Source organism: Lonchura striata, chromosome 21 (genome assembly GCF_050655825.1).
Source record: "Lonchura striata isolate lonStrDom1 chromosome 21, ASM5065582v1, whole genome shotgun sequence".
In the NCBI taxonomy this organism is placed as follows: domain Eukaryota; kingdom Metazoa; phylum Chordata; class Aves; order Passeriformes; family Estrildidae; genus Lonchura; species Lonchura striata.
In genome coordinates, this window is record NC_140723.1 from 2,263,315 (window position 1) to 2,500,510 (window position 237,196).

At 45.8% G+C, this 237,196-nt stretch overlaps 10 protein-coding genes and 2 long non-coding RNA genes across 53 annotated transcripts; 5 read left to right on the plus strand and 7 right to left on the minus strand.

The window, feature by feature from the left end:
* Positions 1 to 1,271: 1,271 nt before the first annotated feature.
* Positions 1,272 to 21,919, minus strand: TMEM240 (transmembrane protein 240). Of its 5 annotated transcripts, none has more exons than XM_021529852.4 (4): positions 21,763 to 21,919; positions 20,438 to 20,544; positions 9,903 to 10,111; positions 1,272 to 5,635 (listed from the first exon to the last, which is right to left on the minus strand). In XM_021529852.4, the coding sequence occupies exons 2-4, from the start codon at positions 20,527 to 20,529 to the stop codon at positions 5,487 to 5,489; spliced, it is 450 nt and encodes a 149-aa protein (XP_021385527.1). In that variant the 5' UTR covers positions 20,530 to 20,544; positions 21,763 to 21,919; the 3' UTR covers positions 1,272 to 5,486. The 5 variants fall into 5 exon arrangements, with proteins under 5 accessions (XP_021385527.1, XP_085414847.1, XP_021385525.1 ...); XM_085558721.1 differs by having other exon boundaries at positions 21,767 to 21,901; XM_021529850.4 differs by lacking the exon at positions 21,763 to 21,919 and adding an exon at positions 20,812 to 21,178.
* Positions 21,920 to 27,067: 5,148 nt separating this feature from the next.
* On the minus strand, positions 27,068 to 47,644 carry SSU72 (SSU72 homolog, RNA polymerase II CTD phosphatase). The gene is made up of 5 exons (XM_021529849.3): positions 47,494 to 47,644; positions 41,782 to 41,925; positions 32,025 to 32,164; positions 29,857 to 29,975; positions 27,068 to 27,689 (listed from the first exon to the last, which is right to left on the minus strand). Exons 1-5 carry the CDS (start codon positions 47,571 to 47,573, stop codon positions 27,588 to 27,590), a joined length of 585 nt encoding a protein of 194 aa, XP_021385524.1. The 5' UTR covers positions 47,574 to 47,644; the 3' UTR covers positions 27,068 to 27,587.
* A 129-nt stretch (positions 47,645 to 47,773) lies between these two features.
* Positions 47,774 to 49,502, plus strand: LOC144247431 (uncharacterized). The gene is made up of 2 exons (XR_013341146.2): positions 47,774 to 48,632; positions 49,096 to 49,502. It is a non-coding gene; the product is annotated as an uncharacterized LOC144247431 (long non-coding RNA).
* A 2,804-nt stretch (positions 49,503 to 52,306) lies between these two features.
* Positions 52,307 to 55,077, minus strand: FNDC10 (fibronectin type III domain containing 10). Its single transcript, XM_021529884.3, has one exon. The coding sequence runs from the start codon at positions 54,907 to 54,909 to the stop codon at positions 54,253 to 54,255; it is 657 nt and encodes a 218-aa protein (XP_021385559.1). The 5' UTR covers positions 54,910 to 55,077; the 3' UTR covers positions 52,307 to 54,252.
* Positions 55,078 to 56,756: 1,679 nt separating this feature from the next.
* Positions 56,757 to 87,071, minus strand: LOC110470343 (uncharacterized). Of its 6 annotated transcripts, none has more exons than XM_077788114.2 (13): positions 86,499 to 87,071; positions 81,446 to 81,520; positions 79,105 to 79,154; positions 77,486 to 77,539; positions 72,243 to 72,393; positions 70,209 to 70,291; positions 69,861 to 70,016; positions 68,548 to 68,705; positions 67,075 to 67,265; positions 64,973 to 65,028; positions 64,442 to 64,606; positions 63,264 to 63,335; positions 56,757 to 61,236 (listed from the first exon to the last, which is right to left on the minus strand). In XM_077788114.2, exons 1-13 carry the CDS (start codon positions 86,683 to 86,685, stop codon positions 61,132 to 61,134), a joined length of 1,503 nt encoding a protein of 500 aa, XP_077644240.2. In that variant the 5' UTR covers positions 86,686 to 87,071; the 3' UTR covers positions 56,757 to 61,131. The 6 variants fall into 6 exon arrangements, with proteins under 6 accessions (XP_077644240.2, XP_085414849.1, XP_077644239.2 ...); XM_085558723.1 differs by having other exon boundaries at positions 63,251 to 63,335; XM_077788113.2 differs by having other exon boundaries at positions 60,721 to 61,236; positions 64,973 to 65,031.
* A 226-nt stretch (positions 87,072 to 87,297) lies between these two features.
* LOC144247432 (uncharacterized) lies at positions 87,298 to 92,948 on the plus strand. Its single transcript, XR_014949765.1, has 2 exons — positions 87,298 to 88,166; positions 91,371 to 92,948. It is a non-coding gene; the product is annotated as an uncharacterized LOC144247432 (long non-coding RNA).
* A 4,663-nt stretch (positions 92,949 to 97,611) lies between these two features.
* Positions 97,612 to 148,798, plus strand: MIB2 (MIB E3 ubiquitin protein ligase 2). Of its 8 annotated transcripts, XR_014949766.1 has the most exons (20): positions 97,613 to 97,786; positions 109,730 to 110,059; positions 112,170 to 112,341; positions 123,526 to 123,632; positions 126,208 to 126,402; positions 128,083 to 128,225; positions 130,062 to 130,169; positions 131,200 to 131,304; positions 131,993 to 132,155; positions 133,471 to 133,604; positions 135,312 to 135,460; positions 136,998 to 137,154; positions 138,123 to 138,277; positions 138,795 to 138,921; positions 139,893 to 140,123; positions 142,544 to 142,722; positions 143,878 to 144,062; positions 144,736 to 144,801; positions 147,051 to 147,541; positions 147,735 to 148,798. XR_014949766.1 is itself a non-coding variant. In XM_085558726.1 (19 exons), the coding sequence occupies exons 2-19, from the start codon at positions 109,813 to 109,815 to the stop codon at positions 147,105 to 147,107; spliced, it is 2,748 nt and encodes a 915-aa protein (XP_085414852.1). In that variant the 5' UTR covers positions 97,613 to 97,786; positions 109,730 to 109,812; the 3' UTR covers positions 147,108 to 148,798. The 8 variants fall into 8 exon arrangements, 6 of the variants coding, with proteins under 6 accessions (XP_021385530.3, XP_085414852.1, XP_021385529.3 ...); XM_085558726.1 differs by having other exon boundaries at positions 146,983 to 148,798; XM_021529854.3 differs by having other exon boundaries at positions 147,051 to 148,798.
* A 151-nt stretch (positions 148,799 to 148,949) lies between these two features.
* Positions 148,950 to 164,042, plus strand: MMP23B (matrix metallopeptidase 23B). 4 transcript variants are annotated; one of them, XM_085558742.1, is made up of 9 exons: positions 148,950 to 152,724; positions 153,993 to 154,212; positions 157,645 to 157,778; positions 159,110 to 159,249; positions 160,541 to 160,708; positions 161,796 to 161,960; positions 162,165 to 162,275; positions 163,065 to 163,191; positions 163,868 to 164,042. In XM_085558742.1, exons 2-9 carry the CDS (start codon positions 154,048 to 154,050, stop codon positions 164,040 to 164,042), a joined length of 1,185 nt encoding a protein of 394 aa, XP_085414868.1. In that variant the 5' UTR covers positions 148,950 to 152,724; positions 153,993 to 154,047. The 4 variants fall into 4 exon arrangements, with proteins under 4 accessions (XP_085414868.1, XP_085414866.1, XP_085414865.1 ...); XM_085558740.1 differs by lacking the exons at positions 148,950 to 152,724; positions 157,645 to 157,778 and adding exons at positions 152,731 to 153,832; positions 156,762 to 156,865; XM_085558739.1 differs by lacking the exon at positions 148,950 to 152,724 and adding an exon at positions 152,731 to 153,832.
* Positions 162,891 to 181,113, minus strand: LOC110470319 (cyclin-dependent kinase 11B). Of its 9 annotated transcripts, XM_085558730.1 has the most exons (21): positions 180,981 to 181,113; positions 179,752 to 179,884; positions 178,636 to 178,751; positions 177,970 to 178,094; positions 177,341 to 177,479; positions 176,658 to 176,788; positions 175,408 to 175,530; positions 174,254 to 174,352; positions 174,018 to 174,149; positions 173,219 to 173,284; positions 172,563 to 172,738; positions 172,004 to 172,094; positions 171,669 to 171,790; positions 171,259 to 171,364; positions 170,637 to 170,758; positions 170,373 to 170,480; positions 169,525 to 169,641; positions 169,135 to 169,283; positions 167,878 to 168,067; positions 166,097 to 166,238; positions 162,891 to 165,427 (listed from the first exon to the last, which is right to left on the minus strand). In XM_085558730.1, the coding sequence occupies exons 2-20, from the start codon at positions 179,860 to 179,862 to the stop codon at positions 166,146 to 166,148; spliced, it is 2,316 nt and encodes a 771-aa protein (XP_085414856.1). In that variant the 5' UTR covers positions 179,863 to 179,884; positions 180,981 to 181,113; the 3' UTR covers positions 162,891 to 165,427; positions 166,097 to 166,145. The 9 variants fall into 9 exon arrangements, with proteins under 9 accessions (XP_085414856.1, XP_085414859.1, XP_085414857.1 ...); XM_085558733.1 differs by lacking the exon at positions 162,891 to 165,427 and having other exon boundaries at positions 165,777 to 166,238; positions 172,563 to 172,732; positions 174,254 to 174,349; XM_085558731.1 differs by lacking the exon at positions 162,891 to 165,427 and having other exon boundaries at positions 165,777 to 166,238; positions 174,254 to 174,349.
* Positions 181,114 to 182,150: 1,037 nt separating this feature from the next.
* SLC35E2B (solute carrier family 35 member E2B) lies at positions 182,151 to 195,433 on the minus strand. Of its 5 annotated transcripts, none has more exons than XR_014949769.1 (10): positions 195,279 to 195,433; positions 191,712 to 192,218; positions 190,760 to 190,895; positions 189,124 to 189,251; positions 188,679 to 188,799; positions 187,545 to 187,598; positions 186,865 to 186,937; positions 185,740 to 185,885; positions 183,906 to 184,385; positions 182,151 to 183,831 (listed from the first exon to the last, which is right to left on the minus strand). XR_014949769.1 is itself a non-coding variant. In XM_085558749.1 (10 exons), the coding sequence occupies exons 3-10, from the start codon at positions 192,022 to 192,024 to the stop codon at positions 184,145 to 184,147; spliced, it is 1,212 nt and encodes a 403-aa protein (XP_085414875.1). In that variant the 5' UTR covers positions 192,025 to 192,218; positions 193,641 to 193,889; positions 195,279 to 195,433; the 3' UTR covers positions 182,151 to 184,144. The 5 variants fall into 5 exon arrangements, 3 of the variants coding, with proteins under 3 accessions (XP_085414875.1, XP_077644249.2, XP_077644251.2); XR_014949770.1 differs by lacking the exon at positions 195,279 to 195,433 and adding an exon at positions 195,161 to 195,203; XM_085558749.1 differs by adding an exon at positions 193,641 to 193,889 and having other exon boundaries at positions 182,151 to 184,385.
* A 71-nt stretch (positions 195,434 to 195,504) lies between these two features.
* Positions 195,505 to 205,492, plus strand: LOC110470355 (uncharacterized). 5 transcript variants are annotated; one of them, XM_085558750.1, is made up of 9 exons: positions 195,505 to 195,565; positions 195,719 to 195,800; positions 197,072 to 197,225; positions 199,164 to 199,309; positions 201,043 to 201,336; positions 201,962 to 202,075; positions 203,274 to 203,360; positions 204,246 to 204,393; positions 204,784 to 205,492. In XM_085558750.1, exons 1-9 carry the CDS (start codon positions 195,555 to 195,557, stop codon positions 204,813 to 204,815), a joined length of 1,068 nt encoding a protein of 355 aa, XP_085414876.1. In that variant the 5' UTR covers positions 195,505 to 195,554; the 3' UTR covers positions 204,816 to 205,492. The 5 variants fall into 5 exon arrangements, with proteins under 5 accessions (XP_085414876.1, XP_085414878.1, XP_077644257.2 ...); XM_085558752.1 differs by having other exon boundaries at positions 201,136 to 201,336; XM_077788131.2 differs by having other exon boundaries at positions 201,160 to 201,336.
* A 1,186-nt stretch (positions 205,493 to 206,678) lies between these two features.
* On the minus strand, positions 206,679 to 227,560 carry NADK (NAD kinase). Of its 7 annotated transcripts, none has more exons than XM_085558747.1 (12): positions 227,429 to 227,560; positions 221,811 to 222,026; positions 218,909 to 218,992; positions 215,979 to 216,108; positions 215,428 to 215,536; positions 215,101 to 215,186; positions 214,748 to 214,850; positions 213,776 to 213,927; positions 213,082 to 213,181; positions 212,070 to 212,227; positions 210,895 to 210,977; positions 206,679 to 209,832 (listed from the first exon to the last, which is right to left on the minus strand). In XM_085558747.1, the coding sequence occupies exons 2-12, from the start codon at positions 221,981 to 221,983 to the stop codon at positions 209,685 to 209,687; spliced, it is 1,326 nt and encodes a 441-aa protein (XP_085414873.1). In that variant the 5' UTR covers positions 221,984 to 222,026; positions 227,429 to 227,560; the 3' UTR covers positions 206,679 to 209,684. The 7 variants fall into 7 exon arrangements, with proteins under 7 accessions (XP_085414873.1, XP_085414870.1, XP_077644252.1 ...); XM_085558744.1 differs by lacking the exon at positions 227,429 to 227,560 and adding an exon at positions 227,270 to 227,366; XM_077788126.2 differs by lacking the exon at positions 227,429 to 227,560 and adding an exon at positions 226,020 to 226,139.
* Positions 227,561 to 237,196: the final 9,636 nt, after the last annotated feature.

Sequence of the window (237,196 nt, forward strand, 5' to 3'; positions counted from 1 at the left end):
AATAAATCGCTTTTGTGAAGTGTTTTAGCAGGAGCAAGAACCTCTTGCCCTGGCTCGTTTTTTCTCTGTAAAGAGCTTTTTTATTTTGCATTTTATTAAATTTTTTTGTATCCAACCCTGCCACAGGAGCATCCTGCTACTTTTATGGCACCTGAGGTAGCTGAGCTGTCAGGGGTGTGATGTTTGTCTGTGGCAGCTGATGAGACCTGGCTGGAACAGACAAAACTTGGTTGTGGGACACCAGGAGATCTCTGCTGGGGCTGCCAGCATCCCCCATGACAATTCCCTGCTCTTTTCCCTGGCACGATGTGGTTTGGCACAACCAAACCACTCAAAATCACTCAAATTACTCAAACCCCACTTTTTTTTTTCCCCCCTTTCCCTTTCAGTCTACATCCACTGCTCAGGATTAGTTATTCCAGCCTTTCCTTTTCCTGCTCAGCTCCCATCTCCTGGGGCTGGACAGAAATAATTCCAGTTAAGATTGTACTGAAATAATTTCTGTCAAACCCCAGGAGATGGGAGCTGAGCAGAGCCACTGCTAAACCCCCCCTTGCAAGGAATGATTTTAGGGAGATCTGCTCGTGTGATTCCAATCCCTGATTGTGTCATAAACCTGCAATTCCAGGCAAAAGTAAAGTAGGTTTACAATTTTAAGAGGGTATAAGGAGAAATTTGTTAATAGAAATTAAAAGAAAGAGCAATAAGAATTAGAATAAAAATTTTAGCCTTCTTTTTAATAAGAAAAAATTAGGTTTTTGATGGTTTTTAATTTTTTTATGAACAGTAGTTATTTGGGGAAATCTATACTTGTGTGAAGTTTTTTTTATAGTAAGTTGTGTTTAATGGGTTATGTTAATTTATGGGGTATTGTTTTAATGATGGTGCAGATTTCAGTCCTGCTGGAATGGGAAATTTTCCCACTTTTCCTTCTCTGTGCCAAAGTCCTGAGATTCCTGTGCTTTTCCTGCTTTTCCTGCCCTTCCAGGCAATGGGCACAAGAGGCTCAGGCTCATCTCTGCAGAGCTGAACAGTGAAATATTTTGCTTTAAAATCACTTTTGGATCTTGGAGCTTCCCTGTTTTCCCAGGAGCCAAATGGGTGAAAATCTGTCCCAGAACCTGGGAGGATCCCACAGCCCTTCCTCAGAGGTCAGGACAGCCTTGCTTGCACCTCCTCCTGTCACCCAAAAACCGGGGAGCTGCTGCTCTGGGCTGCCCCAGTTTTTGAAAGGGTTCAAAGGGTTGGAAAAAACACTCGGATGCAAAACATGCAAAAAACTATTTTACTGACAAACAGCAAAGGATGGGCTTAGTTCCAGGAGCTGAACTGGTTCTCTATTATACAAACATCTTCTTGAAAGGGAAGGAATGGCTGAAATACACTCACTTATTGACCCAAATAAAATCACAGTGTGCTTTTTCTATTGCCTCCCCTGCCCCAAGCTCTCTGCACCTTCAGCACAGCTGCCACCCCTCCAGCCCTGGGTGAAATCTGCCTCTGCAAGTATATTTAATTAAAAAAAAATGAGCCATTATTGCTTTTCAACCACAGTAGAGATGATTCTGTGATTAGACTCGGAGCAGAGTTTAACCTCTCTCTCTCTCTCTCTCTCTCTCTGGGCTGTGCCTCTCCCTGCCCGATGCATGCAGAAGTGCTTTGGGTGCAGGATGGAAGAAAAGAAGGATGAACAATCAGGGAAATCAGCACTCCAGGCTCTGTCCTGGTGGTTCACCAGTGAAAAACCTCCCTCAAGTGAGTGCAGGGCTCCCTCTGCCTCGGGGGGAGCTGGGACTGAGCCCCCCGGGTCACCCTGGGGGGAACCCAGCAGGAACTGGGAACCCCCTTGGAACAGAGATGGGATAGGGGGAACCCCTCTGGAACAGAAATGGAATAGGGGGAACCCCTTTGGAGCAGAGATGGAATAGGGGGAACCCCTTTGGAGCAGAGATGGGATAGGGGGAACACCTTTGGAACAGAGATGGAATAGGGGGAACCCCTTTGGAACAGAGATGGGATAGGGGGAACCCCTTTGGAGCAGAGATGGAATAACTGGAACCCCTTTGGAGCAGAGATGGAATAACTGGAACCCCTTTGGAGCAGAGATGGGATAGGGGGAACCCCTTTGGAGCAGATGGAATAGAGGGAACCCCTTTGGAACAGAGATGGAATAGGGGGAACCCCTTTGGAACAGAGATGGGATAGGGGGAACCCCTTTGGAACAGAGATGGAATAACTGGAACCCCTTTGGAGCAGAGATGGAATAACTGGAACCCCTTTGGAGCAGAGATGAGAGCAAATGGTGGAGGGACAGGCTCCATGCAGGGTCCCCACAGCCCAGCTGGGTGAGCAGCTCCTCCTGACTCTGCCCCATCTTCCTTCCTCTGCTTCCCATTCCTCCTCTTCCTCCTCTTCCTCTCCTGTGCACCCCAAAACCAGCTGCAGTACCCCCAAACTTCAGCTGTAACACCCCAAACCAGCTGTAACACCCCAAACCTGCTGTAACACCCCAAAACCTGCTGTAACACCCCAAACCCCAATTGTAACACCCCAAAACCTGCTGTAACACCCCAAACCTGCTGCCTCCTTCACCTTCTGCTTCTCTGGGGGCCTTGGCACCTCGTTCCCCAAAGAGGAGACAGCTCAGACCTGTGGCTTTTGGGAAAAAAACTCCTATTTTTGGGGTTTTTTGGGGTATTTTTGATGCCCTTGCTCAGGAGTTTGATGCCATCCCAGATCTGCTGGGTCAGGATTTCCTCCCTGCACAGGAAGGAGTTTTCGCCTTCAAATTTTGGCCCACAAAACTTGTCTGGTTTCCCTGGATTAAAGGGAATTGTTCCCAGTAAATTTAATTGCACTGAGAATATTTCTTAATTTCGTTTGGTTTGGGGATTTTTTTGCCAAAATTTGAACAAGAGAGCAGTTCAAAAGGCTCCAGACCCAGCAGATTTTTTAAAATCTGTTTTTTTTTACGACAGGAACATTTTTATTATGTAGATTTTCTTTTTTTCCCCTCTTCCAGAGCCTCAAATTTTTATGGAATTTTGCCATGGATCAGCCAGATCAAACTTAACAGGTGTGAGCCATCACTTCACCCTTTCCAGCTGTTTCATTTTTAATATTTCAGCCAAGCTCAGCTGCTAGAGCAGAGCCAGGCTTTACATTCAGTCTGAGTTTAGATCAGTAGGAAAATTCCTTTTAAAGTGCTTTTTCTCCCCCTTTTTTTTTTACATAACCAGTTCCAGGGACTCAATATTTGGCTTTTTTATCCCAATGGAATTTTCTCCCCTACAAAATGCTGTCCCCACTTGTTGCTAACACAGTCCCTGCTCTTCCCTGCAAGGAGGCTGCTCAAGGAAAAGTCATTCCTTAGATCCTGAGGAATTTTGGACATCCCAGCCAGGAATGACAGACAAACAGACACAAATATGGACCAGGCAATGATTCAGGTCCAGAAAGAACCTGGGGCTCCAACACAAGAGGCACTAGGGAATAACAAAAGTGGGAATGGCAGAAAAATGGGAATATTTGGGCAGTTTTGGGGGCTTGTAATTAACTGAAGTGGGCATAGAAAATGAACAAAACAACCCCAAGACACAGAAACTGGAGCAGGGAGGGGAGAGCAGGAGTTGTGGTGTCCTTTCCACTGAGAGTGCCAAGGAATTAATGGAAAAAAAAAAAATAAAAAAAAAGAGATTTTTCTGGCAATGCTCAGCATCCTTCAGTTCTGGGTGTTTTCCCCATTTTTGCAGCAACCCACTGGACACAAAATGTGGCAGGAGGGGAAGTGCTGAGGGCTCAGGGCTCTCAGACTCCTGGGGGTGAGATTTCCCTCCTTTATCCCTGCCAGCAAATCCTCTGTCCCCTGCCAGCCAGGAGCAGGACACCAGACACCCCCTGGCCCTACAGCTCCTCCAGGCCCCTCTGCTGGCCCTAAAGGAGGTTTTGGGGTTTTTTGGGGACTCTGCTTTCAGAGCCTTGATCCCATCCAGCCCTCAAAACCCAAAGCAGCGCATGCAAAACTATTGGGAGCATCCTCACGGTGTGACTCGGCCTTGGGGACATTTGGGACGTCTGGAGGGGAATTTGGGGTTGGTGTCTCCGTGTGCCACAAGCCCAGCCCCACAAAAAAGGGGTGCTGGATGTGCAGCAGGAGTGAGGCTGCTCAGGGCCCCCCCTCGGTGCTGCACTTTGGGGTTTTGGGGGGTTTTCACCAGGCTCACCCTGCTCTGGGCCCCCTCTGTGCTGCTCTCTGTGTTTTTGGGGTTTTGGGGTGCTTTAACCAGGCTCAACCTTCTCATAGCTCCCTCTGTGCTGTTCTCTGGGTTTCTGGGGTTTTGGGGTGTTTTAACCAGGCTCACCCTGCTGAGGATCTCCTCTGTGCTGCTCTGGGGTTTTGGGGGGTTTTCACCAGGCTCACTCTGCTCTGGGCCCCCTCTGTGCTCCACTCTGGGGTTTTTGGGGTTTTGGGGGGTTTTCACCAGGCTCACCCTGCTGGGGATCTCCTCTGTGCTGCTCTCTGGGGTTTTTGGGGTTTTGGGATGTTTTGACCAGGCTCAGCCTTCTCAGGGCTCCCCTCTGTGCTGCACTTTGGGGTTTTTGGGGTTTTGGGGGTGTTTTAACCAGGCTCACCCTGCTGAGGATCTCCTCTGTGCTGCTCTCTGGGGTTTTGGGGGTTTTTGGGATGTTTTAACCAGGCTCACACTGCTGAGGATCTCCTCTGTGCTGCTCTCTGGGATTTTTTGGGTTTTGGGGGTGTTTTAACCAGGCTCAACCTTCTCAGGGTTCCTTTTGTGCTCCACTCTGGGGTTTTGGGGTGTTTTAATCCGATCTGACACATCCCACCCTCCTCTAGTGAAGGCCAGCAGCCCTGCCACCACCAGCGGTGCCACCAGCGGTGCCACCAAAGCAGCAGCACCAGCCCCACCGCCCTGGCTCGGAGCTGGGGTTGCTTAAGGCAGTTTCAGTGGGCAGCAAACACCAAACCCCGGAGCAATTCCAGCCCTTCCTCCCCCCCGGCAGCTCCCAGAGCAAAATCCCGAGCAGGGGACGCCGTGCCTGCCCCCATCCAAACCTGAGACCCGCCAGACCACGAGCAGAGAAACTCTGGGGGGCTGGAGCTCCTGGAGGAGACACTCTGCATCTTCTCGCCGCTGTCCCACCTCCATCCAACATTCCCAGCAGCCAGGAAAATGGAGGAGTGGGGGGGTTGAAAGTATAATGCAAATCTCTTTTCTCTCTCTCTCTTTTTTTTTGGTTTTTTTTTACATATTTACACGAGTCTGACAATAAAATGTGGAACACAGTGCAAAGCCTTGGCTGCAGAGCATCCAGGAGTGGCTCGAGTTGTGCATCGTGGCGTGTCCACCTGGGATGGATCCCGAAAATCCGCGCGCTCAAGCTGGCCCGGGAGCGACGCGGAGGCTGTTCCCCAGGAGGACGAGGAGTCCCTTGGGTGCGCAGAGGCCGGCCGCGGTCCCGCTCCCTCAGAGGTGCCGCGGGCTGGGGTGCCCGTTGTGGTAGAGCTTCTGTTTGATGTGCACCATGTTCCCGGTGGCCTCCTCGTACTGCCGGTGGTGGCGCTTCCGCAGCTCCTTCAGGTTGCAGAATTTGGGAATCCAGGACCAGGAGTTGTCTGCAAGGCAGGAGGAGAGGTGGGTGAAGGCTGGGGGGACCCCCAAAGGCACAGCACCCCCGAGGGCCGCGGGGATGGGGGCAGAGCTCCTGTTCCTCCATCCTCCATCCTCCATCCTCCATCCTCCATCCTCCATCCTCCATCCTCCTCCATCCTCCTCCATCCTCCATCGTCCTCCTCCTCCTCAATCCTCCATCGTCCTCCTCCATCCTCCTCCTCCTCCATCCTCCATCCTCCATCCTCCATTTTCCATCCTCCTCCTCCTCCTCCTCCTCCATCCTCCATCCTCCATCGTCCTCCTCCATCCTCCTCCTCCTCCATCCTCCTCCTCCTCAATCCTCCATCCTCCTCCTCCATCCTCCTCCTCCTCCATCCTCCATCCTCCATCCTCCTCCATTCTCCATCCTCCATCCTCCTCCTCCTCCTCCATTCTCCATCCTCCATCCTCCTCCTCCATCCTCCATTTTCCATCCTCCTCCTCCTCCTCCTCCTCCATCCTCCATCCTCCATCCTCCATCCTCCTCCTTCATCCTCCTCCTCCTCCTCCTCCTCCTCCTCCATCCTCCATCCTCCTCCATCCTCCATCCTCCTCCTCCTCCTCCTCCTCCATCCTCCATCCTCCTCCATCCTCCATCCTCCTCCTCCTCCTCCTCCTCCATCCTCCATCCTCCTCCTCCTCCTCCTCCTCCCGGCCGCCACCACCCCCAGCGGGATGTGGAGAGAATTCCCAAATTGAGAATTCATTTTACACCTGAACTGGAAGAGCTTTACCAAATTAATTTATAGACATGAATTATGAATACATTAATACACTCATATATATCACTATATCACTTTATCAATATATCACTATATATTGATGCAGTAATATATATATTGATACCAATATATAATGTATATTGATATATTGATATAGTAATATATTGATCTCATATATTGATATATATTATATATATTGATATATATTAATATTATATATTATCATACTATTAAGATCTTATAGATAATATAATATAATATGTATTAATAATATATTAATATTAATATATATTGATCAATATGTCAATACATCAATGTATCACTATATTAGTATATCACTATATCAATACATCAATATATCAATATATAAATATATTGCTATAATAACATAATTAACAATAAAAAATAATGAAGATTTCGGTTCATTGGCCAAGCCTTTTATAAAGCCTTAAAATGGGTGTACACAGGGAAAAAATGAAACCAAAGAGATCAGCAAGTTGAAATACTAAATTAATTACTAAAAATAAAAAAATACTAAATGACAAAAAATAAAATACGAAATAACTAAAAATACAAAAATACTAAATAATTGCTAAAAATAAAACTGAATTCATTACTAAAAATAAAAAGATACTAAATAATGACTAAAAATAAAATGCCAAATGAATGGCTAAAAATCAAAAATTACTAAATAATGATTAAAAAAATCCCAAATTAATGGCTAAAAATAAAAATTACTAATTAATGCCTAATCTGAGCTGGCAGCTGGCTGAGCAGGGCTGGGCCGCCCGGCGCCAGGGGAGCTCCAGGCGCTCCCGCCGGGAAGTTCGGGAGCCGCGGCCCCAAATCGCTGCCGGGAAAATCCCCCAGGAGCAGCAGCCCCGGGAGGCTCCGGCTCACGCAGCCAGCCGGGAAGATGGAGGGGAATTCCAGATCCATTTTATCGGAGCTTTTGGAATTCCAGATCCATTTTATTGGAGGTTTTGGAAATAAAGATCCATTTTATCGGAGCTTTTGGAATTCAAGATCCACTTTATCGGAGGTTTTGGAAATAAGGATCCATTTTATCGGAGCTTTTGGAAATAAAGATCCATTTTATCAGAGGTTTTGGAATTCCAGATCCATTTTATCGGAGCTTTTGGAATTCCAGATCCATTTTATCGGAACTTTTGGAATTCCAGATCCATTTTATCGGAGCTTTTGGAAATAAGGATCCATTTTATCGGAGCTTTTGGAATTCAAGATCCATTTCATTGGAGCTTTTGGAAATAAAGATCCATTTTATCGGAGCTTTTGGAATTCAAGATCCATTTTATCGGAGCTTTTGGAAATAAAGATCCATTTTATCGGAGGTTTTGGAATTCGAGATCCATTTTATCGGAGCTTTTGGAAATAAGGATCCATTTTATCGGAGCTTTTGGAATTCAAGATCCATTTTATCGGAGCTTTTGGAAATAAGGATCCATTTTATCGGAGGTTTTAGAAATAAAGATCCATTTTATCGGAGCTTTTGGAAATAAGGATCCATTTTATCGGAGCTTTTGGAATTCCAGATCCATTTTATCGGAGGTTTTGGAAATAAGGATCCATTTTATCGGAGGTTTTGGAAATAAAGATCCATTTTATCGGAGCTTTTGGAAATAAAGATCCATTTTATCGGAGCTTTTGGAAATAAAGATCCATTTTATCAGAGGTTTTGGAATTCCAGATCCATTTTATCGGAGGTTTTGGAATTCCAGATCCATTTTATCGGAGCTTTTGGAAATAAGGATCCATTTTATCGGAGCTTTTGGAATTCCAGATCCATTTTATCGGAGGTTTTGGAAATAAGGATCCATTTTATCGGAGGTTTTGGAAATAAGGATCCATTTTATCGGAGGTTTTGGAAATAAATAAAGAGGCCGGGATTGGAATTTGGGCCCGCAGGTAAATCTCGGTGCCGCTCGCTTCCCTCCCCTGAGCTGCATCCCTCACAGGCAGAATGGAGATTTGGAGGCACTTTTTGGGGGATTTCCAGTCATTCTCTACTTTAATGCATTTTCCTGACTTTGTTTTTTGGAAATCTGCGGGTGAGGGAGCCTCCGAAGGAGCTGCTGGTGCTTCTCGGGGTGAAAATTCAGGATTTTGGATGCTCCAAAGTGTTGTGGCCAAGCCTTTCCCCCCATGGGGCTGATGGCACAGTGGGACAACAAACTCCACATCTGGTCAGGGATGAGGGGTGGGAAGGGATGGAAATGGGAATGTGGAAATGGAAATGGGAATATGGAAGTGGAAATGGAAATGGAAAAATGGAAGTGGAAATGGAAATATGGAAGTGGAAATGGAAATGGAAATTGAAATGGAAATGGAAATATGGAAGTGGAAATGGAAAAATGGAAATTGAAATATGGAAATGGAAAATTGGAAAATGAAATATGGAAATGGAAATGGAAATGGAAATGGAAATGGAAATAGGGAAATGGAAATGGAAATGGAAAATTGGAAAAGGAAATATGGAAATGGAAATATGGAAATGGCAAATAGGAAAGCAAAATATGGAAATGGAAATAGAAATGGAAGTATGGAAATGGAAATGGAAATATGGAAATGGAAATATGGAAATGGAAATAGAAATGGAAGTATGGAAATGGAAATGGAAATATGGAAATATGGAAATGGAAATATGGAAATGGAAATATGGAAATGGAAATGGAAATGGAAATGGAAATGGAAATGGAAATGGAAATAGTGGGTGTCAGCTGGCACCCACAGGTGTCTGTCACTGCCGCTGCAGTGTCACAGCTCTCCACAAGCAGCACCAGGCTGCTCCCAGCAGCGAGGGAAAAAATAAAAATCCAGATTTTTCCTGGGGGATTTTGGTGCAGCCTGGAGATGTTCTGCCCACAGAATTCCCACACCAACGTTCCTGCTCGGGTCACAGAATCCTGGGACAGTCGGGGCTGGGAACTTCCAGAGGGCTGGAAAATCCCAGGTTTGGGCCAGACCCCAGAGGACAGAGAGGAGGAGGAAGAGGAGATGAGGAGAAAGAGGACAAAGAGAAGGAGAAAGAGGAAGAGGAGAAGATGGGAATAAAGAGGAGAAGATGAGGAGGAAGAAGTGGAGGAAGATGAGAAGATGTGAAGAAAGGAGGAGGAAGAGGATGAGAAAGAGGAAGAAGAGGACAAAAATAAGGAGGAAGATGAGAAGATGAGAAGAAAGAAGAGAAGATGAGGAGGAAAGATGAGGAAGATGAGAAGATGAGAAGCAAAAGGAGGAGGAAGAGGAAGAAGAGGACAAAGAGAAGGAGGAAGTGGAAGAGGAGAAGATGAGAAGAAAGAAGAGAAGACGAGGAAGAGGATGAGGAAGATGAGAAAATGGGAAGGAAGAGGAGGAGGAAGAAGAAGAAGAGGACAAAGAGAAGGAGGAAGAGGAGAAGATGAGAAGAAAGATGAGGAGGAAGAGGACGAGGAAGACGAGAGGAAAGAGGAGGAGGAAGAGGAGGACGATGGGGAGGAAGGGCAGCGCTCACCATAGCGCCGGCTGGTCCGCCAGGCGCGCACGGCGTAGTGCAGCACCCCGTCCATCCACACCAGGAACCAGCTGATGCAGAAGCCCAGCAGCAGCCCCAGCATCAGGTCGATCTCCTGCTTGGTGACGTTGTCAGTCACAAAGTAATTCTCCGAGGAGTCCACCACCGACTGGTCCCCGTCGTAGGGGATGACATAATGCACGTGGTGCCTGGAAACGGGGCAGAAACGGGGCAGAAATGGGGCAGAAACGGGGTGGAAACGGGGCAGAAACAGGGCAGAAATGGGGCAGAAACGGGGTGGAAACGGGGTGGAAACGGGGCGGAAACGGGGTGGAAACGGGGCAGAAATGGGGCGGAAACGGGGTGGAAACAGGGCAGAAATGGGGCGGAAACGGGGTGGAAACGGGGCAGAAATGGAGCGGAAATAGGGCAGAAACGGGGCAGAAACGGGGCAGAAACGGGGCAGAAACGGGGTGGAAACGGGGCAGAAACGGGGTGGAAACGGGGCAGAAACGGGGCAGAAACGGGGTGGAAACGGGGCAGAAATGGGGTGGAAACGGGGCAGAAATGGGGCGGAAATGGGGCGGAAATGGGACAGAAACGGGACAGAAATGAGGCAGAAATGGGACAGAAACGGGGCAGAAATGGGGCAGAAACGGGGTGGAAACGGGGCGGAAACGGGGCAGAAACGGGGCAAAGTCAGCACAGGTTCTTCTGTCAGGGTCAGCTCATGGGGACCCAACAGTGTAAATTCCTTTTCCCAGCCCGTGCAGCCAAAGGAGCCTGGAATTGTCCAATTTCTTTTCCAAGGTTGATTTTTTTCCCTTCTCTGTAACATTCTTTCTCTGACCTGCCGAGCTCCCTCCTGAAACGAAGCCGTGGCAATCTACCCCCACATTAAATATTCAAAACGACGGTTTGATATTTACAATTTTGTGCCCGTTCCCATCGCCTGTTAGACTGTGAACCTCTTCCTCAAACCAAGAGAAAAGTGCCACCATCACACCAAGACATGGACGACAAGAAGAAGGAGAAAAAGGCAAAGACTCGCCCAAATTCCTCCATCTTGACCCCCTGAGTTCTATTCTAAAACACCCCAAAATTCTACTTTTCCGTCCTACGTTAATTCAAAAAATCAAACCCTTGTGGCTTGTAATTCTTCACACAAAGTTGGCAGTTTTTTCCACAGGCTAAAATCGGGGGTTTTTGACTTTTTGCCAGGGGCTGGAGCCAGCCGGGGCAGCCAGAGGGATGTCCTGGGTTCCAAAATTCTTCTTTTGCTTTTCTTGCCCATCCCTCCCTGTCAGAAATCAGGGGAGTCCCAACGGGAAGAAATGCTGAGTTCTGCTCCAGCTCAGGAGTCTGAAGGATCTGCTTTATTAAAACCATATTATATGAAATTAATATGCTATTTCAAGAGAGGCATCTCTGCTTTCGTGTCTCACAAAGGGGATGGGACCCTGACTGGTGGTAGACTCAGGATTTATTATTTATTATTTATTATTTATTATTTTAATTATTTTAAAATTTTATTTATTATTTATTATTTATTATTTATTATTTATTTTTTATTATTTTAATTAATTTTAATTTTATTTATTATTTATTATTTATTATTTATTATTTATTATTTATTATTTATTATCTGTATCATACCAGCAAAAAGCAAGAGACACAAGGAAATAACAACATCCATGCAAATCCAAATCAAAGACATCATGCAAAGCTTTTTTCTACAAATTCTTTGACCCAATAACATAAAAGTTATAAAATCATTATACTCTAACCCATAATAAAAGGACCCACGTGGGTTTAACATTAACAAAAGGACTCCTATGAACCTCAAACAATACACAATAATTCGCTATTTAAGATTAATCCTTGCAAAGCGTCTATCTAGGACTTTTCACATCTTGAATTATTGATAAGTTCTTGTTCTTCATGAGAAATAGAAATGTATTCACTGGGTTCTTACTTTCCTAGATTCCCATGAGAAGGTTTTGAAATTTCCAAGTGTTTCTTAGCTTTAGGTCTACTTTTTTTTATCCTCACTCAAATAAAAACAACAACAACAACAAAAAAAAAACAAACAAAAAAAAAACCAAAACAAAAAAAAACCAAAAAAAATCCAAAATCAGCAAGAAAAAAAGGCACAAAAATACCCAAATAACAACAACAAAAAAAACCAACCAAACAAAAAAGACCCAAACCCAAACCAAAACAAAAACCCAAGAAAAATCCCCCCAAAAAATCCCCAAACTGTCCTGGCTTGGCCACACGATGTATCTTATTTTGATATATGATGTGTTGTATTGTGACCATTTTTCTCCCAAAATTCCTTCATTACCTGAAGCGGTAATTGGGAGATTCACCCGCCCAATATGCAAATGGACCAAACGTATAAAAACATAAAAACCTGTGGCCCATTGTCCGTTTTTGGGCAGTTTCCTCTGCTTTCAATGGGCCCGAAGGCCCTTTGATAAATATAAAAATACGCTTTAATTCTCTTAGCTTTGTCTGGATTTCGGCAGCGCAAAAAGGCGTCGGGGTCCCCCCAAACTCCGAGTTTGGGGTTCGCAGGGGAGGAATTCCTGCTGCAGCCCCTGGAAAAGGCCCAGCAACCCCCGGTGGGCACTGGAGCTCCCGAAAATCCGGATTTTAAAGCAAAACGAGGAGCTCCGGCTGCTGAGTTCCTTTTCTGGGAACTGAGTGGGTATAGTGGCTATGGTGGAATGGTTTGCTGTGTGTTAGATAGATATAGTTATAGATCATATATATAACATTTATAAAATATATAATATATATAAAATATATGTATAATATATAATATATAATATATAATATATAATATATAATATATAATATATATAGAATTATAGAATTATAATTTTATATATTATCTATTATATAATATAAAAATTATATATTGTATATTATATATATTATTATATAATATATATTATATATATTATATATAATACATATAATTGTATATAATTATATATCATTTTAATAGTTAATATTATATTATATTATATTATATTATATTATATTATATTATATTATATTATATTATATTATATTATACTATATTATATTATACTATATTATATTATATTATATTATATTATATTATATTATATTATATTATATTATATTATATTATATTATATTATATTATATTATATTATATTATATTATATTATATTATATTATATTATACTATATTATATTATATTATATTATATTATATTAATTATTACATTACATTACATTACATTACATTACATTACATTACATTTAGTATAGTATAGTATAGTATATTATATTATAGTATATTATATTATATTGTATTATAGTATAGTATAGTATAGTATGACGTATAATATAATTATAACATAATATTATAATTATATACATCATATAATTAATTATAATTTGTGAGACACATTTAGAATTAAGTAACAACAAAAAAAAACCCTAAAAAAACAACAACAAAAAACCTCAATAAAACCAATCAAGCGAGCAAGAAATAAATAAGAAAAGCCTCGAGCCGTATTTCATCCTGAACCCAGCGTCGAAATCCTCTAAAGTACAGGGGGATGATCCGATTCCCTCAGGAATTCTGGGCTGGGCAGCAGAACGGGCTCCAAAAGCACCCCAGCTGGGCACAGCTGGCACTGTCCTTGTCCCAGCTGGGCACAGCTGGCACTGTCCCTGTCCAGCTGGGCACAGCTGGCACTGTCCTTGTCCCAGCTGGGCACAGCTGGCACTGTCCCTGCCCAGCTGGGCACAGCTGGCACTGTCCTTGTCCCAGCTGGGCACTGCTGGCACTGTCCTTGTCCAGGTGGGCACTGCTGGCACTGTCCTTGTCCCAGGTGGGCACTGGTGTCTCTGTCCCTGTCCCTGTCCCAGGTGGGCATTGGTGGCACTGTCCCTGTCCAGGTGGGCACTGCAAGCAGCCCTAATGGGGTCACCTGCACCAACTGGGCCGGGCACGGGCCTGGCACGGGCCTGGCACGGGCTCCGGGCCTGGCACGGGCCTGGCACGGGCCTGGCACGGGGCTGGCACGGGCTCCGGGGTGGCAAGCAGCCCCTGCAGCCCCCATTGGCACCCCGGGCAGGGGAGGGACACGAGGTGCCAGCTGTGGTGGCAGCAGCGCTGGGGCAGCTCCTGGCGAGGAACGGGCATTTCCCTCGGCTGGCGCTGGGAAATCCGGGGGGCAGAGGGGCAGGAGGGCCGGGGGTCCCCGAAAGGAAGGGCAGGGTCCCCAGGAACAGCCAGGCGCTTGTCGTGTTCCAGTGCCACCAAATGCCAGCACACATGTCCCATGTCCCCAAATGCCAGCACACATGTCCCACGTCCCACTGTCCCCAAATCCCTGCACACGTCCCATTGTCCCCAAACCCCTGCACACATCTCCCATGTCCCATTGTCCCCAAATCCCTGCACACATCTCCCATTGTCCCCAAATCCCTGCACACATCTCCCATGTCCCATGTCCCCAAATCCCTGCACACATGTCCCATGTCCCCAAATCCCTGCACACATCTCCCGTGTCCCATTGTCCCCAAATCCCTGCACACATCTCCCATGTCCCCAAATCCCTGCACACATCTCCCATGACCTCAAATCCCTGCACACATCTCCCATGTCCCCAAATCCCTGCACACATCTCCCGTGTCCCATTGTCCCCAAATCCCGGTGGGAGCGGTGCCACACGTGGCCCTCACTGGCCAAGCGCACGTTCTGCCCGTGATTATTCACAAGCAAAGGAGGAACCGAATAATTCCCGCGAGCCAAACCCTGGGCAGCTCCAGCTGCTGCCGGGTTAACGCTGTGCCCGAGCTGTGCCCACCTTTAGGGGATCCCAAAATATCCCCCCGAGATGTGCCCACCCTCGGGGGAGCCAGGACATCCCAGGCTGTGCCCAGCTTTAGGATATCCCAGTATATCCCGAGCCATGCCCACATTTAGGGGATCCCAAAACACCCGGAGCTGTGCCCACCTTTGGGATATCCCAAAATATCCCCGGAGCTGTGCCCAACTTTGGGATGTCCCAAAACACCCCGAGCTGTGCCCACCTTTGGGGGATCCCAAAACACCCCGAGCTGTGCCCAACTTTGGGATATCCCAAAATATCCCCCGAGCTGTGCCCACTTTTGGGGGATCCCAAAACACCCCGAGCTGTGCTGGAGCTTCCACAGAAATCCCAGGACAGAAACCCCAGCACAGCCGGGCCAGGTGACAGCGGGACAGCCAGACGGACGGACAGACGGGCGGACAGGGGCCCGTGTGTCCGGCACGTGTCCCCGGGCCGGGCTGTGACACCGGGCCGGCTCCGGCGCTGTCCCAGCGCTATTGTCCCCTGCGGTGACCTTGGGTGAGCGCCGCTGCTGCAGCCACGGCGGGCACGGAGAGCCACGGGAGCCCGAGACACACGGGGACAGGGATGGGGACAGGGACAGCAATGGGGACAGGGATGGGGACAGGGACAGTGGGGACAGGGACAGGGACAGCCAGGGGGACGGGACAGCAATGGGGACAGGGATGGGGACAGGGACAGTGGGGACAGGGACAGGGACAGCAACGGGGACAGGGATGGGGACAGGGATGGGGACAGGGACAGGGACAGCCAGGGGGACGGGACAGCAATGGGGACAGCGATGGGGACAGGGACAGCGACGGGGACAGCGATGGGGACAGCGATGGGGACAGCGACAGCGACGGGGACAGCGATGGGTGCGGGGACAGCTAGGAGGACAGCGACAGGGTAAAGGATGGGGACAGCGACGGGGACGGGTACAAGGAGAGAGACAGGGATGGGACACAGGGATGGGGGACAGCGACAGGGATGGGGACGGGGACAGGGACAAGGATGGGGCACAGGGATGGGGGATAGCGACAGGAACAGGGATGGGGACGGCGACAGGGATGGGGACAGGGAGGCGCCGATGCTCCGGCTCAGCCCGGCTCCCTCCCGGGCAGGTGACAGCGACAGCCGCGTCACATCTCCCGCTGCAGCTGCCACATCCCGGCCGGGCCGAGCCCTTCCCCGCGGGCAGCCGAGGGGCGATTTGGGGCAGCCCCGGGAGGGGATTTGGGGCAGCCCCGGGAGGGGATTTGGGGCCGCCCCGGGAGGGGATTTGGGGCAGCCCCGGGAGGGGATTTGGGGCAGCCCCGGGAGGGGATTTGGGGCAGCCCCGGGAGGGGATTTGGGGCAGCCCCGGGAGGGGATTTGGGCAGCCCCGGGAGGGGATTTGGAGCAGCCCCGGGAGGGGATTTGGGGAGCCCCGGGAGGGGATTTGGGGCAGCCGGGCTCCGGCAGCCCCGGGCGGGGCTGGGGCGAGGCGGAGCCGCCCCGGCCCCGGTCCCGGCCCCGATCCCCCCTGCCCGGCCCTGCGGCCGTGCCCGGCTTCCCGAGCAGCCCCAGGCTCGCAGGGCCGGGCGGTGGCACCCCCAGAGCATCTCCCTGCTCCTGGTCCCGCTGCGGGCACGGCACCGGCACGGCTGCCAGGAGCCCAGGGAAGGGCTGGTCCAGGGTCTGGGCACAGAGGAGAAATGTCCCTCGTGTCCCTCCTGCCAGCAGTGCCACCCTCCCCGGTGATGCCAGCGTCAGGGCAGGGAGATGCCTCGCTCTGCTGCGCCCAGCCCGGGGCTCGGCAGCATCCCCCGGCTCTGCCCTCGGGAGCCTGGCACCGCGGCGCCGGAGCATCCCCGGGGCAGCAGAGCTGTCCCCAGGCCGGCCGGGCTCTGCTGCACCCAGGGGACACTCGGGACACCGCTCCGGCCCTTGCCAGCCCTGCTCCTGGAGGGAAGGACTCAGCCAAGGTCACCCAGAAGGGCAGCGGCGAGCAGGGACCGCTCCAGAGCCCGGCAGAGCCCCGCTCTCTCCAGAGCAGCCGCCGGGAGCCCCGGGGCTCTTCTGGGGGCTCCTTGCTCTGCCCAGGTGTCACCTGCTCACCCTGCCACCCCCACGGACGCCCTCGGGTGTTTTCGCTGTGCGTGGCATCACCAGCTCTGCTCCCTTGGTGCCCGGGAGGGAGGAGGGGGCAGCCCTGCCCTCCCCGGGGACAGCCCAGCCCAGGGAGGGAGGGACGAGGGGCTGAGAGCCGGGCCGGGGCTTCGGGCAGCCTGGGTGGCTGCAGGGGATGGAGAGAGCCAGCAGGCACATCCCTGGGGGAGGCCGGGAGCGTGGCTGGCACCCTGACTGGCACCCCTGGCTGGCACCCTGACTGGCACCCTGACTGTCACCCCAGGCTGGCACCCCAGGCTGGCACCCCTGACTGGCACCCTGGCTGTCACCCTGACTGTCACCCCAGGCTGGCACCCCAGGCTGGCACCCCTGGTTGTCACCCTGGCTGTCTGGCACCCCTGGCTGGCACCCTGTGTGTCACCCCTGTGTGTCACCCCTGCCTGTCATCCCTGGCTGTCACCCCTGGCTGTCTGGCACCCCTGACTGTCACCCCTGTCACCTGCTGCCCCAGAGCAGGGAAAACCCGGCCCAGCCCGATGGTGACACCTCCCCTGCACAGGGGAGGACATTTGTCACCTCAGGGCCCAGGGCAGCGTGCCACCAGAGCAGGAACACTCCCCAGCAAAGCTCACTCAGCCCGGGCTCTCTCTGACTGCAAACAGAGGCTCAGGGCCACCTAAAAAATTGCAAATATGGGCCAGGGCACCTGGGCAGCCCCAGCTCCCCACAGCCCGGGGCTCCAGGCCCTGCGGCCACTCCAGCCCTGCACAGCACGGGTGTCACAGCTCCCTCCCGGCTCTCACAGCTCCCATGGACATCAAAAGCACCTCCCGGGCCCTCTCAGCTCACCAAAATCCCTCCTGGCATGAAATGACCCCAAAGAGCCTCAGCCCCAGGGTCCCTGAGCCGCGGGAAGGGGGAAGGTGGGGTCAGCCCCAGCCCTGCAAACACGCTGAATGCCCAAAACCACGGCACGAAGAACATCCAGAGCTCCTGGAACCCGTCCTGGGCCCTGCCCGCCGGGCCAGGGTCCCTCCGAGGGGAGAAGGGGACAAGGCACAGCAGGACAGAGCCCGGGCACGGCCCCCGCAGCGCCAGGAGCTCTCGGAGGGGCAGCCAGCCCTGCTGGCCGTGCCCCTGCCCCCAGAGCCCCCAGGACGTGGGCACAGCTGGGCACAGCTGGGCACAGCTGGGCACAGCTGGGGCTGCTGCCTGCCAGCCTCGCCAGGACCAGCAGCACGTGGGGACAGGGAGTCCCAAACTGGGAGCACTGGGAACGCTCCCGTGCCAGGGCAGTGGGATCCAGGCTGAGGAGGTGCCAGGGCAGCCCAGCAGGGCTCAGCTTCCCTGCCCAAGCAGAGGCAGCAGAGCTTGCCCAGCTCTGGGTGCCCTCCCACGGCCTGGGGGTGCTGCCACATCCCCTGGCACCGCTGGCACACGGAGCCAGCCCTCCCTGCCCACTGCCAGCACCTCTGGGACAGCTCCAGGGGCCAGAGCAGAGTCCAGCTCCTCCTGGAGCTCCCTCCAGGGCCGGGCACCCACACCCAGCCTGGGCGCTTGGACAATTCCACCCAAATCGGGTCCTCTCTGCTGCCCTGAGGAGAAGACAACCAGGAGAGGCGAGGAGAGGAGGGAAAACATTTCTGAATGAATTATTGGGTCTGACACTGCGACCCAGGCTGGGGCAGGAGGGAGATCATGAACTGCAGCAGCACATCGATCTTCCTTCATCCCAATCCCTCCTTCCCTTCCATTCCTGCACATCTCCTGCTTTTCCCCACTCCTCGCTGCACCACGCTGAGCTGCAGCCAGCTCCCTCCTCCCAGGACTCCCTCTGGCTCTTGGCAAATTAAGTTCTTCATCAGCGCTGACAAGAGGCTCCAGGACACAGCCCAGCCCCGGGCTGAGCTCAGGGCTCCTGGGCAGCTCACAGGGGACAGGGCAGGTCCAGCCACGGGGGCACAGCCCAGGGCACAGCTCAGCACCAGGGAGGGTTTGGGAATGTCCTGCTCAGGGAGGAGCAGCCCGGAGCCAGCAGCTCCTGAGCTGCTCCCACATACCTGAGGCAAGGGCTAAACTTTGCTTTTTTGCCTCCTCTCACGTCCAAACTCGGCAGTTGGGAAGGTTTTTTTGTGCACTTTCGAGGAAACGGGCCAGTGGTGTTTGTGGAGAGTGCCACGGCCAATTTATCTGCCTCAAGAGCATCTCTGCAGGCACAGAGGCAGAGCAGAGAGGAGCGGCCCTGCCACCTCCCCAGCCTTGGGGGACACTCAGCCAAGCCACCAGCGAGACCTGAGCCTCCTCAGCCACTCCAAACATCCCAGCCTGTGACCAGCAGCCCGTTTCCACCAGCACCGAACCAAACTGGTGGAAGGAGCAGAGGAAAACTCTCAAACCAGCAAAAAACATCAAGGAAAAAGCAGCTCCGAAAAAGCAAATCCTCGCCAAAGCCAAGTGGAAGATGCTGTGGAAGTTTTTTGCCCACAGCCTCTCAAAGAGGGAGATGCCCCAGGGGCTGAGGGCGCTGCCACCTCCCCCAGGCCTGGCAGCTCCTGGCCCTGGAGCTCTGCTGGAGCCTCCTCTGCCCTCCTGCCCCAGGAGGCTGAGGAGGAGCCATGGGGAGGAAGGCAAAGCATTTCCTCTTCAGCAAGCCCAGCACATCCCACTCCAGGGACAGGGGGGAGGTGACACCTGGAGACAGGACACAGCTGGCTCCAGGGGCAGCTCCGAGGGGAGCAGAGCCCAAACCTCAAGGCTGCATGTGGCAAGGGAGGGCTCTGCCAGCAGTCCCGGAGAGAAGGGAGAAATCCAGCTCCCCAGAGCTCAGCCTGGGCCTGAAGGGATTCCAGAGCAGGCAGAGCCCGGGTTCAAGCTGAGCACTTCAGGGATAACGCACGAGAGTGGTTTGGGAGGATGAAGCATTGCCAAGAGCCAGGTATTTGTCCAGGCATAAACTTGTGCACGGCAGAGGCAGCACTCCTGGCTCACCCAAAAGCTCAGCCCGGCCTCCTCGCTGTGCTGCGTCCAGGAGGAAAAGCCACAGGGAATTAAAATCTGATCGAAGATTGATCGCAAAGCCTCCAAGCAACTCTGTCCCAGGCGGCCACGTTCCAGCCTGGACAGGGATCCTCTCATTTCTCCAAACCCCATTCCATTGATGAGCCACACGACCACCACCAGCTGCAACACCCAGACCACAAACAGGCTGGGGAAACACCGCGGCCCGCCTGACAACAAAAGGCAAATTGACGAACGCTTAAATCCAAAGTTACTCGCTCTCCCAGGGCTCCCCGTGCCTGCACACAAAGGAAAATGCACTTCCAAGCCCACAGAAAACTCTTCTCCCAGAAAAAAAAACCAACCCCCACCACCCCCCCCCAATCCTCACCCTGCTCATGCAGGAGCTGCTGAGGAAGGTGAGACACAGCCAGAATGCAAAAATGGTAAAAAATGGTAGCCCAGCTGGCAGGCAGCAGCTGCCGGTCCCTGGTCACCTCCTCCCCGGGGAGCAGGGTGGGGAGGGCTGGGGCCAGGGGAGATGCTCTGCAGGTAACTCACCTTCCACAGTTGCAGTGACAAACTCGGTCCTCCCCTCTGAGATGCGGTAGGATGTAATTGTGAAATCTGTCCAACAACGCATTCATGTCCATCAAGCAAGCTATTGCCTGTAAGAGCCCACAACCAAGGCATCGGGTCAACTCTGGATGGTGGAATAAAACATTGACTCCAGTTTGATTGCCGGAGACTGAAGCAGTCATCAAGAAAAGAATGTTTGCTGCTGGCCGGGGCACACGCAGGCACACACACGGAGGTGCACAGGCTGAGGGACAGTGCGGGGGGAAGGTGGAAGGGAGGCGGGGGTGCGGGAGAAGGAGGAGGTGGTGGGGGGGGGGAACCGTGGAGGGGAGGGAGATAAGCAAAAAATCTCTTACCATAACGATAGAGGCGCCCAGGATCATGAAAATCATGGTGTTTGCATTCATGGACATCAAGAGGGAATGGCCAGCGGTCGGGTCCGTGCGCCCCCAGCCCGCGGAGGGCGAGCGGCGGCCGCGCTATTCCGCAGAGCCGAGCGCGGGGCGCATCGCGCTCGCCGCCCGCACGCTGCGGTGCGGCGGGGGGCGGCGGGGCGGCGGGGCGCCCCCCGCGCACACACACGCACTCCCCCGTGCCGGGGATGCCGCGGGCTCCCGCGCCCTGCCCGCTTTATATTTTTATTATTCTAGGACGGATGTGACAGGTAAAAAAAAAAAAAAAAAAAAAAAAAAAAAAAAAAAAAAAAAAAAAAAAAAAAAATTAAATATTTTTAAAAAAAAAATTATGAAAAAATATAAAAAATTAATAATAATAATAATAATTCCAGCCTCGCCGCTGGCCCCGCGCTCCCCCCGGCCGCGGTGGCGGCGGGTGCGCGGCTCCGGGAGCGGGCACACGCCGGTGCAAGCACAGCCTTCATGCAGCAACTGGGAAGCGAGGCAGCCAAACCCGGGGTGGGGGGGAGAGGCTGGGGGAGGAGGAGGCAGGCTGCAAAGAAATCACCCACGCCGGGGGAGCCTCATCGCATCCTCTCCGCCGACCCTCCCCAAAATCATCCCCGCTGCCGAGCGCTGCCAAATAAAAATCGGAAATAATAAAAAAAATATATCTATAAAAGACCCCAGCCCCCAAATCACCGCGCCCACCTTCACACTCCCCCACCCCAAAAAAAAAAATCGGCCCCACAAACCCTCCCGGCTCGGGGCTGCGCTGTCCCCGCCGGCAGCCCCCGGCCCGGCCCCGCTCGGGGGAGGGATGCGGGATGCAGGGGAGGGATGCGGGATGCAGCGAGGGGGAAGATGCGCCCCGGCAGCGCCGGCCGCCCCCTCCCCAGCCCGGGCATTTACCTACGTGGGGAGGCGCTGCTCCGGGAGCGGCTCATGGCGAGCGGCGGCTCCAGCTCTGCGGGCCGGCCCTGCGGGGCTCCCCCCGCGCCGCAGCCGCACGCCGAGCCCCGGCCGCGTTTCCAGTGCCACACGCCATCCTCACCCCGCCCTTCCTCCGCCCGGGGTCGGCCCCGGCCCCCGGGACCCTCCGCCCTCCCTCCCCGGGCCGGGGCTGCGAGCCCCGCGCTCCGCTCCGCATCGCTCCGCACCGCTCCGCATCGCTCCGCATCGCTCCGCATCGCTCCGCATCTCCTGCGCCGCCGCTGCCCGCACGGACCCTGCGGGGTCCCGGGGGCTCCCGAGGGACCAGCGGATCCCACCCGGCTGCAGATCCCCCGGGACAGGCCGCGGTGGCGGCGGGACCCCGAACTTTGTCCCGTGTCTGTCCCCGGGGGAAGCGGCGCGCTGCGGTCCCCGCGGTCTGTTCCGCCGGGCCCGCGGCAGTCCCGCTCGGGCCGCGTTTAGGAGCTGCTGGGAGAACGCAAAGGGAAGAAAAGAAGAGAAAAGCGGCGGCCAGGCGGGAACTTTTCGCTTGTTTGGTTGTTTTGTTGTTGCTTTCACAGCAAACGGGGCGAGCCGGAGGAGCGGCCGCCACGTGGGAAATGCGTGGCAGCCGAGCTCGATGTCCCGCGGTGCCTTCCCCTCCCATCCTCAGCCTTCCTCACCGGCAGCTTCTCCTTGCTACAACCCAGGTGTTCCGCGGCTTTTTGGGCTTCCCGCGGTGACCAAAGCGGAGTTGGCTGGTGCTGGGTTTTGCATTTTTGCAAATTTGTTTCCCTCCTGCTCCTCAGGCCACGATCAGCCTTCTTATGTAATGACTGGTGTTATATAAACTCCATTCTTCAAGGAACAGTCATTAACCTACTACTGGGTATTGAAAATACCAAAATACTGTCACACAATTAAAAGCACTAAATGGTGTCCTCAAATTAGAGCACAGATTGCATTGCAGATTTTTTTTTAAATTTTTTGTTTTGTTTTGTTTTAATGAAACCACACACATGAAACATTTGAGGAGCCTGGCTCTTCATGCAGAGGAGCAGCAGGGCTGGGAAGGCACCTCTTGCTTTATCCTGCTCTGCCCTGAGCCACTTCCCCTTTTTCCTGAGCTCAGAAGTGGATTCTGCCATGGAAATGCAGAGCTCAGGGAGGGTACAGCTGCTTACTCTGCCAGTTGTGGAAAACAAAAGCGTCTCTAAAGTCTCAGCTGAATAAAACCACATGAGGGATCAGTTTGAAGACAAGTCTGAGGGAATTTTGTGGAACTGAAGTTTTGCCAGCCCTCCCACAAACCAGGCTGGGTCAGTCTCACCTGCGCTCGAGGCACTGGGGAGAGATTTTGTCATTGGCTCAGGTAAAGCCATTTCCTTCCCTGTGCTTCTGGAGTAAAAGTCCCCCAAAAATCCCTGTCCTGATCAATCCTGGCTTCTGAGGATGCCAAACATCCCGTCCTGATCAATCCTGGTTGCTGAGAGATCCCAAACATCCCTGTCCTGATCAATCCTGGCTTCTGAGGATCCCAAATATCCCTGTCCTGATCAATCCTGGCTGCTGAGAGATCCCAAATATCCCTGTCCTGATCAATCCTGGCTGCTGAGGATCCCAGACATCCCTGTCCTGATCAATCCTGGCTTCTGAGGATCCCAAACATCCCGTCCTGATCAATCCTGGTTGCTGAGAGATCCCCAATATCCCTGTGCTGATCAATCCTGCTGCTGAGGATCCCAGACATCCCTGTCCTGATCAATCCTGGTTGCTGAGAGATCCCAAACATCCCGTCCTGATCAATCCTGGCTGCTGAGAGATCCCCAATATCCCTGTGCTGATCAATCCTGGTTGCTGAGAGATCCCAAACTTCCCTGTCCTGATCAATCCTGCTGCTGAGAGATCCCAAACATCCTGTCCTGATCAATCCTGGCTGCTGAGGATCCCAAATATCCCTGTGCTGATCAATCCTGGCTGCTGAGAGATCCCCAATATCCATGTGCTGATCAATCCTGGCTGCTGAGGATCCCAAACATCCCTGTGCTGATCAATCCTGCTGCTGAGAGATCCCAAACTTCCCTGTCCTGATCAATCCTGGCTTCTGAGGATCCCAAACATCCCTGTGCTGATCAATCCTGCTGCTGAGAGATCCCAAACTTCCCTGTCCTGATCAATCCTGCTGCTGAGAGATCCCAAACATCCTGTCCTGATCAATCCTGGCTGCTGAGGATCCCAAATATCCCTGTGCTGATCAATCCTGGCTGCTGAGAGATCCCCAATATCCATGTGCTGATCAATCCTGGCTGCTGAGGATCCCAAACATCCCTGTGCTGATCAATCCTGCTGCTGAGAGATCCCAAACTTCCCTGTCCTGATCAATCCTGGCTTCTGAGGATCCCAAACATCCCTGTGCTGATCAATCCTGCTGCTGAGAGATCCCAAACATCCCTGTCCTGATCAATCCTGGCTTCTAAAAAATCCCAACCATCCCTGACAGGTGACAAGCTCCAGCCTGGTCCTGGGCAAAGTGGCTCTGTCACAGCTGGTGTGATCAGGGGACATTGACACCTGAGCAAAGACTCTCTAATGGGAGTTTGTTAAACTCCCTCCTGACCACGGTGGGTTTGTTAAACCCCTTCCTAATTAAGAATTGGCTGCTCCCTTTGGAAAAGCAGCACCCCGACCCTGCCCGTGGCTCCTGCTCAGCCCCAGGCTGTCACCCCATCCTCACCCAGAGGGGTGCACCCATCAGCTGTCACCCCATCCTCACCCAGAGGGGTGCACCCATCAGCTGTCACCCCATCCTCACCCAGAGGGGTGCACAGCACCTCGGTGGCATTTGGCCAGTCCCTAATTAAGATTATTTCCCCCTGTAAATATTCAGCCCCAGGTGGGAATTTATCCCCAAGCTCACCCACAGACTCCTCTGCTTTCCTCTTAGCCACAGCCTCACTTCTGTGGAGTTCAACAAGTCGGTTTTTAACCCCCGGCATTTCTTTTCCTTTTGGATTGTTTCCATGCCCCACTCATTGGTTTTTCTTCCCATTTTTCCAGTTCCGTGCCAGTACGAGTGTTTGTGGATTGTTTCCATGCCCCACTCATTGGTTTTTATTCCTATTTTTCCAGTTCCGTGCCAGTACAAGTGTTTGTGGATTGTTTCCATGCCCCACTCATTGGTTTTTATTCCTATTTTTCCAGTTCCGTGCCAGTACAAGTGTTTGTGGATTGTTTCCATGCCCCACTCATTGGTTTTTATTCCCATTTTTCCAGTTCCGTGCCAGTACGAGTGTTTGTGGATTGTTTCCATGCCCCACTCATTGGTTTTTCTTCCCATTTTTCCAGTTCCGTGCCAGTACGAGTGTTTGTGGGTTTTTATCAACACCTTCTCCTAAGACACAACACAGCTGAGAAATGGGAGTTGGAGCTAAGAGTCACCTGGGAAATTTGGGATCCAAAACCTTGGGAAAAGCTCTGGCAGCACCGCGCTGTCTGCTCGGCAGGCAGAGCGCTTCAGGAGGGAGGCAGCAGCCGTGCAGAGGGAGAAAATCCCAATTTTAGTGCCACAATCCAGTTTGGAAGACGTGCTGGTGCTGCTGACAGATGTTCTGAAGGTCCCCGAGAACCTCTTGCCCTGGCTCGGTTTTTCTCTGTAAAAAGCTTTTTTATTTTGCCTTTTATTAAAACTTCATTTCCAGCACTGCCACAGGAGCCATCCTGTACTTTTATCCCACCTGAGCTATCTCCAGTGTAAAACTTACCTCTGAGATAAGTATTTTTTTTAATACGATTTTTTATTATCTGAGAGCTTATGAGCGTGAAAAATGCATATTTCATGACTGGCTTTTCACAAATATTAAAATGAATATTAAAAGTGTAATTTCAGAAAATGATGCTGTATTAATTATTAATTCTCTTGAGTGCTGTGTTAAATATAGTTTTAGGTTACAGAATAATGTTAAAATAGAAACTCTGCAATGTAAAGTATTTTTTACTAGCTCAAGAAAAAGGATAAATAATCAAGAAACTCTTAGCACAGAGATAACAGCAACAAAATCTAAAGAGCTACAACCTCCTTATCAGAAAAAACAAATTCTTCCACCTTCTCTCCATTTTTACAGAACCACCAGGATTGAGGGCAAGAAGTTGACAAAAACCAGAAAAATTCTTAATTTGGAAAGAATTTTTGCTTTTTAAATTGGAAAGAATTGATCATGTATGAGATATATACAACATATTGTTTTAAGGATCACCCCTTTGTTCAAGGCATGGTTTTGGCAGCTCAGTGCCCAAAAACATCCCAATGTCTGAAATTCTTTGATTTTTATTGTCTTGTAATTGTCCTAACCCTCACTGTCCAAATTTTTATTACTCCAATTTTATTACTATTTTTTATAACTATTTTAGTACTAATAAACTTTAAAGATTTTTTTAAAAAAACCCAAGTGATTGGTGTTTTTCACACTCAGCAGCTGCCAAGGAGAATTTCCCAGTGTGGACTTGAATTTTTGAATTATTCCCTTGGACTGAGGGAAATACTGCAGGGAAATTAAGATTAAAAAGAAGCTGCATCCTCCAAAAGTTTGAGAGGCCCCAAAAGAATAATGATCACGACTAATTATTGTGATTAATTGTGGTGAAAATCACAATTACTATTAACCTTGTTATTAAATATTATAATTATTATCTATTATACTTTATTTATATATATTTATATATTATATATGTGTATATATATATAATTTAGACCTATATATTAATATAATTTTATTATTTAATGTAATTCTACTAATTTATATAATTTTATTATTTTACATAATTTTATTTTACATTATTAACATTATTTTTATTAAATTATTAAATTTAAATTTTATTATTTTAAATGATAGTATTTTATGATATATAATTTATATAGAAATTATATATCATATATCCAATTTATATATAATTTATAGATCATATATATCGATATATAATTTATATATAGTATACAATTGATATATAATTTCTCTACCATATATACAATAGATAATTTTGCTATTATCATAATAATAATAATTATTCTCACTATTATTGTGATTAATTGTGATAATAATCACAATTATTACTGTGATCCCACATAATCACAACTTTAAATTGCTTCTGTTGGCTGGAGTTTGCCCCCAAATTCCCTAAATCCAGTTAAAGGCTCACAGTGTCATTCACCTCACACAAATATTCCGTATTTTACCTCAAAAAGAACAGCCACACTTCCTCAGCTTCTATTTGGAAAATAGACAAACTTACAGGTTTTTTTTTTCAATTTTATTGGATCTTCCAACTTTATAGCTAATAATATACAGATATTCAGTTTTTTCATTGTTCCATTCACATCCTCACAGAGTTCAGCCATTCTGTCACATTAAAATAAAATAAAAAAAAAAAAAGCACAACTGAAATAAAATAAATCCATAAGCTGGAAAAATACAATATAAACTTATGTTCAAGAAACATTCTCTTTATAATTAAAACCCTACTTGTTAATAATTAAAGTAGGATTTAAAGAAAAAAAAAACTTGATTTTAATTTTTAAATAGGTGGCCTTTGTGTATACTTTTAATCATTTTATATGTACAAGCCCAACCAGTATCTCTGCCTACCTGTGACAGAATACCTGAAAAAAAAAAAAAAGACACAGAAAAGGAGTTTTTAAACAAACAAACAAACAAAAAAATCAATATTAATTTTCCAGGAAAATACAGTATAATCAGAACTTTAAACACATGCTTCCCTCATCTGGATTAAGGCCTAAGAGACAGAGTGCTTTAATAAAAGCAGACAGTATGAAGAAAAGTCCTTCCACTTTTCTCTTCAAATTCCTGTAACAGCTCATCTATTTCATTTTCCATGTCTTCTGTGTGCTGTATCTGCAAGAGAAAAAAATCCCTGAGCAACCAAACTCCAAGGATTTGATGGTTACAAAACTCTAATAATGCCAATTTTTGGTTTACTGGGAAATGGAACTGGGCAGGCTGTACCCAGCAGGGCTTCATTGCATTTATTGAGATTCCCAACATCCCAAAGGCACAGATATTCAGTTTTATTGAGAATTCACAGATATTCTGTTTTTCTGGAGAATTCCCAAAGGCACAGATATTCTGTTTTATTGAGAATTCACAGATATTCTGTTTTATTGAGAATTCCCAAAGGCACAGATATTCTGTTTTTATGGAGAATTCCCAAAGGCACAGATATTCAGTTTTATTGAGAATTCACAGATATTCTGTTTCTATTGAGAATTCCCAAAGGCACAGATATTCTGTTTTTATGGAGAATTCCCAAAGGCACAGATATTCTGTTTTATGGAGAATTCCCAGATATTCTGTTTTATTGAACATCCCCAAATTCACAAATACTCTCCTGCTGATCTGCAGATCCCAGCCCACCCTGGTGGCATTTCAGGAGGACTTTGTTGAGTGGGCACCATCCCCTCCTCCCCAGATAACAAACAGGGGCTCCAGAACAGTTCCAGAGGCTGAAATTTCAACTCCTTGAACCCTTTTTGGGTGTCTTGGATCTGGAAAGGACTTGAGAGCAGAATAAATCAGCCAGGCTGGAGCCAGAAGCAGCCTGGGATGTGAATTCCCCAGCCTTGGAGTGTGACAGAGCCCAGGACTTTGCTGTCACCACACTGACACAGCTCATTTTAATTCTGCTTTTTAGTTTGGTGTGGCACAATAAAATACAGATAATTTGGAAGGATGTTTGGATTCACGGGGCAACTCTCCCATTTCAATCCCCACCTGGTTTGAAGGGAGTTCAACTCTGCAAACCGTGAGCTCAGCCCAATTCCCCCCTTTGCCCAACAGCTCAGAAAAGCAGCAGGAGGATGTGGGAATTGGCATTTTGACTGGATTTCACTGCAGAGCTGCAGGAGGCAGGAGGTTTGAGCAGCAGCTGGGTGGATGGTTGGGTTTACTCAGTGTCCTGGCTTGGAAGATAAGCATGGATTTATTGCCATCTGTTGGAGGTGGGGCAGGTTTCTTATCTCTCCCCTAGGGGAGATATCTTCTGTTAATGAGCCATTAATGACTCCCTGCATGGCTGGGAAAGTTCCATCAGCCCATGGGGAGATGCTCCGCCCAGAGGGAGGAGCCAAGCATTCCTACCTGCATAAAATCTGCATTTTTGGGACACCAGAACAGCCCTTGGCTGGATTCCCAGAGGAGCAGCTTCTTCCCTGTGGATCCCCAGAGGAAGACCAGGCCCAGCTCCTCCATCACCAGAACTCCAGAGAAAACTCCAGATCCCCGCTCCAGCAGCATTCCATCTGCCCCTCCAGAGGAGCAGCCACCATTTCACTGGACTGTTCCCAACACCCTGACTCCCCACGGTGTCACGTTTCTGAGTCTATCACTAGTTTTGTTTGTACTAATTTTTAATTTAGGTTTTTTTTCCTAGTAAAGAACTGTTATTATTTCCCATTCCCATATCTTGTTTGTACTAATAATTTTTTTTAATTTAGTTTTTTTTTCCTAGTAAAGAACTGTTATTATTTCCCATTCCCATATCTTGTTTGTACTAATAATTTTTTTTTAATTTAGGTTTTTTTTCCTAGTAAAGAACTGTTATTATTTCCCATTCCCATTTCTTGTTTGTACTAATATTGTTTTAAATTTAGGTTTTTTTTCCTAGTAAAGAACTGTTATTATTTCCCATTCCCATTTCTTGTTTGTACTAATATTTTTTTTAATTTAGTTTTTTTTCTAGTAAAGAACTGTTATTATTTCCCATTCCCATTTCTTGTTTGTACTAATATTGTTTTAAATTTAGGGTTTTTTCCTAGTAAAGAACTGTTATTATTTCCCATTCCCATTTCTTGTTTGTACTAATATTGTTTTTAATTTAGTTTTTTTTCCTAGTAAAGAACTGTTATTATTTCCCATTCCCATATCTTTACCTGAGAGCCTTTCAATTGTGGAATGGTGGTAAGTGGGAGGGAGGGGTTTACCTTTCCCGTGCCACGGAGGCTCCTGCCCTCCTTCAGAGCCCCGAGACTTGCCAAGCAGGGCTCTGGGGGTGGCTCCTACTTACACACTGGCAGAGCTCGCAGATGAGGAAGGCGCCCAGCGTGGCCTCCTCGTGGTTGTCCTGGATGTCCACGTTGATGACGTGCACGGGCTGACACGTCTCCTGCTCCCGCGAGTTCAGATCTGCGTCCAACACAGCACGGGGGGGGGGTCACGTTTTACACAAAGTTTTGGTCGGATTTATAAAAGTGCACAGGTGTTTGTCACGTTTCAATTTTCCAAAGTATTGTTTAGAATTTGTTTCATGTTGTCTTAATAATAAATTCTGTATTATGTATTTTTATATTATTTTTATGTTGTATTCTAGATTAAATATTATATATTGCATTCTAGATTAAATATTATATATTGCATATTTCATAAATAGAATTGTACTGCATAAATATTTTTATAAAACTATTTTATCATATATTACTATTTATAATAATTAATTATATATTATTATTATTATTATATATTGAGAGATACATTATAATATATATTGATATATAAGATATATTGATATATATAAGAATATATATTATTATATATATTATATTATATATATATTATATATATTATATTATATTTATATATTATTATCATAATATATCATAGGTATATGATGATTTATATATTATTCCTAATAATGTATTTTATCATACATTAGTCATAAAAATGTATAATAACGTTGATAAAATATTTTATAATACATTACTATTTATTTAATATTCTTATTTTATAAAAATTAAAATATTTTGAATTAATAAATATATAATATCTATTTTTGTATATTGTACAATATAGTATTATTTATATTGAAATATATTTATATTATTTACATTAAATATATATAATATTTGTATTAATATTGTATTTATATCTATAGTGTTATTATTTTATAAAAAAAAATAATTTTAATTTATAAATATACAATACATATTTTATATATACATTTAAAAGATATATTTTATATTTTAAGATATATTTTAAAGCCTATTTTATATATTATATATAAAAATATTTTGAAATAGATTGTGTTTTATATTATGTTTTATATATTATATATTTAATTATATTAATATATTATTTATTTACATATTATATCTTGTATTTTATATAATATATTTTATTTATTACTGTTTTAATAATACCTTGTATTTCAAAAAACCAGAGGTGGGTTTTGGGAAGATTTGTGAAAGGGCCATGGCAGTTTATTTTCCCTGCTCAAAAGAAGTTATTGCTCCTCTTACTCTGACAACCTTTAAAGATCCAGAATCTCAAAAGTCAAGGAGAATTTTGAGCTTCCTCACCTCATTTTTATAAAAAACCCTGCACATCCGACACTCTGAATGCAAGCTAAGCACTGACAATCACATCAGAAAATTCTATTTCTATCACCTTCCATTGACTAACAAGGCTGGAAAACCAAAATATTTTTCTTCCAAGTGCACAATGTTACCCTTGTGCCTCCCCAACATATCCTGAATTATTTTTAATCCTGGATTTTCACCAAAATTTGCTCTCTGCTACCTCCACCTGCACCTTCATTTTGGGCAAGCCGTTTCAAAGCCCATCCCTCACCCCCAAAACGCAGAGGCACAGATATAATACAAACTGGGCACAGCTAATAACTATGTATTAGGTGTCCTGGAAAACATCTGAATATGTAAAACCTTTCTGGATAAATAGAGCTGCAGTTTGTGACTTTTTTCCACATGCCTTTGGATAATACTCAGCATGTGCCCAGTGCTGTAATATTCAACTTTAATTAGCCAAATTAAAGGCTGTCCATGCTTCACTCCCCTTGCCCAGAGGTGTTTAATGGGGATAAAGTGCTTGGGAGCTCACAGGAAGCCTGCAGGGAAGGCAGCTCAGACTCCTTTTTCCATCAGCTCATCCCTGGTTTGTTCAACTTCTGAGCTCCATGAACGTTTCCAAACCAAACACGGAATTTCTCTAAATTTCCCTTGCTGTGCACACACACTCTGAGGAGCTGCCAGCACCTTCTGGGGACAAGAGCTCAGCCACCACTTCTCTGCTGCATAAATCTACGTTAATAACTGCAAGCTCTTGTCCTCACCACTTTTCCAGTAGCTGGAGGAGGGAAAGGTTTCCAGATTTGTGGAAGACTTCAAAGAGGAGGGAAAAAAAACCCAAAGTTAACTTGATTTATCAGTCCAAGCTCCTTACCTTCTACTACTTGATCATAGACTCTTTCTTCACACGTTAGGATCAAATCAAAAACGTCTTTGCAGTTCTGGAATCTTTCTGGTCGTGGCTTGATTCTCTTATTTCTGTCCAACATGTGTAAAATTCCATTCTGTGTGTATCTGAAGTAGCTTGAGTTAAGTATCTTTACTTGAAGGAAAATTATGGTTCGGAGCAAATGACCAGCACAAGGTAAATTATGAACGTTATCTTTAAAATAAAATATTCTGGTTGCAAATCTAAAAATCAGTGAGCACTAAAGAGATTCCTAAGGTGAGTGTGACCCCCATCATGCAGCTGCTTTTCACAGACCTGTCAGTGGCACCACAGCTTTAAAAGAAGATGAACTTTGCTTGGGCAACTATTTTTGTATCCATAAATACCCCGACCCCCCAGGCTGTGCTGTTCTGTGAGCAGGATGTCCTACATTCCTTTCAGCCACTGCTCCTCACTCTTCAAAGGCCATCCCGAGGTGTTTCAGGTGCCACCTGCACCTGGAAATGTGGATTTATGCAACTGAAACTCCAAAGGAAGCCAAAGAAACCACAGAAGCACATCCCATAAAAATATCCTGAGATGCATAAATGGGGAGGAATGAAGAAAAGCACTGACTTTATGCCTGTCAGAGCTTCATCACTGTGTGAAAGGAATCTGTGATGCTGCTTGGGAGCTATATTTATGCTGCTGCTGTAACCTTGAGGCTTTGATTTTACATCCTGGAGCCCCTTTTCCAGGCAGGATTCTCTAATCCCACTGTTTTCCACCCTTGTGGGATGTGCACTTCCATTGGGAGCGCTCCAGGCTTGACTGTCACATAGATCTGCTGGCTGGAGTCAAACCAAAAACCTCTGAGGGGAAAGTTTTGGGGGTAAATTGGGACTACCAGGAAAGGTTTGGATTGAGAAGCCTGGAAGGGGATGCATCTCTGCCTGACTTTACCACCGCTGTATTTTTAGCCATTTAAGTAGATATTTTTACAGTGTAACAATAAAGATAACAGCCTGTAATTTCTCGAGATAACAATTCTGAGAATAAAACAATTTCCAGCATTTGTAGCAATATGTAAGAGGTCATCTGGGCTTGCTGAAAAAGTGACAGACAGGTATTTCTTTTCAGAAAACACTCCTACTATTTTTGCAACAAAGGACAAATAATTTCCTGCCTACCTTTTAGCAGGAGCTGCAATTCTGCTGCCCAGATGTGCACCTGTGTGCTCACAGTGCTCCTGCTCAAGCAAACAGCCTCCAAAGCTTTTAAATCCTTCAAATGTTTAACTTATATTAAAAATTAAACCTGGTTTCTACCTACAAGAGTCTACTTCATGTTGGAAATAGATTCAGTTGTTCTCTGTGTCTGCATCACTGCACTTCAACTACTTGTAATTTCAATTTTGCACCACGAACTGAGTGATAGGATGTTTACCACAATTAAATCTTGTCAATTAGCCTGACTTCTGCTGCATTTCTTTTCTCCACATCACTCCCAAGCCTTTTTTACTCTTCTTTCCCAAAAGGTTTCTCCTTACATTCTTAAGGAATTGTCCTTTACAGCCCAAAGATCTCATCAGCAGCTCTTGCACACCAGCACCCCTGTGAACCCTCCTGGGGTTTGTCACATTTGGGGAAAAAAAAAAAAATTGGATGAAGCCATCTCAGACCTCAGGTTATTTGCAGAGCAGGAAAATGACTGCATTTTCAAAATACCATTTCCAAAATATCTGCCATTTCCAAGAGATGCCAACATCTGCCCGCGTCGCTTTGCTCAGTTGGAAGGGGAGCCCTCCCCGGGCTCTGCACTCCTCATTTCTACATCATGCACTTCAAGAGGGGGAAAAAAAAAAAATCCACAACATCCCACACACTTTTTTGGGTTCTCTTTTTTCCCTTTCTAGGATAAAATGTTGCTGGCATCTGTCCCCTCGCTTTCCTGAGTGAGCCTGGAGACAGAATTACGCAGATTCCCAAACCCACACAAGATTTCTGTTCACAGCCCAGCTCTGCTGCCAACTTACAGCTATTTTTTTTTTTTTTTCCAAGGGTCCATCTGCCTATAAAAGGAGACTGGGAGAAGCAGTGAAGCTTTATGGTGCTTTCCTATTTGGTTGCTTGGAATCTTTTTCACCTGGAAAAAGCCAGGAAGGGGGTGTGCTCTGCACATTATTATTCCAAGGAATAATAACACAGTTTTTTGGGAGCTCAGGTGAATGCAGATACAACTTATGAATGGTTTCCACCACACTGGCAGGTGTTGGGTCATTTAAGTCCCAAGAGATTTTAACTCCACACTCCCTGTCCTGTGCATCCCTGCTCTTTTCAGGACAGAATTCCCCCTGGTTTTCTGTGCTGTCACATTTTGTAGCCCTGCCAAGCCCAGGAGGACACCAGACCTTGTCCACATTTCCTTTCACCTAACTCTTGGCAGAGTAAATCCACCACATTTCTCCAGAGTCCAATTCAGATTTCACCTTTAATAGAATAACTGTGCCAAACAGGATCACAGTGTGATGGAATTTAGGCAGGACATCTCAGCAGTGGAAAGGCTTGACATAAAAAGGAGATGTTGCACCACAAAAGTTGGGTTTTTCCAACAGGCACAGCATTGTTGCTCATTCTCATGGAGAATTTCTATTACTGATGGTGCATTCTCTCCTTTTAGCTAAGGTTATCTCATACTAGTGATGAAGATTCATTAAATAAAAAATGTTTAGGTAAACCCTTAAAGTTTTCACTGGTTTTGTTGCCTAAATTTAAAATTCCTGCCATGGACACCAGAAATGCCTTTTTACCATCCAATTGATGGGTCCCTGCTCCAGACATCTGGGTAACCATTCCTTACCTTTCAAACATCCCTGCCCCCTCCAAATTTTATCATTATTTGTCCTTGACAGGACCCAAAACCCACTTCTAGCCACAAGCACCAACCTAGGGATGGCCAAGAGAGTCAAGTCTCTATCCTATACGATAAAATTATCTTACTCAGCTAAGTATTCAGTAAATTTCCTTTTAACTCCCATGTGAAGCTGAAGCTCACAAGTGATTTGAGCTGGAAGTGTTTGGATATAGAAATTAATTATACAGATCTAAAATTCCTATCCCTTGAAGTGTCCAGGGCCAGTCTGGGTGAAGCTCTGAACATCCTGGTCTATGCCAGGTGCTCCTGCCATGGACAGGGGTGGAATGAGATGACATTTAAGGTCCCTTCCAACCCAGGCAATTCCTGAAAATATAAAAGCCAATTTCTTAAACCTAATTGGGCAAATGATACTTGCTAAAATGTACACACTCGTTTTAGGGGAAAAAAAATTAATCTTTAAAATAATGGCTGGCACCCAAAGCTTCTACATCTTCAAATAAATCTGCTGATTATTCCCTTTGGTGCAGCTGACACCAGCCTCAAACACTGCATTTCTTCTTTGGGAAAACAGGAGCAGAGCAAAGTGAGTCTCACCCCAGCACGAATGGCATTTGCAGGTCTCTTTTCCAAATCATCCTTATTTATTTTTTAGCATCTGCACTATAAACAGAACACCCTGTGTTATAGTTTGTCAAAGAACTGGACATTTCCTTAAATGAAATGTGTGAGGGGGGTGAGGCTGCCCAAGCATCTTCCACCTTCAGAACCAGCTCCTTTTGGAGGGAGTGAAAGACTGGAAATGGGCACAGGCACCACAGATTTCACTTTCCAGGCACAGTGGTTATGGTGCCTTCACTCCACACCCAGAGAACACAACGCCTGTCCTTTGCAATGGGAGCTGGGCAGGTTAGAACAAACCACAGATTGTTCACAAGTCTTCTGGTGGTCCCTAACCTGGTAAAGTCTTAAGCTGAACCATTCCATTGGATTCAAATGGAAACAGAGCAAGGTGAGACGGGATATTAGGAAGAAATGCCTAATACAATGCCTGTACTTTGGAATTGAAACTGCAGTTTAGAATAAACCAGAGACTGTGCACAAGTCTTCTGTTGATCCCTAACCTGGTAAAGTCTTAAGCTGAACCATTCCATTGGATTCAAATGGAAACAGAGCAAGGTGAGATGGGATATTAGGAAAGAATTCCTAATACAATGCCTGTACTTTGGAATCGAAACTGCAGTTTAGAACAAACCAGAGACTGTGCACAAGTCTTCTGTTGATCCCTAACTTGATAAAGTCTTAATACTAAACCATTCTATTGCATTCAAATGGAAACAGAGCAGGGTTAAGATGGGATATTAGGAAAAAAATTCCTGTGAGGGTGGGGAGGCCCTGCACAGGTTGCCCAGAGAAGCTGTGGCTGCCCTGAAGTGTTCCAGGCCAGGCTGGATGGGGCTTGGAGCAGCCTGGGACAGTGGAACGTGTCCCTGCCCATGGCACAGGAGAAGCTTTAAAGTCCATTCCATCCCAAACCAGTCTGGGATTCTAAAATATGCCATCCAAAATAATCAGGAAGATGCTAAGCTGGGCTCCATGACATTTCTACAGCATTTGTGCTGGCATGAATGACCTGCAAAAGACCTGAACTCGTTTTCTCGAGTGAAATAAAGACAGCATTTGTAAGCCATGAGCTGCAAAGATAAATCCAACTGCTCCTAGGAGCTGGTCCAAATATAAATAACCACTGAAGCCTGGCTGAGCCCAAAGCTGAGGGTGAAGTGTCTTCACATCACTGAAGGCAGCAAACACCTTGAGTTTAGCCCTGAGCTCAAGTGCCAGACAAGAATTTGTCAGTACTGAGCAGCTCAAGCTGTATTTGGGGTGAGAATTGACAGATCCAGCTGCCAGAGGGGAAAAGAGAGGGATGAATGGCCAATCCAGTGGCAAACAGGGGGAGAAGGGATGTCACAGATGTACAGCAGGGACTAGGAATGACAACGGTACCAAGATGACTCGAGGATGTGGCACTGAGTCTGACTATGCCATCAAACAGCTGAGTGTGAACTCCATCCAAGTGTGAAGTTCACTTGGAGTTTGGTTTGGATTGCTGGGATCCAGGGTTTGATCACCTGGCAGCGAGTGACACGGAGATGTCACTTCTGCAGTCACTGCAAGGAGCAGCAGACGAGCGAGGGCTGGGTAAAGCTCTGGTCTGTGCCAGGTGCTCCTGCCATGGACAGGGGTGGAACGAGATGACATTTCATGTCCCTTCCAACGGGACTTGGGGCTGCTCCCTCAGGTCTGGGAAGCAGTGCCAGGTTCCAGAGATGAGCAGCAAATTCAGGACTGGGAGGGGGGAAGTGCTCTGAGAGAGGTCTGTGGGAAAGGATGAATCATCCCCTTCCCAGGGAAGCAGGGACTACAACAGCCATTTCCAAACTGGCTTCTGCTGCTGTCACCTTTCCTCTGCTGCTGGGAAGCTCAGAATTTCCAGTTGCAGCTGAAGGTACCTCAGACAGAGCAAAAGCAAAAGCATTGCAAACCCTAAATCGATTAAAGCATTTCATTTAGCACATTTGGGAAACCTGAGAATACAATCGAGAGACAGTAGGACCACTTGGCACCAGGAGGATGCAGAGAAAGCACCACGCTGGATGAGGTATGCAGGAAACATTCCTGGCCTGCAATCAATGCCAGCTTAAAGAATTACAGTTGAAATGAAAAGGGAATTGATTTGGAATAAAGAAAAAAGAAGTATAAGCATCCCTAATGCTGGCACACAAGTTCTGTGGTAATGGGAGGGAACTTCAAGGCAAGAAGCATCGACTGTCACTTCGCTCCCTTCCTTCAAACTGGGCTGGAAGTGCCAAAGAGTGAAATCACTGCAGCTCTGAAAGGATTGTACAAGAGGCATCAGCCTCACACTGGATCCTTCAGTCACAATTCCTCAGATCTGTCTGGGGCTCACCTTGGATAAGGAAACAAACCTTTCAGACTACCCAGAAGAGACAGGATGGAAAAGGGTGTTTTATGTTGTTGAAAAGCATTTGCTATTAGATCAGAGTCTGTAGTTTGTACCATGTCCCACAGCTCAAACATAAGGAAAATAATATTTAAATAATACATATCCAGCTCATATATTTTTAATAATTCGATGTATTTCGTTTTTAATGCGAATGAAGCCAAGATTAAAGGCAGTGTGATCAGAAGGCAGATGAAGAAGTACTGAAAATTTGCTGCCTTTGAAAGGCCCAAGATCCTGTGAAGCATTTTGGTCTTAACAATCCTTCACTGAGAAAAAGGGATTGGAAAGCAGCCTGTGGCTGGAAGCATGTTGATTTGCAGAAATGTGCCTCTCAGAAGCCTGTTTAAATCCAGTTTAAACACTTTCTTTCCATCCTCATCCCTGCTCTCTATTTCTAGCAGCACTGAAGTGCTTTGTAAGACATGGTAAGAAAGAAAATGAGACTTGTACTGCTCTGCTTTTGGAAGAAGTTTTGCCACTGACACACTGGCCATGATTTCAACTGGTTTTAGCTCTTGCAAGGTTAGGCTTAAAAAAAAAAAAAAGAAGAAGACAATACTCAAACTCAACAACAACAAAAAAAAAAAAAAAAAAAAAAATCCTTCAACAGATCTAAATTAAACATTCCAAAGTGGCTTCCAGAGACACAGCTCTCCTGCTGAACACTGGAATGACAGCTCAGCAGAGAAGATGACAAGTGCTTAGCAGTTCAAAATCCATGAAGAAAAACCAGATGAAAATGTAAGATAAATACATGCATGAAGAGCTTACCTGAAGTAGAATTTAGGTCAATTACTCCTCAAGACTGAGCTACATATAAAAAATCACACGGGCATCCAACTTCAATATGGAGTTCACAGAGTTAAAGCTAGATCCCACCACCAAGATTGGCACTACCTTTTGGGTTTTGTTTTTTTTTACAGAAAACAATCAATGTCTTCAAGGGAGGTGCACCGAGCTCTTCTTCATTTCTGCAAATTTCCTCCTAACTGAAGCAGCTTTAGGAACTTCTTCAGGACACATTTTCCACCCTCCCTTCAATTTTATAACCTCGTGGAGCTAAGGAGCTAAAACTGGAATCCTATCTGAAGTTAGGGAGGTCAAATTAAGAGGAGGTAAAAAATGCCAGGAACAGAGCGGGAGGCCAAGCTTGCAGGGTAGGTGCCTAGAAACCCTAATTAAAAATACCCCATCTGTGAAAATCATCTTTAATGTGAGGGTCACAGACACACCAGTGTTGAGGAAAGAATCAGCCATGGAGTTACTCACATTGATAAAGAACCCAGGAGCAATTCCTGCAGAATTCTGGCCAAATTTCCATTTGAACAGCTCCTATCCCTGGGCAGAACATCAACTGCTGCTGAAGATTTAAACTGAGTTTAAATTTAAACTGTTTAGCAAGTTTCACCCTTGACTAGTTTCTGCCTTCACTTGAAGGCAAAGCTCATCAGCAGCTTTGCTCTATTTTTATTTCAGCTTTAAGGTCACTACCACAGAATTAGAATTATGTCCTCAAACCCCTTCACAGAGTTGTAAGGGGCAAGTAATGATAAGGACAAATAATTCTAATGTGGGAAAGGTGGGTTACATATGCAAATACAAGGTGGTGTGTGGGAACTACAGACCATGGCTGTGTCTTCCTCTAATCAGGAGCAGAATTCTCTACTGTTCTAGAAATAACAGGAATGTTTTAGAAAGAACACTGTTAAATGGTTTTGGGGCAGTCCTCGACTGGGGCTCAGGGAATTGAAATACTACATTCTAAAAATTCAATGGGAGATGCTGATACTTATTTTAACTCTAAGTTTTAACTGCCACATCTTAAAAGGCTTTGAAGTACTTCCATTTTAGATCTACTGTAACCACCTACTCAACCAAATCTGTATTCCTGGCTCCATTAATCCCCTATTCCTGTGCTGCTGAAATTCAACATATGCCTTCAAGGTATGAGAGCCTGTGCTCTATATTTCACTAATTAACTGCAACGAAGGTGCTTTTAATCTCTGCAGAGTGGGTTTTTAACAGTTGTTCCCCCTCTTCTCAAGTGAGCAGTAGAGGTTCAGCCATCTCTTCTCTCTAACACAACCTTAACCTTGCTCTGAGTGAGGTCCAGCAGTGCAGCAGCTCGTTTTGGTTTGAGGCCACTGCTTTCTGAACCCGGGGGATGTTTGTTTGGGCAGAGGATTTTCCCTCACAGCCACAGTGTCACTGAGCATCTGGTGTCCACAGTGCCTGCAAGGAGAGCACTCAAACCTCAGGTGTCTCCTCGGTGGGATGTGGGAACAAGCAGGGTGTTGGCAGCAAGACTGGAAATTTCAGGCTACAGATGATGAAAGCAAGGCTGGGAAACAGAATAAGCAGCTCAATCATATGGAACCACCCCTCCTTTTGTACCCCCAGCCCAACCACACTCCAAGCCCATGAGGAGAGCAGCCCCCCCACCCCACAGGTAATCCCCATCCCCTCTCTGAAGTTATGCTCACCCAACAGAACTGAGAGCCCCTGGGACACAAAAAGATCTATTCCACAACTCGCTGATGAGAGCAGGTCTGGTTCTGGTTAAAATCTTTACCCTCAAAACCCACTTCTGGAAATGGAGTTGCTTTCTGTGCTGCCAGTCTTCAGTCTGAAAACCTTAAATTATCTGAGAATCAAAAAAGCAAAGTCACAGAGGCGTTTTGCCATTGCCCTATTTCCCTTGCAGTGGCTTTTGTTTAAACCTCCTTTATCTTGAGAAGAGGTTTAACTGTTACACTGCAAATATATTTGGGGAACACAGCAAAGAATGGAGCAGAACCACAATGGTGACTCCAAATCATGCTGAGAGGGGGGAAACAGGTTGGCTTCCTGTTCGTTTTTTTGAGTTTTTTTTCTTAAGTACTGCCATATTCAGCACACAGCAGTGAAGAATTCAAAAAAGGAATCTCAAGTCGTTGGTGCTTGTTAAAATTAATTCTCAGTTCAAGGAATTTTCTTTTAAGCAGTTCTTTTAATCAGGATATGGATATGGCATACCTTATTAAGATGGGTTTGCAAGATTTTCCTTTTCTCTATAGGCAGAGGGATAAAAAAAAAAAATCAAATAAACCAGCACATCACATGTGATATATTAGGACTAAATCCTACATTTTGAACTTTAAAAAAAAAAAAAAAGATCCTTGTTGAAAAAACATCTGGAACGAGTTCCCCAAGTTTTGTTTGTGGGTTTTCTTATTTAAAAAATCAACTTTAAGTACAGGTATTTTAAAATAATGCAGCTGGGACATTTTTAGTAGTGTGCCTAACCCTGAACACCTCTGCTCTCCAGGATTAAATGTTACTGGGCCCTCCTCTGTTCATTCTTTATAACAAACTACGGAGTTATTTTTTCTCGGTGCACAGAGCAAATCACATATCACAAAATCCTCAGTGAGAAGGGTGAGCTCTTTAATGAAAGGCATCCTCTCTCCCAGAGAAAGTATTCTGTAAGCCTTACCTGGCGGTTTGTCTGAGCTAAATAAACATTAAAGTCGAGGTGGTCGCTCTTCCCAATCCATACTCAGGACAGTCTTTGCACTGAGAAGGATCCACAGTGCAGGGGAGGCAATGGACATTCTGAGGGTATTGATGTGTTCATTCAAGAGCTAAACATGGTAACACACTACAAAAGAGCATTTGGAATGTGTGCATTGGAACTGGGTAACAATTTACATGGGAGCATTAGAGGCCCACTGTTTTAAAAAAAAAAACCTCCTATAAACTTAAATCATTTAAAGTTCGCCAGCCAAGCAACTCTAGAGATTCTTAATGCCAAATAATGAATTACACCTTTCAAGGATGAACCACACTGGATTTTTTAAAGAGGCCATGCCACAGGGATACAGTTCTTTGTCTTTCCTAAGCAGATCATTGTACATCTGATCATATGTTGTTTTGAAGTCATAAACATTTGGCTTGTCCGGGGCTGGTCCTGGCAGTTTCACGTGAGTCCCTGTGCCAAAGGATCGGACGCTGAATCCTCGTTTGCTGAAAGACACAAGGGAAGGGGGGAGAAGACAGTTACACTGGATGGACTTTAATTTTTAAAGTGATGAAGAATATTAGAGTGAATTTTAAAAACACCTCTTAGCCAGCAGCTAAAATTCCAAAGGTAAGCCAGTTGAGCAACCAGATTGCCCAGAGTACCCACTGTGCATTTTCCTTGCAGTTACAATCTAAATTCACACACCATTTCAAGAAAAGCACCTCTACTTGACAGGAATTTTCTTACAATTATGGGACAGAGCTATTTGGAAATGTCACTCTTGCTTTTAGACATCCTGGATTTGCAACAAATACGTTTTGTACTGGTGACAACACAGACAAAGATGGTTTTCTCTTGATACAAATAACTAACTGTACTGACGCATCAATACTTAAGTGTCCTGCTGAGACTGTTGGCCTAACTGCATTATTCTTCTCACTTTGTTGCCCAAACTGCAATTTAATTAGCCCAGGACAAACGTTTGTGTGCCTGCCACTGAAAACCATACAGTGCAACTACCTTTACACAAGTGAGGCAGATGTTCTGCTGCTGCGCTCTAAAACTCTTGGCCAAACCAGGGATTTCTTCATTCCATTCTTATGAACAACTACTTGGTTAATAGTTATAATTTAAAAAAAAAAAAAAAAAAAAAAAAAAAAAAGCAGGAACTTGCTTGTCTTTAGGAGTAATGCCAAAATGTTCTTGCTGTTTAACTGAAATACTCAAACCTCAACACCTCCTTCAGTAATATTAAACATACAGCAATCTATTGAATAATGGGACAAAAAGAGATTTTCTGGTGGTCTAATGGACAAAGTTACATGGTAAAATACTGTTGCCATCACCCAGAAGATTGAAACATTTGGGTCTGTGATGAAAACCTAACTTGCAACAGCAAGACCAGGAGTTAATCTATTTTTTTAAGGACTCACACTTTCAGCATGAGTGATTTTAGCAGAGCCTGAATGCAGTGAACGATTTAAAACAAAAAGCAAGTGAACTACCCAGTGCCTGTGCCCCCACACCCCAAAAACAACCCCAGATTTGCAGTGCTTTCCTCTGAGGGCAGTGAGCAGAACTGGGACTCAGTGCAAGAGTTGACCCCATGGAATTCCCTGCACATCCAAGGGAATTCAGCAGAAGACCCCAACTCCAATTGTCTGTTTGCCTTCAGAGGCTGTCCCCAAAGTGATCCCAAATGCTGCTGGGCAGACTCTGATCACTCAGCCTCAAACACAGCTCTCAAACTACCAACACTTATTTCCTTCAGCTCCTCTGACTGGAACACAGCCCTTCCTTTCCCTTTTCTTGCTTCCCCACACTTTTTCCTCCAGCAACTATTTATAGGTGCCTATTTCTGTAAACAGACAAGATACATGAGGAGTTTTTGCTTCCTTCTGCAGGACTGGTGTCTGTAAATGGATACAAGTGGAATAAAGTGCAATTCTTTGTGCCTCCCAACCCTCCATCACATGTAACTGGTGCAGTTATGAGTCACTGTTCATTTATTTTCCCTGCAATACTTGCAGATCCAAGTTTTGATTCTGCTGCTTCTACTGGATGTGAAGACAGATATCATATGTACAGAAGAAATTGCAGTGCTAAAAAATTCATGTTTCAATTTGATCTTTTCATCCATGGTTCCCTTTATTTTCTTTAACATTATTCTTTAAAACAGATCTGCTTGGATCACACACATTAAAACCTCCACCTCCAATTCCTGCAGATGTCCTGAAGTTTGCATGATTTCATACAAAGCCAATTTGAAATCTTTGGCATTTAACACATCAAAAATTTGTGCCTCTGAGGGCCATGACCCATTCAAAATTATTTCCTTGACTAGCTGGAATATGAGTTCTTCACATGGAATTTCATGCTTTATACCTTGGTCAGTGGTAGTGTCAATATTTACACCCCAGCTACAATAAAATATTCCAAAAAACATTCCAACACGTTTCTTGCAACAACTGGGGCACAGGAGATGGAAAAATGCCTGCAGAGAGCCATCAGTCAGGAGCTTTTATTAAATATTATTCAGCTTTTATTAAAGAGCTGGATACATCCAGTGTAGTGAATCCTCAGGTGTCTGTGGACATGTGGCACATCTGGAAAAAGGAACAATTCCTACAAAACAATGGGTTTGGTTTTGACCTGGTAAAATTACCCAGAAGATGGAAAAAAAATGAGCTTTGGCACAAAAAGTAAAGAGCAAAACAGACTAAGAGACTATATTCTGAAAATGTGAGCTTCAACTTTACCAGACTAATAATGAGTATATTTCAGGAAGTTGTTTCTATGAATATTATTAAGCTGATAAACTACCATGTGTTAAGGACAAAGTGAGTCACTGCCCAGATCTCATTTCAGTCCAAAGCTCATCACAAAGGATCACTCAGTGCCCCTGAGCACTTCCCTCCAAAGGCTCTCAGAGCTCACTGAAAATAATTCTGAAATCAGAGACTTCACTGGGATCACTCAGTTCCAGGCACTGACAGGAAAAATAATCATCACCTGTGCAGCTTGAGACATGAACTTTTGTCTACACTTCTATTTCACTCTTATCTGGGGATCTCACACATTCTTATTGAATAGCTTTTCAGTTTATTTTATGTTCCTAACAGCACAGCCTCTCTTTCCAATGGCTGTAGGAAATATTGCTAAATATTAAAGCAAATGCAATAAATCCTGCAGTGCCACTGCACTCAAGAGTGGGGAAGGTTTTCAGGGACAAATCACTGATTTTACCACATCCCTTTCCAGAAGAGGTGGCAGGAAAATAACCAGCAACCCTTGTAGGCTACTTTAAAAATACCTTATGCCACCCAATCAATATAAAAATATACCCCCCAAAATAAGCCCACACTGCTGAACAGCAGGACAGAACAGGACAAAAGCATTGTTAACTCACTTTACTAGCAACTTGTAATTTACATCATCACTACTAAGCTGTCAAATGTGCTTTGATAATGTGAAAATATCCCCTTCTTGGGGGGTTATTAATTTAGGATTTCTTAAATTAGGCAATACAGATGTCAATCCCTCCCTGTACTTTGGTGTTGACAGGTGATGCCAGGAGAGAAGCTGTGAGTAACAACTTCTGGAAACAAGTTTTCTTAACATTAATATGAGAACTTTTTGATAAAGGGGTTGCAATATTTTAATTTCCCTGCTGCCGCTAAGATCTCATGTTAATACTAACTTCCTAAAAGTCAGCTTTCTACAACAAGGAATATGTGGCAGAAGTGTGTATCACCATTTTAGAAATTTTTATTGCCAGTAAGTGACCCAGAGAACTTGAACACAGTAACTTCCTTCCAAAGCCATCAGGGTACTACCAAGCAAACAGAAATGTGGAAGTTGCTGCATAAAAAAGTCTGGCTGAAAGAGATTTACCCTCCTGCCTTCCTCCTCTGAGGGAGAACCATGGCCTGAGTCTACATGTTTTAGGACAAAGCATAAAATAAAAGACAGTATCACTTGTAGAACGTGCTGGTTTCGGCTGGGGTGGAGTTGATCTGTGGATTTGTGTTTGCAACAGGAGGATGTTTTTGTTATTGCTGTGCAGGGCTTACACAGCACCCAGACCTGCTCTGCTTCTCTTCTCACCTCACCCCACCCCAGCAGAGGCTGCAAAAGCATTTAAATAATGCAGGGTGAGTAAGGGCTGACCGAGGGCGGGTTACACACAGCCAGCCTGGCAGCTTTTGGCTTTCTGCACTGCTCCTCCTGCTCCCCGGTGATGGCTCTTACTCTATCAACAAACTCCAGACAGACCTTCAGCCTGACTTCTGCTGGAAAATTAGAACAAAGTGTTTAAAACTTGGTTAATTACAAAACACACTGAATGCTGGACCCCAGGCTTTGTTTTTCAACAGCACAAAGAATTTGAGTTTTTAAAGTCGTCATCCACTAACAAAATACCTTGAAGTTTTGTAATTCCTCAGCTTCTTCCTCTTTTAATCATGTGTTCTTTCCAACTGCATTGCAACACACTGCCCTGAACTGGTGAGGCAGGCTGGCTTGGAGCCAACAGAAGACATTTTCCTGAAGTTTACTGGCAAAAAGGCTGTTATTTCTTTACAGCAGCATCAGCAATTTATCTCTGCTTTGCCATTTATGTTACTGCTGCTGTAGCTACAAAAGATGTTAATAAAATGTTTTCTAAATGCTGTTTTACTACTTTTAAATTCAAATCTTAAGGGACAACACTTTTAAAAACCACCCCTGCCACGTTTGGCAAACATCAGTCACACCGGAAGTGATTTATTTCTGCAAAAACACAGGGGCAGGAAAAGGCCAGACATCAGAAGTAAATTTAACTTTGTCCTTAACACTCAGCTGTCAATTAAAACTCAGTTCCAGCATTATTAGAGGAAAAACAATGTGATGTTTTCACAGAACTGCCACAGGTAACATCCTGTGCCAAGAGTGAGCGTGAAGTGCATGATATGCTGTCACAGTAAGATGGCTGCCAGGCCAAATGCTTCTATTCTTTATTCCTTTCAAAGCTTTTATTTTTATTTACATGTAGCACGCAACTTATGCACAGTTGTTTTGCTTATTATGCCATCAACGTGTATTTCTAATGTGAGTGCTTCTTTGCATAACTTTAATAAAATAAACCCGACCATCGTTATCATGTTCCTGCAGCGCAAGGGGAGGATTTAGGGACACGATTTCAGGCAGATCAGGTCTCTCCTGTCCGTCCGTCCGTCCCAAGTCTCCCATCTCACCTCTGCAGCCAAGCTGAGAGCACTGGGAGTGCTAAACAGATTAACACTCAATCTCAAAGACATTTAGCATTCTGAACCGAATGTTCTGGTTTTCCTGTGAGAGGAAAGGGCTCCTTTTTAGGGCACAGAGTGGTTCAGTCTTCACAGAATGTTAAGGGATGGGAAGGGACCTAAAAACCCAACACCTTCCACCACCCCAGGCTGATCCAAGTTCTGTCCTAACCTTGCCTTGGACACTTGGAGGGATGGGACAGCCACGATCTCCCTGTGCCAGCGTCTTACCACCCCTTTTTACCACACTGAAAAAAATTTCTTCTTAACATCTAACCTAAATTTCCTCTTTCACTCTCTTGTCTTATCAGTCCGGCTGCTGACGAAGAGACCCCCTCCGGCTTCCCTGTGGGCCTCTTTCAGATAGGCTCAAGAAAAAGAAAAAAAAAAAAAAAAAAAAAAGGGGGAAAAAAAACAAAAACAGGGAAAAGGGGCTATTTAAGTTTCCACACGCCGAGCCACAGGCCCTGCTCCACCCAAGTGCCCAGCCCGTGTTTCCAGCGCTGCCTCAGCCCCGTCAGGCAGGGCCGGACCCCGACCGCGGCCTGGAGCGGGGCGCGGAGGAGGCGAGCCGAAAACGGGGCAAAAAGCGTGTAAAAGCGGGGGTGAAAAGGCCGTACAAACAAAGTGTCGGCGAGGTGAAAAGCGGGTGCGAGCGGGACGAAGGCAGGGTGAAGGCAAGGCGCTGTACCGCAACCACGGGCCTGCCGGGCCGCAAAGCGCGGCCCCATCCGCGCCTCCCTGACAGCGCACGGCGGGCATGATGAACCGGGCAGCAGCGGTTACCTGAGGATGTTGTGCGCCTCCATGCTGCGGTTCTGGTTGCTGGAGCACACCACGGCCACGCGGAGCGGCGCGGACGGCATGGCGGGCACGGCGCTGCGGCGGCCCGCGCCTCCCTCCCTGCCTGCCGCCCGCCGCTCCACAAAATGGCGGCGGCTGCGCGGCGGGCGGGGACGGGACGTGCCAGCGGCGGCCCGCCGCGGCCAACCGCGGCGCGGCGCGGGCGGAGCGGCCGCCGCGAGGGGCGGGCCGGCGGCAGGAAGGGGCTGGGGGGAGATGGGCTGGGGTAGAGTTAAGCTGTGGAGTATGGGTCGCCTGATGTGTTCGGAGGGTGCTGGGCGAGGGCGGGAGGAGCTGCGGCGCGGCGCGGCGGAGGGGCTGCCGTGAGGGGATGGCCGGGATGGACAGGGGCGAGTGGAGCCGCGGCGAGGAGGCGCCGTGAGGGGATGGCCGGGAGAAGGAAGGGGCTGGAGGGAGATGGACAGGGGCGAGTGGAATGTGGGTCACCCGACGTGTTCGGAGGGAGATGGGCGAGGGCGAGTGGAGCGTTGGTGGCCGGACGGGTCAGCAGGACCGCAGCGCGGTGGAGGCGGTGGCGGAGCGACCGCTGTGAGGGGAGGGCCGGGAGAAGGAAGGGGATGGAGGGAGATGGACGAGGGTGAGTGGAGTGTGGGTCGCCCAACGTGTCAGCAGGACCGCAGCGCGGTGGAGGCGGTGGCGGAGCGACCGCTGTGAGGGGAAGGCTGGGAGAAGGAAGGGGATGGAGGGAGATGGACGAGGGCGAGTGGAGCCGCGGCACAGCGCGGCGGAGGAGCCGCCGTGAGAGGATGGCCGGGAGAAGGAAGGGGCTGGAGGGAGATGGACGAGGGCGAGTGGAGCCGCGGCACGGCGGTGGCGGAGCGGCCGCCGTGAGGGGATGGCCGGGAGAAGGAAGGGGATGGAGGGAGATGGAGGAGGGTGAGTGGAGTGTGGGTCGCCCGACGTGTCAGCCGGGCTCCGCCGCGGATAACCGCGGCACGACCAGGGCGGAGCGGCCGCCGTGAGGGGAGGACGGGAGAAGGGACCGGAGGGAGCCGGGCGAGCGGAGCCGCGGCCGCCGTGAGGGGAGGACCGGAGAAGGAAGCGGCCCCGGAGGTTACTGGGTGAGGGCGAGCGGAGTGTGTGAAAAATGCCCGTTTTATGATTGGCTTTTGGCAAATATTGCAATGAACATTATATGTGTAATGTTAGGAAGTGACGCTGTATTAATTCTCTTAAGTAGCGTGTTGAATATAGTTTTAGGTTCCAACCTCATGTTAAAAGATGTATGTGTATCTCATTCCTAAAAAAAAACTCCCCACATGCATAGTCTGTGGCGAGTTTTTTTTTTTTGGGAATGAGATACGCGCTTCCAGGAACACCTAAATCTTCCAAAGAAAATTAATTTATGGTTTTCTTATCAGAAGGAGCTAATTTCGCAAATATTGCAATGAATATTATATGTATAATGTTAGAAAGTGATGCTGTATTAATTCTCTTAAGTAGCGTGTTAAATATAGCTTTAGGTTCCAACATAATGTTAAAATAGAGACTGTGGATGTGGGGGGAGTTGTTTTTTTTTTTTAGGAATGGGATACTCGCTTCCAGGAACACCTGAATCTTCCAAAGAAAAGGAATTTATGGGTTTCTTATCAGAAGAAGCTAATTTCTTCAGGCCTTGCTCAGACTCGGAGACGCTGTGGGGATTAAAGGAAACAGCTGACATACAACAGACAGAGTTCTTGTTTTAATTAGAATGTATGCATAACCATGAAGGATGTATGAATATGCAACAGGCTGTTGTTTTTAAGATTATTCCTTTGTTCACAAAACATGCTTTTCATGACTTAGTGTCCGAGAGCATCCGGACGTCCATAATTCTTTGTTTTTTATTGTCTTGCAATTGTCCTAACTCTAAACTTTATTACTCTAATTGTATTACTATTTTTATAATCATTTTATTATTATTAAACTTTAAAAATTTTAAAAACCAAGTGATTGGCGTTTTTTGACCCTGGCAAGAAGTCAAAAAACATCCGTGGCTTCGATTTTAGCCCATGGAACACTGCCAACTTTGTATGAGGAATTACAAGTCACAAGGGTTTTAGCAGTGTGACATCTGAATTCACACAGGGTGGAAAAGTAGAAATTGGAGGTTTTTTAGAATACAACTCCCACCACCGAAGCAGCAATCCCCGAATCCTGCTGCCTCTCCGGGCTGCGCAGTTACAAAGCCAGAAAAAAGCAGGTTTTTAGCCCAAATTTCGCTCAGTTTGGCACTAGATGGCAGCGGAACGCCGAGGGGGAAGCGTTTGGATGCAGGATTGAGTCATCCCGAGGAGCAGAATTGGGCTCGACACCCTGGATGATCCCAGGGGGACCCGCAGCGAGCAGAAAGGATTGAACATGGAATTCTGCATTCCGGGAGGAAACGCGCTTTTACTGCAAACCGCACAAATCAGAACGCCAAAAGTAGGAGTTATTGCTGTTATTTATGTTATTTACCCACCGACTGGGGAAACAGGCTGGTTTCAGGATTGTTTTCTCGCATCCAGGGCAACATTATCACGGTGCTCCTTGCTCAGCCCAGCTCAATCCCGTTTTTCTGAGGTTTTTTCCCATCTCATAATGTTTTTCCCCTTTGGTCTCTTTGCACTATTTCAATGGCAGGAGGAGGTAAGGGAGCAGGAGAAACACAGGAGATAAACCAGGACATCAAAGGAGCAAATCTATTCCGCAGCCCAGTGAGGCAGGACTCTCTCCTCAGTGCTTCCTAAAAATATCTCCTCCCCTCCCAATGTGTTTTTTGAGGAATTTTTCCCCATTATCACCACAGCACTTCCAGCAGAGCCTTTTCCTCCTCCCACAACCACCCTTCTCCTCTCCTCTATGTAAAGCCTTTCCCTCTCTCATATTTTCCATTAAAATTAAAGCTTTTCTCACTATCCCCTCAAATTTAACAAAGAAATCTTTCCCCTTTCCTCATGCAGCCCTTTTGTCACCCAGCATTTCCCACCTAAACGTGTCCCCTGAGCACTTGCAAAAACTTTTTTTCCTTGGGTCTCCTCTCAGCCATTCCTATCCCTGCCCATCATCTTCTCAATTCTTATTTTGCAAATAACAAGATCTGATCCCCTGGTAATTGTGCTCAGGGAATGATCAGAGATGCAGTGACCAGACCTGGGTTGAAACAAGTCTCAGGGTGGTTTTAAAAACTGCCAAAAAAACCCCATCCAAGCATCCCTGCTGTAATTCCAAAGCTTTTACCAGGAATGTGACACTCTTACCTGCCTCTTTTCCTCCTTCCAGCTCACCTTTCTTTTGGAACAGGCTGCTGAAACATGATTTGCAACCCCATAAAACTGAAACTCCGGATCTCCATGAAAGCAAAACCCCAGCTTGTGCCTGCACCTCCAAATAAAGCCAGTCAGCTTTCAATTTACATCCCACCAAAAAAGAAAAAAAAAAAAATCAAAATGCAATGAAGAGAGATTCTTTGCCTGAAGCACACACTGTTTCCTCCAGAACACTCAAAGCTGGGGTCAAGCTGGGCTTTGAGCTGCTCACATTTGAAGCAGTTGTTTTCCTCCCATTTAGCACAGGGCGAGGAAAAAGCAGCTTGTTCTTGAGCATATAATTCTCCATTTTACCTCCTGGATGTGGCCTGATGTTTGTACTGGAAATGCCTGGATCAATGCAGGATAATAAAACACCCAAGAAAGCACCACATGGATTTTTAATAGCAGGTACTTGCCTAGAAACATGGAGAATGTGTAGTTGCCCTAGGAGCTATTTGCACTTTTTCCCAAAGCAGCTTTTTGGCAGTTATAAATCAGCATTCTGCCACTTCTTTATTGCTGCCTGGACAGGCCAGGATGGATTATCACTCCCCAAGTCACTCTGCACATTTTGGGAATTGCTGCAAAGCCTGGAGAAAGCTTTAACTGTGCAGTCACACTAAGGCTTGTGGCAGCTGAATTAGTACCAAGCTTGTGTACACGTAATTTCCCCTTTTATTATCACAAGAAATGTCTACATTCATGGTGGAGGAGATTCCTATAGTGACAGAAGGAAAAAATCCAGTTATCGACGGGTCAACAGGTATTTTGCTTAATGTCACACAAAATCAAACAGGGAACACTCTGATTTTCTTCTCCACACACCCAGATGTGTTCAATTAAAGATTAATCCACTGAAAATGAATGAGAAACTGAGATATTGTTTCCCACATCCCATTCGTAATGAATGGAAAAGGAAAAAAAAAGAGAAAATAATCCTTTAGAAAACTGCAGATTGTCTTCTATCAGGATTTATGTTATTTTTCTACCCTCTGCCCTGTTGCAATGCAATCCCCAGAGACTGATGAATAAAAATGTGAAATGACTACAAAAACACCTCTTTAGTATCTTCTAGGTGCTGTTTTAGGGTTATCTCATTATCCATTAGGGTTATACCATTATTATTATTATTATTTATTTGTTTGTTTGTGTGTTTATTTATTTATTTATTATGATCATTTACATTATTACCTGCAGAGGTAATCTTACTGTCTTCTAACTGAAGAGGCACGTTCAAAACTGTAAATTAAATTTCCATTTCCTCAGACTTACATCAGTGTTACCACCTGAATTACCCAGTTATCTATAGTCCAAACCTCTAGTAAATAAAATGGGAGTATTCAGAGAATAAATCCCTAATTTTCCCATTCATGTCATAATTTTACAGTAGGCAATGGAATATTATTACAACTGGTTTGGGCAGATTCGCTTTGAGTCAAGCAAGATCTTGAACCTTTAAATACTTATGAAGTTTTCTTTTCATCATCCTCTAAATTTATTAAGTTCAATGCCAAGGTGGTACAAGGCTCGTGGTTTGTACAGCTGGTTTTCACATCTGGCAATTCGTGACGAGATGAGGAACAGAACAATGACATTGTTTGACAGAAGGTGACAGAAATGTACAAAATCAGTGGCACCCCAATGCTCCTGTGCTGAGCTGGATACAGCAAAAAAACCCAAAAAAACAAACAAACAAAAAACCCAAAAAACCCTGCAACCTTTAAAAGACCAAAATTTGTCTTAATGTTCTTCAAAATTGCCTTTTCTTCCAGCAGTTGATCTCCTTTGGGGTAAAAACCCCAAAATGATGGCACCAGTGAGTCGCTTAAATCCAGCACAGAACACCCAGATGGAGCCAGCACAGAAACACAGCAGGAACAAGAAAGGAAAAGGTGCTGATGAAATGCAGACCTGCAGCTCCTCAGCCACCCCCAAGTTCCTGAAGAAGGGATTATGTTCAGTACAAATACTGTGTATTATTAAGGATTCCACACGCTTCCTATATTTACCCTCTACCACCAAGCTTAAACTTCACAAAGGACTTTCAAACAGGTCGTTCACCAGTGCTAAACATTTACACAAACAGATCACACAATCCCTTTACAGAAAAGCTTTTCTCCTACTTTTTTTTTTTTTTTTTGCTTTAAGAGCACACTTCCTAAGTGATAATAAATTATTTTCTGTGTTACAGCAGTCAACTACATACAAACAACACGTACTAAAAACTACCTCACTAAATACCTCTCTGAAGGTAACTACTTTGTGTATATATTAAATTTCAAGTAATGATCAGCCCAAGTTGGTTTGATTTTTTTGTTTGTTTTTTAAAAAAAACAACCAGACAAACCAACAACCAACAACACAAGAACACGAGGGAGATACACTTAACTACAAGGACTAGAGGAACAGGTACACCAATAGAAATGGGACAAATTCTCAGCACTAAGGCACAATAGAATCAGTACTAGAGTATGGCTAAAACCTTACTTTACTACAGCATCAAGTGAGGAGTTACCAGGGAGTGTTCCTACGCCCAAAACACTCGGCTACAACATCAGTGACTTCTGTGGTCAAGAAGCTTCTACCTCAGTGCAGCTGCTTTGCTAAAAGAGAGGATTTCAGGGGCCAAGGGGGTGCTCACTTATATCTTACTTATAATTAAGGGTTGGTTCCTACTTACTCAACAAAATGGAGTTTTCTTACTCAATTTATCCCTTTACCTGCACTCTTTGTAAAACTGTGACAAAGTTCTGATGTGAGAAAAGCAGGTGTTGGATGTTGGTGGTTGCTGGAGCTGACCAGGAAACCCCCGACCAGAAAACCCCTGTCGTTTTTGGATATTGGCCCCAAAATTTGTGACCACCGTAAGGCATGATACAAAACCCACCTAAGCCACGAGATTAAGTGGGCTTTGGATCAAACACACACTTAGCTATGGGGTTTGTGGTCCCACCAGTCAGCTCTCCTGAACTTTAAACAACTTTACCCCACAGGAAAAAAAAAATAAAATAAATCAAGCGCTGGTCTAAGACCAAGAGGTTTTATGCTCAAACTAAAGGTGTTCTGGAGAGTCTTTTCAAACAGGCTCTCGGTAGGATCTGCCGTTTGCCCTTAAAAACAGACGATTTCTGGCACTTGGGGACCTCTGCCATTGTTTTTTGATCCGCTGAGACGCCACGAGTTCATCACCGCGAAGGCTCCGGCCGAGACGCCACCGCAGGAGGAAGAAGAGCTCGGAACTCCGCTGGAAACGCGCATCCTGGAAATTTGGGCACGGCAAAGCCAGCGCTGCCAGAACAGTCTGGAAAACCTCTTCCCAGCGCGGAAAGGACGGCTGCGGGAGCCGCCGGGCGCAGCACCACCATCACCACCACCATCATCATCATCACCATCATCCCCTCCCGCACTACGCGCGGCGCGCAGCGGCGGCCGCGTGTCCCCCGCGGCGCACCGCGGGGCTCATGAGGTTCTCGGTGATGTACGCCACGAGCAGGCAGATGAAGACGAGCATCACGCAGATGGATCCCCCCACGGCCGTCATGGCCACGACGATGTCGCGCATGGCCGCGGGCTCCACGCGGAACTCCACGCACTGCGCGGGCGGCGCGGGGCGCGGCGGGGCGTAGCGCGGCTGCAGGCACAGGCGGTAGCGCACGCTGCCGTGCGCCTCGGCCAGCAGGTAGTCGCGACACGCGGCCCCCAGCTCCACGCTGTCGCAGGGGAAGCGCGTGTAGGTGCCGTCCCACGAGCAGTTGAGCGCGAAGCCGCGCAGGGCGGCGGAGGGGCGCGGAGGCGGCGGCCCCCAGTGCCGCAGCCCCCACTGCAGCAGCACGCTGCCGTTCCGCAGCACGTTGGCCACCAGCGCGCCGCCGGCGGAGCGGTGCGCGCGGCAGCCGCGGGCCGAGCACTGGAAGCCGCGGGCCGGCGGGCGGAAGCACAGCCGCGCCCCATCGCCGCCCACCTTGTAGGGGCACCACGGCTCGGCGGGGTCGGCCTGGGGGTCGGCCACCCCGAGGCACAGCAGGGCGAGCAGAGGAGGCAGCAGGCTGGGCGTGCCGGGCATGCCGGCGGCCGCCGCCGCATGGAGGCTCGGAGCGAGCGCGGAGCGAGCGCGGGGCGAGCGCGGCTCGGCGGCGGAGAGAGGCGGCGCCGCCGTTAACTCTCGCCGGGCTGCGGAGCACCCGCCCGCTGCGGCCGCTGGTGGCCGCCCGGCCGCGGCGCTCGGGGCTCCGCACCGGGCGCTCCGACCCCGCGGGGGCGGGCTCTGGAGGCGCGGAGAGCCCGCAGGGACCGCGCAGAGGGATGCGGTGCTGCGACCCCGCAAGGACCGGCACGGGGGGCCGGGACCCCGCAAGGACCGGCACGGGGGGCCGGGACCCCGCAAGGACCGGCACGGGGGGCTGAGACCCCGCAAGGATCGGCACGGGGGGCCGGGACCCCGCAAGGACCGGCACGGGGGACTGAGACCCCGCAAGGACCGGCACGGGGGGCTGGGACCCCACAGGGTTGGGCACGGGGTGATCCCGCATGGGGGGGATGCTCAGACCCTACAGGGGTTGGTACAGGGATGCTCAGACCCTACAGGAGTTGGTACAGAGATGCTCAGACCCCACAGGAGTTGGTAAGGGATGCTCAGACCCCACAGGGGTTGGTAAGGGATGCTCAGACCCCACAGGGGTTGGTAAGGGATGCTCAGACCCCACAGGGGTTGGTACAAGGATGCTCAGACCCCACAGGGGTTGGTACAGGGATGCTCAGACCCTACAGGAGTTGGTACAAGGATGCTCAGACCCCACAGGAGTTGGTACAAGGATGCTCAGACCCCACAGGAGTTGGTAAGGCATGCTCAGACCCCACAGGGGTTGGTACAGGGATGCTCAGACCTCACAGGGGTTGGTACAGGGATGCTCAGACCCTACAGGAGTTGGTAAGGGATGCTCAGACCTCACAGGGGTTGGTACAGGGATGCTCAGACCCCACAGGGGTTGGTACAGGGATGCTCAGACCCTACAGGAGTTGGTAAGGGATGCTCAGACCCCACAGGGGTTGGTACAGGGATGCTCAGACCCCACAGGAGTTGGTAAGGGATGCTCAGACCCCACAGGGGTTGGTACAGGGATGCTCAGACCCCACAGGGGTTGGTACAGGGATGCTCAGACCCCACAGGGGTTGGTACAGGGATGCTCAGATCCCACAGGAGTTGGTAAGGGATGCTCAGACCCTACAGGAGTTGGTACAAGGATGCTCAGACCCCACAGGGGTTGGTACAGGGATGCTCAGATCCCACAGGAGTTGGTAAGGGATGCTCAGACCCTACAGGAGTTGGTAAGGGATGCTCAGACCCCACAGGGGTTGGTACAGGGATGCTCAGACCCCACAGGGGTTGGTACAGGGATGCTCAGACCCCACAGGGGTTGGTACAGGGATGCTCAGACCCCACAGGAGTTGGTACAGGGATGCTCAGACCCCACAGGGGTTGGTACAGGGATGCTCAGACCCTACAGGAGTTGGTAAGGGATGCTCAGACCCTACAGGAGTTGGTAAGGGATGCTCAGACCCCACAGGGGTTGGTACAGGGATGCTCAGACCCCACAGGGGTTGGTAAGGGATGCTCAGACCCTACAGGGATTGGTGCAGGGATGCTCAGACCCTACAGGAGTTGGTAAGGGATGCTCAGACCCCACAGGGGTTGGTACAGAGATGCTCAGACCCTACAGGGGTTGGTACAGGGATGTGCAGACCCCACAGGGGTTGGTAAGGGATGCTCAGACCCCACAGGGGTTGGCACAGGGGATGTGCAGCCCCCACCGTCCCTCCCCCGAGCTCTGCTGTACCCACCGGTCCCGTCTTGGTCGAGTTACAGATTTCATCCCACAACAAACAATATTATTATTTTTTTTTTAAATCTCCTTGGTTTTGATATGGTTTTTTATTAAAACAGCGTCCTGTTTTAATTTTTATAGCAGAACATAAGCATTTGTCTATATTTAACCTGTGAAATACAGCAATCCTCACGTTAGGTGGTTCAAACCCCCCAAAAACGTGCCTGGGATGGCCGGGAGGTGCCTCTGTCCCCGGGGCTGACACCAGCAGGGCTGCGGTCCGTGGCAGGGCTGGGGAAGGTGCCGGAGCTCCCCCGCAGCTGATGCAAACCTTGCCCCAAGAATCGCAGCTCCCACGGCTTTTATTTTCTCTCGAACACCGTGCTAACCGCCCAGCCAGGCCGCTTTAACCTCTCGGCTTTGGGAATTTCAATAAACTCGGCGAGGATGTGCTAAAGACCCTCGCAGGAGGTGAGCTGGGAGCAGGGCTAACTCCGGGTCTAGCGCACGCTAGAGACAGGAGGAACAAGGATTTTCCTTTCCCTGATTTACCCCAAATGCCATTTCCTCAGCCCTGCCTCTGGAGCTGATTCTGCAGCACAGGAGGAGCCAGCAGCGCTCCATCCCAGCTCCACACCGTAATTAAAATCTCAACGACCTTGAGAGAGGCACGCTTGTCCAAAAGGGGAAAGAAAAGAGCTCTAATGAAAGAATAACAAAAATACAGGATTAAACGGTGTTTGGAGAGCCTTCGAGCTGTTGAGATGGTAAAAGTGGCTTTAAGTCCTTTCCTGAGTAGCAGGGAATAAAAAAAAAAAAAAGCAACGTTTCTTTTTTGGTTTTGATCAGGTTTTACATAAAGTTGTGGTCCAGATTTTAGAGCAAAACATAAGCATTTGTCTATATTTAGCTTTTAAAACAGCATAATTAACATATTATTTTGTTAAACCCCTCAGAAATGTGCCTAAACACATTGCTGTAGCTCCTCACTTGTTACCTGCTTAGAAACACATTGCAGCTAACTGTATATGTTTTCTTTCAAAACACAATTTGAATTATGTAAGTCGAAAATACAACAAAAATAGGATCCCGAGGCCTATTTTTATTTCATAGCCTGAATAAACCCAAACCCAAATCATACCTGGAAGGTGATGCTTGCATATACACAAAGTGTAACTTGTAATAGTGTGGAATTTGTTTAAATAATTTTGCTTTCTGATGCATTGAACATGAATGGTCTGACAGCAGGACACCTTTTCCTGTTGGAAAAACTGCATTTTCCAAGTGCATGCTTCCTAAGGAAGTCTTTAATTTACCAATATCAAGCATTGGAGGTTATTTCCACATTTAGTTTTTCACCAGATTTAACGGGGGTGGCTGCTAACCTATGGAAAATTGCCAGGAATTTTTTTTTTTGATACCAAGAGGGATCAATTAAAAAAATTAGGATCAGCATAGAAAAGGATGCTGAAGGTGCAGTTATGGCTTGGAAAACACTTGGATATTGGAGCAGGGAGAGGTGCTGTGCTGCTGAAGGCACTTCTTGGCAAATTTATGTGTGGAATTCCAGCCGGGATGCAAAAAAAAACAAACCTGGAGATCTGGCAGCCCTCCCTGAGAAATGTCAGCGCGTTCAGCAAGTGGCTGGAGCCAAACCAAGCAAGTTTTTTCCTCCTTCAGACTTTGTGTCCTTCTCCTCCCGGCGGTGATTGTTCCCAGAGCTGTCCTCCTTGCCACGGCCAGGGAGGAGATCTGGCAGCAGCAGCCTCTGGCTTTTCTTGTGATTAACAGCTCAGCCCAAGCTCTGCTGCGACATCCAAGGGTCTGGAGTGTGGTGCAGGGAAGGAAAAGGGTTGGCACAGCAGTGAACCCATCCAAAAAATGACAACGCTGCAAGTTAACTACACCTCCTGCGCTTTTTTTTTTGGCCTGGCGCTGTGTCTGAGCCAAAAAAACCCAAATATTTTTTGCCAGAGCCAAGCAGACCCACACGCTTTGGCTTGCTCAGCCTGGCCGTGCTGGCTCCCTGTGAATCCTTGGTCTCCTTGTTTGGTCTCTTAGCAATCCATCTGTTTCCTGAGCACTAAAACCCAGCCTGGGCTTTTTCATGGCACTGCTTCAGCATTCTGCTGCTCAGGCCAACCCACCCCTGTGATCTGCCCCGAGCTGTGAACCCCAGATTTTTGCTCCAGCCAGAGCCAGCACCACGGGGCTTTGGCTTTTCTGCTTCTCCTCCACTGCATTTATTGTCTCTTCTCAAGGAGACGGTGAAGGAGCATCAAAACTCGCTGTGGGCCAGGCAGCGAAGCACTGCCAACCTTACAGCTCACAATTTATGCAACGCTCTGCTAATTTTAGTCTCAGATATGGCCAGGGCAGACAGTCCCCAGGGCAGAGATGTTTGCTCTCAGCCGAGGGCAGCACATGCCATATGGTTCCTCAAGCATCCTCCGAGCTGGGAGCTCTGCATCCACTTGAGCTGCTGCAGTTCCCTCCAAGTCATAACTCGGAGGATTACTCACCCCAGCCATGCAAACGCAGAGGATCTGCCTCCTAATTTCGATTCTCCTGCAGCCTGGATCCGTGAGCAGCCTCACCCCCACCGGGCTTCTATTTCCAGGGCTTGGTTCACTTCCAGTCGGGGCTGAAGCAGTGCCAGGCTGGGGGAGAGCAGGGAGGGAGGGCAGCAGGGGGAGATGAGCTGGGCCAGCTTGGGCACGGAGCTCTGGGGGTTCAGGGGTGCTGCCCTGACCCAGGAAAGGGAGGCAGATCTGCTCGGGATGCTCTGAAAAAGCAACTGCAGCCTCAGCTGCTCCGCCGTGAGCGTGCTATTCATAGAGGAGCTGCATCACAGCAGGGCTGGCAAAGCACCAGAGCAGCTTGAACCATCTCAGGGCATTTTGGGGAATCTTAAACCCCACTAGGGTTTGGTAGTGAGCTCCTTACTGGGCTCCACGAGCAGCTCTGGTACTTGGCTAAAAGATTATTTCCTAAAATTGTCCCTTTCCTTATTCTGCTCCGCTCTATGCCAGGGTTGGACTTGCACAGCTGATTGTACTGGTAAGAAACACAAGCAGAATCAAAACAAAGAACCAAAAAGTCCTATGAAATGTAAATTTCAAGCTCCATTACAACCAGTGGAAGAAAAAAACAAAACAAAACAAAACAAAAAAATCAATGCTGTCAGAATAAAAAAGGCTGAGCTTGTTGGGAAATAAATATTGTTTTCCCCAGTGTCTAAAAGTGCTTGCAAAATATGCCACAAACAAGGGATTAAAAAGAGCTTAACTAATTGAAATAGAGAACAAAGATGCTCTGATTTGTTTACCAGGTGGTGACATTCAGGCACAAGCTGTGTTGGATGACTGAGGTCCCAGAGTCTGGTGGTGAGGAAGCACAGACAGCTCAGGCACAGGACAGGGAGTGGGACAGCTCTGCCCTGTTCTTGTCACTTAAAACAGGTTCTGAGCTTCGAGACACCATCATTAAACCCCTTCTCCTTTAATTCTAAATTCCAGGGGGTCCAGCTGACTGTTCCTTCTTTGTCCCTGAGGTCGGGTAAGATGCCTTTTGGAGGCCAAGTCCCACAGGATTCAATCTTCTGCACCAACAATTCCCAGCTTGCTGATCAAAACCTGTCTAGAAGAAGCAAAATTGACTTTAAGTCCCTGTCAAGTGTTGGGAGACTGGAAATAATCCAGACAGGTTGGAACCGCATTCGTTGGGCTGCAAATATTCCTTTTTTCCCCGTTTCTTGGTGTGGCTGTCCCCATCCCCACGGGGAAGAGGCTCTCTCAGCTCAGGGAAGATGCACAGCATTGCACGGGGACACTCTGAGCCCAGCAGGACTGGCAAGGAGAGCTCTGCCAGGATCTGCTCCAAGTCTCTGGAGGGTCTCTGCAGCAGGAAGGGGGTGCAGGGGTTCACATCCCCCCCCACACACACTCTGCTGGCCGTGCTTGGTGCTCCAGGCAAAGAACAGGAAATTTCCTCTGCTTCCCTCCCCACCCTGCTCCAAGGACGTGTTAAAGAAACACTACTGAGCAAAATCATTTATGAAGACACATTCCTTTGTATTAGAGATCAGTCGAGTGAGTCCAGGGACCAGCTCAGGCACCCCTCTGCTGCACAGGGGGGGTAAAAAACACCCCCCAAAACCAACCAAAAAAGCCCTCTCCAGCTTCAAAAGGGGATGTGAAAAACAGGAGGGCGAAGAACGCAGTAAATCAAAAAGTGCTTCTAAGAAAAGCAGCAGGATAAGATCTTTCCCAGGCTGAGAGATCTCTGAGAGGCAGCAGGGGCCCCACACCCAGGTGGGATTTTCATCTGCCAAGCCCCTGCGAGGGGCTGCAGAGAGTTCCCTCCTCCTGCCTTCGCTCTGGGCAGTGCTTGGTGCAGGAGGCAGCTCCCAGGAGGAATTCCCATCCCCTCCTTCCTGGAGTAGCCCGTTTTTCCAGCAGCTCTCAGAAGTAGTCATCCTTCTTGCCACCCTGCCTTCCCACACGGTCCTTGTGCTCTTGGACGAGCTCCAGGTCATCGTTGTCATCGGCCTCTGCTCCGTGATCCTCCTGGGGGCACAGGAAGGAAAAATCAGCAGAAAGGAAAAGCTGGAGCAGGAGACCCTAAAGCACACACCGTGCTGTCCCCAAGCTCCACCAGAGCAGCCCAGCTTTGGAAACCTGGGACAACAGGGAAGAACCCACCTCTGCCAGGTGTCAGAACTCAAAATGTCTCTCAGACATTTTTGGAGGTTCCAGGCCTTGGTCAGAAGCATTTTAGACCCCAGCAGGCAGCTGCAAACAGCTGTGATTTTGAGTTTGAGCCATGGAATGAGTTACCAACTTTGGAGGTGGAACAAACAGTCACAAAGGGTTAGATAGGATAGTAAAAGTAGTTACAAAACAGAGGGGAAATTTTTTTAGTATTGTACAGGGGGGTTTTAACATTTGTACAGGGGGGGGTTTACTTTGTACATGGGGGTCAGAAGTTCTAAGATGGAGGAAAGTGGGCTGTCCCTGTTCTTCCTCTTTCTTCTTCTTTACCTCCATGTTCTTGGTGATGTTGGCACTCACAGATTGGTTTAGAGTTAGAAAAGCACTTTGTAATATAGGTAGTAGGTATTGGGGAAAAACTATAAATATGTAACATGTAATGTACCATATAAAAGAGAGCAGCAGCCCTGGGAGGGGGGAGAGAAGAAGAAGACACAGTCAGAGAGGATGTCAGGGTGTGTGTGTGCCTCTGCCTGAGCTGCTGAGCAATCCACAGCAGCCCCAGAAGAAAATCTTTTAGATAATTCACAATAAACTGCCTTGAGACCGAACAACAAGAGGCTGTGGAATTTTTCTTTGGAATCACGGGTTGGAGGAGAAATTTCACCACCACACGGGACCCCAGAGCAAGGCTGGGGTTCCCCCAGCCAGGCACCCTCAGGTGTCCCTGGCAGGACACGGAGGTGTTTGAAGCACATTTCATATCCTGGCAGTGCAATGCAACTCGGACATCTCTGCCTCTTCCTCTGCTGCAGGAGGAGCAGAACGAGGGGCAGATGTAAAGAGCAGGAATGAGGAGGGGAAGTTTTACAGCCACCACATTTAAAACTGTGTCACCAACCCCACCCAGGCCACGCAGCAGCCAGCACAGCCTCCATGGATGATTTTAGCTCCAGCCATCCATTGTAGACACCTGCAAGAGGCCTGGAATCACTCAGTTCCCTGACACCAACCCTGCCCAGCCCGTATTTCCCCACTCCAAACCCTCAGCTCCTCAGCACTCCTGGGAAAACGGCAGAAAAACCCTCAGGAGCCACTCAGAAAGAGCAGGGGGAGAATGGATGAGGCTGGAAGAGGATTCATTTCTATCTCTGAGAGCCACAAGGTACCAGGGTGAGCCTCTCGAGCTCTTGCTTGAAAAGCTTTGATCTGGCCTTGGTGCACTGGCACAGCCTCGATTCCTGCTGTGATTGATTCCTCTGTGATTGATTCCTCTGTGATTGATTCCTGCTGTCATTGATTCCTGCTGTCATTGATTCCTCTGTGATTGATCCCTGCTGCAATTGATTCCCGCTGTGATTGATTCCTGCTGTGATTCCTGCTGTGATTGATCCCTGCTGTGATTCCCCCTGTGATTGATTACTGCTGTGATTGATTCCCCCTGTGATTTATCCCCCCTGTGATTCCTGCTGTGATTCCCCCTGTGATTGATTCCCCCTGTGATTGATCCCCCCTGTGATTCCCCCTGTGATTCCCCCTGTGATTGATTCCTGCTGTGATTGATTCCTGCTGTGATTGATTCCTGCTGTGATTCCCCCTGTGATTGATCCCAGCTGCTGTTTGGGAATCATCCCACAGCTCAGCTGCTGCAGGTGGATGCAGACACGAGGGAGGAGGGGACAAAGAGCACAGAGGGTGCTCTGAACACCTGGAAAAGGCAGCAGTGGGCTCCAGCTTTGCTCTGGACACCTCACTGAGGCACACCTGGAGGCCCTGCTCACACCTGGCTCCCTAAAACCTGAGTCCCCCCAAGCTCCAGGCTGCCAACACCCCCAGGCGAGCCCACACCAGAGAGGGAAAGAGGAAGAACCTTGGTGTCGTACAATTTCTTGCTCCTGATCTTCTTGGTAGTCCTCCAGAGGGTCTTCCCTGGGCTTGGCAGGTCTGCCAGCATCCTGAAAAACACAGCCAGGCAGGGTTGGGAGTGCCCCAGCCTGCTCCCACCCCTGCCAGGGACACAGCTCCCTGCATCTACAATCAGGCAACAAAAACTCCATTTGCTTTTTCCATCCAGCCTCTTTTCCCACCTGCTGGCAGCTCCTCTCAGGAGGGCCCCAGGGCTGTTGCCTCAAGCCCCAGAATTCTGGAAAACTTTGGGTGATTTAGGGTAGAATTTTAGGGAGCACAGCACAGCCAGATCTGAAATCCAGGTATTTATGTCACGAATTCTTTCCACATTTGCACTAATCTCAAGGAGATGTTGCTCTTCTGGTGCCAGCACCTCTCTTTTATTTGATTTCATTGGCCTGGATTTCTTTTTTTCTTTCTTCATCCCACCATTAATCATGATTTTAGAGCCTGACAGATAAAACAGTCCTTTTTTAAAACAAGCAACGTTCAGCTGCTTGTCAAAACAAATGAACATTTCCCTGATGCAGAGTCTGGCTTCAGGCAGCAAGAAACACTTGGTGAAACAAATGGATTCCATCTGCAAGGAAGCAAACAAGGAGGCAGAGCTCTGACACGCTGCCAGGAGCCTTGGACAGGGCTGCACTGCCCAGAACTGAGCACAGACTCAGATCATTGCCTCTGGTTCTGCTCCCAATGCATGAAAGGCCCCAATTCCACATCTCCCCATCTCTAAAGGTGTTGCAAGTGCCAGGGTGGGCTCCAACAAGCAGAGAGGATGAGGCCAGAGCAAGCTCTGGTGCATGGCTAAAAGATAATTTCCTAACCTCTGGCACCTCTGCTTATTCTGCTCCACTCTGCACCAGAGCTGAACTTGCACAGCTGGTTGTGCTGGTAAAAAAACAAAGCAGGATGAAAACAAAGAACCAAAAAGTCCTATGAAACATAAATTTCAGGCTCCATTACAACCAGGGGAAGAAAAAATAGGTTGGTTTTGACCAACGTGCCAAAGAGCTTTCTCCCACCTGCCACATTATGGATCCCTCCAGGAATCTGATGTTTCCCTCCCAGTCCTTAAACTCTCCCAAGCCCACCCATGCATCCTCAGCTGGAGATCCCTCCCTGGCCCTGCTGGTTGTCCCCAGCCAGTCACCTTTGGTGGCTTCTCCTTCGACTCTTCTTTAAAGCTGGGCTCCTTCAACTTCTCCAAGCCTCCCACCTTCTCCTCAAAGTCGGGTCTCTCCAGCTCAGCCTCCTCAAACTCATCCTCGCCTTGGTTATTGGGGTCCTGGGCAGGATCTGCAGCATCATCTGGCATCTGGACAAGAAAAGCCTCCTGTGGAAGGGTATTCCCTCAGGAGGCACAAACCTGCCTTCCCCAGCAAGTTTCTTAAAAACCCCAAAACAACCTTTGCTGTCCCTCCACCCGCGAGGAGTTTGGAGGTGCACTTCACAGAAACTTCTGTGATTATTGACTTTTTGTGCTCCTGTTCCGAGGCAGATGTTGCATCCAGGTGAAGCGGGGCAGGATGAAAAGATGAACATTTTCCCAGGCAGGCTGGGCAGGGCTTGGAGCACCCTGGCACGGGGGAAGGTGGCCCTGCCCGTGGCTGGGACGGGCTGAGATGAGACTGAAGGTCCCTTCCAAGCCTTGGGGCGGGTTTGTGATGCTGGGGTCACTCACCATGGGCTCCTGGAGCGCGGGCTGAGAGTGCTCCTCCCTGCCGATGACTCCTGCATCTGCTGGGACAGGGACGGGGATGGAGACAGGGATGGAGACAGGGATGGGGACAGGGATGGGGACAGGGACAGGATGGGGACAGGGATGGGGACAGGGACAGGGATGGGGACAGGGGCAGGGACAGGGATGGGGACAGGGGCAGGGACAGGGATGGGGACAGGGATGGGGACAGGGATGGGGACAGGGACAGGGACAGGGATGGGGACAGGGATGGGGATGGGGACAGGGATGGGGACAGGGATGGGGACAGGGATGGGGATGGGGACAGGGATGGGGACAGGGATGGGGACAGGGACGGGGATGGGGACAGGGGCAGGGACGGACAGGGATGGGGACAGGGATGGAGATGGGGGCAAGGACAGGGACAGGGACAGGGAAAGGATGGGGACAGGGATGGGAACAGGGATGGGGACAGGGACAGGATGGGGACAGGGACGGGGACAGGGACAGGGACAGGGATGGGGACAGGGATGGGGACAGGGATGGGGACAGGGACGGGGATGAGGACAGGGATGAAGATGGGGACAGGGAAAGGGGCAGGGACGGGGACAGGGATGGGGACAGGAGCAGGGATGGGGACAGGGACAGGATGGGGACAGGGACAGGGACAGGGACAGGGACAGGGACAGGGACAGGGATGGGGACAGGGACAGGGACAGGGACAGGGACAGGGACAGGCAGTCAGCGGGGTCTCCCTGAAGCCACAGGCAGCCCTTGGCGGGCTCCTCCGGAGCTCCCGGGGCACGCAGAGCCCTGTGGGCTCCGCGGGGACACACAGACACGGCCCGGACACAGGGCCGGCCCTGCAGGGCCCGGCGGGAAGATCAATACACAGAGCAGGAACCCTGCGAACTGATGTGCTGTAGGTGTAAGTCACAATGTGCCGTGAGTGAGAAACTATTGGTAAGATGGTGAAAGGGTTTATAGAGTAGTAATGTAATTGTATAGAATCAGCTAAGGATATATAATATATAATTATATATTATGTATAATATATAATTATATATATTACATAATAAGGATATATAATATTAAATATATATAATATATATAATATATATAATATATTAAAATTATATTACTAATATAAATATATAAGATAACATTGTTATATAATAATTATTATATTATATATACTTATATATAATATATATTATGAATATAAATGTAATATTATCTATTATATATGTTATATGTTATATATATAACATTATATATACTTATAGTATATAAGTATATAGTATAATAGTATATAAGTATATAGAATATATACTATATATAGTATATAGCATATATAATATATAGTATATTTTATATATATATACTATTTTCTATACTCTGTATTAGATACTCTATATTACATATTACATATTACATATTACATATTACATATTACATATTACATATTACATATTATATATTATATATTATATATTATATATTATATATTATATATTACGTATTACGTATTACATATTATTATATAGTATATATTATATAGAGTATATATATTACATCATATAGTTACATATATAATATATATTATAATAATATTATATTATATTATATATATAAATTATATCATTACAATATGTATTATAATAGAAGGATAAGTGTGTACATGTAATAGTAGCCCATTGGATAAATTATACCCAGTGTAGTAGAATTAAGTAAAAGTGATGGGTTTGAAAAACAAAATCAACATTGTGGCAGCTTTCCATTGGATTAGAGTGTTAGATATTGCCTTGTAACAAATAAACCTTTGACTGCTTTTGAAACGTTGAAACAGAATTTTAAAATTTTAACATTTTAAATTTGAATTTAATAATAATAAAAAAATAGCTCTCATGGCCTTTGAGGCTGATGTTTCTCTGAAAAATAAATTGATTTTAGCCCGACAGCAGTGCCACGCCTTCAAGTAAAGATAATAATTGGTATAATAATTTATAATAATTGGATAAGAATTGGTTAATAATTTATAATAATTGGTATAATAATTGGATAATAATTTATAATAAACATTATAAAGAAAATTATTGCCATACCCATTTCCAGCTCCTCCTCGGCCGCCCTCTCTGCTGCCCGCTCTGCCCCTGTGCCGGGGGGCCGGGGGCTGCCCCTCTGCCCCCTCTGCCCCCTCTGCCCGGCCCGGGGGGCACCCGGGGGCACCCCGGGGTGGTCTCCTGCCTCTTCCTCGGCCCCCTGGGCCTTCCTCCCGCCAGCCAGGTCCTGCCAGCTGCAAAAGCAGAAAACACGCCAGAAAACTCGCTTAACCTCCCAGAAAACTCAGGAAATACTCTGTAAAACTCAGCTCGTATTCCAGAAAACTCAGTGTTCCAGAAAACTCAATGTTCCAGAAAACTCAGTTCATAGTCCAGAAAACTCAATGTTCCAGAAAACTCAGTTCATAGTCCAGAAAACTCAATGTTCCAGAAAACTCAGTTCATAGTCCAGAAAACTCAATGTTCCAGAAAACTCAGTTCATATTCCAGAAAACTCGGTGTTCCAGAAAACACAATGTTCCAGAAAACTCAGTAAATATTCTATAAAACTCAGCTCGTATTCCAGAAAACTCAGTTCATAGTCCAGAAAACTCAATGTTCCAGAAAACTCAGTAAATATTCTATAAAACTCAGTTCGTATTCCAGAAAACTCAGTTCATATTGCAGAAAACTCAATGTTCCAGAAAACTCAGTGAATATTCCAGAAAACTCAGTGAATATTCCAGAAAACTCAGTGTTCCAGAAAACTCAGTAAATGCTCCCGAAAACTCAGTTAATGTTCCAGAAAACTCGATGTTCCAGAAAACTCAGCTTTTCTAATTAGCTTTTCTAATTAGCATGTCTTATCTCAAAATTTACATACAAATACATACTATATATGCATTTACAAATTAGCATGTCTTATTTGTAAATACATGACTATTAAACACAAAATTTTGTATGTAAATCAAAATTTACGTACAAACACATACTATATACCTTAAAAATTTTAACTTTGAGCTTTTCTATTAGCTTTTCTATTTAGCTTTTCTAATTAGAATGTCTCATCTCCAAATTTACATACAAATACATAGTATACATGTATTTGCAAATTAGCATGTCTTATCTCCAAATTTACATAGAAATACATATTATATATGTATTATATTGCAAATGCATATAATATATGTATATATACCTTTGGTCTAACCCTAAAAATTTTAGCATTTGAGCTTTTCTATTAGCTTTTCTATTTAGCTTTTCTAATTAGCATGTCTTATCTCCGAATTTACATACAAATACACATTACCAACTTTAAAAATTCCCTACAAATCTATTTCCCACCTGTGTACACATCCACTGGCTGCCCAGCCAGACTCCCAGCAATTCCACCAACACCAGTAACACACAAAAAAACCCAAAAAACTGTTCCTCCACGCGTTTTTCAAGCCAACCCAACAAAGAGAAGAAGAGGGATGCACCTTTTGGGCATCTTCACCCCGAAAGCCGCCAGCAGAAGGGTTTGGGGTCACCAACCTTTGCCGTGGCACCTCTCTGCTGCCCGCTGGGCGCTGCCTGCCTGGCACGGCGGGATTCTGTGCCAGGGGCGTTTGTCCCGGGACAGGCAGGGCCAGCCCGGGAGCTTGGCTGGCCTGGTGGCTCCTCACCTGGATGTGCATCAGCATCTTCACGTCCTGCAGGGGAGACACACCCGGCATAGCAATACCCACCAAGAAACCTTTAACCAAAACCAAACGTCCTCCAGAACAAAATTGCAGTTCTGGAATATCAAATACCCACCAAGAAACCTTTAACCAAAACCCAATGTCCTCCAGAACAAAATTGCAGTTCTGGAATATGAAATATCCACCAAGAAACCTTTAACCAAAACCCAATGTCCTCCCGAAGAAATTGCAGTTCTGGAATATCAAATACCCACCAAGAAACCTTTAACCAAAACCAAACGTCCTCCAGAACAAAATTGCAGTTCTGGAATATCAAATACCCACCAAGAAACCTTTAACCAAAACCCAACGTCTTCCCAAAGAAATCTGCAGTTCTGGAATATCAAATACCCACCAAGAAACCTTTAACCAAAACCCAACGTCTTCCCAAAGAAATCTGCAGTTCTGGAATATCAAATACCCACCAAGAAACCTTTAAACAAAACCAAATGTCCTCCCGAAGAAATCTGCAGTTCTGGAATATCAAATACCCACCAAGAAATCCTTAACCAAAACCAAATATCCTCCCGAAGAAATCTGCAGTCCTGGAACATCAAATACTCCCCAAAGTCCAGGCCAAAATCCTTAACCAAAACCAAACATCCTGAAGTTCTCCAGAAGAAATCTGCAGTCCTGCCCAGCCTGCAGTAGAAGACTCCTCCTTTTATGCAGCCAAAAAGGAATAATTCAGATTCCAAAAAGGAATAATTCAAATTCCAAAAAACAATAATTCAGATTCCAAAAAGGAGTCATTCAGATTCCAAAAAGAAAGAAAGAAAGAAAGAAAGAAAGAAAGAAAGAAAGAAAGAAAGAAAGAAAGAAAGAAAGAAAGAAAGAAAGAAAGAAAGAAAGAAAGAAAGAAAGAAAGAGGAAAAGGAAGGGAAGGGAAGGGAAGGGAAGGGAAGGGAAGGGAAGGGAAGGGAAGGGAAGGGAAGGGAAGGGAAGGGAAGGGAAGGGAAGGGAAGGGAAGGGAAGGGAAGGGAAGGGAAGGGAAGGGAAGGGAAGGGAAGGGAAGGGAAGGGAAGGGAAGGGGGAAGGACAAGAGCAAACTCTGAGCTTTGTTGCTTTGAAGCTCCTGGAGCCTTGCAGAATGCTTATCCCAGAGTTTTCCTGGGAATACCACACCTTCGGCCTCCCTGGCTGCAGCTGGCTGCTGGCTGGCACCGGGGGCTGCTGCCCCTTCCTTCCTCCTCCTCCTCCTCCTCCTCCTCCTCCTCCTCCTCTCAAGCCTGGCATCTTCTGCAGAGCTTCCTTGAGCTGCCTGAACTCTTCCATCTGGGCCTGAGGGGAGCAGAAGGACACAGAGAAACCTCACCAGGGTTAAACATCTCCCTGCTGGGAACAGCCACGCCGTACTGGTTTGGCAGAGGGACATTCTAATGAAAAGATGTATTTTATGCGTATGAAAATTGGTAACCGGATTTCTTTTTAGGGAATATTTATTATTTAGGGAATATTTGCTCAGGTGGTTACCTGAGCATTGAGGAGCTGGGAGTGAACCTCCTGGTGGGCTTTCCTGAGGAGCTTGCTCTCTTCTCTGAGTTTAAACACCGTGTCTGCAGGAGAAAAAAAAAAATGTTTAAAAATAATTTTTTTATTTTTTTCTTCTTTTTTTTTTTTTTTTTTTCAAGTGTTGCATCTCCCTTTCTCACCACAAATTCCTCCTGACCTCACAGATGTCTCCAAGCCCAGGAATCACAAACTTCATTCTTTCTAGAACTCTCTTCTCTCCAGCCTCTTTCCCAGCTCCTGCTCTCAGCTCAGGCTCTCGTGCATTTGCCACAGGACTCAGATACTCAAATAATTTGATTTTTTATTCCCCTGCCCCCTTGCAGCTGAAGAAAAGGGGGAGCAGGGAGTCACTGCCAATTCTTGGGGCAACTGGGAACTTAAGGAAAAAAAGCCAAGAAAGGTTTTTCAGCTCTGCTGAGCCCTGATTTTGGATCCTCAGAACACCCCCGGGACAGGAGGCGCTGGGGTTTCTCTGCACACAAAATTGGGATGGGAATTTTCCCCTGACTGGCTGGTCTCTGCAATGGGCTGAACAGCACAGAAGGCTCAAAAATCACAGATATTTCTGATTACAGCATCTCTTTTCTTTATGTTCAGCCCTGGGACAATGCATTTTGCCACTGAGGTTGGGTGAGGGTTGGCATCAAACTGAGAAGGGAATTCTCATTGAGATCCAACCTAAAAAAAGTCCTCCAGTCCCCTCTAGCAATGTGTATTTCAGGAACAGAGCAAATCAAATCTTTAGGTTTCATTTATTTGTCCTCAATTTCCCCCCTTTCTAACCCAAAAGCTCATCAGATATTAAACTGGGCTTTGTTGAGAAGAGGGAAAAAACCCCAAACATCCACCAGCATTTTGATGTTCCAGACCTCATCAAGTAGGAACAGATGCAAACCTTAAATGTAATTAAACAGCAACTGAATAAAACCCACTCTTTGGGAATTAAAGGGATCAGCATTGCCTACAACATTTGCACTATTAAATTGCATTTTACACACCTACACCGTTCATTAAAAAAAAAAAATTAATTGCATTTTGTTTCATTTTGCTCCCAAGCTGAACTGTCAGAATTTGGGGGATTTGTTCCTGCAGCAGCAGCACAGTGCTCCAAGATGCTGCAGATGGTCACAACAAATTGTTCCTGGCGTGGTTTTGGGGGGCTTGCAGAGGAATCTCTGCCCTCTCTTTGGGGAAAATGGATTTGTAGGGAATTCTCCAGGCCTGGCAGAAGACTCACACAGTGTGTGCAAACCTTGAGATAAGAAATGCTGATTGAGAAATGAATGGGATAGGACAGACATTGCTGAGAGAGAAATGGAGCCAGAAACAAGTTTCAAATAATATCCTTGCAAATAAGACTGGGAACTTTGGAGAAATGGAACTGTGAAAGATGCACTGGAGTAGGAGCCACGAGGGGTAATTTTAGATTATTAACTTTAAGGCATTTACAGCGTGGTGTGGCTAAAGCTGACATGCTTATAACGTATTATAATTAAGAAATAGTTAGTTTCTGATTGTGACAGTGTGAATTATAGCACCTGAATTGTCTCACCCTTCTCACGAGACTGAAAATGGAATAAAAGCTTGTAAAACATCTCTCAGCTGCCCCATGTCTGGGTCAGAAAAGGGTTTTAGCCAACAAATCCCAATCCCAGTCTGTTGCTATAGGACACCTGAAAGCACAACACGAGCTCTCTGCTATTTGCAAGGTAAAGAAAAAAGTTTATTTTCTAATTCTAACTGTCATATTTTTCTAAAAGTAACTTTAGATTAGAGACTAAATAAGCTACTATTCTAAAGGCATTAAACAAACTCCTAATGTATCAAGTTTCTCCACCCCCATAAAGGAATGCAAAACGATATGTTGTTTATAAAAATTGTGTGAGAAGGTTTTCTAACACAATGCAAACTTAAAAAGGTTTAGAAAAATCTTAAAAATCAAAACAACGCCAAGTCCTTCCTCAGCCTGGTGCTTTCAGGGGGTTTCAGCCTCACCCTGCAGGTTGGTGACCTCGCTGTCCTTCTCCTGCTGCAGCTGGGCCAGTTTCTGGCTCTGGCTCTCCAGGCTCTTCCTGTGCTCCAGTTTGAGGCTGTTGTGCTGCAGCTGCAGGTCCAGCAGCTGCTTCTTGACATCGTCGTGCTGGTTCTGGGGAGGCAAAGAAGGGTCAGAGTGATGCCTTGTGAAATCTGCCCTGGGACAGAGGCTGGACAGAGCTAAAGAATAAATCAGGATTTATGAAAGGATCTCCATGGATCCACCTCGGGCAGCACAAGAGCTAAAGAATAAATCAGGATTTATGAAAGGATCTCCATGGATCCACCTCGGGCAGCACAAGAGCTAAAGAATAAATCAGGATTTATGAAAGGATCTCCATGGATCCACCTCGGGCAGCACAAGAGCTAAAGAATAAATCAGGGATTTATTAAAGGATCTCATGGATCCACCTTGGGCAGCACAACAGCTAAAGAATAAATCAGGATTTATGAAAGGATCTCCATGGATCCACCTCGGGCAGCACAAGAGCTAAAGAATAAATCAGGGATTTATTAAAGGATCTCCTCATGGATCCACCTCGGGCAGCACAAGAGCCCAGCTAGGGCTGCACCCAAGATGAACCAAAATGGGCCCAAAAAATGGATGGTTGGTCACAAAATGATCAGTTCTGCTCCACTGGCACCTTGGAGTTCATTGTCCCATTCCAGCTCCAGCCCAGGCAGTCCCATCCTGCTGGTTTTTCTCTCTCCAGCCCACGCTGTTGGTTCTCCTGGGCTGAGATTTGGATCATTTGTCCTTGGTGCCCAGCTGGAGCAGGAATTGTTTTGTCTCTGCTCTGTGCAGAGAGCTCAGCATCCCCTCGTGTGGAGCTCAGAGCCACACACTGAAGCAGCTCAGAATGTGAAAAATAGAAAAGCCAAACCTGAGACATCAGCACAGAATGTGAAAAATAGAAAAACCAAACCTGAAGCATCAATAGTCAGTCCTGGAGGAGCAATTTGGCATTGCCAAGTGTGGCTGTTTAATGAGGTGGGAGAAATGTTTGCTCCTCCAGTGAGGCAGGCAGAAGTCCCAGGCACAATCATTCTCTGTGCCCAGTGGTCCAGGGGAAGAGGCAAAATGCCAATTAAACCCAACTCTGGGAAGAGGTTTTGGGGGTTTCCTTGGGGGCCTTGAATTAAAGCTTTGAATTAAAGCCAGAATTGGTGACAAGTCCCTTTTTGGGACAGAGTCAGGAGCTGCTCCTGCAGGAATCCATCACAGGGCAGGCCATGAAATCTGCTGGTTTTGTTTCTTTATGTTGTCACTGGAAACTCAAAGTGTTCTGAAGTGTTTGTTTTGATTCCTACTACCTTTTTTAATTTTTTTCCCTTTTAGTTGCCATTAATAAAATTTTCTTTATACCCTTTTAAACTTTTAAGCCTTCTTTACCTTTCTCCTAAGCCTATCTCCCAGCAGGAAATGAGTACACACCAAACCCACCACACTCATTGCTGCATTGGCCGAGACACCTCAAAATTGGCCAAATTTCAAATTAGCGAGCCAAAACCACGACACAAAATTAGCATTTCTGCCTGGTTTCGAACTAAAACCACCACACAAACCAAAGAAACACCTGTGGGACACAAATCCAAGGCTCTTCCCAACCATCTGAAGGACATTCCTTTTGCAGAAACATCCTTTTGCGACACGCTGAACCAGAATTCACCTCCTGGTTGGTGTTGTTTTTTTTTTGTTTTGTTTTGTTTTGTTTTTTTTTTTTTCTTTTTTTTTTTGGGTTGTTGTTCCCATGGTAACCCAGAGAGAGATTCCTTCCACATTCAGTTTGTCAACACTAATTATGCATGCAATTTGAGCAGCTCTCAGGTGAACCCTGGCCCTGCCACACAATCCCTCCTCAGGACTCAGCAGCCATTTCAATCAAGCTGCCTGGGAAGGGAAATAAAGTAAAAAAACATATATTTTTTTGGAAAATAAATATAATAAGCAACTAAATGCTATAGATGCTTGCATTTATCTCCAGGAAAACAAAGTGTCTGTGGCCCTGAAGCAATTATCCTCCATCAAAAGAGATGTAGCTGTGCTCCAAAAATCAGGCAGTGCAGAGGAAAAGAGAAAGGGCTCCCAGAGGCAGAACAAAGGAGACAAGAATGTCAGGTTAGCCAGATCACAAGATTTGGAGGGGAAATAAAGAGAATTGAAGATTCCTGCTTTGCCTTTCAAAGGTACTTAGAGCTCTCATCAGAGCCCTGGCAGAAAGAACTGCAGAGGAACCAGTTCCCTAAAATCATTTTGATACTAAACACCTCAGAAACCACAAGGTTAGCGAGGGACTTTTTGGTTTCTGTCCAGTTGGGTGTCCTTAAATTTGAGGTGAAGTCCCCAAGGTGCTGTGAGGTGTTTTTTAACCAAATTGAGGAGAGAAACTTGTGGGCTTTTATCCTTTCTAAGGAGACAAAGGGCAACTTGTTTACTCCATTAACAAGGACACATCCCTACACGCAGTCAGCTCATCTCCCAAAAATCAGGAGTTCTCTCACTCCGAGCAGCAAATTCTCCCATCCACCTCCCTCCTGCTGCCTCTCTCCCCACGGCAGAAATGAGCAGCTGAAGGTGAAGAAGGCAAAACCAGCCCCTCAAACCCAGATTTGTGGACAGCAGCTGGATCCATGACCCGGCTGTTTCACCCACAGCTCATTTTTCACCTCCCAGCAGCCTCAGGAATCCGTGGCACGATTCCTTGGCCTGCCCAGGGTCCTGCAGCCAAATTATTTCATCTCCACTCAAGAGGAAGAAAAGGTTTCCTAAGACAAAGCCTGGCCCCAGCAGGACCCCAGGCTATTTTGGGGTAATTTTTGGGGGGTTATTTTTGCCCCAGCTGCTATTTTTGGGCAAAGCCAAACCCCTGTGAGGGGCTGTGGCAGCTCCAGATGTGACTCGGCCGCCGAGGGGGGACAGCAACACCCGAGCCAGATGTGCTGGGGTGGCCTCACGGAGCCCTTTGGTGACATTTGGGACCTCCAGCCCAGCTGCTTCTGCTCAGCATGACACCTCCCACGTCCCAGGGGATGACATTCCTGGCAGCAATCTTCCTCCTGAGCAAGCCACTTCCACTGGGAAACATTTTCTGCCTGGGCTCCAGCGACAGAACTGTCACCCACAGCCTCACCATGGGCTAAAAATGGCTTTTTCTGAAAAAAAAAACAAAAAAAAAAACCCACTTCCAGTCTTTTGGAAATCTCCTACAGTCCCAAGGGCTGGTTTTGTCTTTCAGCAGCTGTAAATGTAGTTAAAAAAATAGGTGCTTGGTTTTTTTTTTAGGTTTTTTTGGTTGGTTTTTTCCCCTACTCCTCCAAAAAAAGGAAGCAAGACAAAGGGAGCCAGGAGAAAAAAAAGAAAATAAAGCTCTGAGTGCCCCCCTGAGAGAAGCAAAGCAGAGCAGTCTGCTCAGCCTGCAGTTGCTATGAAGAGGAATTTTGCTGTTGCAGAGCATTCCCAAAATCCACAGTGCTGGAGAATTCCCAAGAGACAGAACTGTACTTCCTTTTTTCAAGCTGGAATCCAAACGCCAGGCAGCTGGAGGTCCAGCTCAGCTCAGGAAATGCAGCCCAGTGCTGCTAAGGGCTGCTGGAACCCAGCCCTCTGTCTCCATCCCAGACTAAAATTAGCATTTCACTGCCAAGTTTAGACTAAAAACGTTTCTAAAAACCACCCCAGCAGCCCCCAGTTGCACTGCTCCAACAAAAGCAAAATTCAACATCAAGATGTGCTTCAGGTAGAGCAGGTGATAAGCTATAAAATGCTATAAAATCCTATAAAATGCTATAAACTGCCCTGATCTGAGCCTATTCTATGGACTGCAATATTTGGTAGGAGCCCAAAGGGGAGCTCCAATTAATAAACCCCAATTATTTTCACACTGAGAGACCCAGAAAACCAGCCAAACCCTGTGTGATGAAAGTGCTCAAAGGCTGAAGTTGCAGTAAGAAAAACTGTAAAAAAATTGTAAAGAAAAATAGAAAAAATATAAAGAAAAGCCTCATAAAATCAGGCCTTCTCTGCCTGCACTGTCATTTCTTCTAAGCCAAGCCACGTGAAAGCAACCCTGGTGTGAACAGATCATTAACAAAACAATCTGTTCCTGGGTCAAAAACAACTTAGCACCCGTATAAAGTGGTTTTACACTGTTAGATAGAAAAATGAAAACTATCTTTCACAAACAACTTTCTGTACACACCGAGAGTCTGAGTGACCAATCAATACAACAAAATAATAATACAAGAATAACAACTTGTTACTAACTAATAAACGCAGTTGGCAAGAAAGCTCCTAGCCAAATGGAGGACTGTAAAACTGTATAAAAAGGAGTTCTGTGGATAAAGAAGGGGATTTTTCTACCATTAGGAAAATGGAGTTGTTGTGATTTATTCCCATAGGCTGCCGTTGAAAGGAGGGGCAGGTGAGAGCTGTGACCTGGGCACTCGGGGAGGGACGTGGGTGAGCACTGATCTCGTCCCCAGTGATGCCTCAGGTTTTGGTTTTTCTGTTTTCCACATTCTGTGCTGATGTCCCAGGTTTTGGTTTTTCTGTTTTTCAGATTCTGTGCTGATGTCTCAGGTTTTGGTTTTTTTATTTTTCAGATTCTGTGCTGATGTCTCAGGTTTTGGCTTTTTTATTTTTCACATTCTGTGCTGATGTCTTAGGTTTAACTTTTCTATTTTTCACATTCTCTGCTGCTTTAGTGTGTGGCTCTGAGCTTCCCACGAGGGGATGCTGAGCTCTCTGCACAGAGCAGAGACAAAACAATTCCTGCTCCAGCTGGGCACCAAGGACAAATGATCCAAATCTCAGCCCAGGAGCACCAACAGCGTGGGCTGGAGAGAGAAAAACAAGCAGGATGGGACTGCCTGGGCTGGAGCTGGAATGGGACAATGAACTCCAAGGTGCCAGTGGAGCAGAACTGATCATTTTGTGACCAACCATCCATTTTTTGGGCCCATTTTGGTTCATCTTGGGTGCAGCCCTGGCTGGGCTCTTGTGCTGCCCGAGGTGGATCCATGAGGAGATCCTTTAATAAATCCCTGATTTATTCTTTAGCTCTTGTGCAGCCCGAGGTGGATCCATGAGGAGATCCTTTCATAAATCCTGATTTATTCTGTAACCCTGTTCTAGATCAGCCTTCCCAAGTGCAGGAATCCTGGAATTCTCCACCCCCTAAACACAGCAGCCAAACCTCCCTTACCTTCAGGATCTTGTGCTGGGAGCTGAGGGCCCCATATCTGTTCATGGAGTCTTGCTGGGGAGAGAAAAGACCCAACAGAACCATTAGAGTCCCAAAAAATCCAGGAGAGGCACAAAAACCCCACAGAAGAACCTGCCCAAATTCTCCCCACAGGGAGGGACTGGGACCAGCCCACCACGGGGAACAACAGAACATGCAAGGCAGGAAAACATTGAATTTTTATCTTCTTTTTGCCAGGGTTGGCATGAAATGTGTGAGATGGGGTTTCTTGTTGGGACTCAGATGTTCATTCGTTTTTATCTATATTACAGTTTTATAAACTGTGAGTTCTGCAGCACTTCAACCAACTAAAAATGGAGCCGTGTCTCTCTTTCTATAAGGCTTTTTAAGCATAAACTGTCCAATTAAGAAATGACACCTAAATGATTTTTATTTTTGACTCAATAACTAACTACTTGTGCTCTGCAATGTGGACTTTTAAATCCAGTGACACAAAACCACCCAAACCCATGGAGAGGTGAAGAAGAAGGAGCAGCTTCTGCTTTAAAACGTCTTTATATATTAATATATTTTAAAACCTTAAACTCTAAGTTTTCTACTAGGTGATTTTACACATTTTTACGCAAACTGCACACTCATAATCTCAGTTTTATCCTTCAATTTTGGAAGTTTTCTCTACAGCTTTGGGTCAAATGCAGTGTTCTCTTGGGGGTCAGTGCTTGGCAGCACAGAAAGTCTAAAATTCTTAGTAACCAGGGTTCCAGCCAGAAAAGAATTTTTCCAGAGCACCCTATCCAAGAATAATATTACCATATAATTACAATTCTTCACCTTCTTTCTCATAAGTTTAAGTAGTCTTTTGTAATTATACAAAAAAGATCACATTGCGGAACATAAGAAACCAGTTATTAAGTTAAAAGTAAAAATAATTTGGGTAGACATTAATTTTAATAGATATTAATTATAATATAATTTATTATTGATTTTATTAGATGTTAATTATAATAACACTTATTGTTAATTTTAATAAACATTTCTTTTAATGAACACCAGAAAATGGAGCGAGCCTCAGGCAAACTCTGTGAGCTGGCACAGCAGTCAAGCTGAGCTCAAAAATTCTGATATTTTCCCCACTGTTAAAAAAATTCCAATAGTTTCCCCACCATTAAAAAAAATCATATATTTTTCCCATCATTTTAAAAAATCAGATATTTTTTCCATCATTTAAAAAAATAATATATTTTCCCCACTGTTAAAAAAATTCTGATATTTTCCTCACCATTCAAAAAATTCCGATCTTTTTCCCCATCATTCAAAAAACATCCGATATTTTTTACCATCATTAAAAAATTCAGATATTTTCCCCATAATTAAAAAAAAAAAAATTCAGATATTTCCCCCACCATTTAAAAAAATTCAGATATTTTTCCCCACCATTAAAAAAAATACAGATATTTTTCTGTCCCAGACTGGCATTCACCCACAGAGGAGTGGCCTGGAAATGATTCCCTTTCTCCAGCACCTCCTCCACAGATGCTCCGGGAAAGGAATAAACCCTGGTGGCACAGAAAATAACATTTCCATTGTTCCCCAGAGAGCCTGGGGCAAAGCACACCCACCTTCTCCTTGTTGAGAGCTTCCTGAGCTTCCAACTTGTACACTAAAAAATCTAGAGAGGGAAGAAAAGGAGGCAGCTCAGTGAGGTGGGATTTCCCAATTTTTGGGTTTCGGAGGGGAAGGAAGAAGGAGCAGCTTTGCTTTCGAACGTCCAGCTTGCTTTTTAGAGATTATTATCGTTTAAAACCTTCAACTCTGAGTTTTCTGCTACGCGATGTGACGCGCGTCTCTTCGAACCACACGCCAAGTTCGGGTTTATCGTTCCCTTTTGGAAGTTTTTGCTGAGCAAAAGGCAGCAAGGGAACTGTGGGAACCCCAGCCTTGCTCTGGGGTCCCGTGTGGTGGTGAAATTTCTCCTCCAACCCGTGATTCCAAAGAAAAACTCCACAGCCTTTTGCTGTTCGGTCTCAAGGCAGTTTATTGTGAGTTATCTAAAAGATTTTCTTCTGGGGCTGCTGTGGTTTGCTCACAGCTCAGGCAGAGGCACACACACACCCTGACATCCTCTCTGACTGTGTCTTCTTCTTCTCCCTCCCCACCCAGGGCTGCAATACGTAATATATCATATTTTATATGATATATTACGTATTACATGTTTATAGTTTCCCGCAATACCTACTACCTGTATTACAAAGTGTTTTTCTACTCTAAACCAATCTGTGAGTGCCAACATCACCAAGAACATGGAGGCAAGGAAGAAGAAGGAGGAAGAACAGGGTCAGCCCACTTTCCTCCATCTTAGAACTTCTGACCCCCACGTACAAAATAAAAGCCCCCCTGTACAAATGTTAAAACCCCCCTGTACAATACTAAAAAAATTTCCCCTCTGTTTTGTAACTACTTTTACTATCCCATTTAACCCTTTGTGACTGCTTGTTCTACCTCCAAAGTTGGTAACTCATTCCATGGCTCAAACTCAAAATCACAGCTGTTTGCAGCTGCCTGCCGGGGTCTAAAATGCTCCTGATCGAGGCCTGGAACCTCTAAAAATGTCTGAGGGACATTTTGAGTTCCCACAGGGAGCAAGCTGGAGGGCAGATGCTGCTGGAAGAGAATCCCATGCCCTGGGGAAGGTGGGAGTGCTTTCCATGGGAGCTGGCCACCCAAAAATCCTTTCCAGCACTCCCCATCCCATCCCATCCCACGGCCAAGAGCAGCGCTGATCTCCCAGGTCACAAACAAAGAGCCGCAGCGCGATGCCGAGGGAGCCGAGGAACTTTTTGGGGTGCTCTGAGCTGAGATGTTGTGGGAACCCAGCACATCCCTCTGGCTGGCTCCAGGCCCCTGGCACCAAGTCAAAACCACCCGTGGCTTCTATTTTAGCCCGTGGAAAAAGCTGCCAACGTTGTGTGAGGAATTACAGACCACAAGGGTTTGAGCAGTGTGGTAGTTGGAGTGACACAGGGTGGAAAAGTAGAATTTTGGGGTTTTTAGAATGGGGTTCAAGGGGACAAAATGGAGGGATTTGGGCGTATCCTGACCCTCTTCTCCTTCTCCTTGCCCTCTGTGTCTTGGTGTGCTGGTAACACTTTTTTATTGGTTTAAGGTAGAGACACACTGTCCAACATAAATTATAGATATTGGCACATTGTACACATAGTTTTTAATATAAAATGCAAACACCCCCTGAGGGCAGACAGAAGCCATGGCCGAGCTGCTGGACAGAGCTCAGCAGGGCAGAGAGAGAATGTTCTAGATAAGGGGAAATAGTCTTGAGAAGCTGATCCTGCACATTCAGACTCCTCTGGCTGCAGGGCTGGGAAAAAATGGATTTTTACACCCAGACCCTGAGAAGGGGTGAGTTTGGAAAAGGTGCTGTGAGACCCAAACCCATGAGTACACAGAAGTCTGGTAAGTTCAAAAGAGAATAAAAAACTAATTTTATTTCTGATCTCGCAATATATAGAAATCTAAAAGTGCCAGTGGATTGGAGGATGACGTTCCCACCTCTCCAACCACACTGGTCAAACCAACAGCTCATCAATTCTCTCCTCCCACAAAGAATGTAAAACAATCATTGTTTACATGAACAGTGTGAGAACTGCAGTAGAAATAGATAAACACCAGAAGGCATAGAAAACCTTTAAAAGAACTTGAAAACTTTCAAAAGAACTATAAAAGAAAACTTAACACCTTTAAAAATCAGGGCAACAGGAGAGAGCAGAGCCCACCTGCCAGCACCCTCTGCCCACGGGCTCGTCACTCCACTGCTCCCAAATTCCACCCAGGGACAACCAGACAGCCACACTGGGTCAGGAGAGACTCTGGGGACAGCTGGGGCTTTGGGGACAGCTGGGGCTTTGGGGACAGCTGGGGCTTTGCCTGGCCACTGCTGGGACTCACCTTCCTTGGTCTTCTTGTGCTCCCCCCTCTCCTTCTGCAGGGATCTCTCCAGCCTGGACCGGTGCTCGTACACCACTGTGGGGGCAGAGAGAGGCAGAGCATGACAAACTCCAATTTATCCCCACATATCTTTTCCCCATAGATATTTTTCCCACCATTAAAAAAAAAAAAAAATAGACTTTTTTCCTACCGTTAGAAAAAAATCAGATATTTTTCCTTACTATTAAAAAAATTTCAGATATTTTCCCCACCGTTAAAAATAATTCAGTTATTTTTCCCACCATTAAAAAAACCGTATCTTTTCCCCGCCATTAAAAAAAATCAGATTTTTTTTCACCATTAAAAAAATTTTAGATATTTTTCCCACCATTAAAAAAATTCAGATATTTTCCCCATCATAAAAAAAAAAAATCCAAATCTCTTTCTCACCATTAAAAAAAATCAGATATTTTTCTGTCACAGCCTGCCATTCACCCACAGAGAAGCAGCCTGAAAGTGATTCCCCTTCTCCAGCATCTTATCCACAGAAAGGAATAAAGAGAGGGGAATTTGGGCTGCAGAGCAGTACAACACACCAGTCTCACCCACAATTTGCAATATTTGCACTCAGGTTTTGCTTTGATGTGATGCCCAAGGGATGTTTAATTTGTGTTTTTTGTGGGCTCAGAGTCACCTGCTCTGGCAAGGCCCCAGCACCATGCAGGAGAGATTTATTTTTCCTTTTCCACAACCCAGCCATTGACTGGCCCTCAGTGCAGGACAGATTTTTGTTTTTCCCTTCCACAGCCCACTGAGAAAACCTGAAGCAAGCGGCCCTCTGCACAAAAACTGAGAATGGAAATGACCAAAAAGTCAGTGGCAGGTGGAGGATGGTGATGGATCCACTCTGATGTGGTCTCGGGGTCTGGGTGTTGGGATGACTCCAAGGGTGTAAAAATCCTTTTTTTCCCAGCCCTGCAGCCAGAGAAGGAGTCTGAGTGTTCAGGATCAGCTTCTCAAGGCTGTTTATTTTCCCTTATCTAAAACATTCTTTCTCTGACCTGCTGAGCTCTGTCCAGCAGCTCGGCCATGGTTTCTGTCTGCCCTCAGGGCGGTGTTTATATTTTATACCAAAAACTACTTGTGCTATATTTACAATAACGTGCCAATATTTATCATTTATTTTGGACAGTGTGTCTCTACCTTAAACCAATAAAAAAGTGACACCAGCACACCAAGACACGGAGGACAATAATAAGAAGAAGAAGGTCAGGACACACCCAAATCCCTCCAATTTGTCCCCTTGAACCCCATTCTAAAACCCCCAAAATTCTACTTTTTAACCCTGTGTTACTCCAACTACCACACTGCTCAAACCCTTGTGGTTTGTAATTCCTCATACAGAGTTGGCAGCATTTTCCATGGGCTAAAACCAAAACCTCAGAGTTTTGGACTCCATTCCAGGGTCTCTGAGCCCCTGCCAGGGTCTGGAGGCAGCCAGGGCAGCCAGAGGGGTGTCCTGCACTCTGACAATGTGACAATGCCACCACACTCAGCTCCAACGGGCTCCTCATGCCCTCATCCTCCAGGATGGCACCGGGCAGCACTCAGAGGGGAGGGGTGAAATGAAACTCCCAGAACCAAGATTCCCGCCGAGAATTTTGGGGGCCAGTGGTGCCATAACTCGTGGTCTGCAGGAAAATGAAAATGAAGCCAGTGCTGATCCGTTCCCTGCTGAGATCTGCCACGCCAAGAGCCCCAGGGGGCTCCTGCTCTCACTCCAAGGGGATTTTTGCACCCTGCCAGCTCCACTCAGGTCATGCTGGAGCAGAAAATTCCTCTGTCCCTTCTCACCCCCCTCAAGGAGCAGCAGGAGGCCACAGGTGAGCCAGGCTGTCTCCTTCCTCGTCTTTGTCAACACGCAGACATCCCAGTGATGAAGATGCTCAAACCACTCCACCCAGACCTTCCTCTGAACCCAATTCTCCACACCATTCCAGCAGTGGTTCCAGTCTTGGAGGGATGTTTCCCCCTGCCAAGCAGCAAACCCAGCTCTGCAGCTGCCCAAGGGTCTCCTCGAGTGTGCCAGCTTTATTTTCAGGAGCACTTTCCCCAACAGACTGCTCCGATGGCACCCTGAGCACACAAAGGGCCTTGGGTGCTTCCAGAAAGCCTTGTCCAAGGGAATTGTCAGCTTGAGAACATCAGCCACTCCCCAGAGGATTTGGGAGCCCTGGGCACTCACTTTCTGACTCCCTCACATCCGAATTTCTTGCAGATGAGCTCCTGAGGGCCGGGCTTTGATGGGATGGGACATTCCCAGCAGCGATGGGCTGTGTTAACACCCACAGCCACAGATCCTCACGAGGCCATCCCAGAGCTGGGGAGGCTTCAGCGACAGCTCCCGAGCACAGGCTGCTCGTTCTGCATTTCACAGCACAAAATCTGGCTCTCCCCGACCCTGTTTTTACAAGTCAGATCAACTGAAGTAACCTCCAATGGCTAGAAAAGGAAGTTTTAATCTCTCCTGCCTTTCCTACAGGTTCCCAGAGCCCAAAGTGGGTTTATCTTCACACAGAGCAGGGATTCAGCAGTGTCTCAGCTCCTGGGGGTGTTCAGGGCCAGGAGATGGACTGGAATAATCCCAGTGGGTCCCTCCCAGCTCAGGACAATCCAAAATTCCATGATTCTTCCCTCATCTTTGTGCTGAGACACAGCAGCAGCTCGTCTGACCAAACCGGCACGGCACAGTTCGGAGGCCAGGGAGCCAGGAAGTCTTGAACAATTTGCTTTTAGAGCAGAGAATGGAGGGTGGTCAGCGTGTAAATCCAGCTGGAATCCAGCCAGGACACCCTCACCTGCTGCCAAAGGAAAAAAACAATGAAACCCCTTGGCTGATAGGGCAGGGCCAGGTGCAGAAGAGCACAAAAAGGAATTAAAGTCATGCAACAAGTGCAGGGACAGAGCCCAGAGTCCCAGGGCTGTCCCCAGAGCACTGCAGGGAGCAGCCACAGCCCCAGAGCCAGATGTGCCAGCCTCCCACCAGCATCTCTCCCATCCGCCCCTTGCCAGGCTTCCCCCAGCAGCCAAACCCAAAAAGAAGCCTTGCCTTTGTTAAAACTGTTGGACAAGCGAGTGTCTTCTCAAAATAAAAAAAAAGGGTAGCCATGGCAACAACTGTATTTAGGAACGGGAGGACTGAGAGGGGGTTAGGAATTCCAGCAACAGGCTGCAGCTCTGCAATTCACACGTTTGGGTGGAAAAAATATGAGCTTGGCTCAGTTGTTGGCCTGTTGTTCCCAAAATTGGGGTTCCCTGAGGCTGCTGCTGTCATCCTCGGGAGAAGCAGCCCCTCTCTGCAAGAGGAGCAAGAGATGCTGGCACACCAGGGAGGAAAGTGGGTTAACTTCTGCCCTGCTGATCCCTGCACATCCCAAACCTGGGCTGCAGGTGGGAATCGTGGCCGGGACTGAGCTGTAGGTGTAGGCAAAATGGAACCAAACCATGAGATAACAGCCCTGAACACACATTAATGAGATCCATTCCCAAGGATGATTGGATTTTGTTTCCTGGAGAGGAACACACACCCCCCACACTGTGCAAACACAACACACAGCCCTGGGCACCAGCAGCCCTGCTGGGATGCTCCGTTTGCAGCACAGAGACACCGGGAGAAGATTTAACCCTAAAAGACTCAAATGTTGAACCACAGATCTGTACAATGCCCCAGCAACACGGGCTGTAGGAAGAATATTCCTGGATGTGTCCACAAAGGTCATGACAGAACTCCCTGTATTTGATTTTAGCTGGGGAAGAGCTCCCTATAAACACTGTGATCTAAACTGACTTTTTAGGAAGGGGGGGGGGGGGAATGGGTTAAATAATCTCTTGACCTTGAGCAGAACGATTTTTGGCCACATGGATTCATTCTGTGGGTATTTCCAGGGACAGCCCGTCCTCCAGCATCACACACCCGAGTGCTGCCTGCCCCGAGGGCATTCCCACCAAACCTCTCCTCCACGGGGAGCTCAGCAAAGCCCTCCAGAGACTCCAAATCCTGTGTCAGCTGCTGGAAACGTGGCCTTGGCACACCCAGCGAGGCTGGAATGATAGGCTGGACAAAGGAGATAAAAGTTCAGCGGTGGAGTAACCGCGTGTCCTCCTCAGCCTTCCCTGCCGGCAGCTCCCCGAGGGCTAAAATCCCATTTTCCCACAGTGAGGCATTTATGTAAGGAGGACAAATGAGGGGAGAGAGGGGGAGGAGGAATCCACACGCTGTGTTTGCCTTCCGCTCTCCGGCAGCTCTTGCCAGGAGAGCCAAGCGCTGAGCAACGGGATCAGAAAAGCCAGTTCTTCCTCCTCCTGCTCCTCTTCCTCCTCCTCCTCCTCCTCCTCTTCTTCCTCCCCTTGTTTTTAGGGACCTAAACATCTGCAGCATCCATCAGCCCCAAAAAGCTGGCAGGACTTTTTAAATCCCGGATCAATCTCTCGAGAACGAGGTGGGTTTGTCAGCGGGATCAGAAAAGCCAATTCTTCCTCCTCCTCCTCCTCCTCCTCTTCTTGTCGTTGTTTTAGGGAGCCAAAAATCTGCAGCATCCATCAGCCCCAAAATGCTGGTACGGCTTTCTAAGTCCCGGACTATTTTAGTCCCGGGCTGTTTTAGTCCGGACCAACCTCTCGAGAGCGAGGTGGGTTTTATCTCCTTGCAGAGGCAGCGGGCAGCGGCGGACTGTGCCAAAACTTCAGGGACAGATCCCTTCCCTCTCTGCTCACTCCCACAGCAGCATCTCGGAGCCTGCCCTGCGTTTTTACTGCCTCGCATTTGGCGTGACCGGGGTTTGGATTGGCGGCCAAAGGGAGAAGAATTGGAATAGACGCGACGCAGCCGATCCAGCTCCGACCCCCCCTTTGCTAACTCAGACTCCAGGCTGCTCTAATTCCTGGCATCCAAACAGCACGAAAGGAAACGGGAAAGGAATCAGCATCTTCAAAGCCAAGAGATGAGCAGGGCCGGGAGGGAGAGAGGTCGGGGCAGGGTGTGCCCAGCCAGGGGCACCTCGGAGCGGGCACTCACCTTGGAGCTGGGCTGACAGCGCTTCCTGCTGCTGTTTGTATTTCTGCGCCAGCGCCTCGGCGCTCCGCACCTTCTGCTGCAAGTGGTTGTAGAGGAAAACTCCGGAGGCCAGGCAGGCCAGGGTGAGCAGGCAGAAGGCGGTCTGCAGCAGCCCCTTCTGCCTCCTGGAGCACATCCCGCTGCCCATGGCGGGGCTCGGCTCGGCGATGCAGCGCTGCTAGAGCATCGGGTTCTTTCCGCCCAGCAGCCGCTCTCCCCCGCCAAGGCGCGGATCCCCGCGGAAGGTGCGGGGCCAGGCTCGGCTCCGCTCCCTCCGGGGCTCCCGCCGGGCTCTACTGCTCGCCGGCCGCCGGGACATCGGGGGCCGAGCGGAGCCCGAGCATCCTCGGGGGGCGGCCAGCGGGAGCTCCGGGCCGAGGGCAGCGGGAGGAGGGCAGCGAGCAGCAGCAGCAGCAGCAGCAGCAGGAGGAGGAGGACGAGGAGGAGGAGGAGGAGGAGGAGGAGGAGGAAAACTTTTGCTTCCCATGTGCTGCGGCGGAGATGGGGGGGGCGGGAAGGGGGTACCGCCGCCTTTGGCTCTTCCCACCTCCCCCGCTGGAGCAAGCACCGGAAAAAATAACCCGGCGAGAGGAGGAGAAGCCCGTGGGCCCCCTCCCCGCGGCTTCCCCCGCCGGCAGATCCTGGAGGAAGCGGCGGCACCGGGGCCGGGAGAGCGGCCAGGAACGCGGCGGCATCCGGGCTGCGGCGGCGGAGAGTCCGCCCGCGGCGGCGGGAGGGGCTGCGGGGACCGGGGACAACCGAGGGGACAACCGAGGGGACAGCCGAGGGGACAACCGAGGGGACAACCGAGGGGACAGCCGAGGGGACAGCCGAGTCCCGAGCCCTGCCCCGCCGGTCAGGCATCCCCCGGAGCCCCTCGTCCGTGCGTTCCCTTCCCTGCTCCGGCACCTGTTGCTAACGGGAGATGGATGAGGGACACGGGAATGGATGGGCCGGGAGAGCATCCTCGCACGGGTTCTTTAAAAGCTCCTAAAAAGCTGTGCTTTCTCCTCGGGAAAATAGGAGCTGATAAAGGCACGAGGGGAAAGGTGGGAGTTTGGCTTTTTCCCAGTGGTTTGCGTTGGAAGGGAACTTAAAGCTCATCCCTTCCGCTACCCCCGGCTGCTCCAAGTCCGGTCCAACCCAGCCCTGGACACTTCCAGGGATTGGGGGTTCCAAGGTGCCCTGGACGTGCCCTCCATGTGGGCTCCTCTCTTCTGGTTTTACCCAGGTGTGTGATGCACACGGTGACCTTTAAAGGTCCCTTCCAACCCAAACCATTCCATAATTTTGCACCTCGTGGGACAGACAAAGCTCCCGGAGCCTTGCCTGTGTTCTGGGCTCAGATCTAAGACCTGCAATGAATCTTCTCGGACTGCCAGGTTGGCTCATCTTTTATGTGAGCTCACAAGGATATTTCTTCTGGAATTCTGCCGAGTTCCCTCTTTCAGGCACCTGGGGAATCAGCAACAATCACAACAGTTCTTCAGCAGCAATTCCCCTCTAAGAGTCACGCGTGGTGGTTTCATAAATCCAACGAGCCTCACAGCACTGCTGAGAATTGGTTGAGTGGCACTTGTGTCACCCCCATTTGTCATCAGGGAAACTGAGGCACGGTGTTCCTGTAAGGTTAGGATTTATCCAAACGAACTTCTTTATGGTTGGATTTTTTTTTTTTCCCCCTCCAAGCATTTAAAGTGGATTTGGTGGCTTTGTTCTGCCAGACCTTGGGTGAGGCTCAGCCTGCTGGAAATGGGGTGATTTGGCTCTGATACAGCTTCCACTAAACATTATAGGCTTTCCTTAATGAATGAACTGATTAGTGCAGCTCGTTCTGAAAAGCAGAGCGGCACTGATGGGATGTTCCATGGCAGCATTTGTCTGCCATGGATTGAGTGTGTGTAGGACCAGGGAAAAATAACCTCGTTCCTACTCCCAGATTTTCAGTCCTAGACACTCCACTGGTCCAGACAGATTTACTGCCCAACTGTGTCTTTACACAAATGCCCAGGCCTGGGGGTTGCTGAATGCTCCAGCATCTCTTCAGGCTGTTTCTCAGGAGCTGGAATGTCCTGTCTGCATCCTGAGGACTGAGCAGGCAGCCCGTGGGATGAGGGGTTTCAGTCTCAATTTTGCCTCTATTCAGCACTTTTTTTTTTTTTTATTATTTTTAAAATTTTTTTCCCCCCCTCTCCTGCATGCATTAATTACTTCCTCATGTGCTGATTCCTGCCTGAGAAATACTGGGAGTGTTTGAGGTTTGTGACAGAGAGGAGTCTGGAAAAGGTTAAAATCTGGATTAGGGAATGTTTATCTGAGAAAGATTTGATTGACAGGATGTCTGTGAGCAGGCGCTTTACTTTTGTAACAAATAGCTTTACTCCTGCAATAAACTCAGGTTTATATTTAACTCCAGGTTTCTGCACCAGATCTAAAGCCAGTGAGAGCCAAAGGCTTTGCTTCATATTTAAATGATTCAGAGGATTCTTCCTCATACAAATCCCCACAACGTCCCACATCTCTCAAGGTCTGCACGAGTATTTTTAGGAAGACACAGAGGAGGAGAATCCCCTGAGCTAAACAAATTGACCATAGGTGACAGCTCCCTCCAAACCCAACTCAAAATGCTTTGTGGCTCAGGGATTATCTGATCATCTCCTTTTGCTCCCTCTAATCCAGTGGGTGATCACATCTGATGACAGCTTTAAAATAATAATCTGAACAGAGCAAGCAATTCCCATGGGAAAGCTCGGGGCGTATGGAATTGTAAAGAAAATGCCACTTTCTCCCCTGTAGAACAAACTGTGAGTATTGACCCTCTGTGCAAGCAGTGCCGTGCTGGGAAGCTCCAGCCTTTTCATCAGAGCTTTGGATTCCATAGCAGGATTTAATCAGCTGTGGGAGTGTTTTCAGGCAGGTTATGTAAATTCTGTCGAGAAACCAAGTGGCTGAAAAAGATGGATGGAAGGATGGATGGATGGAAGGAATGTGCTGGGAGGAGGCTGCATTGTTTAGGGGTTGCAGTTTTATAAATCTACAGACAAATGTGCCACATTTCACGCTGGACACTCACCCAAAAGGATTTATGGGGTCTGGATCTGCCTTTTAGGGAATCCCACTCTGGGAATCCAGTGCACAAATGTGGGAGGGAATCGGGTGAGCAGGGGAGGAGCAGTTTGAGGCAGGAGTCCAGAGGATGAGAAATGACAGGCACAACTGTTTGAAAGTGTTCCAAGCGAGCACCTTGATGTGCATGGATTGAGAGCATGAGAGGAACCAGCACTCCTGGAGCTGGCTGCCTTTTCCCACACAGAAATTCCCAATTCATTTCCTCCAAGAGCAAAAAATGCCCTAAAATTCCTGGGGACAGATCTCACCTCGGTGTCTCCAAGGTTAAGGGGTGGGAGAGCTGAAGCATTCCTGTTTTCCCATAACAAGAAGTGACAGCTTCTAATTAGAATTCATTAGAGGCAGCCCCGGGGAACTGATGGGACCATTTTCCAGGATGTGCTGTTGAAATTATTCTTCATCTCACGATGACATGTTGGCTCAGTGCTCTGAGTTCTCTTCCCCAAGCCTACAGATGTCCTTTGAGTCATCTGTGCTGTGCCTAAAACGGAGGATTTGAGATCCCAGAACCCTCTGGGATACAAGAGAAGGGGAAAGGGGGAGCAAAATGAGGCAGAAACATTGGGGTTTTCTAAGTTAAAAGGTAAAATTCATTGTCTAGATGAGCATTTCATAGAAACTGGAGCACAAGGAGATCCACAATTACTGAATGTCTGGCTATTTTGGCAGTTATTTGGTACTTTAAAATATCAGCTCCCAGAGTCAAAGTATTCTGAGAAAAGCTCTTTATTCTTTCAAAAAAATAGTCTTTACTCCAAGAATTTACAGTGCAAGAAACCTCCACCATGTGACTCTTAGATCCTCTGGGAAAAAAACCCATCTTTGCCTTTTAGTTCCAGCTCATCTTTTACAGCTTGGACTGGGAATCTCCCTTGTTTCAGTCCTTGACCAGCCTGTGATTTGAGTTAGTTTTTAATCAAAAAGCAATAAAAGTTTTCATCAGAGGGATGAAACCAAACAAGAAGGACCAAGGAACATATTGTGCTTAGCAAATGCACCACAGTACACCCAGAGCCTGTGACTCCATTGCCTGCTTGCTTTTACTGCCTTCCCAAGGTTCAGACATTTTTATTAGAGGCAAGGAACATTCCAGAGTTTATTCCAGTTTATTCCAAAGGTAATAAAAATGCAGTGTGCCAGAAAACAACAGCAAACAATAGTGAAGGGATTTTTGGCTGATTTTGCTGTTTCTGCCTCTCGTGGGGTTCCAGCATCACCCCCCAGCAAACAATAGCAAAGGGATTTTTGGCTGATTTTGCTGTTTCTGCCTCTCTTGGGGTTCCAGCATCACCCCTCTTTTAGGACAGACACACAGTCTGCCTCAGCCCCACCATCCTGGGTCATCCAGGAGTTCCTCACACCATCACCAGGCAGGACTCTGGAGGTGCAAACCTCCAGAAATTCTCATTCATATAATAATTCTATTATTTTCCCTGCTGTGGGTGAAGTGCCATTAGTCAGCGTGCTGTTGTGGGGGGGGATTTTCCGGGGAAAATAAAGAACATTTTAATTGTTGTTAATCAGGCTGGAGCCTGAGCAGCTGATGGTGGGAGGAGGAGGCAGCAGCAGCGTGGGGCTGACACGGAACACTCGGCAGCAGATCTGTGCTGGTCCCTCCTCCAGGATGTTCTGCTGCTCCCTGTGGCTCCTGGGCATGGCAGAGAGATGAGAATTCCTCATGATCTCACTCCAGTTTTTTTCCAGGGGAAGCTTCATGCCTGCACAAGCATTCGGTGGGATCAGCCAGCCTCATCACTTGGGCACGGGGCTGCTTTGTCTGACTTCATGCTTCATATCCGTGCCACATCAAGCTGGAAATATCATTTCTGAGCACCTCAAGCTGACATTTCTACACATAAGGAGTCAGCCAGGGAGATTTCAGTCTGGTTTTTAACACCCCCATAAGCCAAGAGCTTCGTTCATCTCTGCTTTGTCACTGTGTGTTAACTGTAGCCATCGACACATTTAGGGTGAGATTTTAGACATTGCCTAATCATTGTTGGTTTTCAATAGAAGAAACTTTCCTGAACCATGCTTTTGGGTTCTGAAAATCCCATGGTTTTGCCAAAGAGATGCGGGGTCTGAGGTTTACATCTGAATGCAGAAGTGATGAGAGGATCTGGGAATCTTCCTGAGGTGGATTCAGCAGCTCCTTCCAGGGATCCATCTCCAGCTGGCAGGAGTGGTTGTCTTTAGTAGACTTTGACAAGGAGAATAACACAAAGCCATAAAAATGGAAATCAGCTCTTGTTCTGTTAAATTAACCTGTCAAAAACTCTGCTGTGGCCAACAATCACGCTGACAATCAGCTAATTACAGAAAGATCTCTAAACACAAAAAATATTAGATTGACTGGGTTGTTACCTGTCTGAGCAGCCCCCCAAGTCTTGAGGCCCATTGTTGATTTTCCTCCCTGTGTGATCCCAGGGAGATAAAATCTGCAGGAGTGCCTGGGACTCTCCCAAATCCCCTGGCTGGAGGCAGAGCAGCCAATTCCCCTGCACAGAAACACTCCTTCCAGGCAGCACTGCCTGCAAAGTCAGCCTCAAGGAGCTCCAGCTCTGTTCCCTACAAACCACTCAATAACAAACCTCGTGGGGAGCCCTCCCAGCCCCCCTTACACCACTCACACAAGGAAAAAGCCCCTTTGGGCCAAAGGAATCCAAGCCCCTCTTCTGCAGAGGATGCATTGATGGGGAAGTGCAGGATTAGCCCTGCACTAAAACACCCTGAGGAGCACAGGGAAGGCTGATCTGGAACAGAAAATAGACAGTTACAGAATAAATCTGGGATTTATGAAAGGATCTCCTCAATGGATCCACCTCGGGCAGCACAAGAGCTAAAGAATAAATCAGGGATTTATTAAAGGATCTCCATGGATCCACCTTAGGCAGCACAAGAGCTAAAGAATAAATCAGGGATTTATTAAAGGATCTCCATGGATCCACCTCGGGCAGCACAAGGGCCCAGCCAGGGCTGCACCCAAGATGAACCAAAATGGGCCCAAAAAAATTAACTCTGACTTAGGACAGGACCTGACAAGATTTACAGCAGGAATACTATTCATAAAATCCTTGTGTGGGGTTGCTGTGTGCAGTTTGACTTTTAAAAATTAACTCTGATTTAGGACAGGACCTGACAAGAATTACAGCACAAGCACTATTCATAAAATCTTTGTGTGGGGTTGCTGTGTGCAGTTTGACTTTTAAAAATTAACTCTGATTTAGGACAAGATCTGACAAGATTTACAGCAAGAATACTATTAATAAAATCCTGTGTGTATTTGCTGTGTGCAGTTTGACTTTTAAAAATTAACTCTGATTTAGGACAGGACCTGACAAGATTTACAGCAGGAGCACTATTCATAAAATCCTGTGTGTGCATCACAGACAGGGAGGCACAAGGACCCAAATTCCCAGCAAAAAAAGCCAAATATTCATCTACAGCCACACAGGCCTTGACTGGGGTACATGAGTGGGTTGCTTAAATAAAAAAAAAAATTAAAAAAAAACAGGAAAAAAAGAAAAAAAGAGGATTGTTTTCAGGTTCAGGGTTGGGCCCATGTTTTCAGGATCACTTTGGGATTTTGAAGGCTCTGTTAATGCAGCAGGACGCTCCCAGGCTTTCCCTTTAGCATTCTGGGGTGGTAAAAACCCATCCCAGCACAGAGTGCTGAGAATTTTAAAATAATAAAGAAGCCAAGATGCCTCTTTATTACAGCAGCGTGGACAGGCTTGCCCTGCAGGATCCCATCTGCTGTGCTCCTGCAGCACAACAAATAAATCACATGAGGGAGGGAAGGCTCAGGAGTCATCTCTGATTTTGGAACCCTCTAACCCCAAAGTCAGCAACACTGAAACAATTGAATGGGAATTTTGCCTTTTATTTTTTATTTTTATTTTTGCTTTTTTTTTTCCCTGAGGAAGGTGGGCAGAGTGCAGGGGGAAAACTTGATGTTTCGCAGTTTATGATGAGTTTCTGTTCTCTGCTATGCTCCTCCTCCACACAGCACTGGGTTTTAGGCACAGCCATCCCAGAATTCAGCCAATTTTCCACCTGACACTCAGCACAGGCTGGAAGACTGAGCCAGTTTTCCTAATTTTTCAGTGATGCTGAGCATCCTGCCCTAGATATTGTGTGGAGCAGTCACGGGAGGAAGAGGAGAAACCCCAAATCCCCCTCAAAGAGCAGAACTGTTGGCACAGGATCACGGTCTGTCCCTGCCTGCTCCTGCTACCCTTCATTCTTATTTTTGCTACATTTTCCAGCTGTTTTTCAGTGCTAAAAACAGCTGGGAAGGAATAAAGAGGAATCCCCCTTGGGCTTGGATTCTCTTAAGCTGTGGTTCTGTTTTCTTCAGAGGAGAAATAAAGCGTGGAACCGAATTTCCTCAAAGTTAATTCCCCAAGCTGGGATGTAGGTCACGTTGCTTTGTCTGAGGCTGAGCTGAGCTCTAAATAGAAATTGGTTTTTTCCCTGAAAAGTGGGAGCACGCTCATCCCTGCTGCTTTATCCAGGTCATTGCCTCCGAAGGTAACACCGGTGCCTCTTCCAGGCTCTGCTTTTAAGGAGAGGATTCTCCAAAACAAATTTTTTTCCCCTGTATTAAACATGCAAAACAGGACATGCACTTGGGGGAGTTATTTTATATTTTATGATTTTGTATATTTTAGAATGTATACATGCATATATTTAATATATTTATTGTTTTATACAATATGTATTATTAATATAATTATTTTTATTATATACAAGATCATATTCTATATTCTATATTGTTGTCTATTATATATATTTATCTATTTATATATGTATATATATTATGATCTATTATATGATTATTATACTATATATACACACTATTACTATATATATACTATATATACTATATTATATATATACTATATATATACACTATATATACACACTATATATATACACACTATATATACTATTATTATATATACTATATATAATATTATACTATTATATTCTATATTTATATATTATATTTTTGTATTTTATATTTTATTTTTATATATATTAAAATATATTTATATATATAGATATGTAGAATGATATTTTATATATAGATATAGATATAGAGATAGATAGATAGATAGATAGATAGATAGATAGATAGATAGATAGATAATTTTTAAAAAAATATTTTATAGAGATATTTTATACCTGAAAACACATTTTGGGCAGCCTGTTTTCCCCTCAATCACCAATACATTTTTATCCCACCCATACATTTTGATCTCATGAAATATTCACCTTCCAAGAACATCACAAAAGCATCTAGTGGCCCCAGTTTTCCACGTGCCAGGTCTGGAAGGTGCAAAATATTAAGGAGATTTTTTTTGGGGGGAAAAAAGGCAATTTTTTTCCCCCAAAAAAACCAAAAAAAGGGTAAATGCACATAGCCTGGTGACCCTGGAGTGGCTTCCATGGCTGCCCGGAGGTGCAGAAGGAAGCCCGTGAATATTGAATATTTCTATGGAACAGCGGCATCCAGCGGGCAGAGAACGATTCCTGCTGAAACCCTTGGAAAACCGGGATAGGAGCACGGAAAAACAGAGGTTTCTCCCCAATATTCAATGTTATTTTCCTTCAAATCCAAGCTGTGTTTTCGTTGCTGCATTTTGGGCTGGTGATATCTGATAAAGTAACGTTGCAAATAGTCAATTTTATTTTTAATTTCATTTTTAAAAGAGAGACTAGCTTGATTTTTTTCAAATTTTAAACAATTTATTTTAATTTTTGTTTTTAGAGAGATTAGCTTGAATTTTAATTATTTTCAACTTTAAACTATTTCATTTTTAATTTCTATTTTTTAAAGAGAGATCAGCTTGAATTTGAATTCTTTTCAATTTAAAAACATTTCGGTTTTAATTTTTATTTTTTAAAAGAGAGATTATCTTTAATTTTTTTTTTTTTTAAAGTTGTATAATATTTTGGTTTTATTTTTTAAAGAGAAATTAGCTTGGGAAAAAAAAAACCCAACCTGACATAACTCAGAGCCTGGATATGCAAGCTTAGAACAAGCACTGACAAAAGTAAGTGCTGAATTATCTCAGTATTTATTGAGTGAGCCCAAAACCCTATGGATGGATCTTCACAACTGGTGCTGACTGCACTCACCTGCATTCCTCTTTACATTTACACTAACGTAAATAATTTTTACATTTACATTAACATAAATTCATTTTTACACCTGCATTAACATAAATCTGCCTGGCAAGAACCGAGCTGAGGGAAGACCAGAGCACGCTCTGAGCCCATCCCAAACATTCCCTGGCACTCCCTTCTCACCCTCTGGCCAAAGGCCGATGGAAAACGCCGTGCCAGCACCAAGGCACATCAACCCCCTGGTTCCAAAATTCACATTTTTCCAGTTGGTGCGTTTAGCTGGCCCGGCCAACGCAGAGGACGAGGGACAGCGAGTCCTCCAGGCTGTACGGAGCGGCAGCAGCTGGGTTTGCACCGGTCCTTTGCAGCCTGCAGCCCCAGAGTTCAGGCTCTGACGCTGCCGCAGCCATCGGCTCTCTGCGGCGCCCACAGCCGCTCCGCCCGGCCAAGGCGGGCGCTGCCCCGGGCTTTCCCGCATCCCCGGGCCGAGCCGGGCCGAGCCGGGCCGAGCCGAGCCGAGCCGGGCCGGGCCGAGCCGAGCCGAGCCGGGCTGAGCCGGGCTGAGCCGAGCCGGGCCGAGCCGGGCCGAGCCGGGCCGGGCCGAGCCGAGCCGAGCCGGGCGGGGCCGAGCCGAGCCGGGCCGAGCCGGGCCGAGCCGGGCCGGGCTGAGCCGGGCCGAGCCGAGCCGGGCCGGGCCGGGCCGGGCCGAGCCGAGCCGAGCCGGGCTGGGCCGGGCTGAGCCGGGCCGGGCCGAGCCGAGCCGAGCCGGGCCGGGCCGGGCTGGGCCGGGCTGAGCCGAGCCGAGCCGAGCCGAGCCGGGCCGAGCCGAGCCGGGCCGAGCCGGGCCGAGCCGAGCCGAGCCGAGCCGAGCCGGACCGAGCCGAGCCGGGCCGAGCCCGGGGCTGCCGTGAGCTCCCGTGGGCTCCCCTTGGGCTCCCCGTGCGCTCCCGTGGGCTGCCCGGGGCTCCCGTGGGCTCCCCGTGGGCTCCCCTTGGGCTCCCGTGGGCTGCTCGGGGCTCCCCTTGGGCTGTCCGTGGGCTCCCCGTGGGCTGCCCGTGGGCTCCCGTGGGCTCCCCGTGGGCTCCCGTGGGCTGCTCGGGGCTCCCCTTGGCTCCCGTGGGCTCCCCTTGGCTCCCGTGGGCTGCCCGTGGGCTCCCGTGGGATGCCCGTGGGCTCCCGTGGGCTCCCCTTGGCTCCCGTGGGATGCCCGTGGGCTCCCCGTGGGCTCCCCGTGGGCTCCCCGTGGGCTCCCCTTGGGTTCCCCTTGGCTCCCGTGGGCTCCCCTTGGCTCCCGTGGGATGCCCGTGGGCTCCCCGTGGGCTCCCGTGGGTTCCCCGTGGGCTCCCGTGGGCTCCCCGTGGGCTCCCCGTGGGCTCCCGTGGGCTCCCCGTGGGCTCCCCTTGGGCTCCCCGTGGGCTCCCGTGGGCTCCCGTGGGCTGCCCGTGGGCTCCCGTGGGCTGCCCTTGGGCTCCCGTGGGCTGCCGGGAGTTGTAGTCGCAGCGCCCGGGGCGGAACTACAGCTCCCGGCTGCCCGCGGGAGCGCAGGCGGGGCGGCCCCGGGGCCGAGCTGCGGCGGGGACGCGGCCCTGCCCGGGGACACACGGGCCCGCGGCTCCGGGACGCACGGGCCCGCGGCTCCGGGACGCACGGGCCCGCGGCTCCGGGACACACGGGCCCGCGGCTCCGGACACACGGGCCCGCGGCTCCGGACACACGGACCCGCGGCTCGGGACACACGGGCCCGCGGCTCCGGACACACGGACCCGCGGCTCCGGGACACACGGGCCCGCGGCGGGGCTCCGGGACACACGGACCCGCGGCGGGGCTCGGGCAGGGCTGTTTTGCCGCAGCCACCCCGGCAGCAGGGCGGATCGCAGCCCCGTGCCCGGCTTCGCCCGCGCTCTCCGCCCGCCCGGGCGGGGATGGAGCAGGGACGGCGCCGGGCTGGTGGCTCCGGGGATCCTCGGCTCTGCCTCGGCGCTGAGGTACGTGCCCGGCTTTTCCCCCGCGGGGAGTGTTCCCTCGGGATGGGGCAGCGGCCGGGGTGCTTCTGGCCTCTTCACCGGGGTGCTTCTGGCCCCTTGAGCCGGGGTTCGGGTCGCTTTAGCCGGCGTGGTGCTGGTCCTTCAGCCACGGTGGCTCTGGCAGCTTTAGCCGGGATTGAGGCCCCTATACCGGGTGGTTCTGGCACCTTTAGCCCGGGTGGTTCTGGCACATTTAGCCCGGGTGTTCTGGCCCCTCTAAGCCGGGATTGAGACCTCTATACCGGGGTGGTTCTGGCACCTTTAGCCTGGGTAGTTCTGGCAGCTTTAGCCGGGATTGAGGCCCCTATACCGGGTGGTTCTGGCGCCTTTAGCCCGGGTGGTTCTGGCACATATAGCCCGGGTGTTCTGGCCCCTCTAGCCGGGATTGAGGCTGCTTTAGCCTGGGTAGTTCTGGCACATTTAGACCGGGTGTTCTGGCCCCTCTAAGCCGGGATTGAGACCCCTATACCGGGGTGGTTTTGGCACCTTTAGCCCGGGTAGTTCTGGCACGTTTAGCCCGCGTGTTCTGGCCCCTTTATCACGGATGGTTCTGGCCCCTTTAGCCCACGTGTTCTGGCCCCTGTAGCCGGGATTGAGGCCCGTATACCGGGGTGGTTTTGGCACCTTTAGCCTGGGTTCTGGCAGCTTTAGCCGAGCTGGTTCCATCACCTTTCGGCAGGATTGAGGCCGCTTTAGGGGGGTGGTTCCGGCCCCTTTATCCCGGGTGGTTCCAGCCCCTTTATCCCGGGTGGTTCTGGCAGCTTTAGCCAGGATTGAGGCCACTTTACCGGGCTGGTTCTTGCACCTTTAGCCAGGATTGAGGCCACTTTAGAGAGAGTGGTTGTGGCACCTTTATCCCAGGTGGTTCTGGCAGCTTTAGCCGGGATTGAGGCTGCTTCAGCCGGGGTGGTTCTGGCAGCTTTAGCCAGGCTGGTTCCATCACTTTTAGCCTGGATTGAGGCCCCTTTAGCCCGGGTGGTTTTGGCCCCTTTGGCCCGCGTGGTTCTGACCCCTCTAGCCTGGGTGGTTCTGATTGCTTTAGCCTGGGTGGTTCTGGCCCCTTTGGCCCGGGTGGTTCTGTCCCCTTGGCCGGGACTGAGGCCGCATCCAGCGCTGCTGTGCTCCAGCTTTCCCGGTGCTTTCCCGGGCGCCCTGGAGGTGGGAGCAGCCGTGCTGTTCCGTGCTGTTCCCATGCTGTTCTGTGCTGTTCCGTGCTGTTCCGTGCTGTTCCGTGCTGTTCCCATGCTGTTCTGTGCTGTTCCGTGCTGTTCCGTGCTGTTCCGTGCTGTCCCGTGCTGTTCCCATGCTGTTCCGTGCTGTTCCGTGCTGTTCCCGTGCTGTTCCCATGCTGTTCCCGTGCTGTTCCCGTGCTGTTCCCATGCTGTTCCGTGCTGTTCCCGTGCTGTTCCGTGCTGTCCCGTGCTGTTCCCGTGCTGTTCCCATGCTGTTCCCGTGCTGTTCCCGTGCTGTTCCCATGCTGTTCCGTGCTGTTCCCGTGCTGTTCCCGTGCTGTTCCCGTGCTGTTCCCGTGCTGTTCCCGTGCTGTTCCCATGCTGTTCCGTGCTGTTCCCGTGCTGTTCCGTGCTGTCCCGTGCTGTTCTGTGCTGTTCCCGTGCTGTTCCCGTGCTGTTCCCATGCTGTTCCGTGCTGTTCCCGTGCTGTTTCCGTGCTGTTCCCGTGCTGTTCCCGTGCTGTTCCCGTGCTGTTCCCGTGCTGTTCCATGCTGTTCCCGTGCTGTTCCGTGCAGTTCCCGTCCTGTTCCTGACAGGTACTGCAGGTAAGGCCGGGCTGCCTGAGCTGGGGGCAGCAATTCCTGCTGGGAATTTCATTTTCCCTGGAGCATGTGAGGAAGGAAGCTCGAAGCTGAGGCACATGGGGCTTTTTCTCTGCTGTGTTTCTGGATTTCCAGTCTGCCTGAGTGGAGGCAGAAAGGGCCAGACTAAATAAATAAACCCAGAGAAGTTGGTGCAGCTGTGCTGGAGGCACTGAAGGTGTTTGCTGTCATTTCACTGCCCATGCTCTGCTGCAGAATTACTTTCTGAATGTCACAAATTCTGATTTCTACCTCATTGAGAAGCAAGTGAGCCCTGGCTCACCTTCATGGAGGTCACTTGAGCTTGGCTTTACTGCTGAACCTTCTCTCTTTTTGGCTAAGAGCCTCATGACATCCTCTGCACTTCTCTGTTGCTATAGGAGGAGTGTATTTGGCTCAAATGAGATACCATTTTTATTTCTCCTCTGTTTAGAAACTCCCTGGTTTCCTGAAACTGCTTGCTGTGAAGAATGATGCAGTTGTTCATCCTTCTAGGACTTTCCTCCAATGCTTGATTACCTGTTGAATTTTTCATTCATGGTTTCAGGATCTGGAGGAGTGAATTGTTGAGGGATGCAGCTCCTGTAAATAAACCACATCTCACATTTTTATGGTGGGAATGATGCTGTGTGACAGGCAGATAATGGAGATAAGAAAGAGGAAGCTTCCACAGCCTTGGAGGAGCTGGAGAGGTTCTTGCCCTGTTTTGAGCTTTGCTTTCTGCTCTGAACTCTGGGTGTGTAGATTTGAGTCTGGAGCAGGTGACATCTTTTGGGCACCTGATGGTTCCTTTAGTAAGTTCTTTTTTAACTTACAGGGCAATATTTGGGTATCAGATAACTCTCTGTACTCTCAGCTCTACCACTAACAGGCGTTAGTACCTTACGCCTGTTTTTCAGATTATTTAATTCTGTGGTGGAAGATCAGGAGTTCCTTTAGGCTGCCTGCAGCATTATTAACAAACTGTCATTTACCAGCATCACCACAGGCTCTGTTTTATTGAAGAGTTATTTTCTTTTTAGGCTTCACAAAGGTGGATGTGTTTCCTATGCTCTCCTCTTTGCACAGCACAGCTCTGTGAGTCACTGCCATGAGAAGGAGCTTCATATTTGTGTGATACTTGGCTCAGCACAATTCTCTGCTTATTCTGATTTTGCTGTACAGCATCATATGTTTTGACATTTATTTTGAGTGCATGTTTGGAGCTCTGTGCCTGCGAAAATCCTGTGCCAAATCCGTGTGTGAAGAATCTGTTATTCTCCTGCTTTGGTCTGCAATGGGCACTGCTGGGATTGTTTGGAAGAACTGGGATGCCTTTTCCACTAAAACTTTGTCAAATGTCTGGGAAACTGCAAGAAACTGTGGGAGTACTGTAAGTGTGGTGGTTGCAGTTGTCTCCTTCCCTTTTTTCTTGGGAAGAGGGATGTCCATGGCTTTTTCAGCTGCCTTGATGTGGAAGTGGGTGGCTCCAGCAGCACAGAATGCTCAGAGCTGTGGCTGTGCCTCAGCAACGAGCTCATCTCCTGCCTGGTGCTGGTGCAGGTTTGATTTTGCTGCTCACAGAGGCTGGTCCTGGTGGTTTCTCTGGAGTTGAAGGCTTCCTCCAGCCTGGTTCAGCTCTCTGAGGTTGTGTTGTCCCTGCCTGTTCCCATCAAATCTGTTTGCTTTGCTCATCATCTCTGCTCCAGAGGGCAGGATTCGGGGCTCAGGCAGGATTTGGGGCTGTGCCACTCGCAGCAGCTCTGATCCTGCCCTTCCCCTTCAGCTGCTGTTTTCTAGGGATAGATTGGAGAGTCCTCTTGGAGTTCTGGTTGTTTTTCAGGAATTCTAATCCATGGCTTGTCTAGGGTGTTTTTGGAGTGGCCAGAATTGTAATACAGTGCTCTCTCACCTTTCCATGCACTCTCCCTGGAAGCTCTGATGGGAGAGAGATCATTAAATTCTCCTTAAACAGAGAGAAGGTGTAGTCTGTTGTTTCTTGGGAGACTTGCAGAATTTAAATAATTCTTCTCCCTCTGTAGTAGTGTTTGAAATTTCCAAGAACACAGAAAAATTCTGCGGATTGTGGAATCAGTGTGGTTCCATTGATGTGCTGGCAGATATTCTGTTGATTGATCTTAGACCTTGAGCCACATTCCCTGATGGAATCCCAAGGGAATTAGGGATGCATGCTGGATTAGGGGTTGAAACTTCCTTCTTTTCCTGTGACCAGGCTGTGGAGAGCAGAACTTGGAGTTGGGATGTGTGAGCTTTGTTCCTGGCTCTGCCACCAATCCCACGTGTACCTCAGGCTCCAATTCCCATCCCAGGGTGCTCTTGGATTCTCCAGAGCCCCCAAAGAAAACATCTGGACTTGTAAAATGCACAGCCCTGGGGGTGAACTGCTGGACGTGCTGCTCCTCAAACCTTGGCTGAGTGAGGAAGGCAAGAGCTCCTCCTCACTTTGTTCTGCTCCCACATGCCTGCCTGGCCAAAGGCGTGTCAGGAGAGATTCCACTTCAAACCTTCTGATCTGAGCTTTTTTCTGACTTCTGTGCTTTCAGAGCACAGAAAGGGCAAGCTGCAGGCTGAAAGCAGGCAGGAGTGCAGTGCTGACCGTTCTGGGAGCCTGAAGGGGAATCTCAGGTTGGTAGGATGAGCTCTCAAGGCTCATCAGGGATCCAGCAGGTTCTATGCTCCAGCTCCCTCATGCCAGGCTGAAGGAGCTGCTTTTCGTTTGGGAAAATTAGAGGAGGAGGAAAAATTGTGTTCCTAACTCAGAGGATTTGTAAATCCCTTTATACCACCAGTGCTGAGGGTCCCAGAGTCTAAACAGCCACAGCTCTGTTTCCTCAGCCCCATTATTGAACCACCTCTCAGGACATCAACCATCTCTTAATTCTCTTGATTTTTTCACTCCTGCAATAAATCAGCATTTTGATTTTTGAATGACTTTCGGGGACACTTACTGACATTATGGACAGGCAAGGCAATCATGTCATTAGACTGGGGTTTTATGAACTTTTAAGTGCTAGAACTCAGATTTTAGTGGTAAATAGGAGTTGATAGCTGATGTGAGAGAGATGCAGACCTGAGCTTTACCAGGGCTCCACACCATCAGCTCTGGGCCAGATGGTCTTGCCTCTGAGAAATACATTAGAGCAATGTCAAGGAAGAGCACAGCTGAAATCCACTGCCAAGACAGATTTCTCACTGCTGGAATATGTTTCTGTCTGATCCTCTATTTCTAGATGATTGAAAATGGTTCTGGAAGGGATTTTGCTGAGGCCACCTAGTCCATCCTTTCCCACAAGGCATGCTAAAGTACACTGAAACCCTTCCTGATGGATCTGTTAAGCTTCTTCTTAGAGCAGTGGAGATTTTCCAGCTGCCCTGGGTGGGTTGTATTTGACTTTATTAAAGGTTTTTGTTTTGTTTTGTTTTGTGTTTTTTTAATATTGTGGCTTTTGTCACTGTTCTGGACACAGAAAAAAGGGATGCAGGTGGTTGATTGCTGACTTCTTAGTGCCAAGGGCCAGAAAAGTGATGGTGATTCCTGGCAGGAAATGGAGAAGAGTCACTCAATGCAATAATATTGAGGTTTTGTTCATTTTCTACAGAGATCTTCCACGGAAAATTTTAAATACCATTCTCCCATTTTTTTACTATGCAAAGACCTTCATTCAAACTTAGCAAATAAGTTGCTTTTTTTTCCCCTTGAACATTACCTAGTGGTTGTGTGTGTGGGCAGGGAGTATTTGTTTTTATTGTAAAGCAATGGGAGTTTAACTCTGAGATCTGCTATTGAGGAAAAAGTGGATTCTCATCAGCTGCTGAGCTTTTCCAAGGCTCTAGGCTCAAATCTGCAAACTGTCAGCTCCAATTAAAGCAAATGGCTGGAGCTGTTTTTTCTCCCTCCTGGAAAGAACACAGTTCATCAAAAGCCAGAAGGAAATTTCATTGGGCTCATGAGCAATTATCTCATGGGATGGAATAAGAGAGATCCACGAGGTGCCCAGTGTGAACTTTCACTTGTAATCACTTTTAATTCTCCACTGGGCACATGAGCACTGATCTCAGCAATTTGAAGCCTGAAGTTTTCCTGTGGAGTAGGAGCTGGTAGAGGGGACTTGTGCTTTTGTAGGGTTTGATTGATGCTGATGTAGAAATGTTGATTTTTGAGCATCTCTGAGCTGGCTGGAGATATTCCACCTTTCTGTGTGGGGTGGGTTAACCCTGGCAGGCAGCTCCAGTGGGACAGGGAGCAGGGCTGGAAGGGTGAAATTAAGGAATTCCTCAGGTGCAAAGATTTTTTGGGGAGGCAAAGAGACTCCAAACATTCCCCTTTCCTATTTCTCCCCCCATTTTTTTTTTTTTTTTTTTTTATTTTGCTGAGCGCCTGTGGTCACTTGGGCTGCTTCATCCAAAATTCCTGTGCATCTTCAGCCTCAGTGGGAAAACCAGGAAAAGCTTGGATTGTTCAGCCCCAGCTCAAAGCCCACTGTGCTGTCAGCACTGCTTTGGTCACAAAATCAAAGCAGAGAAGGAAATGAAGGGAATCCCAGCCCAACCCAGTGCCCTGTGGTGTGCCACAGCTTCTGGTGTGCCAGCTGCTTATTTGTGGTTTATGGTGCTGTTTCCTAAAGGTGCTGTTTGCATTTCAGGGTTTTAAAGCAAATATTGACCATTGTGCAATCCAAGTCCTGCAGTCAGCACGGAGCTGATTCATGAAAAACACTTTGCTGTGCCTTTGCTCCTGGGTGATTGCTGCCACTTTTCTGTTTAATTAATTTTGTTACTCACTGCTGACAAAAAGCCCTTTTTGGTCCACAGCTCTCAGGGAGGCAAAGCCAGTTTGGATTTTGTGCAGATCAGTGTTACGTTTTTGGAGCAGGTTCACTTTTCTGTGCCTGTGTTCATCAGGGGGTGGGGGTGAAATTTGAGTTAAATTGAAGGTTCAAGGCCAGCTCAGTGCAGTTTTTGTGTCCACTGCAGCTTTTGGCTCCTGCCATGCTCACACACAATGAACCCAAAATTTAAAATGTGTGACTTCTCTCTAAATTCTTCCACCTGAAGGTGGAAGATCATTTATTTAGGTCATTTATTCTGAGGTTGATGTCCATTTTTTAGGAAATCAGAATGCTGGAATGAAGAGTTTGCACATAAATTTTCCTTTACACCTACATCCTTTAACAGGGTGAAGGAATAGATGGAAAAACAGAGTGAAAACCACTCAAATATTGCTGAAAGGGAAAGAAACAACTCAGTATCAGCACACAACCAGTGTAAAATGAAATGGAGAATTCAGTTTGGGCAAAACAGATCAATGGGCTGGCATTTGTAAAGGCCAAGTGTTGATTGCAGAGATAAAATGCTCGGTGGGGACTGAGCCTGGCTGGTTATTTTTAGCATTTCCTCCCTTGTGTTTCAGGATGTGCCTGTGCCTGCTCTCATGCTGGAATGACAAGATATTAATCCCTGAGCAAAGGCCTATTAATCACCTGCTTTATTCTGTTTATGTAATGCAGTTAAATATATTCTGGGAGCACGTGAGGTTTGGGCCCTGGAAATTATTTCACCTCCCCACAGGCTTTTTTATTTTTTTTTTTTTGTGATTGATTGATTTCACCAGTGGCAGCTGCCCCACATCTGATTTTTTTTTTTATTATTTATTTAATCTCAAGCTGATTTATCAGTAAAATGCCTTCATTTCTCTGCTGTTGGTATTTAAGCCACAAAAGCAGCATCTGCTCCTCTCCGCCTCCCTCCCCTGTGCTGGTGATGCCATTTTGCAAAATTTGAGATGAAACAAAATTCCTGTCTGCACCAGGAGAAAGGAAGAAAAGTGTCACTGGGGCTTTGCAGGGGAAATCTCATGGAATTCCAGACTGCTTTGGGTTGGAAGGAGCATTAAAACCCATCCTCTTTGCAGTTCCTCCAAGCCCTGTCCAGCCTGGCCTTGGACATTTCCAGGGATGGGGCAGCCACAGCTTCTCTGCTGCACGGCACTGTCCAAGTGATGGTGGGTCCAAAATATTCATTTTCTGTGTGTTCTGCTGGTTTTCTGCTCTGTTTTCATCTAACAGTAACTACATTTGTGTGAATTTCAGGATTTTGGCATGAATGCCAACCTTAGTAATAAACTTAGCAGCTGAAAGCCTTGAGCAGGGGTATTTGATCCTGGTTGTGTTATTAAAGAGCAGAAAAGTATTTATTTCTGGCTTGCAGGTAAGGAGCAATATTTGATGGCACATTGAGCTGTGAAATTTGTGTCAGGAAAGGGGAAAAACCCCGCTGAGCCTTATTTCTGTAGGGAAATGCTCACAGGAGTAGTGGAGAAAGTGCTAAAACCCAGCAGGTTTTAATTCTATGAGCTGGCTTAATTCAGCCAGTGCACCAAAATTATTTTGATATTCTTGATGTGAGAGGATATGCAAAATTAAGTCTTGAAGCTTTACAGTGGTGGTAGCTGATCCATCTACATTCCTAATGGCTTGATGAGACTTTATTTAATGGCACTGGAAGAGTCAAAGAGAATGAAAAGGGTAAGAAATGGACAGTGGTGTTATTTTCAAAATGTAATGCTGACTGATCTGGGGAGTGATCACTTGGGGAAGTTGGGAATTTTGGAGAAGTGTGTGATTTGCACTTGCCTGAGGAAGTATCTCCTGCATGGGCAAATCCCTGTAAAATGGAGCAGTTCACCTCAAGGCAATTCAAACTGCAAAATATGTGTGGGAAGAAAAAAAAAAAGCTTTTTTTTTTTTTTCCTTTTAAACACATCCTCTGTTTACCATGCTGTTCAAATAATGTGATCACCAGGTTCCAGGCACTGATTTTTGTCAGCTGCTTACAGCACTGGGTTCTGTTTGCTGTGGGGCCACACCAGCAGCAACCTTTGCCTCCCACGAGGTGGAAATTGGGCTGAAATATTTGGATATTGGCAGAAAGTTGCCACAGTTATTGGAGATAAAATTTTGTGAGCTGAAAGCTGGAGTATTTCCCTGTTTTCCAATTAAGTTTTAGTGGGATTTCCTAAAAGTGAGAGATTACATCTAGGCTGTGTCAGAGCAGGCAAGGTCAGAATGTTAGAGGAGGATTCAGAAATTTGCTCTTGTTATAATGGATTATTCCTTCATGGTTACTTGAAATTCCCATGGGAAACTGATGTTTTCTCTCTGATTCATTTCTGGCAGCTCTACCTGGAATAATTACAGCCCAGGCAGCATCGAGGGAGGAGTATTTGCTTCAGTGAGTGAAACATTTCCACTTAGGAGGTCAATAATGCTGCTCTGGCAAGGCTCAGCCCACAAGAGCTCCATAATTCATCTCCTAAAGGTTTTGAATAAACCTTTCCTCCTGTTCTGCACCTCCCCTGAGGAGGAGATGGGAGTGCAGGATGCACCGGGTGCCTTCTTGTGTGGAAAATGGAATATTCACCTTAGGAAGGCATCCTCAGATCAGCCAGCCAGGGGCTGCTGGTGCTTTTTTGCAGCTCCTTTAAAGGCATTCAGCATCACGCTGAGCTCCAGCAGCCTCCAAAATTTTTGGGAAGGTGCACAGGGGAATGTGGGTTTGGCTTTGTGGGACACTCTGCTGTCGGGATTCTCTGCTGGGCACTTGTCAGGATGTGGCAGTGCCTGGAGAGGTGTTGGATTAAACCCTTTTCTGACCCAGAGATGGGGCAGCTGAGAGGTGTTTGAAAAACTTTTATTCTGTTTTCAGTCTCATGTGAAGGGTGAGACAATACAGATGTTATAATTCACAACAATCAAAAACCAACTATTTCCTGATTACAATACACTATAAGTATTTATTGGCCTGTCAGCTTTAGCCACACCACGCTGTAAATGCCTTAAAGTTAATAATCTAAATTTACCCCTCGTGGCTCCTACTCCAGTGCATCTTTCACAGTTCCATTTCTCCAAAGTTCCCAGTCTTATTTGCAAGGATATTATTTGAAACTTGTTTCTGGTTCCATTTCTCTCTCAGCAATGTCTGTCCTATCCCATTCATTTCTCAATCAGCATTTCTTATCTCAAGGTTTGCACACACTGTGTGAGTCTTCTGCTAGGCCTGGAGAATTCCTTACAAATCCATTTCCCACAGGGAGAGATTATCCTCCTTTATGCTGGAGGGTTTTATGGGTTTGTGGGACAGCCTGGAATGTTCTTTCATCAATAATTGCAGGAACTGGCATTGCTTTCTTTGGAATACTGAGAGTTCTAAGCCTGGGGTGGTTCATTCATTCCTGGGGAGAGGAAGGCTGGGAAGTGACTCTTTATCCCCATCCAGTACCCTGTGGAATTTGTTGCTTCCTTCCCTAAGCATGAAATTCCTTTTCCCACTGTTGGTACCCACCCCCAGTTCCCTTGGATGAAACAGGAAAGGGTGGTGGGGTGGTTCTTTTTAGGGAAAAGCCCTGTCACAATAATTGAACTGTGCTTTATTTTGCATTGTTGGATGTTCCCATTTGTTTTCTCTGCTTGACTGGTTCATAGCAGCCTTTAAAAAAAAAAAAAAAAAAAAAAAAAAAAAAAAAAAAAGCAGTCCTGCCTCTTAGTTGAAGCAATAAATATTCCATTTTATTCATCAGTGATCTGGAGGAAGAGGGAAAATATCACAAAAAAGGATATTCTTTGATAATTCCTGCTCTCATAAAGACAGTAAACACTGATCACCCCCACAAAAGCAAACAAAAGAGTCCCCCAGGGCAAGTTTTAGTGCTGATGAGAGGGTTGGATGATGTGGAGTGCACAAGGACAGCTGGCTTGGATCTGTTCTGCTGTGCCAGGAGTTTGGGTGGCACAGCAGTGGGGAGGGGGAGAGGCTGAAGCTGAGCAGAGATCAGGCCCACGCTGCACGCTGGCAATGTGGTTTTGCATCACCCCACTCCTCCCCACTCCAAAAGGGGATGTTTGCCTGGAGGATGGGTTTATTTTTAGGGTTTGGTGGTTGCAGGTGTTTTTCTTGGCGGGTGGGAGCGTTCACAGCACATCCCAGGGCCCAGAGCTGCTCCTGCTGCTGGGGCTGAGCACGTCCCCTCAGCTGGAGCAGCTCCCCAGCCTCTATGTCGTGGCACTTTGTTTGTGCCAGCTGCATTTTCCATCCCTTGGCATCCTCTTGGGCCTTTTTTTTTGAATATTTAAAAAAATCTGGGTGTTATGGGTAGCTCAGGAGGAAGAGGGAGACCCAAGGATGCTACATGAGATTTTTTTCCAGGCTCTGCATATTGAAAGCCACATTCCTCTTGTCTGTCTTGTGCTGGTAAAGAGAGAAACAAGGATTTGAGAAGCTGTTTGATTTAAGAATCTGATTTCATTCAGAGCTGAGGATGTGCTGCATCTGTGTGGTGTTCACCTCATTTACCCATTGTCATGGCAACAGCTGGGAAGGCTGTCCCTGTCTCACTGATCCCAGCACTAAATCTGCTGGGTTTATTGCAGCTGGAGCACCAGCCCTGCCCCGTTCCTGCTGTAGCTCGTGGAAAAATAACAGGAAAAGACTGAAATCAATCTGACATTGGCCATGTTTGAAAAACTGCCCTTACTTGGGGAAAACAGGCAAACGCTTCTTTTGGGTTTTAAAACTTCCCGTATCCTCAAATGAAAACCAAAACTGACTTGAAGGGCAAGTGAAACTCAGCAGTGCTGTACTAAGATGAGATGCATGTGAGACTTCCTGAAAAATGGGCTGAGATTCACTTTTATTGCTAAAATCCTGCTGCTGGTGTTTTCTTGGTAATTTCTTTCAATTTTCTTTACTTTGCTTGCTCGTTTCTGCTGCGGTTGTGTCTCTGGGCTTATTCTTGAGTTTGGCATCAAGGGCCGGTACTGGAATTTTGTGGACTCTTAGCCTAGTTCTCTTCCCTCATGCACAACTCTCTGGAAGGAGTTTTTGGATATTATTGCAGATGCTGATGAGCCTTGGAAGCCTGGTTACTTTTTGTATCACCCCCATCAGTGCTTAAGCTGTGAGAATCCCAGTTGGGAATAAAACAGATTTATCTCCTCAGCAGGGCAGGCTTTTTCTGCAGATGATTTTGGGGGTGGTGGTAGGGGGGAAATGTGAAGTGTGCAGTGGCACCACCAAAATCCCTGTTGCATTTCCAGGTGTGCTGACCATGCTGCTGCTGATCCCGCCCGTCTCCGAGACCGCAGAGGAGGAGCAGATTTAGGGTTTGCTCTGCACATCCATGGAGCCCGACCCCCATGCCAGCATGCAGGTGGGGATGAGGGTAGTCCGTGGCGTGGACTGGAAGTGGGGCAGCCAGGACAGCGGCGAGGGCAACGTGGGCACCGTGGTGGAGATCGGCCGCGCGGGCAGCCCCACCACGCCCGACAAGACCGTGGTGGTGCAGTGGGATCAGGGCAACAGGACCAACTACCGCACGGGCTTCCAGGGCGCCTACGACCTGCTGCTCTACGACAACGCCCAGATCGGTGAGCACAGCGGGCACGGCCCCTGGCACCGCGCCTCCTGCGCCCCGCCAGCCTCGGGCAGCCCTGCTGAGCCTCGCTGCTGCTGGCCAGGGCGTTCCTGCTTGGCTCTGCGTGGAGGTTCTGCTGGGCAAGGGCACAGGCACCTCCTGACCCTGTCCCGTGTGATGGCACAGCCTTTGGCACCACCTGGCCATGGCCAGGGCACTCCTGTGTCCCTCTGTGTGAAGGTTCTGCTTGGGCAGAGTCTGGGAAAGGGCACAGCCGCCTCCTGACCCTGTCCCATGTGATGGCACAGCCTTTGGCACCACCTGGCCATGGCCAGGGCACTCCTGTGTCCCTCTGTGTGAAGGTTCTGCTTGGGCAGAGTCTGGGAAAGGGCACAGCCGCCTCCTGACTCTGTCCCATGTGATGGCACAGCCTTTGGCACCACCTGGCCATGGTCTGGCCATTCTTGTGTCCCTCTGTGTGAAGGTTCTGCTGGGAGAGGTCACAGCCACCTCCTGACCCTGTCCCATGTGCTGTGGCACCACCTGGCCATGGCCAGGGCATTCCTGCTTGGCTCTGCATGGAGGTTCTGCTGGGAAAGGGCACAGCCACCTCCTGACCCTGTCCTGTGTGATGGCACAGCTTTGGCACCACCTGGCTGTGGCCTGGCCATTCCTGTGTCCCTCTATGTGAAGGTTCTGCTGGGAGAGGGCACAGCCGCCTCCTGACCCTGTCCCATGTGATGGCACAGCCTTTGGCACCACCTGGCCATGGCCAGGACATTCCTGCTTGGCTCTGCATGGAGGTTCTGCTGGGAAAGGGCACAGCCGCCCCCTGACCCTGTCCCGTGTGATGGCACAGCCTTTGGCACCACCTGTCCATGGCCAGGGCACTCCTGTGTCCCTCTGTGTGAAGGTTCTGCTTGGGCAGAGTCTGGGCAAGGGCACAGCCACCTCCTGACTCTCTCCCATGTGCTGTGGCACCACCTGGCCATGGCCAGGGCATTCCTGTGTCCCTCTATGTGAAGGCTCTGCTGGAGCAGGGCATGGGAAAGGGCACAGCCACCTCCTGCCCCTGTCCCATATCCTGGCACAGCCTTTGGGGTCCTGGTTTCCCTCTCTTCAAAGGCTCTTCTGGAGCAGGGCATGGGAAAGGGCACCTTCTGCCAGTGTCCCATGTCCTGGAACAGCTTTGGCACCACCTGGTTTTCCTCTGTGCAAAGGCTCTGCTGGAGCAGGGCATGGGAAAGGGCACAGCCACCTCCTGCCCCTGTCCCGTGTCCTGGCACAGCTTTGGCACCACCTGGCCATGGCCTGGCCATTCCTGTTTCCCTCTTTGCCAAGGCTCTGCTTCCCTGCTTTTTCCACCTGTGAGCTGAACACTTCTCTGACTTTGTCCTCCTGCAGAGAGGCCCTCCAGCCAGGAAATGGGTATTTCAAGTGACACATATCACTTCACATTGCAGCACCTAAAATACACAATTTTCCCCCCTTTAAAACATGCATTCATCAAGTTTCATTCAAATCCTCTTTACAGTTGTGTTTCCTAATTCTGTGAAGTGTAGATTAGAGTAGTGGGTTCATTCAGAACAGTTGTTCCAGGGTTTTCTAGCCCTTAAATAATTTATCTTTAGAAGCAGAACTGTTTCAATGTCCTGCACTAAGCATGGCACTCCTCCTTGAGCAGTATTTGTGCTGTAATGAACAGAGGTATTTATTTCAGACATGACTGGCTTAAAAAAATGGGAATGTAAGAAGCTGGAAAGAGGTAAACACAGGACTCACAGGATTTCTAGGTGCATCGTGTTTGTGTGCGAAATGCTCCTGGAATTTGTGTGGATCTCAAAGATATTTTCTAGAAAGGTTTGGCATTCTGCAATGCTGAAAGGAAAGCTTCTAAAAACTTGATTTTCCTTGGGATTTGTGTGGATCTCAAAGGTCTTTTTTTGAAAGTTTGGCATGCTGCAAGGGTGCTTCTAAAAACCTGATTTTCCTTGGAATTTCTGTGGATCTCAAAGATCTTTTTCTGGAGGGGTTTGGCATTCTGCAGTGCTGGAAGGGTGCTTCTAAAAACTGGATTTTCCCTGGAATTTGTGTGCATCTCCCATTCCTTTTTGCCCCCCCAGGTGTCCGTCACCCCAACATCATCTGCGACTGCTGCAAGAAGCACGGGATCCGAGGCATGAGGTGGAAATGCAAAATGTGCTTTGACTACGACCTGTGCACCCAGTGCTACATGAACAACAAGCACGACCTGTCCCACTCCTTCGAGCGCTACGAGACCGCTCACTCCCAGCCGTGAGTCCTCCTCATCCTCCTCCTCCTCATCCTCATCATCCTCATCCTCCTTCTCATCCTCCTCCTCATCATCCTTCTCATCCTCCTCCTCATCCTTCTCATCCTCATCCTCCTCCTCATCATCATCCTCATCATCCTCCTCCTCATCCTCCTTATCCTCATCCTCCTCATCCTCCTCCTCATCCTTCTCATCCTCATCCTCCTCCTCCTCATCATCCTCATCCTCCTCCTCCTCATCCTCCTCATCCTCCTCATCCTCCTCATCCTCAGCACATTTCTGGGGTTCCCTTCCATTCTGGGGCTCTCCAAAACCTGCTGGGTGCACCCCAGGGGTGTGCAGAATAACCCAGTAGAATTTAACTTCTGTATCTGTGTGATTTATATGGAATTTAATGTGAATATATTGGGCGGTGCTCAGTTTTCCTGGGTTTTCTTTTGGGTTTTATGACCAAAAGGTTTGTTTTATAATTCTGATTTCTGCGGTTCCTTTCCATCCTGGGGCTCTCCAAAACCTGCTGTGTGCACCCCAGGGGTGTGCAGAATAACCCAGTAGAATTTAACTTCTGTACCTGTATGATTTATATGGAATTTAATGTGAATATATTGGGCGGTGCCCAATTTTTTCTGGGTTTTCTTTTGGGTTTTATGACCAGAAAGGTTTTTTCTATAGAATAATTCTGATTTATAGGGCTCAGTTCCATCCTGGGGCTCTCCAAAACCTGCTGAGTGCACCCCAGGGATGTGCAGAATAACCCAGTAGAATCTGACTTGTACATGTCTGGATAATTTATAAAGAATTTAATGCATATTTATCAGGCAGTGCTCAATTTTTGCTGGCTTTTATTTTGGGTTTTATTTCTTTTAGTGGGTTTTCTTTTGGGTTTTATGACCAAAAAGGTTTTTTCTATAGAATAATTCTGATTATGGGGTTCAATTCCATCCTAAGGTTCTCCAAAACCTGCTGGGTGCACCCCAAGTTTGTTCAAAATAACCCAGCAGTAATTTAGAACCTATTATATATCTTATATATATATTTAGAGAATTTAATGTAAATATATCATGCAGTACTCAACTTTGGCTGATTGCCTTTTAAAAGGTTTTTCCCACAGAATAATGTCAGGCTTGGTTAGGTTTTAGGAAGCTGCTGGAATAAAAAGGCAGCAAACAGAAAATGTGCAGAGTGTTTTTCTAAAGTGACAAAAGGATGATTTCTGCTCTGGTTTTTCTCTTCCTCAGCTCCCCCACAATTCAATAATTTCTCAGACTTGCTTTGTTATTTGCTACTCTCAGGCCACAGGGATCTTGCACTCCTAAATTGTTGATTTATTCTTGGGGTCTCTTCATTGAAGAGCAGAACTTTCTCACTTACTCCTGCTCTGCATATTAATTTTTGTTTTGTGGTGATTGTTGCACTGATGCCTGTGGAACAGCATCTGTAATTTCATGCTCCTCCAAAACATGGGAAATCTGTTCTCCTGTCCTGAGGAAGAATTCAAAAATAGTCTCACCAATACTTTTATTTGCATTTCCTAAAGTGGGCATGAAGATGAATCATGTAAAATCCTCTTGCCTTCAGGAGAAGGAATAAGAAATCAGTTTTATCTCTGTCATTGATTTTATTATTTTTTTTCCCTTTTTTTTTTTGGCCTGCCTTTGAAAATATCAGCGTGCCTTGCATCCATCTGTGGCATGAGAAGTGTAATTTCTGTGCTCAAGGCAGTGCTGTGGGATTTGCAGCTGCTTTTCCTGCCACGTGGGAAGCTCTGCCTGGAGCTGATTTTGCCAGGCTGGTGCCAGCCTTGCTTGAGCCAAAATTCCTGGCAGAGGAAGGATTTTGCTGGCCAGAGAATTTCCCCTCTGAGCTCTGAGATTTGTATTTATCCACCAGAGAACTGTTTCTGGAGCTTAATATGTTAAATTTCTGGAGTGCTAATACAAGAAGCCAGCCAGATCCTACTGTGAAATGAGCTTCACAATTTGGTGTATCTATAAAAATACACATCTCTGTAAAAATAGACATGAGGGGGTTTTTGCTCTTTCTATTAATAGCAGAGTTATCTCCAAGTTAGTTACTCAGGGACGCCTGCTTTTGTGTTTTATTTGAGCTTTAAGGTTCATCATTTTACTCGCATTGAAATTAAAAATAAAAAAGGCACTGCTGCAGAGCAACTGTTGGATTAAACCCTTTTCTGACCCAGAGATGGGGCAGCTGAGAGGTGTTTGAAAAACTTTTATTCCGTTTACAGTCCCATGTGAAAGGTGAGACAATACAGATGTTATAATTCACACCACCACAATCAGAATCCAACTATTTCCTAATTACAATATATTATAAACGTTCCTTGGCCTGTCAGCTTTAAGCACACCGTGCTGTAAATGCCTTAATAATCTAAAATTACCCCTCAGGGGGTAATGCATCTTTCATAGTTCTATTCCTCAAAAATATTTAGTTTTATTTGCAAGGCCACCTTTTGAAAATTGTTTCTGGTTCCATTTCTCTCTCAGCAATGTCTGGCCTATCCTATGGCATTTCTAAATCAGCATTTCTTATCTCAAAATAGAAATAGAAATAGAAATGGAAATGGAAATAGAAATAGAAATACACTTTGTAAAAAACGTCTATCAAACTTGAAGAATTTTCTACAAATCCATTTCCCACAAGCAACCCCAATTTTCTGCCCTGTGCTGGGCATCCCCAACCCTGCAGGTGGGAAATATTTTGGACAGGAAGGACCTGACCCTCCCCAGGAGCAGCTTGGGATGCTGGCCTGGATAAAAAGCAGATTTCAAGGTAATTTCTCCCCAGGACTCACCCTCTGCAGAATTTACTCCTTTTTTCTGAGTGGTGGAAGATGGAAATGGAGCAACTTTCCCTTGCAAGGCTTGGCTGTGCTGGGGTTGGCAGTGCAGTGGTTGCAGTGGTTGCAGTGGTTGCAGTGGTTGCAGTCAGGTGAAGAAGGGAGCTTGGAGGATGCCAGGAGCCCTGCCAGGGCCAGAGCTGTCCCCTGGGAGTTGGTTTGGCTTTCCCAGAAGCTGCAGCACCACTCTGCAATGCCATGGAAGCTCTGGAGGCAGAGCAGGATGTGATGTCGTGATGGTGCTTTGGTGGCTTTTTGGTTGGGTTGTTTGCTTTTTTTTTTTTCCTTCCCCCTAAATTCTTTCACCTTTTTAATTTTAAATTTTTCAGTGAGTGTGGCTGGTTTAGTGCTTGGAGAAAATGTGCTATGAATTAACTTTATTTGACAAAAGCAACTCTAGACATAGCGCCTGATAGCAAATCTTTATAAAATAATCAGCAGTATTCTGATGAATACTGGGGCTGAATTCTGATATGTGTCAGCAATGAATAAGGATCTTCAGAATAAGGATCTTCAAGAATAAAGATCTTCAGGAATAAGGATTTTCAGAATAAGGATCTTCAAGAATAATGACCTTAAGAATAAAGATCTTCAGGAATAAGAATCTGCAGAATAAGGATCTTCAGAATAAAAATCTTCAGGGAAAAGGATCTTCAGGAAAAAGGATCTTCAGAAATAAAGATCTTCAGGAATAAGAATCTTCAGGAAAAAGGATTTTCAGAATAAGGATCTTCAAGAATAATGACCTTCAGAATAAAGATCTTCATGAATAAGAATCTGCAGAATAAGGATCTTCAGAATAAAAATCTTCAGGAAAAAGGATCTTCAGAAATAAAGATCTTCAGAATAAAGATCTTCAGGGATGAGGATCTTAAGAATAAGGATTTTCAGAATAAGGATCTTCAGAATAAAAATCTTCAGGGAAAAGAATCTTGAAGAAAAAGGATCTTCAGAATAAAGATCTTCAGGAATAAGAATCTTCAGGAATAAGAATCTTCAGGAATAAGAATCTGCAGAATAAGGATCTTCAGAATAAAAACCTTCAGGAAAAAGGATCTTCAGAAATAACGATCTTCAGAATAAAGATCTTCAGGAAAAAGCACCTTCAGGAATAAGGATCTTCAGAATAATAAGCAGCTGATAAAAAAAAAAAATTAAAAAAAAAAAAAAGAAAATAAAAAGAGACACAGCATGAGCTGTCAGGTGTGGCAGTGATTTCTGGCAGCCTCCATAAGGGACAAGGATAAAAAAGCAGTTTAATTGGCTGGTGGAACACCTTTCCTGCTGCTCCTGCTTGGCAGGTATTGATTCCAGCTGAGTTTGGGGATGGAGAGGAATTAGAAATTCTCCAGGGAGAGCTCCCTGTTGTGGGAAGCTGCAGTTTTGAAGCTGGATGGGAGGTTCACGTTGTGCTCCTTGGAAGGGTTGATGGTCAGAAATGGGTTTGGTTTCAGGATTGCACAATAACTGCAATAAACGTGTGTTTTCTGCAGCTTTCACACAGATGAAATCCCTTTTACTCAGAAGTGGAAGCAGGAAGCAGTGGGAATGCTGACTTAGAAATACAATAAAATGGAACGAATATTGTTCAAAGAGAAATAGAGCTAGAAAAAAATTATTTAGAGAAATAAAACTATAAAAAAATACATTGTAGTAAGACCCACAAGAACAAGTAGTTTTAATTTATTAACTTTAAAACAACTACAATGTAGTATGACAAAAAATGAACAAACCAAACACTTAGTGTTTCGTAATTAAAAAAGTAGTTCTAATTTATTAACTTTAAAACAACTACAACATAGTGTGACAAAAAACTAATAAACCAAGAGACAGAGTGTTTCGTAATTAAAAAATAGTCAACTTCTAATTGTAATGACACAAATGATAACATCTGTATTATCTCACCCTTCTCATAAAACTAAAAATAAAACAAAACTTTTTCAAACAACTCTCAATTAACCAATCTCTAAGCCAAAAAAATAGTAAAAAAAATTTAAAAATTCAAATATAAGTAAAAAATAATTTTTCTTTGGTGCCTGCACACCACCTTTGCTTTAATGCCAATGGGATTTGTTGCTGCAGGGTTCTGGGAGTGCTCTGGGCTGTTAGGGATGGAATGTCCTGCTGTGAAACACAGGGCAGGGATCACCTTTGAGCAGAGGATTTCTGTGGAATAAGGCAGGTCTGAGCTGTGCAGGCTCTTTGCCTTAGGCACTGCAGCGTCCTTTTCAAGAACTGAAATTTTCTGCCTGTGACTCACTTGGTCCATTGCTTAGATCACTCATCTCTCTTTATTTTTCTTCTTCTAATTAAAGTAGAAGATAAAAGCTTGGGCAGTTCCTTAAGGACAAAAAGAGAAAATCAGAGTATTTCCTTATTTTTTTTCCTTCTAAGTAAAGTAGAAGATAAAACCTTTTAAGGACAAAGAGAGAAAATCAGAGTATTCCCTTATTCTTTCTTCCCTTCTAAGTAAAGTAGAAGATAAAACCTTTGGCAGTTCCTTAAGGACAAAAAGAGAAAATCAGAATATTTCCTTATTCTTTTTTCCCTTCTAAGTAAAGTAGAAGATAAAACCTTTTAAGGACAAAGAGAGAAAATCAGAGTATTCCCTTATTCTTTCTTCCCTTCTAAGTAGAAGATAAAACCTTTGGCAGTTCCTTAAGGACAAAAAGAGAAAATCAGAATATTCCCTTATTCTTTTTTCCCTTCTAAGTAAAGTAGAAGATAAAACCTTTTAAGGACAAAGAGAGAAAATCAGAGTATTCCCTTATTCTTTCTTCCCTTCTAAGTAAAGTAGAAGATAAAACCTTTGGCAGTTCCTTAAGGACAAAAAGAGAAAATCAGAGTATTTAAAAGGTCAGTGGTAAATGCTGTGTGGATTTGGGTTTTAGATTCCGGGATTGTCCCACTCCTTCCTCAGGCAGGGCCTGGGGATCCTTTGGTCCCTCCCAAATTCCTGCTGCTGCTGCCAGGGGGAGCATCCCTGCTGGCAGCAGCTCCCTGATCCCAGATTTAGGAGGATTTAACCCCAGACAGGCGCTGCAGAGGTTCCCAATCAGTTCCCTAAAGAGGCTTTGAAGATATCTTTACCTGAAGGCTATTTCAGCTCTTCAGATGACCCGAGTTTGAACTTTAAGTGATAGGAAGCACTGATTTTTATTTTTTTTTTTAATTTTGCTATTTGAGGTAATCTCTCCCTGACCTCCTAATTTATTATTTTTTTATTGGTCTTGTTCAGTTGAATTTTATGGCTGTTGTAGGAGAGGCTTCCATGCTTGGCTTAAAAGGGTGGAAGGGCTCAGTTTTACCAAAGAGCTTTTTTCAGGGCTGCTGCATCCATTTGCTCAATATGTGCTTAGTAATTGGAAGATAAATCAGTGTCTGGGCAGCAAAGCAAAGCTCATCAAGTTTATATTAGGGCAGGAAAAGTCAGGCACATTCTGCAAATAATCAAACCTGAGATACAAAATATTCATGTTGTTATATTCCCATGCAGCACCAACATTTTGCTTGGATCTCCTGCTCAGGGCTGGGGCTGAGCTGAGTTTCAGATGTGGAATTTTACCCAGGCTATTTTCCTAGCCTTCTCTCACCAATAAATCACAACCTCAGTAGTTTTTCACAAGCCCTGATTTTTTTTTTTTTTTTTTTCTATTTTTCCCTGGCAAACAATGGAGCTGGAGGAGCCAGCGAGCTGCACAGGGAAATGTTTTGTGTAATCAAGCACAAGAAATACAAATATTTTCTCCCATTGTGCTTTATCCTGTAGTCAAAACAGAAATTGCAGTTATTTTCATCTGGAATTCTTAAACCAGCTCTGTCTGGTGGAGTGACCAGCTGGATTTGGAAACCAGAGGCTGGAACAAGTGCTCTGATTTTAGGTCTGTGCAGGGCAGAGCCATTCAAGGCAGTTTGAATCATCCCAGCTCCCATCTGAGAGCTGAACTGACCCAGCAGCTCAGTGACAGCTGCTGGGTGTTTGATTTCTGGGCAATAAAAGGATGCAGGTTTATTTACAGAATAGCCTCCTAACAGGTGGTATTTATTAACTGTTTCATTTAAACTGCAGTGGCAGTATAAACTAAGAAATTTGGGTGAGGAATATTTGGAATCAAATGAATTTATGAATATGAATTTGTATGATTTTGCTTTAAGAAAAAAAAAACCACCATGATTTGCCAGATAAATTGCCTGTGCCTCCTTTAAAAAATAACCAAACATGAGCACCAAGGTGTATTTTCATACTGGGGCTTCCCTTGTGTAATTTGGATTATTCTGTTTGATTTCTAGGACGGGGATTGTCTTTCAATGGCATATTTTATCTTTATCTTTTCTGGAATTGCAGGATCAAAAACTTCAAGAGAAACCTTCACTGGGTGTTGAACTAATAATGAAGTTTGGAGGATGATAATAAGATATTTTCACACCTTGTGCTCAGTGGTGTTTCTGCCTCTCCTCAGTGCAATAATTCCGATTTTAAATGCTGTGTATGAACATCTCTGAGAGCACAGTTGTGAAAAACTGTCTGCAGGAACCTTTTTAGCTCCCATTTAGTGGCCTTGGTCTGAAACCTTCCCTGCTGTGGCTTTTCAGAGCAGGATTAGATCCAAATTACTTTGGGGGTTACCAAAAAACCACAGCTTTTACAGATAAAGATGTGTTCTAAGGCTGGTTTTGTCAATAAATATGCCTTGTCAAGGAAGGAGAGGATTGAAAAGGAAAAAATCGGGGTAAAGGCAGTTCCTGAAATAGATTCCTGTGATCCAAATTATTTTTGGGGGTTACTAAAAAAAATGCATTTTTACTGATAAAGATGTGTTATAAGAATACAGCTAGTTTTGTCAAGGAAGGAGAGGACTGAAAAGGAAAAAAATCTGGGTAAAGGCAGCTCCTAAAATAGGTTTCTGTGATCCTGATTACTTTGGGGGTTACCAAAAACCATAACTTTTACAGATAAAGATGTGATATAAGGCTGGTTTTGTCAAGAACTGTGTTCTGTCAAGGAAGGAGAGGATTGAAAAGGAAAAAATCTGGGCAAAGGCAGTTCCTGAAATAGATTTCTGTGATCCTGATTACTTTGGGGTTACCAAAAAAGTACATTTTTACTGATAAAGATGTGTTATAAGGCTGGTTTTGTCAAGAACTGTGTTCTGTCAAGGAGAGGATTGAAAAGGAAAAAATCTGGGTAAAAAATCTGGGTAAAGGCAGTTCCTAAAATAGGTTTCTGTGATGCTGATCCCTCTCCAGCTCCTTGTCTTAGTCTGGTTCCTGCTTGAGCAACCAGCAGCCATCTGTCAGAAATGCCTTCCTTTATCCTTTGCTGGAAGAGTTTCAGGAGCAGCTTTGCTGGGGGGATTAAAAACCTGGAATTTCTTGCATTGAGGTGACTTTTGCCTGTAGTTCCTGCAAGATCTTCGTGTTGGCTTTTCTGGAGGTGGATCTTTTGTGTGTCCTGGCAGGGATGTGAGTTTGTGGCTCCCACAAGTTGAAAATCTGGTTTAGGGCTGTGCCTTTCTGAAGGAATTAATGTGATATTTATGGCCTGCCACCTCACAGGGTGACCAACCCTTCTCTTCCTGGTCCCATTCATTGTGTTTCTTTCTTCAGATAAAAATTTTGTGCAGCAGAAAAATCTCACTAAACACATCAACCATGCCTGGTGTGAAGGAGCTCTGGCTTGCTGCTGCAAATTTAAACTTGTTTTAGTTTAAGTTTCTCCAGATCAGTGGATTTGGAGGCATTAATGTGATATTTATGGCCTGCCACCTCACAGGGTGACCAGCCCTGCTTCCTGGTCCCCTTCATTGTGTTTCTTTCTTCAGATAAAAATTTTGTGCAGCAGAAAAATCTCACTAAACACATCAACCATGCCTGGTGTGAAGGAGCTCTGGCTTGCTGCTGCAAATAGAAATTTGTTTTTGTTCCAGTTTCTCCAGATGAGTGGATTTGGATCTCCCATCCTCTCTTTAAAGCAGGGGTGATGCTGCTGTTCCAGATGCTGCAGCAGAGTTCTCAGGGATGTCAAAACCCAAATCAGCAGCTCAGAGAGGCTTGAGCAGGGCACAGCATCCCCAGGCAGTGGTTCCCAGCGTGCTGGATGGAGCCACAGCTTCATTCTGTACCGTGCATGCTCCCAGGCTCTGCAGTCATTTCATATCCTTGGAATTTGTAGGGCAGAAATGGCTGCAGACTGCTGCTGTCATAATTAACAGTGTTATTAAAGGCAGTAGCACAGTGATTAAATTTATCCCAGGGGTATTTTTGCATCACGCTGGGTAATTTTGGTTGTTATCCAGGATTTGGAGCAAAACATTGAATTAGATTAAAACCTTGTAAGACTCTTTGGCTGGGGAGATTTGGTGCTGGCATCACTCTTTGGTGGTGCTGCTCAGCAGGGTCAGAATTCTGGTGAGGCTGGGGAAGGAGGGCACTTCTGCTGGGTGAAATTCAGAATTTCAGCAGCACAGGAGAGGGAATTTGTTACAATTTCCTTCCTTAATGAATTGCTCAGCTTTCTAAATTGATCACCTTTGTTTTTTTTGGTCTCCATCCACAAATTTCAGAGGAGGTGGCAGGTTAATGTGAGAGTGTTGAGCTGGGGAATGACTACTGTTACATGATAATCCAAAAAGGGAACTTCTGCTAAGAATAGAATGAGTGGTGGATATTTTGCTATTTAAACATCTTAAGCTCAGCTCGGTGCTTTATTTTACTATCACTAAGAATCTTTGCATTGAATCCCCTCCCTTGTGAGAAGTGTTTGGAAGAGAGAATTATATTTTTATGGCTTAGTCTCAGGGCTTGGCTCAAACATCTTTGATAAATTATTAGAAAAACATTGAACAAAATGCAGTGAAAACATCTAAGCTGTTTCAGAGGCTGTACCCAAATCCAGGCTGGTTTTTGAAGCCAGTCTGTAGTGCCTGACACAGTGCAATAAAATAAATGCTGAGCAGTGAGTCTTTATAGCTGAGCTTTTCCCTCCACTCTCATTATCTTCTTTCATAACAATATCCAGCCTTGATGGTGCTTAAAGCAGACAAAATCTCAACCCTCCAAATACTGGGCCTTCATTTTCCTCCTGCCTGGGTAATTATGAATATTAATTATTCGTGATTACAAGAACAAGGCATAAATAGTCCCTCCCTCTTTTAAAACACACAAGGTTGTAAACCACAGGGCGGGAGGTTAAGAAAAGTAAGACTTAAGCATTTGCTGGATGAGTGAACAGTAAGTTCAAGCATAAGCTTTTTATCCTCCTGAGTCTCCACCTTCCCTCTGGAGGTATTAGATGGGAAGGAAACGTGGAGCTCTGGGGTCATCCCTCCCCCAGGAGGCTTCTCCTCTCCTCCCCTTGTGCAGCAGCTGCCGAGCTCCGGGCTGGGAGCTGCCAGAGCCTGTCTGGCTCCAGGGGCATGGACTGGGGCACTTCTGCTGTCACCTAGAAAAGAGATTGTAGCCTGGCTGAGCAGCCAGGCAGGTCCCCGTGGGCTTTGGTGGCTTGCTGGCTGATGAGGAGCTTTAGTGGCAGCCTGGGGACAGCAGGCACCGAGAGGCTGCCGTGCCACCATGGGAATTGGGAGCTGCTTTAACAGGACAGCAGACCCCCTGTTCACCATCACGTAGGTACCTTTGTCCCCAGCAGCTGCAGGGGGATGTGGGATGGGGGATGTGGGGAGCTCTGTGGGATCCTGGGGATGTGGGGAGCTCTGTGGGATCCTGGGGATGTGGGATTTGGATATGGGGAGCTCTGTGGGATCCTGGGGATGGGGGATGTGGGATGTGGGGAGCTCTGTGGGATCCTGAGGATGTGGGGAGCTCTGTGGGATCCTGGGGATGTGGGGAGCTCTGTGGGATCCTGGGGATGTGGGGATGTGGGATGTGGGATGTGGGGAGCTCTGTGGGATCCTGGGGATGTGGGGATGTGGGATGTGGGATGTGGGGAGCTCTGTGGGATCCTGAGGATGTGGGGATGTGGGATATGGGGAGCTCTGTGGGATCCTGAGGATGTGGGGAGCTCTGTGGGATCCTGGGGATGTGGGGATGTGGGATGTGGGGAGCTCTGTGGGATCCTGGGGATGTGGGATGTGGGGAGCTCTGTGGGATCCTGGGGATGTGGGATGTGGGGAGCTCTCTGGGATCCTGAGGATGTCCAGCCACAGCCCTGCTGCTCCGAGCTGCTCTGCTTTCCTGCTCACAGAAGGTGCTGAGCTCCATCAGTGCCTCCATGCCACGACCCTGAGGTGAAGCTCAGCTGGAGCAGAGCTCTGGCAGTGTCTACAGCAGCAAAAAAATTCAGTTTTTTCCTCTGATTTTGTTTTTCCAGGGTCCTTGTCAGCCCTCGGCAGAATCTGACTCGCATCACGTTAAAAGGGACTTTCCAGGGGGCTAAAGTGGTCCGTGGGCCTGACTGGGAGTGGGGTAACCAGGATGGTAAGCTGCTTTTGGGATGTCCTGTAGAACACAATTTGATTTTTTAATATATATTTAAATTTTTATATTTTATATTTTATATATTTTATATTTTATATTTTTATTTTATTTTATATTTTATATTTTATATTCTATATTTTATTTTTTAATTTTTATTTTTACATTTTATTTTGTTTTTATAATTTTATTTTGTTTTTATTCCTATTTATATATTCACATATTTCTATAAAAAATATTTTTTAATGTATATCTAATAAATTTATATATATATATATATATAAAATATTCTTTTACCAATTGCTCGTTGAAAATCCGCATGCTGAGCAGCAGCTTCTAGGGGAGTTGCTCAGGTGATGCCTGTTCTTTAGAGGAATTAAAATCCTCTGTTTTCTTGTTTGTTTGTCACATATCTGTGACATAAACCATGTGCAGGCTGTGGGGAGGAAGTTTTGCTGCTCCTCTTTCTTAGATGTGAAAACCACTGGGAATCATCCTGGGAGTTCTTGTGTCAAATTCTACATGCACACCGTGTTACAAGAAAATAAAGACTCCTTTCTTCCTGAAAAATCTTTAATTGATAGTGGAAAGTTCATCTGACTCTGTGCACACTATCCATTTTCTTTTGGAGTGTTTGGAATGTCCTTATTTGGATACTTTTGAGAACAGTGAGGAGAAATTCTCTTTAAGGAGGGTTTCACATGTTGTATTAGTGAAGGACTCGGAGGTTATTGGAGAGTGGTTCCTGCTTTCTGCAGGAAATGTGCTGCAAAATCCAAGATCCAAGTGCTAAAGATCCACCCAGGATCTTTACATCTCTCCCCAACACCATCCATGCTACAAGAAAATAAAGACTCCTTTCTTCCTGAAAAATCTTTAATTGATAGTGGAAAGTTCATCTGACTTTGTGCACACTATCCATTTTCTTTTGGAGTGTTTGGAATGTCCTTATTTGGATACTTTTGAGAACAGGAGAAATTCTCTTTAAGGAGGGTTTCACGTGTTGCACTAGTGAAGGACTCGGAGGTTATTGGAGAGTGGTTCCTGCTTTCTGCAGGAATTGAAACCTGAAGCGCAGTGGGACAAAAATGCCTTTTTAAATCTGCTTTTGGGGTGTGGCAGCAATCTGTGTGTGCTGCTCTGGGGCTCAGGGAGCTTTCCTGCCCCTCTGTCCCAGAGCCCCGCACACACACCGGGATGTTTACAGCCCCTGAAGAATTAAGCCAAAAGTTCAAAGGTTTCCAGAGTTGACTCTGCCATTTATTGCAGCTCTGGGTTCAGTGGAGGATGAGGATGCTTGCAGGGTCTGAGGGTCAATCAGCTTATGCTCAGTTCAGCTTATCCATCCTTTTGAGATCACAGCAGCATTTACATGTCTGAGACTTGTGTTGCTTACGGTGCTGCTGACCTGAAAGCAGCTCCCTGAGCAGGAGCCGTGGGAGGAACCCAAAATCCACCCCTCAGCTCCTCTGGCTTTGGTGGAGCTGCCCCATCCAAGCCGTGGTCTTGTCACGAGTGGAACTGCCAGCAGAACCCAGCCTTGTCTTGTGCTACATGAGGAGTTCAGCTCCTTCAAGCTCTTCCATTTCAGGACTTTGCAGATGATCAGAAGTTCCTCAGTGAGAGAGATGTTGCTGTCCTTGTTTGGGGAGGTGCTGGGGTTGCCCAAATTGGGAATCTGCAAGCTCCGATTGCCTGCACAAGGCTCAGTGTTGTCTCTTGGATCAGAGCACGTCCCAGTGCCCAGCCAGATTTACCTCCCCACATTCATCCTCCTCTTCTGGAGTCTTCAGGCTCCTTGCTTGAAGAAAAACAAGTTTATTTGATGTCCTCCCACCTGGATGGTGTTGGGGAGAGATTTAAAAATCCTGGGTGGATCTTTAGCACTTGGATCTTGGATCTTGCAGCACATGGATGGTGTTGGGGAGAGATTTAATTATCCTGGGTGTATCTTTAGCACTTGGATCCTGGATCTTGCAGCACATTTCCTGCAGAAAGCAGGAACCACTCTCCAATAACCTCCGAGTCCTTCACTAGTGCAACACGTGAAACCCTCCTTAGAGAGAATTTCTCCTCCGTGTTCTCAAAAGTATCCAAATAATGACATTCCAAACACTCCAAAAGAAAATGGATAGTGTGCACAAAGTCAGATGAACTTTCCACTATCAATTAAAGATTTTTCAGGAAGAAAGGAGTCTTTATTTTCTTGTAGCATGGATGGTGTTGGGGAGGGATGTAAAGATCCTGGGTGGATCTTTAGCACTTGGATCCTGGATCTTGCAGCACAAGGATGGTGTTGGGGAGAGATGTAAAGATCCTGGGTGGATCTTTAGCACTTGGATCTTGGATCTTGCAGCACTGCTGGCTATTTTTATTGCCACAGTGTGGTGCCATGACACCGTGTGTTTATTCCCCAACTGGGCCATGCTCCTGCACACCAGGAATTCTCCACGGAATCACTCCAAAATGAACAGCTCGCTGGTTTTCAGCAAATTTAACGCCAAGATTCCCTCCTGATCACTCCAAATGAGTTGTCTCATGGTCCAGCTTTCCTGACTTGCTCTTCTTTTCCCCTCAGGGGGTGAGGGCAAGACCGGCCGCGTGGTCGATATCCGGGGCTGGGACGTGGAGACCGGCCGCAGCGTCGCCAGCGTCACCTGGGCAGATGGAACCACCAACGTCTACAGGGTGGGCCACAAGGGAAAAGTGGACCTCAAATGTACTGTGGAGGCTTCTGGGGGCTTCTACTACAAGGAGCACCTCCCAAAATTAGGTGGGTGGAGGCAGATCGTTGCCGGGTGGAGTCTTTGTTGAGGATTCATGCGGCTGCTGGCGCTGGAGCCGGTTTTTGTTCGGAAGGCATAAAACCACCTCCTGATTTTCTAAAATTCCCACATAACGAGCATCATTTGAGAGAATTTGGTTTGTGTGTGAACATATTGCTTGATCTCAGAGTGGTTCATGAAATAGTTTGAAGCAGCAGATACCCACAGTTCTGTCCCAAGGAATTTCTGCTGGAAATGCAGGAAATTCCCACTTTGCCTCAGAAAACCCAACTTTCCTCACTTTGGTTACATTTGTCAATCCAAAGCTTTCCATTCTTCAGGCAAGCTGTTCTCTGTGCATTTAGAGAACAAACACACTCCTGGTGGAGCCAAAAGGGGGAATGTGACCAAAGGGAGACTTTGGAGAATGGAACAGCCAAAAATTAGAAAAAGTGGTGGGAAAAGGTGATGTCTGTACTGGCAGCTTGCTGCAATCCCCCTTTCCTCTTAAGTCCAAGGAAACTCCTTGTGCTTTTGGACTTGAAGCTTTTTTTTTACCCAGGTGTAATTTATCTGTGGGGTTGTTTTTCTTTTAAGGAGGTGCAGGGACCATCTTTGGCTCCCCTGAAGGAAAACAGAGGGGTTTGTTCTGGTGTTTGCAGCAGCAAAATCAAGGTTTTTGTCAGACAAAACTTTTCAGGAAGACTTTTACCAGTCCTTTTCAAACTTTTCTCTCCCTGAGCACCTTGGCAAGAGCATGGTTGGATGAGGAGCTTAATTCCAGGGTCTGGCTGCATGGGATGGGTGGGAGGGTCAGGAACTCCTCAGAGTGAATTCTGTGCCTGCCTGTGCAGGGGAGAATTAATTTTGGGTGCTGTGTGGGCATGTCTGAACAGTTGTGGGTGAGTGGATTGCTAAGAACAGCTCCTGGTGTCTGCCATGGCCTGAGAGGCATTCCCTGCTCTGCAGAGGGACGAAATGGGTTTTGTTAGAGCTGCTTATGTTTTGTTAATATAGTCTAATTGTAAAATATAATGCAATTATTAGTATAATCAGAATTAAATCCTTCCGATTTCTCTGCTGCCCTATAAAGTGTATAGGGCACGAAAAGAGGTGTGCACCATTCTCCCCCAGTTAATGTTAATTTTCACCCTTGTAAGGAAGCCACTGAGGCACCCAGAGACAAAATGGGTCTTGTTAGAACTGCTTATGTTTTATTAATATAATGTAATTATTAATATAATTAGAATTAAATCCTTCTGATTTCTCTGCTGCCCTATAAAGTGTTTGAGGCATGAAAAGGGGTTTGCCCCATTCTCCCCCAGTTAATGTTAATTTTCACCCTTGTAAGGAAGGCAGTGAGGCACCCAGAGACAAAATGGGTTAAGTTAGAGCTGTTTATGTTTTATTAATATAATTGTAATTATAATATAATTGTAATTATAAAATAGACTTGTAAAATAGAATTGTAATTGTGAAATAGAATTGTAACATAATGCAATTATTAATATAATTAGAGTTCAATCCTGATTTCTCTGCTGCCCTATAGAGTGTATGGGGCACAGAAAGGGGTTTGCCCCATTCTCCCCCAGTTAATGTAAATTTTTAACCCTTGTAAGGGAGCAGGGAGGCACGGGGGTGTGTGAGTGCCCCTGCATGCCCGTGGCTGCTGTCCTTGCTGTCCCCAGGGAAGCCAGCTGAGCTGCAGAGGAAGGAGAGCACGGACAGACATCCCTTCCAGCACGGGGACAAGGTCAAGTGCCTGCTGGACATCGACATCCTGCGGGAGATGCAGGAGGGCCACGGAGGCTGGAACCCCAAAATGGCTGAGGTAATTCCTGGATTCTCCCTGGCTCCAATCCCAGCCTCTCCCTCCTTCTTCAGGACAGCTTCGTGTGACCTCAGAGTTGAACTGAACCACAAATGCAGATTTTTTTAGTGATAGGACGCTGGAGTCAGAGTTATTTTTAGGCTCTGTTGGATGAGAAAAAATTTAAAAAAAAAAAAAAAAAAAGCTGATTTGTTTGTTTTTAAATGAGCCACAGATCTTTTCTTTGCTGTTCTGGATCCATTCCTTGTTTGGCTTCTTTTGTGCTGTGCATTAGTGGTAATTAAAGTTGTGTGTTTTGTCAGCACTGGGCTCTGTCCTTGGCCAGGGCTAAAATTCCTCAGCCCATATCATATTTTTGGAGCTTAGTCTTGCCTTTAAATTGAAGAGCTATCAGTCTGCTGTCACCTGTTATTTAAAAAAAACCCAGAGAGTGGAGGAAATAAAGATAGAAATGGCATCTATTACTGTAAATTGCATCAATAAATACTATAAAATCATCAAGATATGTTAAATATCTATCCTGGCCCAACCTGCCCTATAGGTGAGCAGACTTTTTGAAACTTTAAATTAATGTCAAGGCAAATGCTGTGATTTCAGTTTCAATGTGGAAATCTCTTAACTGAGCATCATCCTCTTTTTTTGGGTTTTTTTTTTTCAGCCTGGCAGGCAGGGATTTGGCATCTTCTGATGAACTTTAACAAAGCTGCCAGTGGAGCATTGAGTTTTTTAATTCCAGCTCAGGAATGCACCCCCAAAGCTGTAGATTTTGGGTGTTGCTGTGTCTGTTGTTGGCTGTTCAACCTCTGTGCTCCTCAATTCCTGTTTTTGGGGGGTAGACAGGGATACTAAACAGAGAAACAGGAACCTCCTGTCACCTCAGAAATTGGCATTTTTCACCTATTTACAAACCATGAGCTGCTCAGGACCTGATCTAGAACTGCGCCACACAATTTTATTTTTATTTTGTGTGCCTGGCCCCTTTTTCCCCCTCTCAGAGTTTGCCTTGCTGGTATTTTATAATGCAGAACAACGTTGGATTCCCTGCCCACCTCTGTCCTTTGGAAAGGACAATTTGTGCTGCATTTCCAAGCATTTCTGCACTTGGTATTCCTATCCCCCTCCTCCCCCAATATGCTGCTCTTTCAGAGGAGCTTTTAGAGGAGCCTTTCCCCTCCTTTTTGTAGAAAAATAATGTTTACATCTCATGCAGATATTGGAAATGCTGGGATTAACAGGAAAATGCAGAATTTAGGATTGGGAAATGATGGGATTAATGGGGAAAATCCAGAATTTAGGACTCACAGGAATTTAGGACTTGGAAATGCTGGGATGAACAGGAAAATGCTGAATTTAGGAATTGGAAATGCTGGGATTAACAGGAAAATGCTGAATTTAGGACTCACAGCAGTTTAGGACTAGGAAATGTTTGGATTAACAGGAATATATAGAATTTAAGATTCACAGGAATTTAGGACTTGGAAATACTGTGATTAACAGGAAAATGTAGAATTTAGGATTGGGATATGCTGGGAATAACGGGAAAATGCAGAATTTAGGACTCACAGGAATTTAGGACTTGGAAATGCTGGGATGAACAGGAAAATGCTGAATTTAGGACTCACAGGAATTTAGGACTTGCTAATGCTGGAATTAACAGGAAAACCCAGAGTTCAGGACTGGGAAATGCTGCTCTTAGTATGAAAATACAGAGCAAAGGTTTGGGAGCACTGTGGATGGGAAATGCTGGGTGATTTAGCCTCACATACCTTCTTTCCCCACTATTAAAGAAGGTGATTTATTGAGGGAATTTCCCCTCTTTCCTTTTTTTGTCCCCAGTTCATTGGGCAGACGGGGACCGTGCACAGGATCACGGACAGGGGGGACGTGAGGGTCCAGTTCAACAGTGAGACCCGCTGGACCTTCCACCCTGGAGCCCTGACCAAGGTAGGTCTGGCAGTGCTGCAGGAGCTCTCTGATCCTGCTGCTTCGGGCTCAGGGTGTCCCCAGAGGTGCTGAAGGAACACCCTGCTCTTCCCAAACACAATTTGGGAACTTTTGCATTTGCAAGTCCTGATGGTAAACTGCATTTCTTAATTTCAGCTTCCAGCGCCTCATCCTTCTGCAGCTGCCTTGCCCTTGTGATGAACCTTTTCCCCCACATAACTTCCCTTTGGTTGTTTTTGTTCTTCTGTGTTTTGTGTCTCCACGTTGTTCTCTTTTGCATTTCTGTCTCACTTCTCTTTGATTTCTTACGAGTCTTTAATCCAGCCCTTCTAATTTTGTGGCTGCATTTCCAAAGCTCACAGCTCTGGCCTTCCCCAGAGGTTTGAGGACTTTGAGAAGTGGATAATTAGAAATAGAGATAATTAGGTATGGAAGAAGCTGCTGGAAGACCACAAAATTCTGACCTGAGCAAGGTCACAATGCTAAAAACTCCTAATTCCAGTGGAAAATGCAGTGTCAGACTGTTTTGCAGAAAATCAGTCTGCTCTGAAAAGTGTGTTTTGACACTGCTCCCTTCCTAGCTCAGTGAGCAGAGGGAGCATCTGGCAAATTCCCAGCACAGATAAACCCTGCTTTCCCTTTTCTGTTTTAGATAACAAACAGATTTAACTTCTTTATCAGAGTGAATTCAAATCTCCAGTGCCAAGCCAGGTGTAGAGAGGAGATGGACCAAGAAAACTTCCATGCTTTATCTGGTATTAATTATAAAGGATTTGGAGCACAAGAAGTTAGGGAAGAGCCTGTTCCAAATTATTTCCCTACTTAAATGGTCTGTGTTTATTTTGCAGCTCAGGGGTAACAGAGCTTTCTTGGTAGCTGCATTTATGTTTTGCAATGCTGTTTTTTGACTCAGTGGGTGTCTTGTTTGTCGGGATTTTGGGAGTGGGGCGGAGGGGCTGATTTTTTGTCTCTTTGTGTGTGTGTGTGTGGCTCCATCCCCCAAAACCTTATGACTTTCTTTTTCTTGTAGCTCAACACCTTTTGGGTTGGTGATGTGGTCCGGGTGATAGATGATATGGAAACAGTGAAGAGGTTCCAACCTGGTCATGGGGAGTGGACAGATGAGATGGCACCTGTGAGTGCACGCCAGTTCCAGCTCCAGGACAGTCCAGTAACCTCCTGAGCTTCCCCAGGCCCTCAGCACTCAGCCATGGGCTTGTCCCCCTTCCAGAATTCCTGCTGGGATGTCCCTGCCCAGCCCCTGGTGCTGGTGGCTCTCGGTGACGCCGTCGTGTCCACGGCACCCGAAGGGGACACGGGGGAATCCAGCAAAAAGGATTTGGTGCCACCAACTCATGTTAGAGGTTTCCATCAGCAAAGTCCTCTCGTGGCCTCCCTGACTGTCTGGAATGAGGCAGGGAGGTGGAAAAATCAGCCCAGCGTGGCTAAAAAGTGGGATTCGGGTTCCTCCAGGAGCAGTTGAAGCCCAGAGGAAACCATCCCCAATCCCAGCTGGATCAGTTCCTATCAGCACCTCCCTCCCCAGCCTTTTCCAGTGGGAAAACCATTCCATGGCAAACCAGTGAGAGAGAACCTGGTGAGAACCCTCTGGTGTCCTCGAAGTGGGAGCTGTCTGTCAGTGTGTCACTTGTCCAGTGCTTCTTTTCACACAGCAGGAGCTGCAGCTTTACGAAAAAATAAACCCAAAAAAAATTTAAAAAAAAAAAAAAATAAAAAACCAAACCTGGCTTTAGGTCTGGGAACTGCAGCTTTGAGGAGGGTGGGGAGGGGAAAAAAAAAAAAATCCTTTTTTTTCTTTACAGACCCTGGGGCACATTGGGAAGGTGATCAAGGTCTACGGGGACGGAGATCTGCGAGTGTCAGTGGGGGGACAGTCCTGGACCTTCAACCCTGCCTGCCTGACAGCCTACCAGAGGGAGGAGGAGGCCAACCTGATGACCACGGAGAGTGCCAAGGAGCCCAAAAGTGAGGGACAAACCCGGTCCCACCATGGCTGGGACATCTTTGGTCCAGCTCTTTGGATGGTGGCAAAATCCAGGTGTTCATCCCTGGATGGAGAATTAAAAGCTGGCTGTGCTTTACTGGGCAAGCAAAGCTGGGCTTTTAAAAAATGCAGGATTTAGGACTTGGAAATGCTGGATTTAGGGCTGGGAATTGCTGGAATTACCAGGAAAATGCAGGATTTCGGAATTGCTGGGGTTATTGGGGAAATGCAGGATTTAGGACTTGGGAGTTGCTGGGGTTAATGGGGAAATGCAGGATTTAGGACTTGGGAATTCTGGGGTTAATGAGAAAATCGAGACCAAAACTTTGTTGTGCCTTACTGAGCAAGCAAAGCTGCCCTTGACAGGAAAATACAAGATTTAGGATTAGGAAATGCTGGGAACAATAGGGAAATGCAGGATTTAGGACTTGGAAATGCTTGGGTTAATGGGGAAATGCAGGATTTAGGACTTGGAGATGCTGGAATTAACAGGAAAATGTAGGATTTAGGACTCACTGGAATTTAGTACTGGGAAATGCTGGGATTAAGGAGAAAATAGAGAATAAAACTTTGCTGTGCCTTATTGGGCAAGCAAAGCTGGCTTTGACAGGAAAATACAAGATTTAGGACTGGGAAACACTGGGATTAATGGGGAAATGCAGGATTTAGGACATGGAGATGCTGGAATTAATGGGAAAATACAGAATAAAACCCAGCTGTGCCTTACTGGGCACAGCAAACTGACCTTGACAGGAAAATACAGATTTTAGGACTTGGAAATGCTGGGTTTAACAGAAGAATAGAGAATGTAGGACTCAGAATTGCTAAGCACAGTTCTGCCCTAGGTTCAGTATTTGCCTCATCCCTGTTGTGCCTCAGTTTCCTGTACAAGGACACTGATTCTTGAGGGTTTGTGAAATATTCCCAGATCTGTGCGTGGAACTGTTGTGAAATCAATTGTTTTGCCTAATCTGCCCTCAAATCGAGGTTGGGATCACAAGGTGCGTGGAGGGGATTTTTTTTTTGGTGCTTTTCACATCTGCTCAGACATTTTTTTTGTGGCCTGACCATCCTTATTTCCTTTGGATGTCAGGATCGTGTGGGAGAGAGCACAGACTTGCCAGGATTTTTTTTTGTTTTCCTGATATAGATGGATCTGGAACTGTTTGCTCAAGTCAGACTTGAGGCAGAACTTGCAAGATTTTTTGACTTTGCAGTGCTGGGGAGCTGTGACACCTGTGTCCCCTCAAACACTGAGAGATGGGGGGTGACAGGTCCATTTTTGTCTCTTTTCAGGTACTTTGGTGACTGTCCTGGAGAAGCTGCTGTCCCAGAGGACAGAGTCAGAGCATGCAGGGTGCCTGGTCATTTGTGCAGCCCTCAACAACGCAGCCAAAGTCCGGGAGCTCCTCCAGAAATACCCAGACAAGGCAAGTTTGGAAGACAAAAATGGATATTTTTCCTTTGTTTCTCCTCTTTAAAACATCACCATAAAATTTTGTAGTCAAGCAGGGAAAAGGATGTGAGAAAAACAATAGATTTGTCAGGCTTAGTGGTATCTCCTAACAACTGGAATATTATTTTGCTGCAATTTAGGATTAAATTCACAAGTTAAATGTGCATATTTTATGCCTCTAGATTGTAGCAGTAAATCTGAACTGAATTCCTTACAGCACCTTCCCCAAGCTGGCTTTTCCCAGATTTCCTGTGTGGCCACTGCAGCTGTAGAATGAGGAGGAAAGGGGTTTATCTATAGGAAAACAGGAGCAGGAATCAGAGGATCTGCTGGAAAAGAAAGGCAGGGCTTGTGCCTGTCCTTAGAGGACCTTGTGAAATCCCATTGTTGCAATCAGGAGGGAGAAAAGCTGCCCAGATCTGTGCAGTGTCTTATCTCCTGTCTGCCTGGAGCAGGGGGCTGGGCTGGACTCCTTGCTGGACGATTTCTGTGCTCCCAGAGTGCCAAAATGTCAGGATCCCATCTCCTGAAACTCCTTCAGGAACAGGGCAGAAAATCCCAAACCACCAATGTCTTCAGCAGTGTGTGCTTAGAAACCATGGCTAACAAAAAGAGGTTTTGTTGGGAGTGTGGGGCTGTGACCCAGGATCAGCTCTGAAAGAGTCTCATGAAGCTGATTTAGTGATCATTTGTCTGGTATTTATTATTACTCTTCTTTAAATTTAAGTTTATAAATAAATAAAAGTTTATAAATAAACTTCTGGGGATGGGAAGGAGACACAAATACCTGCAGTTCCCAGATTGATCCCAGATAGGAAAGTCCCAGGAGTAAAGAATCCATTATATGATCAGTTGTTTTTATTTGGCTTCTATTTCTACTCTGATATTTGTATTAATAAATTAGCTATTTCTATTTGAGTTTTACAGAGAGATCAGGCTGGATTTGAGGCTGACTTAGAGCAAATTGAAATTGCTTTGGCAGGGTTTTTCCAGCTTATCAGCACTGTCTGCCTGGTGTAAGTGGAAGAGCAGCAGTGACCTCGCATTCCTCTTTGCCCAAAGCACTCACCCATCATTTTGAGCCTATCCAGGGCAGTGCTGCCCCTCCTGTGCTCTGACTGCTGCAGGGGTAAAACCTGGATTATTACTGGATTATTAATTTGCTCTCCTTGCCAATCTGCTGAGGTTTTGTGCCTCTTTCTCCTCTCCTTAGCCTCCACTGCTTTGCTTTGTTTTTTTTTTGTCCTTCAGTGCTTTGAATTCTCTAAAACTCTCACTGCAGCACTTGAGCCCTGAGATGTCCCTGCACCCCCTGAAGTCCCTGCAGCAGCAGAGCACAGCAGGGACTTGGCACCTCCAGAGCCTTCTGCAAAGCTAATTGGATTTCCTCACCCATTGTCCCCCGGGGAAGGGAATTGCTGGCACAGGGATCAAGGAGCGGATTGGCAGCAGGGCTCTGCAATTACAGAGCTGCCAGCTCTGCCCTCTCACTTCTCCCCTCCTGGCTGAACGTGCTGCCCCCTTCCCCTTGCAGAAAGTTCTGGGCCAGGCTCAGCTGGGAGCTGCTGGCCAGCAGAGGAGCCAGCAGGGCACGGACCCGTGGGGTTCCTGGGCTGTTCCCACCCTGCTCCGGGCACAGCGAGGCCATCCCTAATTTTCTGTGTCTCTGCCCTTCCCAAAGGTGGATGCCAAGAACCAGGGCAGGACTGCCCTGCAGATTGCCTCTTACCAGGGGCACCTGGAGGTGGTGAAGACGCTGCTGCAGGCGCATGCCAGCGTGGACCTGCGTGACGACGAGGGGGACACGGCGCTGCACTACGCAGCCTTTGGGTAGGACACCTCCCCTGCTGCTGTCCCTGATGGAAAACCTCTGTCCTGGATCCAAATGGATCCAAATGGATCTCTCTTCCTTCTGGTGGGAGCTTTCCTCTGCTTTCCATGTTGGGAATTAGCCTTTGAGCTTCAGCCCACAGGAGGATTTCTTCCTCTACAGCAGCATCCTTCTATCCAGAAGGATTTCTGTCATACTTGAGATGGTCACAGTACAGAGCAGCACTCCATTTTCAGAAGGTTTTAAACCCATTTTTATTCATGCATGCTTTTTATACATTCTTACAAAACTCCTAAGTTTACTCACTGGTCACAAGAGAAAAACCAAGTGCTCATTGCAATAGGCAGCTGCAGGTTTCTCTTATTTATCCTTCTTTTTTCCTTGGTTTCCATGTCAATGACTTTGGTATAAAATTCTTCCTAGGGGTAAACATGGATCCTCTTCTCCAACTTCTCTCTGGCTCCCAGAAGTCACTGTAAAACCTCTTCCACAGATTTTTATCTAGCATGGGATTTCTTAGCACAAAGATTTCTTATCCTTCACAGCTGGCTGGTTTCCATGCTAGGAATTTTCAGGGGGAATCAGAAAGGAAAATAAAATTGATAAGGAGGTTTTAGTGATGACATTTTTTTTCAAGGGGATGTAATGGATTCAGATCAATTTGTCTGGTTGGTTTCTCTAAGTTTGTGATTTCCAGAGCAAGATGGGATTTTGAGTTGTATCATCAGTTAGCAGGGAAGAATTCATCCTTAAGAGTGGGAATTCCTGTTGGTTCAGAGCAGAGAGCATTATTAGGAATTAATAATTAATTAGGAAGGTTTTGTGGGGTTTTATGTTGGAACCCTGGTTACTTTTAGACTTTCTGTGCTGACAGGCACTGACCCCCAAGAGAACACTGCATTTGACCTGAGGCTGTGAAAAAAGCTTCCAAAATTAAATGATAAAACTAAGATTATGAGTGTATAGTTTAAATAGATGTGTGTAATATCACATAGTAGAAAATTTAAAGTTTAAAGTTTTAGAATACAGTAATATATATATAAAACAAAGTTTTAAAGCAGAAACGAATCCTTCTCTCTTCATGAATTTAAGTACTATTGTGTAATTAGATTTTAAAAATCCACATTACAAGCCACAAGTAGTTAGTTATTAAGTTAAAATAAAGGTACTTTAAGTATCATTTCTTAATTAGTTTATCCTTAAAAAAGCTTATAAAGAAAGAAATGCAGCACCATTTTTTAGTTTATTACAGTACTTTAGAACTCACAGTTTATAAAACTGTAATAGATAAAACTAAGTAACAGATAAAAACTAATAGATAAAAACGAATAAACATCTGAATCCAAACAAGAAATACCATCTCACACATTTCATCCCAACCCTAACAATAAAAAAACAAAGCACAACAGCTTTTTTAACACTGAGAGGAGGCAGGGTGGTGCCGAGAGGATACAAAACCTGATTTCTGTTGCTTTGCAAAAGACAAAGGATTGAGTGGAGCGACTGAAATCTGTTTTTTCCCTTGCTTTAAACCAGGAACCAAGCTGAAGTTGCCCGTGTGCTGCTGGCCAAGGGGGCCAGTGCAGACCTGCTGAACAATGCCAAGTGCACAGCGCTGAACGTCGCCGTCAGCCAGGGCTTCACCGAGGTGGTCCGAGCCCTCTGCCAGCTCAGCTGTGATGTCAACCTCCCAGTAAGTTTGGCTTGCAGCCATTCGGGGCAGGGAGGTGTTGGAGGAATTTTTTGGGGATTTTTTTTTGAGGTTGGGAGGTGCTTCTCTGTGAGAAATTTTGATTTACAGCCTCGAGAGAAGCTTAGATGAATGTAAAAATACAGTACACGAACATTAAGCAAAAAAATCATAAACATGTTTCTGTAGTTGTAAGAATATACCTTAAGTAAGGAATTGTGTTGATAAAATAGTAGAGTTTAGTAAAGTGTAGTTCTATAAAATAAGCTAAGAATTTAGAAGTTACAATAGAAACATATATATAGACATGAGACAGAAACCCATAAGATAAAAGTATCCACAGTGCAACAAAATTAAGTAAAGGTAATAAGTTAGAAAACTAGAATAAACCTTGTAACAACTATCTATCAGGTTAAAAAATTATAAATTACCTTATAACAAAGAACTCGTGACTACTCTTCAGCTATTGCCAACTCCCTTAAAATCTCACAACCTCTGAGACTAATGTTTATCTAAACAATAAATAGTTCTTAGCCCAAAAACAGTCCCATCCCTTCATTATTAACAACAATAATTTACTTCTTTATGTCTCACACCGTCTGTGGCTTTGTAGAATTCAAATTTCTCCTTTGAAAAGGCACTGGGAAATATTCCTGAATTTCAGTATCCTGAAATTTCAGCTTTGAGTCTGCCCCTTCTTCATCACATGAGCATTTTCTGCTGGCCTCAGGCTTTCAGGGAGAGCTGAGCTGCTCTTCCTGTGTGCTGTACCCACACTCCTATTCCCAGAAACAAGATTTTTAACATTTTTAAGGCAGGCAGTGATGGTGACTTGGACCCAGCCCATTTTTCGGGTTTATTGTGTGCTGGTGGGGCTGCTCTGGGCTGGGTCAGCCCCTCAGGAGTTGCAGCAGCTTTCCTTGGGGTTTCTGAGGTTGGTAACCTGGCTTTGCTTTGGTCTCCATGGCTAGGATTCCCAGGGAGACACCCCCCTGCATTATGCTATCACCCTGGACCACAAAGTCCTGATTGAGATCCTCACGGAAGTTCCCAACATCGATTTCACTGTCCAGAACTGTCAAGGCTTCAACCTGCTCCACTATGCTGCCCTGAAAGGCAACAAGCTGTGAGTCACCTTGCCTTTTTTTTTTTTTTTTTTTTTTCCATTTTTATGCCTTTTGCAGATGTTAATTTGTGCTGGCTGGATAAGAAGGTGGCAGGTGGGGTTTTGGGTGGCTGGTTAAACATTTCTTTGGTTTGAACATGGCTGGATAGGGTTGTTGGCCTCCTTCACAGGAACCTCCTGCCTGCTTTTCCCACCTCTCTCAGGCTTCCCCAGGCTGGGAAGTCTCTCTGCTCCTGGGCAGTCTCAGATGTTTGGGTCTTAGTAAATCCTGGGAGCCTCTGGAACTCCTCCAGAGATAAATCTGCTCATAATTTTCAAAGCAATGTGGCTTTTCTCTACTTTATTAAAGACAACTGAGGGCTTTAGTCGTATTTTTGTAATTCAGTTTGTGGGTTGAAGGGACTGCTCTTCATTGCTGCTGTCAGAACCACCTGGTAAAACACAGACATTGCTGACTCCTGAGCAGGAGAGGCAGAAATTCATTCTTCCATCTTTAATAACCTCTCCAACTCTGTAGAGCCATCAAGAAGATTCTGGCCAGGGCTCGGCAGCTGGTGGACTCCAAAAAGGAAGATGGATTCACTGCCCTGCACCTTGCTGCTCTCAATAACCACATGGAAGTGGCTGAAATTCTCATCAAAGAGGTAAGAAATTACTCAAAACCAAAATCAACAAAACCTGTCCCACTCCCAAGCCTCACATTTCCCACCTACTCCTGAGTGAGCACTGATAAACCCTGGTTTCCCTTTTCTGTTTTAAGTGACAAACAGATTTAACTTCTTTATCAGAGTGAATTCAAATCTCCAGTGCCAAACCAGGTGCAGGGAGGAGATGGACCAAGAAAACTTCCATGCTTTATCTGGTATTAATTATAAAGCATTTGGAGAAAAGAAGTTAGGGAAGAGCCTGTTCCAAATTATTTCCCTACCTAAATAAAAGTTTTTCAAACCCCTCTCAGCTGCCCCATCTCTGGGTCAGAAAAGGGTGTTACATAAACAATAAATAACAATTTGTTATTATCTGACAAATCGGTGCTCCTTGTGAGGAGCAGAGTAAAATCTCACTCCAAGTTGGATTTGGGAGCTGCCAGGCCCCAGGCTCGCGGCTGCGCAGCTGCATCCCCCTGTGCTGCTGTTGCTGCACTTTCTGCAGTTGCACAGGTGCTGCAGTTGCTGCAGTTGCACAGGTGCTGCAGTTGCTGCAGTTGCTGCAGTTGCAGCAGTTGCCGATGCTGCTGCTGTTGCTGCAGTCACTGCAGTTGCTGTGGATGCTGCAGTTGCTGTGGATGCTGCGGATGCTGCAGTTGCTGCGGATGCCGCAGTTGCTGCGGATGCTGCAGTTGCTGCGGATGCTGCAGTTGCTGCGGATGCCGCAGTTGCTGCGGATGCTGCAGTTGCTGCGGATGCTGCTGTTGCCATAGGTGCTGCAGCTGCCGCAGCTGCCGATGCTGCTGCTGTTGCTGCAGTCACTGCAGTTGCTGCGGATGCTGCAGATGCTACAGGTGCTGCAGTTGCTGCAGATGCCGCAGTTGCTGTGGATGCTGCTGTTGCTGCGGATGCCGCAGTTGCTGCGGATGCTGCAGCTGCCGCAGCTGCCGATGCTGCTGCTGTTGCAGGGCCGCTGCGAGCTGAACGTGAGGAACAGCCGGCGGCAGAGCCCGCTGCACCTGGCCGTGATCCAGGGCCATGTGGGCATGGTGCAGCTGCTGGTGCAGCGCGGCAGCGACGTCAACGCCGAGGACGAGGACGGCGACACGGCCATGCACATGGCGCTGGAGCGGCAGCAGCTGCTGGCGCTGGCGCTGCAGAAACGCGGCGGCGACACGGGAGCGGCGCTGCTGGCCAAGGTCAGCGACGGGAAGGACGGGCAGCGAGACCTGCACTGGCGTCCGTGTGAATGTCTGGGGCACATCGGGCTGTGCTGCGCAGTGTGGGCCCTGGGTATTATATATATACCACGTGTATAGATATGGCGGGTATATATATAATATATATACTACATATATGTATGTGGTGTGTATACATTATTGTATATATTATATATTCATATCATATATTAATATATATTCTTTATAATATATCAAATATATAATATATTCTATATATTATATAGAATACATAAAATAATAGTTATCATATATAATATATAGCATATATATAATACACACTACATATATTGTGTATTGAATGTATATGACCTATGGGATATATAGTTATGTGTTATAGAATGTGGTGTGTGTATATTTTATATATATACCACGTGTATATATATATATGTGTGTGTGTATATGTATATGTGTGTGTGGTATATATACATTATTATATATATTATATAATATAGAATATATAATATATCATATATATTATAATATGTAGAATATATAAAGTAATATATAGTATATATAATAGATTATATATTATGTCTATATATATACAGAATGTGTATGTATAGATAATATATATCTATATATAGAGATAATATATATATGATATTATATATTATATTATATTACATTACATTACATTATATTATATTATATATGAAGATTGTGAAGTATATATAATATATAAGTGATATTATACATATTTGCATGTTACAGAATGTGGTATATATAATATATAAAAATATATATTTAGAGTGTGTATATATATATATATAATATATACAGATCTCTATATACTTATATATTAACACAGATACTGAATGTGTGTATATATATACAGATAAATAATATAATATAATATAATATAATATAATATAATATAATATAATTGATGGATGGATGTAAAGATCTGGAAATCACTGCTGTATGGGCCAGAGGTGCAGGGATCTTTTAATTCACTTGCAAATCCAGCATAAATTGTTGTTGTGCTTGTTATTACTGCTATTACTATTACTATTATTATGGTGGCGGTGGTGGTGATTTTGTTCGGGTTTTTTTGTTGCATGTTAATGATTTTATTATCTATTTTTATTAACTTTTATATTGTTATTAATTTATTTTATTTATTATTCTTATTGTTGTTGTTATGGTTTTAATATATTTAATTATTTTATTATTCATCATTAATTTATTATTTTTATTATTGATAATTTGCTGTTCTTCTTCTTTCTTCTTTCCTCTTCTTCATCTTCCTCCTCTTCTTCTGCTCCTATTCTTCCTCCTATTCTTATTCCTATTCCTATTATTATTATATTTGAAGTTATTAGACTAAGTGCAAGCAGGCATTCCTCTTTTTTAGCTGTTGGTGCCTGCAGAGCCCAGGCACTGCTCCTGCACCCTGCTCCTTTCCAGGCCAGCAGGAGCTGATGTCCTGCACAGGATCCGTGCTGCCATTCCCAGGCTTATGTACAGTAACACCAGCTCCACATGCTGGAGATTCCTTCCCAGCTAATTTTACTTGCCCTGACTGACCCACTCTGGCTGTTTAGGTCAGTGGAATATGTGACTTGACTTGAAATTATTTGGGATCATGCACATCAGAATTTGGCTCCTGAAGCAGCTGTCACTTCAGGCCCTGCAGCAGTTCTGTGGGGCCCCAGCTTCTCCCTTCTCCCTCCCTGGAGAGGTGAGGGATTCTCTGATTTTTGGGATCAGCACCAGGTAGGGTCACTCTGAGGCACTCCAGGCCCTGCAATGTGAGATTTAAACCCATTACTTACATTTATTCAAAGGATATTTACATATCCTTCTCACTCCCTGGAGAGGTGAATGCCCATTTCTCTGATTTTTAGGCATCAGCACCAGGTAGGATCACTCTGAGGCACCCCTGGCCCTGCAGTGTAAGATTTGAACTCATTATTTACATAAAGCAAAAAACACATTATTTACACAAAGTATATTTACATATCCTTCTCCCTCCCTGGAGAGGTGAGGGATTCTCTGATTTTTGGGATCAGCACCAGGTAGGGTCACTCTGAGGCACTCCAGGCCCTGCAATATGAGATTTAAACCCATTATTTACATATAGCAAAAAACACATTATTTACGAAAAGGATATTTACATATCCTTCTCCCTCAAGAAGTGAATGCCCATTTCTCTGATTTTTAGGGATCTGCACCAGGTAGGCACCCCTGGCCCTGCAATGTGAGATTTAAACCCATTATTTACATAAAGACAACAAGAATTTCTGTGTGCTTTCAAAAAGTTGCACTTCCAAATTTTAAGTACAAGGTTTAAGGCTTTATTTCGATTTTGATGCAAGTCAGAGCAGAGGATCAGAAGCTTCTTCTGTTGACAGAGGGTTTTTCTCAATTTCTTCCAGCTGCAGGCGTCTGGCTTCCTGGGAAATGTGGAGCTGAACGTTGGGACTGCCATTGCCTGCTACTTAGCACAAGAAGGAGCAGATATTAATTATGCAAATCATCGGGGAAAGTCTCCTTTGGACCTCATCACAGATGGAAGAATCGTCCAGATTGTCAAAGACTTCTCCCAGAAATTCAGGTAAGGCTCAGGAAAAAACCCTTGCAAAGCAGAGTTTCCCCCAGCCCAGGTGTGTCAGGGATGTCACCCTGAGCACACCCTGTTTGTTCTGGGGTGGCTGCAGGGTGATGTGAGGGTGTGTGCTGAGTTTGGAAGGGTTGGGAAAAGCAGATTAACGAGGCTCTGTGCAATCTGAGGAGCCTCTGAGGCCACTGAGAGCAGCTTTGCAGAGCAGTCCTGGCTTCTGTTTTATTTCCATCTGATCCTCACTGGCAGACATTTAAAGAGAGCACAACAAGAGTGGGCACCAAAACCCCCAGGATTTATTCCAGGGCTGGATGAAGGTTTGTTTTGAAGCTGATAAGAGAAACAGCTGAGGAAATGCCAAAAGGAGAGTATGGCAACTCAAAGCTGGCTTTATCTGGGGTTCTGTTTGATCTGAGGGCACAGAGGCTGTGCTGTTCTGCTGCAGGAGGAGCCCCCCAGCCCTGCTCATTGCCCACTGCAAATAACAGGTGAAAAAAACTTTCCATGGAAATTCTCTCAGTGGAATACGTGTTGGACTGAGGTTTTTTGCTTAAAAAATGTCATTTCTGTCAGGTTGACATTTCTCATTATTATTACTATTATTGTCTCATTATTGTTATTATTATCTGTTTTCTGCAGATGACTGTGCTGTTACCTTCCTGTTACCTCCAAAATAGCAGTTTCAATTTGTGTAAATGGATATAAATTAGAGATCCCTGCTCTTTTCCTTTCTTTTTTGGGCAGAACTAGTCAGGATCCCAGCTGAGCTTGTCCCAGCAGGGCAGGGAAGGTTCCCAGGTTTATCCACCTGAGCCTGTGCTGCTCTGTGGGGTAACCCAGGGGTAACTCAGTGTTACCCGTGGGAAATGGATTTGCAGAAAATTCTTAAAACTTAACAGAGAGTTCACATTGTATGTATGTAAATATCTGCATGTAAATTTTGAGATAAGAAAAATTGAATTAGAAACAAGTTTTATAGGATAAATCACCAAAAAAAAATATGAAATACTTTTGAGAAATAGAACAATGAAAGATGTTTTTAAAGCACCTCTCAGTTACCCCATCCCTGGGTCAGGAAAAGGCTTAATCTGACATTACCCAGTGCTGAAGGAGCTTGTGGCTCCCATCTCTCACATTTCCTGCTTGCAGGGATCAGCAGGTTTCCTCTGACAGCTCCACCATCACCTGCAGCCTTCGCCGTGTGCACACCACGCCCAACACCATGACCAACCTCAGCGTCTCCAGCGTGGCAGTGCCCACAGAGTGCCTGGTGTGCTCAGAGCTGGCCTTGCTCATCCACTTCTTCCCATGCCAGCACAGTATTGTGTGTGAAGGTGAGTCCACACTGGTTTTGGTTTTTTTTTTAATGGTTTTCTTCCCAGCCTCCCTCTTTGCCCTGTCAGAAATCCAGCCCTGCTCAGACACAGAGCTTTTGTGCTGTTTGTGTCCTGAAGCAACCCCAGCATGATTTCAGCATCTCAGGCAGCCAAAGTTATCTCTGGAAAACACAGAATGTTCTGCCCACCTGCTGCTTGGGACTCCAGGCAGCTTTGTTGGGCTTAGAGGTGCCTGGGTAATTCAGAGGGAAAGCCAGTTGTGGCTGTCAGTGCTTTATCCCCCAGAAACCTCCTGAGAAGGATTTCCCTCTCCTCTGGCTTTCCTAACTCTTCACTCTTCAGGATTTCAGCTGATTGAAGGGCAGCCTGTCAGACTTGCCAGCAAGTTCATCTCAAAGGCACAGAGTGAGTGAGCACAGGGAGTTTGCTCAGAGCTTCATCCTCTTCCCCCAGAGCTGCAGGGGCACAGAGCAGGGGGGATTTAAAGGTGCTGTGTTTGCTGCTGACCTGGGAAAAATGAAATAAAAGAGTAGGGCACAGCTCAGAAAGCAGGGAGCGACCTCATTCCGTGCAGGAGCAATCCCTTCATCACCCAGGGAGGCCTCAGGTTGTTCAAATCTGGTCTTCATCAGTCTGCTGTGGGTTTCATTGTCATCTCTCCTTGTGGCAGAATGCTCCAGGAGGATGAAGAAGTGCATCAAATGTCAAGTGACAATAACCAAAAAGCTGAAACAAGGTATGTCGTGGCTGTCCTCCTGGTCAGGGCTGTGGGGAGGGGCCTGCACAGGCACCAGTGGTTTTCAGTGAAATAAGAGAGTTCATTTATTTTGGCTTTTTGTGTGTGTGTGTGCCTGTTGCATTATCCACCTTTAGAGAGGGGAAAAAAAAGTACATTTTAATAGATCTGCTCAGATGTCCTAAGCCAAGCTCAAGCTGCATAGACAGGACAGGACATTTAAGGGAGCTTTACCTGGGCCTGGCTTATTTTTTGTATTGAAAGCAGTCAAATTTCACATGGGGTGGTTTAACAGTGAAAATTCACGAGGAAGGGAAAATTACACCTTGTGCAAGCCTTGCTTCTCCCCTGGCTGAGAAATCAGTGTCTGTGCATGAGCCAGCTATGCAGAAATCTCAGAGTATTTCAGTAAAGGTTTTCTGCCCAGATTTGTCTCCTGTCCACAGTTCCCAGTGTCAGGATGAGCTGTGGTGTCAGCAGGGTTTGTTTTTGCCATGGCATTGATGCAAGTTGCCACTGAAACCTTTTCCAGAGTGGTTGTGAGGGCTGGGATCAGTCTCGGGGCACGTGAGGATTTAATTGAACGTCCTGCTGCTCGTGACTGAGCACTGTGGGCTTTTTTTTTGGAGTCAGGCTCCAGCCTTGTGACTGGATGCCTGGAAAAAAAGCAGGAATCAGTCCCATGGCATTGGACATGCACAGCTGGCAGAGTCAGAACTCCTCTTTGCAACTCCATCATGCCAAAAATCCTGCTTTTGACATGTCAGTGGACAGGAGCATTTGTCTCTGCTGCAGACTGGCAGCAAAATAATGATGGGAATTCCAAAGAAGACACTTGCAGGCAAATTTCCAGTGGAGGAGGAGAATCAAGGTCTCTGAAATACCAGCAGGATTTCCCTGGCAGTGATGTCTTCAGTGCTTGCCTTTGACAAACTCTGTTCCCAAGGACTGGATTTGAAATCACTTCTTGCACCACTGATGTGCTGCTAATTCCAGAATTAGGAATGGGACAGCTGTAGTGAAGTGTAAATCAATGACTCAGGAGCAGAAGATGAGCAGTGAGAGCTGCATTGAGAATATTTATCCAAACTCCAGTTATTGGGATTTGGGATTCTTTCATTTCACATAGTCAACCAAATGACTCTTATTTATGTAAAACTCTTCATTTCTATAAATGAAAACTGCTTAATTTATGTAAACTCAACACAAGTGTTCAGGTGGTTTCTTCTTGTTTGACTGTGTGTCCTGAAAGACACACACACATTTCTTAGACATTTCTTAGGCAGAAATTGGAGTCCCAAATGTGACCAGGAGGCTGAGAGAACGCAGTGCCCTGTAAGGATTCCTGGATTTGTGGGGCAGAATATCACAACCAACTCTGAATATTTGCATTTGACGTGAGCAGCATATTCCAGAGCACCAAGGCAGGAATCTCAGGCAGGATTTAAAGGAAACCCAAACCACCAAACCATCCCAAACACACACAAACCACTGAGCAATTCAAAAAGAATCAGCATCACCCGAAGGATTTTTATTTGATCCCTGGCTGAGGCTCAGTGCAATGTGAGTGGGATGCTGCTGGGAGGGGCAAAAGGGGGGGTTAATTGGTTAATTAGTTAATGTGAAAAATGCATATTTTATGATCGGCTTTTCACAAACATTACAATGAATATTATATGTATAATGTTAGAAAGTGATGCTGTATTAATTCTCTAAAGTAGTTTGTTAAATATAGTTTTAGGTTCCAAGATAATGTTGAAATAGAGACTATGGATGTGTGGGGAGGTTTTTTTTTTTAGGAATGGGATACTCACTTCCAGGAACACCTGAATCTTCCAAAGAAAAGGAATTTATGGTTTTCTTATCAGAAGAAGCTAATTTCTTCAGGCCTTGCTCAGACTCGGAGACGCTGTGGGGATTAAAGGAAACAGCTGACATACAACAGACAGAGTTCTTGTTTTAATTAGAATGTATGCATAACCATGAAGGATGTATGAATATGCATTAGTGTATTGTTTTAAGGGTTATTCCTTTGTTCACAAGGCATGGTTTTCGTGACTTAGTGCCCGAGAGCATCCGGACGTCCGTCTTTGCTTTTTATTGTCTTACAATTGTCCTAACTCTAAACTTTATTACTCTAATTGCATTACCATTTTTATAACCATTTCATTATTATTGAAGTTTTAAAATCCGGAAAGCCGAGCGACGGGCGTTGGTCAGAGTTGGCTAACGCTGAGCTCTGCCCGCAGACAGCACGGAGGTGCAGTGCAGCCCCAGCTCGGAGGGCACGGAGCAGAGGAAGCTGATGGAGGAGCTGCAGAGCCGCTACCGGCAGATGGAGGAGAGGATCACCTGCCCCATCTGCATCGACGACCAGATCAAGCTGGTGTTCCAGTGCGGGCACGGCTCGTGCCCAGACTGCAGCACGGTGCTGACCGTGTGCCCCATCTGCCGCCAGGCCATCCGCGAGAGGATCCACATCTTCGTGTGAGCCCCGCCGCCCTCCCGCGCTCCTCGGGCCCTGCGAGGCGAGGGAAGCGCTGCAGGGATGTGCCACGGGAGGAGGAGGAGGAGGAGGAGGAGGAAGAGGAGTCCCCTCTGGGGTGTCCCAGGGAAGGGACAGCCACTCCCTCGTCTGTGCTGCTCATCCACCGCCACCACCGGACTGACCACGCTTCCGGAGCTGGGCTGAAGAGATCGGGGGGTGTTCCAGGCCTGGACAGATCCTGGGGTGTTCCAGGCCTGGACAGATCCTGGGGTGTTCAGGGCTGAGCAGATCCTGGGGTGTTCCAGAGCTGGACAGATCCTGGGGTGTTCCAGAACAGAGCTGAGCAGATCCTGGGGTGTTCCAGGGCTGGACAGATCCTGGGGTGTTCCAGGGCTGGACAGATCCTGGGGTGTTCCAGGGCTGAGCAGATCCTGGGGTGTTCCAGAACAGAGCTGAGCAGATCCTGGGGTGTTCCAGGGCTGAGCAGATCCTGGGGTGTTCCAGAACAGAGCTGAGCAGATCCTGGAATGTTCCAGCACTGAGCAGATCCTGGGGTGTTCCAGGGCTGAGCAGATCCTGGGGTGTTCCAGAGCTGAGCAGATCCCGGGGTGTCCCAGCACCGAGCAGATCCCGGGGTGTCCCAGAGCTGGACAGATCCCGGGGTGTTCAGCACTCAGCAGATCCTTGGATGTCCCAGCACTCAGCAGATCCTGGGATATTCAGCACTGAGGAGATCCTGGGGTGTCCCAGAGCTGGACAGATCCCGGGGTGTCCCAGCACTGAGGAGATCCCGGGGTGTTCCAGCACTGACAGATCCCGGGGTGTCCCAGCACCGAGCAGATGCCGGGGTGTCCCGAGGCTTCCAGGAGTGTTCCCAGCTCCCCAGGAGATCCCTGGCTCAGCTCTCCCAGGAGGGGATGTCCCCTCTGCACCCTGGGGCTCAGCACAGCAGCAGAGCTGGAGTCAGGAGTCCTGCAGACAGAGCGTGTGCCTTAGAGAAAAAGTAGTGAACACTGACTGGAGAAAACCTGTTACAACAAATATTTCTGACCTCTAAGTGACACTCTTCTTCTTCTTCTTCTTCTTCCATATTTTTTTTTTTTTTTTTGGCAGAGCCATGTGTTCAGAGACTCCTGAGCTTTCTATCCATAATGCCAAAGGCAGGTGTTAAATACTCCAATCAAAGTGTAAAGAAAATAAATAGTAAATAATTAAGATATGAGGGGGAGGAGGAGGGGAAAAAAAATAAAAAAAGGATTTCATTTTTGGTTTTTTGTTTTGCAGCAAAACTTAATAAAATAAAAATATATATTTTCCTGAGCATTAAAAATGAATGTACAAACAGTAGCTGTATTGTTTTTCAGCTGAGTGAAGAATTATTACCCACTCAGTCATTCTGTAAAGTAAATTTTGGTGGAAGTGTGGCTGTTTGTTTGGGGTCTGGTGAAGCCCAGACCTCCTGTTTGTTACCTATTGGAAGCAATATTTAAACAAACAAAACAAAACAAACATTCCAGTGTTCCTCTACTCCCTTTGTTCGTTAGCAAAGAGGTGAAGAATCTTTTAAAGAAATGTTGAGTGTGTAGAATGGGTGGTGGTTATGGGAATATTTCTTATTTATAACCCTGTGGTGTATTCAGAAAGTTATTTCACCAATTCTTGACTTCTAGAGATAATATTTATCCGAATATTCACTTGAGTTTGTTACAGTTTCAATTTTTTTTTTTAATCTGTGAAAGTGGATCAGATTTAACCCCTAAATTATTTGTTTGGCTCCTACTTAACACCCAAGTAACCTAAAGCTGAATTTCAGAACCAGCTTTGGTGTAAAAATCAGAGATGCAGATTCTCATTATTTCCTAGAAATCCATGCTGGTGGGAATCCCTTTGGAATAATCCAGAAATTTCCCCAAAATCTTTGCTGGGACAGCAAAACAAAGTGCTCAAAAGTACAAATCTGAGCCAGCTTTATCCTGTAAAAGCTGCTTTTATTAACCACTTTTTGCTGAATAATTTTGCAGACTGTTTATTACCCCAGCCCAATGCTAAGCTTTTTTTTTTTTTAATAATTTATTCCCAAGCCTCTCATTAGGACAAATATTTCCCCATGTGTTGTATTTGTGCTGGCACCAGAAGAGAGGGGACAGAGGTGACAAAATGTTCAATATTTGTCATGTAGTTCTCATCTCTTATCCCAAAGGTTGTCCTTTTATTCAGGAAAAAAACAACATGGAGCATCTACTTAATTTTTTACAAATGGTTTCTTTGGGTGCTGAATGAAGAGAGGCTTCATCTCCCACTAATCTGGGCTGCCCTCAGTATTTCAAGAGGATTGGTCCACCCACAAATGGATTATTAAATTAATTATAATCTTTAAAGTGTATTAAATTAATTATAATTCTAGTAAATTAATTATAATTGTATTAAATAAATTATATTAATTGTAATATTAATATTATAGTACATTAATTATAATATTGAAAATAAGTTTTTAATACATCCCACCGGAGAGCAGTGACCAAAATATCCCCACCCAGGGGAGCAGTTCTTAGTTCACTGGGGATTCACTTTGTTACCTGTGGTTTGGGAAACCTTTTTCCCTCTTTTGATCCCCAGATTTCTGCTCTCAGGTCAGGAGCTGGGTCAGGCCAGCGCAGCACTTGAGGGAGCAGCAGCTCAAGCTGGCAGTTAAGCGAAATATTCCTTTTTCTGTGCCAGCTGGAGCTGTTTTCAGCTCATTTGTCATTCAGCAGAGCGTGGATTTTTCTAGGAACATCAGCAGATGCTGATCACGAGGGGCTGCAGTGGGACAATTCCCTTCAGGCCCCAAACATTCCTGTCCTCCCCCTGCCTGGGGAGCTGCTCTTCCAGCACACAAACCCCTTTTTTTTAGCCTGTGACCCACAGAAAAAAAACACAATTTATCAGAGCCATTCCCACAGGAACCACGCAGGGATGTTGGGTTGTTGGTTTGGTTTTCTTCTCCCCCCAGGTTGGGAGCTGAGGAGTGAAATCTGTTTTTTAAAGGAAGGGCCCGGGAGCTGCTCCCTGGTCAGTCACGTTCCCTGCAGACCAAATCCTGCTCCTGCTGCCTTCAGCCATCAGATTTTGGGTCCTTCTCCTTTCCCCAGCTCCGTGCAGAATTCCCAAATCGTCACAGGGGGAAGCTGATGGGGGTGCTTTGTTCCAATGGTGAATAATTGGCTCTTATCCCTGAATAAATAGAGATTTCATGAGAGCTGAGGTTCCTTTGGGACAGTCAGACATCCCCACTCCCAGCACTGATGCTTCCTCTCTGTAGCATCTCTCAGCACAGGTTTTGCTGTAATGTTTGTTGTCACAGATGGTTTTTGTGTTATTTTGGGGACTGGGATGAAGCAGTGCCAGTGTCCTGAGAAATGGGGCAGAGCTACTGGAAATTGTGTTGAAAATAACATTTAAAGAACAAAGAAAAGGAGAGAAACGCTAAAAAGAATCCATGGAGGTGAAAAAAAAAAAAAAGTATTTTTGAGCTGAAGGCTGCCCTGGGGAAGGGAGCCATGTGCTGTGTGTTATGCACAGCCCTGCTTCAAACCAAACCTTTCAGCAGCAGAGGGAAAAGAGCAGAGCTGAGCTGGTGGAACGAGGGGAATGCATCCTGCTGTGCACATCATCATCCCCTGCTTGATGTTCTCCACAGCCTCTCCTCGCCCTCGGTGGGTTTTGTGCACCATTCCTCCCCTGCTGACGCTGAGCTGGCGACGTGCTTGGAAAATCCCTCCGAAGCTCCCTAGAAAGGAGGATCCAGGGGAGACAAAGCTCAGGTCTGTGCCTGCCCTGCTCCCCTCTGCCCCTGCAGCACGTGGATTCCCTCAGTGTCAGGAGTTCCAGTGCTCTGAGACACGAACCAGCGCCAGGAATGTTCCTGCTGCCCAGACGGAGCCGGGATGAGGGATCCTGCCAGGATCCAAACCAAATCTCCACGCTCCAGAACCTCCGAAGCTCAGCAGAACCCAGCAGCAGCTGCCTGCCGAGCGTGGGGAGCATCTCCAGCAGTGTCACCGAGGCTTCTGTGCCCCGGTGGCTCTGGAGGAGCAGGGATTTCATCCCAGCAAGGAATTCCTGAGGCTCCCTGAGCTCCAGCAGCTGCAGCTGGGAGTCCTGAGTCCTCTCCTCAGCTGACTCTCGTTGCCCTGAAAACCGAGGTTTGTCTTGGCCTCAGTGCTCAGCTGGTTTCTCAGCAAATATTTGCCTTGAACTTTAAGTGTTCTGAAGCTCTCTGCAGCCAGGGGTTTGGTGGGGTTGGGTGTGCTGGATTTCTGTGTGGATGGGCACGGTGCGTGTAGGGAGAGAAAGCAAAGTGCTTTCCAAGAAACCCTTCTGATCCTCCCAGGGATAACCCGACAGGGGAGCAGCATCCTAAAATGTCCCAGAGGTTTTGAATCGAATCTGCAGCCCAAGGTTCCCATCCAGCCAGCACAAGATAAAACAGATTGTGTGCAGCACGGTCTCTTCCCATTCAGAATCCTTCTGTGACTCATGGAAAAGAGTTTTCTTGGCTGTGCTAACCCTTAGTGGCTGCATGGAGAAGTATTCAGCGAGATCCTAAAATTGCACTTTGCTAAAGCTCTGTGCGCTCGCTTAGCTGTGCTGAGATGTATTTCACAAAAACTTGTACAATTATGAAGGAAATTCTTGGTCCTCTCAGGCTGTGCTTGTGTGAGCCCCCAGTCAATCTCTGCTTAAAACTGGGGTTCTTCTGCTCCCCTTCAGTGAGTGAGTGCCACAAAAATAATGCACTGAGTGGTGCTTGGAGGGTTTCAGGTCCTGCCAGATTCCACCTGGAGCTTGGGCCAATCTCACCTGCCCAGTGCTGGGTCTGAGCTGCCCAGGGTGCAGGACAAAGCCCTGCCCGAGGCTGGGGCTGAACTGCAGGAGGAGAGGAGGGTGTGCAGTGCATGAAGTAAAATCTCCCTCCAGCACTGCTGAGTCCTGCTGGCTCTGGGAGAGGCACTGAAAGCTGTTCCATGACTGAAACTCAATGTTCTTCCAGCTCTGGGGTTGATAACAATATTTTTCTTTCAAGCCAGTGCTGCCTCACTGGAGAAGAGCTCTTGGCTGGAGGTCTGGAGCCCCACTTCAAGGCAGGTTTTTCCTTCAAGACTCCCCTCTCCATCAGCCTTTTTTCTGTTCTCTGCAGGCTCTAAAAGAAACTTTGCGAGTTCAGGCACTGGAGGGGGCAAAGATCAGCTGAGTTTCTCCCTTGGTGCTGTGATTGCAGCTCAGACCACAAACAGGGCTGAATTTGCATCTCTCAGGAGCTCCAAGTGCAGGATTTGTTGAGAGCCACGCACAGGCACGTTGCTCCTGCCAGCAGTGCTGCTGGGGAAGGAGGAAGCATCCCTAGAAAGCTGCAGCAAGCAGCAGTTCCACAGGAGGAGAGCTCTGGACCCTGGGTTTGTGCTCTTCCTCCTGCTCCCAGCTTCCCTCTGTAATTCTCTCCATTCTTTCTGTGCCTGTTATTCCTTATCCTGTCCTTTTCCTGAGGTCTGAACCACTGCTGTACTTCGTGGTGGTTTTTCTTGTGGTTTTTTTTTTCCTTTCTGAGAATTGAACAGGAAAATGTTCATGAAATTGTACACCCAGACTCACTGGCCTTATTTATCCTGAGTTGTTTAAAAAATTCAGGCCAGCTTGAGGCTGAAAATATATGAAACTAATAAAACATTGCAGGCTTGATTATGAACTAGGGTGGAAAAAATTTCCAATTAAAGCATTTTTCATTGTTAAAATTACAAGGCTTTTCTGAAACCTTTCAAATGCCTCCGATGCCCCCAAGGAATTCTTCTGTGACCTTCCCCCTTCCCTGGCATTTGCTGGTGGAACTGGGAGCCTGCAGAATTCCTGTTCCTCTGAGAGGGCAGAACTGGGGTTGAGTCCACCCCACCTCAGGACGAGACAGAAAAGTGCAGCTGGCTCTGAAAACCTGAGAATTTCTCAGTGAGCTTTTTCAAGAAGTCCTGAATGGCTTCGTGGCTGGAGGTGCCTCAAAGCCAAACCCCTCCAAGGCAGTTTTTGGGAGACCCAAACACAGCATGGCAGCAAATACTCCACAACCCAAGTGCACTGGGACCTGGCAGCTCCCAGCCAGGTTTGCTGGAAGAGGGGCTGCTGTTTTATTTTGGGGGAGTTGGTCAACTCCCCGAGCAGTTTCCCAAGCAGAGAGCCCAGCCTGCTCTCCCAGCATCTCATTTTTCACCCTGAGGACGCCCGTGACAAATGACGTGGAGCATCCCCAGTGACACATTCCAAGGGGGTGATGCTGCCCTCGTGGATTCCTTCTGCTGCCCTCTCCCCCGGCTTTTTTTGGGTTTTTGTTTTTCATTACATGAAGCTGACAACTGCAGATTTGTTGCTCACACAGTTAAAGAGAAGAGTTCATGTCCACCCCAGCTTGTTTCACTTTGCTGCTGTTCCTCGGCCAGCCCAAATTTCAGCTGCAGTAACACGATCCCACTTGGCAGAGCCTGAGAGAATCTTTGGCACATTGGAAAGAGGCTTAATGTAAAGTCTACTTTTTTTTTTTTTCTTTTTTTTTTTAATTTTTTTTTTCCTTAGAGCTTTTTGAAACTCCCCTGCTTGTGCACAGCTCTGGCAGCAGCTGCAGGGCTGCTCACAAACGCTCCAAATGTGAGCTCAAGGATCACAAATGCGTTCTGTGCAGGGAATGTCTTGAGTGCCTGTCCCAAAAAATCCTCCAAAAACCCCTCAAGAACGACATGGATCGGGCAGAACAACTTTCTGCAGGCAGAAGGAAAAGCTGCCTGTCCCTGGAGCAGAAGAAGAGCAGTGCCTGGAGGACCACGGTGGGGTTTTTGTGTCTGTTCCCTGTGCTGGCTTTGCTGGCAGTTGTGGAATATCCAGCTGGAGTTCAGGAGATTCAGGTGAGGAGAAGGGATCTGGTCCTCCAATGCCTGGGAGGGGAGTGGGCTGTGAAACAGAGGTGAAGGTCTGCTCTGGTTAGAGGCTGGAATCTAAATTTCTAAATATCTAAATAGATCAATAATCTAAATGGATAAATATATCTATAGGTCTATATATAGATAGATCTAAATAGATAAGTAGATCTATAAACAAGTAGATCTAAACAGACCTAAACAGATACAAATAGATCAAAATAGGTCTATAGATAAATATCTAAATGGATAAATGTCTAAATATCTAAATAGATCTCAGTAGATCTGTAGACAGATAGATCTAAGTATCTGTTATCTATATTTATCTGTTTAGATAAGTATCTAAACATAAATGTCTTAATGTTTAAATAGATAAATAGATCTCAATAGATCTATGGACAAACATCTAAATAGGTCTCAATAGATAAATATCTAGCTAGATAAAAGTCTAAATATCTAACTCTATAAAGTCTAAGTATCTAAATAGACAAATAGATTTCAATGGATCTATACACAAATAGATTTGACTAGATAAATATCTAAATAGATAAATCTCTGAATCGCTCCTCTAAATAGATAAATAGCTATAAATAAATATATAAGTAACTTAAAATAGAACAGTGGAGCTATAGATGAAAAGATAAAAATATAAATATACATAATAAGCAATAAATATAGATAAAAAAGATCTAAATAGTTGAAGATCTGAAAGGGCAGCAAGCTGTGTTCAAGCTGGGCTGGGCTGAGCTGAGCTGAGCTGAGCTGGGCTGAGCTGAGCTGGGCTGAGCTGAGCTGAGCTGAGCTGAGCTGGGCTGGGCTGGGCTGGGCTGAGCTGGGCTGGGCTGGGCTGGGCTGAGCTGAGCTGGGCTGGGCTGGGCTGGGCTGGGCTGGGCTGAGCTGGTCTGGGCTGAGCTGGGCTGAGCTGAGCTGAGCTGGGCTGAGCTGGGCTGAGCTGAGCTGAGCTGGGCTGGGCTGAGCTGAGCTGAGCTGGGCTGAGCTGGGCTGGGCTGAGCTGAGCTGAGCTGAGCTGAGCTGAGCTGAGCTGAGCTGCAGTTTTCCTTGCAGGAGGAGAAGCCAGCAGGCTCCTCCTGGCTGGAATTGTCCTGTGCTGGTGCTCAGAGGGCTGGGAGAGCTCAGGGTTCCTCCTGTGCTGGAATTTAATTATAGTCATTAAATACAATCAGTAAGATATAATATATATTCTATATAATTAATTAACACATATTACAATAATTAATATTCTATAATCTATAATATTATACTATAATATAATATATTATATAATACTCCTCCTGCCAGGAGGAGTTTGCAGCCATGGAAAGGGGTTTGTGCTCCCTCAGGCAGGAGCTGGAGCTGTCCCCTCGGGCTCTCGTCTGCCCTGGTGGCACCAGGGATGTGGGGTTTGGCTCTTGGGCCATCCTTCCTTCCATCAGGAAACTGCAGACAGCTCCTGCTGCCTCTGGAATGTGCTGAGAGGCCGGGCAAGGCTCTTCTGTACCAGGCCCTGGCTCTTGGCCAGTGCCTTGGTGCCCAATTTTCAGTGTCTTAGCCCCAAAAAAGGGGAGACAGAGCTGGAAAATTTCCCCAAAACCCACGCTGGGTCCCATTCATTTACCTCCAGCTTCTAAAAGGCTTTTCCAGCTGGAGCCAGAGGTGTCCCACAGAATTCCGTGTCTTTTGCTGTTCCATGCTTTAAAGGCATTCCAGGCTTTCCAGGGCTCCTGTTTGCTTTGAGGACATTTCAGAGCTCCCTGCACAAAGAGTTGCCTGTTTTAGTCATTTCTCCAGACTGACATCTGCGGAGGGACAGCGAAGAGAGGAGGAAATGAGAACTTTCCAGGCAGGGCTGCAGCACTTGCTGTGGCCAGGAGCCTCCTGAGGGCTCATTCCTGCTCTCCAAGAAGCAGAGGGGCTGGTTTGGGATGTTTTGGGATGATTCAGGGCTGGTCTCATCTCTTGGATACCCCTCGAGCAGAGGCAGAGGTGCTCTCCAGCCCCCAGGTGTCCTGCTCCATGCAGGTTTTTATTTGCACTCTGATGCCTCCCTAGAACAGAGGCTTTAAGAGAATAATGTGGGGATTTATTAAAGGCCTTCAATAGGTACACCTTGGGCAGTGAAAAACCTCTGAGGCTTTTCAGAAACCTCTGGGTTTCCAGCCCAGTGTGGGTGATGGCCACGAGTTTTCCACAAAATTAAAAGTCTGGTCCATTTACATCTAAGGGTTAATCCTCCAATTACAACTTCAGGTGATGAAGTCATTTACCCTGGTTCTCCCCCCACAATTTAATTTTATTTGTACTTTCTGGGGCCTGAGGTTGTGGGGTGTCTTTGGATCTCAGGCCTAGAGGAGTGGTTTTATCTGACAAAAAGTGAAAACATTTCATTATAGACTTCAGAGTTACGCACTAATGCAGTACAGCACTGGAGATATATAGGCTAAATGAATATAAAAGTTAAATATAAAGGGTAAAATCTTAGGGTATCGGGTGTCCTGGAGCGTGTCCCCTCTGCTCCCAGCTCGTGTTTTGTTTTTAAGGAAGAAGTGCCAGGCTCGGCTCGGCCCGGCCCCGCGGCGCGCAGCCGGCGCTACACCATCACCCCGGGCCGCCTCAAGTGGGACCACTTCAACCTCACCTACAAGTAAGGCTGGAACCAGCCCCAAAAGTGACCCTGGGGCCTGGATTCTCCTGCTGGATGCACTGGCTTTGGATCATGCCCCTTTTTTGGAGTGCTAAAGCCGCTCCAAAACGGGGATGTTTTGAGAAATACCGCACCTCTCGCTGGAGTGAAACTGTTCAGGGCACAGTCAGGGCTCCCCACAACAATTAATCCTGATTGAGGATTAATTCTGTTTGTCCTGGTTTAAGAGTTCTGTACGAACCTCAGTCAGCACTGAGGGAAATCACAGGGTAACCACTGGTAAATTTAAATTTACCCTTTCTGATTTTCACTGTTGAAAGGTGATCTCAGGATTTCTGTGATTTCAGGGCTCTTGGTGAGGCAGAATAATCCCCTCTTAGAGGGAATAGTTGAGCACTTGAGTCAAGCCCTAAACTTTTGAATATTGTTCCAGAAGCCAAGGGGAGGATTCCCAAATTTTTGAAGCCATCCATTAAAAAGTAATGCAAGAATTTTTCAAAGCTGAGCTCTCCCTTGGCCCTCCCTTCAGCAAAACTGAGTTTGCTGATGTTGTGCTGCATAGTGAGGGATTTTAGCAATCTCTCTCCCTTTCTCTTTGGGAAAAGGCTACTGAGGAATCAGCAATAAAAAGCCCTTGCTGAGAATCCTGTGCTGAGGGAAGGCTCTGCTCCTTCCCTGGCTGCTCACCCCAACCAGGCTCAGCCTCCCGAGAGCCTTCAGCGCCCAGGTTTGCCCTCGTGAACAGCTTGGCTTGATACAAAACCTTCTGCTCCCTTTAGGATGTGCTGGGACCAGGGGAGGACATAATCAGCATAGCTAAAAAACATCCTGAGGGGATAGAGAATATGCCCAGCTTGTCCCAGTTGCTCCACTTGAGGCAATTCCCTGAGTGCAGATCTTCCTGTGGGACGAGGTAAGTTCCTGGGAGCCACCTGTGCATTTCCATGGCCCAAACAGGGCTTCTGCCAGCCCACACCAGGAGTTTCCCCAGTTTGCCCTGGGGCCTAAGCAAAAACCTCTTTAGAGTCTCTCTCCTAAGTGATTAGGATTTTTTTCCAAAGGAAATAACCTCTTTACCCGTAGATTTTTTTTCCCCTGTAATTTTTTTTCCAAGGAAAGGACTTGTTTTCCTATCAAACCTTTCATATTGCTTGGAATTCTTTTTTGAAAAGTTCTGCCTGAGAGTATTCCACAGCAGTGTGTGCACATCCTTTGGAGCACAAGGGTCAGAAACAAGAATTCCCTGCTGTTGGAATGCAGATCTTCCTTCTTCTAGCAACATTGATTTTATCCTGATCTAGCCCAGTCTACTGTTCAGTTTTCCAGGAGAACCTGTGCTGGAGAGGAGGAACTAAAGCTGTAGCTGTGACTGTAAAGAATATCAGGAGGGAACTGACCCCTCTGGGGGTTGTTAAATATTGTTAGCACCCAGCTCAAGCTACCTCTGATTCAAACTTCTTGCAGTGAGTGCTTGAAACACCAGAGAAATGGATTGAAGACCTTTGAGAGCCTGCAGCTGTTTGAGGAACTGATGCCTTGAGAAGGTTGAACTAGAACAGAAACCAGAGTTAAAGAATAAAGTAGAGATTTATTAAAAGGATCTCCTCAATGGATCCACCTTGGCTGTCAGATCTTACTACAATAGATCTTTCATAATTCTATTTCTCTAAAATATCTAATCTGAAAACCATCTTTTAAAACTTATTTCTAATTCCATCTCTCTCTTAACAATATCTATCTTATTCCGTAAAATTTCTAAATCAACATTTCTTATCTCAAAATTTACATACAAATACAAACTATGTAGACCTTTTATCAAACTTTAAAAATTCTCTGCAAATCCATTTCCCACACTTGGGCAGCACAAGAGCCCAGCCAGGGCTGCACCCAAATGACCCAAAAGGGTCCCAAAATGCACGAGCGCTCCCGGGGCTCTCCCTGGGATCAGTTCTGCTCCACTGGCACCTTGGAGTTCATTGTCCCATTCCAGCTCCAGCCCATCAGTCCCATCCTGCTTGTTTTTCTCTCTCCAGCCCACGCTGTTGGTGCTCCTGGGCTGAGATTTGGATCATTTGTCCTTGGTGCCCAGCTGGAGCAGGAATTGTTTTGTCTCTGCTCTGTGCAGAGAGCTCAGCATCCCCTCGTGGGAAGCTCAGAGCCACACACTAAAGCAGCACAGAATGTGAAAAATAGAAAAGCTAGAAGCTGATGGCTCAGAAGGACATTTCCTGTGTGTCCCTGCAGGATCCTGTCCTTCCCCAGGAACCTCCTGAGCGCCAGGGACACGCGCCGGGGGCTGGCGGCCGCGTTCCGCATGTGGAGCGAGGTGTCCCCGTTCAGCTTCAGGGAGGTCCCGCGGCACCTCCCCAGCGACCTCAAAATCGGTGAGTGCCCCCCGCAGGATCCTGCACCAAGGAGCTGTGGGAATTCCAGCAATTCCAGAGCGTAGTGCAGGATCTGGGAGGCAGGAGAGCCCTCCTGTGCTGTGCAGACTCACGGGGGCCTCTTGTATAAGGTCTTTGCCTGCCTTTTGCCAGGCAAAGAAAAACTGCTTTTTTCTGCTCAAGGAAATGTTAAATGTCACAATTAACACTCCCTGTGAAGCTGGGAAGCTTCAGGCATTTGCCAATAATGAACCCTCAAATTCTGCTGCTGGGATGGGATCCCAGAGGTGGGGAAAGCCATGGGAGAATAAGAATCCACAGGTGGGGAAAACCACAGGAGAATAAGAGTAAGAATCCACAGGTGGGGAAAACCACAGAATAAGAGTAAGAATCCACAGGTGGGGAAAACCACAGGAGAGTAAGAGTAAGAATTCACAGTTGGGGAAAGCCATGGGAGAATAAGAGTAAGAATTCACAGGTGGGAAAAACCACAGGAGAATAAGAATCCAGATTCTTACTTCACAGCTGGAGAAAGTGAATGTTGGGAGGTGGAGTGACACAGCCAGGGTCACGACACAGAGCAGGTGAGGGATTCTGGTTGTTGGTGGGTTGGATCTCCCTTTTGCTGATCCCTTTGGAGCAGTCACTACTCCATCCTTTCCCTCCATGGCTGTTCCTGAATTTCCTGGGGCCCAGAACAGTTCAGTGCTGAGGTGTTTTCTGCTCAAGCTTAGATGTCAATTCTTCCTGGGATTTCTGAGTGTGAAGCACAGATTCCTGGTGCCAGTGGCCAGCCAGCAGATTCACCCTCATTCCACACCACGTTCCCCTCGTGATGAGGCTCCCAGGGGTCTGTCCTGTCACCTGTGGGAGCTCCAGGTGCCTTTCCAGGGATTCAGGATTCACTGTGATCCTGCTGCAGCTCTGACTCCAAGGCATCTGCTTATTTATGTTCAAAATAGCCATTTTTGGAACAATCCAGGGGTTCTCAGTTCTGTCCAGCTTCTCTCTCAAAAAGATAATTTCCACCTGGTGTTGCAAGAGGAGCTCAACATTCCCTGCTGGAAAACAAATTAATTGGTGTCCTGTGGGAGCAGCTCTACATGCAGGGTCAGCATGTGGCTGAGTGTTGCCATCAGTGCTGACAATTGCTTTGCATTTATCTTTCCTTTTGTGGCCCTGGAAGCTGAAAAATACCTGGGATCCCATCAGAGACCTTCCCAGTGACCCAGGGCTTTCCTGGGCAGGCTGATCCTGCTGGATAACCCTCAAGCTGCTGCTTTTTCCACAGGTTTCTACTCCATCAACCACACGGACTGCCTGGAGTCTCTGACCCACCACTGCTTCGATGGCACCACGGGGGAACTGGCCCACGCCTTCTTCCCACCCCATGGAGAAATCCACTTTGATGACCACGAGTATTGGATCCTGGGCAACACCAGGTTCAGCTGGAAGAAAGGTTAATAACACAGGGAGCACGTGGAATGCTTGGGATTTAGATTTTAGTCTGGGATTTGCCTGATCTGGGAAAGTGACAATAGAAACAGTTGGGCTTCTATCGTGGGCTTGGAAGTCGTTGTTCCTCTGCCCTGAGCCAGAACTGTGTGGTGGCAGGGCCACTTCTTGCTGGAATTACTGGAATTAGTGAAATTACTGGATAGTTTAGACACATCCTTCAGATAAAATCCATGAGCTGCATGCTGCCAAGAGGCTTGAGTTTGACTCCAGGCTGTGGAGGGCAAATAAGAGCCTCTTTCAGACTGGAATCTTCCCAACCCCATTTCTTCAGCTCAGAGCTGTGGGAGCAAAGGGAGCAGGAGGATGAGGAGGGTCAGTGTTGCACTGAGTCAAGCACTGCTGGTCCAGAGCAGCTCTCCTGGAGCTTGGCACTGCTCTGGGTCCTGCTGCTGGGAATTAGAAGCATGTGGAAATAATTGGCTGGATTTGGGCCCAAGCAGCTGCAGAGATGAACCTGGGGCAGTGTTGCCTGTTCTAGTGCTGAAATTGATGCCTTGTGGAGGCTGCCCTAGAACAGAGACTAGACAGAGTTAAATAAGGCAGGGATTAATTAAAAGGATCTGCCCTCAATGAAGCCACCTTGGGCATGGCCAGGGCTGCACCCAAGATGAACCAAAATGGACCCAAAATGCACGAGCGCTCACGGGGTCTCTCACTTTTACAAGTTCTGCTCTGTTTGCACCTTGGAGTTCATTGTCCCATTCCAGCTCCAGCCCAGGCAGTCCCATCCTGCTTGTTTTTCTCTCTCCAGCCCACGCTGTTGGTGCTGCTGGGCTGAGATTTGGATCATTTGTCCTTGGTGCCCAGCTGGAGCAGGAATTGTTTTGTCTCTGCTCTGTGCAGAGAGCTCAGCATCCCCTCGTGGGAAGCTCAGAGCCACACACTAAAGCAGCTCAGAATGTGAAAGATAGAAAAGCTAAACCTGAGGCATCAGAATCTTTCCTCTGGCGTTCACTAGGAATAGCTGTGACAAAGCAGAGCTGTCCAGCAGTGCACAGCACAACTCCAGCTGGTTTCCTTCTCCCCAGGGGTGTGGCTGACAGATCTGGTCCATGTGGCAGCCCACGAGATCGGACACGCCCTGGGCCTCATGCACTCGCTGAACCCCAACGCCCTCATGCACATCAACGCCACCCTGACGGGCAAGAAAAGCATTTCCCAGGATGAGGTGTGGGGAATCCACAGGCTCTACGGTGAGAGAGGGGCTCAGTCCCTGCAGGGCCGTGCCTCCAGTGGCAGCTGGACGCTCCGGAGCCATCGTGGTGTCCCACCCACCTCGTGCTCCTGCTTTACAGCATTCCCCATCCCAGCTGCACGTTGTTCCTTCTGACATTCCAGCTCAATTTGGTTGTTCGGTCTCCCCCAGCCCTCTAACTCCTCATGTCCTCCTGTTGCAGGCTGTAAGGACAGGTTATTTATGTGCCCATTGTGGGCCAAGAAAGGTTTCTGTGAGAAGCGCAGGAAGCTGATGAAGAAGCACTGCCCGTCCACCTGTGACTTCTGCTATGGTATCCAGGGGCTTTGCTGGGATTTGGGCTGGGGGCTGCAGAGGGAGGAGGTAAAAGGGAGGCTGGGATAGGCAGGATCCTCATTTCACACCAGGGATCAGTGACACAACTGATCCAGCTCCAAGCAGCACAACAGAGTTGGTGTTTTCTATCTCTGAGTCCAGATCCAGGCCTGGAACAAGGAATAATTCCACATTTACGGAGTGGGACATTAAACTGTCCTGCTCCTCTCTGGTTTAGCTGAGCCAGGGAACAGCAAGGCAGAGAGAGGGATGGGGCAGAAACAAGACAAAAACATCTCCAGCACAGCTGGACTGGAGCTGCTCCCCAGAACAGGATAGAAAGGTGATTAAACACAGGATATTAATCACCTTCTCCAGCCTCAGCTTATGGATCCAGGTAAGGAACTAAGGCAGGACAAGTTGCTGCAGCTGTGGAATTGAGTTCAGATAAAAACTGCTGTCCTTAGGAGATCCTGGCTAACCAGTGCCTCTTTCTGCAGCACAGAGGGTTGTTTTTTTTGGATCATGTTAATGAAAGATGCAATTAGATAATTACAAACCCAGACATTCCATGGCTTTTCACATCTTCTTCCATAGCTGCAAAAGGGACACGTTGAATTTTATCACACCACAAAATTTTTATCCTTGCACATCAATCATGTTATTTGTCTGTCCAAGAATTGCTCAGGAAGAGGAAGCACTTCTAAATGAATACTTTTAAATGTGAAAGGGTTTTGGGGTGGCTAAAGCTCCTTAACAGCTGCCATTTCCTCCTCTGCCTGGACAGAATTCCCATTTCCTACGGTGCCCCCCACTCTGCCCCCACCAAGGACCAAAACCAAGACGGTTTCTGAGGGCAGGAACGTCACCTTCCGCTGCGGGCAGAAGATCATCCACAAAAAAGGCAAAGTCTAGTAAGTGCTCTGTCCTTACCCAGGCCCTGGGAAACTTCACATGCCAAAATCCATGAGGAACAATGACAAAAACAGGCTAAAGAAGAATGGAGTTTATAATCTGGAGCTCAAAAAGGATAAAATCCAATTTTATATTTTATATATAGCACAAAGCTAATTCCTACTCTCAAGTTGAACTCCCTGTCTTGAATATTTACATTCTTTATATTCTGCAAAATATTCATTAAATTTTTCTAGTTTTATTTTCTGTACGATATTTCTATGTTTATAATTCTATTTTAAAATAATTTTATATTTCATACTTTTATTTTTAAATATTAATATTTACATTATTTATATTCTGAAAAAACCCCATAAATTTAAATTTACCCTTTCAGGTTTTGATTAGTTGGTTGCTAGTGAAGTTACTAAAGTACTGAACAGGTTCTGGATGTATCTAAAGTTTAAGTTGGCTCAAATCCATGACTTGGTTTAGACTTGAGAACCCAAATTCCCATCAACTTTCAGAGATTGAAACTCAAAAATTCCTCATGATTATACGTTGATTATCCACCTGAAATAAAGAGTACAACTCAACTGTTTTTTGGTAAAGTCTGTGCTCTACACTTATTCAGCAAAATTTATTAGTTGAAATAACTAATATTGAGTTTAACTTGCACTCTTTTTCTTCTGACAGCTGGTATAAAGATAAGGAACTTCTGGAATATTCCTATCCAGGTTATTTAGCCCTAAATGAAGACCACATGAGCATCATTGCAAATGCAATTAATGAAGGAACTTACACTTGCATAGTGAAGAAAAAAGAAAGGATCCTGACTACTTACTCCTGGAGAATCAGACTGAAGCACTGACCCAGCCCTGGATTCAGTTCCTGCTCCTTCTGTTTCCAGTTTTTTCTTTGGCATTTTAGATTTAATTTCCAGTAGTGCAACTGAATTCTCCAGCAGCTGCTTCGGTACCTTGGGCAAAAGAGATTCTGGGACTGGTTACTGGAATGTCAAACTCTTCCAGATTTGTTTTAAAGATAAAGAATTTATCAACTATTTGCTGTACAGAGAATTAAAAACCTTTTTTTTTTTGTAAGAAAAGTGTCAGATGGAGCTGTGTGGGGCACTGCTGCAAACCAGGAGCAGACTCTGCCCCAGCCCCTGGGACAGTGGGATGGCAGGAAGAGAACAAGTCCAACACTCCCTGAGTGTTTTCCTGCTATTTTTTACATCCTGCTGCACTGCAAATAGAAGAAACGACAATGCTAAGCCTTAACATTGCTTTTCTTTCACTTGTCAGGAAGATGAGGATCACACAAATCCTGTTTTGCTCCTCATTGTCCATTCCAACATGTTCAGTTCAAGGAGCCACAGAACAGATCTTCCCCTCAAGTGGTTTCCTGTGGTTTGAGAGTTTTCTTCTTATCCCAAGAGGAATTTATTGCTCAGAGCTGGTCCTTGAGGAGTCTGAGCTGCTCAAAGTTGGTTCCTTGAGGGGTCTGAGCTGCCCAGGGTTTGGTCCTTGAAGGGTCTGAGCTGCTCAGTTTGGTAATTAAGGGATCTGCATTGCTCAGTTTGGTAATTAAGGGGTCTGAGCTCTCAGTTTGTTAATTAAGAGGTCTGAGCTCTCAGTCTGGTCCTTGAGGGGTCTGAGCCTTGGGTCCTGTGGGAGATGAGGTGATTTCCTCCCCCAGGATGAGGTGAAAGTGCCACATCCAGCTGGAGAGGAGCTCAGGAGAGGCTGGCAAAGCTGGGAAGGGAACAATTCCATGTCACAGCCAAACTGTGCAGTGGGGTCATGCTTCAATCCTGCACAGCTTCCCTGCACTCCTGCTTTTCACTGGGCTCCTGGGGAAGCTTCTGGAACCAGGAATGTTCAGCTGTTTCCCCTTCAGGCCTGAGGGGAACAGGGAGTTTTGTCTTCCTGCACAGGAAAACAACCAGACAGCTTTCCCAACTCACCACAATGCAGCACATCCACATTCCAGCCTTTCCCTGGGAAAACTCTCCAAAACGGACTGAAACTGATAAAATGTTTAGGATTGGAGTTAATCCCTTACTGGCCTGGTGCCCAGCTGTGGTTGCAGGAAAATGTGGTGGTTTCCAGATCTCCCTGTTCCCAAAACAAAGTGACAGCTTCACAAATCAGGAGGTCCAGAGGATGAGATTCCAACATGATTCCTCCTCTCCTCTTTCCCCAGAAAGGACTGGAATGTGGCCTTGCACAACCACTAAAGCTGAATTCTTCTCTGGATGGAAAAAGGGCATATATTTAAAAAAAAAAAACTTTCACAAGAAATAAAGTTTCAAGTCTCCATATTAAATATTTTTGATTTATAAAACAACAGAGTAATTTTGCACCACTGTAAATACATTTACAGAACAAAAAAAGAAAAAAAAAAAAATCTGGTCAGGGAGTATCAAACCCAGCCCAGCTCTAAGGTAACAGGATACAAATGTCAGAATTGTCATTTTTCTTTTTGCCCTAAATATATTCAGACACAAACAATTTGCTTACTTTAAATAAAAAATAAACTCTCTTTACTGTCACCAACATCCCACTTTGCTGCATGTGAAGCAATGAAATCCTTCACACTATTAAACAATTGAAATTGTATTTTAATTCTACAAATTTACAAGGAAAACAAAACAAAACAAACTCAACAAAAAAACACCCCTAAAAACAAACCAGAAACTGTTCCAGGACTGTTATTTCAAGTTGTCCTTTGTCACAGTTTGTGATGATCCTGGGGTTTTCAGGTAACTCCAGTCCTCTAATGGAATGCAGCAGATAAACTCCACATTGATTTATAAAACAAGAGCCTTGGAATCTGTGATAATATTTGAGTTTTTTTCACAGGGAAAAACATCTGGTGCCCCTGACAGAGAACAGAACTGGGGCACTCAAATCCACTCACATGAATGGTGCTTTTTGGGCTTTTTTTTCCTTCCTTTTTCATGTTGAGTTCAAAACTTGAGACTGAAGCCAGGTCCCGCAGCAGATGCTCCTTGATTTGTGGTGGTCAGATGGAAACCTGTGTCCTTCAGGTCATCATCACCCTGTGAAAACCAAGCACAGGACACTGATCAGGGGCTGGGCAGCTGCATTCACCCATCCAAAAATCTAAACAACAAAAATAAATCGTCTCAAGATGAGAAATAAATGTTTGATTTAGTGGCATCACAGTTAAGGTTGATGCTGGGTTATTCATAATCCTTAAATATTGCTATTTCAAAATGTGCCATTGCTAAAAGCCATTTGAATGCTCCTAGTTCCTGTACGCACTTTTGACTGAGAAAGATAAAAAATCTGGTATAAATAAGTGTAAACTTCACTCATTGAGCATCTAATCCAACACACATCCTCCATGGCAGTGTTTACACTCAAAAAAAAAAAAAAAATCAAGGCTAAATAAACTTTTTGTATTATGTAAACTGTAAATTGGGCACAATACAGTACAGTGCCATTTCAGCCATGCTGAGCCATGGAACTGGGAATAAGAATTTTCTGGAATTAGGGGCCTAACATGCCATACTTATGGGGTCAGCACAATTCCCATGGATAGACAGCACAGATATCCCCACAGAGAGAATCCAGCCTGATCTTTTAGGAATTCTCCAAGACTGGTAAAAGGCATCTATTTCGATCCCCAAGATCTGTATCACTCACCAGGCTGTGGATTTATTTCAAAACCAAATTTAACAGCTTAGTTGAAGGTGTAAAACAATGAATATTTTCAAAGGAGAAACTGCTCTGCACTGGGATAAACCAGACATTTCTTTCTGATTGTGCCTTGAGATGATCCTGGCAGCAGAACAGTAACTGGCACTGACTTTGGGAAGGAAAGCTGGACTTTCCCTGGTCTTTGGGAAGCAAAGTTGGACTCTCCTTTGGCTTTGGGGAGAAAAGCTGGACTTTTCCTGCCAGCCCAGGTGAATCTCAGGATCCTGGGATAAGTCCAGCCCCAGATGAGGCCCTGGGGCTGTGCCACACCCACCAGTACTGACTTTGGGAAGGAAAACAGGACTGTCTCTGGGCTTTGGGAAGGAAAACAGGACTATCTCTGGGCTTTGGGAAGGAAAGCTGGACTGTCTCTGGGCTTTGGGAAGGAAAGCTGGACTGCCCCAGGGCAGGCTCTGGAGCTGTGCCACACTCACCAGTATTACCTTTGGGAAGGAAAACAGGACTGCCCCAGGGCAGGCTCTGCCCCGTGCCACACTCACCAGCAGTGACTTTGGAAGGAAAGCTGGACTCTCCCTCCCTCAGGATCCCAATCAAAGCCCAGCCCAGGGCAGGCTCTGCCCCAGGCCACACTCACCAGCAGTGACTTTGGAAGGAAAGCTGGACTCTCCCTCCCTCAGGATCCCAATCAAAGCCCAGCCCAGGGCAGGCTCTGCCCCAGGCCACACTCACCAGCAGTGACTTTGGAAGGAAAGCTGGACTCTCCCTCCCTCAGGATCCCAAGCAAAGCCCAGCCCAGCTGATGCTCTGCCCCGTGCCACACTCACCAGCAGTGACTTTGGAAGAAAAGCTGGACTCTCCCTCCCTCAGGAGCCCAATCAAAGCCCAGCCCAGGGCAGGCTCTGCCCCAGGCCACACTCACCAGCAGTGACTTTGGAAGGAAAGCTGGACTCTCCCTCCCTCAGGATCCCAGGCAAAGCCCAGCCCAGGGCAGGCTCTGCCCCAGGCCACACTCACCAGCTGGCTGTAGCCCAGCCCTCCCTCGGGGGGCCGGGGGCTGGTGCCCCTCTTGACCCTCTGCTGCTCACTCTTGGCTGGCCAGGTGGGGAACATGGAGGGGTCGATGGGCAGGGGGGTCTCTCGGAAGTACTCGTGCTTCAGCCCGTCCTCCGCCGTGATCCGCCGCGCCGGGTAGTACGTCAGGAAGCTGCCAAGGGGAAAAAGGGAGATTTCAGCCCCCCAAAATTGTCAGTTGCTCAGCAATGAGGTTGAGGGTTTTGTGATGCTCAACACTGGGTATTGGGGATGATTCTGTTACTGCTGTTGGGTGTAATTCTATTAATTTGGTGTAATTCTATTAGCTGGGTGTAATTCTGTGAGTGGGTATTGGGTATAATTCTATTCCTTTGGTATCATTTTATTACTGGGTATTGGGTATAATTCTATTAATTTGGTACATTTTATTACTGGACATTGGGTTTTAATTTAGTGTAATTTTATTCCTGGACATTTGGTATAATTCTATTACTTTGCTATAATTTCATTACTGGACATTTGGTATAATTCATTACTTTGGTATGATTTTATTTCTGGACATTGGGTATACTTATATTAATTTGGTATAATTTTATTACTGGGTATTGGGTATAACTCAATTACTTTGGTATCATTTTGTTACTGGACACTTGGTATAATTCATAGGGTGTAATTCTATTAATTTGCTTTAATTTAATTGCTAGTATTGGATATAATTTTATTACTGGGTATTAGGTATAAATCTATGACTGGGTATTGGATATAATTCTGTTAATTGGGTATTATGTACAATTCTATTAATTTTGTATATTCTGTGACTGGGTATTAGGTGCAATTCTATTAATTTGGCATAATTCTGTTAATGATTACTGCCACATCATCCAACAGCTGATTTTTAGGGCAGCCTCCTCCATGAACCTGTAATTTATGGGACAGCAGATGGAACTACACATCCAAACAGCTTCTGCAGGGATCTGCTCCCATAGTTATAAATCACTGGATACTCAGACCCTTGGATAGACAGATAAAAGCTCCAAACGGATCCAGGGTAATTCCATTAGAATATTTTACAATTTTTCCTATTTCAAGAGAGATTTTAGACATTCTATTAATGCACCAGGTACTCCTGTAACACAGTTTTACTGCACAGCCTGGGCTTGATTTTATAAACCTTTTACAACACAGAAAATTGTTTTCCTGCCCACAGATTCCAAGGGATCCCCTGGAATTGGCACCCACTTGTTCATCAGGTCAAAGCCCTGGTCAGAGAGCAGAGCCCCGAATCTCTTGCGCAGGTTGTTGTAGGGATATTCTGTGAAGGTCATTTTCTTCACTGCTGGCAGCTCGTTGTAACCAGGCCAGATCTTTTCACTGGGAGTACCCAGATCCTGTAAATTAAAATATCTCTTTAATAAACTCAGAGTGCAATCCTTTATTTATTCATTAGGAGTTGGGAAGTATCCAGAGAAAACAAACACAACAAATTGTGGTCTCAGCCTATTCAAAGTGTGGCAAAGCAGATTAAATAACTTTTTATTGAGGCTGAATCTCTGTTAAGGAACAACAAGCACTACTCCAATGCTCCTGTTTCTAAAACCAGTCAAAATCCCAAAATATTAAAAAAATTACCTTAAAAACTTTGTTAATCTGGTCGATTTCTGACTTCCCTGGAAACAGTGGCTTCTGCGTCAGCAGCTCCCCAAAAATACACCCCACTGACCACATGTCTATGGCTGTGGAATATTCCTGGAAAGAAGGGAAATAAAGTTACACCTCAGAAAAATCAAGAAGATATTTTCACCAACTTATTTGGAGGGATCTTATGGTTTCTGGAGGTTTATTTGGGTTTTTTTGAGCACAACACACACAACCAGTCCCATATCCAAGGGCCAGCTCTCAACTGTAATTATTTCAGATTTCTAATTACTGTGAATTATGAGCAATACCAATGTACACAAATCTTGCAGGATGAAAGGTGGAAGTCTCCACGCTGACGTCTCTCTTTTCCACTCACAAACAAAGCAGCACAGCTGATAAATCAGTATTTTTTTTGGCAGGGCTCTTGCCACTGCAGCCCTATAGAATCCTGATTTCACCCAGATTCCATTTACCAGCAGAGAACATTCTAGAATAGTGCCAGTGCCTTGTTCTGCTCTCAGATGTCACAGGTTTTAGACTAATTTAAAAAGGCATTTAAAATCCAGCTGACATAGGTGACATTTTGCCACAATCCATGAGGAGTTCATCAGCACTGACCACGTCAGCACTCCAAGGGACAAACTCCATCTGTCACCCATCCAACCCTGTGTGTGGGGAGGATGGGTTTTAGATGTCATTAGGAGGAATAATACTGAATATTCAGGATTTTCAGCTATGAATCAGTATAAAGACCCAAGCATGCTCACACTTTTAATCATGATTTGTAAAATACAGTCAGGCTGCAGTCACTGCTCCAGCAGCCAGAAGGAGGAACTCACCTTTGCTCCAAGCAACAGCTCTGGAGCTCTGTACCACAGGGTCACAACCACAGGGGTGTAGGGCTTCAGGGGAGACCCATATTCCCTGGCTAATCCAAAATCTCCAACCTGAAAGGAAAATAAGCAACATTTCCAGCACTGCTCATTCATCATCAATGCCACGATGGCCACTGCACAGAATTTTTGGCACAGCTGTAACTCTGTAATTCTGCAGCACAGAATTTGTCCTGATTTCCTCCATTTTTTTTTTTCCCTAATTCTTACTTTTAAAATGCCTGAATGACTGAGCAGCAGGTTGGAAGTTTTCAAGTCTCTGTGAAGAATCCAGTTGTCGTGGAGGTGTTTGACCCCTCGTAGTAACTGAATCATTAAAGTCTTCACTTCCCCTGGAATGATAAGAAATGCATTGAAGAAAATAAATCTACCTTTAATTTGTGGTTTGCTTGTTTGGAGAACAGGGAAAGGGGCAGGAAGGAGTGGCAAGTTAAAAGCACAGTATAGCCTGCACCATAAAAATGTGTCACAGAACAGCAAAATTAATTTGGGTAGCTGGAATTCATCCAAATTATGCTCAGAAATTATTGTCTCTCATAGGAAGCAGCCAAAATGAAAGCCCAGTGTTTTCTAGTTCAGCACAGGGGAAACACTCCCAGCTCCACCCCAAACACACAAACTGTATTCATCACCAGCTATCACCACGATGATCAGCCAACACCTTAATTTGGGTCAGGTTTTACAGAACAAACAGAAAAAGGCAGGAAGTCTCAGTTCCAAGGAACACAGGACATTCCAAAGCAACACACGGCACTGCCCAAAGCCAGCAGGGCCATTTGTGTTGGCCACTTTTCCAGCTCTGAGAATTCCAGGGCACTGCGGCAAGCAGTACCTGGCAGGAAAGGCTGTTTCATTGTTTCCATCAGGCTCTTGAGGTCGTGCTCCACATAGTTCATCACAATATAGATTTTATCCATGTTACTGCCCACAACGATCTCCTGCAACACAGAACCAGACGAGTAAAATCTACAAATGGTGTTTAAAAAGCATCCAAAATCAGTTTTAGAAATGTACTGGCAAGAGGATGGAGGCTGCCATTGGTAAAATCATTAGAAAATGTATTTTTTCTATGAAAAACCAGCTCATTTTTCGTAAAACATCAGATTGTGCAGACAGTGATGCCTATACAGCCTTATGAGCAGCACACAACTGTTCACAGAAGGAAGATATTTTTGTATTTAAAAGCCAAGTGGAGTATCTCAACAACAGAAGTACTTCAGACATAGAAGACTGCAGCCTTACTCTGACAGTGACAATATTCAGGTGCTGCGCTTTCAGAATTGTATTTATTTCTCTCAGAGAAGTAATGGGAAAACCTTCCTTCTCCTTTTCCATTTTCAGTCGCTTCAGAGCCACTATTTCATCTGCAAAGGATGAAAACATCACACAGTTAATAATTCACATTAACAGGTGTTCTCTCACTGATTTAATATTTAATTATCTGTGCTGTTTTGCCTTGAAAACAAACAGCTTGCTGGTGAAGAAAATATTTTAAATTTTGTTCATTACTGAAAAATGCAGAATGATCATCTGCAGCCCTAGACACCCTGAAGGAAGTGGAAGGCACTGATACCCACCAGTCTTTTTGTCCTTTGCCCTGTACACCACGCCATAGGTTCCTTCTTCAATCCTGTTCAAACACTGGAATTCCTCCACGCTGCGACATCCCTGAAAAAACACCGGGACAACATTTACCCCTCCAGCACCTGGTGGAAGGCTTTGCTTTTTCAAAACTTCAGCAACTTCACAGTTAAAATTTACCAGAAGAATTCAGCTATAAACCATATGAGAAAGGTACCTCTGGGGTTTTTCATAGAATTTCTAAAGGAATCTTGGACAGAGCCTGTGTTTCAGGAGATTAACTAAATTATTCCATTCACTTTTGCACAGAATAATCTGAACCACAAAGGCAAAGGCAGCAACTCAGCACCTTTCACATAATTAATTAGTAAAAATCTAATTTTTATTAGTATTTCTACACTTTGCTGTTGGCTAGATAAAAAATAACCAGTTTCTGTTTATGAACACAGAAGGATCTATGTTCACAAGGATCTACTTTCAGACAGCAATACCAAGATAACAGATCTCAATGATATAATTACATTCTTATCTACATTTAAGAGGGTGATCTCCTACCTGGAGGGCAGGAAGATACTTGGGAAGCTCCTGTTTCAGCTCGATGGGGGAGGAAGCTGGAGAATCAGGAATGTATTCCCCTTCTGTCATGGCATTGGAATGAGGGGATCCCTCCCCGACCTCCTCCTCCTCCACCTCACTCCCTGCAGAATCCCGGTCAAACCTCGACTCTGGAACTTTAAAAGTCAGAATCAGTCGTGGAAAGAGGAATTAAACTCATCTTTAGGCAAAGAAAGGTGCTGACATTGAGCACTGCATGGGAGAGGATGGTGGAGAAGCCAAATTTCTCCTCTTGGCAAAGGTGATGCTTTCAAGAATCCACCTACAGTTTCCAGTGTTAATGCAGCAGGTCAGAAAAATAAATCTTTACACCAGAATGAAAGAGAAAACTGACCCAGGATGTCTCATCCTCATTCTGGGTCTCATTCTCTGATTTTGAGAGGACAAGACAAAAGAACACAAAATGAAAGAGAAGGAAACATCAGCCAATTAGACCGATTCCCTCTAAGCATAAAGCTTGGAGCAGATTTCAAAGAATTTTTGAGTTTGACATGAGAATAGCATTTTAATCTTTTAAGTATCTGTAGAAATAGATTTATTTAGCTGCAAAAACTCAGGCAAACGCTTCTTTAAAACATTCAATATTTGCATTGTACCAACTGGGATGTGGTTTCCATTCTCCCGTTCCTCCTCTTCACTCATTTCCTCTTCGCTCACCTCCTCTGCAAAACAGAACCAAGTTTTATTAGAAAAAATCCACATTTCTGCAGCTCCTTGGAAGACAAATCCCTGATGAAATCCTCTCCTATCTCACCAGCTTCTGCACTGTCAGTGACCAAGAACTTCTGTTTCACCCAGACAGCAAATGCTTCCAACAGGGAACACAACTCTTATCAATTCTCTGGGAATTGGGATGTGGGCAGGTAAATAAATTATGAATATTTTCTTATTAACTGTAATTGATTTTGAAGAAAAATACCCAGCCATCAGAGCCTGCTCTTGTGTCTTTTCTTTACTAATTAATGACAAGAACAGCTGCACTCAGACTTCTTTACTAAACTTTGTGTTATTACATGTATTCATTCAGAAAGAAGTTCTATAATTTGCAACAGAAAATAATTCAAAATTACAAAGACATTTGGATTTCACCACACCCCAAAGAAGTGCAAACTGTGCTCTGCAGAGTATCTGATGTGTTACAGAACCAGTTAGGGAGACAAAAATGGCTTTTAGGTTTCTGATCTGGCTTCTTAGATGAAGAGTTGGTATTCAATCTACACAAAGGGATAGAATAGGACTTGTACTTGGTTTTTTTTTCTTTTTAGTTATCTTAACCTGTGAGGTCTCAGCCTAGCCTAGACTAAGAGAAAAGGAAAATATGCAAATAAAACAACACAGGATGAGGAAAGAAAGAAAATCACACACCCCTGCAGCCCTGCTTGGTGATATCCTCACCTGCTGATTGCTCAGACACTTCCTCAGAATTGCTCCCTGTCTCCTCCTCCTCCTCCTCCTCTTCCTCTCCCTCTTCCTCAGAGCCTTCACTGCTGGACTCTTCCTCCTCCTCTTCTGAGCCTGATCCAGATTCTGTCCAGGAATAATCAGGCACTTAACACTTGCAGTGTTTGCTCAGCAGAGAAATTAATGACATCTGCACAATTAATTACAGGTCCTAAACTGCATTCAATCACCTGAGGAAGACTCTGCTGAGCTGGTTTTTCTCTCACTGTCGCTGATGTCTTGCAAGTCTGACAGAGGATCCCTCTCTTCTGGCTTCTCTTCTTTTACTGCTGAAACCACAAAAAATTAAAAACACAGTGCTAATTGAGTATCACTTCCAAGCCCCTGAATTCCCAGTTAACTGCTTCACTTTCTGCTGGCATTAAATCAGTGCTGAATATTCAGTATTGGAATTTCAGAGCACTAAAATAAAAAAAAAAAAAAATCATTTTACACTCTGCTCAATGACAAACAGCTTTTCTGAATTACAGTGGTGCAGGATCAACAGCCAAAAATATGGAATATTGACCTGATTTTTTTGATGTGTTCCTAAGGTCTTCTAAGATGAATTAAAACAGGGGGGAAAAGGGAAAAAAAGGACCATGGTGACAAGAATCACCAGGACAGGGTTCCTATGCTCTGGTTACTCTCAGTGCTCACTGCATGAAAAATCCCTGCTGGTTGATGAGGCAGGAGTCCCAGGCTTGCTGCCTGCCTCCACCTGGAATTCCAGCAGATTCCATCCTGCTCATAGTGGCTACACTTCTTTTGACAGGTGCACACGTTAGCAAGGCAGACACAGAGCTTTCCTCCTTCAAACAAAGGCATTTTTATGTCACTTGTGCAAGTTCTCTACCCCCAGAACCTTCAGGGGGGATCATTTTCTGGCTTGGAAAACAAAATCCACCATCTAAGCAGAGCTCTGCCTTCAGAATGCAATTTCTTCTTCAAGCTGCCAGAATCAGTGATGCTTACATTGATCCCTGTGAGGTCACTTTTTATCCCTTTTTAACCTGCAAGGCAATTCAACTGCAGGATTTTAAAAATTCAGTCAGCTGCTTCTTTCACCACTGAACCGGGGAACTCATTTTGCAACTTTTCCAATTGCTACTCCTACCCCTAAATCCATTCCATTTATCACTTGCGCATCTCCTGCAAAACCAGCACTGCTTTAGAAAAGAGATATTCCTGAAGATTCCAGAGTTGCACCGCTGGGGCTGAGCCGGACAAGACTTTAACTGAGCCCCTGGGATGTTTGTTTGAGACTAAAAATTAATTGAATTTGATTTTTACCCCAGCCCAGCTCCTGCTGCCCCCCAAGACAGTGTAGAGTGGCAGATGCTACCTGGTTTCCTGCTCTCTCCTTGCTCAAGCTTGTCTCTCTGCTGGCGCAAAGGGCTGTGACTCCAGGGTCTCATTTTTACTTTGTCTCCATATTCTTCCCTCACTGTTCTATGGTGTGCAGAAACTAGGGAAAACAAAACCACAAAAAATTGTTACAGCTGCCTAATTAGAGTTGTCCTGTCTGCCACAGACACCTGATTTGAATGATTTTTATTTTTTTTTAACAGAGTAACGGGGAAGAGTGGGAGAGGAACCTACTTAAATCTGGGAGAATGAAGGGCTTTGATTTATCTCAAATAAAATAAGGATTTGTACTGCTTAGAGAAGGCTGCTGCCACATTTAAAAAGAGAAGCAAGCTACCCTGTATGTTACACAGTAAATACCCTTATTCTACAGCATTAATGCCAGAGAAAGAAGTGGAAAATATGTAAAAGAATAAAACCAGCTGAGGTTTAGAAGGAGCTGACGGAACATTTAGAGCAATAAAACCAATTAAATGAAAGGTTACACAGATTGAGCACTATCAGCATAAAGCCAAGCACAAAAAGGAGCTGTTTGGTATGAGCTGAGCAAGAAAGAGAAAGCAAAAAATATGCTATTCTTGAATAATCCTTTTCACCTGATCACAGGAATGGGCTCTGATTTTTACCTCTGAAAGCTGGGACAGAGATCCTTGAACCAAAAATTATCTGAGCTGAGGCTGCAAACACCCAACACACGCTGTGCAAAGAGTTCAAGTGCAGAACTTAAACTGTTCAGGCACCAGATCCTCCCACCTGACTCCCACTACAGCATTTTCCATGCCTGGAGTACTTACATGACCTCTCCCTCTTTGCAATTTATTCCCCCAAATCCTTAAAACATTGTATTTTGAGGTTTCAACCTCTATCAAATTGAGTTAGATTCAGCCGAAGAGTTCAGAAGCACTGGAATTGTGCTGGGTGCACACAGTGGCACCTCCAGAAATCTTGTTTTTATAGGAAACCTCCCTGACAGGGAGAGGCGAAGACTCACTGACTGACCAACTTCTCAGGATATTTAAGGCACATAATATCATCCCATTGTTTTATCTCCCCATGTAAAACTTAAATTTCCTTTCCCTTCCATGTCAAAGGCTTCCCCGCTATAATTTTTTTAAAATTCTGGCACTGCTTTAATAAAAAGCACTTTCTATCCCTCCATTGCACCACTGTGCCAGCAGGTAGGAAAGTGATAGTAAATATGAAGAAGATTTATACAGAGGGAGTCACCTTCTCTCCTGGCTTCCCTCTCCTTCCTCCTCTCCTCAGCTCTCCTCTCTCGCTCCTTTTGCTCCCTCTGTTCCTTCTGCTGCTCCCGGATTTTTCTTTCCCTTTCTCTCTCCAGTTGCTCCAGACGATCTCTGAAAAATAATTTTTGTTTGTTACAAATTCAACTCATGAAGAGAAAGAAAACTGGTTTGCAGCAAAACCACAGGACTCAACTTCCTTATCAACACCCCCAGTTGTGCATCAGTCAGAAAGGGGTGGAGTTTTTCAGCTGATCCTTTAAAAAACAGGTTTAAAAGATCCAGACCAGGAGTCCTCCACCCTATCAGGATTTAAACAGAAATTAAGCCAGTCCAGTTAATTAATCCCCAGATAATCCAGATAATTAATCCCCTGTGCAAATCTGGCTTGTACTTATTTTTTTTAGGTTGGAAAAAACCTCTAACACCATCCAATCTTTTCATTACAGTGAACCACTGGCAGTGACTTCACCTGGAATATCCATGGTAATAAAGCACTTCAAAATAATTAAAGCAAAGAACACATTCCCCATCAGACAACACATTTCCAGGAACACACACGAGTTTTCACTGTGGATATTTTTTTTTTGGTCATTTCACACCAAGAAATGCCCAGAGGAGGCAGCTGCTGATGTCCTTCCCCAGGGGAGGGAGGGATGGATGTACCTCTCCCTCCTGGAATGCTCCCTTGCCATCTCTCTCCGTTTCTGTCTCTCCCATTCACGCCGGGCTTTATCCTGCTCTTCTCTATGTCTCTTCCTACGCTCATGCTCCCGTTCTTTCTCTTTCACTCTGGCATGCTTCCCTTGAACAAACAGAAATCAATTTCCAAGTGTTACTGCTCAAAATAACCACCAGAAGCAAAACTTAGGGGGTGAAACTGATGGGAACTATTGCCGTGACCTCTGTTGTTTTCTTAAAGGGAAAATCCTGTTCTGAAAGGAAGTTGGCGAGCCCAAAGTCTGTAAGATTTTGCATGAATACTTGTATTAAAGTAAAAAGTGGTTTTAATTGAGAGGAAGACAATGGGAATGTCTCTAAGAAGGAAATTTTTAGACTCTTATCAGGCTTCAAGGAGTAAAAGTGACCCCAGTGTCCCTGTCCCAAAGTGGTTTCTGTCCTCTCAACCATGTTCACACCCCTGCCATTCCCCTAAGGGCTCTAAACACAGCCAAAGAAATAAAAACAGTTTAAATTCCTCTGTCTTATCCACCTGCTGTGTTTCTATCAGTCTGAGTTATTGTTATTTACTCTATTCCCAGAAAGCAGAAAGTTCCAAGAGTGGCAAGAAGCACCTTCTGCAGAGTGACTCCTGTGCCTGCGTTTTTCTTTCCTCTTCTCATCTTTCCTGTGATGAGTTTTTTCTTTCCGGGACATTTGCTGGGGTGGTTTGATAGCCAAGGAATCATCTTCTTCTCCCCTGAAAGGCAGGACAGAAATAAACTCAGGGAGTTGAATAAATTCAGGAGTAAACTCAGGGAGGTGACAGGGGAAATCAGATTTCCTTGTTTGGAAAAGATGCCCATTTTATATTGTAAAAATATGTAAAAGAATAAAACCAGCTGAGGTTTAGAAGGAGCTGACAGAACATTCAGAGCAATAAATCCAATTAAATGAAAGGTTAACACAGATTGAGCACTATCAGTATAAAGCCAAGCACAAAAAGGAGCTGTTTAGTATGAGCTGAGCAAGAAAGAGAAAGCAAAAAGTATTATTTGTTCTGCTGTTCTTGAATAATCTTTTCCACCTGATATTTATATTGAGTTTCCACAATAAATCCAAACTGGAGCACAACACTGTTAAATCTTAACCAGCGCTTCAAAAAGTTACCCTGGAGTGTTCTATAAAAAGGATTTCCACTTCTGCACACTAAAAAAAATTGATTTTCCCTTCAGATAGTTGAGACCCTTTTCTCAGGATGCTGAAAGGTTAATTTTTTATTTTTATTTCCTCACTCTTACCTGTCTTCCATGGAGTCTTCCCTCCTGTAAGGTGAATTCCTGATGGTGATTTCCATGCGATGGTCTCTCAGCTCCCCCTCCTCAAGAGAATCCCTCTTGGAATCCCTGTCATCTGACTGAGGGAAGCACACAGAGAGGAAAACCCATTTATGTGTACTGCTCAAAATGAAAATAATTCAATGTTACTGACATCTTCCACTGCTGGCTCAAGGACTGGTCATCCCTGTCAAATTCTCTGATTTATGACAGCAGTGCTTTATTAGAGCTGCATTAATTGGACATAATTAGGCAAAATTAAGCACTGAGGAGGAGTGCAGTAACTATTGTGTGCTTTTTTTCTCCAATAATTATTTTGTACACAGCTGTAAAAAACCAAACAGCATGATAAAAGTGATTCCAAACCCATTATTTTAACCCATTCTTCTATAAAACCTTTAAAAGTTGCTCCTTGAACTGCAAGCCCCAGATGATTATTTTATTTATTTTTATTTTAATAAATATTTGTATATTTTTATTTATTTCAAATTAATTTGTTCAAACATTATTGTATATAACTATATATAATTATCTAAATTTGAATTATTAACTACATTAATTTCTCTTTTCTGACCAATAACTAAATAATAATAATTCTGACCAATAACCAAACAACAAGATAAAAGTGATTCCAAACCCATGATTTTAACCCATTCTTCTATAAAATCTTTAAAAGTTGTTCCTTGAACTGCAAGCCCAAACTTTATCTGTTTATTTATATACATATATTTCTATCTTTAAATTTATTTAAAATTAATCTATTTAATTTAAACATTCATTATTGTACATAATTATATATAATTATCTAAATTTAAATTATTAACTACATTAATTTCTCTTTTCTGAACCAATAACTATAACAAAGCACAGCATATAATGCAAGACCAGTGAAATCTTCACAAAGCATCATATGTTTGTTAAACTTTGGAATTGGAGACCACACAGAAAAAACTTCAGCTGACAGAGCATGAGAAAATCAGGAAAATCACCAGAAAATCAGGCACAGCACCCCATTAAAATGAAGCTTTTTATTAACAAAGGAAATAATTCCATTAAAATGAGTCCCAAAGGGCAGCTTACATTTTTCATACGTTTGATCTCTGCCTTCTCCTCTTGCTCCTTCCTTCGTTTCTTCTCCTGGAGAATCTCATCTAAAGTCTTCACCTTCCAAGAATCCTTTTCATCACCCATTTGAGTTAAAAAAAACCACCCTCTGTAAAAGAATGAGACATTGACAAACCCCACAAATAAACAGAGAGAAATCAAAAGAAATCTATTTTACACCCATTTTTTTCAGCGCAAACACTTCATGTCCTATTTTTGAGTAAAGCCATGCTGGAGTTGATTTATGGTGGACCAAAAATGTTTGTTTTAAACCCAAAGGCAAGATCCTGCTAAGAACTCAGGGAGCTGCTGCAGGGCACAAAAATCAATTTATGGCCAAGGTCTGGCGCCACAGATTTAACAACGAGCTGAGGCCTCAGGGAGGAAACAAAGCTTGGGGGAAAAAAGGACACGAGGAATGTGAAATTTATGGGATATCAGGCAGAATTGCTAAGATAAGGAAGAAAATAATGCAGATTTCAGCTGTCACTGAGGAAAAGGTAATTCCAGCACGACTGGCGTCCCCTCAGCCCCTCAGTGTCCCTTCAGCAGCGCTGGTGTGCACTCAGCAGCCCGCTGTCCCCACAGAACCCCCGCTGTCCCCTCAGAATCCCCGGTGTCCCCTGAGTGGCCCGGGTATCCCCTCAAAGCCCCGCTGTCCCCTCACCGTCCCCTCAGAGCCCCGCTGTCCCCTCAGAGCCCCGCTGTCCCCTCAGAGCCCCGCTGTCCCCTCAGAGCCCCGCTGGCCCCTCGCTGTCCCCTCAGAGCCCCGCTGGCCCCTCTCTGTCCCCTCACAGCCCCGCTGTCCCCTCTCTGTCCCCTCAGAGCCCCCCGCTGTCCCCTCGCTGTCCCCTCACAGCCCCGCCGTCCCCTCGCTGTCCCCTCAGAGCCCCGCTGTCCCCTCGCTGTCCCCTCAGAGCCCCGCCGTCCCCTCGCTGTCCCCTCAGAGCCCCGCTGTCCCCTCACTGTCCCCTCGCTGTCCCCTCAGAGCCCCGCCGTCCCCTCGCTGTCCCCTCACAGCCCCGCCGTCCCCTCGCTGTCCCCTCACAGCCCCGCTGTCCCCTCGCTGTCCCCTCACAGCCCCGCCGTCCCCTCGCTGTCCCCTCACAGCCCCGCCGTCCCCTCGCTGTCCCCTCACAGCCCCGCTGTCCCCTCACAGCCCCGCTGTCCCCTCACAGCCCCGCCGTCCCCCCGGCCCCGCTCACCGCCGCCGGGGTCTGGGAGCAGCAGCGCGCGAGTCTCGCGTCACTTCCGGCCGCGCCGCGCGCCGCTGACGTCAGCGCCGCCTCACGGCGCCGTCATTAATGCAGGGCGTTAATGAGGCGTTAATTGAGCCGCTCCCCCCTCAGAACGGCCGAGCCGAGGGGCTTTAATGAACCCCGCGAACGGGCGGCAGGGCTGGGAATGGAGCGTTGGCACCGCCGGGCCGCATTTAATTACACGTCGAAGCGCGGCGTTTGAATAAATTGGAATAAATCTGAATAAATTGGATTGAATAAATGCGTTTGAATAAGTTTGATTCCAACCAAAAGCTGCAGTTCTTACATGGGAATGAGTGAGAGTGTGAGGGAGGAGGGGACAGAGGTGACACCAGGTTCCCAGAACAGCAGATCCCTAATTATCCTAATTACGATCCCCATGATGCACTAATTATCCATCCCCCATTGGAAATATGACAATATGAGGGGAAATTATGCTATAGAATGGGAAATAACGGGATATAATGGGGAATAATGGGAATTAAGAAGCACAGGGAGTGCTGCAACACTTTCCACCTGCATCTCAGTGCATCAGGAATTCACATTTAAGGAAGAAATGCTCCGAGTGAATGAAAAATGTAAAATAAATAAAGTGCACGGCTCCAGCTCACAGAGCTTGTCCTCGTCACGGGTACCTGGGTGTGGCCACGAGAAATGCAAGGACAGAAACTCTAAAATGTTGCCAAAAATTCCATTTTTCAGTCACAGGAAGAGCTGGGCTGGGACACCCTCTAGAATTTATAACAAAGAGCAAAAACCTCTTTGTTTACACAAAAGAAAAGAAGATTTATTGGTCTGACTGGAGAATAAAAAGGTTTTTGGTTTGTTTAATTGAGGGAAATAAAAAAAAAAAAAGATGGCAAAGAAAAATACACAAGCAGAGCAGGAGGGGTTAAAATCCCATTCCCAAATTTTCCCAGGGTGACAGAAAAACAAAAACCTGCTGGATTTTAAAATTATGAGATATATGTGAGAGCAGAGCTGGGATTTCTGTCACCTAAAGCAGAAATATGACATAAACCACACATTTTTGTAGTTATACTTTCAAAAATCTCAGTGTATTTAGCAGAAAACAAATTAAAAAAAAAAAAAAAACCAAAAAAAAATACACAGAGCTCCACAGTCCACAGCTTTTATAAAAATGACAAGAGTACAAAAGAAAACAAAATACCACAGACATATCACATACACAAGGATGAAAAAATTGGCATTTTTCTCCCTCAGATCTTTGGGGCATCTGCCCCAGGTAGTCACTGAGATGTGGAAATCTAATTTTACAGAATTCCACTTGTATTTTCCTGTTAACCATTATTTTTACCATAAAGACCACTATATATCCATGCTCCAACCTTCCAGAATAGTAGCAGTTATTAAAATCCACTCATTTTAATGGAAGTTTTGTTCCCAAAAAGTTCATGTGAATGTTTTTGTAGCTACATGTGTGCTCTATTTTTGTCAAAGCCGACTGTTCTTCAGAATTTTGAAAAGGAAAGTTAACTTTTAATCTTTGATCTACCACAAAAACAAATTTCCTTTAAAAAAAAAGGAAACTTGAAAGCAGCAGAAATAAAGATTTGCCTCAGTTTATGGTTAATATTCCTGCCATCTGTCACAGATGCCTATGAGATTTCTTTATATAATCAGAAATAAGATATTTTACACACAGGTCAGACTCATAACCCTGAGATTCTAAAAGGCAGCCTTTTGCTGCACTCTTAGAAATAATATAAAAAACCCCATCAATTTCTTTCCTCATGCATAATAAAATGAAATTAAAACAACAAAATGGTTTTTTACAGAAATACAGAGATCCTGCTTCCTTTATCACCACAATTTTCAGTGGTTGTTTTTTTAACTCTTAAGCAACTACAAATACTGAATTCAACACTCCATTTACACAGGGTACATGTGTGAATATTTGCATTTCATTTTTGCCAACGAATTATAAGAATGCAATATTTCCACATTCAATTTTTACATTTTAAACCACTACAAATCCTGGATTTGTAGCCAGCAGCAGGTGCTCACCACAGCTTATTTCCCACAGTTTGCTTCAAGCAAACCTATAAAGTTGGGATTTTTTTGGGAGAGAAGGGTGGGAATTCCAATCCCTCTTAGAATTATGGAATATCCTGAGTGGGAGGGGACCCACAAGGACCATCCAGTCCAACTCCTGCCCTGTACAGAAACCAAAATCCACCCCAAAAATCCTTTCTTGTGCTGTCCAAGTGCTCCTGGAGCTCTGCTAATTTCTGGGAGCCCAAAAAGCCCTCAGGGCTTGAGGTGAGGTCAGGGTGGGACAATCTCCTCCTTGGTCCTCCTTCCATCTCTCCAGCACTCAGGAATAAGGGAGGATGCAGGAAAGGCAGAGCAACAGCCACAAACTTCCACGAGGCACCAATTCCATCCCTCTGCCAGCAGAATTCGGTGGTGGGGCCCCATTTTCACATTGTTTGGATGTGGAGGGAGACAGGAATTGTTCTCCCACAGGACACCGAAATTCTTCCACCAGCACAGGCTTGGATGTGATTGGGAGTCAGAGAGAGACAGCAAAGCCCACATTTACCACGTTCCAGGTCCTCTTTAGGAGCATCAGATTCCCAAGGCTTTCCTGGATCCTTCCCAGCTCCTTCTAGCTTCAAATCCTGGGTAAGACCTGCCAGGAACTCAGAGGAATTCAGAGGAACAGCCACATCCAGGAGGATTTCAGGAACTCAAAGGAACTCAGAGGAACAGCCACATCCTGAAGGATTTGAGGAACTCAAAGGAACAATCGCATCCAGGAGGATTTGAGGAACTCAAAGGAACCAGAGGAACAACCAAATCCAGGAGGATTTGAGGAATAGCCAGATCCAGGAAGATCTGAGGAACTCAAAGGAACCAGAGGAACAGCCACATCCAGGAGGATTTGAGGAATTCAAAGGAACCACCACATCCATGAGGATCTGAGGAATTGAAAGGAACAGCCCCACCCAGGAGGATTTCAGGAGCTCAGAGGAACCACCACATCCAGGAGGATTTCAGGAACTCAGAGGAACAGCCCCATCCAGGAAGATTTGAGGAATTCAAAGGAACAGCCCCATCCAGGAGGGTCTCCTTGCAGAGCCCCATCAATCATAGGGCTCCAAATCCGTGGGGATCAGGGGCTCGGTGTCCTCGGTGGGCCCTGGGGGCTGCGGGGCCATGGCCAGGCTGTGCAGGGTCTCCTGCTGGTGCTGCTTGGCCTTGTTGTAGAGCAGGACGCCCACGGTGACCAGGACAGTGCCCACGGCTGACAGGCTGGTGATCTTGTTCCCAAACACGATGATGCTGAGCCAGATGGACAGGGCGTGCTTGACAGTGCTGGCAACGCTGCGGGGACAGCAGGGGACACTGGGGACACTGGGGACACGAGGGGACACCAGGGGACACCAGGGGACACCAGGGGACAGCAGCTCTGCCACATCCCACAGCCAGGCTTCAATGTCAGCCTTGGCCCTGAACACCACTGCAGATTCCACTTCCAGACCCAACCATTCTGTGATTTACCTCATTCATCTCTTTGCAAAACCTTTAGTTTTCCTTTTTTTTTTAACACCTCAGATTCCACTTCCAGCCCCAACTATTCTGTGATTTACCTCATTCATCTCTTTGCAAAACCTTTAGTTTTCCTTTTTTTTTAACACCACCTCAGATTCCACTTCCAGCCCCAACTATTCTGTGATTTACCTCATTAATTTCTTTGCAAAACCTTTAGTTTTCCATTTTTCTTTAACACCACCTCAGATTCCACTTCCAGCCCCAACTATTCTGTGATTTACCTCATTCATCTCTTTGCAAAACCTTTAGTTTTCCTTTTTTTTAACACCTCAGATTCCACTTCCAGCCCCAACTATTCTGTGATTTAACTCATTCATTTCTTTGCAAAACCTTTAGTTTTCCATTTTTCTTTAACACCACCTCAGATTCCACTTCCAGCCCCAGCCATTCTGTGATTTACCTCATGAATTTCTTTGCACAACACCTTTAGTTTTCCCTTTTTTTTAAACACCACCTCAGATTCCACTTCCAACCCCAGCCATTTGAGGATTTACCTCATTAATTTCTTTGCAAAACACCTTTAGTTTTCCCCTTTTTAACACCACCTCAGATTCCACTTCCAGCCCCAACTATTCTGTGATTTACCTCATTAATTTCTTTATAAAACACCTTTGGTTTTCCTTTTTTTTAAATGCCACCTCAAATTCCACTTCCAGCCCCATCCATGCTGTGATTTTTCTCTTGGCACACTACCTTTGATGTCTTGATCTCAAGCAGAAACACTGAGCAGGTAAAAAATAATAGAAAATAAATGTTCCTGACAAAAACCAGAAAATGATGTTTCTGGCAAAAAAATAGAAAATAATGTTCTTGACCAAAAAAATATAAAATGATGTTTCTGACCACAAAAAAAAAAAAAAAAAAAGAAAAAGTGTTCCTGGAAAGGAATATAAAATAGTGTTCCTGGCAAAAAGAGTATAAAATAATATTCCTGACAAAAATATAGAAAATCTTCGTGACAAAAAAAAAAAAAATAATGTTTCTGACCAAAAAAATAAGGATGTTTCTGTAAAAAAAAAAAAATAGTGTTTCCTTATAAAAAAATACAAAACAGTGTTCCTGATCAAAGAAAATAAAATAGTGCTCCTGATGAAGAAATAGAAATTAATGCTCCTGACAGTTTTACCTGAAAGTCACAGGGGAGATTTTCCCCATCAGGGCATAGGCTGTGACACTCTGCAGGTGGAACAGGACTCCATCGATCAGGAGGAGAATCACAATATCCTGGTTGTAGCTGAAGCTCCTCCCACTTTTCCCAATCACAGGCACGTCCTGAATTCCCAAAAAAAAAAAAAAATTGGAATTTAAGGGTTTAGTTCATGAGAAAAACCTAGAAGTGATTTTTCACTCAACTGTTTAATATTTAAATTTTAATTTTAAAATTTTAAATTGTAAATTTTAAAATTTAAATTTTAGCCCTAAAAACAAAACCTAAAACATACAAGACATTTAGATCCTGTAAGTTTTTCTCCAAAAAAATTTACACATCCTAAAATAAAAAAAAAATTAATTTAATTTAAGGGTTTAGTTAATGAGAAAAATTTAAGTGATTTTACACCCGTCAGAAACAAAGTTTTACATTTAAATTTTAGCCCAACAAAACCTAAAACATACAAGGCATTTAAATCCATTAATTTTTTCTCAAAAAAATTGTGCATATCCTAAAATTATTTTAAAAATGGAATTTAAGGGTTTAGTTCATGAGAAAAATCTAAAGTGATTTTCCACCCAACTGTTAGAAGCAAAGTTTACATTTACATTTTAGCCCAATCAAACCTAAAACATATAAAACATTTAGATCCAATAATTTTTTCTCAACACAAATTTGCTTTCAGAGTTAATATTCCTGTACACCACATGAACAGCAACAAAAAGCCAACAAATATTCCAGATTTTGTTTCAAGTCTTTATCTCAATGCTCAAATGCACCGAGGCAAAATCATGATTTGAACTCAAAAATCCTGAGATAAATTCAGGCTTTTTGGATTAACTCACATCTCTATTAAATGAATTTCTTTTTAAATTTTCTCTTTTTTACTGCCCCAATCTCTTGCAAACATTGGGTGAATTGTATTTCAGGCTGATTTTTTTTTAAATCAAAAATTAATTTTTCAAATAAAATGAATGGGAAGGATAAAAGGTAAATTTTGAGATTATCCTTTGTTGCACATTCTGCTCACAATTAAAAAAAACCCCAACTAAGTTAATTTTTAAAATCTCTAAATTCATTAAAATAACGAATTCAAATTACCATGAAAAATATCCAAGCTGGAATAAGCATAACCACAGCAGCAGCACTTGTGTAGAACTGAAGCTCTGGAGCTCTACAAAGGAGAAAAAAAAAATTAAAATTATTCAAAATTTCATTTTTCAAAGCAAAGAGAGAGGTTTGCTCTCAGGGACTGAAGCTGAAAGGCACAAAAAACCAAAAGTAGCTTTTTATCTCATGGTAAAATATAAATATTTTATTAAAGGTAGATTTTAGCACAAAACTTTACTCTTGCTTTACGTTTCAGAGATAAAAAGTTGCTTTCTGCACACCATTGCTGTGAAAATATTATTTTTAGGGGTTTTATTTCTATTTTTCAATATTTATATTTATAAAACATTATAATTTAATGCAATATATCTATATAAAATAGTTATATATTAATAAAATATTTCGATTAAATAATAATTATTTAATAAGTATTAAATAAATATTTTATTAATATGTATAGATTTTTATAAATATTTATATTTTGTTGATATTTCTCTTTTAAAATATTTATTTCTGGGAATTGTAACTGATTGGGAGCTCAGGGGAGTTTTCTTACCCTGATAAAATGATAGAGGTGATCAGATTTACACCTTTGTGCAATATAATGATAAATATTTAATTTCTTTATGGAGCCCTAATAGAAGCAAACATGAAATATTTTGAGTACTTACGAAAATCTGTATTTATCTCCACTGAGTAGTTTTTTGGAAAAGACGTTTTGCAAGCTAGAGAAGAAAAAGAAAAGTTTAATTAACAAAAAAACCCTAACTTTTAAAATTTAATTTGTTAAAATGTGTTTTTAAATTTAAAAAATTAACAAAAATTGTTAATTTTTTTTAAATTAATTTTTTAAAATAATGTAATTTCTTTTTAAAAATTAAATTTTTTTCACTAAACATACACTTTAATTAAAGCCCACCATTTAGCTGTATTATAATTAGGACAAATCAATCAATTAATTGATCCTCAGGTAGATAAAAGTTTTCTACAAGCACAGAAAGGAGTTTGGTCTAATGAAGTTTTATTATTTAATCTCAATAATGCTGTTTGATATGAGAGAGGAAGAAAATAATTTCTTAAAAATGCATTTTCAATACCAACATTCCTAGCACTGTACAGAATGAACAATGTTAAGTGATTTTCTTTATAAAAATAAATATGAGGTATAAAGTGTGAGGTATAAAATGTGAGGTACAAAGTAAAAGGTATAAAATGTGAGGTATAAAATATGAGGTATAAAATATGAGGTACAAAGTAAAAGGTATAAAATAAAATTAATTGCTTTTTCCCAGAGCTGCCCTGGTATAGGAATGTGTCCACTGTTAATGGAGTAAACAAGTTACCCTTTGTCTCCTTAAAAAGGACAAAACCCCAGAAATTTCTCTCCTCAATTTGGTTAAAAAACACCTCACAGGACCTCGGGGACTTCACCTCAAATTTAAAGACACCCAGTTGGACAGGAACTAAAAAGTCCTGAGCAATTCACTAGAAAAGAAGAGAACCAAACAAATAAAACTAAAAAATCTCACCTAAGCATTTCACCAGAAAAAGCAGAGAACAAAAGAAAAAAATCACTTTTGTGAAGTGTTTTAGCAGGAGCAAGAACCTCTTGCCCTGGCTTGGTTTTCCTCTGTAAAGAGCTTTTTTATTTTGCTTTTTATTACAACTTTTTTTGTTCCCAGCACTGCCACGGGAGCCATCCTGTACTTTTTGGCACCTGAGGTGCTGAGCTGTCAGGGGGGTGATGTTTTGTGTGTCAGAGCCTGTAAAATGGAGCTGGAAGGGATAAAACACCCGGTGCTCACCAGTCCATGATGTTGGTGGACAGAGCTGCAGAGAAGCCCAGGATGTTGAAGCTGATTTCAGTGGCCGTGCACAGAGCCAACCCTCCCATCACAGGGATCAGGGAGAGATTCACCAGCAATCCTGCAGAGCAAAATGATCTCACTTATTTTTTAATTTTTTTTTTTTTTTAAATTAAATTTGAAATTTAATTTGGGACAATTTGTAATTCCAAACAGCAAGAGAAAAGGACTGCACCGAAATTCAGATTTTTAAAGCCGCAATAAAAACAGAAAAATAACAACTATCCCCTTCCACCAACCCCTTTTAATTCTACAAACTCAGACTGATTTCAGTCAGGCTGTGTTCAGACTGATTCTTCCAGCTGCATTTATTATATTTTAGAGGCCATACTTTCATCACAGCCAATTAAAAAAGAGAGGAATTAAATCTCATTTCAGGACTCACCGGTGTATTCCCCCAAAATCATCCGGGACATGATGACAGTGAAAATAGGAGCAGAGCTTTTCACAGTTTCTGCAAATGAAACTGCCACATTCTTCAGGCTGACCAGGCCCAGGACCACTGTTGCAAATCTGCAGCAGAAGAAAATCACAAGAAATTAATTAAAAAAAAAAAATTAGTGCACCAGAAGAAATTAAAATAATCCTTCAAGAGCTACTCTTGGACACTCAGCATAAAAAGAATTGCGCTGTGGTTTCTCCTGCACCTGCAAGGTCAGATCTTTCTTTCAGCTATGGCTTAAACATTATTTATTTAAAGCAAATAAAGGCACCCTTGGGCAACTGAGGAATGCCTTTGGCTGCAGAGTGGATTCCTAGAAAACAAATTTACTTTTTAACACACTCCAAGCTTCAAGTGACCATTTTTTAAGCCAAAGTTTTCAACAGGCTCAGTCAGAAAAGTGAAAAATCTTCTGAGAATCAGAAATTCACCAAGGAAACTTTATCTGCAGTTATCCATATTTAGTGCAAATTAGATATGCTACACAATTACCACAGTTTAAACTCTGAAATTAATTGAATTTATCACTTATTTGATTTTATCAGTTTTGCAGGGTAGAGGAAACAAAACCAGGCATTTTTATTCCCTCCTTGACCACAAAACTAATACAACCCCAGCACCCAGCAAATATTTACTTTTCAAAAGATAAATTTTAATAGCCTCGATGACTTTTGAGGCAAAAGGCTGATAAATATTAATGCACTAAACAAACATCAGCCTCAAAAGAGAGCAGGAAGAAAATAAATGGAAAGAGAAATGAGCTCTGAGAAAATGTAAATGTGATGGGAAGGCCAAAATATTAAACATCTGGGAATAGAAACAGCAAATAAAAATAAGATTATCCTGGGATATTTTTGGAGGGGTGGAGAAAGAGAAATACTCCAAACACCTCATCAAGAATAAAAAGGCAGAGAGACATGAGAACAGAACTTTAGGGTTGAGGGTTTTAAGGATAGATTTTTTTTTTTTTTTAAGATAGAGGGTATTAATACACTTCCTTTAATTTTTTTTGTTTATTTTATATGTTGGTAGCTATTGAAGCAGGTTTTTTGGTTCATTATGCATTTTTTTAAAATGTAGTTTTTCTTTGGAGGAGAAATTGGTTTAGTCTATGGTTAATAAAAGTTTAGTTAAAAATTACTCTATTATTTCTTTTTACTTAGAATTTTTCTTTTTAACATCTTAGGTTTTTGGTTTTTTTTTTCTTTTAGACTGAGGAGGAGTAACATTAAAGCTTTTATTTTTTAAGGAAGGGTTAAAAGTTTTAAAATTTTTGGATGGTTGGGATTTTTGTTTAGACTTTTAGTTTTTATGATTTGGTACTTTTTTGTTGTGTTTTTTGGGAGTTTTTATTTGTTTTGTGGGGTTTTTTTGTTGGTTTGTTTGTTTTTGTTTTTGGGGTTTTTTTGGTTGGTTTTTTTGGGGTTTTTTTGTTGGTTTTTTGTTGGTGTGTTGTTGGTACTGCTGTTTTTTTTTTTTTTTAGCGAGATTCTGGGTGGGAACATAAACATCATCATCCTATAAAATTCTTTTATCAACAAATATTAGCAGAGATAATGCAGAAATGCTTCCCCTGTACCTCATTAATCCAACAAAGAGCATGATCATGATGAAGTTGGGGGGGTAGGAGATGCGGGTTTTGTGCTGGTACAAACAGCACGGCACAAACATCTTGATGCAGCCAATGAAGGTGGTGGAAAGCATCTGAACAGCACCTAAAGGAGGAGCACAGAGGGGAAATTAAGCCAGATCACAAAATTGGCTGTCAGGTCACACAACAAACCCATTTTCCTGACAAAATCTCTGGCACAAACATCTGTGCGGTGGTTTTTTTTGGTGTTTTATACAATAGAAAAAGTGTATTTTATAAATATAAAATCTGTGTTTTATATAATCTCACAAAAGCCCTTTGCTTCTACATCTAAGCAAGGCAGCACAATAAGATGAATGTTTATAAACCTGGTTCACAGATAAATTGTTCTTTGTTTGCCCCTTAAGAAGACAAAAAAAGAACTCAAATGGCCATCGGATAACAGAGATCACCAAAGGCAACTCTTGCACTGCACAGCTCTGGAGAGCATCAACAACTTACTCAAAATTTGAATTTTTGTTAAATCCTCCAGCACAGAAAACTAAAAAAAAGTTTGGTTTTTTTTCTCTTAAAGCTCCTCTACGAGGAAAATTTCATCTTTCAGCAACTGGAGGAAAGGGCAGTGTCAGAAACCACTTTTCTGGCCAAAATCCCAAGATCCCTCCCCACAGCTTCCAAGCCAAGCATTTTTCACTCCAATTGAACTATTCTCTCCCCCAGCTTTACATGGGACAATCTGGGAATATCAGCCATAGGATCATGGAATATCCTGAGCTGGAAGGGATCATCCAGCCCAACTCTTATCCCTCAGACACCCCAACCACCCCACCCTGTGCCTGGCAGCGTTATCCCAAAGTTCTGGGAGTTCTGACAGCTTTTGGGGCTCCCATTCCAAAAAAATAAATCCATTTCCCCCTGGAATTGAGGAAAAGCAGGGTACCAAGCATGCTGGGCTCTCCCTCCAGCAAGGACAGAATGTATTTGTTAAGGAACAGAGTGCAAAAGCTGAAGAAAAACCACAAAGTGAGGTAGATGAGGGCGTGGGAATTCCAGATGCCCAGGTCGGACTCGATGACCGTGGTCTCTGTGATGGTGATTTTCAGGACATTCTCCTCTGGCAAGCTGTCACTGCGAGCAATCACTAATTTCTCACTCCTGTTAGCCAAGAGGGAGCCCAGCTGGAACAGGGATTTTCCCTTTGGCTTCTCCTCCAGCTGAGGAGGGCTCGGGGCCTCTGGGGTCACGGCCGACATGGTGAGGTGAAGAAATAAATATTTGTCCTTCACACAAAGCAACACTGACACAGCACTTGTTGAAATGAAAATGTCATGTGGTCAATGCTTCATCTCCCTGGCGCCTGGAAAAGTGGGCTTGGTCCTCCAAGGAACATCTTGCAGGAATATAAACTCCTCATGCTTCTTCATGTGGGCTGCTCCATGTTTTCTCCCTAAGAGGAGGGGAAAAAAGGGAAAGAAGGAAAAAAAAAACATGTGTGACATTTTATATTCCAAGTGCAGCAAAGAGCACATTTCACCTGCACTTTATGAAAGATACAGAGAGTTCTGTAATCCTTCAGGCTGGATTTTGAACTCCTGACGTATTCATGCCAAGATTAAGCAACAAGAACTCATCTCGGGGAGGTTTTTTAATTCTAAAATAACACCCACCCACCCACCAGACTTTGTGTTTTTATGTCCTTTTCCCTCAGGAGCACCTCAACACAGCCTTTCCAATTATAACTAACTCCTCTTACAGATTCTTTGATCTCAGTCTGCCTTTAAACACTCCCCAGAAAAATCTTCCCAACCCAGCAAATCCAAGCAGGAATCTCTGCCCTTTATACTAATTAACCTGTAATCAACCTAAATCAAAGAGAACAATAATCAAGGCTGTAACTCCCAGTAATCCCAGAGCTACCCTGGTAAATGTACCCAGGTGAAAAAAGTAGGGAAATATGTCCAAGAGCTTTCCAGAATGGTTATATATTTAGTTACATGGGAATAATAAGCCTTCCTCATTTTGCTATACCTTGCATTTCAATATCAGCACTTGAAACTAATTCTTAAAGCCTTTTTAGCAGACTTGGCAGCAAAAGGCATTAAATGGCTCTCAACCAGAGCTTTTTTAAAAGAAAAAAAAATTTACAAATTACACAAAATGTAGCCAGTTACAGCGGCAGAGCAGAGAAAACAAGAAAACCACCCTGTGAAAGAAAAACACAAGAGTTCTAACAAGAGCTACTGCACCTGCCCTGATCTTTTGAGCAGTTCACTCTATTTTCTTTAAGACTTTATTCTTAATGCTTTTTAAATGTCCAACGTGGCATCTCAAATAAATTACAAAGAGGTACTGAGGAGTTAAATAACTGGTGTCAGTCTCGGTATCCTCCACAGCAGCTGTTTCCCAGTGAAATTTTCCATTCCTCACATTCTCCAGTTACTACAGCCATGCACTGAAGATTTCCATCCCTTATCTCTTCCCATTTTTCCAGGAATTCATGCCAGCAGCACACTGAGGTATGGGACCCTCTGACACCATCACATTAAACCACAAACTTGTGGTAACCCAGTTTAACACAAAACTTTGAAGAAAGATACACGTTCTCCAAGAGAATTTGTTCAGAAAAATGGATTTTTGACTCCTCCTCCTTTTCTTTTCCAGGTCATTAAAAAATACCCCACTACATTCAAAATAGTTAATTCTCACAGCTTTTCTGTTTATACAACTTAATTAAAACCAAGGCCAACTAAGCACAACCAAAGCCCCACCCTCAGCAGCGCTGTGATATCAGATTTGATATCACCGATTCCACACACGCCAGGAAGCAGAACAGCAAATAACAACAAAATTACTCCCCTAAATTACTGACCTGCTGGCTTTAATCAACTGGAAAGTCTAAATGGCCTGAAAGAGTTCTCCATCTGGAACTAATTCAGTCTTCCTCCCTCAAGGCCAACCAGCAGCTGATGTTTACCAACAGATGAAAACGTGGCAGTGGTTGGCAGTTGTTTCTCTTGGATTACTCACAAAGACTCAATTTTCCAGCTCAAAAGAACCGGCAGCAGCGTGAGCGCCTCTCGCACTCCTTGCACCTTCTCCAACCCTTGACCACACACTCCTATTAGCAATTATGGTGGAAAAATATCCATGAAGAACTTTAGAGAGTCGGCTTTTCACTAATACAAACTAAAGCTCAAATATGTTGCAAGGGTTGGAGAAGTTAAGGCTGATGTGTCAGTGAAAAACCAAAGGTTGGTGTCCGTGACCCTTTATGTGTTATGCAAAAGGTCACTCAAACATTGCTCCCAATGCAGCAAATGCACAAAATTCCACACCCTGAGCAAGCCTCGCTCGTTAACACCGCTTCGCCAATGGCAACCAGAGCATCCAGCACGTTACAAACCCCAAAACCACAACAGCAGCAGACGCTGAAAGGCTGAAACAGCTCAGCCCTTTGTGGCACTCCAGCCGTGCTCCTGCCCACCCACTGCCAGAGCCTTCCCTGCGCATTCCCAACGCACTCCATTCCCACTCCCATTCCCATTCCCACTCCCATTCCCATTCCCATTCCCATTCCCCCGCGTTCCGCTGCCCGCAGCTCCCGGAGCATCCCCCGCACCGGAGCAGGGCTCGGACCCTCCCGGGAGCACCGCGGCCCTTCCGGCCCGGCCCCTGGGCCAGGGGCTTCCAGCACCGCCAAACCGTGCCCGGGCGGCTCGGGTCCTCGTCTGCGGCACGCCCGCCGCTCGCATCCCTCAGTCCATCCCTCAGTCCATCATCCCTCAGTCCATCATCCCTCAGTCCATCATCCCTCAGTCCATCATCTCTCAGTCCATCATCCCTCAGTCCATCATCCCTCAGTCTATCATCCCTCAGTCCATCATCCCTCAGTCCATCTCTCAGTCCATCCCTCAGTCCATCATCCCTCAGTCCATCATCCCTCAGTCCATCATCCCTCAGTCCATCCCTCAGTCCATCCCTCAGTCCATCATCCCTCAGTCCATCATCCCTCAGTCCATCCCTCAGTCCATCCCTCAGTCCATCATCCCTCAGTCCATCATCCCTCAGTCCATCCCTCAGTCCATCCCTCAGTCTATCATCCCTCAGTCCATCATCCCTCAGTCCATCATCCCTCAGTCCATCATCCCTCAGTCCATCCCTCAGTCCATCCCTCAGTCCATCATCCCTCAGTCCATCATCCCTCAGTCCATCCCTCAGTCCATCATCCCTCAGTCCATCCCTCAGTCCATCATCCCTCTGTCCATCATCCCTCTGTCCATCATCCCTCAGTCCATCTCTCAGTCCATCCCTCAGTCCATCCCTCAGTCCATCATCCCTCAGTCCATCCCTCAGTCCATCCCCGGAGCCTCAGCGCATCCCGGCCGGCACCTGCGCTCTCCGCACCCCGGCAGCGCCGGGCTCGGGCCGCCCATCCCCGGCCGGGCACCGCGGAGCCGAGCGCGGGGCTCGCCCCTTTGTCCCCGCGGCGGCGGGGAGGCCATTTTACCAAAACCACGAGGAAAGGCAGCAAAGCAGAAGCGCGCTACGGGGCACGCAGAGCCGGGTCCGCCCGCGCAGGGCGCCTCGCTGCCGGCCGCCCCTCCATCGAGCCGGGCCCAGCGCCGAGGGACCCCGCGGCGGCGCCGCCGGCCGGAGGAGCCCGGCCGCGCTCCCCGGCGGTGCCGGGAAGTGACGCGGGGCGGGCCGGCCCCGGAAGCGCCGCCGGCCCCTCCGCAGCCATGTAGGAGCCGCGGCCGGGCGGGGGGCGAGGGCGGCCGCCGCCATGGACGGCAGGTACGGGCGGGCCGGGCCGCACCACGCGCGGCGCGGGGGCGCCTCCCCGCGCTGCCCCGGAGGCGCCCGTGCTGGGGATGGGGGGCTCCGGGGCGGCCCCCCCCGCGCTGCGGGGTGGTACGGCCCCTGACGGCCCCGCTCTCTCTCCCTCAGCGGCGCCGCGGCTGCGGCGGGGCCGAGCCTGCCCAACCTCACCCCGCGGCACCGGCAGCTCATCCCCACGCCCTGCGGGCCCGTGAGTACAGCCCTGCCGCTGCGGCCGGCCGGCCGGCGTCCTCCGCGCTTCCCTGCCCCGGGGGGGTGGAAAAACGGGGCTCAAATCCGCGTGAGAAGTCAGGTGGGGCAGGGAGAGACGGCGTCCGCTCGCCGAGGCTGGGCACAGCAATGCTGACAGCGCCGTGGAAATGCCCTGAGCTGGAGGAGACCCTCAGGGTCATTGATCAGCTCCTGGCCCTGCTCACACACCCCAAAATCCCACCCTGGGACCCTCAGGGTCATTGATCAGCTCCTGGCCCTGCTCACACACCCCAAAATCCCACCCTGGGACCCTCAGGATCATTGATCAGCTCCTGGGACCCTCAGGATCATTGATCAGCTCCTGGCCCTGCTGATCATCCCAAAATCCCACCCTGGGACCCTCAGGATCATTGATCAGCTCCTGGGACCCTCAGGATCACTGATCAGCTCCTGGCCCTGCTGATCACCCCAAAATCCCACCCTGGGACCCTCAGGATCACTGATCAGCTCCTGGCCCTGCTGATCACCCCAAAATCCCACCCTGGGACCCTCAGGATCATTGATCAGCTCCTGGCCCTGCTGATCACCCCAAAATCCCACCTGGGGCAGCTCCTGCAGCTCTGGCAGCCTCGGGGCCGTGCCCATTCCTGGGCAGCCCGGGCAGTGCCAGCACCTCTGGGGGATGAACCTTTCCCAAAATCCAACCTGAACGCCCCGGCCCAGCCCCAGGGGTGCCCTGGCTGTGTCCCTGTCCCAGAGCAGAGATCGGAGCTGCCCCTGCAGCCCCCGAGGTTCCCCTCAGTCTCCTCCCGCTGAACAAACCAAATTTAAGAAAGGGTTAAATTCCTGTGAGGATTTTGCTCCACCTGAAGTATTTCAATAAAAGAAGAGAAGGACTTCGCCTTCCTGAGAACGCTGACCCTGTCTTTGCAGTTTTCTAAACCTGAAAGTGTAGGAAAATGTTATTTCCACGCTCTGACAGGTGTGCATGTGGGCAGTGTTAATGTTTTGGGTTATAACACCATGGCCTTGTGAGGCACAAAGACGGGCTGTGGGTATAAACCAGGACAATCTAAGCTGAGATTAATTATGAAATAAAGTTACACTTCTCCCTTCCTCAGCAGTTTCAATCCAATCGTGCAGTTTCTCTTCCTTTTCCCAAAGGAAACCCTGCACTGTCTCATTCACCCCACTCACCTCAGTGTGATTTTTAGGAACAGCAATGAGTTTATTCTGCATGATGTGTTAAAGAGTTTTCTCCCTTTACAGATAAAACCATGTTCAGAGCTCTCATTCCCTGTGAAGATCTACTTCTGTGTCACTATTTTGTCCCTGCTGAGTGTCATAGGGCTGACCATCGAGATGCTGGTGCGCCAGACTGAGGAGGATTTCACCATTTCCTTTATTCAGTTGGTTGGAGTTGGTAAGAAACCCAGTTTGGATGGACTTAATAATGAAAATAATAATAATAAAGTAATAATAATAATGATGATGTTGTGATAAAACAGGAACTAAAGTTTCTTATATAAGAGAAACTGGATGTTCAGCTATTCCAGAAAAACTCACCAGTTCCTATTTTAAAGTCTGAGCCATAATATGCTGAGAATTCGGGTGTCCACAGTCCAAGCTTCCTTCCTTGGGTATTTTTCCAGTCAGAGTTTCAGCAGAAGCTTTGTGGGTCTGTTTGTATTAAACAGAAATTAACATGAAAATAACCAACTCATGTGCATATGCCATCTCTGCAAAAGGCTTGATGACCAAAAAAAGAGTTTATTTTCAAATTTGTACAGATTCTGTGGATTTAGCAGCTGAATTTGCGAAACAAGGAAATACCATCTTAAGCCTTTGAGGTCTTCCTGAGGTCATGTCCAGAAAATCACATGTTTCACTTTGTAATTGGCCAATGATTTCCCATTTTCTCAGTCCCTGTTAAGGGCAGTGAAAAAGGAATTTCATTCACTGAAGGTTTGTTTACAGAGACTGAAGTTACTGTTTAATTGGAAGATTTGTACAATGCTGTCCCCATGTCCAGCACAGCAAATTGGATGAACTGATGTGTGGAATTAAGGAAGCAGTGCTTTGGAAAGAGAAATTGGTTCTTATTTTGGCTGCTGTAAGAATTAACCAGTGTTTGCAGCAGTGTCCTGTGAAAGAACAAAGCCTTTGCCTTATTTAAGTTTTACCAAAAAAGCATAAAATTCACAGTGACAGCTGTCTGGGGGCTTGATGTATTTTATAAAAATAAAACTCAGACCTGTCCTGACTCAGTTCTTTTTTGGATTATAGTTTGCAGGGTGGGTTGTTTCAAAATTTCCCCACTTCAGTTCCACACAGAAACCCCAAGCAGTGGCCAGACCCTGTGCAGGGGGTGTGTGAGTAATAAACTGAATTGCTCTGGGAAGATGATTTGGTTTAATTTTTAAAATAAAAATAGTGCTGTTTCATTTAATTCAAATAAACAACTGGACATAATGTTCAGTGTGGCATTCATAGAAGTTTGGATAACACACTGTGGCAAGCACATTCTCTCAGGATTTTTCATAGAGGAGCACAGAGGAAAGAAAGAGAAAACAATTTCTGTTTCTGCTCCTTGTTTTTCCCATGTGGAATGTGTTTGGAGAATTGTTTCCCTGGGGTGATGCTTGGTTGGGTTCTGGTGAGGATTGTTTGAGCCTGGTGGTCAATCCAATCCAACCCAACCCAACCCAACCCAACCCAACCCAACCCAATCCAATCCAACCCAACCCAACTCAATCCAATCCAACCCAACCCAATCCAATCCAACCCAACCCAACCCAATCCAACCCAACCCAATCCAATCCAACCCAATCCAACCCAATCCAACCCAATCCAATCCAACCCAACCCAACCCAATCCAATCCAACCAAACCCAACCCAATCCAACCCACCTGGGGCTGGGCTCTCAGAGAGGGTCACGAGGTGGGAGTCAGATATGGAGTTAGAAAAAGCAGGTTTGTAGTTTTAGCATCTCCTTTAAATAGTATTTTAATGTATTATAGCATAGTTATAATAAAGAAATCATTCAGCCTCTGAGCTGCAGTCACACAGCAGCATTTCTCCCCTCAGGGCTCCCCTGCATTTACAATAAGTGTAAAATCCTGAGAAAGTGAGAATGTACTTGCCACATACACTGCCATCTTCACAGTGGTACTTCACAAGTAATTTAAAAATATAACCAATTATTTAATTTATTACGTGCTAAACACAGCAGGGAGTGCTTTAATCACCTGATTCCAGCTCCTTGGTAAGAACAAAGACCGAGGAGCCTCGGGGACACTGTGGCTGTGGAATTGGGAGTTTGCCCGCTGGAGCTGGCTCTGACATTGCCTCTCGCCCCCAGTGTTCTGTGTGTACTACGTGAGCAGGGGCATCCTGCAGGAGAACCGCCAGGAGCTCTCCGTGTTCGTGCTCTCCGTCCTGCTGGTGATGCTGCGCTCCATCATCAACTTCAGCGTGCTCCCTGCTGAGCAGAAGCCAAAACTGCTGGTCAGTCTCTGCTCCTCAGCAGCTTTCCCTTCCCCTCAGCCTGGGTTTGAAAATGCACCGGTGGGAGGGCAAAATGGCTCTGCTAACACAGATCATATTTGCTTTAAAAAAACCAAAACATATATAAAAATATATAAATATTTTATATTTTATATATATATATAAATGAATTTTACATATATATATATACACACATATATATATAAAATCATCAATTATTCAATTATTCTAATATAGTAATTATTATTAATACACATTATAATAGAATATAATATTTATATTACCTTATATTACATTACATTTACATTATATTATAGAATACTATAGGATATATTATATTAATATATATTAAATAAAATATATATTATATAAAAATTATTTTCTATTATTATCTTACGTATAATATATATTCTTATATTATTATATAGTATATACTATATACTATTATATATACTCTATATACTGCTTTGTATATGATGCTCATCACATTTATCATATTTATATATTATATTTATATATTATAAATATATTTCATGTTATACAATAGCTTATATATTCTATTTTATTGCATATATATTTATATATTTATATGATATTTTTATTATATTTCTATTAATTTTATTTATTTTATTATTTAGTGCATATTTTATTTATTATTTACATCCATCTTTATTATTACATACTATTTATAAAATTATTTGTATTAATGTATTTTTGTATTTATCTGTATGTTTTTGTATGTTAAAGACAAAATTTTTATTTTGTATTTTTTAAATTTATTTTTGTCTTTTTGTGTTTCTTATGTATTAATGTCACTGATAAGAGAGAGTCAGGCTCCATTACTGCACAACAAAATGTGCACACCCACAACTGCAAATCTTCTCTGAGCTGATCTCTGAGTTTTCTTATGGCAGCACCTAAAAATAAGAGAAATATCAAAGAATTACAGAAAATTACTGTGAAATGTATCCTTCACTTCACCTACCCTCTGAAATGTCTGGCCTGAAGTCACAGGAATCTAACCCGGGTACACCTGGAATCCCAGTCTGTACACAGTGCACATAAATGTGTTTTTATCAGATTTAGGGAACCTGCAAGGAAACAAAAAGATGCAATCACGCCACTCCAGGTTATCCTGTTTGCATTTCAGAGCAGTAAATTTTTTAAAGGATCCTATTCTAGGCCTTGCTAAGGTTTGTAGTGAAATTCCCACTTGCTGTGCTTCCAGGAAGTGCTTTCTTTTTATCACGTTTCTCAAAAAGCTATGAAGTCATCCAAAAATGACTCTGCAGCAGGAGAGGGAACAAGGCAGCTTTGCCAATTCAGTTTATTTATCCGTTCAGTTAAACACACTTCACCCAGACTGGGTTGCTAGGGCCAATAAGGAAAAGGCATCAGAGAAATGCAGGTTACTTTTAAGATGCACAGCTGAGTCATCAGTTTAAATATTAAGCAAGAACTTCAGAGTAAAGCCTGGTATAAATGTGAAAAGTGATTTTAGGGTTTTTTTTTACTATTCTAACTAACTTGGATTACTGTAACTCTGTTTCCAGAAATAACTTCTAGTTATAAATATTTTCATATCACTGTAATTCTGAAGGATGTTTTGCCACGTGAGCCATCCTTAAAGCAGGAAAAATTGAGTGTTAATTCCAGCAGAGTGGATACAAAAAGACAAACCTGTGTTTCTTGGAATTTTACAAGTCCAGCATTGAGAATAACCCCTGTCCCAGTGGGAAAAGTTGTTTTGTTCCAGCAGAAGCTCAGAAGCAGTCTCTGTGAAGATTTGGCTGGGTCCAGGTGCCAGCCTGCCCCTGCTGTGGCAGTGCCACGGTGTCTCTGTGCCCCAGGCCCGGTTTGTGCTGATCCTGCTGGTGGGCTCCTTCGATGTCATCTGCGCCCTCGTCCTCATCCAGAGCCAGTCCATGATGGCATTCCGGGTGGGGGGAGCCCTGGAGAGCCTCCAGTCCCAGTACTTCATGCTCAACCTCTGCTTTTCCATGCTCACTTTTGATCTGCAGGCACAGGTACAGAGCTCTGATTCCCTTTTTCCCTCTTCCTGATGGGGTCTGGGACTGGCTGAGCTGAATTATTCCTTTCCAAGAGCAAGCCTCTCTCTTACCTTTATTATATTAACTTAAAATTGGTTATAGCTCCATGGGTTTGTCATAGCTTAGCTAAAATCCATAAAAATGAATTAAAATCTATTTCTTTGTTGTCCTGCACAAAAGGAGCTTATTTTTGGGAAGTTTATCCATAAAAACAATTGCATCCAGGAGCTCCACCCCACCCATGGCCTCCTGAAATAAGCAAGATTATTCCTGCCCATCTCAGCCTCCAGTGTCCTGCACTGAGGAAATGATTCTGGAGTGGGAGAGGGGAACTTGTCCAGCAGGGCAGTGAGACAGAAAATTAAATTACAGATGGGGGAAGTGAGCCCAAGACCTGTTACTTCTTATTTACTGCTGCTTTATCTGCTCTCTCTGTTCTCCTGGTTGCTGTTACACAGGGAATTACCTCTGTCCTTCTTGAGGAATAATTCAGCTTTTAGACCTGTGCCCAACGTGCTGTTGCAGGGAGTTTGTGGCAGATATTTTTTGGTGGGGCTGCACAGTCCCAGGAATGATTTCATGCAATGTTTGCCTCCCCCAGCTGTGCCTGTGCATCCTCCTGATCAGCCTGCACGAGGTGACGCTGCTGCACAACATCATCTCAGCCACGGGCGTCGTCTGGGGCTGCCTGAAGGTCACCGTGGGCATCATTGCAGTGAGTGTCCAGCTGCCCCCTGGCACTGCCCATCCTCACCCCCCACAGGCTCAGGGGAGGGAGCCAGGATGGAGAAAAGCAGAGCACCAACAGTACTGAAGCCAGGTTTTGTCTAAATCTGTGTCTGAACTGAGCACACGGAGTGAAGTCACATTGTCATTGGGCTGTTCTGAGGGATGTTGTTTTAATCTCAGTCCTTGATCACTTTAATGAAATCTGGAGGATTCACACTATCTTCAATATTTCTGCCTCTCTGCCAAGGCTGGGGGAACTGGGAGCAGTCCTCCAGGCCTTAAATCTGTAGGAAACCACACCAGAAAGATGAGGGTCCTTTGCGGGGGCATCTCCTTCAAACCTCAGGGAGAGTTTCCAGGTTAACCTAAAGATTTGTGAACTTGAAATGTCATTTTTCACGTCAGACTGAACCTCCTCTGAAATCCTGAGCCTCTGTTCCAAGAAAGATTGCAGAATCAGGGCCAAAGTACATCAGATAAGTGAGTTTCTTATTACCAGGAAGGAGTTTAGGGGTTTTTGGGGGTTGATGTTGGTTTAGGCTCCTGGGGTGTTTGCTTTAGTCATTTACATAGATTCCTGACAGCTGAAATACAGCTCCCTGTGTGTTTTGATGGCTTTCCTGCATTTAAAACACACCAGTTTTGGGTTTGGGGGGAATCTGGTGCTGATCAGATACATCAAGTCCAATCCTAACACTGGCACAGTCACTGCTCTCACCTCCAGTGGCTCAACTGCTTTTCCTTCCTTGCTCAGACCCAGGGCTGCTGCAGTCCCCTTCTTGTTTCCCCAGCCCTAGGGTGAATTGTGAAATTAAATTCTCCTGGCACTTCAATCCTCTTGCTTCTCCCACACTTCACTCCTCAGTGACTGCACTTCTCTGTAGTAAAAAGAAAGAGAAAAAGCCACAGAGAGCTCTTAGTCTGTCACCTATGAAAACATTCAGCTGCTAGAGGAAATCTGAGTGTGCTCAGAAAGGTCATCATCACTCCTGGCCCAGCTCAGGGGAAAACAGAGGCTGAATTTCCTGCTAAAAAAACACAGGTGGAGAAAGGAAGTGGAGAGCAAAGCTAAAGCTGAGAACTCAGCTTAGCCAACACTTGGAATGCTATGAAACATCAACTATATGTAGCTTTTTTAGAATATATAGCAACTTTAAAAAGCTGTATCTCATCTTATTTTGCAGATTTTAAAAGAGCTGAAACCTCTGGTGTGGGTTTTCCTGATTCAGAATGTGCCTGAGGTGGTTTATCTCATCTACCTGCTCTACACGGTAAGGGAGCAAGGCTGGGAGGTCTCACCCTCATCCTTCTCAGGGTCCAGAGGTGTTGCTTTACCCTTCCCTGCAGCTCCTGCTGGATTTAAAGAGAGCAGAGCACATCCTGCCTCTCCAGGATCAACTTTTCACAATAGACATGAAGTCAAGTTGCTCTTGAACTGAGTAGAGAGAGAGAGGCTCTGGAAGTCCCTGCAAAGAATGATGAGGGAAAGATGAAAGAAATTCTTTTTCAAGATACACAACTTCTCAAAAATGCTTCCTTTCCTTCACAACAAGCCTCAGGTGGTGCCAGAGCATTTGACCAGGGCTCAGTTGTTGTGTTTTAAAGACTTTCTTAGGCAGCACACACAGCTGTGGATCCTGTTGTAGCCAAAACAAGGCGGTGCAAGCCAAACAAACTCCAGTTTGGGGCAGTTTTTTGGCTCTGTAAGACTGATAATACCTTTATCAGTGAGCACCTCCCACAAGATGTGTGAAAGGAGCTGAGGGGAGAGGAGGGCAAGGGGAAGCCAGGCTGTTCATGCTGGGCAGGGCTGGAATGCTGAGAGTGGCCAGTGCTTCTCCTCCTTCCCACCCACAGCCCCCAGACACCAACACCACCCTGGGGCTGCAGCCACCCGCAGCCTCAGGGATCCATTTACCAAATGCAGCTTCCCATCATTCCAGTTTGAGCTGGCAGAGCACAGCAGGACTCCACGCTGTCTGTACCTCATGAAATCAGAAAACTGAGATGGTTTCAAAGTGACCAGTTGGGTTTTTCTTTTTCTCCAGTTCCCACCAGGTGACTCCTCTCAGAAATTCAGTGCTTGGGTGCATGTTGTGGCTTCAAGGCTTTTTGGCAGCAGGTGGTGATGGTTTCGTGTCTCCCTTTTCCTGCAGGTGATAAGGGAGTGGGGCAAAGGCAGTTCTTACACCCTGGAAGCTGCTTTCATCACTGGCTCCTGCATTTCTGTCACAATAAAATCTGTTCTGTTCTGGGCTCTGGTTCACGTCTACCGTAGCTTCGGGCAGGGGCTGAGGGAGAGAAGTAAGTACCCCAAAAATTCCCTGGGAAGGGTGGGGCCTGTTCTATCCCTGTCCCAGTCCTGGGAAATAGCCAGGAAAATCCTTAAGAGGAAAAGGCAGATCCCCAGTCAAGCAGTTGTGCAGCCTCAGAATTACCAGGCTGCCAAAGCTCAGAAGTTGGGTGGAACAGATGTGGCTTTTCCCTGGAGAAAGCTGCTGCCAACCCGAGCAAGAACTGCTGCTGTCCAGAAAAAAATCACACCTGTGTGAGCAAACCTCTGGCTACTTGCAGCGTTTCTCTCACTGTATAACACAGAGACAGCAAAGGGACACTGATGGGACACAACCCAAAGCTCCAGTTCCCCGAGGGTCACTGAGCCGTGCTGCTGACTGAGCTCCTCTCTTCCCACAGTGTTTTCTTCCTATGGAAGGATCGACTCCTGAGCCCTCCCATGCAGCTCTCCCAGAGTGAAGCCACCCCAGGAGCTCCTGACCAAGGACCTGGATTCAGGGAGGCAGTGAAGGGTCGCTTTCCCAGGATGGAGGAGGTTCAGGAAGCTGTCACACATTTCTTGGAGCAGTGCAGGTGGGACAGAGTTTCAAAAGCAAAACGCGTTTGGGAAGTTCCCAGCTGATCTCCTGACAGCACCAAGCATCTTTCACTCCTTTTCCTGCTGCTTTGGAAGCACAGGGGGGTCACACCTGCATGTGAGTGGGGAATGTTGCTCCTTTCAATGCTTCTGGCCTGGATGGACACAAACATCATGAAGGAAATTTGCTCACCCATTCTCTATACCCACGTCTGGAAGGGGATTGTGCTGCCATCATTTCCAGCTTGGATCTACTGCACAGCAGCTCCAGCCCTGGTGGGTTGGTGACAGTGGTGCCCCTCTCTAAGGCTTCTTTTCCTCCTCTGGCTTCAGAATATTTCAATTTGTTTTTTTTAACCCCAGCTACACATGAAAACTTGTAACCTCACCCCTCACTCAGTGTAACCAAGGTGCCATTTCATACCAGGGGGACTGTTAAAATTAAGCCTTTAATATTGTAATTTAAAAGTTTGGTATTTTATTGACTGGAACCTTTAACTACTGGCTATTTTTAAATAAAGTATAAGCACAGTTTGTGTATGGATAATTATTTCACATGGAACAGCACCAATTCAGTGGGAAATCCCTTACAAAACTGGATAGGGAAGAGGTTGGGACTGGAATTCATGGGTGCTGTGAACACTGCCACTACTCTTCAGACACAGCTTTATTTGCAGGCAGCTGGACTCTGCAAAAAGCAATTAAATTAGAAACTTAGCTTATTAGGGAGATATACAAGGATTCTATCAAAACTGCTGTAATTTTTTTTTCCTCATCCAAGCCATCTAAATCAGAACTTATATTACAAATAAGTATTTTTCTCACCTTGATCTCCTAACCTGAATCAAATCTACTTTATCTGCAGCCCAAGGGAGGCGTGAAGAGGTTAATGTGTGCAGGGGCTGGCAGAGCAGCAGCTGCCTCCGTGACTTCACCCAAGTGCCAGCAGCAGCAGGGATTGTTGCTGCTGGAAGAATTGAACATTTAAACATCACAACAAAACGTTTTCAGTCCTTCCCTCAGCCCAGCCCAGGCAGCAGGGCAAGGCTCTGCTCTCACACAAAGCCTGTGCTGGGCAGAACGAGGTGAAGGAAGTGTTCCATGGCCAGGTCACAGAAAGTAGAGTTTGTCACCAGCCAGGCATGGAAAGGTAGAAAACCCTTTCAAAGGTGCCTTGTAAAACAAAAACTTCACTTAAAAACAGCTCCTTTACCTGCAAAAGGCATCTCCTCACATCTCTCAGCTGCTGGAATGAATTACAGATTAATTATGAAATGAAAAGACTCTTAAACATCATTATTAGTATCAAGTTCCACGGGAGAAGTGGATAGAGCTTCATCAGAACATGCTTCAGGCATTTAAACTCCATTTTTAATCCTAAACTTCCTGGATAAAAATTATCAATTATTTGACGAGTTTATCTGATCCTTATCTATTTCTTTCCTCATATTTCTATTATTGGGCCTTTCAAAACAGTATTTAATGAAGCCCAGCTGGTTGTACAGAAGATTTCTTTTAAGTTGCACAGCAAATCCAGCAATTATTTTGAGTCTTTGAGGAAAACCTGGTATCAGACATTCAAAAATCCCTTGGGTGTATTATTCCCAGAAAACAGATGCCACTGTCCCATGAGAAGTGTCAAACCCCACACAATTCCAAGCAACTGATTAGGAATTCACAATTTTATATTCTCCCCAGTCAAAGGCAAATCGACCAATCCAACTTTACAAAAAGGTTTTATTGAAAGGATTGAAAAATATTTTGTTTCTCAACAATATTTAAAACCAAGTTTTCAATGTGTTAACAATATGTAACAGGATTTTTCATCTTTTAAAAATTCAGTACACTGTTTTATTCCATACTACAGTTGGTAACAACTTCTCCAATTTCTACCACAGGGTATTTTTTTTTTTTAAACCCACCAAATTAATTTCCCAGCTTCCATTTTGGCCCTTTGTAGATGAAAGGATTTGTAGGTGCCAGTGACTTACAAAGCCTTTTATTAAAAACTCTTAATCAGCAAACCCCCATTTTTTTAGCACAGTTTAACCAAGTTATTCTGAATAAGCTACATTAGCAAAACGAGGTTTTATTGCCAATGAAGTGAGGTGCATTTCAGGATTTTTCTGGTTCAGCTCCCCCACTCCTGGAGCAGTTTAAATGCAGAACTCCAGGGCTGCTCCAGCCTCACTCTCCTGCAGTTTGCAGATTAAAAGCCTTGGAAAGGGACTTTGCACACTCAGATCAACTTTGTGATGTGTTAACACAGCCCAGGCTGTGAAAGCAGCTGGGCCAGGGAGAACCAAGGCAGCTTTTGGAGGAAAAGCCAGGAAAGTCACTGAGCCAGGGCTGCAGCTCTGCCTGGGCTCAGCAGCCACCCAGAAAATGCCTTTTCACAGCAGGAATTGTGTACAAGCAAAGCTGCAGCAGCCTCAGAGCCAGCAATGCAGGTGATAAATTGAAAGAAGAAATTTCAAGCCAACCCCTAACGTAGCTCTGAAGTAGTTCAGTACACTTTGATTACAAATTTAATTACCTGTGCACTCTGAAAATTAAAAGTTCGGCAATTTAGTCAAGAATAGCTTTACTATTATAAAAAGCATAAATAAAAAGTGCTGAATATAGTTTTATCTTTAAAAAAATACTAAATAAGGCTCATAAATCATTTCACCTCTGCAAAATGATTTTCCACCCCCCAGTGTGCCTAGAACTGTTCATTCTCCACTCATCCACACGTTTCTCTAGACACCATAACCCTGTTCCTTCTCTCAATTATTGCATGTTTAAATAAAAATGGTTCCAAAGCAAAAAAGCCTGACACTTCTCTAGTTCAAAAAGTAACCAGTTATCAAATAACTGAATACTCTGCTTAGGAAACCCGTAAGCAGCTTCAAAACAATGATAAAACAATTACTGCAGATTCAAGTGAAAGAGAAATCCCAAAAGCTCCCTGGATATTCTCCAAGATATCCCAAAATCCATCTGGTTTTGACCAAATCAAACCAAAATTCTATTTTACAGAATGTACAAACCAAGTGTTAATTTATACCAACATGCTTTCAATGCGATTTCAGTCGTTAGCCAAGAGTTTGCTTCTCTTTTCTGGAAAAGTGCTCTCACCTGCATTTCATGAGCTCAGCCCAGGGCAGCATCCAGAAGGGATGAGACATTATTGAAACCACCAGAGGACAACAGGTCAGGCAGAGTTTGGAAATGAACCCATTTCCCATTTCCACTTTGGACCACAGAAACAACGTAAGACAATCATGAAAAAAGGTTCAGCAGAGATTCTCCCTCCGTTCCCAAGGAAATCCCACCTCAATCAGGAAATTCATTCCTTGGCAAGGTTCTGCCACAGGCATTGAACAGCTCCTGTCCCTTCCTTCAGTGAGCGATGCAGCAAGACTTGAAAATGCTGAAGTTTGGATAAGATGATCAAGAGACTGCACCACAGAGAACATAAATGTAAACATTATCCTTGGGTTTGCTGTTTTGCAATTAAAGTACAGTACAAACCCTTTTCCCCCACCCCCAACCAGTTCTTTTGTTGGGGTTTTTTGTGGTTTTTTTGTTCTTTCATAAAAGCACATACAATAAAATATGTACAGAGAGAAGTTAGAAACATTTGAAAGCATCTTAAAAAAAGTAAATGTGAGACTTAGAATATCTTGAGCGTGCTGAAGGCACCGTTGCTACTCCACTGGGAATGTGTCCTCTCATTTCTCCAGCCCACCAATGCAGAATCCCACCCTGGATTGCTCAGCACCAAGAGCTGGAAGGTATCCACGGAAGTTGAGGGCATTCAGGACCTAGAATAGGATATTTTCTTCAGGACAACAGTGAATTCAGTAGTAATTGAAGTCCAGATTCTTCTTGAACACTTGGAGAATTATTATTATTTTAACATGATAGTCTCTAATGCTACCATTTATCCCAGGGAATCAAACAAAAATAATTAGAAAAAAAAAAAACAACACATGGATGATTCTCACCAAGAGGAAGTGCAGAGCTGTGAATTAGCTCAGCTACAAACCCAGAATAATTAATGTTCATCCCTGCTGTTTGTGGGTATTCCCACAGTGCTGACAGCCAAGGGTCAGCCACTGCTCAAATGGGCACGAGAAAGAAATGTATATATAAAAAATATATATACTTTTTATTACTAGTTCCATCTATTAATAAAAAAACATCCTTTGTGGGTGTTTCTTCAGTGTGTCACACTTGCAAGTAAGAAAGTATTTTCTGGGCAAGGTGTATTTAACAAAGAGGAGCTTTTCTTTTTTTTAAAGAAAACTTCTCAGAGCCTTTCTGTTCCTAGTAGTGTTAAATGGAGTTAAAAATCTATCAAATGAAAGATTTTAATGCCACTTTTCTGCTGCCACTTTTCCCCGGTGTAGCTACATTCAGCCTACCATGGAACTGGTAAGTCAGAGGTTACAATCAAATCTGCAGATGTGGTTTTGGATAGCAGTCAGGAATGATCCACTCTCAGACTGCTCATTTGGAAGGAAATTCCCATTGGATTAGAACCATCAGAGCCTTCCACTCCCACTCGTGATGGACAGGAAGGAGCAAACCCTTCCCAGCCCCAGCAGCTGAGGGATATCAACCACAACCACAAGGCAGCTCCGGGGCGGTGCCTGCACCCAGAGCTCCAAAATCCAAGCAGAGGGGAGGGATTCTGCCACATTCCACTGCCAGGAGCCCTGCTGGGCGTGGACACTCAGAATTCTTCTTCCTCCACGGCGAAGTTGTTCTGCTTCTTGCGGACGTTCCAGTGCAGGCACTCGGCCAGGCTCTCGAACCAGTCGCTGACGGGGTCCCGGAAGCAGATGGAGGGGAGGGGGTAGCAAGAGGTAGTGATGCTGATACTGCAACAGCACAGGGCAGTCAGGCAGGGCCAGCAACAACGTGAACAACCCCCAGGCTGTCCCCACCCAGCACGGCGCAGATTTACTGCCAAACAACAGATTTCCATCACCAGCGATCACAGCTACAGCTGCTCGCAGCTGGGCTTTGAACAACCAGCAGAGCTCTGGGGACACTTTCTGTGACACCTCCACGGCATCCTGCAGCCCCTGGCATCACCCACACAGGGACAAAGGGAACCCAAGGCACCACCCTGGCCTTTGGGTTTCAGGTTTTAAGCAACAAGCCCAAAAATTCCAGACTGTAACCAAGGGCCAAACCCTGCGTTCGAATCTTTCCTGGGCACCTTTCAATTTCAAGTTTTAAGCAACAAGCCCAAGGATTCTAGAGCATAACCAAGGGCCAAACCTTGTGTTTGAATCTTTACTGGGCTCCTTTGTGGATGCTCCGAGCTCAGAGGAAATAAAACCTGCTCAGGATGGAGGGTTACACCAGCTGTACATTTCCCTTCATGGCAGCTTGTGTGGACCAAGAGGAAAAAGTGCATCCTGAATAACCAATCTGCCAATCTCCTTCCCAGAGCTGCCTTTTAACATCTCCACCACACAAACAACACAAAACTGAGGGACTTCACACCCTTCTGCCCACTCAAGGCTGCAGCAAGTGACCAGCACCACTCCCAGTTAACCCAGTTTAACTCACACGGGGTACTCCAGCACCTCTGCTCAAGGCAGCTGCTGTTGGTTTGCATCTCTCAGAATTCCTAAGATTTATCATGAAGTTAAAATTTACAGAGTTTTCTAAATATATGCCCATCTTCCTTGCCAAGCATGCAATGTTTACAGAGTCTGAACATTTCACTTGCTTTTGTGGGAAGATCTGAAGAACTCAAGTTAGAAATTAAATCCCTTTAGTGCAATTTGTGCTCTAGGAGGTGTTAGGGTTTATAAAAGCTTCTTTCTTTACTGCCAAAATCACTTTTGGCAGATGTTAGAGAATGAGGGAGCTGCATGAATCAGGATTTTCTATACTTAGAGATAATACAATCAGAAGAAAGGTTTGACCTGTCTCCATGGCATATTTCCTGCCTCTTCCTTCCATCAAACGAAACCCACGCTGTGTTCCTGGCATCTGGGGAGAGCATAATCTGAAAAACAGGAATGGTCCAAAACTCAAGAGCAAGGAACAAACACCTCCTCCACCCTCCCTCTGAGTGCAGAACCGAGTCCTTAGAATTCCACACTTGCACTGGAATTCCTCAGCTGTCCATGGCAGCAGTGCAGTAACACCAAGCAAGCTCCAAACCTTTATTTTTTGTTTATAAACATGTTTTTCTATATGCAGTAAATCCCCTTTTTATAAGTACAAGGTCATAACCCACGCAGACCTTCCAGTTCCAGCCTGTCCCTTCCTTCCAGTTCAGTTCCTGTAACTTTAATTCAGTTACAGGAGCTGACTTAGCACTTTTTTCAATAAAAATAATGAAGATAATTCAGGAAAATATATTTTAATACATAATGATTCCAAAGCTGTCAAATTTAGGAGGTTTGGTTCCTGTTTATATTACATTCCTATTAAAATAATTAACTACCACTGGCCAGTAACACCCACTGAAAGTGTAGGCTGAGAACTGTGCCATGAATAAACATTGAATTTATGTTGTAAAACAAGAACAAAAAGTCCAGAACACACTCATTTCTCAATGCTAATCCTCTAACATCCCCAGGACAAAAGGAGAAAGGAGTTCTTGGAGTTCTTCCTTGCACAAGAGTATTTGTCCAAAATACCCATTAACCAAGTCTATTTTATATCCAGTTAAGTCTTTTTTCTGCAAGACAACGTTAAAAAAACTAAATACTGAATTGCAGATAGTGCTACCAGTATATACCTAAATCTGCAATATTTTTGCATGAAAGGAGAAGTTCCGATTCCCTTCATTCATCATTTACAGACACTTTAGCCAAGATTATGGAACAATTTTCAGAATGCAAATATAGGAATTCCCATTTTGTAGAATGCTACAGAGTTACAGTCCATCAGGAAAAGTGTAAAGGATTCCACTTACATTAAGTGTGCAAACTCTTCCTAAGGAAGGCACATTCTTGAACCAGACTTGGTCTGACCCTGCCCAAAGTGAAAGGAAGCAGGAGCCACACGACGCTTCCCACCCCCCTCACATTCCTGTGGCCACTCCAGAAGCTTTTAACCCACAAAGAGAAATCAAATGAGAGAAGCCAACCTTGAGTTCCACTCCAGCAGGAACCACGATGGGTCTGAAGGACAGGGAGTGGGGGCAGATGGGGGTGATCATGATGGCAGGGACGTTGGGGTGGATCATGGAGGCTCCGGCCGCGGCGGCGTACGCGGTGCTGCCGGTCGGCGTGGACACGATCACCCCTGGGGACAGCAGGACAACAGGACAGGGCCATCAGCTCTAAAAACTGCTCTGAGGGACACCAACAAATCCCACCCTCACCCCTGGGGACAGCAGGACAACAGGACAGGGCCATCAGCTCTAAAAACTGCTCTGAGGGACACCAACAAATCCCACCCTCACCCCTGGGGACAGCAGGACAACAGGACAGGGCCATCAGCTCTAAAAACTGCTCTGAGGGACACCAAGAAATCCCACCCTCACCCCTGGGGACAGCAGGACAACAGCTCTGAAAACCAGGGATTGCTCCAAGGGACACCAACAAATCCCACCCTCACCCCTGGGGACAGCAAACAGGGCAGTGCCATCAGGATTAACACCCAGGGATTGCCCTGGGGGACACCAACACATCCCACGCTAGGAAAGTGAACCTCTCTCCTTGGATTTCACAGCTCAACTGCAGCCCAGCACACATAAAGTGAGAAACTTCCCCCCCTGACCCTGCCACGGGTTTCAGGAGTTGCACAAACTCAGGTTACACAATTTTGTAATAGTGACTTTCATTTTTTTTCTTTAAGGGTAAGAGCTTTAAAGATTAACTCCTTTCGTTCATGAGTTGAGACTGCTTGCCTTCAGCAAATCCCAGATTTCCAGGCCAATCTTTTCTGAGCTATTTCTTACCCTTACCATGAAATGCAATATCCCAAAAAAGAGCTGCTTGCCCTCACATGCCCATTAAAACAAAATCTTTCAGCACTTAAAGCTTCACTATGGGAATGAACACACCTATTTTTTGCACTGATGTTTGCTGTTTCCAGGAGAGAAAATCCCCCAGGAAAAGCCTGGGCCTGAGCTGGGCCAGGTGAGCAGCACTCACCATCTCCTTGCACTGTGGTTATCAGGTGCCCATCCAGGAACACATCCACGTTGGACAGGTAGGAGGAAGGGCCACGATCCACCACAACTTCATTGAGGACCTGCTACGACAGCAAACGTTACTCCAGCCCACTGCTGCTGCTTGGCAATGAAATAAATGTCAAAAAAATACACAGGTTTTCCAGATCTCCTAAAAATTTGTGCTGATTTAGTACCTGCAAATTAAAGTCTCTTTACACTTCTGTCCTATCGAGTGCCAGTTGAAGTTTAAGAATTGAGTTGTGAAGATTTAATTAGATCTCATTCTTAACTTTAAGAATTAAGTTTTGAAGTTGAAGAATTAGTCCCAGGAGCTGGTCACTAACAACGTGCAGGGTTTTTCTTCTCATTTATAAAAACGTTTTGTGTGTCTGACTTCAGAACTACTTCTTTGTTTTCAAAACAGAAGGAAGGTTGGACTCGAGCTTGGAGATGCTGTCCAGCCTAAACAATTCTGTGAAATTATTTCTAGAGCAAAGTGTGAGATTAGCAGCTGTGACTGCACAAAGGAAATGTGTGCAGCAGCTCCTCAGCATTTAAAGCACCCTGGGAGTTGGAGCAGCAAGACCCAGCCCCACACTGCTCGGGGAGAGCTCTAATGAAACAAACACAAATTACAAATATATTGGTTTTTTTGGCTTGTTTTGCCCTCTGACCTGATATTGCATAATTTGTTTGCCCACTTCTTTCTCCAGGTTTGCAGACACAACTCCATTCTCCTCTATCCCATTCTGCACTGTGGGTTTCTCCCTGTGCTCCTTCACCACCTTCACCTTGAGCCTGCTCCGGAGAACGAGAGCAGCGTTGCCTGGAGGGGACACACAGGGAAAACACACAAAAATGAGATGCTGGCACAGGAAATAACCCCAGCAATGACTAACACACTCTATGAAATGCCATCCAGCTATTCCTGAGCTTTCAACATTCCCAGTTTCATTCACAACATAATTGGCTACACTTGGCTGAAGCTCAAAACTGATTTTTAGTAGCAACGAGCAAAAATCAAAGCCAAATTTCAAGCCAGTCCCTTTCCACTCTTCTTATGATGTAAAAAGAAAATTTAAATTTTATATAGAGATGATTAAAATGGGAAAACACTGTTGGGCTCATGTGATCTTCAGTAAGACAAAAATTAAGCTTAAAGAAAATTAAAGTATTAGAAACATGTATTGAAAGATAATGTTCTAGTGAGAGTTTTAGACATCTTTTCAGGAATCTACTTTGGATACAATTCAAATAACCTCATATTGAAGAAACAAAGAATTTACTTCCTCAAATATTTTATTTGCCTGCCTTCTCAGTATTTAAACACTGCACTTTATTTCTATGCTTAGTTGCCATTTAACATAAATTCTACATTATCTTACACTTATTTACTCCATAAAGTTATTTCTTAGCCCTTTTTCTTTACAGAGCAGTACAGAGAGCAGCACTGTATGGGTCAGTGCAATACAGAACTTCTGGTAATTTAAATACATTTCTGGTAATTTAAGGCACATTTCTGGTCATCTAAGATTTCTCTTAATTTCAGATACATTTCTCAAGTTTCAAATCTTAAGGGCCAACCTAAAAGAGTAGATTAAGAAAAAGTAACAAACACACACCACAACTTGTCCCCTTAAATTTACCTTCTATAACCTGAGTGACTTGGGACTGAAAATTCTCAAAATTAAATGGAGTAAGAAATCCAAGGGATCCCAGATGAAAAGCCATAACTGGAGGTACACTACCCTATCAATAAAGAAAAGAGTTTTAAAGCAATTCATACTTCAACTATTTGCCTGTAAATATTGTAACTACTGATGAAACTTCAACTGTCTTTAATAAAAAACAACACATTTGACATTCTTTTCACAAGGTAAAAAAGAGGGAATGAAGAACAAAAGACAAATGCTGAACTCAGCAACAAAGAGGGGGAAAAAACACTTTTAAATACTTCCAAAGGGAATGGTTTATGGGTTTATTTCCCATAAGAACCAACCTGGAAAAGTGAAGAAGCATAAAGTAAGGTCCCATCTCCTCCCAGGCATATGATAAAGTCAATCTGATTGGAGATATCATCATAGTCTAGGAGAAACATTGAGATAAAAAGTTTTGAATTAAATTGTATCCACAATTTTAATTGCCTAACAAAAATTAGGAAGAAAAATTACAATTTGCAGCATGCAAACACTCCCTCACAAACAACTAAGATGTAACAACTGTCTACAAAAGGCACAAAAGTTTTACAAATTCAACCCAACAATTAAGAAAACACCAAGACAATAAAATACACTCCAACTGTCCTTTCAAGAAATCATTTCCATACCTTCTCTGAAGGTGCAAAATTTCTTCTTCACTGGTCCAAAATTCTCATCATTAGCTATAGCAGGGTCTTCCAATACTTTTTTTTCTACATACACTATCATGTTGTTCTCCTGAAGAGAGAAAATAAGCTTGTGAGTGACCTCCTAACAACACATTTGACTCTCTCCATAATTTCCATTAATTTAAGACATAAATAATATTTACAGTTGTGTTCTGCATCTGCTGGGTGTTTTTAATGTGTGGTCTGATCCTGATGAGAATTTTGCAGCATGCACTGACCATTTAATAATTTAAAGTTTGGAATAAAGATTACATGATACAGCAATGTTTGCTCAAGGCTTAAAGGTTTCAGCTTTTTATATCCCATTTGTGTAATTCAAACTGCAAACAGAATGAAGTCTTTACTCATTTAATTTTAAGCTTCATACTGATCTTAACTTCTGCAAGAAATTTTAGTACACCCAATGGCAGTGAGTATGAAGATTTGATTGCACAAATTCTGCACAGAATCAGCAGGTGGAGAAAGCTGAGGTGTAATTTCTATTTTCTCACCTCGGTGAGGTACACACAGAGCTCTTTGAAGGGCTGCAGCAGACTGGCATCACGGATCTTCTTAATCACAAGGACACTCTTGGGAGGTTTGTTCCATGTCAACCGCTGGCTTGCTGGATCCTGAATGTGCCTGGGGGACAAAAAAACCCCCAAACATCACCACATTTTGGTGTGACACTGGTAAAAACACATCCTCCAGGATGGGGACACAGCTCTACACACCAGGGCAGGGAAAGGCAATTATTGCCATTGCTGTGATGTTCCTGAGGGAAAAGCAATAATTCCCATTGCACTGATATTCCTAAAGGAAAGGCAATAATTCCCATTGCACTGATATTGCTAAAGGAAAGGTAACAATTCCCATTGCACTGATATTCCTAAAGGAAAGGCAGTCATTCCCATTGCAGCAATGTTCCTGAGGGAAAGGCAATAATTCCCACTGCAGGATGTTTCTGGGCTTTACTACATGGAGGTGATAAGACAGAATTAATAATTCTGGTCCCTACTGCCCTGTGAATGACCTTTGCCAACAGGGACCTGGAGAGAAGCACCACAAAAGCTCTCAGAAAAAGTTCCTCAACTGACTGACACCACTGCTTCCTCTTGTTTTAGTGCTGACTCGAAGGGGAAACATTCAATTAGGGTATCTGAAAGAGTCACAGCATAATTATTTCCCCCATCCAATACTCTAAATCAAACAGCTTAATGTAAATTTAAAATTCATTTCATTTCAGTGCTCACATTTGGGATACAAACACAGCAGGAACTAAAGGTTAATGCAGGGCTCTAATACCAATAATGCTGACAAGAAGTAGGGATTGCAGCACTGAATAAACCCAAACTAGCACCAACTTCATCCAAACAAAAGCCACTCCACCTGTTTCAGCTGTACTCACCAATTCCATCCAGTTCTACTGAATGAAAAGTTATTTGTAACTTGCTTTAAGATCTTCATGTTTTTTTCCAGGGTTCAGGCAAAAGCAACAGCTCCAAATAAAATAAAAGGCTGAGGCTTTTATCAATTATTAATAACTGCAACCTCAGAAGAATACATTTTTCCCTGAAAAATGTTCTTTTTCTTCTACTGAAGATTTCAATCAGTTCCAATAAAAAGTTGTGAGACTTTACAAAAAATCCTGTATCAAACTTGTATTCCAGATCCTCCAGGCAAGGTTTCATAAAGAAAATCTCATTTCAAGAAAAATAAACAGGTATTTGATTTCCTTTTCTCTCAAGAGCACAAGCCCCTGATCCTTTATTCGCTGAGTATTCATTCATCAAAAAGCTGATTTGCAAGTTCTAGAGCTGCTGGTTGTATTGAAAGAGACACCAAACCTTCCCTAACTTAAGCCTGCATATAAAAACGATGATTTTGTTAAAAATAATCCCTCCAGTGAGGAGAGTTTAAAAACATTACCCACAGCAGAGGGGAAAAAACACTAACAAGGCTTTGCTTATTTTTAAAACCCACAAAGCCTCGTGTGCAGCAAAAGTAATTTACAATTTGCTTTTCAAACAAGTCCTTGCCTTCAGCAGCCTGGAGGCAGCTCTGCTCCCAGCCCTGCCTGCCCAGGCTTTTCCCTGGCACAATCCTGTCCCTGTCCTTATATCCCCGTGCTGGGCCAGCCCCTGGGAGGAGCAATTCCCCAGGTCAGGTGGGTAAACACAACCTGGGCTGGCTTTGAGCAGCATTGCAGCACCCCAGGGCTCTTTACAGCACCACAGGAGAATGAGGAAGCTCGGAGTTGCCAAAAAGAGGGATCCGTGTTAGACTTTCCCAGGAAAGGGTTGGATATCACCAGGAAGGATACAGTCTACAGAAGTAGAGATTTGGGCAAATAAATATTGACTGCAATGTCTTACAGTTAACTGGAAGAGCAATTAAATAAAACTTTTTTAAAGGGGGGAAAAAAAAGCACAGACTGGTTAGGGTTGGAAGGGCTTTAAAGCCCATCCAGCCCCACCTTCCACCATCTCAGGTGGCTCCAAGCCACGTCCAGTCTGGTCTTGGTCACCTCCACGTGGGGAAGCCACAGCTCCTCTGTGCCAAGACACCCCAAAACCAGGAATCACTACTTTGGTTAAACCCTGAATTTCCTCACCTGGCCAAGTCAGGACCCATTTATTAAATATGTAACACCTGTATAGAAAGCAACACTTTATGCCACCCAAGCTACAAAATTAAAATGTTTATTTGCCCACTAAGCAGAAACCAGCCCATATTTCCACATTTATCAACAGTCTAAAAGCAAAATTGCTTTAACTGCAAGTACCAGAGACCAAACAGAAAAGTTGAAAGTACAAATTCAAACACCATCACCAAGGGAGGGAGAAGGCTTCCCTCAGATTTCACAGCACACAGAAAACAGTTCCTCTTCCTCCCCTTGTGGTGCAAAAAAGAATTTTTATTGAACTGGAAGTATGAGAGTAGCCCTTTTAGACAGCAAACTATGGACTGCAGGCCATGCCAACTTGGCAAAGCTGACCCCAGGGTGGCAATCAAGCAACATGAAAACCTCAAAAAAACAGGTAAAATCCAAACAGTGCTGAGGGAGCTGGTGTGAGAAAAGGAGTCTCAGGGGTGACCTTATCCCTCTCTACAACTCCCTGAAAGGTGGCTGTGGTCAGGTGGAGTTGGGCTCTTTCTCCAGGAAGTGACAGAACCAGAGGACACAGCCTCAAGCTGTACCAAGGGAAATATAGGTTGGGTATTAGGAAAAGGTTTTTTACAGGAAGGGTGACAAAGTTCTGGAACGGCTGCCCAGGGAGGTGGTGGAGTTGCCAGCCCTGGGTGTGTCTAACAAAGCCTGGATGTGGCACTGGGTGCCAGGCTTGAGTTGAGGTTGGAACAAAGTGGAATCAGTGGAAAAGCAAAGTGGTTTCCTTTGCCACAGAAGGAGCACAGTGCCACTGATGGGAGGAGTACTCACATAATCGTTTTAGGATTCTGCAGCATGCAGGCCTTTGGTCCAAACGTGGTCACTGGGCATGGTCCATGCAAGGAGCGTGTTCTCCTGCAGGCAGAGAAAATAATCAGCGAGTGAGAGAGATGTGCTGACAAACTGGGGCTGCTCAAACACCAAACCCTCCTTTGAAGCAGCTGCACAAAAGCAATACAGGGCAAAGTGCATTTCTTAAACCTACATGTGCTTCCCAGGCAGGGTAATTTTACAGATCTCATATTTCCAATGGCTGCAACAGTTCCACTGCTGCAGGCACATGAAAAACACTTCTATTCTGTGTTTCTCAAAGCACTACCTCTTACCTAAAAGCACATTTTTTAGGATGGCTGAATGTGGTATAAATACAGCTAAAACAGCTCAGTGAGTGCTCGTCCCCTCACTGAGGGCTTTGGGTTTCCCAGTGTGTGACTTGACAAGGAGTTCTCCAACACCTCCAGATGTTTTTAGCATGGTCAAGTCACAGTGTCTTGGTCATTTAACACCCTTAATAAATTAATCAAACAAATTCTTCAACTCTAAGGCACATGGAGATTTGTATCTGCAGTATCAGGCTGCAATTTTGAACAGGCTGAAAAAGAATTGCTGTTTTCCCCCATTTATTTCTCTAATAAAATATTTGTCTTAAAATAAACAGGGACTCTGAGGTGTCATTTATCCTCAAAATTGAATCCCACCAGGACACAGGATTATTCCTGGCTCTAGGATGAGATTATCTGGATAAAGTCAGAACTTTTCTGCCTCACCTCTCTCCCAAACTCCTCCAGAAAAGCTGGAACTGGGAGCAAAACTTGCTCAAGCCATGGAACTGTTGAAGCATTATGTGACTGCTATTAGAATTATTCTATTATAAAGAAGGGGGAAACATTTCTTTCCTGGGCTTAATTCAATCACATCTTGCTTGCAACAATCATCACTGCAGAGCCTTCTCTTGTGTGTTACGAAGTAGCTCAGACCAGCCTGATGACTCACTCTGAGAGCTAAAAATCCCTCAGAAATCTAATAAAAATCAAAACCAGATCACAGGTTAAAAGTATAATTAAGGAACAACAGCAACATCTTATTTGTTCCTTGCCTCATAAAATATGCCAGTCTCAGATTTGAATTCCAGTAACAAAACCAGAATAATTTCTTTCCCATCTGTGACTGACCAAGTCAGGTTAAGAGCACTACTAAGTGTTTAAAAAACACATTACTAAGTGTTTTATAAAGTTTACCTTATTGATATTAAACAAGAAAAATGAGCAAGGACTGACATAACAAGAGATTAACATGTCTGTCAATAAGGGCAAAGGAATAAGTCCCTGTCTACTTGTGAACAACTACCCTTGGCATTAGGATGGTTAAATAACACCCTGGCAGCATCACCTCCCACTTCTTGCTCCACTCCAGCTCTCCCAGATAACTGTGATTTTTGCCCTTTCCCAACACAGGTTATTATTTGGTGCCACTCCCAGTAATTGGCCAAATTCTGTTCCCATGTGAGGCTTTAAATATCCACATCTGACCTCCATGACATTCCAAAAGCTTCCTCTTCAAGCCCTAATTAATAACCGGTGTAAATTCTCCCTGAGATTCTACATGGTTATTAGTGCTCAATAAAGTGCTTGAGTGAGCAGAATTTTAAGTTATTCCTAGTCAGGCTGCCTTTGCTCAGAATGAGCAGCAATGCCCTGGAAATTCTACATCTTTTAGGGAAATCTACTTATCAGTTCTCAGCAGCTGGGCAGCTACCTGGAGCTGAACAGCACAGAGGAAGCCTGAGAGCAGCACTTCCTGCAAAATGCCTTGAGACCATTTAGCTCTGCAGTGAACACAGCCAGAGAATGACTGCAGAGCATCCTAATGAAGGAAAATCTCAGAAGCAATTACCCTGATTCAAACCCACAACAGACACAGCACTTCTGGCTGAAAAGGCAGCTGTTTAGCTAGAAAATAATCCACAAAAATTTAGACCACATGGTCTTCTATGTAGATTGACTGAAAGGTTTGAGTAGAGAAGGGAAAAACACCAGTTTTACAGCACAATTTAAATATCAAGCCTTACATTGGCCATACACACATCACCAGAGCTCCAACAGAGCACAGCCCTCAGAAAACACTTCCCAGAAGCATCAAATACACTGAACTACAAACACAGAGCAGTTATTTACCTAACCTTTCAAGGCTTTTAGTTTGCCTCCCTTCACCACAAACCCACCCCCTGTGCCCTTGAGCCTCACCCGTGTGTTCTCTTGCCTCCCAAGAACATTCCTAACCAGCAAAGCAGGAGCTCTGCACAGGAATTCCATCTGCTGAGCAGCTCCCTCGTGGCTCTGCCCATGTTTTAGGGACGGTCCCAGCACAAGGAAGGTGAAGTCCTGCTGTGCTCCCACAAGACCAAGACATGGCGCTGCCCCTGCCCGCTGTTCAGTATTTACAGCGGGTCCAAAGATCACCAAATCAGAAGTTCTACCCACCCTGTCCACATGACAGGAGCCTTGCAATGAGGTCAGAAAGTTGGCTCCAAAAAAAGAATGGGTGTTTCTCACTGCTCTGAAACCGCCTGCAAACACTAAGTAACTTTTTGCTGCCTCACGCACAGGTTTTTAACACACAGCACTAAAGCACTGGCTTGAGCTTTTGTAAAAGTCTAAAGAATTGTCTCTACTGTTGACTGATTATTTGTTGGAGACTGTGAGCTCTGCAGACACCTGTTTTGACAAGCCATGAAAACTTTGATTCTGAGTCTGCTCTAAGTCAACACCCCACCTTCGTTTTGAACCTTCCAAGGCACTTAAGACTCTCTCATAGCCATATTAAAAAAAAAAATAAATAAAATCGAGTTTATTTCATATATTATAGCAGCAAGGGGAGGAAGCAGGGGCCTCACCTGAATTCTTTGGTGCTTCCAAGGGCTGGTGAAGCTGACAAACTCCGTGACTTGGCTCGGCCCCGGCTGGTGCTGCCCCACTCCTCGTCGCCGTGACACGCCGAGCAGTGGTAGGCAGAGTCTGAGCTGCCATCAGCCCTGCTGGCACACAGCTTCTCCCGACTCATCTCCATGCTGGAGCTGCAGGAACCTCAGCCAGAGAGAGAAATCCAATCCCTGCGGTGGAGAGGGACAGGCAAAACCTCAGCGTCCGCAAAGGTAACGGAGCTTTCCTTTAAATTCCAATTATGGGCTCAGCTGGCTTAAAGAAAAACAGAAGATTTGCTATCACAGTCCCTCCTCTCTCAGTAGATAACATGCTGAACATCAAAAAATTACTGGAGTTGTGCTTAACATCAAGAAACTCCTGGAGTTGTCCAGAGATGAGCACTGGTGCCAAGAGGAGCCGGTGCTTTGAGCCATTTCCCTGCTTTCTGCAGCTCCTGCTCTGTGCTCAGCACTGCTGACCAAGGTGGAGCTTCCCCAGGGCCCCCACAGTGGTTTTTATCATTGTTTTTCAGCAATTAAAGTGTTTTCAAGTCCCTGCAAGAAAATCTGGAGGAGCATGTTGCACTTAACACAGTTCACACACACTAATAAAGATTTCTCCAAAGAATCTGGGAAGTTCTTCAAGGTAATCAGAAGTTCCTGGAATTAAAAATTACCAGTGTGTTCCCAGACTGAGAAGAGGCCCAGCATAGATTTGTGTCTTCAGTTACACGAGAGATAAAATTAATTTATTTTAGCTATTAAAAAAAAAAAAAAGCTTTAAATATGTGCCAAGGAATCAAGGCACAAGAAAACTATAAAGTCATGAAAAACTATAAAGTCTCTTATGAGGTGATACATATATTGAATAGATAAAATAGAATACTCTAAGAGAAAAAAAAAAAAAAAACCCAAAAAAACCCCTGTCAGATAATGCAACAGAAATAACCTTAATAAGCCTTAGCTTTTAAAATAAAAGAGGTTAACACCAAGCTGAGGAGAGACAAAAACAAGCTGGAGAACAATACCTAACTTAACTGATTTTTGACAAATTTGAGAGATGATCCAAAACAAACAGGACAAAGAAGGACAAATATGCAGTATTTCAGTTCCACGAACAGCCAGCACAAATGAGAGATAAACAGCTGGTTAGAGCACAGCTTTGCAGACGTAAAAAAAAAAAAAAAAAAAAAAAAAAACAAACCACAAAACCAAAACAAAACCCAAACTTGAAATAACTGCAGAAGTTGTAGAGGTCTTGTGGGCAAGTTCTCGTCATTACTTGAAGGAAGTAGAGAAGAAATCTTATCAGAATAAAAATAGAAACCAACTTTCAGTGTATGAACAAACACTAAACCATAAACAAATAGTATCCATGAGCGTGCAGCCCAGAGGAACAGCACATTCCTCAAGTCAGTTGATTCCAACACAGGGGGAAAAAAGTTGGTTCAGTAAAAATTTGCAGATGTTTTTTCCAATGGTTTCATCACTTTGGATGAAGCTCCCACCTCATCCTGCAGAGAGAGGTACTAAACATTGGTGCAACCACGAAAATTGTTTGTGGCTCTGGGAAATCATCACACAACGAGCAGATCTGGGGTGAAAGTTCCCAGAGAATGGCAAACCCCCTAACTTCACCACAACTCCAACGTGCAAACAACAAAATGCAGCTGTAATTTTAGACTCATTACTAAATTAGACAGCACTGCCACCTAACCAAATTAGAAAGTGCTTTAGCTCCAGCTGTAGCTTAGGCTGACCTGAGGAGAGCATCACTACAAAGAGGTGCAATTACTGCCAGCCATTAATGATTTATAGCACCCTGCCCTTGAAAGGGACCAATGCTTAACTGGGGGTTGCTCATTGCTGTGTCACTTGTGACGACCACGGCTTGGGAAACAGCCATTGCAACAGACTTGCAATTTTGTCCAGCTAAGATTAGCAAAATATACCTCTATTTTTAGACAATTCAAGCTCATATATAAATTTCGTGCCCATAAGTTGAGCAAGGGAGGCAGAGAACAATAATTTATGTAATAAGCAAGAAGTGTTACCATGTGACTTTGACTGAAGAATGTTCATCTGACAGATGCTGACAGTAAAGAAAATGAGATTAGCACAGAACTGGAAGTAAGAAGAGTACAGACATACTAAATACAGCCTAAGAACTTGATATTCCCTCCATGTAATACCTTCCAATTCAGGATGTTTTAACTACAGCTTACACCATGCACTGTTTAATTAACATTCCCTCACAAGACCTTTATTGAATAAGCAGACTTGACATAGGACAAAACTGCCACTGAAAGCTTCCAGGATTGGATCCAAAAAACCTTTAAGCACATGGTAACAAACTAATGAAAAGGCTGCTCTGTTTTAAATCATGCCCAAAATAAAAACAACACAAGAAAAGCAAATATTTAAATGTCCAGCACTGCACAATGGAGGACAACTGAGAAAGTGTCAACATTTAACAACAAATATCTATGATGGTGACACAGCAGCCAGGTGAGCCACCACTCACATGTATCCAACTCCAGTTTTGCTGTAGTTTCCCATTACTAATTTCACTCAATGTTCCCCTGAACAAGAACTTCCCAAGGGTTTCATCAAACCTTTATACAAACCCATGACATCCCCCAAAGGAGCTGCAAGGCTGCAAATCACCCAGGGATTTAATTTTATTTTATAACGACCATGCTTGTAAGCTGTTCTTTCGTAACGAACTTTTCCTGTTAAATACCCTGCCCTAAGTCATCCTGGTTAAAGGATTACTGTAGGGTCCATCCCGACAAAGTCCTCCCAGCGCTTTAACCCCCCTCTAAGGCCGCAGCATTTGTACTGATTTCTTAAAAATTATATCAATAATTCAAAACTCATTTTGCACTTTATTACTGACTTTCTCTTGGGGCTTAAGAGGACAATGTTCTAAACAAAACTGTACCTCTCGTCCCATTGCTTCAGAGCACTGTGTGCTTGATCACTGTGCTCTGTGGAGCTTTCTTTTGTTGGATTTTGCTGAATAAAGCACTCCAGCAGAGGAGACGTGCCTATGACTCTATCCCGAAGGCACCAAACCCCCTCTCACACACACAAATGAAGAACTCCATCAGACAGACAAAGCTTGGTTTCGTTTAGAACTTCATATTCCAGGGAGCCTGCAGAAAACCAAAACCCCTGCTAAAACCCGGCAGCCTAGCAGCATGCACAATTTTAGCTTTTGACAACACACCCAAATGCTATTTCCACCAAAACCCGGGCAGTTCGAGCATCACGTGTGCGCTGCCCAGGCAAAACAAAACAAAAATCCCTTCGTTAACCCTTCCTCTGCCAGCACGGACCGGGCACGAACCGCCCAAACCCAGGGCCGGACCCTCGGGGGCAAACAGCGGGGCCGGCCCTGAGGGAAGGGTCATCCTTCCCCGGGGGCAAACAGCGGGGCTGGCCCTGCGGGAAGGGTCATCCTTCCCCGGGGGCAAACAGCGGGGCCGGCCCTGAGGGAAGGGTCATCCTTCCTCGGGGGCAAACAGCGGGGCCGGCCCTGAGGGAAGGGTCATCCTTCCTCGGGGGCAAACAGCGGGGCTGGCCCTGAGGGAAGGGTCATCCTTCCTCGGGGGCAAACAGCGGGGCTGGCCCTGCGGGAAGGGTCATCCTTCCCCGGGGGCAAACAGCGGGGCCGGCCCTGAGGGAAGGGTCATCCTTCCTCGGGGGCAAACAGCGGGGCTGGCCCTGCGGGAAGGGTCGTCCTTCCCCGGGGGCAAACAGCGGGGCTGGCCCTGCGGGAAGGGTCGTCCTTCCCCGGGGGCAAACAGCGGGGCTGGCCCTGCGGGAAGGGTCATCCTTCCCCGGGGGCAAACAGCGGGGCCGGCCCTGAGGGAAGGGTCATCCTTCCTCGGGGCTGCCCAGGGGGATCCCGCGGGCTCTGCCGGAGCCAGCCCGCAGGGATGAGGGAATGCGGGACTTAGCACACACACGGGCACGGAGCGGCCCCGGCGGGGACCGGCACCGGGCAGTGGACACGGGGACCGGCACCGGGCAGGGGACACGGGGACCGGCACCGGGCAGGGGACACGGGGACCGGCACCGGCAACACGCAGCGGGCGGACAGAGCGACGCGCACCGCGGACACACACCCGCTCCGCTCCCCCCTCAGGGCCGCCCCGCTGGGCTCCCCCGACTCACGGCGTGCTCAGGGCCGGGCCCCGCGGCGGCGCTGGGCGCTGTGAGGGGCGCTGTGAGGGGCGCGGGGCCGCCGGGCCCGGCGCGCCTCCATCGTCCCTCCCCGCCGCCCCGCGCAGGCGCGCTGCCGCCGCGGGCCCGGCGCGCAGGCGCGGAGCGGCGCGGCTGCGCGCGGTGATTAGCGCCGATTAGCGGTAATTAGCGCTAATTGGCCACGGGTGCGGCGCGGGGCGGCTGGGTGGGCTGTGGGTGCGTAGCGGCTGCCTGAGTGGCCGGGATCGCATCGGGTTATAGCCGCGGTGGAGGTGCCAGCGGGGAACGTGGGCAGCGCGCACGTTCAGCCAGCCCAAGCCCCTCACGCCGCCGCATTCCGGCCGTAGCGCGCCCTCATCTCCAGCCATCCCATCCCTCCAGCCGCCGAATTCCAGCCATCCCCATCCCTCCTACCATCCCGGTCCTCCAACAATCCCCCGCCCTCACCTCCAGCAATCCTACGCCTCGAACACCTCCAACTTCCAACCACCTCACACCGCCGGGTATCCCTCCTCTCCAACCACTCCACACCGCCGGCTATCCCTCCTCTCTGGCCATCCCTCCTCTCCAACCATCCCACACCGCTGGCTGTCCCTCCAACTTCCAACCACCCCACACTGCCGGCTATCCCTCCTCTCCAACCACCCCACACTGCCGGCTATCCCTCCTCTCCAACCACCCCACACCGCCGGCTATCCCTCCTCTCCAACCACCCCACACCGCCGGCTGTCCCTCCTCTCTGGCCATCCCTCCTCTCCGGCCACCCCACACCCCTCACCTCCAGCCGCCCTACCGTCCCACTCCTGCAGCAATCCCACACTTCCTACCTCCAACCCTCCAAACATCCCACCATCGTGCTCCCCAAGTGTCCTACCTCTCACCATCCCATTCCTCCAGCCACCTCACCTCTCACCATCCCACCTCCTCAGCTCCACCATCCCATCCCAGCCCTCCAACCATTTCACTTCCCACTATCCCACATCTCCACCATCCCATGCCTCAAACTATCCCACCCGCATCCTTCCACACCTCCCACCATCCCATCCCTCCAGCCATTCCACCTCTCACCATCCCATCTCCCACTCTCCAACCATCCCATCCTTCCAAATACCCCATCTCCCCTCATCCCATCCCATCCCTCCAGCCATTCCACCTCTCACCATCCCATCTCCCACTCTCCAGCTACCCCATCTCCCCATCCCACACCCCAACCCTCTCACCTCCACCGTGCCCTCTCAGCTCAGGCACAGACTGCACCATCCCCTGCTCTCCTCCTGCCTTTTGCCCTGCAGCTCTCCCCACGCCCTTGGCCAAGGGTGTGGCTGTTGGCACATCCCTCACACCCTGCTCTCATCTCCCTACGTGTCACGAACTTTTACCTTCATCTGGCTTTTCATCATCGGTACAATGTCCTTTGACACAAAACTGCTTGACAGCCCACACCGCTTTGTGAGGATCACTCCTTTCAAATACAGGCATAAAGTGGTGAAAAAAAACCAAACATCCTCCAGTCTGTAGTTGAACTGAAAAAAATTAAAAGGTTCTGGTACTTCAAAATCATCAGGAGCTTTGTCACAACTTCAACAGGAGGATCAAGCCCCTGGGTGGATGCCAGCAAGAAAACAATTCTTCATTTACCAAACCTAGTTTCAAAATTGCATCTTCTGCTTTAAAGGGGCCACACTCATGGGATAAATCACACCAGGATGAACCCAGACAGTAAGAGCAAGTTACACCATAAGAGAATGTGGCACTTGGGGAATTTTTTTTTTTTTTTCTTCTTCTTCTTCCTTTATGTAGTAATTTGTTTTTGGGGAACCAGGGAGCTGTAAATAACTGATGGCCAGTAAAGGCTGAAACAAACTTGAAAAAGAGGAAGCAGTTGCTAGATGTGGGAAAATACCACTGGCCATGTTACACCACTCTTGAAAGTACAGGATTTTGAGGCAAAATTTCTATTTAGTCCTTCATTCCAGAGGCCAGTGTGCCAGGAATTAAGGCAACAGCACACAGCTCTGTGGAGTTAATGAGATCTCAGAGCCTCAAATGTCTTAATTGTGCTGAAAGGGATTCTCAAGGTGTAAAGGGACACCAGAACATGACACTAGGCAGGAATTCAGCTTCAGGGAGTCAAAGCATTGCCCTGAAACCCGAAGTGAAAAACCATCCCAGGAGAGATGCTCGGACACAGGAGCTCTGCCAGCCACCACTCACTGACCGAGGCTGGCTCTTGGGATGGACTTTTCCAAATTCACCAGGGTGAAAGTGATAAACCCCCACTAGAGCCACGACAATTTACAAAAAGAAACCCTTCAAGTGGCAGGTGGCTCTTCCCACAGCGCAGCTGCTTCCCTGCTGTTGCCCAACATTTTGTAAGAGGCCTGAACTCTGCAGCAGGAGCAGCTCTTATCCCTGGTAATTGGTGGAGATAAGACTGCTAAGCAGCTGAGCCTGTCCTATTTATAAAAGGGCTGCTGTTAAAACAGCAGCTCTGAGCTGGGCAGCGACCTTGGGAGCTCTGCTTGGGTGTTGGGATGAGTGTCCCGGGCTGTGACAGCTCTTTCCTCCCCACACTGCAGCGACAGGACAAACAGAAGGTTTTAAGTCCCTTTTAAACATCTCCTCCCTGACACCATGAGCAGAACGCTGTAGCTCAGCACTCTAAGCCAGGTTGTGCTTCCTTTCTCTCAGGGAAGAAAACAAAGAGAAATGTTGGTAGGAACTTGAGAAACGAGCATAAAAACATTCTGCTGGGTTTTTTTTCCTACTGGGGTTCTCAGTTCCTAGAAATAACAGAAAAGATAATTTCACAAAAATGCTGTTGTTTGACAACTTGCACAGATGTGCCTGGTACAGAAGCTCAGTTCAGCCTCCACCTACACCCCAAACCTACCTCCAACAGGAGGCATTTCCACTGAGCAGGAAGCAATTAGCAAATTGCCTCTATTAACATCTAGCAGAGTGGAAGAACATAGTTCTTACCTCTCAACCCTAATTTCAAGCAGCCTCAGATGACTCAGAATTCCTGAGGGATCATGAGAAGTAAAGAAGTCCCACAAAGCCTGGATTCTGATGGAGATGGTGGCACGTGAATGTGACAAATAAATTATTTCTCAATGGTGACACACTGACACGAAGACAGGGAAATGCTTTTCATTATTTAGGCTGATTACCAACACCTCCAATCGTTATGTTAATGTCACTGTTCCAGTTTTGAGGCTGAACTACATTAATTGACTTGCATAAAGGTTAATAAATCTGAGATGAGCAATTGGGAATGTTGGCCTGATACCCAAACTCCATCCCCAGGTCATCTCTGGCAGTGTCAGGGTAGGACTGAGAGCAAAGTTAGGTAAGAGAAGTGGAGAGATTTTGGAGAAGTCTAACATGAAGAGGAATATCAAAATATGCAGCCAGGAAAGGAAAGTTAGGTGAGAAAAGTGGAGAGATTTTGGAAAAGTCTAACATGAAGAGGAATATCAAAATGAGCAGCCAGGACTTACCTCCTGTCTCAAAGCAGGACGTGGAGGAGAGAGAGATTTGAGATTCAGCTTGGGGTGTTTGGGAGGTGCTCTGTGTCTCCCTGAGTGACTAGCAGAGTGTGCTTTTCTGCCTTTAAAACAGATAAAATCAATTGCTTTCCTCTTAATCTTGTCAAGACTGTAATCTCCCTGACACAGGAAATGTATCATTGCATGTCCCCCAGAAGTGTTCAGAAGTGGATGGGTTTTCACTTGTAAATAAAAATAATTTTGAAAAATTAGTTTAATTTATCATACCATTTCACTGTTCCCAGGAAAACTGGTGATTCTTTTGAGAAAGGACCTTGGTTCATGGCAGACCTTGATTCATTTTAGGAAAGCAGCTTGATGAACTGGAAAATGTAAAAGCTTCCAGTTGCTTCATTTCCCAGATGTTTCTGCAAGCACAGTCCTGCAGCACTGGATTTTAAACCAATTTACCAGAGAGATGTGCAGCCCAAGGAATGAATTCTCTTTTCTGTAGGATCCCCCTAAAGCCAAACACCCCTTAAACCTTTACTAGGCTGAACTTTCACGCTGGCAAAGTCAATGTTGTCTGCAGTATTGAGTGAAGGGAACTCTGGGGAAAATCCCTTGGTTTTCTATAAAACACCTTTGTTTTGGGGAGGTCTGGGAAATGCAGCTGCTTCCTGCCCAGGAGCCCCCAGTGCTTCCAGCATTTATGGCAGGAGCTCAGAAAAGATGGCAGAATTCCTCACAGAAGTCCAGCTCTCAGTATTTCAAGGAAAAGGGCTTATTTCTATCACCTGGATTATCATCAGAACTATGAAATGGAACTATGAAAGGTGCATTGGAGTAGGAGCCACGAGGGGTAATTTCAGATGATTGGCTTTAAGGCACTTACAGCATGGTGTGGCTAGAGCTGACAGGCCAAGAAGCACTTATAATGTATAATAATTAAGAAACAGTTAACTTCTGATTGTGGTGGTGTGAATTACGACATCTGTATTGTCTCACCCTTCTCATGAGACTGAAAACGGAATAAAAGTTTTTCAAACACCTCTCAGCTGCCCCATCTCTGGGTCAGAAAAGGGCTTAATCTAACACCCAACACCATCACAAAGTGCTCAAAGATACTGAAATTGCCACTCCAGCTGCCAGCTGGGCCTTGATAGTGGGGGACTGGTTGTTCTGGGGCCTTGCCTTGCTAGAATTCACCCAAGTCGAGCAAGATAAACAGCCTGCTGTGAGAAGAGAGGAAGTTGGGTCACCAGCTTTCATAACTGCCCAGGCTTTGAAAACAGCCTGAGGAGTGACAGCAAGAGCGAGGTGGATTCCTCCCTGTTATCATGTGTGACCAGCACTGGCAGCTCTGGAATGGGCTGAAATGGCAACAGGCACAAGCTCAACAGGTGACAGGAAAAGTAAAATGGCCAAACCCTGTTTTTGTTGCTGGCAAAGGAAATAATTATCACTGCAGGCTCTGTAGAGGTGTGAAATACCATGTTCTTGTTCCAAAGGGAAAATAAAGCTAGTGGGGGGCTCATTCTTTTTTTTTTCTAGGCTGCCACAGCAAAACTTTATCCCAAACTAGCTGGCTCAGCAGGTACCAGAATCCTTGGAGCACTGCAAACACATCCATCCTGCAGGGAGGCTGATCCTTGTTAGCTCACCAGGAGTTAACACCAATTTCTGCTCTCAGAGCCTCCAGGGAGCCAATTTGCAGCTTGGTCATTACCAAAAATTTCCTTGCAGCCCTAAGACTCTGCAGTTTTAAGTTTGAGAGCTTTGTTGTCCCTAATTAGCAAAGTCAATGCCATCACCTCACTGTGTGGCTCTGCTCCATTGCAGTTGTTGGCTTATGAAACACTCCACCCTCGTATTAAACTCTGGTTAAACCCCCACAAAACAATCCAGGGATTTAAAAAGCTGCTCATCCTCTTGTAATTGAGGCTCTTTATTCCTTCGACCTTCAGGTTTGTGCTGCCCTGGGAGTTATTTGATAGCACAGGAGAGAATTCTGACCAGTGACTTGATGTTACCAGGACACTTGAAAAAAAAAAAAATAGTTTTCTTGTTAAGAAACCTAAAATCTTGATGGAAGATCTTCAAAAGTAAGTGCCTGAATCCAATTTGCTGGTGAGGATCAGATGGAGATTTTCACCATGAGGAGAGTCAAACTAAGGCCAGTGCTAGCACAACGTGGACTTGAAGAGACAGAATTAATGCTTGGGAAAAGTCTCTGCAAAGGGAAAAATTAAATCTAATTCTGAAAACAGAAACATCCAGTTGATATAATCAGAACCACACAAATGCAGAGGAAATCAGTCTGGAATCCAGAAACTTCAGCACAAGATAGGATTAATTCTGAATATGAGCCTTACATCACACTCTTGTGACTGTCAAAAACAGAAATGAAAAGAGACTGGTCTCTGCCAACTTCTGCTTCATTTGCATCAGAATTCTCTACAGCCCAGCATTATTAACTTCTTCTTTTCATGTATTCAACTCCCTTGTATTTTGCAGATGCTCAGATCACAGATGCATTTGAAAACTTCCCCATTCACCCCCTTTGTTCTAATTCTCAGAAAGGTGATGCAGATATCCTTTGCCTCTCTGCACAAAAGCAAATATACCTCCCCAATACCCCATATTAAAGAACATCCTGCACTGTAGTTAAATGATTCTTTTTTTTCAAAGCAAAGAGCAGGGTAATTTTTCAGACAGAGAATGACACCCTCAGGAGCTCTGCACCTGCATTTACAATAGCCTGGGTAAAATTACTGGTCCTGCTGCCTCAGACAGAAGGCTGAGAGTAACTGTGGCCCCCAGTGAAGCCTCTCCTTTCCCCAAAACATTTTAGTAGAAAAAGTACCAGAAAGAAAAGCACCAATCTGTTCTGATAGGACTCGTTTGTTCTCATGGTTACTAACTAGCTACACTCAGACACCCATTTACCTTCCCTCTTCATTCACAGCTGATGTTCCTAATTCTGTGGCCAGGCAGGTATTTTTAAAAACTGCAAAAAATCACCCAAGAATCATCCAAAATAACATCTATGCACATTTCCCTCTCCCAGCAGACCTGCCTCCACCTCGTTCCCCTTTCTTAACTACCTCTTCCTTAAAATGTGTGCTTTTTCTGAACCCACCAGGTACCTTTTTGTTTCCTGCAATTTCCAATTTCTCCCTGTACTTTTGGGGAACAACTTCTCCATCATTCCCAGCTGGCAGTGCTCCCCACTCACCATCGCAGACTCCCAGGCACCCAGGCTGATCCTGAATCCTGCTTGTCCCTCCTGTTGTGAAAGAGCTCAGAAATGTCACATTTACTAATCCATGGCTGGCCAACTCCCAGCCACAGGAAAACAGGACTGGGGGGTCCCTGAGGAGGTCACACACCCCTCAGGCTGGGTTTTATCCCTGTCACATCCTGCTGCAGGACTGGGGGGTCCCAGAGGATGTCACACACACCTCAGGCTGGGTTTTATCCCTGTCACATCCCACTGCAGGACTGGGGGATCCCTGAGGAGGTCACACACCCCTCAGGCTGGGTTTTATCCCTGTCATGTCCTGCTGCAGGACTGGGAGATCCCTGAGGAGGACACACACCCCTCAGGATTGGTTTTATCCCTGTCACATCCTGCTGCAGGACTGGGGGGTCCCAGAGGAGGTCACACATTCCTCAGGCTGGGTTTTATCCCTGTCACGTCCTGCTGCAGGACTGGGAGATCCCTGAGGAGGTCACACACCCCTCAGGCTGGGTTTTATCCCTGTCACATCCCACTGCAGGACTGGGGGATCCCTGAGGAGGTCACACACACCTCAGGCTGGGTTTTACCCCTGTCATGTCCTGCTGCAGGACTGGGGGATCCCTGAGGAGGTCACACACCCCTCAGGATTGGTTTTATCCCTGTCACATCCTGCTGCAGGACTAGGGGATCCCTGAGGAGGTCACACACCCCTCAGGATTGGTTTTATCCCTGTCACATCCTGCTGCAGGACTGGGGGATCCCTGAGGATGTCACACACCCCTCAGGATTGGTTTTATCCCTGTCACATCCTGCTGCAGGACTGGGGGGTCCCTGAGGAGGTCACACACCCCTCAGGCTGGGTTTTATCCCTGTCATGTCCTGCTGCAGTTCCCCCTCAGGGCTGAGCAGGGATGCTCAAGCCATGGCACACACAGGGTCATGGGGATCCTGTCACTCCTCTGTCCCCAGGGTAGGGACAGAGTGTGGGACAGGAGGGGCAGCTGTGGCTCATCACACCCCCAAACCCTGCTCCAAACCTCACACAGAGCTGGGCACTTTTTGGGGTGTCCTGTTCTCCAAACCCCACCCGGAGCTGGACACTTCTTGGGGTGTCCTGTTCTCCAAACCCCTCATGGAACTGGGCACTTTTTGGGGTGTCCTGTTCTCCAAACCCCACATGGAACTGGGAACTTTTTGGGGTGTCCTGTTCTCCAAACCCCACCCAGAGCTGGGCACTTTTTGGGGTGTCCTGTTCTCCAAACCCCACAAGTAGCTGGACACTTTTTGGGGTGTCCTGTTCTCCAAACCCCACAAGCAGCTGGGCACTTTTTGGGGTGTCCTGTTCTCCAAACCCCACCCGGAGCTGGGCACTTTTTGGGGTGTCCTGTGCAGGGCCAGGGGTTGGGCTCGATGCCCCTTTCCTACTGAGGCTGTTCTGAATTTCCCTGAAATCCTGAAAACCAGGGCAGGGCTGCTGTAAGAACGGCAGCAGTGCCCTCTGCTGCTCCTGCAGCAGGCAAAGCTCTTCACCCAGCCTTTTAATTAAGTTCAGGAGGTTTTAATCAAGCTCAGAAGGTGATGAACTTTTCCCAAGCTCAGAAATGCTGCTCCCATCACCCCTGTGACAGCACAGCCAGGTCAGCTCAGCTTTGTCTTGCCCAGACAATTCCTTGCAGGACATTTTTAGATCTGTTTGGAACACACAGAAAAAAATTTGGTTTGAGACTCCTTTACACATTGGCTGTCAACATTGATTAGTACAGAAAAAAGAATTGCTCCTCATCAGCTTTCATGTCTATAAATGAATGCAAAAAATTCACATTTCACCCTGTGAAACCTGAGGGGGCCAGAAGGATGTGGCAGGAGGTTTTACAGAAATATGTCCCTGACAAGAGCAGCTGTCCATCCCCAAACCACTGAAACACAACGTGCTCTGGGGGGCATCTTTGTTCTCATAAATAATTTATTGGGGGAATTATGGTGTTTGCTCACTGTGTTCCATCAAAGTGACCTCTCAGCATGGGCTTCGAGCTACTCCACACCCCACAAATCCACTGCAACCAGTGCCAGATATTCCATATATTCCTATACGATATATATTTATATATTCATAATTTCTCTTCTATTTTTTCCAGCCTATATTTTGGTGTCTCATCTGCACTTGGGCCAAGCCTGGGCGTGGAGGAGGACACTTCCATTTGCCTCGTGCATCACTGGGACCAGTTTCCCGGCCAAACTGGGCGCCAGCACCAGGTGGCAGCAGAAGCCGGAGCCCGGTTCTCTCCCGCGGCCAAGTTTTCCAGAAAAAAAAAAGGAGAATTTTGTAATTTCGTCCCATTATCCAGCACCACAGCGGATTTGATGCGGTTTTCCCACTCCTCAAATGTCATAAAAGCCCAGGAAAATCTGAATTTGATGTTCACAACACCTGACCACTCATGCAAAAAAATAATTTATTCTAAATATTTTAATAATATTTTATATATTTTCTATATATAAAATATTCCATACTCTAATATTTTATACTATTTTAGAATATTTTATAAATAATACTTTAAATATTTTTTCTAAATAATTGCTGTGAGTTCATGCTCAATGCACAGGCTCTGCTGAGGACCCCCAGGCTGAATTTGAGCCCTCCTGGCAAAGGTGGGATCCAAATTAAATTCACCACCACTCTGGGCCCCAAAGAGCTCTGGATTAATGTGGAAGTTGCTGATCTTGGGACACGGAAAAGGAGGGAGAAGGGGAAAAGATCCAAGGTGGTTTCCCATGTGATGCAGTTGCCCAGTTATGTAATTTTTTAATTATTTTATGCTCTGGCCTCCCTCCACAGGGCTGGGTGTCCACACAGGACAGGATTAAATCCTCTGAACCTCCCCCAAAAATCCAGCACTGAGGAGGTGGAGCTGCCTTAGAAATCCCTGAGCTGAAACTGCAGAGGATGTCCCATGAAAACTCAGCAGACTGAGATGATCTAATTAGAATAAACTGTAAAATTAAGAATATTTGTGCTGTCTCTGGCTCACACTTGAATGTATTACACTTACAGGAGTGTGATGAAATCTTTTGGGAGTTTTTCCCTTTTAGATGGACACACATGGAGGCATTGCTTTATCAAAGGGGTTCAAATGGGCACACACAGGTTTAACAATTAACAGATTTCTTAAAAAAAACCAAGAAAATGGTTGAGGTGAAGAGGCTTCTTTACAAACCTCACCCTGCAAAAGCAAATATTGCCAATGCTGCCGTTTCCCATTCAAAATACAAACAGTGAAGCACTAGAAATAGTAAATAAATAAATAAGTAAAGAATAAATAAGTAAATAAATAAATAAGTTCAACTCTTCAGAAGCACGAGGACAGCAGGGTTTTGGAGTTCTTGGCAGAGGTACCATGAACCTTAACTGCCTGTTTTCCATCCACAATGCACCAGATTTTATTGATGGGGCTGCTTCAAGTGCCAAGATCTGACAGGATAATTTGGACTCAAAAGGTGAATACAGCTGACACACCACAAAAGAGGCCCAAGAGTTTGGATTTATTATTATTTTTTTTTTAAGTGGAGAAGGACAAATTACCTCTGTTAATTCAAGCTCTACAACTCGATGAGGAACTTTCACTTCCAGATCAGAGCTGAGGTCAGAGGCTGCCTGGCTCCCACCTGGTATTTCTGGTTAAGTTACTCTTGGTGAAGAGAACAGTGACAGGCTTCAAAGAACAGGAATGATCCTTTTGCTTATGAAAGTTTAACCTTCAGTTGTGATAAGCTGTTCCTTGAGGTCTATCTGTAATTGCTCCATTTCCTGCCACCACGACTGATGCTATCACTTGATTGAAATAAGCCTTGGGAGGAAGGAGGGAGAGAGAACAGCTCAAAAGGAACCTTTTTGAATTCCAACATCACGTTTTAGAGCTGCCACTGACAGACACCAGCCTGGCCAATGAATCTCATTCGTTTTTCTCCATGCTGAATGTTCTTGGCTCTCTGGATTTCCTCAAGAGCTCACTCAGAGCTCATTCCCTGGGCAACTCTGTCACCTGGGCCAAGATTTACCAAGATTTCAGCTTGCAGTGGGTTAACCACATGTCTGATGCAAGAGGCAGATGAAATATAGAATTGTTCAATTAAGTGATGCTGTCATCCTTGGCAAAGCTCCCAGATCTCTCATTAGTGCAAACTGCTGTCCATCACTCCCAGAGCTGTCACTCCCTGAATACTTATTGTTCATTCAAGGCTCAGATCCCCAGCAGGCAAAGAGGAGCAGCAATTTCAGCAGTCCAACAGCTCCTGGAGCTCTGAAAAAACCTGCAGGGGCCAGGGGGAAGGTGGAGCTGGTGCTCTTCAGAGCTCAGTGTCTCACAGCTCCTCACCTGCTTTCTGTTACTTTCAGGGTGGAAGGAATTGCTAAA

Excerpts from the sequence above, each read along its gene's own strand:
- TMEM240 (XM_031506639.3), bottom strand. The coding sequence starts at position 20,637 with ATGACTGCTTCAGTCTCCGGCAATCAAACTGGAGTCAATGTTTTATTC. Across the intron at positions 10,112-20,437 it reads TGTCACTGCAACTGTGGAAG|GCACCACGTGCATTATGTCA; the intron begins GTGAGTTACCTG and ends CCCCGTTTCCAG. Across the intron at positions 5,636-9,902 it reads GCGGACCAGCCGGCGCTATG|ACAACTCCTGGTCCTGGATT; the intron begins GTGAGCGCTGCC and ends CCTGCCTTGCAG.
- LOC110470319 (XM_085558730.1), bottom strand. The coding sequence starts at position 179,862 with ATGGGTGATGAAAAGGATTCTTGGAAGGTGAAGACTTTAGATGAGATT. Across the intron at positions 174,150-174,253 it reads CTCAGCAGAGTCTTCCTCAG|AATCTGGATCAGGCTCAGAA; the intron begins GTGATTGAATGC and ends ATTCCTGGACAG. Across the intron at positions 166,239-167,877 it reads GGCTGGGCTACAGCCAGCTG|GGTGATGATGACCTGAAGGA; the intron begins GTGAGTGTGGCC and ends TGGTTTTCACAG.
- LOC110470343 (XM_077788113.2), bottom strand. The coding sequence starts at position 86,685 with ATGGGCAGCGGGATGTGCTCCAGGAGGCAGAAGGGGCTGCTGCAGACC. Across the intron at positions 70,017-70,208 it reads CCCAGCTCCTCAATGCTCAG|GCCCAGATGGAAGAGTTCAG; the intron begins GTAACCACCTGA and ends TGCTCCCCTCAG. Across the intron at positions 61,237-63,263 it reads AAGATCAGGAGCAAGAAATT|GAGGATCACGGAGCAGAGGC; the intron begins GTACGACACCAA and ends CTGTGCCCCCAG.
- SSU72 (XM_021529849.3), bottom strand. The coding sequence starts at position 47,573 with ATGCCGTCCGCGCCGCTCCGCGTGGCCGTGGTGTGCTCCAGCAACCAG. Across the intron at positions 41,926-47,493 it reads GAGGCGCACAACATCCTCAG|CAAACGAGGATTCAGCGTCC; the intron begins GTAACCGCTGCT and ends TGTGTCTTTCAG. Across the intron at positions 27,690-29,856 it reads TCTGCGAGCTCTGCCAGTGT|ATACAGCACACAGAAGACAT; the intron begins GTAAGTAGGAGC and ends TTTCTCTTGCAG.
- MMP23B (XM_085558739.1), top strand. The coding sequence starts at position 153,588 with ATGCTGCCCTCGTGGATTCCTTCTGCTGCCCTCTCCCCCGGCTTTTTT. Across the intron at positions 159,250-160,540 it reads CCCCAGCGACCTCAAAATCG|GTTTCTACTCCATCAACCAC; the intron begins GTGAGTGCCCCC and ends CTTTTTCCACAG. Across the intron at positions 161,961-162,164 it reads GGGAATCCACAGGCTCTACG|GCTGTAAGGACAGGTTATTT; the intron begins GTGAGAGAGGGG and ends CTCCTGTTGCAG.
- SLC35E2B (XM_077788123.2), bottom strand. The coding sequence starts at position 192,024 with ATGTCGGCCGTGACCCCAGAGGCCCCGAGCCCTCCTCAGCTGGAGGAG. Across the intron at positions 190,896-191,711 it reads GGGAGAGCCCAGCATGCTTG|GTGCTGTTCAGATGCTTTCC; the intron begins GTACCCTGCTTT and ends CTCCTCCTTTAG. Across the intron at positions 185,886-186,864 it reads CAGCTTGGATATTTTTCATG|GACGTGCCTGTGATTGGGAA; the intron begins GTAATTTGAATT and ends TTGGGAATTCAG.
- MIB2 (XM_021529854.3), top strand. The coding sequence starts at position 109,813 with ATGGAGCCCGACCCCCATGCCAGCATGCAGGTGGGGATGAGGGTAGTC. Across the intron at positions 131,305-131,992 it reads GGACAGATGAGATGGCACCT|ACCCTGGGGCACATTGGGAA; the intron begins GTGAGTGCACGC and ends TTTTCTTTACAG. Across the intron at positions 132,156-133,470 it reads GAGTGCCAAGGAGCCCAAAA|GTACTTTGGTGACTGTCCTG; the intron begins GTGAGGGACAAA and ends GTCTCTTTTCAG.
- LOC110470355 (XM_085558750.1), top strand. Across the intron at positions 197,226-199,163 it reads TATTCAGTTGGTTGGAGTTG|TGTTCTGTGTGTACTACGTG; the intron begins GTAAGAAACCCA and ends TCTCGCCCCCAG. Across the intron at positions 202,076-203,273 it reads TCACCGTGGGCATCATTGCA|ATTTTAAAAGAGCTGAAACC; the intron begins GTGAGTGTCCAG and ends CTTATTTTGCAG.
- NADK (XM_085558747.1), bottom strand. The coding sequence starts at position 221,983 with ATGGAGATGAGTCGGGAGAAGCTGTGTGCCAGCAGGGCTGATGGCAGC. Across the intron at positions 213,928-214,747 it reads AGTCACTCAGGTTATAGAAG|GCAACGCTGCTCTCGTTCTC; the intron begins GTAAATTTAAGG and ends TGTCCCCTCCAG. Across the intron at positions 210,978-212,069 it reads CTGCTGGAGTGGAACTCAAG|ATTATGCTCTCCCCAGATGC; the intron begins GTTGGCTTCTCT and ends CCTGTTTTTCAG.
- FNDC10 (XM_021529884.3), bottom strand. The coding sequence starts at position 54,909 with ATGCCCGGCACGCCCAGCCTGCTGCCTCCTCTGCTCGCCCTGCTGTGC.